This window comes from Microcaecilia unicolor, chromosome 8 (genome assembly GCF_901765095.1).
Source record: "Microcaecilia unicolor chromosome 8, aMicUni1.1, whole genome shotgun sequence".
In the NCBI taxonomy this organism is placed as follows: Eukaryota; Metazoa; Chordata; class Amphibia; order Gymnophiona; family Siphonopidae; genus Microcaecilia; species Microcaecilia unicolor.
This window is the reverse complement of record NC_044038.1, coordinates 64,529,278-64,817,635: the sequence shown is the minus strand read 5'-3', so window position 1 is coordinate 64,817,635 and position 288,358 is coordinate 64,529,278. Positions and strand designations below refer to the sequence as shown.

General features: G+C 45.0%; 4 protein-coding genes and 1 long non-coding RNA gene across 17 annotated transcripts; 3 read left to right on the top strand and 2 right to left on the bottom strand.

Annotated features, from left to right (window-relative positions):
• The first annotated feature begins 6,042 nt into the window (after positions 1-6,042).
• On the top strand, positions 6,043-61,159 carry CDIP1 (cell death inducing p53 target 1). 6 transcript variants are annotated; one of them, XM_030212706.1, is made up of 6 exons: positions 6,043-6,128; positions 23,754-23,975; positions 38,211-38,313; positions 38,877-39,023; positions 49,506-49,770; positions 58,393-61,159. In XM_030212706.1, exons 3-6 carry the CDS (start codon positions 38,232-38,234, stop codon positions 58,502-58,504), a joined length of 606 nt encoding a protein of 201 aa, XP_030068566.1. In that variant the 5' UTR covers positions 6,043-6,128; positions 23,754-23,975; positions 38,211-38,231; the 3' UTR covers positions 58,505-61,159. The 6 variants fall into 6 exon arrangements, with proteins under 6 accessions (XP_030068566.1, XP_030068565.1, XP_030068564.1 ...); XM_030212705.1 differs by having other exon boundaries at positions 6,043-6,132; XM_030212704.1 differs by lacking the exon at positions 6,043-6,128 and adding an exon at positions 6,343-6,428.
• Positions 61,160-77,749: 16,590 nt separating this feature from the next.
• On the bottom strand, positions 77,750-105,455 carry NMRAL1 (NmrA like redox sensor 1). The gene is made up of 5 exons (XM_030211477.1): positions 105,150-105,455; positions 88,190-88,452; positions 87,604-87,853; positions 84,836-85,026; positions 77,750-77,997 (listed from the first exon to the last, which is right to left on the bottom strand). Exons 1-5 carry the CDS (start codon positions 105,187-105,189, stop codon positions 77,821-77,823), a joined length of 921 nt encoding a protein of 306 aa, XP_030067337.1. The 5' UTR covers positions 105,190-105,455; the 3' UTR covers positions 77,750-77,820.
• Positions 105,456-119,158: 13,703 nt separating this feature from the next.
• LOC115476670 lies at positions 119,159-136,996 on the bottom strand. Of its 2 annotated transcripts, XR_003943216.1 has the most exons (3): positions 136,923-136,996; positions 135,674-135,829; positions 119,159-119,361 (listed from the first exon to the last, which is right to left on the bottom strand). It is a non-coding gene; the product is annotated as an uncharacterized LOC115476670 (long non-coding RNA). The 2 variants fall into 2 exon arrangements; XR_003943215.1 differs by lacking the exon at positions 119,159-119,361 and having other exon boundaries at positions 135,588-135,829.
• Positions 136,997-165,090: 28,094 nt separating this feature from the next.
• On the top strand, positions 165,091-213,683 carry HMOX2 (heme oxygenase 2). Of its 2 annotated transcripts, none has more exons than XM_030211360.1 (7): positions 165,091-165,166; positions 169,799-169,873; positions 172,517-172,676; positions 174,149-174,266; positions 184,724-185,215; positions 204,314-204,434; positions 211,056-211,463. In XM_030211360.1, exons 3-7 carry the CDS (start codon positions 172,597-172,599, stop codon positions 211,181-211,183), a joined length of 939 nt encoding a protein of 312 aa, XP_030067220.1. In that variant the 5' UTR covers positions 165,091-165,166; positions 169,799-169,873; positions 172,517-172,596; the 3' UTR covers positions 211,184-211,463. The 2 variants fall into 2 exon arrangements, 1 of the variants encoding a protein (XP_030067220.1); XR_003943064.1 differs by lacking the exon at positions 165,091-165,166 and adding an exon at positions 212,512-213,683 and having other exon boundaries at positions 169,794-169,873; positions 211,056-211,251.
• LOC115475558 (heme oxygenase 2-like) lies at positions 169,815-287,502 on the top strand. 6 transcript variants are annotated; one of them, XM_030211363.1, is made up of 7 exons: positions 235,779-235,878; positions 235,986-236,060; positions 259,665-259,819; positions 261,388-261,505; positions 269,131-269,622; positions 281,193-281,307; positions 287,319-287,502. In XM_030211363.1, the coding sequence occupies exons 3-7, from the start codon at positions 259,746-259,748 to the stop codon at positions 287,432-287,434; spliced, it is 915 nt and encodes a 304-aa protein (XP_030067223.1). In that variant the 5' UTR covers positions 235,779-235,878; positions 235,986-236,060; positions 259,665-259,745; the 3' UTR covers positions 287,435-287,502. The 6 variants fall into 6 exon arrangements, with proteins under 6 accessions (XP_030067222.1, XP_030067223.1, XP_030067224.1 ...); XM_030211362.1 differs by lacking the exons at positions 235,779-235,878; positions 235,986-236,060 and adding an exon at positions 169,815-169,873; XM_030211364.1 differs by lacking the exons at positions 235,779-235,878; positions 235,986-236,060 and adding an exon at positions 236,067-236,233.
• Positions 287,503-288,358: the final 856 nt, after the last annotated feature.

Below are 288,358 nucleotides of genomic sequence, written 5' to 3'. Positions count from 1 at the left end.
AGGAAAGTAAGTCATTATGAAAATAACGTTTGGAAAAACGTTTTGTGATTTTGGACTTTTATTTTTTAGTCCATTTTCAAACAAAAAACATCCAAATTAGAGGAGGAGTGGCTTAATGGATAGTGCAGTGGGCTTTGATACTGGTAACATGGATTCAATTCCCATTGCAGCTGCTTGTGACCTTGGGCAAGTTAAGTGCACCAAGAGGCATTTTTGATATGATATCTAAGTCTGAATTTGGACGTTTTTGTAAAACATCCAAAATCAAAACAGGAGAGAAGGACATTTTCTACAAAAAAAAGAAGTCTATCTTTTCCTTTTGAAAATGCTGTTTGGAAAAGCGTTTTGTGATTTGGACGTTTTATTTTTTGGTCCATTTTCAAACAAAAAAATGTCCAAATGCAAATGTACAAAATACACAAGAAAATCCACAATAGAGTGAAACCATTCACATGTTCTAAGTGTGGTAAAAGCTTTGGTTGTAATGTAAATCTCAAAGTGCATCAAAGAGTCCACACAGGAGAGAAACCATGTGCATCTATATAGTGTGCTAAAAGATTTAGACAGAAGGTAAACCTCACAATGCACCAGAGAATACACACAGGAGTAAAACCATTTATATGTCCTGAGTGTGGTAAAACCTTTGGTTTGAAAGAAAGCCTCACACAGCATCAGAGAATCTACCCAGGGATGAAACCATTTACATGCACTGAGGAGGTAAAAGCTTCAGTTGCATTGGGACAGATAATTAGGGAATGTACACTCTTGCTATAAAGTATGGAAAAATAGCACTCTGGTATTTAAATATATGTAATGAGACCTCCTTTTTATCCACATAAAATCTTGAAACGTGCGTATACACACGCAAAATACAACAACAGGGATCTAGGGAAACAACAAATGAAACAGGATGACCAGATGATGACGTTTGTTATGCGCTGTGTTCCAGGGGGTGAAGCAGTTGCCAGTATCATTAGGCACCACTGGGACGTAATGCGGTCACATTCTTTGTTCACTGATCATACTTTAAGAACAGCTTTTTCACGCTCCCGGAATTTGAAGGAAATTTATGGGATTGAACAAGTTGATCCTTCTGCAAGGGGAAGTGATTTCAATAGGAAGTTACTGCAGCGTGAAACTTTTTGGATATATCAGCTTGATACTGTGGAACCAAGAGGGCTGAATACCCATTTACACTGGGTTGTTTTATCTGATACAACAATGCATACCAGGTTGCGGTAGTAAGGAACAACTGTTTCCGGTTCATTAGATAGCTATAAAACATTGCCACCGCCATATTAAATCGTTAGCGTGAGGCAGCGAAGAAGCACGTCAAACAGTGAGTCTGTGAACCAGGTTTATGTGGATAATGGAGTACTCGAAAAGTGGTATGGTGGCTTATTATTTTTCTTTCTGCTGTGACAGATCTGGTGTTAAAGCTCCCCCTTGTCGAAGCTTAGATTGCGAAACAGGCACCTGTCGGGGCTCATGGGCACACCAGTTTGATAAGTGTCACGCAACCATGACGTTATACCTATGCGTTGTAATGTGTAAATGAGTAATTGTAAAGGTGATTGCAGCACAGGTAGGTTGGGGGAAGAATTCAATGATTAAAAAACATAAACGAGTGCAGATTCGCCGAGGGAGTGAAGTGACAGTAGCCGTGTTTTGCTATATGAGACTCTACCTCACATGACTTGATAAGATTATAGAGTTACTCCTTGTATACTCTCTACTATATTTTTTGTTTTGCTGTATTATTTGGAATTAGTAGGTGAGAGCCAGTATATTTTGTGGTATTTGTAGGATAAGCAGCATAAAATGTACTGTTTTAGGATCTTGCCAGGTACTCGTAATCTGGATTGGCTACTGTTGGAAACAGGATGCTGGGCTCCATGGACCTTCCATCTGTACCAATATGGCAATACTTATATACTTATGTACTTATATATATCTAAATTGCAAACTTCTACAAAAGAGATGGAGTGCCCCAACGAAAAGAGAATTTAATTTTACTTCCATTTCAATATATTCCATCTTTATAACACCAGGCTTCCCAAGGCAGATTACAACAATATTTAAGATGATCCCATCAGGAAACACTGAAATTTGTCCAAAATGAGCATAAAATACAGAGGACCAGATCCTCAAAAAAGTCACTGTTAAAAACCACCTGCGTTTAGATCTGCAGTTGAAGTTACCAATTTTGAAATAGCGAGCGATGCTCAAAGGAAATTGCATGCAAGTGAGTTGCATGAAATTTCAGCAAGCAGCTGGGTAGGGAAAGCACCTAGCACATGCGTACAAGTCACTTGCTAAGCGTCAATGCTATACACATGCCCCTCAGAAAAAGCTACAACTGTGTATGCCGTGAATGCGCCTTCCCACCGTTTTTCAGCCTTTTTTTTTTTAGTTCCATGACATCTTTTATACAGTTTCTTTTTGTAGGGTTTCAGGACAACTTTTATGCTCTGGAATGGGGGAGGGGAGGTTTTTGTTTATATGTGCATGTATAAAGGCCATGTGTAAGTTTTTTTTTTCCAGCTGCAGGTGCTGTGGACACACCTCCACAATGTGCTTCAGCCTTTTTTATTTTTTGTGTTCCATGACAATTTTTTCACAGTGCTGTTATTTGCGGGACTCACACACATAGAGGCATATTTTCAAAGCACTTAGACTTACAAAGTTACATAGGAACCTATGGAACTTTGTAAGTCTAAGTGCTTTGAAAATGAGCCCCATAGTATATTTAACACATGTGCAAATACTATTAAAATATGACAGCAGACTGCTCCGCCGAGAAGTCACCGTCATGCTACAACAGGGTTAAAGGTAGGTGTTCCTTTCTATGCATTGACTGGAACGCTCATTTTAATACTAATCAGCCCGTTGTACTACATTTACATAGGATTATTGTTGGCTGCTACCGTGAATGGTAAGATTTAATTTAATTAATTAAATTTATTTTGTACATTTGATATACCGCAAAATTGAGCCTGGGGAGGCAACTAAGCAGTTTACACCATGCACTTGAACAGTGCTGACTAATGTTGTACAGGATCCAGAGGGAAAAGGATAAGCAGAGAGGACAACAAAGTGTAGAGTGGAAAATGAAGGGAGGTGAATGAAGAAGGAGGCTGAAAAAAAGCCAAAACAAAGAACCATCCCCACAATTGAAGGCTTCTAAGAATAAATGAGTTTTAAGAAGGGATTGGAACGATTGTAGAGGAATGGGTATGCTGACAGAACAAGGCAGAGAGTTCTGTAATTTAGGACCCAGATAGCTGAAGGCCGTATCACGAGAAAGGGACAGATGGAGAGTCAATGGTAATGGTACAAGAAGAAGATACTCAGGCAAGGATCAGAGACTACGTGCTGGGTAGTAGGTAACCAATAACTTAGACAGAGAGGGGACACTGAAGAGCAATTCTTAAAAACAAGCAACAAAATTTTGAAGCAGATCCTAAATAAAACAGGAAGTCAGTGTTCAGGTTAAAGAAGAGGGGTGATGTGGTCAAAGCGATGTGCACAATGGATAAGTTTAACAGCCGTAGATTGAATCATTTGAAGACACTGAAGTACGTATAAAGGGAGGCCAGCATAAAGTAAGTTGCAGTAGTCAATCCGTGAAATTACCATAGCATGAACCAGAGTGAATAGAAGAACCTGGGAGAAATGGGCGAACTGAACAAATTCTGTGAAATGGAAAAATGTAAGCTTCCAGTCAAAAGTTACCCCTAGAATTCAAACAGATTCTTTGAAAAGAAGATGGTGAGACCCAAGGACTAGTGCTGAAGGTAAAGGAGAGTGAGGGATTGTAAGGGCAATAGCTTCATATTTAGAGAAGTTAAGGAACAGACCCCGTTCTCATGAAGCCAGGAGGAGACAGATGAAAGAAAACAATTGACAGTGGTAAGAGGTTTAGATGGATCAGAGACTCAAAATAGAATTTGTATGTCATCAGCGTAGCAAAACAGGAGATAATCTTGTTCCTGAATTAGCATCAACAGAAGAGAGAGGAAGATGTTGAACAGGGTAGGAGAAAAAATGGGAGCCCAGACTGAACTGGTAAAGAAGCAGACATGGTTGAATGATGAGCAACTGGAAAGAAAGACCCATCAGATAGCTAGAAAACCAGGTATAGATAGTACCAGAAATCCAAATAGATCGGAGATGGCTAAGAAGTGAGTGATCCACCAGATCAAAGGCGGAATAAAAATCAAGAGAGACAATAATAACTGAAAAGCGTTAATCAAGAGCAGAATGAATCATGTTGCAAAGATCAAGAAGAAGTGTCTCTGTGCTATGATATGTGTGGAATCCAGCTTGATATATGTGAAAGATATTGGTTTATTCAAGGAAACTATTGAACTGGGATTACATAAGTTTGTCCAAGATTTTTGAAAAAAAATGGCAAGTTTGAAACTGGGCGAAAGTTGGCTGGGAGAGAAGGATCCAGGTTTGTTTCTTTAAAAGGAATGGCCAGGGCATGCTTCCACTTCGTGGGGATTACACCCAAATCTAGGCTTTCTTTAAGAGGAAGAAGTATAGGGGAGAAAGCAGGAGCAAGATGCTTAACTGAGAATGTGAGTCAGGGGTCAAGCTTTGAGGAAGAGGGATTCAGAGAATAGATTGTCTCGAGCAAGAAAGTAGGAGAGATTAGATTGAAAGGAGGACCAAGCAGAACTCAAAGATGGGAGCTTCAGAGAAGGGGAACCATCTGATCCTGGAAGCAGGATAGAAGGAGGTGAGACAATAGATCAATGGAGATTGTCAAGCTTAGACATCCAGGTGTCAGTTAATGAAGAGAGGGAAGATCAAACATCAGAGGCTCAGTATCCACTAGTGCGACATGGTTAAACATTCTGGCCTATGGCTTACTCGCGTCTCTAGTAGTGAGCCAGTCAAAGAATTTGCATTTGGCTGCTTTAATAGCTGCGTGATACATTCTGAATGCCGACTTATAAGGAAGTAAAGTCTGCAGTGATCTTGATCTATGTCAAATGGTGCAAACTTGTCCAGAAGGTGTGCTACAGTAGTATATAAGTAATCAGCTGATTCATCTACAGAAACTATGAGTTTATGATTTATGAGGGAAAGGCTCGAAGTTATATCATTAATAGCAGTCTCTAATAAAGGGTGGAAAACAATGCATCACCGGACAGATCAACACAGAACCACTTTGAGGCTCATTTTCAAAGCACTTAGCCTCCCAAAGTTCCATAGAAACCTATGGAACTTAGCCTCCCAAAGTGCTTTGAAAATATGCCTCTTAGCCTCCCAAAGTTCCATAGAAACCTATGGAACTTAGCCTCCCAAAGTGCTTTGAAAATATGCCTCATTGTGTATTATTCACTAAATAACGTGAACACAAAACTGGCTAGAACCAGTCTAAATCTGTTGCTGCTAGCATGCTAACCATTGTGCATTGGCCCCAGACAGTTTATTACCACTGTTTCTACCGACTATAATAATTTGTTATGCTGTTTTAATGATTTTCAGTTGTATTTCATTATATATATCTACATATGTGCAGAGATGCGAAGTTACTCAGTTCCAGGCTGGAGACGTTTTTGCTAGTCCTGGTTTTGAACTCACATCCCAAAACAGTGTGAGATGTATAGTGCCTGATCCTACCCATTTAAATCAGTGCTACGTTCCATAATGCACCAGGATAGGGTGCTCAGAAATCCAGGACTGTCCCAAAATCTCCAGCCTGGAACTAGGTAATTTGGTATCTCTGCAATTGGGAAGTTTACAAAATAAAGGATTTTTAAAATTTACTTGACAGCTTTTTTTTTTAAAAATTTATCCTCCACCTTTTAAGGCACTGCCTATCCAACTGGAACAGCTTTAGACTTTTTACAGATGGTCCACCAGCATAGGCAGTCCCTTATTTCTAATAAGGGTTTTCTTATTGTTTTAATATGCGTTTGGAATTGTTTTGGGTGATTCAATATGGCGGCAAGCTCCGCCCACTGGCTTCAGCCCACATAATGGCCAGATAGGCGTCTGCTCTTTTTCGTGACGGTGTGAGCTTTGCTGCATCAACTTGAGCACAGATTAAATGCAGCTGCGCTGAATTATTGACGGTGAAAGCTGTACTTCGACGTCTTGGAGAGCCTCGGGTAGGTAGGTGGTCACCGAGAAGCTTGTAAACTATCATGGAAACCCAGTTCCCTTCCCGTGCGTGCTCTTTTTTTCACAGTTCTTTAATATCGCCCGCAACAAGGCAGAGTCCCGACTCCCGTCCCAACTTTCTCCGGTCTGGTGGAGTGGTCAGTGGAGTGGTGTGTCCCAGTCCCGCCTTCTTCTGACGCTACTTCCTGCTTCCGGCAAGGCGGGACTTCTCAGAAGGAGAGAAATAAGTTGCGTATTGGGGACGAGCTACTGGAGAAGAAAAGCTGTGGATTGTGGGCAACTTTCAGGTATGACGCTGCGCATTGGTGCCGGATCGCGGACAGGGAGGACATGCTAGCCCGACGAGAGCTCAGAGCAGAACAGAGAGGGGGAGGGGTGATTGGTATGTGAGGGCAGTCGAATGCGTGTGACTTGGTATCTTTGCATATTCCATCAGACGTTATTCAGCTACACACCCATGAAGGAAAGAGGAGAGATGTCTAAGCTTCATTTAAGTACTGGTTCTGTCTGGGAAAATATCTCCAAATGGGTTACATTTTGGTGAGAATAGTGAGCCTCTCTCCTAAGCTTGGCTGTCTCTCAGTTCACTACACTTGAAGAGTAATGGGTCTGACTCCTCTATGATCAATGCAGTTCTGGTTGTTTTCACTTACCATTATGTCCAGTTTCCTTGCATGCAGCTTTTTTTATCAGTTGTGATGGGGAAGTCTCAGTTGATCATAACCTCTTCATTCCTCATAATTCTCTTAGGAGCATTATCCCAATGTTTCTCCAGTATAACAATGTTATAATGAATAGAAAGTTTTCAATAAATAAGAAGTGTCATCTTCTTGTGCCTTTCTGTATAGAAATTTTCTGCTATCAGAACTTCACAGCAGCTACAAGATGAGTAACTTTTAACTTTATAATTTGTTATCCCGCTCATTGGGCTGACCTTCTGAGCAGCTTACACAATAATTCTAAGATAGGTTTAACAAAGTAGGAAAAGAGAAAATTACAATCATAAAAGAAAAATATAAAGGAAGGGAGGAGTAGTAACCTAATGATCATTGGTTATTGGTGTAGGCTGAGAGCCTTGTGGGGGGGAGGCCAGGTTTGATTCTCACTGCAGCTCCTTAACCCTCCATTGTACCAGGCAAGGAGGTATAATTTATTTATTTATTTTATTGCATTTGTATCCTACATTTTCCCACCTATTTGCAGGCTCATTGTGGCTTACAGAAGGTGGCCTGACATTGCAAGGCTGAAGCCGTCTCTCCCGCCCAGCCGCCTTATTAGTGCACCTGAAAACTATTAGCTGCTGCATCCACGTGATCGTGGTTCATTGTTATTTTATCTCAATTATATTTAGAAAGTTGCCGGCTTGTGCAGCATATGGATGTACACAGACTATCACAACAGAAAATCATTTTATCAGATAAGAGTACTAATTTGTCACAAATCATAATCATTTTGTCATTTGGAGGGTCTGGTTATAGGGACATCCTAGCACCCTAGCAGGTGTTATATTGGTGCCAAGATTTTTTCTCCTAGTAAAGGGCCACCAAAACAGAGATCATGTAATGAGAATCAAGTGCTCAACATTCAGAGTTATTTTTAAATACAAAGGGGTTTTTTAACGTTATTTTGTAATCCACTTTGAACCACCATTTGGTTTGGGATGTAGCTGGGTTTAAGTGCTATGTCATATCTTATATCGTACTTAGGTTGAAACCTGGGAGCATTTAAAGTCTTTTTTTTTTTTTCCTGTTCTTAGATCAAAAGAGAAAGATGGTATGTGGATACATGCTCCCTTTTGTTTTGTGGAATGCAGTGGTATATTATAAAAATGCACTTGATATTTTCTATTATTACTATTTAAAAGAGAGGTATTGAATAATGAGGGAAGAGCTACCTTCATGCAGCAGTTCTGTCCAGAGTCGTAACCCCCCTTTTTACAAAGCCGTGCTAGCAGCTGTCAGTGAACTCATGCCGACACAATCCATTTACTTTGAATGGGCTGTGTCAGCATTGCCATGTGGCTTTGTAAACATGGGGGGTAAATGTGCCAGCATTTTCCAGTTCTGTTGTATATATTTATTTATTCTTAGTCTGTTGAGATGTAAATGGCATGTGTTTTGGTTTTAATCTTTGTCTCCTGGCTGTGTGTTTGTATATAGATGAGTCCTGTTAAATTTATTCACGTTTAATTACCTTTTTAATATGCTGACATTGCAAAATGTGAAATGTTGAGGTTCCAAGGCTCCATTGCAAACAGCAAACATAGGTGATAGGAAGTCCATTTTACAAACTGTATGGTCTTATATAATGCTTTGAAGGAGTCCTGACAAGGCAAGTCTGTTAGACTCTGTAAAACTGGATTTCATGGGTTTATAGTTTGCTGATGCTCTATCACTTCCTGATTGGTAAACCTGAATATCAAATGAGATTCCTGTGTGCCTTTAAAGTAAGCCAAGATCCAGTAGGAAATCATGTACTTTTGGTAATTAAAACTGTGGCAGAAAAAAATTTGCAAGTACGTTTTATGATTCAACATTATATTGATGACAAAGTAAAGTAAATACAACCAATGATCTGGGTATACAAAGTTTCAATTGTCAAAGCGTACATAGTAAAGACAAAATGATATAGAGGGGCATAATCGAACGAAAACGTCTATCTCCATGGGCGTTTATCTCCGAGAACGGGTCCGTGAAGGGGGCGGACCGAACCGTATTTTCGAAAAAAAATAGACGTCCATGTTTTATTCGACAATTTGTGAGCTGGGCATTTTTGTTTTTCAGCGATAATGGAAAATGAAAGCGCCCAGCTCAAAAACGAATAAATCCAAGGCATTTGTTCGTGGGAGGGGCCAGGATTCGTAGTGCACTGGTCCCCCTCACATGCCAGGACACCAACCGGGCACCCTAGGGGGCACTTTTACAAAAACAAAAAAAAAGGTAAAAGAGCTCCCAGGTGCATAGCACCCTTCCCTTGTGTGTTGAGCCCTCAAAACCCACTGCCCACAAGTCTACACCATTACTATAGCCCTAAGGGGTGAAGGGGGGCACCTACATGTGGGTACAGTGGGTTTGGGGGGGTTGGACGACTAAGCATTAAGCAGCACAATTGTAACAGGTAGGGGGGGATGGGCCTGGGTCCACCTGCCTCAAGTCCACTGCACCCCCTAACAACTGCTCCAGGGACCTGCATACTGCTGCCAGGGAGGTGAGTATGACATTTAAGGGTGAAAATAAAAAGTTGTGAAACATCATTTTTTGTGGTGGGAGGGGGTTAGTGACCACTGGGGGAGTCAGGGGAGGTCATCCCCGATTCCCTCTGGGGGTAATCTGGTCATTTAGAGCACTTTTTGGGGCCTTATTTGTGAAAATACAGGGTCCAGAAAAAGTGCCCTAAATTCTAGCTACAAATGCATACTTTTTTTCCATTATCGGCGAAAGGCGCCCATCTCTGTTCGGGTGATAACCATGCCCCAGTCCCGCCTTCACCACGCCTCCAACACGCCCCCGTCAACTTTGTACGCTTTCGCGATGGAGTGCAGTTGAAAACGTCCAAGTTTGGCTTTCGATTATACCGCGTTATTCGTTTTTGTGAGATAAACGTCCATCTCCCGATTTAGGTCGGAACTTGGGCGTTTTTCTCGTTCGATTATAAGCAGGATAGTCTATCATCAAATTTTAAATCCTTTTCTCCCTCACAACCTATTGATCTATGGTATGTGAAATCTTTCTATTAAAATAAACAATAGAAAAACACAGGGGCAATGACCAAGTTTTCGACCATAAATGGAACTCTACCACCTTTTATTTAAAAAAAATCCCAACCACCTTCACACCTTCTATACCTCGTCCTAATATACAGTTTGTAGAGCCCAATGAGCTGACCCATCAGGAAGATTAACTTATCAGATAACAAACAGTCATCAACTTTATCCTACAATCATACAATACCCCATTCCCCCCAATGCCCACACCCCCCTTAGAACAATAAAGTTGCTGCCACAAGATGACACGAGTATGCAAGCCAACAATACACCAACAAATTAGGAAGCAGAACACTATTAGCCACCAAGTTCGTACAAAGTTATATTCAGTGGAAAATAAATCTGTTGGCTGTCTGCTATGTGAATATTCCATCACTGTTTCGTTATTGCTACCAAGCATTACATATTTGGGGGCATTTGCTTAAAACTGTGATGGTTTTAATTCATTTATCCAGACCTTACTTGCACATGGGTATTGCTTTTTAAATTCAAAGGTGAAGCCTAAGTTTGGTTGTACAATTATAAACAGAGTTGTTTCTGACTTGACTTGTTTTGGACTGCTTTGGGTCCTATTGATCTATACATCTGCTGTCTTGAATTTTGGAAGATGGAATTAAAAATTAAGGTTTGGATGTACTCTGTAAAAGTTATTTATTTTTGCAGTGTGTGTATGGATGCCTCTTCTGGTGTGTGCACATGATAATGTTTGAATAACTGTCTATACCCATGGTTCCCAAACCCGGTCCTGGAGGTATCCCAGCCAGTCGGGTTTTCAGGATACCCACAATGAATATTCATCAGAGAGATTTGCTTGCACTGCCTCTACTGCATGCAGATCTCTCATGAATATTCATTGTGGATATACTGAAAATGTGACTGGCTGGGATACCTCCAGGACCAGGTTTGGGAACCACTTGTCTATATTTAATGGCTATGATTTTTGAACATGCAGCGTCATGAAAGGACAGACACTACTTAAATGCCCAGTTGGGTATATATGCTAATCTCAACTTTGTTAAATATGTCAGACATATCCATCTACTGGCTCCCATGATTGATTTATTTTATTTATTTATTAGGATTTATTTACTGCCTTTTTGAAAAAAAATAATTCAAGGTGGTGTACAGTAAGAATAAATCAAACATAAGCAATAGACAATGACAACAGTAAAAATATTCTCCTGTTAATTTATTCTATTATTCTGTCTCTCTATATTTTCAGATGTAAGCCATATTGAACCCGAATTTGCTTGGGATAATGTGGGATATAAATGGTTAAAAAAAAAAAAAAAACAATCCTTTATCTTCCACCTTTTAAGGCACTGCCTATCCAACTGGATGGTAATGGTATAAGGAAAGCACGTTTGGTCCAGTGAAGACTTAACTCAAAATAACCTGTTCCTTAGCAGGGCTCTAGTATTACCATATTAAAATTGCAACCATACCATGCCTTTGTGGTTATGTTTCACTAATAAGTTAAACAATTAACTGGCTTTCTTGAAAGGATTACTTAACCTTTGGATGTATGATTAGAAATTCAAACACACACTTATTTATACACTTATGCACTATTACAACTCCTCATACAGCCACAAGACAACCTTTTAGGATGCATAGTGTTCACGATGAGCTCCTTTTTATTAACCACCAGAAAGAAGAGATAGGGAGAGTAACTAGTGAGGTAACTAAATTTGCTGACGACACATAGTTATTCAGAGTTGTTAAATTGTGAGAGGATTGTGAAAAATTACGAGAGGACCTTAAGAGGCTGGGTGTCTAAATGGCAGATGATGTTTAATGTGAGCAAGTGCAAAGTGATGCATGTGGGAAAGAGGAACCCAAACTATAGCTACATAATGCAAGGTTCCACGTTAGGAGTCACTGACCAGGAAAGGGATCTCGGCGTCGTTGTAGATGATACGTTGAACTCTCTGCTCAGTGTGCTGCTGTGGCTAAGAAAGCAAATAGAATGTTAGGTATTATTAGGAAAGGAATTGAAAACAAAAGTGAGGACGTTATAATGCCTTTGTATCAGTCCATGGTGTGACCGCACTTCGAATATTGTGTTCAATTCTGGTCACCGCATCTCAAAAAAGATATAGTGGAATTAGAAAAGGTGCAGAAAAGGATGACAAAAATGATAGAGGATGGGATGACTTCCCTATGAGGAAAGGCTGAAGCATCTAGGGCTCTTCAGCTTGGAGAAAAGACATCTGAGGGGAGATATGATAGAGGTCTATAAAATAATGAGTGGAGTGGAACGGGTAGATGTGAATCATTTGTTTACTCTTTCCAAAAATACTAGGACTAGGTGGCATGCGATGAAGCTACTAAGTAGTAAATTCAATATGAATCGGAGAAACCTTTTCTTCACTCAACATATAATTAAACTCTGGAATTCATTGCCAGAGAATGTGATAAAGGCAGTTAGCTTAGCGGGGTTTAAAAAAGGTCTGGACGGCTTCCTAAAGGAAAAGTCCATAGACCATTATTAAATTGACTTGGGGAAAATCCAGTGCTATTTCTGGGATAAGCAGCATAAAATGTATTGAACTTTTTGCATAAAATGTATTGAACTATTTTGAACCAAAATAATTTGGTTGTACCCAACTCCAATACACTAGTACTAGGAGGCATCAACTTTCACTTAGACGACCCGAACTCTAACAACGCATGAGACTGTAAGGAATTTCTCCGTTTATGCGATCTCAAATGGCCACAAATGCAAGCAACCCATGTCAGAGGACACACACTTGATCTCATCTCACACAAACTCTCAACAGACCAGAACCTAACAATAACAAATATGAAATGGACAGAGACACCCTGGACCGACCACTACAAACTAAACTTACCCTACATTGGCGGAAGAAGGGTATACAATGAATATTAGAACACACATCCTACAGCACAAGAGGTCAATTAGACACGAAAACATTCTGGCAACTAATATACAATAACGAATGGGCAACACAAACAGACTCCATATGCTACCTCATAGAATGGGACAAAAGATGCAAAAGCATACTAGATTAAATTGTGCCTTTACGAACAAGAACCCCACGCAAGCATAACTCGACACCATGGTTCAACGATGAACTGAAAAAGTTAAAAACACAAACCAGGAAACTCGAACGAGCATGGAATAAAACAAAAGATGAACATACACTCAACACATGGAAACAAATGCAAAGAAAATACAAATACGCAATAAGACAGGCCAAAAGATCATACTATAAAACCAAAATAGGGACAGATTACAAAGACATGAAGAAATTATACAAACTCCTAGACACCAATTTGGTCACTACCACGAATACAGACATCCCATCTGCAGATAAACTTGCGAAGTACTTCAATGAAAAAATTGTAAACCTACGCAACATGCTACCTCAGAACAACACCAACATTGAAAACTTCCTTCATGAATTGGACCCAACCATTGGAGAATACCCGGCAGATCGGACCTGGTTAAACTTCGCCCTCCTTACAGTTGAAACAGTTACCCAGGCGATTAGTAGGTTTTCCAACACTCACTGTAAACTAGATACCTGTCCCAGCTACCTAATGAAATCCGCCCCTGACCGCTTCATAGCAGACCTCACATCCCAGCTAAATTACATGCTTCAGCAAGGCCTCTTCCCTAAGGAAAATGGCAATATCCTACTCACCCCAATACCAAAAGATGCCAAGAAAAAAAATCACTAACTACCATCCAGTAGCATCAATCCCATTGGTGGTCAAACTGATGGAAAGCATGGTAACCAAACAACTTACAGATTACATAAACAAATTCTCAGTATTACACGAATCACAGTCGGGCTTTCGCCCCCTCCACAGCACAGAAACAGTAGTACTTACTCTTCTAGCCAAATTCAAGCAGGAAATAGCAACAGGCAAAAACATTCTTCTCCTCCAATTTGACATGTCTAGTGCATTTGACATGGTAAACCATAATATATTAAGATTACTAGATAAGTTTGGGATTGGTGGAAACATACTTAACTGGATCAAGGGCTTCCTAACCACAAGAACATATCAAGTAAAATCAAATTCAAACATATCACCGTGGAAAGCAGAGTGTGGAGTACCGCAAGGATCACCACTATCACTGATCCTATTCAACTTAATGATGACCCCACTTGCCAAGTCCTTATCTAACCATGGCCTTAACCCTTTCATAAATGCAGACAATGTCACAAAATACATTCCTTACAAAACCAAACTGACAGAAATCACCAACGAAATCAAACTCAGCCTGAACATCATGGATTCATGGGCAAATGCATTTCAACTAAAACTCAAAGAAAAAACTCATTGTCTCATCCCAACACAGTGTGGATATCCCCACAAGTTTCAACACCCCAGATCACACCCTTCCTCACTCAGACAGCTTTAAAATTCTCGGCGTTACAATGGACTGTAACTTAACACTAGAGAGCCAAGTGGCATCCACAACAAAGAAAATGTTCCACTCAATGTGGAAACTCAAACGCGTGAAGCAATTCTTCCCGAGGGAAACATTTCGCAACCTGACACAATCAATGGTACTAAGCCACTTAGATTACTGCAATGGAATTTATGCGGGATGTAGAGAACAAACCTTAAAGAAACTTCAGACCGTTCAAAACATGGCAGCTAGGCTTATATTTGGTAAAGCACAAAACCCCTCCCCGAAAAACTACACTGGCTCCCAATCAAAGAACACATCGCCTTCAAAATCTGCACCCTGGTTCACAAAATCATCTACAGAGAAGCCCCAAGTTACATGACAAACTTAATCGACTTACCAGTTAGAAATACATCCGAATCAACACGATCTTATCTAAATCTGCACTACCCAAGCTGCAAAGGACTTAAATACAAAAGAACTTACGCATCTAGTTTTTCCTACATAAGACACAACTGTGGAACACATTACCAAAAGCCTTGAAAACGACATACGACCACCTAAAATTCCGGAAATCACTAAAAACCTAATCTCTGCAACACAACCAAACTAAAGCACGTAATGGACATAACACAACTCTTCCGTTCTCCGATTCCCTAATGTGGCTGTGCCACATAAACTTGATCTTACCACAATATCACCCTGTATTTGTTCACACCGGAGCCTGCAGAGGCCTCTTCGGTGCTATATAAGTCACATTGAGCTTACAAATAGGTGGGAAAATGTAGGATACAAATGTAACAAATAAAAATTTACTGTTAGCCACATTGAACTAGAATATGTTCGGGATAATGTGGGGTATAAATGTCAACATAAAAAATTTGATTTACATCTACTTGTTCTACACCACTCAGGATTTTGTAGACCTCAGTCATATTTCCCCACAGCCAACTCTTTTTCCAACCTGGAGAACCCTAACCTCTTTAGCCTTTCCTCATATGAGAGAAGTTCAGTCCCCTTTATCATTTTGGTTGCTCTTCTTTTGAACCTTTTCTAATTCTGCTATATCTTTTTTGAGATACGGTTACTAGAATTGAACGCAGTACTCGAGGTGAGGTCGCACTATGGAGTAATAGAGGCATTATAGTGTTCTTGGTCTTATTTTGCATCCCTTTCTTAATAATTCCTAGCATCCTGTTTGCTTTTTTTGACTGCCGCTACACACTGGGCAGAAGATTTCAGTGTATTGTCTACAGTGACCCCTAGATCTTTTTCTTTGGTGCCGACTCCCAAGGTGGACCCTAACATCAGGTAACTGATTCAGATTATTTTTCCCAATGTGCATCACTTTGCATGTGTCTACATTACATTTCTTCTGCCACTTGGATGCCCAGTCTCCCAATTTCCTAAGGTCTCCCTGTAATTTTTCACAGTCTGTGTGTGTTTTAACAATTTTGAATAGTCTTGTGTCATCTGCAAATTTAATCACCTCAGTTCTGGTTTTCCAGATATGATCTGGTTCTTCTATTCTGCCAACTTCCTAATTAGGTTCACAGCAGATTCCAAGTACAGTTACAAAATTACCTAAACATTACAAATAAGATTTCTGAAACAGAAAAGTCTTCAAACCTTTCTGAAAATAGAATTATGTAGGTGCTATCCTTAATTAAATAGTTAAAGAACACCATAATTGAACAGCTTGATAACGGAAAAGATATTTTTTTATACTTTACACCAGTAAAGGATGGAAAATAAAGGAGACGATGATCTTCAGCTCTAGAGAAGGTAGTAGCTGAAGGGAAAGGAAAAGGTTTTATCAAATATTCTGGACATGAATTCTGTAAACCTAACAGGCCAATTTTAAATGAAATTGGAGCATCTATGGGAAGCCGGTGCAACCTAATCAAACATGGAGTGTAATGATCAAATCTTTTCTTTTTAAATCTTAGTCGCAGATCATTTATAAACTAGTAAAAAAGGCCCGTTTCCGAAACCAATGAAACGGGCACTAGCATGTGGTTTTTTTTTTTTTGTGTGTATGTCTCACAGAGTTATTTTGTGTGAGTGTGTGAGGGTGCGGTGTGTGTGCAGGTTGTTGGTGTGTCTTTTTTTTTTTTTGTTTTGTTTTTTGCTTGGGGGTTGGGGGATGTGCTGTGCTGTGCTGGCAAAGTGGGTTGGATTGGTGTTTGGCTTTGAGGGTGTGTTTCTGTTGTATTGTGTATGTGTGGTTTTGTCCATAGGCGGTCGGTGGCCCAACTGTTTGGGGAGGCTAAAGGGGGCGGGGTTAGGGGTGGGGCCAGGGGTGGAGCTTAAATCCATAATTGTCTGATCACACAGAGATAAAAAAAATAAATGTCATACCTTTTATTAAATTTAGATATTAGTTATGTATCATATGTCAAGGAATAAAGTGGTTGCTCAAAGCATATACTAACTACAATCGCTCAACTGCAAAACACTATGCACAACTTTGTGCAAAAACACACTCTGAACCTTACTGTACCATAAATATTACACTGGGCAGAACCTAATACACCAATATACCACCCATACGGAAAATGCAGACCGTCAACAATATTGAAACAAGGGATCATAATATCACAATTCTCATGTAGAGCTACAAAACATCCTAATTCATGTTTAATGTGGGATAAAATGTCATAAATAAGTAAATAAACTTTTAATGTTGAACACCTAATTCTCAAAGTGGACATATTCCAAACACTATATTGAAAATAAAATGATCTTTTCTACCTTTTGTTGTCCGGTGACTTTGTTTTTCTGATTGTGCTGGCTCAGTATCCGATTCTGCTGCTATCTGTCCTCTTAACTCCGTTTCCAGGGCTTCCTTTCCATTTATTTGTTTACTTTCCACCTTTCTTCTTCATTTCTTGTCCTACATCCCCAAGTAAAAGCTGGGTCCTCCGCAAACTTGACTGTCCAGTGGAGCCAGCTTTTGCCTATTTTCTTCATCCATGTGCAGTTTTTCTACTCTCTCTTCCTTTTCCATCATCTCATCTCCTTTCTCACTCCACCCTCCCCTCCATCCACCCATGTGCAGCAACCCTCCTCTCCCCTGCCCTCTCCTCTCCCCTTCATCCACCATGTGCAGCAACCCTCCTCTCCTCTCCCGTCCGCCCTCGTTTCCTTCCTGGCCCCCACCCTCCGCCGTACCTTTAAATATTATATTTTTGCTGGAGTTGCGGGCAGCGCCGGCATTGAAGACATCAGCAGGTGCATCGCGCTTCCAGCAGCCTTCCCTCGCAAGTCAGATGATGGCTCCGCCCTCTTCTGACGTATTTCCTGTTTCTACGAGGGCGGAGCCAGAGCCATCATCCGACTTGCGAGGGAAGGCTGCTGGAAGTGCGATGAGCCTCCTGATGTCTTCAATGCCGGTGCTGCCCGCGACTCCAGCAAAAATATAATATTTAAAGGTACGGCAGGCAGACGGTCGGCCGGCGGCGGCGGGGCAGTGGCGGGCTGGGGAGGCTTAGCCTCCCCAAGCCTCTTATACGGGGCGCTTATGGTTTTGTCTGTCAAGGAGGTTTGTGGAGGGGGGTCTTTCTGTTGGTGAAATGTAAATGTGGTTGTAGGGGGGTCAGCCTTTGTTGAGTGTTGTTTTTTTTTTTTTTTGTGTTGTGCTGAGGCAGCAGTGTTGTTTTAGATGGGCGGAAGGTAGAGGAGCACGTTCTTTGTCGGTTTTTTTTTTTTGCCGTTTCAGGGCTGCTGTAGGGGAATGCTGGTAGAGAAATGTGCTGTTGGAAGCAGCGCCATCTTTTTCCATTGGGCTGGGGTTCTGGGCATCCTGGAGGTGGGTGACGGCTTGCCTGAGGACGGGGATGGTTGTTTTAAGTTGGCGGAAGGGAGAAGAGCACGGTCTCGGGCCGTCGGGGGGTGATCCGGTATGTTTGGTCCATTTCAGGCCGGCTGCAGGGGAATGCTGGAACATTTATGCGCTGCAGGAATCAGCGCTGTCTTTTTCCGGGTGCTCGGGGAATCCCCGAGGTGGGAGACAGCTTGCCTGAGGCTGGGGATGGTTTGGCACGTCCTTGGCCGCTTCGGCAAAAGGGGAAGAGGAAGGGGGTGGGGAGTTACCTGCAGCCGCCTGAGAAACCATGTATTCTTTGCTTGTTTTGTATTATTAGTTTGCATTTCTGTTGAAGAAAGAGTGGATGCCTTTCGAATGATGGAGGTGCTGCGTCGGTGTGCGGTTGTTTCGTTAGTTTGGCAGCCAGTCTCCAGCGATTCCTAGGCAGGGAAGGAGTACTCCTCCCCCTTCCTTGGTCGCTGTTTGCTGCTGGCTGGATCGCGGGTAATCCTTCCAGCTGGGCCGCAGCTTGTCCTGTTCACCCACGTCCCAGATGGTGACGGGCACGTTGTTTTCCGGCTCCTCTGACTCCATGTCAAGCGATCCCAAATATAGTCTGTGCTATACAGTGGGGGAAATAAGTATTTGATCCCTTGCTGATTTTGTAAGTTTGCCCACTGACAAAGACATGAGCAGCCCATAATTGAAGGGTAGGTTATTAGTAACAGTGAGAGATAGCACATCACAAATTAAATCCGGAAAATCACATTGTGGAAAGTATATGAATTTATTTGCATTCTGCAGAGGGAAATAAGTATTTAATCCCTCTGGCAAACAAGACCTAATACTTGGTGGCAAAACCCTTGTTGGCAAGCACAGCGGTCAGACGTCTTCTGTAGTTGATGATGAGGTTTGCACACATGTCAGGAGGAATTTTGGTCCACTCCTCTTTGCAGATCATCTCTAAATCATTAAGAGTTCTGGGCTGTCGCTTGGCAACTCGCAGCTTCAGCTCCCTCCATAAGTTTTCAATGGGATTAAGGTCTGGTGACTGGCTAGGCCACTCCATGACCCTAATGTGCTTCTTCCTGAGCCACTCCTTTGTTGCCTTGGCTGTATGTTTTGGGTCATTGTCGTGCTGGAAGACCCAGCCACGACCCATTTTTAAGGCCCTGGCGGAGGGAAGGAGGTTGTCACTCAGAATTGTACGGTACATGGCCCCATCCATTCTCCCATTGATGCGGTGAAGTAGTCCTGTGCCCTTAGCAGAGAAACACCCCCAAAACATAACATTTCCACCTCCATGCTTGACAGTGGGGACGGTGTTCTTTGGGTCATAGGCAGCATTTCTCTTCCTCCAAACACGGCGAGTTGAGTTCATGCCAAAGAGCTCAATTTTTGTCTCATCTGACCACAGCACCTTCTCCCAATCACTCTCGGCATCATCCAGGTGTTCACTAGCAAACTTCAGACGGGCCGTCACATGTGCCTTCCGGAGCAGGGGGACCTTGCGGGCACTGCAGGATTGCAATCCGTTATGTCGTAATGTGTTACCAATGGTTTTCGTGGTGACAGTGGTCCCAGCTGCCTTGAGATCATTGACAAGTTCCCCCCTTGTAGTTGTAGGCTGATTTCTAACCTTCCTCATGATCAAGGATACCCCACGAGGTGAGATTTTGCGTGGAGCCCCAGATCTTTGTCGATTGACAGTCATTTTGTACTTCTTCCATTTTCTTACTATGGCACCAACAGTTGTCTCCTTCTCGCCCAGCGTCTTACTGATGGTTTTGTAGCCCATTCCAGCCTTGTGCAGGTGTATGATCTTGTCCCTGACATCCTTAGACAGCTCCTTGCTCTTGGCCATTTTGTAGAGGTTAGAGTCTGACTGATTCACTGAGTCTGTGGACAGGTGTCTTTCATACAGGTGACCATTGCCGACAGCTGTCTGTCATGCAGGTAACGAGTTGATTTGGAGCATCTACCTGGTCTGTAGGGGCCAGATCTCTTACTGGTTGGTGGGGGATCAAATACTTATTTCCCTCTGCAGAATGCAAATAAATTCATATACTTTCCACAATGTGATTTTCCGGATTTAATTTGTGATGTGCTATCTCTCACTGTTACCAATAACCTACCCTTCAATTATGGGCTGCTCATGTCTTTGTCAGTGGGCAAACTTACAAAATCAGCAAGGGATCAAATACTTATTTCCCCCACTGTAGGCCTTCTGGCACTCTTCATTACTGGCATTAGGCATTTAAAAATTTCTCCCCCCCCCCTCCCCCGGTCTATTTTTGCACATACCCACAGCAGGAATATTCTTCTCTCGTTCCAGCGGTGGTTCTGTGCTCTCCGTGCTGCACAGATAATGAGCCATTCTGCTGGGGAATGCTCCTCCCTTATTGTCACGTAGTTTCCTCTGATTGGTCCGTCTTACGTTGCCTAGTGTTGCCTGGGAACGGTGTTGTGATGGTCCTTTGTGTTTCAGAATGTTGAGGTTGTTTTTTCTGATTGGTCCGTCATGCGAGGGCGGGGCAGAGAGACATGGTCAGTGTTGTGGCTTCACCACCATGAATCCATGAACCCTTCAGTGAGTGAGTGACTTCAGAATGTTGAGGGTGAGTTTTATTATAGTAGATATGTTAAATAGCACTGGTCCCTGTACAGATCCCTGTAGCCCTCCACTATTCACCCTTATCTATTGAGAAAAAATGAACATTTAACCCTACCCTCTGTTTTCTGTCCGATTAATTCCTAATCCATAACAGAACATTGCCTCCTATCCCCATTTCTTTTTAATTTTCTCAGGAGTCTCTCATAAGGAACTTTGTCAAAAGCTTTCTGAAAATCTGGATGTACTACATCAACTAGCTCACCTTTACCACATGTTTATTCACATCTTCAAATAAATTAAGAAAATGAGTGTGGCGAGACTTCCCTTGGCTGAATCTGTGCTGGCTCTGTCCTGATCTATGTTTAGTTATGTGTTCTGTAATTTTATTTTTTTTAATAATAGTTTCCACTATTTTGTCCGGCACTAACATCAGGCTTATCGGTGTGTAATTTCCCGTATCGCCCCTGGATCCCTTTTTAAAAAATTGGCGTCAATTGTCCATCCTCCAATCTCCAGGTACTATGGACAATTTTAACAACAGGTTGGAGATCACTAACAGCAGATCAGTAGTTTCATGTTTGAGATTTTTCAGTACCCTAGGGTGCATGCCATCCGGTTCAAGTGATTTACTACTCTTTAGTTTTGTCAGTTTGGCTCAGTACGTCATCCAGTTTCACCAAGATTTCTTTGTTCCTCCACATTACCCTTGAAATCCATTTTTCCCTAAAGACTGAACTAATTCTTTGCTTCAGTCTCTTCTATGGCCTTGTCCTCCCTGAGTGCCCCTTTTGCACCCTTCATGTTCTAACTGTCCCTGACAGCTTTCTGCTTCTGATGTACCTGAAAAAGTTTTTACTGTGAGTTTTTGCCTCTGTGGCAAATTTCTCTTCATATTCTCTTTCAGCCTTCTTTATCATTGATTTGTATCTAACTTGCCAATGCTTATATTGCCTCTTATTTTCTTCATTTAGGTCCTTTTTCCATTCTTTGAAGGATTTTATTTTGGCTCTAATTGCTTCATTCTCTTCACCTTTTAGCCATACTGGCTGTCGTTTTCTCTTCTTTCCACCTTTGTAAATACATGGAATGCATCTGGTCTGGGTTTCCAAGACGGTATTAACGTCCATGCCTGATTTAAAGTCCTAGCCTTTGCGGTCGATCCTTGTAGCTTCTTTTAACCATTTTCCTCATTTTATCATAGTCGCCCTTTCTAAAATTAGATGCTGCTACAGTAGATTTCCTTTGTGATTTCTCTCGAGATTAGCTCTAATTTGATCATATTATGATCACTGTTCCCCATCGAATCCAACACTATTACCTTTCGTACTATTTCCTGCATTCCCCTAAGATCTAGATCTAAAATGACTCCCCCTATTTTCAGTTCCTGAACTAGTTGCTCCAAGAAGTTCTAGGAATTTTACCTCCCTAGTACTCCCTGATGTAATATTTATACAGTCAATATTGGGGTAATTGAAATAACCACATAAATCCACAATAAACTTTTACAATAATATTCTGTATCTAAAGGAATGTCGTCTAATCTAATTACAATGTGGAGAAAAAAGACTTCAGTAAGAAAAAGAGACACACCCACTTATAAGGCAAAGACCTTATAAGTAGGCACTACATAAGTAATGCCACACTAGGAAAAGACCAAGGGTCCATCGAGCCCAGCATCCTGTCCACGACTGCAGCCAATCCAGGCCAAGGGCACCTGGCAAGTTTCCCAAATGTACAAACATTCTATACATGTTATTCCCGGAATTGTGGATTTTTCCCAAGTCCATTTAGTAGCAGTTTATGGACGTCCTTTAGGAAACCGTCTAACCCCTTTTTAAACTCTGCCAAGCTAACCGCCTTCACCACATTCTCCGGCAACGAATTCCAGAGTTTAATTACACGTTGGGTGAAGAAAAATTTCTCCGATTTTTTAAATTTACTACACTGTAGTTTCATCACATGCTCCCTAGTCCTAGTATTTTTGGAAAGCGTGAACAGACGCTTCACATCCACCTGTTCCACTCCACTCATTATTTTATATACCTCTATCATGTCTCCCCTCAGCCGTCTCTTCTCCACTAACAAAATGAACTCTGATTTTTTGAGATTATCACTGGCTAACTATAATTGTATAGATTTTAAGGTTCTTTGATGTTTAAATCAATATTTGGGCTGAACGCTGAGGGTGTAAGTGAATTGCTGGTATTTCCATTTGTAGATAGAAATATAATTTTTTTGCGAACCCTGAAATTAGGTTTTTTTTCTCTCTGAAAAACATTTGCTTCAAATCTGTTTTTAAGGCCTGTTTTCCTTTTACTGGGGCTAGATTATGGAATACATTGCCTTTGGATTTGAAACTAGTATTTTTCTTTTAGGAGAAAGAGAAAAACGTACTTATTTGACCAATAACCCTGTATAGTCGATATGCTATTTTGTTAGAGTGTGACTTCCTCTTTGTTTTAGTTCTCTTATTAATATAAACCACTTTGAATCCCTTTGTGGAATAACTGCGGTATCAAAAACTCTTATAGTATAATGCTATGGGAGCTGGTTATTTAATTCTCTACAAGTGTGGATGGGATTCTGGAGACTTTGAATTGGACCGTTGCAGATTGCCCAGGGATACCAGTTACCATTTGGTGCCAGATAAGAGATTTTCTTAATGCATTGGTTCTGTGTATTGCTGGGTTTTCTCTGTGGTCCCTTCAGCGCTTCTTAATATCTTACTTTTATTCTCTCCAGCTAGTACAAAGCCAATGTAGTAGTATAAAATTTTGAAGCTGGTTTAACTGAATAGTTTGGCCAAACACTTTTTGCTTGCACTTTTGTTACTTCCATCTCACAGCTGGGACCTTGTCTGTTCTTTGTGTTTCAGGGTTGGTTTTAGGGATACCCTTTTTTCCGGTATGAAGGGTCCTCGAGCCCCCTCTGGGTGATGCCCCTCTTTCCTGGCTGAGGGGCTCTGGGGTGTGGCCCCTCTTTCCTGGCTGAGAGGCTCCCGGTTCTGTCCCATCATGTCTCTGCTGTTTCTTTGCAGGTATATTTGGCTGACAACTGGGCAAGGACTGCACTTGAAGGTGGATCCTCTACGAGCAGGATGGCAGTCCAGCAGCCTGAAGTAGCCCCCATACAAGTGGCTCCAGGGATCTGGTCCAGCTGGAACTGGGGATTGTAGAACCTTGTAGTCGGTGGAGTGGCCAGTGAAGGCTCTGCTTCATCTGTGGGACATCTGTGGCAGGAGCTGGACCATCTTCAACTGGTAAAAAAAAAACCTGCTAAGGATTCTAAGCGTTCCAGGGGTGCGAAGGGAAAGAGACGTAGAAGTGCATCTTCCTCCTCTTCTGGGTCTAGCTCTTCTTTATCCTTCTCGTCTTCCTCTTCTAATGTTGCACCCCTGTCATCTAAGATAGCTCAGTTGGGGGGGGGGGGGGAGACAGGATAGGGGTCACCTGCACTAGTAGCTCTTTCTGAATTGTGAGAGAAAGTCCCTCATTCTGTTCGCAGAAAACTAAGGAAGAGGGCTTGCACTGATGTCTTTAAATTGATGGAAGGCAGGGTGAAATGTTGCTACTATTTGGGTTTCTGCCAAGTACTTGTGACCTGGATTGGCCACTGGAAATGGAATACTGAGCTAGATGGACCATTGGTCTGACCCAGTATGGCATGTTCTTATGAAAAAGAGCAAGAAGTCATCAAAATCAGGGGATGATGCAGACAAGGAAAAAAGGGTTTCCAGAAATTTATAAATATGTTAAAAAGCAGCAGTCCTATCACAGACCCCTGAGGAATCCCACTATCTACCCTTCTCCATTGAGAATACTGACCATTTAACCCTTTTCTCTGTTTTCTATCCTTTAACCAGTTTTTAATCCACATTAGGACACTGCCTCCTATCCCATGACTCTCCAATTTCTTCTGGAGTCTTTCATTAGGTACTTTGTCAAACACCTTTTGAAAATCCAGATACACAATATCAAGCGGCTCGCCTTTATTCACGTTTGTTCACCCCTTCAAAGAAATGTAATAAATTGGTGAGGCAAGATTTCCCTTCACTAAATTCATGTTAGCTTTGTCTCATTAGTCCATGCTTTTGAATATGCTCTGTAATTTTGTTCTTTATAATAGTCTCTACCATTTTGCCCGGCACCGACATCAGGCTCACTGGTCTATAATTTCCCGGATCCCCTCTGGAACCTTTTTTAAATATCGGCGTTACATGGGCTACCCTCCAATCTTCTGTTACCACGCTCAGTTTTAAAGATAAATTACATATTACTAACAATAGTTCCGCCAGTTCATTTTTCAATTCTATCAGTACTCTGGGATGACTATCATCCGGTCCAGGAGATTTGCTACTCTTCAGTTTGTCAAATGGCCCCATTACATCCTCTAGGTTTAAAGAGATTTCATTCAGTTTCTCCAACTCGTCAGCTTCGAATACTATTTCTGGCACTGGTATGTCTCCCAAATCTTCCTCGGTGAAGACTGAAACAAAGAATTTATTTAATATCTCCGCTATGGCTTTGTCTTCCCTGATCACCCCTTTTACCCCTCTGTCATCTAGTGGTCCAACTGATTCTTTTGCCAGCTTCTTGCTTTTAAATATACCTAAAAAAAAATGTTTTACTATGTGATTTTGCCTCCAACACAATCTTTTTTTTTTTTTTTTTTTTTTTTTTCCCCCAAAGTCCCTCTTAGCCTCCTTATCAGCGCTTTGCATTTGACTTGACATTCCTTATGCTGTTTTATTATTTTCAGTCTGTTCCTTCTTCCATTTTCTGAAGGATTTTCTTTTAGCTCTAATAGCTTCCTTCACCTCACTTTTTAACCACACCGGCTGTCGTTTGGTCTTCCTCCCTCCTTTTTTAATGGACGGAATATATTTGGCCTGGGCTTCCAGGATGGTATCTTCTGCTTTTATTATGTATTTATCAATTTGTACATTGTTCTAACCCTTCTATTAATCTGTTAATCCTTGTTACTCAATTTACATATTATGACCAATGTAATTTTCACTTTATATTCATTCAATCTATATTGTAATCCACATTGAACTCAAGACTTTAGGATAATGTGGGATATAAATGTCACAAATAAGTCAGTGCTAAAGATGTATTCAGTAAAGTTGCTTTCTCTTCAAAAGATAGGCTGATAAAGGAATCCATGTTTAAATTAGTGCTGTGCAAAAGAGTTGACTGTGATATACTTAAGATATCTGAATGCACATTTCCTTTAAGGAGGATGTTTGAAGGATGCCTAAACTTTCTCAAAGAAAAGTAATTAAATAGTGGTCCGATGACATTAAAAAAAAACGTGTGTCAAGGAAACCATTATTGGTTTGAAAAAAGATAGCATCAAGAGTGTGACCTGCATTCTGTGTAGGGATGGTGCTATACTGGGCCAAATACCAATCAGATGAAATGAGAGGAGTCCTTAGTAAGCTGAGTGATGTCATCTATATTATCTATATTAGACTTGGAATTTTAATGTAAAGGTGGGGAGAATTAAGGCAATAATGCAGAGTTTAAATTCTGTAGTACATGGACAGAAATAGAGGTAGGAGGTAGTCATTGATTTCTAGCTCTTTCTTACAGAGTTCAGTGACATAGCCATAGGTGAGCATGCACTGGTGCCTTCAGGAGAGATCTTCAGCTAGCAGGGCTTGAAGATCCCTGCCAGCTCAGATTTATTTGTTAATTATTTAGTTTAAGCGGGGGGCTGGAGAGCTGGGTGGAGGGGTGCAGAGGACATTTTCTTCTCCACCACTGCCAACTCCAGGCTCCGCTCATTCTGCCTTGCCTCACCCTTTGCCTGGAACAATCTTCCTCAACCCCTACGCCAAGCTCCCTCCCTACCCATTTTCAAATCTCTGCTTAAAACTCACCTCTTCAATGCCGTGTTCGGCACCTAACCTCTCATGAAATATAGTATTACCTACCAGACGGACTCTACACTTGTCTTTAGATTGTACACCTGTCTTTTTAGATTGTAAGCTCCTTGAGCAGGGACTGTCCTTCCATGTTAAATTGTACAGCGCTGCGTAACCCTAGTAGCCTTTTGGAATGTTAAGTAGTAGTAGTAGCATTTTCATGCCCACTTATTTATACTCTTAAGTCCACCCACAATCTTCTGTCTGACTATGCTATTAACAGAATCTACAGATGTGTTTGTACCAGTTCTTTCTATGCAGGCCATGAACCATCTTTTCTGTAATACACTGTTTTGAGCTATGACTATCAGTCTTTGTGTCTGAGTTTGATCCAGAAATAGTTTTTGGAGTAACTGTTCATATTTCCCACTGTATTTGTGTAATTGCCTCTTTTCTTAACTGTCTGCTGATCTAATTTTGCTGTAAGGGATGGGGTCTGTATAGTGATTACTGGAGTCAGCTATAACCAGGGGGTGCTTTAACACTGAGCTACTGTTTTGCACATGGCCCCGCTTTTCAGCCCCTACTAACCATAGGCGTCTATGGGAAGAAATGGCTTGCCACCCCAGTTTGTGCTGATCCCCCTTTCCCTCCCACTACCATGTCTCTGAATTCAGGCCCCTGGCAGGAAAGAGAAAATACTAGGTCCGCCATTGTGACCAGCTCTAACTCCAGCAACAACAAGGAGCCTTCCAACCTATCCACTCATTGAGGCCCTGTTGGTACCACCCCTCTGATGCATGTGTGTAAGGGAGGGTGGGACTAAACTGACCTTCACGAGTACATGGGCTGGAAGGCTCCTCTACGTTAAAGTTAGCACTGGTGCCATGTCTGGTACTTTCTCCTTGCTGCCGGGGTCCAGCACGGCAGTGCAGGTGGCAGCAGAGGTGGGGAGGTTCGAAGAGAAATGCTGGACTTGGGGGAGGAGAGAGGAAGAAGAGAGTTGGCAATGTTGGATTAAGGGCGGTGGGGAAATAGAATGGGTGATGGTGGGAGGGAGGGAAGAGAGTAGGGGAAGTTGAGAGAGGAGAAATACTGGACATGGATGGAGGGGAAGGGAAAAAGAGAAGGAGAAAATGCACATGGGTCGAGGGGAATAGAAGGAAAGAAAGGGAGAAAGGGAGGAGATGCACATTGATAGGAGAAGATCAAGGAGATGGAAAGAGAGGAAGAATATACACATGGATGGAGGGGAAGAGATGAGAAAAGCTGCACAAGGATGGAGACAGAAAATAAGCAAAAGCCGGATCTTCCATATCCACTGGATCCACTCTGTACCTCCTCCAATCAAGTTTGCAAAGGATCCAGCTCTTAGGCGCTGGCCTGGATCCTCTGCGTCCTCAGACATGGAACTTCAACTGCCGTGCTTTGCCCAAGATTCACTGCTGCCTCCATCTGCCCTTGATGTGTCTTTAAATATTAAGAAAAGAAAATCACAAAGGAAAAATTGGATTCAGAGAGAACCCCTGGCAAAGTTTTAACATAAAAAAAAACCCTGAAGCTTCTAGGCAAGGTAAGCCCTGCTAAAGCAAGGAAGGATGGAGAAGCGGCCACAGTAGCCACCGGGGCAAATTGAGGCAGCAGAGAATCCAGTGAAGCAAGAAGATCCAGCCGAGGCAGCACAGGATCTAGGTCACACCAAGGCAGCAGAGGATCCAGAACAGGACAAGTTGGAGCTCCATGTCAAAGCAGCAGAGGATCTGGGGCAGCACATAAGTAACAGCTGGATCCTCCACAGACCCCATTGTAGAAGGTATAAAGCAGATCTGGAGGATCTGGCTTTTAACCAGTCCCGATGGATGGCGGGAAACAGAAGGAAAGAGAGAGGAAGGATATGTTGCACATGGATGGAGTGAAGGGAACAGATAGAAAATTAGAATTGAGAAATAGAAAAATGGGAAAAAAGCTGAATGTGAAAGGTAAGTGCCAATACCAGATGGATGAAGAGCAGGAAGTGACGAAGAAAGGAGGAGAGAGAAAAAGCAGCAAATGGACAGGAGGCCCTGGAAACTGAGTTAAGAGCACAGATAGAGAAGTGGAACAGAGACTGTGAGACATGCATGATCAGAAAAACAAAATTACCAGACAACAAATGTAGAAAAATAATTTTTTCATTTTAGTGTTTCGGAATATGTCCACTTTGAGAATTTGTATCTGCTGTCTTTATTTTGCACTGTACAGGAGGAAACTTTTCTTGGTATTGTGCTGCATGCAGAATCTGTATGCTTGGGATTTCGGGTTAATTTTTGCCTGTATTTGAAGAGAGGCTATCTCTGTTCTGCATGTGTGACTGCAAGGCCAATTGTCTAAACAGGGATCTGTTGTAATTCAATTTGTTTAGTTTCCATATCATCATGCTGATCAATCCATAGACTGGTGGGTTGTGTCCATCTACCAGCAGGTAGAGATAGAGAGCAATCCTTTTGCCTCCCTATATGTGGTCATGTGCTGCCGGAAACTCCCCAGTATGTTCTCTATCTCAGCAGGTGGTGGTCACACACAGCAGCAGCTCTGGCTAGGTCTCCAAGCCTAATTTTTAGGTTTTGTTGAGTACCTGGGGTTGAGGGCTCTTCTTGAGCAAGTGCAAACCTGGTGGTGCCAGGTCCCTCCTTTTCTCCCCCCTCCCGCTGGCTCCGTTTAAAAAAAAAAAAAAAAAAAAAAATTGGACGTCCTTTAAGGGCGTTTATTTCAACGTTTATTTCAGCATTTATTGCAGCTGCTCACTGGGACACCAGTTCGTTACAGCTCGGAGCGAGAAGCAGGTAATTTTACCTTTTTTTTAGCGGGCAGGGGGTTCCCCGTTCGGTCTCCACGTGGCCTATGGCATCGGAGGGCAAGGGCGCGAAGATTCGCTCCCCGGTCCGCGTGTGTGCGTCTAGCGAGGATGCGGGGGTTTCAAAGCCTGAATCGCCTTTGTTGAGCATCAGTTTGGAGTCCGGTCAGTGTCCTGGTTCTTTCTCCGGTGCGGCGGTTTTTCCCGCCATAAGCGCCCATCCCCCGCTGCTCGCCCACTCCATGTTGGCCGGCCACTCTGCTCGGACGGCTTCTTCTTGGGCCGCCCTCGAGCTGGGAGACTTTAATACTATGGTCGCCCTTGATTCGGGCAACGGTAAGAAAGCGGCCAAAGTTAAGCGCCGTTCTTCCCGTGTGGCTCCTTCTCGGAGTTTCGCGCCAGACGCCATTTTGGATGCGCAGCACATTTCTCCCCCGCTCTTGCGAGCGCCGGTTGAGGGTGCGTCTAGGGCCGTGGCCCAAGCTTCAGAAGTGCACAGTTTGGGGGGGATTCTCCCCTGAGTTCATGTTGCTGCTGCATCAGGCTTTTCTTATGCAAAACACTGCCCCTGCCCCCCTGGCTGATAAAGGGGTTGAGGCCTCTGGAAGCAAACGCCCTCGGATGGATTTCCAGGCCCTAGAGGACTCTGTCTCCTCTGATGTAGATGAGGGCAGCGTATCTGAGTTCTCCCAACGGTCCTTTGGGGATTCCTTGGAGGAGACGGATTCCCGCTCGGATGGAGCGGATGACCCCTCTGCAGCGCGGATCTTTCGCTCAGAGGATTTGCCCAACCTGTTAGTGCAGGCCATGAGCATATTGAAGATTTCCTCTCCGGAGGACGTCTCTCCCTCAGCCTCTGTTGGCTCTGTCATTATGCTGGGGACGAAGCGCCCGCCTAGAACCTTCCACGTGCATGAGGCCATGCGCACCTTGATTTCAGCTCAATGGGATGTCCCAGAAGCGAGCCTCAAAGTGGCTAGGGCTATGTCCCGCTTCTATCCTCTGCCTGAAGGTGACTGGAGGCCTTTCTTTGGCCTACTGTGGATTCTTTAATCACTGCAGTGACTAAGAAAACGGCGTTGCCGGTGGAAGGTGGCACGGCCATAAAGGACGCCCAAGACAGAAGATTGGGGGTGGCCGCTTTAAGTTTGCAGGCCTCAGTTTGCGGCTCCTATGTGGCCAGGGCGTGCCTGACGTTTGTGCAGCGGGCTTCCCCCTCGGATCCTTCCTTGAGGGCTGATTGGCCGGCCCTGGAATCGGGCTTGGCTTATTTGGCAGACTTGCTGTATGATGTCTTGAGAGCCTCAGCTAAAGGTATGGCTCAGACAGTCTCTGCGCGGCGTTGGCTTTGGCTGAAGCATTGGTCTGCTGACCACGCCTCTAAGTCTCGCCTGGCTAAGTTGCCTTTTAAAGGCAAGCTGCTCTTTGGGGTCGAGCTGGACCAAATTGTGACCGATCTCGGCACGTCTAAGGGCAAGAGGTTACCAGAGGTCAGGGCTCGGGCCAGTGGTGCTCGCCCCGGTTCCTCCAAAGGACGGTTTCAGGAAGCCCGTCGGTATCGCCCGGGCAAGTTGGGCTCCTCTGCCCCCTCTTCCTTCAAGAGAAACTTCTCCCCCAAGCAGCATTCTTTTCGCAGAGATCGCCGTCCCGGAGGTGCGTCCTCCGGTCCTCCCCCAGGGTCTCGTACCCAATGACGGGGCCCTGGTCCATGGCCCAGTGCAGATTGGAGGACGCCTGTCCTCGTTTCTGGGCGAGTGGACCAGGGTAACTTCAGACGCTTGGGTGCTCGAAGTCATCAGAGACGGCTACAAGCTAGAGTTCTGCCGACCCTTAAGAGACGAGTTTGTGCACTCTCCCTGCAAGTCTCCGGTCAAAGCTGTGGCAGTGCAGCAGACTTTGGACAATCTGATCCGCCTGGGTGCGGTCGTTCCGGTGCCAGAAGATCAGCTTGGCAAGGGACGTTACGCCATTTACTTTGTGGTACCAAAGAAAGGAGGTTCTGTACGGCCTATCCTCGACCTCAAAGGGGTCAATCGGGCCTTAACAGTTCGGCACTTCCGAATGGAGAGACTCCGCTCTGTGATAGCGGCAGTGAAGGCAGGCGAGTTCCTGGCATCCTTGGACATCAAGGAAGCTTACTTGTATATTCCCATCTGGCCTCCTCATCAACGCTTTCTACGTTTTGCAGTCCTGGGCCGACACTTCCAGTTCAGAGCCCTCCCGTTCGGGTTGGCTACTGCTCCGCGGACCTTCTCCAAAGTAATGGTGGTCATCGTGGCCTTCCTACGAAAGGAAGGAGTACAAGTCCATCCTTATCTGGACGACTGGTTGATCCGAGCCCCCTCTTATGCAGAGTGCGGCAGAGCTGTAGACCGGGTGATTGCTCTTTTGAGCTCCCTGGGGTGGATCATCAACTGGGAGAAAAGCCAGCTGCGCCCTACTCAGTCCCTGGAATATCTGGGAGTTCGTTTCGACACCCAAGTGGGCAGAGTGTTCCTGCCGGACAATCGGATTGTCAAGCTTCAGGCTCAGGTGGACCAGTTCCTAGTAGCCTCTCCTCTTCGGGCTTGGGACTATGTGCAGCTGTTGGGCTCTATGATGGCCACGTTGGAAGTAGTGCCCTGGGCCAGGGCTCATATGAGACCACTACAACTCTCTCTGCTGCAGCTCTGGACTCCAGTGTCGGAGGATTACGCTGTGCGCCTTCCCTTGGACCTAGCGGTGCGCAAGGCGCTGAGCTGGTGGCTGAGGACAGACAAGTTGTCCGCAGGGATGCCTCTTTTGACCCCGGAGTGGGTTGTCGTCACGACGGACGCCTCTTTGACGGGCTGGGGAGCCCACTGCTTGGGAAGGACAGCGCAGGGTCTCTGGTCTCCTGCAGAGGCAAAGTGGTCTATCAACCTCCTGGAACTCAGAGCCATTCGGTTGGTGCTTTTGGAGTTTCTCCCGGTACTGGCGTTGAAGCCAGTACGGGTCCTGTCGGACAATGCCACGGCTGTGGCCTATGTCAATCACCAGGGAGGTACCAAGAGCGCCCCTCTAGCCAAGGAGGCCATGAATCTATGCCAGTGGGCGGAAGCGAACCTGGAACAGCTGTCGGCGGCCCACATTGCTGGAGTCATGAATGTCAAGGCGGACTTTCTCAGTCACCATACCTTGGATCCCGGAGAGTGGCAGTTATCGGCTCAGGCGTTCTTGAACATCACGAAGCGCTGGGGCCAGCCGAGCCTAGATCTGATGGCGTCATCGGCCAATTGCCAAGTGCCGTGCTTTTTCAGCAGAGGACGGGACCCTCGATCTCTGGGAGTAGATGCTCTCCTCCAACAGTGGCTGACACAGGAGCTTCTCTATGTGTTCCCGCCCTGGCCCATGTTTGGCAGGGTGCTAGACCGGGTGGCAAAGCATCCCGGCCGGGTAATCCTGGTGGGTCCGGACTGGCCCAGACGTCCCTGGTATGCGGACTTGATCAGGCTCTCAGTGGATGGCCCTCTGCGGCTGCCAGTGGAGCAGGGCCTGTTGCATCAGGGTCCCGTGGTGATGGAGGATCCCTCTCGCTTTGGTCTTACGGCCTGGCTATTGAGCGGCAGCGTCTGAGGAAGAAGGGCTTCTCAGACAAGGTCATCGCCACTATGCTGAGAGCGAGGAAGCGCTCTACTTCTACTGCTTACGACAGGGTTTGGCGTACCTTTGCATTGTGGTGTGAGGCAGGCTCACTTTCTCCCTTCACTGCTCCAATTTCTTCAGTGTTGGCGTTCTTGCAAGAAGGTCTGGAGAAAGGCCTGTCGCTCAGTTCCCTTAAAGTCCAGGTAGCGGCTCTGGCTTGCTTCAGGGGCCGCCTGAAGGGTGCTTCCGTGGCTTCGCAGCCAGATGTGGTGCGCTTTCTCAAGGGAGTTAATCACCTGCGCCCTCCTCTGCACTCAGTGGTACCTGCGTGGAATCTCAATCTGGTGCTAAGAGCCTTGCAGAAGCCGCCATTTGAACCCTTGTCGAGGGCATCTCTGAAAGACCTGACGTTGAAAGCAGTCTTTTTGGTGGCTATCACTTCAGCCAGAAGAGTTTCCGAGCTCCAGGCGCTATCATGTCGAGAGCCCTTTCTGCAGTTCACTGAGGCAGGAGTGTCTATTCGCACAGTGCCTTCCTTCCTGCCCAAGATTGTTTCTCGCTTCCATGTGAATCAGCAGCTCTGTCTCCCATCCTTTCGTAGGGAGGACTACCCAGAGGAGTACTCTGCTCTCAAATATCTAGATGTGAGACGAGTCATCATCAGATACTTGGAAGTGACCAATGATTTCCGGAAGTCGGATCATCTGTTTGTCCTGTTTGCAGGTCCTCGTACAGGTCTGCAGGCTGCTAAGCCTACAGTGGCAAGATGGGTCAAGGAAGCCATTGCAGTGGCTTATGTGGCCGCGGGGAAGATGCCGCCTATCCGGCTGAAGGCTCACTCCACTAGAGCTCAGGCGGCCTCGATGGCAGAGGCCGGGTCCGTCTCCTTGGAAGAGATTTGCAGGGCGGCAACTTGGGCATCGGCTCATACCTTCTCCAGGCATTACCTCTTGACTGTGGCTGCTCGGGCGGAGGCCCGGTTTGGAGCTTCAGTGTTGCAGTCAGGGATTTCTATGTCTCGCCCTGGGTGAGTACTGCTTCGGTACATCCCACCAGTCTATGGATTGATCAGCATGATGATATGGAAGTTAAAATTATGTATCATACCTGATAATTTTCTTTCCATTAATCATAGCTGATCAATCCACAGCCCCTCCCAGATATCTGTACTGTTTTTATTCTGGTTGCATTTCAGGTTCAAGTTTAGTCTTCAGTTCCTGTTCAGGAGGACTTCGTGTTCAAGTTTTTTCAGTTGGATTCTTCAGGTGTTGAGACGATTTTGTGTTACAGTGAGCTGCTGCATTCCTCTCCCCTCCGTTTTACGGGGCTGGATTGAGACCTAAATTCTGCCGGCGCTCCCTCCCGCTTCGTGCGGCTGTAGGGCAGCTTTGTACCCCTCCCGCTTCGGCGGTGTTAGGGTCAGTCAGCTCCTCCCGCGGTTGCGGTTGCAGGATAAGCCAGATCTCCCCCCACTTCGGCGGGGTGGTGTCCCTCCCCCGCTCCACGGGGATGAGCTGGACGGATTCCCCTCCCCCACTTGTGTGGGGATGAGCTGGGTTAATTCCCCTCCCCCGTTTCGGTGGTGGTGAGCTGGGCAGAGTGTCCCTTTGTGGGTGTAATTCTCTAAGTGCTGAGTCCTGCGTATGGAGCTTTGATATCGACATACTGAGGAGTTTCTGGCAGCACATGACCACATATAGGGAGGCAAAAGGATTGCTCTCTATTTCCACCTGCTGGTAGATGGACACAACCCACCAGTCTATGGATTGATCAGCTATGATTAATGGAAAGAAAATTATCAGGTATGATACATAATTTTACCTTCCCAATTGGTGTATGTTCTCGGGCTAATTGCAGTATTTACTGTGCTGTGTTTTCCTAGATTTATTCTTGTGGGAGTTTTGGAAGTTGATGCTGTTATGAAAATGGTAGATTTGTTCTGTAAATCCTGAGTGGTTGTCCTAGATTTTTTTTTTTTTTTTTAATTACAAAATACCTGATGCTGGAAAGGGTTTATGTTGCTGTTATTGAGATGACACCAAAATCAAACATTTGTTTTGTATGGTGGTGTATGCAGAAATGTCCTGGTTCTGCTCTTTACCCACTGTTGTATCAGTAAGGCTTCTGTGAATTTCAGATTACGTTTAAACTTAAGTTGATGGTCCAGTGTACAAGGTCAGAGGTCATTATTTTACAGGGTACGTAATTTAATTGCAACAATTTTAGCTCTTTTATTTGCTCTGCTGCTAGTAACAGGGATATGTGATTACTGTAAAGAGGACACCAAAGATAATCCACCGCAGCGGAAGAACACAAAAATCCCACAAGAGGCACAAGTGATAAAAGACAGTGGGAAATGGATTATGGTTTTCTAAGGACAAATGGATAAACTTCAAAAGTTTAATGAGAAATAGTTTATTGATAGTTTAAGACTTTGACATAGCGCTGTGTTTCGGCTGAAGGCCTGCTTCAGGAGTCTGATACAGTGTCTGATGAAAAAACATCCAATGATTTTAGTATGCCAAAAATTTCCAAAAGGTATTTGTCATTAACCTGAGAGCCTAACTGTGCTTACAGGAGATTACCAAAGGTCTTTTTTAAAACCATTTTCCCCAATACCTTTTGGACATTTTCAGCATACTGAAAATCATTGGATCATCTTGCTTTCTTTTTTTTGTCTTTTTTGTTTCTATTTATTACTTTTCTAGAAAAAAAAACAAAACAACCACTAGGTAAAAGCAGGCCTGAGCACAGGGCCCAGTCTGGTCCTTTATCCCACCCTTAGTACATTAGCTTCAATACCTCTGCCCCTCCCCTGCACACATGATTATGATCAATTGTAGTTTACATTATATATTGAATGTTCAAGTCTTCAACTGAGTCTGTTTCCCTCTTTGTAGCAGTAATTTGCAGTTCCATTTGTGTGTATGATAAATAATGGCCACTTTGTTGCATGAGAAGCCAATTGTCTCCAGCTTTGTGCTTCACATTACTGTTCAGCTGACTCCTTTTTTTTTTTTTTTTCCTTTTTGCAGTCCTCCACATCTCCATTTGTGTGGTAGACTGCATTTAGCTTGGGGCTGGGGCCACTCATTCCCATGGTTGAGGGTGACAGTGTCCAGCCTCCTGTCCTTTAATCCCTGTCCTGACCCTCATGTTCAGTAGATCCTGATTCCAGGGGCCCCTGTCCTAGCTTTGTATTCCCTAAAGCTGCTGCTGGGACCCCACAGGACCAGCTTGTATGCTACCTGCCATCAGTGATAGCAGTCACCTCTTGGGGCCTCTCTGGTTCCAGTGGGAGGGTCATGCGCCTGCTTGGGGGAGAGGGTAGTGTGCTGGACAAGGCCTCAGTATGCCAACGGTGCTTGTACTACTCCCCTGCGCTTGGGCCTGCTGAACACAGAGTAAACTCTAATCTGTGTAATGAGAAGGCATACCTGCTGGTTTTTACCTGACTGGTTGCTATTGTGAGACCACAGATATGTGTATAACAGTTCCTTTCCCCTCATGTATGTATCCCCTATATTTGTATATAGTCTTTTTCCCTTCCTTAACCTATAGTTAGATATGTAAATATATAGAGAGGAAGCAGCTGTTTTCACATCTTCCTAAATCCTCAGCTATGCTAGTTGCGGGAAAGGAAACATGCTGAACAGAGAAGTCTGGACACTGCCTAGGCACACCAGCTGGTTGGTACCAGACTGGTGACTAGTGTGGGACAACACATCTTTATGTTGATTAGCTATATGCAGTCTGCCAATTGGGTGTGAGTCTGCAGAGTGAAGGGGGTATATGTGGCTGGGCTCCTGCTGCAAGCTGTTAGGCACAGAGAGGGTAATGCTTAGAATGGGCCAAATGTGACCAACATTAGTAGTTTTTGTTCCCTTCATGGGGCCAGCAGTGCAATGTCCACCTATCATCTTTGTGAAGAGATGATACCTGTGATGGGAACTCATTTCAGCCTGGAGCTGGACTGGGGGCCCAGCATACTAGTTTGCCACAAATGTTTGTCACTTACCAGCCAGCCCTGTTAACTCCAACAGTCCCACAGACCTGATATCTATTCACAGCATTGGTATAGGATTATGCACAGATTGTGAGCCCTCAGGGGATAGATGGCTGCAGAGTGCAATGGTGGTGATAGTGGACAGATAGCCCTTGTACTGTGACCCACAATGTTGTCTTTTATCCTTGATTGCATGTTCTTAGGCTTGGAATATATCTTGAATCATTTTTTTATGATTTACCCTATCCATATATGTATTTTGAATATGTTTTGTTTTGGTTTTTTTTTTTTTTTTTTTTAATTATTTTATTTGAATTCTACACTTTAATTTAGTTTTTATGTATTGATTTAATGTTTTATAGTGTTACCCCTGATGCAACCTTCGGGCAAAACATGGGCACGTCAGGTTATTTTTAAATAAATATTTGCTGTGTGACCTTAATCGGGGATCTGTTCTGTTCTTTGGCTTGTGATTGGTTTACAGATGCATAGCGCCTCTCCCATTTGGGCTGTATGTTATCGCTCCACTGCTATCCTGTCAATCCAGCAAATTTCTGTCCTTTCTTTTTATAATACTAGGATGTCCTACTGTAGGGGATGGTGGACCTTGTTTGAGGTCTGAACTACCTTGTTTGAACTACCTCAACCTCAATTGTAGCCACAGATAGACTCCCTTCAGAATCTGATATATGTGCCTGGCAATTGTGACAGTTGTGCCAGAGTTGGATTGCCCTCTTTCCTAGGTTCTGTGAGCACTGCCTAGCAATATTCTAGACCCCAAGAAGAAAGGAAGGAAGGAATGAAAGGGGACAGAAGCTAGACTGGGAAAGTGACCCCTTATTCCATTTTTGGCAGCACAGCTCTCTAGTGCTAGTGGAACTCTCCATGTGCACTACAGGGTGACATCAGATGACTGTACACTGCTGCCAGGCTTCTGTTCTGTTTAGTGGTAATGCAAAGCACAGAGGAGGTCAGCAAAAAAAGAACTCTGACACCAGAAGTGTTTAGCATAATTGACTAGAAAGAGCAGGAATTGCTAATAGGTGCAAAAATGTCATCGTCTAGTAATTCTGGTAGTTAGAGATGAAAGCATTTGAACATGGAGACATGTCTTCTGATGACCGCCTTATTGCTCCTGCTTCTTTATACTCTGTAATAACTGCATGGAACATTTTTCTTGTAGCCTCAGAGGAAACAGTAAACCATGTCTGATGCCCCCCATCCCTATACCGGTAGACCTTCTGATGCTTTGTTAGAAGAAAAGCATGGCCCTCCATCCAGCTTTGGTAAGTGCAAGAAACCAGATCAGGACTGATCTTTTGATGCCTTTTTTTTCTCTTGTGCTCATTGCTCACTTCTGCTCTACACTCGGTACGTGATATTATTTTTATGACTTGTTCATTTTCTGTCGCTGTTGGTTGGATCTTCAAACTCTGGATAATGAATCAGCTTGGCAGACATTTGTTTTTGTTTAATACTTTTGAAGAATAAAGGTAAGTAGGATGTGATGGTTTTAGCAGGAAAAGTGAAACCACCTACAGTTCTCTTGTCCATAAACAAGCATGCATGGTCAACTTAAGAGCATTTTATACAAAGTTTTTTGCCTCCACTTGATTCTTTTTGCACTCCAGTGCACAAGTACGTAAGGTAAACCATGAAGAGTCAGACCAAGGTCAATTGAGCCCAGCATCCTAACATGGAACTTAACATTGTGTGCCTATAATTTGGATTATTTTTTCCCTTTGGCAGCACTTCCTTTGCATATGGAAGCCTTGGTAAATGGAAACTGTTGTCTAACTCTCTCTTTGTCTGAAAAGCAAGTGTAAGCTTTTTCTCATTACCTTTCCAGGAATACCATCTCCTACTACTACACAACCTCAGAGTATGCCAGTCCCTCCTCCAGACTGTGGACCACCCCCATATGAGCCAGCGCCTCAGCCAGGTTTCATCCCACTACACATGCCTACCGAAGGCAGCATGCCCTACATGCCCCACGGTAAGTCTGCAAGGGATTATCCAAGCGTTAAATCATTCCAGATTCTGTAACTTTTCACTTGGTGGTGTATCTGAAAATGTTGTGCAGGCCAGATTTTCCAGTTTCTGTGATGGGTGCTTCTCAACAGGAATTTGGAGTGAATTCTGGGTCCAGTCATCTTCTGGTACTGAATGCCCTTGCACACAGCCCTTCTGTTGGTGTCTCCAAGGTCTTTTCTATAGCTGAAACAAGCATGTACCTAGGATCTCAAAAGCTGCTGAGGGGTATGTTTCTTGGATACAGGGGCACCATACAGTGCATATAAAAAGTTTGTAATCCCCCCCCCCCCCCCCCCCCAAAGATATGTGCTAAAATGCAGACCGTTATATTCAAAACATGATTTACATCCCAATCTGAACTTTGGTAATGGAGAGACCACCACTTGAATAAATAGCTCAGACATTTTATTATTTAACAAAAAAATTCCAATAGTAAGTATCAAGTGGCTCCTCCTCGAACAGAAGTGACTGGGAAGATGAAGACTCAAAGTGGGTATAACACAGGCTGCTATGAGTGAACTGCCATATGGCTCCTCTGCACTGACTGTTCTCTCCAGTATGCTCATGTGTGGAGCTCTAGGTTCCAGGAGAAGGAGAAAAGCAGTTTGAAAAAAACCAATATGTAGTTTAAAATCTTCCTCTCCAAATGTTTGAACAGGCTTATGTTTTTAGTAGGTATTCTTTGTGCAGTTTGAAGGTTTTTCTATTGAGCAATTACATGTACATGCAAATATGTTGCTTACATGCTATTCTGTAAATGTTTTTCTTCGTAGTTTGAGGGTGGGTGGGTATACACAGGCAGAATCTGGGAGGAACACATGTTACACTTGTTCCCTGGAACTTAGGCCCTATGACTGGCATAAGTCTCTGCACGTATGTCCCTTTATAGAATTTTCACTTACCAGGTGCACAGTTATAAAATTACACTTTTTGTATTAGTGGTATAGTAGGCATCTGTCCATCTTGCACCTGTGCATCTTAAGATAAACCACAGAAGGACACATGAACACCTCCAATAGCAGCTCCACCTCCTTCAGTTACGCAGAGAATTGTGCCGGACAGATATGTGCCCCAAACCTACTTTCAGTACAGAGCCGAACATGTAAGCACATTTTCAAAGCATTCTGGTGTGGGCATTACAAGAAGCACTGGAAAAACAAAAACATAGTAACATAGTAGATGACGGCAGAAAAAGACCTACACGGTCCATCCAGTCTGCCCAACAAGATAAACTCATAGGTGCTACTTTATGTGTATACCTGACCTTGATTTGTATCTGCCATTTTCAGGACACAGACCGTAGAAGTCTTGCCCAGCACTAGCCCCACCTCCGGCTCTGCCACCCAATCTCGGCTAAGCTTCTGAGGGTCCATTCCTTCTGAACAGGATTCCTTTATGTTTATCCCACGAATGTTTGAATTCTGTTAACGATTTCATCTCCTCCACCTCCCACGGGAGGGCATTCCAAGTATCCACCACTCTCTCTGTGAAGAAAATTTTTTTTATATATATATATATATATATATACACACACATACATATACATAGGTGCATCTAAGGGGCTTAGCTATGGGTGGACCTGGGGCCCACCCTATCTCAGCTTCTGCACCTATCAGGGGCTTTATAAACTGGTAACCCTGCACACACGCATATCTGCAGAACTACTTCGCTGCTGTTCGGGTTGCCCTGGAGTCAGGGGAGAGGTAAGTCTGCTCTCCTTAAAGTTCCCTTTGGATGCTGCTGCTCTGTTGCACGTAGCCCTTCTACCCCCTGCTCCTGCTCCCGTACTCCGGGTACGACACCACTTCAAAAGCATGTTCTTTCTGCACAGTCTGTCGTGATGAATAGGCATTACAGGTAGCCTGTATTTGGAAAGGAAGTTCCTCATTTTTATTTTTAAAAATGGCCAGTACCTTTACCCTGTAATGTAAAAGAGGGCATCTGGTTTAGTGTCTAGGCATGTCCCAGAATGTTCCTCAAAACATACTCTGAGGTTTGACACCCCTATTTGTCATTAAAATTGTTCATTGAGTATCCTCACCTATAGATGATCAAATCCAGTCACTTTGACTATGCAGACTGCACATCAGAGCTGAGCAGCAATCTGTGAGGAGCAAAAGAATAGGTCCTGATAGTCTCGCACAAGCTGAAATCATCATTGTGCTTTTAATCACCATCTTACGTCTTTTATGTATATGAATAAATAGCTACATCAAGTACTGTTTTTCACCATGGCTGTTTTTTGCTTTGTTCAAGGAGTAGAACGATCAGCTTTGCCTTGTAAAGGGCGAGTGAAGGATAGTGTTAGAACAACTGATTCCAGAACTTTCCTTCTCCTCCCTTTGCCAGCTATTCAGTAGAAAAAGCCATGTTTCATGGGAAAGGAGAAACATTAGTTAAACAAATTTTGCTTTCTAGTTGCTGCACCTTTAGAGATTTCTGAGATGAACTGGTGTATTGTATCTAGATAACCTTTATCGGTAGGGCCTAATTACTGCAGAAAAACCTGGTAACACTGGAAGAGGAAAGAAATGAGGGCGTGAGGAGAGAGGGACAGAGGGAAGCCACAAGGGCAAGCAGAGGGGAGGGGGATGCTAGGCTCCCTTATTTGGGTTCAGGTCTCCCCAAAATTGATGCGCTGCCTGCTAGTTTGGCTAGCAGGGGGAGGGGAGTATCCCATAACCCTGCCAGCAGAAGCCCTTCTCCAGTTGATTTTTGTTTTTCCTGAGCTGCCTGCCCTGCCCCACCCTCACCGTCATGCACATGCTTGGTTTTAATGAAGGAGCGTGCATGTGAGAAGCCCACATGCATGAAAAGTGAGCTGGAGGAGGTATGTATGTGGGATTGCGGCAGAGGTGGAGAGTAGCGCGGCAAACTCCCCCCCCCCCTTCCCCCCCAAAAAACTTTAAACAACTGAGGTCTGGGCAGAGAGGGCTTGAGAAAAGAGGAATGGAAAGACATAGGAAAGGGGGATATAAGGTAGGAGGGAAGGCTAATGTGATTGAGGGAGGAGCAGACAAGCCGGGTCCATGGGGAGAGAAGGAAGGACAGAACATGAAGGAATGAAAAATGACAGAAAGAACATGAGGAAGGGACCAAACAGGGTCCAAGGAGACATGAGAGAGCGATCTAGAGGACTGGGAAAGGAGTAAGGAACATAGAGCTAAATGGGAGACAGAAGAAAAGGCGCTGGCAATTGTTCTGTGTACATTTTTGAGGAGTTGAATAGAGATGCCACCAGTAGTGGAGAGAAAAGACACAAATGATATGCTGGAATTGTGATGCCAAATTTTGAAGTCACACGGGGCAGACAGAAATCTTGCGCCAGCCTTGAATGCAGTTTTAATTAGATCTGCAGTGAAAATTTATTTTTGAAGCTGAATGCAGGGAAAGTGGGAGACAACTCCATATATTGCTCCCTTTTGCCCTAGGTAGGTTACCCAAATTTTGTTCCAAGTCTGCAGAACTTAATGTTTCAGTTCTGGGACATTACAGGTATCATCAGTAGGACAGGGAACTTTACAAAACTCAAACTGAGCTCACATTTGTTCAAACAAGATTTACCAAATAGTCATTTCTGTGCATATTCACATGTTATTTACAGTGGGTCATTAATAGATCAATGAGAAAACTGTTGTGTTGATCTCTAATCAGGATGGCTTTTTGGTGTAAGTGTAAGAAGGCTTTAGCCACATGGAGAGGAATCATGATTTTAAGAGAAGAAATCAGTTAATGATTTACAACTTTTGAAAAACTTCCTTGTTTTGCATTCACTGCTTATTTAAAATCTTACACATGGAAATAAAAATTGACACTGTTTTTGTACAGACAGTTAAAAGATTCAGGATGAATTTTTTTTTTTTTTACACCACTCATTGAGACAAATGCCACATTGAAACTGGAATATTAACACTTTTTGTATTGCCAAAAATTTTGAAAAAAAGTTTTTTTGAAAGAAATCTTAACAGGTTTGGAATTCTGATCAACAAATTGATCCCACTGCATGCCAGAACTGTTCAGTTGGGGTACGTTCATATCAGGCACAAGAAAGGTTGAGCTGTATTGCCTTTGGTTGAAAAATATATCTTGTTGAATCCAGAGAGCAGCCCCTGTCATCTGCCATCTAGGAGCAGATGAAACAGTATACTATTAAAAATAAATAAATGTATCCACAAAAATAAGACTGTATGGTTTGGGCCTAGACTTGCTGACACGTTGCTACAAGTGCTAAAAGACTGGAGTCTGAGTTGAATGCTTTTGGACTAGTTTATTCAGATGGGAGTGATCATTGACAATCATCCATCGTTTGAACAGCAAACAGTGGCCATAGTTACTAGAGATATTTAGAATCGTATGGAAACTTAGAAGAGTGCTGGTTTATTTTCCCTTGGATACCTTTTGATTAACTAGGACCAATGTTTGAACTAATAATCTATCATATATGTAGGTTATAAAGGCCTTGGTGAGAACTTCAGACAGCACAAAACACTGCAGCCCGTTTTGATTATATAGGACATCAAAATATGATAGGGTGACTCCATTGTTGGTGTCTTTACGTTGGCTGCCAGTAGAGGCACATTCATTATTTAAATTGTGCACACTGACCTACCAGATATTGTATGGTATAACTCCTAGTTATATGTAGAATCTGGTAGATTTACCTGAGCGGAATGCTAGAATATATTCAAGTGGATTCCTATTGCTTCATTATCCAAAGTGTAGTGAAATTGTTTATAAAACTCTGCATTCTGTCAGTTTTGATTTTCAAGCAACCAAATGGTGGAATTTGTTACCATTGGACATTACATTCAGAAAAGTTACCCTATGTTTTGCAAAATTTTGTAAGTTTTTATTTACAAATACAGATAACAGAGCTGGGTACAGCCTTTTTGTTGTACATAAAGCACTAATGACTTTTTACCTGCAGCCTGTATGTCTGTGTGCCACATTTTCTATGAGGTTCTGCAGCCAGCCATGCTGCCACAGGGATATTGTTCTCATAGTGCATTGAGGAAGTCGGAGGGGGATTAAAGAAACAAATTTAGTCTTCATACGCTATCTATATAGCAAACGTCATAATCTATATAATAATTGGTCACTCTGCTTCCCTAGATGGCTGACTAGGTTTGTAACAGCATGCAAATGAGCTGACATCAGCTCGCCTCCAGTGTTCCCTTCCCTATCAGTGTCCCGCCCTCGCGGAAAGACGAAATTACGTCAGAGGGTGACGGGACACAGAGAGGGAAGGCTGGAGAAGTCACAAGCTGAACCTGCTGCTACTGCGACCTGAGGTAGCATGAACAGCTTAAAGGCAGGACAGCAGGAAGGAGAAGAGGAGGGGAGAATTGCTGGACATGGAGGGGAGGGCAGGGCAGAGGAGAATCGCTGGACATGGATGGGAAAGGGATAGGAGGGGAGGGGGAGAATCACGGAACACGGGAGGGCAGAGGAGAATCGCTGGACATGGATTGGATGGGAGGGGAGAATTGCTGGACATGGATGGGAGGGCAGGGCAGAGGAGACTCGCTGGATATGGATTGTAGGGCAGGACAGAGGAGAATCGCAGGACATGGATTAGAGTGGAGAATCGCTGGACATGGAGGGCAGGGGAGAGAGGAGAAATCGCTTAGACGAGAGCCTTCCTAGGGCCCGTTTCATTTTTCATGAAACGGGCTTTGTTGCTTGTATTATAATGATCTCAATGGAGTCAAGTGAACAGGTGTTGCAACCATCCATTATCTTTTATTACTTGCCTCTTGTAAACATTATACCCACTCCCCCTCTCTTCTTTTCCCTGAGCTTGAATGCAAAATATATTACTCCTGGGGGAAATTCTGTGCAACTGCACAGCACAGAATTTGCACAGAATAGAATTCTGCAAAGTGACGGTATCTGGTCTCTATCCCCTCCCCTCCCTCCCCTGCAGGGAGGAAGAGGAAGTGAACTTCTGCACATGGTGTTACTTCCTCCTCCTCTGCCAGCTTACCACCCGACTGTTTAATTGAACTGTGGGCCTCTGCCAGTTCCAATCTCCTGTCACTCCTGCCTGTGCCAGTTCCAGTCTCAAAATGACTGCCATGACCTCCACAGGGTGAATTTGGGCTCTGCAAGAGAGATGCAGAGGGAAAGTACCTCTTCAGAGTTGAGGAGGGGCCGCTAGGTTACCCCAGGGCAGGGGCGTAGCCACGGGTGGGCCTGGACGGGCCCAGGCCTACCCACTTTCCCTCCAGGCCCGCCCCAACATCGTCGTACCAAGGCGGGGCAATCCGCCCCGCCAGCGTCGCAGCTCCGTCGAGGAGCAGACCACCCGGAACCTAACCTTAAAAGACGAATCGGACGGTGAAGCGCCTCGCGTTAGCTGCTCTCTCTACCCTGCTCTGCGCTGCTGCAGCTGTAAAGCGATTTGCTCGTCGGCCCTTCCTTCACCGTGTCCCGCCCTCTGATGTAACTTCCTATTTCCGTGAGGGGGGGACACGGTGAAGGAAGGGCCGACGAGCAAATCGCTTACAGCTGCAGGCAGAGCAGGGCAGACAGAGCAGCAGACGCGAGGTGCTTAAGATGGAGCATTAGCAGCAGTGGGGTGTCAGAGGGAGGGGAAGGGAAAGAGGTCAGATGCTGGAAGGAAAGGGGAAGATGGCAGAGGGGACAGGAGCTGGATAGGAGGGTCAGAGTGAGAAAGGGAAGGGACACGTGCTGGTTGGAAGGAGGACGAGAGGGGCTGGATGGGATCCTGAAAGAAAGAGTCAGAAAGAAGGGGAGGAGGAAGATTTGGAAGAGACAGTTACTGAATGGAGAGTGGGAAGGGACAGGTGCTGGTTGGAAGGGAGAGAGCTACTGGACATGGGAGGGAGAGGAAGAAGGGACTGGAGGGAAGGGAGAGAGCTGCTGGGACATGGGAGGGAGAGGAGGAAGGGGCTGGAGAGCTGCTGGACAAGGGAAGAAGAGGAAGAAGGGACTAGAGGGGAGAGAGCTGCTGGACATGGGAGAGAAAGAGGGGAGATGGATGAAAGGATGCAGAGAAAAAGCGGAGAAACTAGAAGGATGTGGAGAGAGGGAGGAGACTGAACAGAAAAGGGTAGAGAGATAGACACTGGATAGAAGGAGAGGGGAGATAGAGACACTAGATGGAAGGATCAGGAGAGAGGGTAGATGAGTGGAAGGATAAGGAGAGAAAGAGGGAAGACACTGGATGGAAGGGTAGGGAGAAAAAGGAGACGCTGGATGCAAAAGAAAGAGGGGAGACACTGGAAGGATGGTGAGAGAAAGAGGGGAGCTGCTGGATGGAAAGAGGGAGAGGACAGAGTAGGGAAAGACTGGAGAATAAGAGAAAGGGGCATGTGGAGATCAAGGGTGAGGAAAAGATGAAAAGCCATAGGTGACGAATGGACAGGAAACCCTGGCAAGAGAAAGACGAAGGAAAGCAGAATCTAGAGACTGGGATCAACACAATGAGAAAAAGTAAATGGCCATACAACAAAGGTAAAGAAAATAATTTTATTTTTAATTTAGGATAAAGTAATATGGTACCTGTGTTAATAAAGGTTCAGAGACCAATACTTCCTTCCTTAGGTCAGGAGAGGATACCATAACAGCATTATACTGACCTGAGGCAGGAGGTTTTGGCCTCTGAAAGCTCATTGAAAAGGGTGTTAGGCTATTAAATTATTTTCTGAAACCTGATGCACTGAAAAGCAGCACTTTACCCCTGTGTTACAAATGCATCTGATTAGTGTGACTACATTTTGCTGGGGAAGGGGGGTAGAGAGAAAATGTTGTGCCCACTCACTTTAGGTTCAGGCCCATCCAAAACTGGCAGTCTGGCTACGCCACTGCCCCAGGGCTAAGAAAAATAAACATTTCAAATATGCTGCAGTAACAAACAAGGATATAGAACTTCCCTCTTCCAGTCTAGCTGCCATTATATAGCTAACTATCAGCTTTTAAGCCTGTCCCAGATATCATCATATCCTCTTCAGTTTTCATAATTGACTTAAAAGATTGACCAGGCATTCATTGAGCTCTTAATCCTGTTATCTGAATGGGCTATTTGTTTTTAAACATTTCCTGCTCCTTAAGGTGCCTGTTAGTAAGTGTGTGCTGTTGTGCAAGCTGAGGCAAGCAGAATGGCCTAGGTGTGTGTATTAACTGGATATAGTACACCTATGAAATCGTGCATTTGATAGGTACTTGAAATGGTTTTTGTGCCATCTCCCTTAAAAACAGGACAGTAACTATCACAATCAACATTCCAAGTCCCACCCTTGCACAGTGTAACTAGTTTGAATGTTCTCATGACTACGTCCATCTTCCATAGATACATAACATAACATAAGAATAGCCATACTGGGGCAGACCAATGGTCCATCTAGCCCAGTATCCTTTTTCCGACAGTGGCCAATCCAGGTAACAGGTACCTGGCAGAAATCCAATACAACCAGTGGAAAGAAGCATAAAGATCCGTCAAGATATAACTTTATTAAAATAAAGACCCCTTCGCACTCATGTATCCTCCCTGTGAAATGGTTTAAACCTTTTCAGTCTGATCCTGGTTATTCAGAACTCTTGTAGCCTTAAGTTCAGTACTTCTTGATCTATAGAGTTAATTGACATTGTCAGTCTATAATTACTTATCTGCATTCTGATTGTTCTTCAAGAAGTGTCAAATTACTTTTTCCTTCAGCTGTGTAGGAAATAAGTTGGTGCACAGTTTAATATAGTTCTCGGGCCCTGTTTGCCTGTGTTGCTTTCTGAGACAAATATCATTTCTTTACTTATTTTAGCATTGTTTTCTTTGAGAGATTTTTATAATTCTCTATATCCTTTTTTTAAGCCTAGATTTATACCACCTATTCTCTGACTTACAAACCTGACACTTTATAATCTTCATTTCATCAGGCTCACATGGTGCTGTTTTATAATATTGCACAATCCTAGTTTTCTCTAGTACAGTTGTATAGTCCTCTGTTGATTATTACAAGGGCTTAAATTTGTGCCAGAATGGGGTGGAACGATGTTCAGTGTTCAGGCACTTTTTGGCCCAAGAAAGTGATGTCAACACCCATGGTTCCGTCCCCCCACCTGTTCCCTCTAAACTAGTAATCTTTTCCAGGGCTTTGAATCAGCAGGCAGAGGAAAGTTTTATGATGTATAAGTTCCAACTCACTGCCTGATGTAGTCATCGATTGGAGCCCTCACAGTGCACAGACGCTGGACTGCCTGGGAGACTTCTCCCTAACTTGTGTGGCAGTACCTCCTTAACCTCTTCTTCCCCAAAGCAAGATCGTGCAGTAGTGCAGGATCACCTGAGGGAGATGTTCTATCGAGCAGGGACTGTCTCTCTGTGTCAGGTGTTCAGCGCTGCGTGCGTCTGGTAGCGCTATACAAATGTTAATAATAATAATAATGTTCTCCCATACTTTTTCCTTGGTACAGGACCAAAACTGCTGCAGTGTCTATTCTGCAGTGCGTACTCTGCTTTTTTTTCTAGTTCCTGAGACTCCCCCTCTGTTGCAGGCAGGCTCGTGGGGTCAGAAGCAGACTGGGGGGGGCATGAAGACCCAGAGAAAAGCTGTATCGGGCAGAGGGTTGGAGAATCAGCATGGAACGGGGGAAAGGTTAGAGAAATGGTGGTGGGGGGAGAAGGCTGGAGAAGCAGAAAAACAGCGTCAAGGTATGAAGGGAGGATTGCAAAAGCAGTATGGGGGAGATTAGACATCAGAGTTGGGAGGGCTGTGGAAAAAAAGCAAGTTTGGGGTTGGGATGAAGGAGAGAGGGGGCTGTGGGGGGAAAAAGCAACATTGGAGCTAGGAGGATGGAGGGGTGTGTGGGGGAAACAAGCTGAAAAAAACGCAACATCTGGGTTGGGAGAAGGGTGGGTTGGAGGGGGGAGCAAGTTGGAAAAAAGCAACATCCGAGTTGGGAGGGTTGTGAAAAAAAAAAGCAGGCTGAAGAAGCAGCATGGGAGGGAGGGCTTAAGAAGAAATGGAGCAGAGTAATACTGGATGGGAGGGGAGAGACAAGAAGGACACAGGAGCAATACTGGATGGGAGAGACAAACAGGGCAGTACTGGATGGGAGGAGGAAAGAGAGGCAATGTTGGATTGTAGGAAAAGTACATAAATATTGTCTTTATACCTGCAGTTTTCATTGTGTGCAATCTTTTTAAATTAAAAACAGAAATTCCAGTATATGCTATATTACCATAATTTATACATGAGGTAAACAGAGCATAAATTTAAAGTATGAAGAGTCTTTTTTTTCATCAAAGTAACACTTAACAAACCTTAACAATCTAAGGACAGAAAAAACTTTTCTTAATAACTAATAAAATTTGATTGTTAAATGTTTAAATCAATGATGACTCCTAAGTACCTACAACTGTCAACTGGAGGAATATCTGCATAGTATAATGTGTAACCAACACCACTTGTGCTTCCTCATTCAGGTTACTGTCCACCTCCTGGACCCCATAGCCCCATGGGATACTATCCACCCATTGCGGGGCATTACCCCTCTCCCAGCGGACACACAGCCACGGTTTTCGTACCTTCTGGGGCTGCCACCACAGTGACAGTGCTGCAAGGTGAAATCTTCCAAGGCACACCGGTGCAGACAGTGTGTCCACACTGCCAACAGGCAGTCATCACCAGGACCTCTCATGAGATTGGATTAATGAACTTACTGCTATGCTGTTTCTGCTGTGCTGTGGGGTATGTCACCTGCTTTGGATAGTATAGACTGTAGCAAAATTATGTACAAATTTAATTGAACTCAGAAACAGATGGAAAGACTTTAGTCATGCTTCCGTTAGATCAATCTATTCTGGGCCAACCCTTCCCTTCACCCCCCCCCCCAATCCCCCCTCCCCCTCCAGTGTGCATTGGTGTCATCAGTATGGGATCCCCGACCAGAGGGGAATCGCCAGCTTTATAAAAAGATAAACTACACCGCAATGCAGTCAGTTTTGGCATTTGAAAGACAGAGTCCAATTTCTGAAGAATGTGAAACATAGCCGGCAAAGACTGTTGTTTCCAATTCGTGCCAGTGCCAGCTTAGCTGCCATAAACAGGTGAACTGCCAACTAGTGGCTTAAAATGTGACAGGAGTGCTCTGCCCTTTGTGGGTAGGATTTATATATTTGTTGCACGTAATCCAAGATTAATGTTGGTAGGTTTGAACCTGGTTGCATGTCCACCATATGTGAGGAAAAGTGCCCAGTTGTAATTTCAACCTGGTTTTTGTTTCTGTTAGTACCTTCATGTGAACAGAAAGGCATAAACCCAATCCATTTCTACTATTGTCATAACCTAGTATATTTTATGGGGTAGTCCACTGGGTTACGTAGAAATGTGTCACCAAATAAGTTGTAGGCAATACTTTTTTTGCACTCTGAAAATCGTAATATTTCTCAAATAAGAGCAGACCAAGAGGGGCATTTTCGATATGACGTCTAAATCCGACTTTGGACGTTTTGCTGAAAATGTCCAAAAATTGAGTAGTGAAAATGGCCATTTTCAAACCAGAAAAACGTCTTATCTTTTTTTTCTTTGAAAACGGCCATTTCCTAGCTGCTGTTGCACTTAGTATGTCTCTTTGTGGGCCATTAAAAAAAAAAGGTAAGTGAGAAATCAAGCCATTGGGATGTAGGAGGAGCCAGTTTTTCTAGTAGACTGGTCACACAGGCATCCCAGCAGAGCAATGGGGCACCCTAGAGGGTGCTGCAGTGGACTTCACATAAAAGGTCCCATGTACATATCTCACCATTACCCCCTTATATTGTATGGGGATACCTTCAAAACCCACAGAAAAACTACTTTACCCAACTATACACCACTACAGTAGCCTTTATGGCTGCAGGTGTCATCTATATGTGGGTACAGTAGGGTTTTTTGGAGGGGGGGGCCTGACCCTTTCCACCACAAGTGTAACAGAGTGAATTATGGACTTGGTTCCTCATCAGTACAGTGCACTGAAGGAGTTAGGGGGTGTCATTCCTTTATTCCTGCTGTGGTCATCTGGTCGTTTAAGACACTTTTTGTGGCTTATTCATTAATAAAACGGGTCTGGACCAAAATGTCCAACTTATAGCCCTGGATGTTTTTGTTTTGTTCCATTATAGCAGAAGACGTTAAAGTGTTTAGGAACGCCCTGATCATGTTCTTAACACGCCCCCTTGTGATTTGAATGCACTTCTGATGGGCTTCATAGAAAACGTCTAAAATGTGGTTTTGAAATTACTAATTGGACATTTTTGTGAGAAAGACGTCTAAATGCAGATTTATATCACTTTTTGAACTTTTTTTTCTCATTTGAAAATGAGCCCATATAGGTTATGTTACATTGTAAAGTTTGGGATAGCAGTGAGAAGAGGGTTTGAAGAGGAGACAGGAAAAACTGACCAAGAAATATGTTTCCAGCTTCAGAAGAATTGTCTGGAAATGAATGAGGAACTAGGTATCATTGTTAACCTATTTGTGTCTCTGTGTTTTTACACTCTTGCATAATTCCGAAATTCCTTTTAGAATCCTGAATATAAGGTCATTCGTCCAATGGTGTGTCCTGGAGAAATATTCCCTCTACACGAGGTGTCTTGCCTTTTTTTGTGCGGGTGTTATAAGGAGGAAATGTTATAAAACATGGGCAGAATGATGGAGGTGAAAAAATCAGAGGAAAAGAAAAATCAATTTCTTATTTCTTCCTGTTCAGAAAAGATTGCAGTTTTAAATGTTGTGAAGCAAAAAAAGTCTTGGCATATCTGAGGTGTAATTTCTTGTTAATTTTTAGGGAAGGGGATAGCCCCAAATACTTCCCTGATGTTTTCAAACAAATGGTATCTGGTGATAGGTATCATCCCTTCCTTCTCCCTTCCTAAGGAGCCAGCAGCCAATGGCATTAACAAATAAATCACCTTGACAACTGGGCCAGTTTAGTCTGAAAACTCTTTTAAAAGCATTCCTATGTCCATATACCTTGGTGGTAAACAGCCTTGCTAGTAGAGGGATTAAGGAGCAGATGCACAAAAAATCCATGGAAACAACCATGTGTTGAGATTCTGGGTAAGTTACCGAGTTGGAAATAGCAAAAGATTCTCAAAGGAAGTCACATGCAGATGAGCTGCATGGACTTTTCAGCGAGCATCTCAGTAGGGAAAATGCCTAGTGCAAGTGTGCAACAATGACTCGGTAAGCATCGATGCCATGTGCATGCCCAGAACTGCTGGCCCAAAAAAGTGAACTTAACAAAAACATTTTTTTATGAACAAGAACCACAATAGTTAAAATGCAGGACATTTCATAGGAAAGCTGATGGATTTGTATAGTCTCCATTATTTCACCAGAAATATATGTTGAAATCATTGTACAACCCTAGAAATGCTTTAAAATGAAGGTATAGCCATTTGCATGATTGGGACACCAAAGCGACAGCTGTGTGTATTAGTGTGGTCTGCAACAGCTAATGCAGCGTTAGACAGTGCTTTGGAAAAAAAATTCCATATAAAAATGTATTGGTCTCGCATTTGCCATGAAAAAAAAATATGATAGAAGTGGTTGCATCATCAGGAAGCCCAAAAGGGTGGGGTGTTGATAGACAGTTGGACAGTAAGGAAATGGTTAATTCTATTCAGGGCTGGAACAATCCACCAGAGCAAGACAGCAAAGCCACTGCTACACACAGCTTTGCTATGTGTAGTGGGTGTGCTTCAGCAGCATTTTTTTTAGCTCCAAACTACAACACTGCAGCACTGCCTTCAAACACACACCAAATGCCTCTTATATTGTTCTGCGTCTACGCTTTGACTCTATCTGCCCACCCTGTATATTGTATGCACCTGTATTACAATTGTATGCTACCCTTGCTACTTAATTGATAGCTTAAACGTCTAATTGCACCAACACCCTCAAACACATGGTAAGGTTAAACACAATAGTAATAAGCACTGCCATACCTTGTTGAAATTTAATAACTGCTATGAACTATCTGTATTAAGCACAGCAACACCAGCAGAGACTACAATTATTGTCCTGGACCAATCATTAAGACAGTCGAAACAATACAGACATCACCAACACCCAACACACCCACAAGCACTGCCCACAAAACTGACATCACCAACAACACCCAACACTCCTACAAACACCATCCACAAAACCCAACATGAATACCAATAAGCTACTGATAATAATCTACCTCACCCCCATAATCTACCACGCATGGACCACCCCTAACATCAACAACCACCCAACCACAATCCACCAACTCTATGTATAAACCATCAACAACACACCAGACCAAAAACACAATAACCAACCTAAAAGAAAAAAACTCCAACAGAAAGAAAAAAAGATAAACAACGACAAATTCAACCACCAAGAAAACAGACAACTAATAAAAATAAATACATCTAACCTCCCTACAATATCATACCGCTTCATCCGAATAGGATACATCAATGCAAGATCAGCAGTAAGCAACTCAACAGACATACTAGACTGGATTACAACAGAGAAATTAGACCTTCTGTTTATCACGGAAACATGGTTCCATGGCCCTACAGACCCCGCCATCATAGAGACATGCCCACCAGAATACAAAATCACCCACTGGGCAAGAAAAGGAAAAGGAGGCGGCGGAATAGCCATAATTTACAAATCTGAGTTTACCATAACAACCACTGGCGAATCCACCACACCACAACTCGAGATTGCCTCAACAAGAATCACTCATCCAAACCTACAAGGACACCTCAACACGATACTACTCTACAGGCCACCAGGAAAATGGAAAGACTCCCATAAGCAACTTATGGACTTCATCTCCAATACATGTGTCTCTGCCTCTAATATCCTCATAATAGGAGATATCAACCTACACCTTGAGGACGATACCTCAACAGGCACACAAGAATGCAAAGACTTCTTAAACCTCTGGGATCTACACGCACCTAATAATCAACCAACACACGAAAAAGGACACACACTGGACATCATTACACACAAATTCGACTCAGACTCAACTCTCCTACTCACAGACACAAGATGGACACCCACACCATGGACAGACCACCACAAAGCGATGGTCTCCCTCCACTGGCGAAAAATACACAGAAACACAATTAACAAACATGAAAGAACAACATACACCACGAGAGGAAAAATAGACCCCATAACATTCTGGCAACAGGTCTACCAAAACGAATGGTCAACAAATACAGATGCCATTCAATTCCTCCAATCATGGGATGACATATGCAGGACAACATTAGACACAATCGCCCCAATCCAAACTAGAACATCACACAGGAAAAAAACAAATCCATGGTTCACCGAAGAGCTGAAAAAACTCAAAACACAAGTCAGAAAACTAGAACGCGCATGGAATAAAAAGAAAGACGAACACACACTGAATGCCTGGAAATCACTCAGGAGGAAATACAAATATACCATCAAACAAGCTAAAAGACTACACTATAAAACAATGATTGGACCAAACTACAAAGACACACACAAACTCTTCTACCTTGTAAACAAACTGTTAGACACCACACCAGTAACAAACAATAGCAAAGATACACCAGGAGTCGACGACCTCGCAAAATACTTCAAGGAAAAAATCATACAACTACGACTCAAAATACCCACCAGCTCTACTGAATATACAACACTCCTAAACTGTCTAGACCCAGAAGACGGAATATACCCAGCAGACAGGATCTGGACTGAATTCGAACCACTATCAGAAGACCTCATCTCTAAAACGCTGAAAAGATTTGCCAAATCCCAATGCAAACTAGATGTCTGCCCAAACAACCTAATGAAATCAGCCCCTCAACAATTCATAATAGACCTCACTAACCATATAAACTTCATGCTACAAAATGGACTTTTCCCAAAAGAAAAAGGAAACATTTTACTCACTCCAATACCCAAAGATACAAAGAAAAACGCAAGCGAAATAACTAATTACAGACCAGTAGCATCAATACCATTAACAACCAAAATAACCGAAGGAGTGGTTACCAAACAACTTACAAACTACCTCAACAAGTTCTCCATACTACATGATTCCCAATCAGGATTCCGGTCAAATCATAGCACAGAAACAGTGTTAATTACCCTAATGACCAAATTTAAACAAATGATTGCAACTGGCACCAATATACTGATCTTACAATTTGACATGTCAAGTGCCTTTGATATGGTAGACCACGAAATCCTACTACACATCCTTGAATACTTTGGAATCGGAGGCAATGTTCTAAACTGGTTCAAGGGGTTCTTAACCTCACGCTCGTATCAAGTCACATCAAACTCAAATACGTCTGCTGCATGGACACCTGACAGTGGAGTACCGCAAGGATCCCCCCTCTCACCAACCATTTTCAATCTACTGATGACCCCCCTGGCAAAACTTCTATCAATTCATAACCTTAATCCATATATATATGCCGATGATGTAACGGTATATATTCCATTCAAAAAAGACATCAATGAAATCTCTAATGAAATCAACCAAAGTCTACACATCATGAACACCTGGGCAGATGCATTCCGATTGAAACTGAATGCAGAAAAAACTCAATGCCTCATACTAACCTCCCAATACAACACGAAAAAATTTACCGCCATTAACACACCTAAACTAACTTTGCCAATCTCAGAAACTTTAAAAATCCTTGGAGTCACTATTGACCGCAACCTAACACTCGAAACTCATGCGAACAACACAACAAAAAAAATGTTCTATTCCATGTGGAAACTGAAGAGAATTAGATCATTCTTTCCAAGATCTGTCTTCCGCAGTCTAGTGCAGTCACTCGTACTCAGTCATCTGGACTATTGCAACTCACTATACGCAGGATGCAAAGATCAAATACTGAGGAAACTTCAAACAGCCCAGAATACAGCAGCCAGACTCATCTTCGGGAAACCAAAATACGAAAGTGCAAAACCCTTACGGGAGAAACTACACTGGCTACTACTCAAGGAACGCATCACTTTCAAAGTATGCACCTTAGTCCACAAAATCATTCACGGCGAAGCCCCTGCATATATGTCTGACTTAATAGACCTGCCACCCAGAAACGCTAAAAGATCGTCCCGAACCTTCCTCAATCTCCATTTCCCTAAGTGCAAAGGCATAAAATACAAAGCACTGCACGGATCGACCTTCGCATACAGGAGCACACAACTCTGGAATACACTACCACGCAACTTGAAAACGATCTATGAACTGACCGACTTCCGCAAATCACTAAAGACTTACCTCTTCGAGAAAATCTACGGCAAGGATCAAAACACATGAAACCTATACAATTTAATAAATACGCACCTACACACTCTCTCTTGAAGTCTCCTCTCCCGCACTCCAACCAATCCTAAAACCCCACCCACAGATAAAATTATTAGACCTTCATGTCCCTCGATACTGTTTTGTCCCCCTTTCAACTTGCCACTGTTTTATTCCGCTGTTCTATTCCCGAATGATATCCCGAATTACTCTGTCTTTTACAATTCTTCCTAATGTAACCTATAAGCGCACTGCAACCAACTGTACTCCCACATACTCCGCTGTTCTATCCCCAAATGATACCCTGTATTTACTTTGTTTTCGATAACTTTTCACAATGTAACTCAGAATTGTACTGCAACCAATTGCAATTCCATCATTCACAATGTATTGTAAGCCACACTGAGCCCGCAAATAGGTGGGAAAATGTGGGATACAAATGCAAATAAATAAATAAATAAATAAACCCCTCAGCCGCCTTGAAAGAAATTAATGGACCTCTCTCTAGATGAGTTTCTCTTCAGGGGGAAGGAGGGACTAAAAGGTTCAAGAACAGTTACAAGGAGGGATTAATGGCCCAAGATAAAGGTACAAGAATAGAAGATTTCCTCTTCATTTTCATTACCATCATGCTACGACAACTTCTGACCTCCTGTTAAAATGTTCTCGTAAAGGTAGGCGTTCGTTTATGTGTATCGCTCGGCATTCACATTTACATACTAATCAGCTCGTAATAATTTTCCATACGATTCTTGGCTGCTACCTTAAACGGAAAAGAGCCCACAGAACCCCTTTGTGCATTTCTCGTTGAATACCGTGCTTGCTAAACTGGTTAGAACAGGTCAAAAACCAGTGGCGTAGCTAAGGGTGGGCAAAGGCCCACTCATTCTTGACTCAGGCCTACCAGCAGTGGAACCCCACGTCAACATCTCTCCTCTGTGGCACCCCGGCATCTGCCTGCCTGTCACTGAACCCCGTCCCTCCCCGGTTTACCTTACAGGCGTCCCCGGCACCTGCAGTGATTCATTATTGCTGCCTGAGCTAGCCACACCCTTGCTGATGTCATTTCCTGCTTCCTGTCTTATGGGATCCAGCCGATGGAAGCCTGCAGGGCCAGCGCAGGCAGCAATAATGGATCCCTGCAGGTGCCGGGGGTGCCTGTAAGGTACACCAGGGAGGGACGGGGTTCAGCAACGGGTGGCCAAATGCTAAGATGATGTGGGTCCAGCACAGGCAGCAATATTGGATCGCTGTAGGTGCTGGCGATGCCTGTAAGGTACACCAGGGAAGGACTGGGTTCAGTGACGGGCAGGCAGATGCCGCCACGGCGGAGGAGAGATGTTGATGAGGTAGGTGATCTCCGGGGGAGAGGGGGTATGCAAGGGCCCATCTATGTTAACTCAGGGCCCATCCAAAATACTGGGTCTGGCTGCTCCACTGTCAAAAATGCACATTGCTGGCCCAGTAAGTTTTGTGCATCGGGTCCTAAGAGAAATAGTTTTTGATTGCAAAGTTTCTCTTCTGACTACTCGTGCAGTATAACTGTATCCACAGAAGCACATATGATTTGGGGTGGGAGGGGGTTGACTGGATACGGAATCTCTGATTGGCCAAGTGTTTTACTTATGTTGTACAGATAGAGAGGTAATGCTATAATTGGTGGGCATGTGATATAAGCGTGTTCTCTAAAGGGACATAGGAACTTTCTTATATAGAATTGTAGCTTATTAGGTGAGATATGCTTGTATAATTTAGGCATGAGCTCTTGCACATACTTACACCAGCCTTATGCCTGGCGTAAGTTCCAGTGCTTTGCGATGAACTTTGCCCACTCTCAAGGTACATGTATTGGAAGATAAATATATTTGTAGAATTTGTGCATAAGCAGAAATTCAGCGCATATGCATGTATGTGCACACATAGTTACATATATGTTGGTATGCAAATGGTTTAAGTGTGTATCGGGTGTCTAAATGTAGGCATCACCTTTATCGAACAGCCCTGATACTGCTCGCTTCTAACATTTTGTGTTTCTGGTCTTACAGGTGTGACTTAGGATGCTGCCTGATTCCCTGCGTGATGGACGAATTCAAAGATGTGATGCACAGTTGCCCCAACTGCAAAGCATACATCTATACTTACAAGCGCATGTGTTAACGATGCCTGCCCCAACCATGCCATTTCTCTGCTCTCTGTCCATGTGGAACGTTCCCTTGCCTGTTTTTCAACTATGCTTAAACTGTGAAATAACTTTTATTCTACCCCTGTATCTCTAAAAACATTGACAAAGACCTAGTGGTTTCAGAATAGCCTTTAGGGTGGGTTTGTTTGTTTGTTTGTTTGTTTGTTTGTTTTCAAAGCATCTATGATTTCCCTTTCCTATGAAACTTGGAGGTCTGTCTGCAAGCTTAGGGGTGCCATTCTCAGTAGAAAGGTTCACAGAAGTCAGGCCTGTAAGTTACTAAAGCCGTGATGTAGGACTTACTAGGAAAGCAGGCTCTTGGCCCTGGTTTTGATATCATTTTGACATGTTATGGCTTTGGCACATTCACATCTATAGGGGGATGGGAGTATGTACTTAGAACTGTGATCCAATTTGTGGTAGTGCCTGTGAGCTTATGTGGGTCTCAAACAGAATACAAGCACAATACTGCTGAATTACTCCTATCTCTGGCCCTGGAATTAATCACAGGTGTTTGGAGGTGGGGAAAGAAGGTGTAGAACCCATCTAGAGTACTAAACTGTGTACATAAGTTGGCATCCCTACTCTGTTGTGACTTAGGTGACCTCAAGCACAGTGATATTAAATGACTGACTGACTGATACCGTTGGTCCAATGCAGGTGGTACACCACAAATCAGTAAAGTAGTATGGTCTGGTTTACAGTTCCACTATACAATAGTATATAATAAGTAACAAGGTGTATGTTTTAGGGTCAAGGTGAAATCAACAAACAAAAAAAATGATAATACTAATTCACTAGGTTAATCATAGTGTTGCCCTGTCTGCCAGTGTAGGCAGCTGCATGTGTCCTGCTGGTATTAATTTTATTCTCTGAGGACAAGCAGGGTGCTTGTTCTCACAGTTGGATCGACTTCCACATCGGCCTGGAAGTTTTGCCAGCAAAAATCTGGTGCGCGAGTGGTGCGCACCGCACATGCACGGCCTGGTTTCCCGCCTGTTGCATGAGTAAGGACCTCAGTATTTTTTTCTCTGCGTCTGAGGTGACATGTTTTTTTTCTGTGCGCCTCTCGGCCCAGGAAAGAATCTGCGTGATTGCTCGTCGATGTCGAGGGAAGCGCAGACTTCGAGAGCACAGATAATGGCTGCCGAACGACCACATCACACTGGGAGCAGCGAGGCATCGAGTGGGTCTCCACCTGTCTCGAGGCCTACTGCTATGCCCTTCATCGGCCCCTTCCCTAAGGAGGCATGAGGATTCCACGTCCTCTTCGATACCAAGGAGTCTCGATGACGGGCGTCGAGCAAAGGTTAAGAAGCACAGTCATTGATCTCCTTCCATGTGTGGCACCGAGAGCTCCGGGGAGCCGAGGGATTCGGCACCCGAGAAGCATCTTCGCCGAGAGGGCTCGCTCACCCTCTATACAGGAGGTGCCAATGCGTCTGTCTTCTGGCAGCCTAGTACCAGCTCTCAAGCCCCCACAAGTTCTGCCACTGGCCCCACAGCCTTTTCTGATGGCGGCTCTCGACCGCATCAGGGCCCTTCTTCCAGAGCTTCTGGAGGGATTGCTGCACCAATCTGCTTCGGTGTCAGGGGTGCTTGTGCCTTCTACACAGTCTGTTGAAGCGGCATCTGGTCCTTCGCCTGTGGTGAGGTCCCTGACCTCTGTGCTGCTTGCGGCATCGGCTGCCACCTGGGTTGACTCCCCTTCGGCGGAGGAAGCTTCGCTGCAGTCTAGGCAAGGGTCGACTTCTCAACATCGCCCTCGAGGTCGTCATTCCTCAGCGTCGAGACAGGCTCGAGTTCGGGCTGCTCTTAGGTCTTAACCTTAAAAACATTTAAAATGCACCCTAAACTGGAGCTTGAGGAATGTGTTATCTCTTCTTAAAGGAGCTTTGGAATCGCAGCAGGGTGTCCATGACGTGCAGCTTCACACGCTCATCTTTCATAAAAGTCTTTATGCAGCTTCTGGTTTACAAATATTACTATATATACTGGAAGAATTCACATACCATTACTAGCAGAAAAGCCTAATTAGTTGCTTTTCGCAGGTTACCAAAAGTTATATCTGTCAAGCAGACAGAATGCAGGGTTTGTAAGATAAGGAGAGAGCACAGTCAGAAAAAGGTCAGGCTTCTGGTGGAGGTGTAGCTCTATCTTGATAGGCTAATGTTAAAATAGTTTGCAAGGGATAGCTGTAGTGTTGCATTCACTAGCCCTCTACAACTTTGTGAAAGGAATGCTTGGCTAGAAAGCTACAAGCATATTTTTGAACCAATATTATTGTACAGTACTTTGGGAACATAACTGGATTCAGAGTGTTAAAAACTAGTGGTTTTCAACCCAGTCCTCAGGGACCACCTGGTCAGTTGGTTTTTCAGGATGTCCACAACGAATAAGCATGAGAGAGTATTTTATGTCGGCAGCCTAAACCTGTCAGAAAATTTCTTCTAGTAGCTCAGATTGCTCTAAATCACTAAACTGTGAATTTTGTTTAAAATTGTTGTTAATTTTCCTCAAGACTTAAGAGACGGTCTTGCGCTTTCCCCTTTTAATTTGTGTACCCTGATTGCTTCTGTGTAATCTGCATTCTTTTTTTTTAGTTTGATTGTTAATTATTAAACTATTTATTTCTTTAAAATGAAATTGGTGACTTTTGTTCTAAGCTGAGAAGCAATACAAAAGAAGTTTATAAAAGTATGAATGGGATGGAGTGGTTAAATAGGGAATAGTTCTCTTTAACCTGTCAAACACAAAAGCAAGAGGACACTTCATGAACCTAATGGCCACCAGGCTGTAGAATTTGTTGCCAGAGGATGTGGTCATGATGACTAACATAGCTGGATTCTTGGGTAAGTTCCTGGAGAAAAAAAAAATCCATAAAAAACTTATTAGGTAGACTTGGGAGAGCCATTGTTCATTCATTCCTGGAACTCAGTGTTGTTCAAAGTACTTAAGTGAAAATAAAGATAAGTATTTTATTTATTTGGATTTTACTCGCACCTTTTCAGAAGTAGCTCAAGTATTTCTCTGTCCCTGGAGGGCTCACAATTTTTTCGCCTTTGTTTACTAAGTGGTGCTATGGATGTGTTAGCGTTTTTAACGCTCATACATGGTTTACGCATGTTAAAGGCTAATGCGCCCATAGAAATGTATAGGCACGTTAGTGTTTAACGTACCTTAAATTTTCAGGCACGTTAAAGCTAATGCACCTTAGTAAACATACCCCTAAGTTTGTACCTGAGACAGTGGAGGGTTAAGTGACTTTCCCAAGAGCACACGTAGCAGTAGTGGGATTTGAACCAGCCTCCTCCGGATGCCACAATGGGTGTGCTAACCACTAGAAAAACAAAAGGAGTGGGAAATCAACCAGGCTGACCAGGAACAAATGAGACTTCAAATGATGATAAATAGTTCCTTAGCGTCCCTCCAGACCGGCCCAGGATTGGACTGATGGGTTGTGCATGACTTCTGTTTCTAAAGAAACTTCTGACTCTAGAGTGCAAATAAGAGCCCTGGCCATGTGACCCTAACCTCAGTATTCTCAGTCTCCAGCAGGTGGTAGGAGGTGAGCCCATTAGTCTCTCTCTCTTTCTTTAGTTTAAAAAATAAATTACCTTATGTACCTGGGGAATCTTGTTGAGAGGCTAGGTAGATAAGTCTTTTCTTCTCCAGCCTCTGGGGTGCTAAACTTGGGGGTTCCCGGGTCCCTCCCCTCCCAACTAATAAACAGTTTATCATCATTTGAAGTCTCATTTGTTTCTGGTCAGCCTGGTGTATTTCCCACTCCTTTTCTTTCTCTTGATTTTACCATGGGATCTCTCTGTTCCTCCGCTTTGATGGACCTTCACTGCACTACCACTAGGCCAATCCTCCACTCCAGTCATATAAAAATATATATTTTAATTTTAATACTTAAAAAAAGAATAGTGAAAAACATAAGTGAAAATAAAAGTTATTGCCTAATACTTTTTAAAAGAAAATGTACGTAACTACAATGAATGCAACTATTATCGTTTTTATCCAAATATTTTTAGTGCTCTACAATTCAATCCACTTTGCTTTTAGTAAAACAAAAATTTAATCCAGCACAACTTAAAAGGTATTCAACAAGTGCATTGTCAGGAAGTGGAGTGTGCCTTCAAATCAGACCCGGCTGAAAAACTGTTGATGGCTTATGACAAGGTCTGTATGTGTTGATCAAGGGAACCTATCTGAAACACTTGACTGAGTTTCGTATAGCAAAGAATCTTTGTTATTGTCATCTGCATTAGAAGTAATGCTATATAACAGCACGTGCATCTTTATTCTTCATTATCGTCATGCTGTCTGGTTACAGAGAGGGCTTTCACAAAGTTGGAATCGTATGTTCTAACAATTATTTTTGTCTGATAGCAAATTGTGTTTGAAAGTCTGCGAGAACTGATGCAAGAACATTAAGGTGCTCATTTTCAAAGCTCATAAGACTTAAGACTTACAAAGTTATATGTAACTTTCTAAGTGCTTTGAAAATATGCTTCATAGTAATCTATGTAACTTTGTAAATCTATGTCTTTTGAAAATGAGCCTCTATAGATGGGGAAACCTTTCAGTATTAAGGCCAGACAAGCAGCCTTCTTCTAAAGACGTTCAATCCAGTGGACAATCACCCCAATGTAAAATTTTCCATGGGATGACCAGCAGGCTGTTGTGGCTGAGACATGTCTGTTTACTATGAATTGAAAAAATCCACAATAGGGAAGCAAAAATATCAAAAATCTACCAAATAATATAAATTTTGCTAAATCACACTAAGGAAGATTGCAACTGGCTACCAAGACAGCAGCCATAGGTTTGTTACTTTTTAAAAGTATTGAAGTAAAAAGTAAAAGTACTGGCTTCAAAAGTAGTGAAGTAAAAGTAGGAAGTCTTATCAAAAAACAAAAATACTCAAAAGTAATAAAGTACAGCTCTTAAATCTACTTTTTTTTTTTTTTTTAACTACAAAGTAAAAAGTATTCTTAAGTTAGACCACAGAATCTAGTATTGTTTACAAGCTAACTTCCAGGGGATCACACAAGGTTCTTCCTAGAAAAAATAAGACACCTATTGGAATGTGTGTGCAACCTAATTGGCTAATGAGCTGTTACTGAGCTAACCAATTATTGATAATTAGCACAATTAGGATTTGCACATGCATCTGTATGTTTGCTATTCTGTAACACAAGGCACCCAAATCCCATCCCATGCAACTCAAAAGGGGCGTAGCCATAGGAGGCATGTGGATGTGTCAGAGCATTCTGAAAAGTTGCATATGTTGGTACAGACTACTGGGTCTCTGTGCCCAAAATCAGGGTGTGTGTATTAGTGCTAAGTGTGATTCTATAAAGGGCATGAGCCCTTTATAGGTTCATGCTTAGCGCCAATCTTTACAGTGGCCATTTTTGAGCACCATTTATAGAATCCAGCCCCATGTGGGTTTGTTTGTTTTTTTAGCCCTGCAATCATCGGCCCTGAATTCAGCCACTAGGTGTCACCCATAAGCAATGTCCATGATGCCCACCCTTCCTGTCTTTCTTTGGAATTTTGAACCTTGTCTCAGCTGCACCCCTCAACCCTGGACAACCCAAGGCCTCCAAATCAGCCACCTTTAACATTATACTGCATGTGCCAGCTGAGCCACTGAGCAGCCCACACACTGGTTCATTTTCCAAGTATTCACTTAAAATAGTTGATAAAAAACCTGCGCAAAGACTAGAAACAATTTTTTTAAAATGTAAATAAAAGTCAGGAAAAGAAATGGAGATACACAGTAACTTCTGATGTCATATGAATTTCAATTGCACACAGGTATTGAAAAGTGACAGTTAAATTGGCAATGGCAAAATGGGTGACTGGGTATGAAGGAATATAAAGGTCCCTGCACATCTATAGGGGAAAGAGAAGTAAAATGGCTCTGCTAACGCCATTATCTTCTAATTACAGCTTTCATTGCAACTTGCCTTTCTAGGAACTTTCTCCCTCACCTCCCTATATATGCCTCAGGGTGCTTTCCCCGCCCCCCCCCCCCCCCCCCCCCCGGCAGAATCTAACTTAAGGTGTACTGGTGGTCTAGTGACATCTTTGGGGCAGGAAAGAACCCCACTCTTTCCTGCCCATGCTGCTGCTTCAAAATTTCTGCTGAGACCTCAAGCGGCAGCCTCACGAGACTTCCATGGAAGTCTCAGCAGCCATTTTGTAGACGTGGCAGCAGCAGCAGCAGCAGGAAAGTGGGGTTTTTTCCTACCTCGAAGAGGCCATTAGACCATCAGGGCACATTAAGGTATGTTTGGCGCGGGGCAGGGGCCAGGACCGTACAATGCAGCCTAGTCCATGTACTAGCCAGCCAGCAAAGGGAGGGAGTGAAGGCTTGATGCTAAAGTGATGTCAGATGCTAGCTTGCAGCTGATTGGGCCCGAACTTCCAGTCGTAGCTCAGTTGTTTTTGGAACTGGAAGTTCGGGTCCAATCAATATTTTTAAAACTTCTACTTCATTACTAAGTACAGCTTATTTGTAGCGATACAAGTAAAAAGTATTGGGAAAAAATGTAACTCTTTACAAGTAAAAGTACTGAAATGAAGTACAAGTACTTTGTTACTACCCATCTCTGTAAGGCAGGCTAAATGTGAAACAAAGGAGACTTCAAATCTCCAGGGTAATCAAAGGCAGAACACCTATAGGAGTAAGATACTACCACTGCTCTGAAAAGAGTATATTGAAAAAAAAGAGCAGCACCAGCAGCAAAACACTCAAACTACTGCTGAATAATAATAATAATAAAAAACAATATACCTAAAAAAGCCTCCAAAAATGTAGGGCCCTGTTTACTAAGGTGCGTTAGTGTTTTTAGCGTGCATGCGCTAACCATGTAGGCACCTTAGCGATATTGTAGGCACATACATGATTAACACATGTTAAAAATGTTAACGCTGTTTAGTAAACAGGGCCCTTAGTAAAGTCAATGTCCTCTGTGTGGACCCTTTTATTAACTGCAACTACCACCACCAATTCTTGAAGACTACTTCATAAACTTACTTATGGTGATCCAACTATAGTGGTTTGTTTGATTATGACATTTGTATTTTTGATTCTTTATATTTTTTTTTATGGAGGAAAAAGCCTCTGCTCGTCTGTGCTCAAAGTCCGATTATTATGTGACTCACAGACTGTCTTCATCAGCTAAAATCCACTGTATGCACTTATATACTTTTTTCAAAATTATCTTCTTTATTCAAAACAATATATTTTAGCATATAGCACTTAGCATATAACACTTATCGTCATTGTTCATCCGATGGGGTCCCATTTTGCCTATTATAAATCCAGGCTTTGTCAAGAGAATCGTGACCCACAAAATGTTCCCAACGTTGTGCACAGACAAAAAATAAATTTAAAAAAACAACAACACCGACTTAGCTTCAACTTGTAGGTGTTAAAGAATCACAGTTCAGGATTCAGCATCCGGTAGTAAAGATTCACATCTCCAAAATTCAATACATATACACAGTAACCCAAACCCCAACAAGGGCCACTTGTTTCACATAAGAGCTGCGTCAGGAGGAAGGAATTCAATCAAATCAGTCCACTAAATGGCAACAAGATGGCAGCAGGGCTTAAAAGATGCTGAAGGAACCCCAACTATCTATATAAATAATTCTCACCTGGAACATTCTGAAGCTCACTCTGTGGGAGGGAAACACTGAAGCCCTGCAGTGTTGGTAGGCTAGGCTGTCAGCAACACTCACTCTCACTCATGCACCACTCACTGTCAGTCAGAGACTCGCCCTCAGCCACGCCCCATCCACACATAATTCGCAACCCCAACGTTCTAAATGAAGCCACCACCGGAAGTTGAGGCATCAAGATATCCCCTTTGCCCATGAGTGTTTGCCCCGCCCTCGCGTCACTACGTGATGATGATGAGGGTGGAGCACTGACACTCAACGAAACGCCAACCTCCAACATTCGATTGTGTCTGGGACCGCACGCAGAGGAACTTGAACACAAAATCATTGAAGAAGCAACGCCGCGAAGGCCAGCACAGGACTTCAGCTGAAGGGGGTTGGGGTCCCCCGTCAGCACAGGTACTGGACGGCGGCGGGGAACAGTTTTCGCCATGAAGGGGGGGTCGACTGGGTCACAGAAGGGGTGGAACGGAGGGACAGCAGAGTCTGGAACAGCGAGGGAGGGTGGGGGATGGCCTTGCTAGCACCCGTTTCCTTCCCTTTAGAAACAGGCATTTTTCACTAGTAGTTACATGGGTTCCACATTAGGAGTCACCAACCAGGAAACGGATCTAGGTGTTATGGTTGATGATACATTGAAACCCTCTGCTCAATGTGTGGCAGTGGGAAAAGAAAGCAAATTTATTTATTTATTTATTTGTAGCATTTGTATCCTACATTTTCCCACCTATTTTCAGGCTCAATGTGGCTTACATTGTTCCATAATGGTGATCACTAATTCCGGAAAAGAGAAATACATAGTTAAGGTGGAGGAGACAGAGTGGATTAGGTATTCAGGTAAAGGAAGTTCATTTTCATAATAAGAAATAAAAGGTATTGGATTAAACTTCATTTGTGATAAATTAGCTTGAATAATCAGGCATATTAAACTTCAAATAGAATGTTAGGTATTAATAGGAAAGGAATGGAAAACAAAAATGAGCATGTTACAATGCCTTTGTATCACTCCATGGTGCAACTGCACCTCAAATACTGTGTGCAATTCTGGTCTCCACATCTCCAAAAAGATATAGTGAAATTAGAAAAGATACCGAGAAGGGAGATGAAAATGATAAAAGGGATGGGATGACTACCCTATGAGGAAAGGCTAAAGCGACTAGGGCTCTTCAGCTTGGAGTAAAGACGGCTGAGGGAGATATGATAGAGGTCTATAAAATAATGAGTGGAGTGGAATGAGTAGATGTGAATCGCTTGTTTACTCATTCCAAAAATACTAGGACTAGGGGGCACGCAATGAAGCTACAAAGTAGTAAATTTAAAACAAATCAGAGAAAATATTTTTTTCACTCAATGTGTAATTAAACTCTGGAATTCTTTGCCAGAGAATGTAATAAAAGCAGTTAGCTTAGCGGGGTTTAAAAAAAGGTTTGGATAGCTTTCTAAAAGAAAAGTCCATAAGCCATTACTAAGCTGGGCTTGGGGGAAATACACTACTTATTTCTAGGATAAGCAGCATAAAATGTATTGTGCTGTTTTGGGATCTTGCTAGGTACTTGTGACCTGGATTGGCCACTGTTGGAAACAGGATGCTGTGCTTGATGGACCTTCGGTCTGTCCCAGTATGGCAACACTTATGATAACAATGGTCAATCAGCTACAATCATAGAATTAAAAGGGCACATCAGTCAGAGGGACCTAGCTGGGTAGGAGGCATTCCTACTCAAATACTAAAATCATGAACCAGTCCTGGCTTTGGATGATTTTGTTTCTTTTTCATGTCTGCTGTTCATAAAAAGGTTGGAACCACAACTATGTCCATGCGCAAAAGGTAACAAATGAAAGCTCTGCATTGATTAGCTTTCGAAGGTTGCCCTTCTTCGTCAGATCGGAAATAAGCAAATGTGCTAGCTGACAGTCCACACCCATCCTGTTAGAATATCAATGTTATGCTTTGATGTCCCCATGCATACCTCCGACCCACCCCCATCCTCCCACCCTGTCAGACTGTCATAGTAATGCTTGAACGTTTTCACTTATATACACTGTTAGCTAATATATTTGCTTATTTCCGATCTGACGAAGAAGGGCAACCTTCGAAAGCTAATCAAGAAATGTATTAAGTTATGTCCAATAAAAAAGGTATCGTCTTATTTTCTTTTCCATGTTTTATTTTGTTTGATTTCTATTAATAACCTTAAGAGTGGACTAACACGGCTACCACACTCCTCTACATTATGTAGGAAATCTAGTCACTTCTGGAAACTCTAGTTGGTTTCTGAATGGATGCAACCTTTGGCAGTCACAGGACTTTGAAATCATTTTTAGTCTGTGCCATCCATTGGTCAAAGGTCTTAGCACTGTAGTTCAGCTGCAGCATTAGCAGCACATCATGGTCAAAAAGTCTCCCTCCTGGAATGGGTAATTTAACAGCTCTGACAGAGAGAAACAAGCTGGTAAACAGACCCAAAAGTTTTACAGATGTTTCCAGGTTTTGTTTTGTTTCAAATACCTGAAGAATGGAGATTACAAAACTAAACCTGAATCATGATAGGAGGATTAGGACTCCCCCAAATCTGGTTCAAGATTATTACTTCAACTGACAATAGTGCCAATCTAGTTTGTTAAATGGTGACGACTTTTACTTCATTTTTTTTTTGTTTGTATATTTCTTATTTGAGAAACTTAAAGCAATAAAATTTAACATAAACCAAATTCTGAAAAAAAAGCATGAGAGCATCAATTACAATCTCCATTTAGAAATTAAACAGGTCCAATTGCCTCCTATAAATTAAAAAAATAACCACTTAAGCATAAACAGCAGCGAGATACCAATCACTATCGGGTCGATACAAGTATATGTTATATGCTCTAGTCTAGATATCCTATAATACAGACTTTGGAATCTATTATATTTATCCACATTATAACTGAATCCATATTGTATAGATTCCACATTATGGGGATATCCTGAAAACCCTGACTGGCTGAGTGTGCCCCGAGGACTGGGTTTAATTTCAAAACCCCTGCTATAATAAACCAAAACATAGCAACCCTACCAGCTCACCCACTCCTAAACACCATGAGAAAAACATTAAAGAAAGCTAATGCAAAACAGTTGCCAGAGCAGCAGAGTTGCTTAGATACTCATTTCTCGTGCTGTTCTGCAGGAATATTTTAATTTGAGGAAGGGAAGAAAATGTTCTTTCATACTGGACACTAGATGGCAGTATCATAATAGCACAGGCGCATAATTGGTGGCCTTCCTTTAAATGGCTTCTTCAGCGTTTGTTTTTATTTTTTTATTGAAAGTTTTAGATATTAACATTAACAATAGAGTCAATAAACATAATACAGTAACAAGTTCTGATAATAACAACAGTATGAACTTATAATTTCACTGGATTTCTATACCGGGGTTGTCAACCCAGTCCTCGAGCACACCCAGCCAGGCATGTTTTCAGGAAATCCATAATGAATATGCATGAGGTAGATTTGCATAGAATGCAAGTAGGGCATGCAAATTTATCTCATGCATGCATGCTCATTGTGGATATTCTGAAAACCTGACTGGCTAGCTGTGTCTTGAGGACTGGGTTGAGAACCCCTCTTCTATTCTGTGACATGTGCAGAAGGGTTATGAGAGATACAGGCACATTTGAACAATTACATTTATGATTATATATGGTAAATAATTATTGAATGTTATTTTGCAATATTCATCCAGTGGAGCCCAAGTATTTAGAGTGTTTAAAACATTATAGTGCTGTAGTGCCACAGCTGCTTCATATCTTCTGATGGAGCACAGTAGGTTCTGGCTTTCATAAAACTTCAGATGTGTATTGTCTTTTCAGTTTTTAACAATTAAATGGGTTGCCAGTGCCAGCATTATGTTAAAAAGCTTTTGGTATTTATCCGGGATTTGCAAGTCCGGTGGTGAAGATCTCAATATTATGATTTTATAGAAGATAGAAACAGTATTGGCCATCGGAGTGGAGCAGTAGCCTAGTGGTTAGTGCAGTGGACTCTGATTCTGGGGTACTGGGTTCAATTCCCACTGCAGCTCCTTGTGACTCTGGGCAAGTCACTTAACCCTCCATTGCCCCTGGTACAAAATAAGTACCTAAATATATGTAAACTGCTTTGAATGTAATTGCAAAAACCTCAGAAAGGGAGTATATCAAGTCCCATTTCCTTTCCCATTGGGATCATAGTTGTGATTCTTTCCCATATGTTTTTCCAGTAAGCTTGTAGGTTTGTGCATTGAAATAACATATGAGGAAAAGTTCCTGTTTCTGAAGAACATCTTTTGAAGGAAGAGTATCTCAAAAACTTTTGTTAATTGTTTAGGAGCACAATACGCTTTGTGGAGGATAAAAAAAGGAAAATTGAGTGATAACTGCTGAGAGAGAAGGTCTTATAACTTTTGAAAGAGATTTTGCCAATCAGTGTTATTTGTTTTGTTTTGTTTTTTTTAATTCAAATTTATTTCCAAGTCTTTTCCTAGAGAAATGCATGGGTTATTGTCCTGTATTGCGGGGATTTATAGATTTTGGAGACCGTTTGAGGTTGGTTGGTTTGTTTTAATAAAGAACTGCACCACTGTGAGAGTTCAGATGATTCAGGATTTAAATCAGAAAGGTTTATAGTTTAGAGCAGGGCTTCTCAACCCAGTCCTTGGGAGACACCAAGTCTCATTGGATTTTCAGGATATCCACCATGAATATGCATGAGATAGATTGGTATGCAAATATATCTCATACATATTCATTGTGAGTATCCAAGAAACCCAATGGGCCTTGGTTTGCCCTGAGGACTGGGTTGAGAAGCCCTGGTTTAGAGATACAGGTGTGAGTTGTGCCCACTTAAGTGATTCAGATTGTGGTATTGCTAATGATGTTCAATAACAAAACACGTATCCCTTTTAATAAGTTGTGGAACTGACCAAATTCCTACTTTTGTATTTGATTTGTCTTTATTTTTCATTCCTGCTGAACACTTTGGAAACAGTCTAAGAAGGTAAGTATAAGTATTTGTTCCTCCTTTCAACTGAAAAGCAATGTAACATCCAAAATTTCCATATTTAAATCATGGGCACCCTACCTGAAAAATCTCTCCCATTAGCCTTCCGTCTCAGAGAGCAAATCTCGTTCTTTAGGTTGACTCACAATTGCCATGTCTACTGCTATCTGGAGGTGCTGGTGTGGTACCGGGATGTTAGAATGAGCCTTGGGTTGGGTTTCTTGTGTGTGTGGTGGGGGGGGGGGGGGAAGCATGATGATAAAAAGTGCAAAGGAAATGGTTTTACTGAGATTTCAATTCAAAACATTGTAATAGTCTTTCCAGGAACTCAGTTTCTTTAAATTTGTAATGTATTGGGCTTTATCAATTTAATCATTACTGATTTCACATTACAACATGAGAATACACTACATTTCAAAGTATGATATACTTTAAAAGGCAAAAATAAATCACTTTGACCAAAACTTGCACTTTGCAAAGATGTCATGAGCTAAACTATATTTCCCCAAATTAATGTGCATTTAATTAGGATCAATACTTCACAGCTGAACTAAGGCAGCCTTCCCAATGAAGAGAATGTCTTTATTTTCAGGGCTGGAGTGTAGTAGGGCCGGGGGGCGCCAGGGGAGCAGCTGCTCCCCCAAACGGAGTTCTGCCGGCGCCTATTTCTTTTCTCGTGTTGCATTGAAAATGTGCGCTGGTGCTGACAGAAGTCCATTCTCACGCTGCTTTGAGCTCCCCCCGCATCGTCAAACTGGCTCCGCTTCTGAGTAAGGCTAGCACAACACTTTGTGGGCAGGGGAAGAAGGGGTGCCAAATAAATCTACTACTACTTGACATTTCTATAGTGCTACTAGGGTTACGCAGCGCTGTACAATTTAACAAAAAAGGGGCAGTCCCTGCTCAAAGGAGCTTACAATCTAAAGGACGAAATGACAAGTTGGGGTAGTCTAGATTTCTTGAATAGTGGTTAGGTGCCAAAGGCGACATTGAAGAGAAGGGCTTTTAGCAGGGATTTGAAGATGGGCAGGGAAGGGGCCTGGCGTATGGGCTCAGGGAGATTATTCCACGCATGGGGTGAGGCGAGGCAGAAAGGGCGGAGCCTGGAGTTGGCAGTGATGGAGAAGGGTACTGAAAGGAGGGATTTGTCTTGAGAGCGGAGGTTATGGGTAGGAACGTAAAGGGAGATGAGGGTAGGGAGGGGCTGCAGATCGAGTGCATTTGTAGGTTAGGAGGAGAAGCTTGAACTGTATGCGGTACCTGATTGGAAGCCAGTGAAGTGATTTGAGGAGAGGGGAGATGCGAGTATATCAGTCCAGGCGGAAGATAAGACGTGCAGCAGAGTTCTGAACGGACTGAAGGGGGGATAGGTGGCAAAGTGGGAGGCCAGTGAGGAGTAGGTTGCAGTAGTCGAGGCGAGAGGTAATGAGAGAGTGAATGAGAGTTCGGGTGGTGTGCTCAGAGAGGAAAGGGCGAATTTTGCTAATGTTGTAAAGGAAGAAGCGACAGGTCTTGGCTATCTGCTGGATATGCACAGAGAAGGAGAGGGAGGAGTCGAAGATGACTCCAAGGTTGCGGGCAGATGAGACGAGGACGATGAGGATGTTGTCAACTGAGATAGAGAGTGGAGGGAGAAGAGAAGGGGGTTTGGGTGGGAAGACAATAAGCTTGGTCTTGGCCATGTTCAGCTTCAGGTGGCGGTTGGACATCCAGGCAGCAATGTCAGACAAGCAGGCCGATACTTTGGCCTGGGTTTCCGCAGTGATGTCAGGTGTGGAGAGGTAAAGCTGGGTGTCATCAGCATAAAGATGGTACTGGAAACCATGAGATGAGATCAGCGAGCCCAGGGAAGAGGTGTAGATTGAAAAAAGAAGGGGTCCAAGTACAGATCCTTGAGGAACTCCAACAGAGAGCGGGATGGGGGTGGAGGAAGAGCCATGAGAGTGTACTCTGAAGGTGCGGTGGGAGAGATAAGAGGAGAACCAGGAGAGGACAGAGCCCTGGAACCCAAAAGAGGACAGTGTGGCAAGAAGTAAATTGTGATTGACAGTGTCAAAAGCAGTAGATAAGTCGAGGAGGATGAGGATGGAGTAGTGACTTTTGGATCTGGCAAGGAACAGGTCATTGCAGACTTTAGATAGTGCCGTTTCTGTCGAGTGTAGGGGGCGAAAGCTGGATTGAAGCGCATCGAGGATGGCATGAGAGGAGAGAAAATCAAGGCAACGGCTGTGAATGGCGCGTTCAAGTATCTTGGAAAGGAAGGGTAGGAGGGAAATGGGGCGGTAGTTGGAGGGACAGGTAGGGTCAAGTGATGGTTTTTTGAGTAGAGGTGTGACTACAGCATGCTTGAAGGTGTCAGGGACAGTTGCAATGGAGAGAGAGAGGTTGAGGATATGACAGATGGGCGGGTGACAGTAGGCGAGATGGTGTTAAGTAAGTTGGTGGGGATGGGATCCGAGGAACAGGTGGTGCATTTCGAGGAGGAAAGAAGATGGGCGGTTTCCTCTTCGGTGATCTCAGGAAAGGAGAAGGAGGCATGGGTAGGTTGGTTGAGGGGGTGGGCTATAGGGTGAAGAGGAGATGGTTTGGTGGTGAATTCGAGGTTGATCTTCTGCACTTTGTCGCGGAAGTAGTCAGCCAGTGATTGAGGAGAAAGTGAGGGGGGGTGGGAGTGGAGGGCACTTTGAGGAGGGAGTTAAGGGTGGCGAAGAGACGACGAGGGTTAAAGCTGAGGGAATTAGTCAATTGAGTGTAATAGTCCTGTTTGGTGAGGAATAGGGAGGACTGGAAGGAGGATAGCATGAATTTGTAGTGAATGAAATCAGTATGGGTGCGAGATTTCCTCCAGAGGCATTCAGCTGATCGGGCGCAGGAGCGAAGGTATCGGGTGCAAGGGGTCAGCCAGGGCTGGGGATTAGTACGCCCCTGCCCTACCAACACAAGTAACATGATAAATTATGGCAGATAAAGACCTGCATAGTTCATCCAGTCTGCCCATCGAGGCGGCCTGAGCCACACCCCCACAGGCGACAATTCACTACAGTGCCAACCACAGAAAGGCAGTTATATATGATGGTATCCTGGAAGAGTTTTGTACTTTCGCTGCAGCATTGCCACATTCATTGTGAATTCATGATTAACCAACCATCCAACAATGTTGCTCTCAATATTTTATTTGTTAATGTAATCCCCTCCCCCCACTGAGATACACAACACCTGTATTCATAGCATCTGATAAGAATGTGAAATAAAATATGCAAGAAATTGGATATTGAATAATTTGTGAATTTTGTGGTGTTGCTGAAGAGATGGGGAGACTGTGTGTGTGTGTGTGTGTGTGGGGGGGGGGGGGGGTTATTGTTGGGTATTCGGTCTAAGGATGTGGTTAGCATAGTTGCATGTTTCTTTTTGGGGGAGTTGATATAATTATACGCATACATAATTTTGGAAACTAATACAATTTTGACAATTAAATATGCCTACTTGATCCTGCTTCATCTTTGGGACACAGAGCGTAGAAGTCTGCCCAGCTGTGACCTTACTTGCCAACTACTAGAGTTGCTGTATAAGAATCGCTGACCACAAAGCACCCGAGTTGTCAGCACATAGACCAAAACTTTGGTCTAGCCATGATGGCGGTAGCTTATCCTGTTCAATTGGTTGTAGTATGTAGAACAGCTACAGAGCACAGGAAGTCCAGAGCAGCAGCGAGCTCCCAGTAGTAGCCTCGGGATTAGGAGACCATTTCTCTTTAAAGACAGGGGCGTAGCCAGACACCCAAATTTGGGTGGGCAGAACTCCGCCTTGTCCCAAAATGATCTGGTCTCTCCCTCTCTCCTCTGCATATCATGTCTCTCAAACATCCCCTCCCCCCTACCTTTTAAATAGCAGATTTTCACTGGCAGCGAGTAGCAGCTAATACACACTGCTCATGTTGGCCCCACACTCTTCCCTCTGATGCAACTTCCTGTTTCCGCATAGGCGAGAATACATCAGAGGGAAGGCTATGGGGCCGGTCCGAGCAGTATGTATCAGTCGCTGCAGGTGAAGATCTGCTATTTACGAGGTATGCAGGAAGGACAGTTGAGAGTTTTTGGCTGGAGGAACTTGGGGATCCCTGTCAGCCACATCATAGGTGTGCTGCTACTGAGTGGGCCTGGTCCCACTCTTTAAGATATGAATATACATTGTGTGGGTGTGTAAATGTGCATACAACATACTCCACACAGTTGAGTGATGGTCTGGTTACTTCTTTAAGCATCTCCTTTGAGTTTTTACCAGTTCAAGCATAGCGCACCTTGGCTGATGCTCAAAACTAACACCAATGTTAAAACGTTGTTAGCACCTGACTTACACACGTTGTTGTGTGCAGAATGCTCAAAGGGCTGGAGTGCTGGTGTTAACATGTGCACTAAACATTGCCACAGATTGTATTGAAATGCATGCTAATGAAGTCAGTCGGTATTCCTTCCCAATGCACAATGAAAGCTGCAACGCCCAGAAGGAAATTATGGTCCATAACATCACAAATTTACTAGCAGCTCAGGACCAGCATAGGTGGTTTCAAGAGAAGATTTATCAGTTTATCACACTACACTGTGGTTTTTAGCTTCTTTAGCAAGCAGAAGGAAGCCCGTGCAAGTCTGAGTGCTACTAATGAGAATCATGCATGCCTCTCGGCAAAACCGAAAGTGAAAGCAGATAGTGCCTGTTTTTCTGCGCTTATCATGAGCATTTGAAAAAAAATTAAAGTGCAAACAATTTTTGAAAGGCTCATACGACGTTTGCTTACAGTTCCGGGTTTAAGCATGTGCACAAAAGCTGAGCTTACCACAAAACCTTTATGCGTATGTGCCAGGCACAGTTCTCCCTTTACTATTGGTTTGTTAGCGCCAATTAACTGCTCAGATCATTTGTGTAAGATTTTTTGTGAACATCACTCCCCTATTTCTTTTCGTCCCTTTCTGCATTATGCTGTTCTGCAGGGTCACCAAGAGACAAAGGGAATTAATGCACAAGAAACAAAGGCTTTCCAAAAAGAAAAGCTATAAAACAATATGAATCTACAAGAACAGACACAAGAGCAAGTCCAGGAAGCATTTCTTCACGGAAATGGTGCTGGATGCCCTCCCAGAGGCAGTGGACACAAATCACTAAATTCAGAAAAAGTGAATGCTTTTAAATGGATGGAGGATGGAGATCAACCATTGAGCATCTCGGCGACAAACAGACACGGGGTGGGGGGAGAAAGACATCAAAAACTGCACAGAGCAGCAATTACAACCCTAACCATCTTGCTGGCCAGTCTGGCTGGAGCATTTTGGCTCATCCAACAAAACCAGTAAATCAAAACAAACCCACAACTATCAAAGAGGGGGGGGGGGGGGGGTTGGGGAAGGTAGGAATGACTAGTGCAGCGAGTCAAGATGAAAATACAAGTTCTTTATTCATATATACACACCAGCATTTGCTTGAAGACAGCACAAAAGGTGAAAGTGGAGACCACACAATGAGGAAGTGATGCCACTACACACTGCACTAGGACATGTCTTTTTACTCAAGACTTCAGCATTTGTCTTGAAAGAATCTGGTGGACTCATAGGCCTAAACAATGAACATTTTGATCATCTGCCATCAACTAAATTTGATTTGACGTAAATATTTGCATTTATTCTGCTGCCATTTGTAATTCTGTTATTGCATTTTATTGGTGTTTTCCATTTTTTATCCTATTGTTGTGGCTATCTGACAGCAGATTAAGATGAGTACGGTCCATCCAGTCTGCCGAGAAAGGTGGCTAGGCTTGTAACTGCCACCCTGAGGAGGTTATGCAGCTGTACGTTTGTTTTTCTCTGTGTGAGAGATTTTTGTTTTGCTTCAAGTACAAATACTCTACATTTTTACTCCATGTTCTTGCCATATGGAGATCCTCTGTTTATGGAAACCAAAAAGTAAACAGAACACAAAGTCCCATGGGAAAACAGCAACACACCAGAAAGTGTGAAGCGAGGGAAAGCTGGACAAACGAACAGGAGCAACAGATAACATTTATTGCTGCTGCGATGTATAAAAAGTGCCTTAAAATAAATCAATACGTTTCAGCACAGATGTGCCTACCTCAGGAGTCTAGTAACATAATGCAGAAGAGGGATTATGCAGCAAAGTTGAAAATGGTTCAACAGTCTTTAAAAAGACCATGCATACATAAATGATGCACTATACAAAACACTATTGCAACGTAGCGCTAAGAGCAAAGTTACTGATACAGCATCCATGTTGGTCTCCTTCACATCTGTGCCAAAACACAGTGCCGTGTATTGATCCTCTGTTTATCCCACACCTTTTTGAATTCTGACAGCATTTCATCTCCTCCACCTCCAACCTCAGTGAAAGATTTCCCATCTTGCACCTTCCCCCATGTAATTTTAAATTTTATGGTGTTTAGAAAGGCAGTGTATCCTGTATCAAATTTCTACCACCACAACTTAAGACTCAGATTAATAGGAAAGTACATCTTTTATTTCATAAATGGTTTACAAAGACATGCAACTACAAAGGAGATAACCGGTCAGTGTTTGAAAGTGTCTTTGTGTTTTGCCAACCATGCATCAAACTTCTGGATCTTGGGGTTCAGCTTTGAAGTCAGAGCCACATCACGATCCGGCTTCGTCAGATAGAAGGCAAACATTAGGCCCAGTTCATGAGCCCCCGGGAAGCCAAGTTTCTTGTAAGCTTCGACAGACATCTGTGAAGAATGAGAAAAGAAATAAGATACCAATTTAATAATGAAGGACCAACCTACACTGTAGGCGTTTCTCTGTTCCCAGAGGGCTCAAACTAAATGGGTCATTTTTACTAAGCTGCAGTAAAAATCGGGCCTTTCCTGGAGTCAGTAGAAATCAAGGATAGTTCTACTGTTAGGCTACCTGAGTAGTTATCTTAGCTGGCAAATTTTTGTGGGTGGTAGCAGCAATATCTCACTTTCCAATCACCATATCCAACAGCAGGAGAAGCATGATTGGAGTGGCCTAGTGATTAGAGCACCGGTCTTGCAATCCAGAGGTGGCCAGTTCAAATCCCACTGCTGCTCCTTGTGATCTTGGGCAAGTCACTTAACCCTCCATTGCCTCAGGTACAAACTTAGATTGTGAGCCCTCCTGGGACAGAGAAATATCCAGAGTACCTGAATGTAACTCACCTTGAGCTACTACTGAAAAAGGTGTGAGCAAAATCTAAATAAATAAATTATTCCAGCATATTCCATTAGCACAAGAATTCATGCAGGAGCACTTACCGCCTATTTAGGTGGCGCTCAATGCTCCCTAGAAAGTTGCACGGGGGACAGAAATCTAACCCATCTCCACCTCAAGTAATCTCATCCATCCCTGCCCCTGCTGCAGTCACCTTGACTGCCCCCCCACCCCCCAAAAAAAAGCCAGATTCTATAAGCAGTGAATATACTGGTAAAAACAAATGCATTTTCTTCCATACTCTAAATACAAAATTCAAGAAGAGATGTACATTCTCAAAAAAGCAAACATCCCATATCCTCTCCATCCACTTCTATCCTATATACTCTAATTCCCCCCCCCCCTTCCCCTCTCCCCCTCACCAATCTTTTTTCCAGCCCCCTCCCTCCACCCACCCTTTTTCCAGCCCCTTCCCACCCACAACTATCCATCCATCCACCCACCCACCTCCCCTCCAGCACAGAGTCAGGGTGCCCTCTCCAACCATCTCTCAATGCATCCTGGTGGTCTAAAGGTTCTTTGGGGAAAGATCCCACTTTCCTTCCCACTGCCACCATTTCTTTAAAATGGACTTCAAGTGGTGGCCTTGTAAGACTGGCAGAAGATTTGCCAGACTGCCACTTGAAGTCTCAGTGGCAGCAGGCAGGAAAGAGTGGGGATCTTTCCTGGCCCAAAGAGACCACTAGACCACCAGGGTGCACTGAAGCATGTTTGGGAAGGGCACCCCAAGGCTTGGGGGAGGGAAGGCTCATCTACACTGCTGCAGGAACTCCACAGAGCTGGGTCCATCCCTGCGGACTTGGAGGGGATACCTGTGGTGACCTCAGGATTCCTGCTAACCCTGTTCCTGTGCAGCGCTCTAGTGCTCCCATGTTAGTGTGCACTAATTTAACACACTAGCTGGATAATGCAGAACACCCACTCTCTGCCCATCATGTACCCCCTCCAAAAATTCTTTAGAAAAAAACAGGTTGCAGAGATGCCAAAGTTACCCAGTTAGAGTAGAGATTTTTGGCTAGGCCTTGTTTTCAACTTATATCCCAAAGCAGCGTGGGATTCGTAGTACCTGATTCCACCCACTGAAACCAGTGTTGCAAGTAGTCTTCGACTCCTCTCTCTCCTTCTCTGCACGTATTATACCACCACCACCACCATTCGCCCTTTCCTTTCTGAGCACACTACCAGAACCCTCTTCCACACTCTTATCACCTCTCACTTAAGACTATTGCATCTTGCTTCTCACAGGTCTCCCACTTAGCCATCTCTCTCCTCTTCAATCTGTTCAAAATTCTGCTGCACGACTAATATTCCGCCAGTATCGTTATGCTCGTATTAGCCCTCTCCTCAAGTCACTTCACTGGCTTCCCATCCGTTTCCGCATACAGTTCAAACTCCTCTTATTGACCTATAAGTGCATTCACTCTGCAGCTCCTCAGTACCTCTCATCTCTCCCTACATTCCTCCCTGGGAACTCCGTTCACTGGGTAAATCTCTTATCTGCACCCTTCTCCTCCACCGCTAACTCCAGACTCCGTTCATTTTATCTTGCTGCACCATATGCCTGGAATAGACTTCCTGAGTCAGTACGTCAAGCACCATCTCTGGCCGTCTTCAAATCTAGGATAAAAGCCCACCTTTTTGATGCTGCTTTTAACTCCTAACCCTTATTCACTTGTTCAGTACCCTTATTTTATCATCCTCACCTTAGTAATTCCCTTATCTCTTATGTCCTGTTTGTCTGTCCTGATTAGATTGTAAGCTCTGTCGAGCAGGGACTGTCTCTTCATGTTAAAGTGTACAGCGCTGCATACGTCTAGTAGTGCTATAGAAATGATAAGTAGTAGTAGTAGTAAGTCACATAATGCATCTGGATAGGGTGATCAGAAATCCAGGACTGTCCCAAAACTTCCAGCCGGGAACTGGGTAACTTAGCAAGTCTGCAAACAGGCAAAACGTGTTCTGTGGTAGTCTGTTAGTATGCGTTAAATGCACATTAACGACTTAAGGGCCTCTAAGTTTGTACCTGATGCAGTAGGGTTGTAACTTATATAAGAATAAATAACCTTTGCGGCTGTTCCTTTTCAGCTTTTTTTTTTTTTTTTTTTTACTTTTTTCCTGACTTGATTGTAGTTTTTGAAAGTTAAAGGCCAATGTAAATTTCTTGTATATACAGTTATTAAATCAAATTTGACTGTGTTTCAATCACTGTTCTCACGTGGGCCCAACACTCGGCTATTCCTGAAAGCAGCTGTTCATTTATTCCAGCTAACATCTCCCCCACTCCCCCCACCCCTTTCCCAAATGGGTGGGAAAATAGAGAATGCATTTTAGATGCAAATTCAGCTTTTAGTAAGCCAAGGAGCACTATCTTTCCAAGTAAGGAGAACTGAATTTTTTTCAGCCAACTTTGATACATCACTGCATGAGGGTCAGAACTACAGGCACATCTACACATTAAAATACAAGCATAACCCACTACCGCCACCTAACACGGAACTTAAAATGGAGGCACCCAGTTCTAGAATTCTTACACCTAAATAGGGACTATTTTGGATCAGCTTTCGCTACTTCTCCTCCTCATTTCTATAGCACTACTAGACATATGCAGCACTGTACACATATACAGGTACTTTTGCAGTCCCTAGAGGGCTCACAATCTCTGGTTTTGTACCTGGGGCAGTGGAGGGTTAAGCCACTTGCATAAGGTCAGAGATGCAGTGGGAATCGAACCCAGGTTGCTAGGATCAAAGCCCACTGCACTAACCATTAAACTACTCCTCCACTCTGTTCCAAGCTACATGGTAGGTATCTTGTAGTTACTGCAGTAATTGATACCAAAGCTGCAGACCATTGGTTAATGCCCTAGAAGGAAAACAGTCACAAGAATGGCAGCGATCCGACCAGGATTAAGCTGCAGGGTCTCAAGCATCAGGCCAAAATTAAACCATGTCACTGAAGCAGCCCAAGAGGGGGTGGGGGGAATGATGCTGCGGGAGGCACTTACTAGGTGGACCCAATCCCTCCATTACAAGCCTGAGCAGAAGAGCATGTTCACAGAAAAAAAAACAATCCATACTGCTAAGTTTTCGTATCAAGGCAGTCAAATTTGGAACTCTTACCCAGTTAAAGCCAACTGAAAGGTGCCCACTCTAAGCAAAATGTGCCACTGGATCAGGAGGTATTAAATATACTAGAAAGGCAGCGAGTGGCTAAGGGGGGGGGAAGGAAGAGGCTGTGGCAGCAAGTGGCTCAGAGACAAGCAAGTCTAGAGATGGGGGTTACCAGGGATATAAGAGTCAGCCCTGCTTTCTCCCACAGAAAAGTGTATGAGGTTTTTAATTTCTCTTATGCTGCCCCACTCCCTCCACCACCAGAACTCACCTCCTCCCTTCCCGAGATTAAAGTCATCCATTTGACAAGTTCAGCGCCATTTAGTAGTGCAGGAAGAGCAGTTTGAAAGGAACCATTCCTAACTAAATTAAAATAAAACATACTTTCTATGCTGCAGCTGCTTCTTCTCTCCCCTAAAAATGCATTGGAAGATTTCTCTGGAACCCCAGCCTGATCCGGCTCTTTAGGGTTCAGAGCCAGAGAAAGACATAAGCAAACTAGGCATATGCCTACAGCAAGAGGTGTGGGGGGGAGGGGCTGTTATTTCTGAGCTCTGCCTGGAGCTTGAGAGAGACAGTGAAACCAGGGAGGAGAAGGAGGAGGATTGTAGAGAGAAATAGGAAGTGTGAGGGGACAGCTGCAGACTAAGGAAAAGAGCTGGCAGCAAATGCAAGGACTTACTGATGGTAGCACAGACTGAATAAGTAGATGAACAGCACTAGAAGAGTGTATGACGGAAAAGTGACAGTGTGTATGCATGTGTTTATGTCTGAAGAGTAAGAGTGCATGCATGTTCTGAACAATCAAAAACAAGAGTACATGCATTTATGTATGTTTGTTCTCTGGTATAGACAGTGAGTTTCCCTTTGAAGGATTTAGGCTGGAGTGCAGAAGTCCACAGGTGTACATGTACCTGTACACATGCTAAGGGAAAGGAAATGTATTTGGATCTACAGCCTTTGTGGTTACAAAGTGGTTTTCATATTACATATGGGTACTTATTTGTACCCGAGGCAATGGAGGGTTAAGTGACTTGCCCAGAGTCACAAGGAGCTGCAGTGAGAACTGAACTCTGTTTCCCTGGTTCTCAGGTCACTGCACTAACTATTATGCTACTCCTCCGCTTCCAGGAAATTTGCCAACTATTAAGTCACCCAATTATTTTTAAAACCTGTCCTAAGTACTGCCTCCACTATCTTTCCAGAAGCAAAGAAAGCTAAATATTTTAGCTTGCTTCTTCCATTCTGAAGTTTCACACATCCTATATAAATAATTCTCACCTGGCTCACTCTGTGGGAGGGAAACACTGAAGCACTAGGCTGGCTGCCAGCAACACTCACTGTGCACCACTCACCACTCACTGTCACTCAGGACCCGCCCTCAGCCACGCCCCTTCTGGACATAATTCGCAACTCCAACGTTCTAAATGAAGCCTCAAAAGCCCCTCAAAACCGGAACTGAGGCACCAGATATATCCGGTTTGCCCATGCCTCGAAAACGGAAGCCAGATCTCTAAAGCGCCGTATGCCCCGCCCTCACGTCACAACATCATGACGACGAGGGCGGACCACACTGCAGCAAACTACGGAGCTCCACGCAATCTGCGCACTGCTGGAAAGTAAACAAACGTGATCGGACCTCGCAGGTACCTCGAGGGGGTCAGGGGTCACGAGGCACACTGCAGCAAACTACAGAGCTCCACGCAATCTGCGGAGCACACTGCTGGAAAGTAAACAAACGTGATCGGACCTCGCAGGTACCTTGAGGGGGGGGGGGGTCAGGGGACACAAACGCTACCTCCCCATGCCTGCAGGGTGCTTCGGGGACAGCTGTGTCGCTCCACATGCCTCCACAGCCTACAAACCCCATCTCCCCCTGTCCCAAAACCTTGCTAGCGCCCGTTTCATCTCTCCCAGAAACGGGCCTTTTTTTTACTAGTGTTTTACAACACTCACATTGGCCAAAAGTCTCTTTGAGGTACCAGAGGCAATAACAGGTAAAAATAAACTTGTCCAACTACGCTGGTTCTCACCAAGCGGGGGGGGGGGGGGGGGGGGGGGGGGGGGGGGTCGTCAGAACATTGCTGGGCACAGCCATTTTGCAGGAAGCCAGAGTAAACATTTAAACATGGACTAGCCACATCTTTGAAGACATTAGCTTCATCACTAAAGAGGGACCCCTCCCCCCATGGAAAGATACTGTGGTTTCTGGATGGAGAGACTTACTCAGGAATGACCAGGACACTTGTTAGTTGGCGAGACAGTCCTGACAGCAAGGCTCAGATATTACCCTTTGTGTAAAAAAAAGTTCTCAAGTTGGGCAGTTGTAATGATGTAAAAGATTTTTGGCATCAGCAGTCATACTTAATAGCCATCCTACAACAATGTACAGAAACTTGCAGTGTTCCTGCTCCTTCTTTCCAGGCCAGGATTTAAGCACCACAACTGTCTCAGGTCAGAGAGGCCTACTCTCAAACGCTGCCCTGCTGAAGCAGCACATACACAGGGCCTTATTTCTTGCCTCTACTCCCCTTCCTTTGGAGCAAGGCATTAGCCACCTGCTCCATGGATACCATTTCTAGATTACTAACTAGACATTTTTCAAAATCACACTAATCCTTATTAAAAAAAACACCCCCCACCATCACTTCAGCCTGTTTGTGTAGCAAGAATTTGAACCTTGGTTTGTCCACTGACTGGAAAGTCACTTCACCCTCCATTGCCTCAAATCTACAATGGGGACCTAGTTTACTTATAAGCACTTTTGAACTCAGGTTTGTAAAAGTAAGCAGAGGCAGACTGACCATACAGGCAACACCCGAGGGGCCCAGAGGCTCTGGGAGGAGAACAGTGCCACTACCCCCCCCCCCCAAGCTTCAGTGGACCATCCCCAGGCCTACCTTGAAGGGTCCTGGTGGTCTAGTGACAGGAAAGAACACCAATCTTTCCTGCCCACTGCTGCTGCTCTTCCCAGTGCTGCTGAGTCTTCAAAATGGCTGCCGAGACTACTGCAGGAAGTCTAGGCAGCCACTGGAGCAGCGCAGGATAGAGCAGCAGCAGTGGGGTTCTTTCCTGCCCCCAGGGAGGCCACTAGACCACCATGGCCTTTCAAAAGGTAGGGGGGGGGGGAGTGGATGGGGCGGTCCACATGACTTGCCAGTCCATTCCCGAAGTATTCCTGAAGATAAGCAATTAAAATCAAATCTAAATTTTAGTTTCTCACCTTGGCATCCTTCACTGGCACTCCAAAGTGTTTGGATATGATGGCTGCATACTGTTCTATTGTGAGCTTCTCAGCACTGAGTCCAATATCCTTTCCAATATATTGATCTGGAGCCTTCAGCAAGCTGACAACAACAGGTCCAAGTTCACAGACAGGAAAGCCATCCATGGGAACATCTCCCATTGGGTATGCTGCAGTACAAGAACACACCGTTACAGGCCAGATGAAAAAACAGAGTTACCCTGCTTTTCTGGTGAGGCTCCTGAGAGATAGATGCTCAGCCTTGGTAAGCATCACCTTATTAAATAAGGGTAATACAAGCAAGAACACCTTTTGCCAAGTACATAAATGGATTTTTGGGTAAAACAGAGGTTATAGAACTTCACAGGTTTCAAACTTGTCCTGGTATTCTGTAAAAAGTTGTACAGTTTGTTACAGAACACCCCTAGGCTCCTCACATACTAAACTAGTCATTTTGCCCAAAGAGTCTCTGAAGATGGAGGCAGGGCAGATGGCTCATCCTGTCCAAACAGATGTGGTCTTCTGCCTCAGGTGGAGGAAGGTGGGTACATTCTCACAAAAGGAGGGCCAAGATACAGAACAAAGTGTCTTCCTTTGTTCTGTGTAATAAAAGGCCAAGTATAATTTCTCAGAAACTGCTGCAAGGACCCCAAATTTAAACTAGTTGATATTTGTGCTAAACTTAAATAACCAGCAACCTGGTGTTCTGCATGACAAAGTAGCTAGTGAAATTAACTAGCCTTAAAAGTTACCATGTTACTATTAAGGGTCCCTTTTACCCATCCAGGGCTGCCAAGAGACTAAGCCGGGCCAAGGCCGTCTGCCTCTCCTCCCCTCCCCAAAAATCGCTGCCGCAGTCCCCAGTCTCCACCTGCCTACCCTCAGCTCCCTTCTGTCTGCCACCCGGCCCCCTGAATTAAAAAAAAAAAAAATCTCTTAACTTGGCATCGCAGCGCCTTCTGTGCAAAAGCGGCAGATTCCGGGCCTTCCCTCATTGTGTCCCGCCCTCCTCTGATATAAGTTCCTATTTCTGTGCGCCCTCCTCTGATGTAAGTTCCTATTTCTGTGAGGGCGGGGCACAGTGAGGGAAGGCCAGGCAGAGGTGATCTGCCGCTTTCACACAGAAGGCGCTGCAGAGTTAGAGATTTTTTTTTATTATTTAAATGCGGGGGGGGGGGGGGGGGTCAGATGGCAGACAGAAGGGAGCTAAGGGTAGGCAGGTGGAGACTGGATACTGCGGCGCCAGTGGCCTGGGAGCAGGAGAGGGCAAGAGAGCCATTTTGCCCCCCATTCTCGGCGGCCCTGTACCCAACTGCAGTAAAAAACGTGGCTTTAGCGTATGCTTATGCAGGTCATTCCCGTGTGTTAAGGCTATATTTATCACATGGGTAAAATGGCAGAGTTTTCCATTTTTTTTTTATTAATGGCTGCATGCTAATTTTCCCATTAGCACGTGACTTCCTGACCAATTTTGTAGGCAGTAAGGGCTCAGGTGGTAATCTGTTAGTGCACACCAATATAGATGCGTTAACTGATTAGTGTAGTACATGCCTACTCTCCACCCCAGAACTAAAAAATAAAAATCTTCTTAGCATGTGAGAAATGCAGATGCTTAAGTTACTGCAGCTTAGTAAAAATAAATAAATAAAGTAAAAGGATCCCCTAAGTGATCTTTAAACTAGCAGTCTGGTGAACAGGAAAGAAAATGCCAGAGGACTTTTTGGTGTAATTGCCATACCCTGCTAGAAGAAAAGTCAACTGCATCATTCAAAATTTTACACCTGCCAGAATTGTGTGACTGCGGAGCACATAATTCCACATTTTTTGTGCAGAGCCTACGCTCCAAAGAGCCTCCTCAGCCCGTGGTAAAGGCTTGCTTGGCTCCCCCGAGCCTTGGTCCCACGGCAGCTGATCCCCCCACCCCACCCCAAGTATGACCTGGTGGTTTAGAGGCCTCACTGGTGGCAGGAAAGAGTCCCACTCTTTCCTGCCCGCTGAGGCTGCTCTGTGCCAGTACTGCTGCTTTTTCAAAATGGCCGCCGAGACTTCAAGTGGTAATATGAGACTGCCACAGGAAGTCTTAGCAGCCATTTGGAAAAAGTGGCAGCGGGCAAGAAACAGTGGGATTCTTTTCTGCCCCGAAGAGGTACTCCTTTGCAGCTCCTCCTGCCTCATGGCTGAGTGCTGTAAAAAGATGGCTACTGTAAAATAAATAAATAACCTGGATACTATGTATGGGAGCAGCATGCAGGGAGGGGACTGGAAAAAATATGGATGTATCTGTACAGGGAGGGGTGCTGTAATATTGGTTAAACTAAGACTAATAAACTTGCAAGTTTTGTGCACAGCATTTTATATTTGCTCTGAATATAGTCTTCTCAGGCTTTTTCCTTCCTGCTCACAAGACACTACTTTTCCCCCTAATACATTACATGATAATTTTAAGTGAAGTCTTTTCTACTTCATATTTGTTTCAACCGATATTCTACACACCCTCCTTTAATATAAGCCATAAATAGGTCTGTCATGAATTGATTTTAAACAAATATTCTTTTGGAACTTACTGCAGTGATTTTATGCCTCAAAGTGTCCTGTGTCCCTAACGTGCTTTCCTCTCCCCTTGGACTTTCGTACAAAGCGTTAACATCCTGAACCTGCTCTCCTCAAAAGTGTCCTGTGTCCCTAAACGTGCTGCCCTCTCCCCTTGACTCTCGTACAAAGTGTTAGCATGTTGAACCCGCTCTTACGTAGCAAGTAGCCATTTCCACTTGGATCTTTCTGATCTTTCAAGTAGGAGAGAAAGTTTTCAAAGTAGAAGGAAAGTCTGACGCTGGTCATAGGCACACCGATAGCTCGGAAGTATTCCTCCACCTCTCCTTTTCCATCGAAGTGCGGCACCTCTAGCTGGCCCTTTGTTAACTTCTTCACATTCTCCAGTCCGCTGAATACCACGTGCTTCAAACCCAGGCGCTTAGCGATGTCCGCTACCCGTTTACCCTGCAAGAACAAACAGATATACATTGGTTTACTCAGGGCTTTTTTTGTGGGGTACCGGCACCTTTTCCATTGTCTGCTAAAATTGACCTATGGACCCAAAGTTTTAATGGAAGAGCTCAGGCTCTACACACCTATTCTGCCTTGTCATAGATTCTGTGACTGGTTGCAGGGGGCCTTGCTATTATGGGATGGGTCCCTCCATGATCACCCCACCCCTGAAGGGTGGCCTAGCATTTGAGTACCAGCACCTTTTTTGCTAGAAAAAAAAAACCACGCACTGGTTTACTTAACATGCAGTTTCCAGCCCATAGCCCTGTGAACAGACTATGGCTTTACCTGTTCAACCTCTTTGTCTCTGCTTAAATGTGCATCATTGTTTCTGCTCAAAAGTTCCCAGAAGTTGGTGACCACGAAAGCTCCATAGACCCCAGTAAATGCAGTCTCCAGGCTCTTCTTATCGTCCAAGTCTCCCTTCAACACCTGTGCTCCCTGCTGCTTTAGCTCTTTGGCCGCAGGCTTTTCTGGATCACGTGTCACTGCTCGTACTGCAAAGGTTCCATCTGTCAAGAGAGCCCTTGCAACAGAGCCCCCCTGAGCCCCTGCAGACAGACAATCAGAAGCACATCAGTTTTATCTTGTTTTTAGGGTAGGGGTGGGGAATTTAGCTGCAAACTTTCACATTACGTCTTCCCACCCAGTTCTCATCAGTGAGCCATCATATACCATCCCCTCACTTCATAGCCAGTCATGTTAGCTTCTTGGCATTTCCTCCCAGCTCTTCCTATGTTTTATATGGGAACAGAGAAAAATGAAGGCAGAGACTATCTGGCCTATCCAGTCTGCCCAAAGAAGACAGGAGCGTAGCAAGGAATTTCCTGCATTACAAGATGTAGCACTCCCCTAGCTGCCTTAGATGCTGTTCTCTGGCTGATCAGTAGGTGTCGCTGTTAAAAGTAGCCTTTGACCATGTGCACCTTTCTTCCATATTCCCAGAAGTCTAAACTAGGTCTTTGTTTAGCAGTACAGAACAATGATATGCTTACACTCCAGGGCTTATGCACAGAAAAGGAAAAAGTCAAACTCTGCAAAAATATATTAAATTTAGCATTGTTCTAGTTAGTTAAAATTAATTAAGCAGCATCTTTTCTTCAGCCTTCTACCTCAAGGACCTGACCTGCTTCTCCCCCTCAATATCATTTATTCAGACTTTACTAGCCTATCCAAGCTGTTTATAGACTGAACAAAATAAAAATGAAAATAAGAGAAAAGTAATAAAACCATGATCCCTCCAGCCCCTCCCCCCTACCCAGTCTCATCTACCTGCCTCTCCCATTATCTTTATTTCAAACTTACTATACCGCATTAACTTAGAAATACCAAAAGGAAAAGAAATACATTGTAATAGTAAAGAAAACAGTCACACCAACCAGAAGTAGACAACAGTGAAGGATGCTCAGGTCAACCTAGGCCAGGCAAAGTCAGACACCATATGCCTGCAGAAAGGGGCACATTTTTACAGTGCTTTATGGAAAGTTCTCCTTGAACCTCCAAAGGAGGGAGTTTCACAAACTCAAGGCCATGTAATAGATAGCAGTTTCCTTTCCCCATCATGAACCCACTTCCTATATCTGGTCCCTTCTCACCCCCCCCCCCCCCCCCACAAGGAAGCATCAGAAGGTGAGTGCAGACAGAGTACATCTACACACTACCCTCCTACCAGTAAGGTCACTGCTGCTCCCACACTAGTTTTAAGGGGAGGCAGTTTCCTCAAGCCCAACCCTACAAAGGTGAAGGGTATCACCGATGCAGAGCATCAGGGGAGCTGTAACTGATATGGCACATTCCTTACTCTTAGCCCCAGTGTATCTAACCCCAGCCCTACACTGCTTCCAGGTTAGGAGACTTCACCTCCTCTGGACTGGGCTAGCAATTCAGCTTGCAATCCACACCCTGTCCAAGTACTCCTCTTCCAGTCAGATGAGGATTTGCTGCTCCCAGGCCTACATTCTCTGTACTCAACAGACTCGGCTGTTGATACATCACTTTCCTCCTCTAGTGCCTCCTGTAGAAGATACAAGCTCACTCCTGCAAATTATGTGCAATGCCTCCCTCTCCCCCCTTACCTTAAGTGTAGTCTGACTTTTGCCTATTCACATTCCCCCCCCCCCCCCACCTTGTCCTCAGATTTTCTGGTGGCACTAAATCCATAATAGTTCTGTTTTTTTACCTGCACCATCAATTCCAAACCACCAGAAAGATCCATCTAGCCCAGTATCCTGTTTCTAACAGTGGCCAGCCCAGGTCACAAGAATCCAGCAGTCCTAAAAAGCAGCAAGGTTTCACGTAGAGAGTTGCACGGAGACAGAAATCCAACCCATCCCCATTCATCCCCTTAGGGAATCTAACCCATCCCCATAGGGAATCTAACTTGTCCCCACAAGAATTTAACCCGTCCTCACCCAGTCCCGCAAGAATTTAATGGTACGTACAAAAAAAGATTGCTGTTGGCTCTCTGTTTCACTGCAGGCAAGGAAGGAATGGAAGTTAGAACACTCTGGTGCACACATGTAAGACTTCTCTGATTCACTGGCACTGTGTGCTAAGAGATCAATCACCACATGCACGCACCAGTAGGTCAGGTGACATCTGATGTCAGAGCCGAGGTCTATGCATCAACCCGGGAGCAGAGAGGTTTAATAGTAACATAGTAAATGACAGCAGATAAAAAACAGGATCGGTCCATCCAGTCTGCCCAATAGTCACAATCATTATCAAGACATGCTTAAATCAACAATGAATGCGATATTATATGCTTGATTATGGTCTTTCTGTGGCGTTTCTGGGACATAGACCATAGAAGTCCGCCTGGCCCTATCCTTATCATCCAACTGCTGGAGCTGCCCTCGAAGCCCACTCCAGCCTATTCACCTTCTCATTTGCAGGACACAGACCGTAAAAGTCTGTCCAGCACTGTCCTCATGTCCCAGCCCAGCCACTAAAGTTGCTGTCTAAACCCTTTCCAGCCCATCCTAAACCAGATTGCCATATACGAGACACAAACCATACAGGTCTCCTGATATCGCCCCTAGTGTATCACGGCCAGATTCGCCATCTAAGTGTCACTCGACACATCCACACACATATAGCCATTTAAGATTTAGTTTGGTTTTTTTTTTAATAACTTCCACTTTCTAATTAGAGATTCTCTGAGTTCATCCCATGCCTTTTTGAATTTCATCACCATTTGTATCTCTACCACCTCCTTAATGTAGACTTTCTGCATCTGTGCTGTTAAAGCAAGGAGGAGGAGGAGACAGCACTCAAAGAACCTGGTACTCGGTAGGTGAGAGTTTGACGTAAGTGCAGCATACACTTCCACGAGAACCCCGCAGGAACTACTTCGGTCTCCGCGAACCCCGTTCTCATGCAGGTCTCTAGTTTCACGTTATTTAATCTCTAGGATAAGCAGTAGCTTTCCCCAGGTTTACCTTAACAGTTGATGAGCTTTTCCAAACTTTTTTTTTTTTAAAGCTCTGATGTGGTACATTATCTGCTTTTACTACTTGCTCCAGCAAAAGAGTTCCAAAGCTTAACTACACACTGAGTGAAATTTGTTTTCCTATTTGTTTTAAATGTACCAATGTATAAATTCAAAAAGTACCAAGACTAGGCGATGCACCATGAAGGCATAAAAAAACCAGTTTGCCTTTGCCTGTTCCACTCCATTAAAGATTTTATAAGTTTCTCACAAGACTGAAAGAGCAAAATCAGGAAACACTGAAGTTCAAACTCACAGGTTGGCGCTGGAGAAAATGGGACAGCTTATTCCAGAGGCCAAGAAGGCCTCTGCAGAAACTATATAAGAGGTGATTAGAAATCTGGAGGGAGGGCCACCTTGAGGGGGTTGAGGGTAGAGAGACAGGATAGTGAAACCTAACTGGTGAGAATGGGAACCTAAGATTGGTTGGACACAGAGTGTTGGGTAGTAGTTTCACAAGTCACCCTAAATATGCATAAGCAACCGCATCAGAGGGGGTGGCCACCAGATCAACTGTGTCATTGGAAAGGCAATACCCTCTCCTCCCCCCCCCCCCCCCCCCCACCTCATGCTCACTGTGCTATTCACTCTGCCTGAAGAAAGTCTCGACTCTCATATTGAGCTTTTAAATCAGAGTGTCCCCTCTCCCCCCCCCCCCCCCCCCCCCCCCCCCCAAAATGAAAATTGTGAAGAGCACCAACATAGTATCTACTGACTGGCATCCTCACCAGGCCCACTTGCTACAAGTGTCATTGTCTAGCCTTGAACCTGCCATGAAAAGCACAAGCCCAAACTTGAAGGTAACATGGAGGGGCATAATCGAACAGCGCCAACCAAATAGCTGGCCAGCCATCTTCGGGGCCGGTGCCGTAAATGGGCGGAGCCAACAGTTTTTTTGAAAAATATGGCCGACCATCTTTTTTTTCGCTAATACGGTTGGGCCCAGCCAAATGTCAGAGTTCGCCGGGTTTGAGATGGCCGACATAAGTTTTCAGCCATAATGGAAAATGATGCCAGCGATCTCAAACCCAGCCAATCCAAGGCATTTGGTCGTGGGAGGAGCCAGCGTTTGTAGTGCACTGGTCCCCTTGACATGGCAGGACACCAACCGGGCACCATAGGGGGCACTTCTAAAAATTTGAAAAAAAAAAAAAATAGCTCGCAGATGCATAGCTCCCTTACCTTGGGTGCTGAGCCCCCAAATCCCCCCCCCCCCCACAACACTACACCATTATCATAGCCCTTATGGGTGAAGGGGGGCACCTACATGTGGGTACAGTGGGTTTTGGAGGGCTCCCATTTACCACCACAAGTGTAACAGGTGGGAGGGGGTGGGCCTGGGTCCACCTGTCTGAAGTGCACTGCACCCACTAAAAACTGCTCCAGGGACCTGCATATGACATTTCAGGCTGGCAAAAAAATGTTTTGTAATTTTATTTTGGGTGGGAGGGGGTTGTGACCACTGGGGGTGTAAGGGGAGGTAATTCCCGATTCCCTCCGGTGGTCATTTGGTGAGTTGGGGCTCCTTTTTGAAGCTTGGTTGTGAAAAAAAAGGGACCAAGTACAGCAGGCGAAATGCTCTAGAAGCCTGGCTTCTTTTTTTTTCATTATCAGGCGAAGCCGGCCATCTCGTGAGCACGCCCCCATCCCACCTTCACTACCCTACCGACACGCCCCCTTGATATTTCACCGGCTCCGCAATGGAAAGCAGTTGAACCCGGCTTCAGGAGATCGCCAGCCATCTCCCGATTTGTGTCGGAAGATGGCTGGCGATCACTTTCGAAACTGAGTTGGATAGTAACATAGTTGATGACGGCAGAAAAAGACCTGCACGGTCCATCCAGTCTGCCCAACAAGATAAACTCATATGTGCTATTTTATGTGTATACCTGACTTTGATTTGTATCTGCCATTTTCAGGGCACAGACCGTAGAAATCTTGCCCAGCACTAGCTCCGCCTCCCAACCACCAGCCCCACCTCCCACCACCGGCTCTGCCACCCAATCTCGGCTAAGCTTCTGAGGATCCATTCCTTCTGAACAGAATTCCTTTATGTTTATCCCACGCATGTTTGAATTCCGTTACCATTTTCATCTCGACCACCTCCCATGGGAGGGCATTCCAAGTATCCACCACTCTCTCCGTGAAAAAATACATACATACATACATAGGTGCATCTCAGGGGCTTAGCTATGGGTGGGCCTGGGGCCCACCCTATCTCAGCTTCTGCACCTATCAGGAGCTTTATAAACTGATAACCCTGCACACACGCATACCTGCAGAACTACTTTGCTGCTGTTCGGGCTGCCCTGGAGTCGGGCTTCGGGGGACGGGGGACCTCTGGTAAGTCTAGTCTGCTCTGCTTAAAGTTCCCTTTGGATGCTGCTGCTCTATTGCACGCAGCCCTTCTACCCTCTGCTCCTGCTCCCGTACTCCGGGTACGGCACCTCTTCCGCTCTGCAGCGAAACTTGTCCCGGGAAGTTGTTTATTTGGAGGTCCGACGCTTTTTTTTTTTTTTTTTTTTTTTTTTTTTTTTCTTTGCTGCTGCCTTCCCCCCCCCCCCCCCGTGCCTTGCCACTTGAGAAATGTGGCGGTTTGCAGCAAAAATCAGCCCGGGAAGTTATTTGGAGCTCCTTTTATAAAACTTAGCTGCCCCCCCTCCTGTCCTCGTGCTGTGCCACTGAAGAAATCTGGGCACTCATCAGCCCCAGATGCCGGGCCTGGGGAGGGGCAGCATCTAAGTTAAAAACAAGCAGCGCCAGAGCTCCAAATAACTTCCTGGGCCGATTTTGCTGCAGAGTGGGAGTGGTGCTGTACCCGGTGCACAGGAGCAGAGGCTAGAAGTGCTGGTAGTGGCATTTCCACCACCCCACCCCCCAGCCTCTTCTTCAGCACACTGATTCAGGGCCTCATTGGGAGGCACTGAAGAACCTCTGCAGTAAAGCGCTGCCCAGGTTAAAAGATTGGATTGCACTGGGGAAGGGGGGTTGAGTCGGGGAGGGCTCTGCACTGGTCAAGTTAAACAAAACAGTTGTTGTATGCATAATGCTGATGGGCTCTGAACTGCCCAGATTAAAAAAAAAAAAAAAAAGTTTTATAATTTCATGTCGGTGGGCTCTTCAGTACCTAGATGCGTTTCTAGTTGGGGGTAGGAGATTAGGAAGGGCAGGGCTGATGCCAGACTATGGGGGAGGATAGGGTAGGGCAGAGCTGATGCTGTGCTACAAGGAGTGGTGGGGGTAGGGTTGTCCATTCTTCAGGCTCTTTCACACATCTCAGCAAGCCAAAAGGTCACATGGTATCAATCTCTTCAATTTAAAAAAAAAAAAACTGATTGGCAGAGGCCCCATGGAAGAAAAGGAAAGGAAGCCTTAGGCTTGAAACGGCATCTCACATTCCCTCCACACAGTATTTGGGAACTTGCTAAACAGGTTAGCCATCTACTCCCAAATTATTTTACTGCCAGTAAAATAGTCAGTTAAAAAAAAAAAAAGTGTGCAGGAGAGGTTGCTGGCAGCACTGCTGAGTACAGACTGTTGGTGATAGTAACATAGTAGATGATGGCAGATACCTGTACGATCCATCAAGTCTGCCCAACAAGATAGACTCGTAGCATAAGGTATGATGTGATACTACATGGGAAAATTAGGTTCTTACCATGATAATTTTCTTTCCTTTAGTCATAGCAGATGAAGCCATTACGTATGGGTTGTGTCCATCAACCAGCAGGGGGAGATAGAGAGCACTCAACTTTTCACAGTGCCTCATGGCCAGCCAGCTCCACTGCCTCTTCAGTATTTGAAGCTTCCAAAGCAGGATGGCAAACCGCAATGGGAATAACATGAACTTTCCTCACAGCGAACGATGGCCCCTTAACAAGGGCATAAACTCCAAAAAAGGAGGGAATGAACTCGTCCTCCACTTTGTATAAACGGAGGGAATAAACCGATCCTCCCGAAACATAAACTGGAAGGAATGAACTCATCCTCCTATAACTGTAACAAGAATCCTGAAGACTGTTTTCTGACTCCCCAAGGAAGGAATATAACTTCAGGAAACAAGAACAGCACCTAAAATCAGAATCACTGCAATACAGACTATCATTCAGGGAGGGCTCATGGCTTCATCTGCTATGACTAAAGGAAAGAAAATTATCATGGTAAGAACCTAATTTTCCCTTCCTTGTCATCAAGCACATGAAGCCATTACGTATGGGATGTAACAAAGCAATCCCTAAATAGGGTGGGTACAAGCCACACCACGCGCTAGCACCTGTGCTCCAAAACGCGCATCCCTCCTGGCAGCCACATCCAGCCTGTAATGTCGGGCGAAAGAGAGCTTAGAAGCCCATGTTGCAGCACTGCACATCTCATGAAGAGATAGTGCTCCAGTTTCTGCCCAGGAAGAGGAAATCGCTCTTGTGGAATGTGCCTTAAAGGCTTCAGGAGGAGCCCGGCCAGACAGCAGATATGCTGAAAAGATAGCTTCTTTGAGCCAACGGGCAATAGTGGCTTTAGACGCTGAAGACCCTCTGCGAGGACCTGCAAACAGCACAAAAAGATGATCAGAGGTCCTGAAAGAATTTGTAATTCACAGATACGGCAACAGAGTCGTGCGCACATCCAAAAGGTGCAACTGCCCAAATGAATCTGGAAACTCCTCCTCAACAAAGGAGGGAAGAAAAACAGGCTGGTTTAGGTGAAACGCTGAAACCACCTTAGGCATGAAGGAAGGCACGGTCCGAACCGTGACCCCTGACTCTGAGAATTGCAGAAAAGGGTCTCTACAGGACAGTGCCTGGAGCTCTGACTCCCGTCTCGCCGAGGTAATGGCCACTAAAAAGACAGCGTTCAGTGTCAAATCTTTCTCTGAAACACGCTGAAGCGGTTCAAAGGGAGCACCCTGAAGGGCCTTCAATACTAACCCCAGGTTCCAAACTGGACAAGGTGCACACACGGGAGGACGGAGCCGAAGCACCCCTCTAAGAAACCGTGCCACATCTGGATGAGCAGCTAAGGACACGCCTTTAACCTTGCTACGCAGGGAGGCCAATGCTGCCACTTGCACCCGCAGGGAATTATAGGCCAAGCCTTTGTGTACACCATTCTCAAAAAATCCAGAATCGGCGAGACAGGAGCCCGCAACTGAGAAAATGCTCTTGAAACACACCAGACTTCAAACTGGCGCCAAATCCTGGCATAAGTCACGGAAGTGGAGCGCTTACGGGCCTGCAGGAGAGTGGAAATTACCTAATTTGAGTAGCCTTTCTCTCTCAATTGCGCCCTCTCAATCGCCATGCCATAAGACCAAAGCGGCAGGCGTCCTCCATGGCCACCGGACCCTGTGACAACAGGTGCAGAACTAGAGGTAACGGAAAGGGAGCCTCCAACAGCATCTGTCGGAGGTCCGCATACCAAGGCCTCCTGGGCCAATCCGGGGCGATGAGCACCACTTCTCCTGGATGCAGCCGAATCCACAGGAGCACTCGCCCTATCAAGGGCCACGGAGGGAAGACATACAGCAAGCCTAGGGGCCAGGGTTGAGCCAAGGCATCCAACCCAGCACAGCGAGGATCCCTCCGTCTGCTGAAGAAGCACGGGACTTTGGCATTGGGACTCGTCGCCATAAGATCCATCACTGGCTTGCCCCATTTGGCACATATCTGCAGGAATACATCGTCTGCTAGTTCCCACTCCGCTGGATCGATCTGATGCCTGCTTAGATAGTCGGCTTGCACGTTGCTCTGACCTGCAATGGGAGCTGCTGACAGGGACTGTAGATGCAGCTCGGCCCAGTGGCAAATTTGTTCGGCCTGCGCGGCTAGAGCTCTGCACTGAGTGCCGCCTTGTCAATTTATGTAGGCCACTTGTCCGACATCACTCGGACAGCCAATCCTTCCAGGGTCACTTGAAAGGCCAGAAGAGCCAGAAACCCCGCTTTCAACTCCAGGCGGTTGATAGACCACTCCGACTCGTCGGGCGTCCACAGACCCTGGGCATGCTTCCCCTGGCAATGTGCGTCCCAGCCCTTCAGGCTGGCATCTGTCACCACTAGGCACCAGTCAGGAAGCACCAGCGGCATTCCCCGCTGCAACATGCTCTCCGAGAGCCACCACTCCATACTGAGGCGGGCCGCAGGGAGCCAAGAAAGTCTGCACTGATAATCCTGAGATACTGGAGACCATCGTTGAAGTAGAGAATACTGTAGAGGTCTCAGGTGCGCTCTCGCCCATGGCACCACTTCCAAGGTGGCCGTCATCGATCCCAACAGCTGGACAATGTTCCAAGCTTGCGGGCAGGGCATCCTCAGGAGCAGACGGACCTGATTCTGAAGCTTGCACCGCCTTTGCTCGGGAAGAAATACATAGCCCGAGTCTGTGTCGAACCTGGCCCCCAAATATTCTAGAGATTGCGAGGGGGTCAGGTAACTTTTGGCCATATTAACGACCCAGCCCAGAGATTGAAGGACTGAAACCACTCTGGCTGTAGCTAGACGACTCTCTTTTTCTGCTCTGATGAGCCAGTCGTCTAGGTACGGGTGAACCCGGATACCCTCTCGCCTGAGAAAGGCAGCTACTACCACCATTACCTTGGAGAAGGTTCGGGGAGCTGTGGCGAGGCCAAAAGGCAAGGCCCAAAACTGGAAATGTTTTCCCAACACCGCAAACCGCAGAAACTTCTGGTGCGGGGGCCAAATTGGTATGTGCACGTAAGCTTCTTTCAGGTCAAGAGACGTGAGAAACTCTCCTGGCTGTACCGCCGCAATGACGGAGCGCAGGGTTTCCATGTGAAAATGCCACACTCAAAAGAGCTAAACAAGTGCTTAAAAGTCCAGGATCGGGCGAAAAGACCCGCCTTTTTGTGGCACCACAAAGTAAATGGAGTAGCGGCCTAAACCTTGTTCGGCAGGAGGCACCGGGGTCACAGCCCCTCTCTGGCACAGACTGTGCAAAGTCTCATCTACCGCCGCCCGTTTGGCGGCAGAACTGCATCGGGACTCCACAAACACGTCTCTCACCGGGGCATCGAATTCTATTCGGTATCCGTCTCTGATCAGGTTCAAGACCCACTGATCTGCGGAGATTTTGGCCCACTCCTCGAAAAAGAGGGAAAGTCTTCCTCCGATGACAGGAAACGAGGAAGGGGCCGGCGCACCATCATTGAGAGGGTCGCCCCTGAACTCCAGGCCTTGAACCAGCAGCTGCAGAACGTTTGTCCGAGCGAAAGGAGTTTCTCTGCTGAAAGCGGGCATGCGAAGTGAACCCAGCAGCACGCCCCGGGCGGTACCTTCTAGCTTCACAGAAGCGAGGTCTGTAAGAGGAGCGGACCACGTGACCCTTAGAGGACGGCTTCGGCCTATCTTCAGGCAAGCGCTGAGGTTTGGAATCCCCCAGGCCTTTAACAATGTTTTCCAGCTCCTCACCAAACAGGAGAAGGCCTTGAAAGGGCAACTTCACCAACCTTTGCTTAGAGGCCATGTCCGCCACCCAATGTCGTAGCCAAAGAGTACGGCGAGCCGCCACTGCTACAGCCATTTGTTTAGCCGAAGCTCTGACCATATCATAAAGGGCGTCAGCCAAAAAGGACAAGGCCAACTCCATCCGCGGAGCCACTTCAGATAAGGTCTCCGCTCCATCACCGGGCTGTTCCACTGCCTGCTGTAACCAAGCCAGGCAGGCTCTAGCAGCATAACAACTGCATGCAGACGCCTGAACAGAGAGACCTGCCAAATCAAAGGACCGCTTCAGAGCTGAATCAAGCCTGTGGTCTTGAATATCCTTCAGGGCAACACCTCCTTCAACAGGGAGGGTAGTTCTCTTTGTCACAGCCGTGACCAGGGCAGCCACTTTAGGCATTGCAAAGCGAGCCAAATGTTCCTCACTCAGAGGGTATAATTGCCCCATAGCCCTGGCAACCTTCAAAGGTCCCTCGGGGTCAGCCCATTGAGCCAAAATAAGCTCTTGGATGGAGTCATGCAAAGGAAAGGCTTGAGCAGGCTTTCTGGTACTAGCCATCCTTGGATTAACAGAGGAGGCTGTGCCACTCCCAGGATCTTCAATCGAGAGGGCTTGTAAGGCATCTGAAATAAGCACTGGCAGCTCCTCGCGGTGGAAAATCCTCACCGCAGACGGATCCAACAAGCTCCTGTGGCAATTCTGCACCCGACTCTGGCTCCTCAGCCCAAGAAGTTCTGCCAGACCCCTCAGAATCCTCATAGCCCGACCACGGGGGGGGGGGGGGGGCCACACTCAGAAGGGGAATTAGCCCTTCTGCGTTTATCAGGAGGATAAGAAACAGGCAAAGCCAACTCCAAAAGGCCAGGATCCACCGGGGGGGGGGGGGGGGGGGGAGGCAGGCAGAGGGTCCGAAGATCCCTGTGGAAGAGCTCTTTTAAGCATGTACGCCCTATGCAGCATTAAAACAAAATCAGGGGAGAAAACCGCTCCCTGACCGCCCGGATCCTGCCCAGGGCTATCAGCTCTATTATTAGCCTCACTCAGAGGACCCCCCCCCCCTCCGGATTCAGGGCTCTCTGTCGCAATGGAGGCCGCGCCATGTGGAAAATCCAAAATGGCGTCCGCTGCCAGCTCAGAGCGCAAAAGATCGCCGCTCGCCATGCTCGGGCCGGCTCTACCGTCTGTACAGCACAAATTACAGAGCCCCGCTACTGATTTGCGCTTGCCACTTTTAGAACAGCGCTTTACAGTCTCCGCAGCCATTGCCGAAAACGGCGGTAAAATTCAAAAATAGTGGTTCGCGCCAAAAACGTCCTGATCGCAGGCCCACCCCGGAGGAGTCAGAAAACACTCTTACCTCACTAGACCGAGTATCACAGCTCCGGTCCTGCAGAAGAATCTCAAGAAAAAAACCTCTTTTCCAAGATCGCTGCGACTTTAATTTTTTTTTTTTTTAACGCTGTGAGGAAAGCAGAGGCAAAAGAGGTAAATAAAAACACTCCGGAGGCTCAGATAAGTGGGAAAGGCAAGGAAAGGCGAACCAATGTGCCTGCATCCACTGAGTGGGAAAGGACAGGGAAAAGCAAGCTAATATGTCCACATCCACGGGGGCATGGGTAAGGCAGGGAAAGGGCTGACCTATGTGCCTTCAAAGTGAAGCTGCTATAGCCTCTAACACCCCGGCTAACAACTGGCAAGCCAGGAGCCACCCCCAGGCAGATTTGTGATGGAGCTCGAAGAAGCTGCAGCCACCCTGCTTGGGGAGATAGAGAATACTGAAGAGGCAGTGGAGCTGGCTGGCCATGAGGCACTGTGAAAAGTTGAGTGCTCTCTATCTCCCCCTGCTGGTTGATGGACACAACCCATACGTAATGGCTTCATCTGCTTGATGACAAGGAAATGCATATTTGATCTCAATTTGTCCTTGCCATTTTCAGGACTCAAGACTGTAGAAGTCTGCACGGCACTAACCTTATTCTCCAACTACTGAAGCAGTCATCGAAGCCCACTCCAGCACAACCAGCCCACTCCAGCACAACCAATTCTCTCCAGCCACGATCAGGTCACAGACTGTGAAGTCTGCCTGGCACTGGCTTTGCTTCTCAATTACCGGTGTTGCCATCTAATCAACGTTAAGTTTGTTCGGTTTCATGCCTTCCATACAGGATTCCTTTGTTTTTATCCCAAGCATTGTTGAATTCTGTTACTGTTTTCATCTTCACCACCTCCTGTGGGAGGGCATTCCATGTATCTACCACCCTCTCTGTGGAAAAGTATTGGCTGATGTTATTCCCAAGTCAGTCCCCCTGCAATCTAAATTAATATCCTCTAGTTCTACCACCTTCCCTCTTCTGGAAACGGTTTATTTCTATATTGAAACCTTTCAAATATTTGAATCTCTGAATCATATCATCTCTCTCTCTCTCCTCATCTCCAGGATGTACACCTTCAGGTCATCAAGTCTCTCCTTGTACATCTTGTGGAGAAAACCCCCATACCATTTTCATACTTTTGTCATGGGAATCATTGAACCATATCTCTGTAATGGCAACAGCCAAATCTTCCTCAAACATCAGGGCTTGCAAATCTTTAATGTTTTTTCTTAAGCTACGAGCATTTGTGCTCATTGCTTTCCATGTGTTAAGCAAGTTTAGATGGTTTTCTATATTAACATTACCAGTGGAGTAGCCTAGTGGTTAATGCAGTGGACTTTGATCCTGGGGAACTGAGTTTGATTCCCACTACAGCTCCTTGTGACTCTGGGCAAGTCACTTAACCTTCCATTGCCCCTGGTACAAAATAAGTACCTGAACATATGTAAATCGCTTTGAATGTAGTTGCAAAAACCTCAGAAAGGCTGTATATCAATTCTCATTTCCCTATTTGAGATTATGCATGGAATGTTGCTATTATTGGAGATTCTAGATGGAATGTTGCTACTATTGAGATTCTATTGCTACTATTTGAGATTCTACATGGAATGTTGCTATTCCACTAGCAACATTCCATGTAGAAGCCTGCCCTTGCAGATCAGCAACACAGCTGCGCAGGCTTCTGTTTTTGTGAGTCTGACGTCCTGCACGTCAGACTCACAGAAACAGAAGCCTGCGCGGCCGCATTGCTGATCTGCAAGGGCAGGCTTCTACATGGAATGTTGCTAGTGGAGGAGTAGCCTAGTGGTTAGTGCAGTGGACTTTGATCCTGGGGAACTGAGTTTGATTCCCACTGCAGCTCCTTGTGACTCTGGGCAAGTCACTTAACCCTCCATTGCCCCTGGTACAAAATAAGTACCTGAATATATGTAAACCGTTTTGAATGTAGTTGCAAAAACCTCAGAAAAGTCCCATTTCCCCTTCCCCACTGCAGTCTTGTTTTTCCTGGGGGTGACTTCCTGAATTCCCTCACTTCCTTTTATCACCCCCAGCATCTAGTTTAAATATCTCAAATAAATACTGTTGTGCTTATAAAAAGGTTTTCACACGTTCCTGGAGGAAAAGTCATTAGTCTGTCTTTGAGACGGATATGAGGGAAGCCACCGCTTGCCCTGGGTTTAGTAGCATGGAATGAAGCTACTAATTGGGTTTCTGCCACGTACCTGGCTTGGCCACTGTTAGAAGCAGGATACTGGGCTAGATGGACTATTGGTCTGACCTAGTATGGCTATTCTTATATTCTTATGGCCCCAGGTGGATTACAATATCAGTATTAGAACCCTTACTCTTCTTGGACAGTTCAGCATTTGGATTGGTTCTTGGTAGCAGAGGATCCTGGAAGGCATTTCACCAGATAGGAACATAATTCAAGGATCCCAAAGTCAATGCCTCTTATAATGGAGTCTCCTAGAAGTAAATATTTTCTGTTTTGAGCCAGTCATTGTTTTTGAGAGGTCCTTTGGATTTTGTTACATTCCTTGCCTCTGGGCTCCACCTCAGTACTTTTCCTTTGCTGCAATGTGGCAAAGTAATTATATAGGGGTAAAGTTTGGGAGGGTGAAGCCTCTGTGACACAGGTCGTAATCTATCCGAGCCTACTGTGACCCATCCCTCTGTTGCTTTATTCTCTGTGGGAATGCTGGTGGTAAATTGGCTGGGAATTAGGTAACCCTGGATGTTTCCTTAATTGCTGACAAGTCCTTCTTTAGTTTGTTGATTTCATCTTTCATAGCTGATTATTTGGAGACAGATGGGATATGCTCTAATGTTCCAGATGGTGCACAAATATTGCCTTGAATGAAAGTCATGTTGATACGAATAATAAGTGTGAGAAGGTGCACTAGGTTAAGGGACATCAATGAGCAGGTTTGACCAACAGAGGATTTATGGAAGATAATTGTCTTTTGGTTTTCCCAAATAGGGACAGCTAGCCTAGGGGTGGGGTGGGAGAATATAAAATCAGCAGGACAGAAATATAGCAAAATTATAGCAGCAAGCAGCTCTGCAAGTGAGAGGAAAGAAGTCCCCCTCCCCCTTTTTTTTCCTGTATAGGATAGATGGAGGTAAAATCAGCAAAGTTCTAGGAAGAAATTAGAGACACACAAATGAGAGCAGTATAGAATCTATGACAAACAAAAATCTGAAAATATATAAATTCAGAAAAGCTTAGCTTTCAGGTTTGCAGTGCTTCTCATGATTTCCCAACTCTCCAGAATGCAGGTCCTCCCTTAAAAATCCTAAACAAGAACAAATACCCCTTTTCAGGCTGCCCTACCACTCCCCCCCCCCCCCCTCCAATAATAGAGCATATGCATTGCAGTAAATTGGGACAGTGGGATACACCAAGACATCATGGCTATAGACACAATGTTGCACAATATGAGCAAATTCACAAGAGGTGCCAGAGGTAGAAAAAAAAAGTAAGGCACATCCCTTAAAAGGGAGTGGCAGCATGTCTAGCTGTCAGAGCAGCAGGCCAGAATCTAGAAGCCTCATTTCTGCCACTGACTGGTGCTTGCATAGGCAAGACCCATCAAGCCCTAAGAAGAGCTTTCAACGCTTCCATAAAGATTGGGGGGGGGGGGGGCACATACAATTCATTAAAAATATTTTTTTTGTTTTCATTTTTTTCTCACCTGCAATGTCTGTTGTTCCTCATATCCAATGCACCATGGCTGGGTGCTTCTGGTTTCCCTCAGTGACTGGATTGGGGGGTGGGGGGCAGCAAGGACTAGAGAGCTCAGACTAAAGGAGGAGAACTTCCCTTCCCTTAATATTGGCATCAATTAGCTTTCTGTCCTCTTCTCCTGCCCCCCCCCCCCCAAAAAAAAGTACCAAGTTAGTGTTAGATCCTTGGTGCCTGGCCCATTGGCAGGGCCAGCCAGTATTGATCAGGTTGGGGAACAAAAGTTTAGGGGGTGGAGTAAATTCCACCAGTAGGTTAACTCCTTCAACTGCCTGTTTTACAATGGGCAAAATAAATGCCTCGTTTGTACCCCTTTAATTTTGAGGCTACACATTAGCTTCCACCCACTTTGTCACTGCGAAAGAGCCTTCAACAGCACAGAGGTGCAAAAGAAGACAGTGATGTGACATCAGTGCTCCACCGAGGAGCAGCTGTAGCTGGGAGGAAATGATGGACTAGGGGTCGCGAGAAGGCGTAGGAAACCGAGCACAAAAAGCAGCAGAGGGGCTTGTAAATGTTGGACATACCTAAAGGAATTGCCCCCACCCTACCACCTCCCCTAGACTACACCATAGCTCCTTGTGACCTTGAATAAATCAGATCACCATGCACAAGCCTGGGACCTCATTTTACTAACCCGAATTAATGCACTAAAACTATCTTCCTGCGAGCTGCTAGTAAACAGTGTGCACGCCTAATAACACGTGTTTAAAAACCTAATCCAGCCTTATGATGGTCAACTCTCTGCGTCGGGACGGTGTAAAAACCGGATTTCAGCGGGATCCTCGGGATCCGGAGGATCCCGCAGATCTGGCTTTTACACCGTCCCCCTCTGCGTCTGCACACAAAGATGGACATAGGAGAAAGTCTCCCAGACCCACCAAAAGCTCGACTACAGGTTACTTCCAGTCACACCCACGACCTTTCGGAGTAGTCTAATGGCTGAAGCAGTGGGCTAAGAAGACCCATCGAAACCCGGTTCAAACGCCACATTGCTACGAAACTACTGTCACTTAACCCTCCAAGGCCTCAGATATAAACAGATTATAAACACTCGGGGGAAAGGAAAATACCCGAATGCAATTTGCAGGAGCTACATGCAAAATACCTTCCCTTTTCTTGGGTACTTACTTAAAGTTCTAACTTTAGCCCTATTGCTAGGGAGCAGCAGATCACTACTCACCTGTGGCTCCCAGAACAACGATCAGCTTCTTTGTAGCCATTTAAACCCCGCACCGTTCAGATTACACAACAACTACCAGCAGCAGGACAAGGAGTGTACCAAGGTCTACACACCGCCTTACATCTTTATAAGAAGAGGAGACGGGCTCCTCCCAGGCTCTCTTCAATGCTGTCCCTCCTAAACGTACACAAATACGCCCATAGTTCACTATAGCCCGAGGAGTTTTCTTTTGTCTCCCTGGCTGTACTGAATTTTAGCGCCTCTCACAGTGACTCTGCACAAATTTTCAGCCCAGATCCCAAAGTAGTGCAGGAATCGAGAAGGAGATTCTCATACTAAGACCAATCACTTCCTCCTCGGCGTAGTTCACTAACCCTCACCCTCCTACATGGGAGCAATGTTTCTTTCAAACGCTGTCGTATATTTCCGTTGAAGTTGACAAATACAAATAGTGCAATTCCAGTCTTACAAAAGTACCCCTAAACTGATGTGCAGAATAAAAGAAGATGGGGCAGAGCAAACAAGTTTCCTGTTTTCAGACTTCAGTTGCTGTTTCCCCTGGCCTCGCCCTCTGCCTTCCCTGGCCTGAAAGCTGGAGTTAGTTTGTGCGTTAGCAGCAGATCAGTACAAACCAGATCTCCTGCGCCTAGGCTGGGCTGTCTATGCAAATTTCCTTTCACATTCAGCTCACAGCAAGGAAGGGAGCATTTGGTCTGGTAGCTCAGAAGACATCTGTTGCTAAAGTGCTGTTATATGTTTTAATAATTTTATTTAGTTTTAGGTCAGAAATATAACAAAATAAAACACGGAAAAGAAAATAAGATGATACCTTTTTTTATTGGACATAACTTAATACATTTCTTGATTAGCTTTTCCGATCTGATGAAGAATTATTATTCCGATCTGACGAAGAAGGGCAACCTTCGAAAGCTAATCAAGAAATGTATTAAGTTATGTCCAATAAAAAAAGGTATCATCTTATTTTCTTTTCCATGTTTTATTTTGTTATATTTCTATTGATTACCTTTAAAAGTGGACCATCATGGCTACCACACCTCTCTTTAGTTTTAGAAAAGAAGGGAAGCTGAGGAGGTGAAATTTTCCTTCCAGTCAGTCCTACAATGTATTCCTAATTTTTAACCAGGGTAGAATTAACCTTTTGGACCCTTTCACCTCCTCTTCATTCTGCCCTGAAGTTCCCTAGGGCTGATAATGTCCTGATTCAAGGTTAACCCTTCCATATTCTTAGCTAAAGCAGAAACATTACTAAAACATTTATTTATTGGGATTTATTTTATCATCTTTTCGAAGAACTTCAACCAAGGCACCCAAGATGTCTCAAGTTCTGCTAGTATTTGAGAACAGGATCTGCTGATCTAAAGGCTGTTGTGAAATAAATAACAAAATGGACATTTATGTGCTGGTTACATTTAGTATGAACTTCCATTTTAGAAAAATAAATGCGGAGCCGCTAAGTTACCCACTGCAGGAGAGAGACTTTTTAGCCAGTTCTTAAATCCCAGAGCAGTGTGGGATTTGTAGTCTATAGAAATGCTAGATAGTAGTAGTAGTAGTAGTCCATGATTCCATTGAAATCAGTGCTGCAGGTCCTATAATGCACCAGGATGAGGTTGGCAGAAATTCAGGACTTGCCAAAAAGTCTTCCTCCTGGAATGGGTAACTTGGTAGCTCTGTAAATGCCTAATCAATCAACAGGTCAAAACTGGCACATAAATGTCTGTGTGTCTAAATAAATATCTATCTTACCCACTTTACAAACGTAAATGTTTATGGAGCTCGGTATCCCTTAGACCAGTGTTCTTCAATGCAAGGCCTGGGGGCTGAGACCACTAGGATGGCCCCCATTGTCTTTCTGAATTTTTTTTTTCTGCTACTCTGCCTCCCTACCTAGGCTCAGTCGGGACAGAAAGAGGAAAGTAAGTGTGTGTGGGGGGGGGGGGGGGGAGTCATATGTTTGAAGGACAAGGTATTTCTCATTAGGACAAGGTATATGATTAAAGGTATAATTATTTATTTATGATTTCCCACTGCAGCTCTTTGTGACTCTCAGGCTCATTTTTGAAAGAGAAGGATGCCCATCTTTCAACAGAAATCGTAAGATGGGCGTCTTTCTCACAGGGCCGTCCAAATCGGTATAATCGAAAGCCGATTTTGGACGTCCCCAACTGCTTTCCGTCACAGGGATGGCCAAAGTTCAAGGGGGCATATCAGAGGCGTAGCGAAGGTGGGACTTGGGCGTGCCTAACACATGGATGTCCTCGACCCATAATGGAAAAAAAAAGGGTGTCCCTGACGAGCACTTGACGACTTTACTTGGTCATGTTTTTCTTACAACCAAGGCACAAAAAGGTGGATGAAATGACCAGAAGACCACCAGAGAGAATCAGGGATGACCTTCCCTTACTCCCCCAGTGGTCACTAACCCCCTCCCACCCTCAAAAAATATCTTTAAAAATATTTCCTGCCAGCCTCTATACCAGCCTCAGATGTCATGCTGAGGTCCATCACAGCAGTATGCAGGTCCCTGGAGCAGTTTTAGTGGGTGCAGTGCACTTCAGGCAGGCAGACCCAGGCCCATCCCCCTCCCTACCTGTTACATTTGTGGAGGAAACAGCGAGCCCTCCAAAACCCACCAAAAAACCACTGTACCCACATCTAGGTGCCCCCCTTCACTTGTAAGGGCTATGGTAGTGGTGTACAGCAGGGGCGTATCTGCGTGGGGCCACAGGGGCCTGGGCCCCCGCAGATTTCGCCCTGGACCCCCCTACCACAGACCCTCTCCACCTCCCCCTCCCTCCCTCCCACCCGCCCGCCACCAACCCGTCGCCGATCTTTGCTGGCGAGGGACCCCAAGCCCCCGCCAGCTGAAGTCCTTTCTTCCGTGCAGTCTGACATCCTGCGCGTTGTACGTCAGACTCAGAAGAACAGGAAGCGTTGCAACTTGCAGCGGCGCAGCCTCATGGAAGAGAGGACCTCGGCTGGCGGGGGGTTGGGGTCCCCCGCCAGCAAAGGTAAGTGACAGCAGCGGGGGAGGGTGTCATTGGTGGCGAGGGGGGGGTCCAGAAATGGCGGGGGGGGATCGGTGGCGCCGGGGGGGGGGGGGCTAAAATGTGCCCCCTCCCTCTGGCTCTGGCCCCCCCTACCGCCCGAGTCCAGATACACCCCTGGTGTACAGTTGTGGGAAGTGGGTTTTAGGGGGGTTTGGGGGGGCTCAGCACACAAGGTAAGGGAGCTACGTTCCTGGGAGCATTTTATGAAGTTCACTGCAGTGCCCCCTAGGGTGCCCGGTTGGTGTCCTGGCATGTCAGGGGGACCAGTGCACTAGAAATGCTGGCTCCTCCCACGACCAAAGGCTTGCATTTGGTCGTTTCTGAGATGGGCGTCCTTGGTTTCCATTATTGTTGAAAATCAGAAACGACCGAGTCTAGGGACGACCCAGTGGCGTTCCTACCCTCGATGACACCCGGGGCGGATCACCGATGCACCCCCCCCCCCGTGAAATGACACCTCCCCCCCGGCAAAATGACACCCCCCCGGGTGCATGCTGCTGGGGGGGGGGGGTGCTACAACGCGTGCCTGTGGGCTCCGAGTTCGCTACGCTAACTTTGCTGGTTCGCTGCAGCTCCCTCTGCCCCGGAACAGGAAGTAACCTGTTCCGGGGCATTGGGAGGGAGCTGCAGCGAACCAGCAAAGTTAGCGTAGCGAACTTGGAGCCCACAGGCACGGGCCGCGGCAACCCCCAGCGGCGTGCACCCGGGGCAGACTGCCCCCACCGACCCCCCCTTGGTACGCCACTGGGACGACCATCTCTAAGGACGACCTAAATTTCAAGATTTGGGCGTCCCCGACTGTATTATCGAGACGAAAGATAGACGTCCATCTTGTTTCAATAATATGGGTCTCCTCGCCCCTTCAGCGAGACGTTTTGCGAGGACTTCCTCAACAAAATTGGGCATCCCTTTCGATTATGCCCCTCTCTGTGCAATGGAGGGTTAAATGACTTGCCCAGAGTTACAAGGACCTGCAGGAGAAAAATAAATAAATAACATACCTTTCATCACGATTAAAATTTTAATCAAAATGCTGCCTTAATTAGACTATTTTAATAGACAGCATAAGGTGTAAGCAGAGGTGGAACATATTGACAGATAAGACAGAGGAACAGGAGTTAGATAGAAAATAAAGGGACTAACTTAAAGAAAAATTCTATATGGAGTTACAAGAGGTGCGTGAAAACGAGCTCAACTGCACCAAAATTGTTCCGTGTCCATTGGCTTCCATTGCAGGCGCGATGCAAATGAGCAGGGTAGGAGCTTGCCTGGAGATCAAAGTATGTGGTTCTGCCCCCCGTCCCCCCATCCCCCATTCACATAACCCCTGTCATTCTGCTGAGACACAGTTTACTATAGTAACCTCTGAAATGTTGTATGTCTAAGTGCTTTGAAAATGAGCCCCTATATCTCTTCCCACCAAGTCCCCCACATAGAGAGGCTTAAGTGGGCTGCAATTGTGCATTCTTCAACTTGTTTAAATACTGTGCTATGGACCCCTTGTTATACAGAGACCTAGAGTAGAGCTGTCCATTTTATCCATATTAAAAGTAGCCATGATCACAGCATAAGATGGAATTAGCATCAGATTTAAAGTGAAGTTCTTGTTTAAAAATGAAGGTCTGGAAAAGGCGAGCTATGTTCTTTCCACAGATGTGAGGGAGCAGCATGGGACCAGGGTAACAGAGGATCACTTTCAGTAAGCAGCACTTCTAGCTTCCACTGTGACGTTGGGGCTCGAGTGAGTGTGTTCTTCCCACTTAGAGGGGTGAGGAAGTCAGTAGGGAAGGTGGTGACATAATATAAAAATATAACGTAACAATATAAGTTATATTCCACCTACACTTCGAGGTTCAAGGTGGACCACAATAAAAGAAGCTGGTCATATCCAGGAATCAAGCAACACAAAAAAATCCACAGCATGAAAATGTTACCAATATCAAGATATTCATAAAATGAAGGAAAAAGCCTCAAAGAGCTCAAAATCATGCAGATTTAAAGAGCTAACTTGATCAAACGATTTTCACTTCATCACTGACAAAAAACCTTCCCAGTACTTATATCTTTTTGCAAATCTCTTTTTTTTAAATTACATTTGTACCCCACGCTTTCCCACTCATAGCAGGCTCAATGCGGCTTACATATTATATACAGGTACTTATTTGTACCTGGGGCAATGGAGGGTTAAGTGACTTGCCCAGAGTCACAAGGAGCTGCCTGTGCCTGCAGTGGGAATCGAACCCAGTTCCCCAGGACCAAAGTCCATCACTCTAACCACTAGGCCACTCCATTATTATTATTATTAGTAGTAGTAGTAGATCAATCAGAAAAAATTTTGAGAAAAATCTCTTACGTACTGTGCTTAGCTATTTCCAACTTTCAAAGTCCATCCATTACTGCTTATGCAAAAGTAAAGCACTTATCTTTATAAGGCACTTGTAGCATATGGAATGAAACTACTAATTCTCTCCTCACCCCCAGGCCAATGATGGCCAGCGTTTCAGTCAGCTGCTTCAGGGTCCCGGGAATATGTTAAGCACATAGAGCCAGAAGTGCTGTAGGTGCAAAGAAGCGGGGAATTTCTGCACAAACAAGAAATAAAATTAGAATTGTATAAAATTCTAATTCCAAAAACTCACAAGATTAATTCACTCAATTACATGTGGTCCAGTATCATAAACAAAAGTAAAAATGGCGCCTTGATGTTTTAAAGGTAGAACACTCAAAGCTGCCAATCGGATATCAAGACATCTTAGATCCTCTCTATTCATTGGTTATCTAAAAATCAACCATAAAAAGCTTTCCACTCTACAGCTACATTCAATCATTCAATAACGGCAGATAAAGACCATCTGGCTGATATTAATAACTATTTAACCAGCCAGGAATGGCTCCTGGCTGGTTCATTAGTGTTTTAACACCTAAATGCAGATATTCAGCAGGATGTAACTGGTTATCTCCCACTAAACATTTGCGGTTAGTGGCTAGCCCCTTTTGAACTGCACACATTAGAATTTAGGCACAGTTCATTACAGAATATGCTTAGAGGGGCATAATCGAACGGGGCAGCCAAGTTTTCCTGAGGATGTCCTCGCAGGACGTCCCTGCGAAGGGGCGGGAAAACCCATATTATCGAAACAAGATGGGCGACCATCTTTTGTTTCGATAATACGGTCGGGGATACCCAAATCTCCACATTTAGGTCAACCTTAGATGGTCGTCCCTGATTTTCAGCAATAATGGAAACCGAGGACACTCATCTCAGAAACGACCAAATCCAAGCCATTTGGTCATGGGAGGAGCCAGCATTCATAGTGCACTGGTCCCCCTCATATGCCAGGACACCAACCAGGCACCCTAGGGGGCACTGCAGTGGAATTCACAAATTGCTCCCAGGTGCATAGCTCCCTTACCTTGGGTGCTGAGCCCCCCACCCCCCCCCCCAAAAAAAAAAAACACACTACCCACAACTGTACACCACTACCATAGCCCTAAGGGATGAAGGGGGGCACCTACATGTGGGTACAGTGGGTTTCTGGTGGGTTTTGAAGGGCTCACATTTACCATCACAAGTGTAACAGGTATGGGGGGGGGATGGGCCTGGGTCCACCTGCCTGAAGTGCACTGCACCCACTAAAACTGCTCCAGGGACCTGCATATTGCTGTCATGGAGCTGGGTATAACATTTGAGGCTGGCATAGAGGTTGGAAAAAAATTTTAAGTTTTTTTGAGGGTGGGAGGGGGCTGTTGACCACTGGGGGAGTAAGGGGAGGTCATCCCCAATTCCCTCCGGTGGTCATCTGGTCAGTTTGGGCACCTTTTTGAGGCTTGGTCGCAAGAAAAAAATGGACCAAGTAAAGTCGGCCAAGTGCTTGCCAGGGACACCCTTCTTTTTTCCATTATTGGCCGAGGACGCCCATGTGTTAGGCATGCCCCAGTCTCGCCTTCGCTATGCTGCTGACACGCCCTCGTGAACTTTGGTCATCTCCGCGACGGAAAGCAGTCGAGGGCGTCCAAAATCGGCTTTCGATTATGCCGATTTGGGCAACCCTGAGAGAAGGACGCCCATCTCCTGATTTGTGTCGGAAGATGGGCACCCTTCTCTTTCGAAAATAAGCCTGTTAGCGAGCTGTGCACGTAAATTTTAATTATTACCAATTAGTGCTCATTATTGCTTCTTAAGTGCTGTTATCAACGCTGATTAGCTTAAGCCAATTAAGTTAAGCACGTTTTTATAGAATACAATTGGATTTTGGTATGGATCTCTAGGTACACTATATAGAATCCGGCAGTAAGTGCTTAACAAGTTAAGTTGCTGCTCTTAAAAATGAAACTGGATATTGAATACCAGTTACAGGAAATGGCCTGGCATTGAATATCCGGGTTGAACGCCAGCAGTAGGCAGTCAAAGCACTGCCCGCCACCAGCTGAATATCAGGGGGCATATATCCTATCCAGTCTGCCATCAATACCAACTGCTAAACTCTACAATTCCTTCCTCTTCCTTACAGATCTTCTGTGCTTGTTTCAAGCTTTCTTGAATTTAGATACAGTCTCTCCAAGAACTCCACCAGGAAGCAGCTCCCACATCCACCACCCTTTCTGTAAAGAAGTATTTCCTTAGATTACTGCTGAGTCTAACCTCTTTCACCCTCATACCTTGTAATTTCTTTTTGGTTCTAAAATGTATGGAATGTAATTATATTGGAAAAGTTTTTGTTTATGGTAACATAGATTTATCATGATCTTCTCACCTGGAAGCTTTTTGTCGATGTGCTAAATGGAGATGTTCTTTCCCCTGTTAAGAATTTTTTTGTGTCTGGTTTCTTTCAAAGTTTATCATTGTTTATAAATATTTGATCTGTTGGGTTTTTGTTTTTTTTTTTTTGCTTTCAATAGAAGTTAATTTTAAAGAATGGAATTACACAGCATAACACAGTTTTTCTGCATTCTTTGGAAGTAAAATATAACCACGCAGACTGAGGATACTTGAAATCCAAAGTGTGACTTTTCTGGCCTCTTCTGCCCTGGAGCTGCCTCACTGATAGCCTACATTTAACATTATCTCTGGTAATACTTGAATAACCTGTCCTGTCAATAGAGGAAGAAGTTGGGTCAGATGCCTAAATACAGTCCTGCACTATTGCCAGAAGGTGCAATTATCTAGGGTTAGAGTGGCCAACATGTGAATCTGGCATTGCTTTTGTATGGCCTGTGGACTGTGTCAGTGGGTGCTACCACGCCCTTCCCTTCCCATTCCCAGCTCAGCATAGGACCAGCAGGGATGCAGAAAAAACGAACAGACAAAAAAACACTGGTTTCCTCCTGGGTTGCCACGTCTCTGGAAATTATCATTAAGTGGGAAGTGCACAGGTAAAAGAAAAAGGGTAGCTGTGGGAAGAGGGAGGACTGCATGCTCTCTGGTATTAATTTATCAGCCACATCTCACCTGCCCCTGCTCCATCATAACTTTTTTCTGTTTTTCAGACTAAGGAGCTGCAAAAGGCCAGCATTTCTGCAAACCTGACAGAGCCAGGCTGGGGTGGCTGTGTGCTGACCTGGAGCTCTCCACTGGCAAGAACTGCAATGTGAAGGACAGGAGCTGTGGGTGGGTTTGGGTTTTCATTGGGAAGGGGTGAATTTACTTGCAATGGGTATCCTATTGCAAAAGGTGAGAAAGGGTTGGCAGTTGCTCTTGTTTTTTTAATCGTACAGTAGAATCTTTGTAAACACCCAAGAACACCAGCAGCTGAAAAATGTCACTAAGCAGATTGTGTAGGGTCAGAAAAGAAGCATTTCAAAGTCATCTGTCGAACCACAGCACGAGAGGCAAACCAAGAATTGCCCTACTCATGTAGCAAACTACAAATCTTTACAACAGCTCTGGCAGAACCAAAAAGGGGAGTGGGTGGTGGGGAAATGAAAATGCAGTGTAGGGTGAGTTGTGGGACTTCAGCTAGTATTTTAAATCACCCACGCTTTGCGTTCAGTTCTAACAGGTTACAAATTGCGTTGAGGTTGACAGATGCACTTTTCTTTTTCAGAGCCTTCAGAGGACGGTGATGAGGGGAAGGTGCAGATCTAGGTTCAGTCTCCACCTCCACTCCAGGACCCTCTCATGAAGACCAGTTCCCCCCACATACAGCACAGCACAGCAGAATTCCCTCCCCCCCCCCCCATAACTGCTGCTTTCCACACACCTGTTACATGATCCTTTGTGATCTCCCCCCTCCATTAAATAGCTCTCTTTGATTTGTTTTTTTTTTTTAATTTTATTTTTTGTTTTATCATTTTATTTAATTACATTCACATTTATCACATAAATGTAAGGAAATACAGAAATTAATATAAAAAGGAAAACATTTTCTCTCAACAATATATATTTACATAATTGTCCACAATTGGAAGATCCAAGATCAGGAAAACAATCTTAAAGAAAATGAGAAAAACTCAAAATGGTTAATCTTACACTTCACATTTTCTGAGGGAGGAAGGTTAATCGGTTATTGCAGCCGGTACAGTGGTAACTGAAGGAAGTTGCTGCAGAGGATTCTTCATCTGTTTCCACAAACTCTTATAATTTCTTAGGTTCAAACAAATAAGTAATAAGGAAATAAAACACTTACAAGGGAATCGCGCTAGGAAGGTCCCACCTAGGGCAATGATTCCTGGCTTAAAAGCCAAGACTTCACACCTCCCAATCTGCGATTCCCTTGATGTGTCAGGAAATATATGCATCTTTGAACCCAAAAAACTATCAACCATGTATCGGAAATACAATTTCAAAACATTGTTCCTATCTAAATCAAAGATGAAAGTCACTAATAATAACTCTATCTATAACTTCTGAATTTTCCAAAATGTCAGTTAAACTTACATCTCTTTTCTCTGATAAAGAAGATTTTAAAGGAAACATAATTTTAGTCACCAAAAGGTGGCTATCAGAAGGTATTAGCAAAGTATCAGAGAAATATTTCTTCAAGAATTCAGTAGCTGACATATAGGATATTATAGGTAAATTTATCATTCTCAAGTTTTTTTCCCTTAATTGGTTCTCCAGAAATTCCAATTTTTACATAGACATTGGGAGGATAAGCTTACAGCAGACCCTCCCCCCAGTCCAGGAGGAAGGCATCCGTAATCAAAGTCTCTATTTTTATATCTTGGACTTCCACTTTGTTAGATAAGTATTAATATAAATTCTTTAACTCACGTGGAGGGGCATAATCGAACGGCGCCGGCGAAATACATGGCTGGCGATGTATTTTGGCAGCGCCGCAAACAGCTGGCCAGACCCGTATTTTCAAAAAAGATGGCTGGCCATCTTTTGTTTCGACAATACGGTTCCGGCCAGCCAAATGCCTTGGATTTGGCCGGGGTTTGAGATGGCCGGCTTCGTTTTTTAGTGATAATGGAAAGTTATGTCAGCCATCTCAAACCCCGGCCAAATCCAAGGCATTTGGCCGTGGGAGGAGCCAGCATTTTTAGTGCACTGGCCCCCCTGACATGCCAGGACACCAACCAGCCACCCTAGGGGTCACTGCGGTGGACTTCAGAAAAGCTCCCTCAAGCATAGCTCCCTTACTTTGGGAGCTGAGCCCCCCAAACCCCTCCCAAACCCACTACCCACAAATGTACCTAACCCACTAAAATTGCTCCAGGGACCTGCATACAGCCTCTAGGACTTATTGCTGCTGTATAACTTTGGCACACCAGTTCACACCTGAAGACTAATCTTTCTGAAAAAAGTCCTTTCTTGAAATAAGCACGTTTACTCACAGCTGCAGATCAGAGGTTGTGCCCCACTGGCAAAGAGTCCCCTGTTACTAAGATTAGCAGTAGGTCAGAGCTGGCACAATGGTGTACAATGCCCTCTTTCAGCACCATTCAAGGTAAGAACTACATTCTCTAACGTGGGTAACACAGGAAAGGGAACTAAAACTGGCTTACAAAAATGGCCACTACCGCATGGACTACAACAGGAAACAAAACAGGGCACACTCTGACCTGGTTGACAGGGGGGAAAAGCACCATGGGAGTAGAGCCCAGTACCCTACACCCAACACAATGCATTGGTAATGTGACTCTGCACAACAGAAAAGGTGTCACACTCACCCGAGAGCCACATCACAACCAGGGAAAGGCTGTCAGAGGATACAACACATTCTGCTGTCATGGAGGTGGGTATGGCATTTGAGGCTGGCATACAGGCTGGCAAAAAAGGTTTTTAGTTTTATTTTTTTTAGTTTGGGTGGGTTGGTGACCACTGGGGGAGTATGGGGAGGTCATTCCCCCATTCCCTCCAGTAGTCATCTGGTCAGTTGGGGCACCTTTTTGAGGCTTGGTCGTGAAAATAAAAGGACCAAGTAAAGCCGGCAAAATACTGCTTAACGCCGCTTTTTTTCCCATTATCGGCGAAAGCCAGCCATCTGGTAGCCACGCCCATGCCCGCCCATTCCCACCTTCGCTAATCTACCGACACACCCCCTTGAACTTTCGCCGGCGAAGTGACAGGAAAGCGGCGATGCTGTCAAAAAAGCAGCTTTCCATTATACCGATTTCGCCGCTTTTCCGAAATCGCCGGCCATCTCCCGATTTATGTCAGGAAATGGCCGGCGATCACTTTCGAAAATAAGCTGGATAGTGAAAAATTTTAAACATCTGAAGAAGAGAGTTATTCACATTCTGCTGCAGTTCCTATAGTACGTCCATTATGATATTATTGGCTTTACCAAGTCCAATTTCTCCACAGAAACCGCTCCAGATATCTTTGGGGGAAGAGCTTACTCTCCAATCCCCCAGTTGGTTTATTATCCGAGTCGATGCTGCGCTAGGACCTCCTCGGGTCACATGAAAATCCTAACCCACTTCGGGCGTTTCCATTATTGACCTCCATAGCGAAGCATTACTATTTCCGGGTCTTGGAGGGGTCGTGCCAACAGGAGGACTCAAAGTCACTCCCTCCACTGAGATTCAGCAATAAAGCCTTGCTGTTCCCTGAAGCAAGAACCGATATCCCCGACGTTATGACCCCGAATCTCTCCAAAATAGACTGAGAAGTGGTGGGAACCCCAGCCGTGTTCGAGGAGGACAGCACCATGGCTTTGCCTTTTCTCTTCCCCATTCTCTGGGGAGCGCGCCCTCTTCTTCAGGCATTCTGGTGTAAAATGGGAACTCAACTAGCGTACGTCCTCCCTCAATGCCATCTTGGATCCTCCAGGTTGGGACACTCTTTGTCTGGTTTCTCCTCAGAGGCCTGTCTGATATGGGTAACCCTACAGCATAGCCCTCTGAGTCATTGAAACACGGAAGCCCCTCCACCACTTACAAGGTGGTGTCCCTTTGGAGGGGAAATTTTATTTTTTGTTTAATTTGTATCCCACATTTTCCCACCTATTTGCAGGCTCAATGTGGCTTACATAGTACCATAGAGGCGTTCGCCAATTCCGGTATTGGCAAATGCAAAGTGATATTATGGTAGAATAAGGTTCACGTGTGACAGATCTTAGATTGGAAGAGTTATTTTATGTCCATTACGAGCTTTGGTTTCGTTGTAGGGATTCAGGTTTTTAAGTTGGGTCGGTGGGGTATGCCTTTTTGAACAGGTTTGTTTTTAGTGATTTCCAGAAGTTTAGGTGGTCATACATTGTTTTTATGACTTTTGGCAGTGCGTTCCATAGTTGTGCACTTATATAGGAAAAGCTGGATGCATAAGTTGATTTGTATTTGAGTCCGTTGCAGCTTGGGTAGTGGAGATTTAGGTATGTTTGTGCTGATGTTGTTGTTTTTCTGGTTGGCAGGTCTATGAGGTCTGTCATGTATCCCGGGGCTTCGCCGTAGATGATCTTATGAACCAGGGTACAGATTTTGAAAGCAATATGTTCTTTGATTTATTTATTGCACTTGTATCCCACATTTTCCCACCTTTTTGCGGGCTCAGTGTTTGAGAGCCAGTGCAGTTTTTCTCAGAGGGGTTTGGCGCTTTCAAATCGCGTTTTTCTAAATATAAGCCTGGCTGCTGTGTTTTGAGCGGTCTGAAGTTTCTTTATGATTTGTTCTTTGCATCCCGCACAAATTCCATTGCAGTAGTCTGCATGGCTTAGTATCATTGATTGTATCAAGTTGCGAAATATTTCCCTCGGGAAGAATGGTTTCACGCGTTTGAGTTTCCACATTGAGTGGAACATTTTCTTTTGCCCCACTTGCTCCTCCTCCCTCTTCCCCCCTCCTGCCTATTCCATTATATGTCACCATCCTCCCACAGAGGAGTGGAGGAAGAGGATCAAATGGTCCTCTGGTTGGAGGTAGTCCAAGCTGGGGTACAACCTCAGATGCAGACTGGAAAGAAATCCAGCAACATGTGCATCCTGGGAGAGATATGGCCTAGTGGAAGAGTGGCCTAGTGGTTGGAGCACCAGTCTTGCAATCCAGAGGTGGCCAGTTCAAATCCCTATATCCAGGACAATTGTATCCTCTCCTCCTTTTCCCCCTGCACCCCTTTTCCGCCCTCCCTTCCAGTTTAGTACTGTTAATGTTTCATTTTTTAAAAGTGTATATACATCTAGGTAGATAGATAGATAGATAGATAGATAGATAGATAGATAGATAGATAGATAGATAGATAGATAGATAGATACCATGTTGTTTCTAATAAATGTCTGGAAGCACCATTTCTCTCCTCCACTTTACCCCCTGCAGTAACTAAATTATTGCCAGTGTATTTATATGATAAATCACAGATAAATAGTCCCACAACATTCAAATTGTGGGGGTATAAATATCGAAATACAAACAGAACCCAGCACTAAAAGATCTTCACATAAAACACTCTTCTCATATGTATGACATCTCAACCATGAAGAGTGTTCTATGTGTGGTGGCGGTGGTCGAAAGTAGAGGGGGCCAGGACTAAATCTGTGGGGGCCCATGCCCCCATGGCCCCGCCTAACTATGCCCCTGGTTTCAAGGTGTTGTGGATCTCATCAGCACTCTTCTGCCATTACTCTTACTGTGGCACCGGGTTCCCTCCACTAGTATCATACTCTGTTGCAATTTGCTTGTTGTTTGAAGTACTTGGATATAAATATTGTCAGCAACTAGTCAGATCCTCTGTGCTAGGGGAGGACTATGCTTGGATTAACCTATGGAAACAGGAGAAGAAAAATAAATCATAAAATATTGACAGGCGAGGGGGGCAGTCACGGGATTTAACAGCCAAAACTTACTGAGCAACATTATACTGGGAATGGTATGGATGGTGAGGGGAAGGAGATGGTTACATTCTGGAGACCTGTGAAGATAAGACAGGGAAATTTCCCATATATGGCAGACAGGGCCTGCCTGGTGCATCCCCAGGATGTACAGTACAGGGCACAGCACAGCCAGTTTTCAAGACAGCAGTGCCAAAGGCAGAAGCAAGTGTGCATCGCTCTTGCCCCTCTTGTTAAAGTATGGTAGGGTGGGCTCATGAGGGCTGGGAGAGGGATCGGGGGTGCAAGGGTGCCACTAGACTGCCAGTGGAATGTTTTAAGTGTGGGTGGGGGGGCCTCTAGACAGGATTGGAAATTCAGTTCACGGAGGGAGATGCCAGTATTTTGTTGTAAGTTTTAACAGTTTTATTGAGGATCAAAACAAAAAAACAAACAAACAGCAAATTGCTGAACAATTACACAAGGCAAAGGCAACAGTAAATTACGTGACAACAAAGAAGCAATGATATAACAGCGAACAAAGCACCATACAGCATGAGACCATGATCCCAATTTTTATAAACATCCCACTACCATCCATTCCCATGATCCTTATCCTTTGAGAATAAAACCACGACTACCCATTTTCTGGACTTTTATGACTCCAGGCCATCTTATTAAGATGAGTGTGCCTGAGATTCCCTAACCTCTCCTCTCAACCCCACCCACCCAGGCAGAGGATCCTAAAACAGCCTAGTGGTAGGCAATAACCAAATCGTGATATGCTCTGGAATTTACTCAGTACTGCATTTCTTGCCTTGTGTGAGATAGTTTGTAGATAACAATTCCAAACAGACAACAAAGCCTTTTAACACAGCAGTAATTTATATGTTAAAAAGAACGTGCAGGACATGAGGGGAAGGCAGAACAGGGCAGGTATTGTGGTGGCACCAGAGACCGATGCTGGACAAGGCTTCAGCTGGCAGGGGTTAGCGACCCCAGCCAGCCAAGGTATTTGCTGCGGCAGGGCGGCAAGGCAGCGAGGGGGAGGGGGAGCAGCAGCGGGGCAGCAGACTAAAATGTGCCCCCCTACCTCAGGCTCTGGTCCCCTCCCACTGCGAGGTCTGGCTACGCCCCTGGGATATACTGAAAACCTGGCTGGTGTGCCCCCAGGACCAGCTTTGGGAACTACTGCATTAGAGAGAAAATCCGCTGGCAAGCGGAGAACTCAAACGCCCCACGGTAAAGACAACAGTTTCTGATATCCTTGGTCGCTCTCCCACTTTCTCTCAACTACTGCATTAGGACATTGTGCATGACATGTGCTGCTTCAGATGGGGACTGCTATGGCACTTTGGCCTTCCTCTTTCCACTCTCTGATATCCGCACCCCTGCTCTCTCAGATCTACTTAGTCTTGCTTATGGGTGTCAGCATTTTAAATGTGCCCCTGGTAAATGTAGAAGGTGAGGGGAGACATGATAGAGGTATATAAAATAATGAGTGGAGTGGAACAGGTGGATGTGAAACGTCTGTTCACGCTTTCCAAAAATACTAGGACTAGGGGGCATGCGATGAAACTACAGTGTAGTAAATTTAAAACAAATCAGAGAAATATTTTCTTCACCCAACGCATAATTAAACTCTGGAATTCGTTGCCGGAGAATGTGGTGAAGGCGGTTAGCTTGGCAGAGTTTAAAAAGGGGTTAGACAGTTTCCTAAAGGACAAGTCCATAAACCACTACTAAATGGACTTGGGAAAAATCCACAATTTCAGGAATAACGTATAGAATGTTTGTACGTTTAGGAAGCTTGCCAAGTGCCCTTGGCCTAGATTGGCTGCTGTTGTGGACAGGATGCTGGGCTCGATGGACCCTTGGTCTTTTCCCAGTGTGGCATTACTTATGTACTTATGTGTTCCTACTACTACTACTACTACTACTATTTAGCATTTCTATAGCGCTACGAGGCGTACGCAGCGCTGCACAAACATAGAAGAAAGACAGTCCCTGCTCAAAGAGCTTACAATCTAATAGACAAAAAAATAAATAAAGTAAGCAAATTAAATCAATTAATGTGAACGGGAAGGAAGAGAGGAGGGAAGGTGGAGGCGAGTGGTTACAAGTGGTTACGAGTCAAAAGCAATGTTAAAGAGGTGGGCTTTCAGTCTAGATTTAAAGGTGGCCAAGGATGGGGCAAGATGTAGGGGCTCAGGAAGTTTATTCCAGGCGTAGGGTGCAGCGAGACAGAAGGCGCGAAGTCTGGAGTTGGCAGTAGTGGAGAAGGGAACAGATAAGAAGGATTTATCCATGGAGCGGAGTGCACGGGAAGGGGTGTAGGGAAGGACGAGTGTGGAGAGATACTGGGGAGCAGCAGCGTGAGTACATTTATAGGTTAGTAGAAGAAGCTTGAACAGGATGCGAAAACGGATAGGGAGCCAGTGAAGGGTCTTGAGGAGAGGGGTAGTATGAGTAAAGCGACCCTGGCGGAAGACGAGACGGGCAGCAGAGTTTTGAACCGACTGGAGGGGAGAGGTGACTAAGTGGGAGGCCAGCAAGAAGCAGATTGCAGTAGTCTAAACGAGAGGTGACAAGGGTGTGGATGAGGGTTTTGGTAGAGTGCTCGGAAAGAAAGGGGCGGATTTTACGGATATTGTAAAGAAAGAAACGACAGGTCTTGGCAATCTGCTGGATATGAGCAGAGAAGGAGAGAGAAGAGTCAAAGATGACCCCAAGGTTTCGAGCTGAGGAGACAGGGAGAATGAGAAAGCCATAAACAGAAATAGAAAACGGGGGGAGCGGGAAGGTGGGTTTGGGGGGAAAAATGAGAAGCTCGGTTTTGGTCATATTTAATTTCAGGTGGCATTGAGACATCCAGACAGCAATGTCAGACAAGCACGCTGAAACTTTGGTTTGGATGCAAGGTGAGATATCAGGGGTAGAAAGGTAGATTTGGGAGTCATCAGCAAAGAGATGGTAGGAAAAGCCATGGGATGAGATTAATGAACCAAGGGAAGAAGTGTAGATAGAAAAGAGGAGGGGACCAAGAACAGAACCCTGAGGTACGCCGACAGAGGGATAGAAGTAGAAGAGGATCCACCAGAGTGAACACTAAAGGTGCGGAGGGAGAGGTAGGAAGAGAACCAGGAAAGGACAGAGCCCTGGAATCCAAGTGAGGACAGGGTATCGAGAAGTTTGCTGTGATCGACAGTGTCAAAAGCAGCGGAAAGATCAAGAAGAATGAGGATAGAATATTGACCTCTGGATTTAGCCAGTAATAGGTCATTGGAGACTTTAGTAAGCGCAGTTTCGGTTGAGTGGAGAGGGCGAAAACCAGATTGTAGTGGGTCAAGAATAGCATGTGAGGAGAGAAAATCAAGGCAGCGGCAGTGAACAGCACGCTCAAGTAATTTGGAGAGAAAAGGAAGGAGGGAGATGGGTCGGTAATTAGAGGGACAAGTAGGGTCGAGTGAAGGCTTCTTAAGGAGAGGTGTAACCACAGCATGTTTAAAGGCAGCAGGGACAGTCGCAGTGGAAAGTGAGAGGTTGAGAATGTGACAGATAAAAGGAATAAGAGCAGGAGAGATGGCATTAAGAAGGTGGGTGGGAATGGGATCAGAGGAACAGGTGGTACATTTTGAGGAAGAAAGGAGAAGTGTAGTTTCCTCAATAGTAACTTCAGGAAAGGAGGAAAGGGAATGAGGGGAAGGAGAGAGAGGGGAACGGACTAGTGGAGGGAGAGGTGGTGAGGTAGAGAAAGCAAGGTTTATCTTTTGAACCTTGTTGTGAAAGAATTCAGCAAGGGTGTGAGGAGATAATGAATGGGGAGTTGGGGGAGGGGGCACCTTGAGGAGAGAGTTCAATGTGGTGAAGAGAAGTCGAGGATTAGAGCCAAGAGAGTTGGTCAGTTGGATATAATAATCCTGTTTGGCACGTAAAAGAGCAGATTGGAAGGAGGTCAGCATGAACTTAAAGTGTAAGAAATCAGCAAGGGCCCGAGATTTCTGTCAGAGGCGTTCGGCGGAGCGGGTACAGGAACGTAGGTAGCGGATATTAGAAGTCAGCCAAGGTTGGGGTTTTGTACGCCTTACAGGGCGGGTCATCAAAGGTGCAAGAGTGTCTAAGGCAGAGGATAGAGTATTGTTGTAAGAAGAAACAGCCTCGTTGACAGACGTGGATGGTGCCACAGTAGAGAGGAGGTTTGAAACATGGGAGGATAGAGATGAAGGGTCAATATCGTGAAGATTCCTAGATAAATTAGATAAGATAGGACGGGACTGGGAGGGAGGAGATTTAAGTGTGAAAGTTATAAGATGGTGATCAGAGGAGGGAAGATCAGAGGCAAGGAAACTAGAGGGTGAACAGTTGGAGGAGAAGATGAGATCAAGACAGTGACCATTTTGATGAGTGGGGGAGGTGGAGCATAGTTGGAGATTAAAGGAGGATGTTAAAGCGAGTAACTTGGAAATATAAGAGTTGGAAGGATCATTAGCAGGAATATTAAAGTCACCAAGGATGAGAGAGGGGGAGGAAGGATCATGGAAGAAGGCAAGCCAGGCATCAAAGTCACTGAGAAAGGATGAAAGGGACTTATCAGGGGGACGATAAATGACCGCTATTCGAAGAGGCAGAGGAGAGAAAAGGGGGATAGAGTGGACTTCAAAGGAGGAAAAACAGTGAGATTGAGGTGGAAGAAGGGGTTGAAATCTGGAGGAGGGAGAGAGAAGTAGTCCAACACTGCCCCCATGGCCAGCAGGGCGAGGAGTATGTGAAAATAGATAATTGCCATGGCACAGGGCTGCGACTGAAGCAGAGTCATCAGGGCAGAGCCAGGTTTCTGTTATGGCGAGCAGATGGAGGTGACGCGAGATAAAGAGGTCCTGGATATAGGCGAGTTTGTTACAGATAGAGCGGGCATTCCATAGGGCACAAGAGAAGGGCAGAGAAGAGGAGAGGAGTAGAGAAATAGAGATGAGGTTAGAGAGGTCGCGGTGAGATCTGTAGAGTTGGGATAATAGTTGGTGAGGGGGGCCAGGATTGGGATTGATGTCACCGGCTGAGAGTAAGAGAAGGAGTAAAAGAGAGCGGAGGAGAGTAGGAGAGGTGTGGCCACGAAGGCGTCGAAGGCGAGAGGTATTTAGGTGGAATGGGGAAGGCAAAATGGACGAAAGAAAGAGGCGGAGATTAAAAGCCAAGAGGGAGGAAGAGGGTAGGAGAGAAGGTGAGGTGATGAAGTCGATGGATGGGCAGTGAGTTCCTGTAGCGGAGAGAGGTAGGGGGTGAGAGAAAAGATTAGGAAGGGACAGGGCTAGGAAGAGAATGTGAATAGGGGCCATAAATGACTGAGGTACTTTAGCAACTAGGAAGAAGATTAGATGTAAAGAGAAAAATGCCCCACGCGCCGTTAGGCGCGTGGCACCTAGAGCGGAGGCCCTGAGTGGATCGGAGTGGACCTGGGTGTCACCCCGGAGAAGGCTGTAAGGATATGCAGATGAGCTGCAAGTCCTCCACAGCACCTGAAAGGCAGCCGGTGGTAGAGCTGGGCACCTCTCAGCTGAGGAAAGGCTTACCAGGGGTTAGGCCGAAGCCAGCATTCCTCCCCCTGAGGGTCGCCTGATCCTAGCCAAAAAGCATCTGGAAACTCTGTGCACTTGGAGCGAGGGCCCTGGGAAGATCGGGGTGGAACTGGAGTCACCCTGGATACAGCTGTGAGGAAATGCAGAAGGGCTGCAAGTCCTCCACAGCACCTGGTGGGAGCGCTGGGCACCTAGAGCGGAGGCCCTGAGTGGATCGGAGTGGACCTGGGTGTCACCCCGGAGAAGGCTGTAAGGATATGCACTTGGGAAAAGATAGCTGTACCACTCACATGGGGCAAAGAAAATTAATGGTGCAGCCACTAGCATTGAAAGTGGTTAACTGCACATCCAGGGGGTAATTCTATAGAGAGCCATAGGAGCCAGCTCTGTGGGTGCTTGAGCATCCCCAATATTGAACAACAGGGCTGCCGAGAGAGGGGCATGGGGGGGTCATCATGTTTGATAGATAAAAGGTATTAAAACCCCATCCTGCAGGTTTATAATTTAGAACATGGCAGCCCATGTGGAGGGGGTGGCAGTGACCCAAGTGGGGGAGGGGGGCAGCAGCTGAAATGGCTCTGCCCCAGGTCCAACTCTGTCTCTCAGCAGCCCTGTTGAACAAACTCCTTGACTGTGTCCAGGGAGGAGTAATTTGCATTGGGTCTAGCACCCCCAATCATTTTGAAAAGTTGGTTTCTATGTAAGGAGCTGTCCATTTTTAGGTATCAAGAATGCCCATAAATGGTAGTATTCTAATCATTTTCACACATGTTGGTACTCAGGAGCTTAAATGACCTCTTACAGAAGTGCACGCTCTGCTTTAATGGTGTATACATTGCCAGTGGGCATCGGCTTAAAATAAGTGCCATAACCAGTGCCTAGTGGGCTCCCTGTCATAGAATTACCCCATCTTCTAATATAATAAAACGCACCCTCGACGTTCTGAGGACAACGTTCTATGAAGCCTTGAAGCCTGAAGCCTGAAGCCTGAAGCCTTGAAGCCATCTGACGTCACTCCCAGGCTGAGGCTGAAGTGTTCGTGGATTCGTGGTGTGAAGCCTTCAAGCCAGCCAGCCGTCTCTGCCCCGCCCTCGCGACAAAACAAACAAATCCGGAAGCGAAACGTCAGGGAAGGAGGCGGCGCTCCCGACGTCTAGCCTTCCCTTCGCTGTGTTCCGCCTTAAAAAGAAGGCGGAACACAGCGAAGGGAAAGCTAGACGTCGGGAGCGCCGCCTCCTTCCCTGACGCTTCGTTGCTGGAAACGCCACGGAGGTAAATTGAAAAAGAAGAAGAAAAAAAAAAACGATGCATGGATGCGAAGGGGGGGGGGGGGGGAGAAGAGGGGGGGGAGAAGAGGGGGGGGGAGAAGAGGGCGGGCCAGGCTGGGACATGGGATAGAGAGGAGCATGGATGCGAGGGGGGGGGGCATGGAAGGGAGAGAGGGGACTTGCTGGAAAAGGATGAATGGAGGGGGCAGGGGACAGAGGAGCATGGATGGGCATGGATTGGGAGGGCAGGGCTCAGGGAGAGAGGGAAATTGCTGGAAATGGATGAATGGAGGGGGCAGGGGACAGAGGAGCATGGATGGCCATGGATTGGGAGGGCAGGACTCAGGGAGAGAGGGAAATTGCTGGATAGGGATGAATAGAGGGGACAGATGGGCATGGATGGATATGGATTGCAGGGCAGGCCTCAAGGAGAGAGGGCAATTGCTGGATAGGGATGAATGGAGAGGCCAGGTGACAGAGGAGCATGGATGGGCATGGATTGGAAGGGCAGGACTCAGGGAGAGGGGAAATGCTGAATAGGGATGAATGGAGGGGACAGATGGCCATGGATGGATATGGATTGCAGGGCAGGCCTCAGGCAGAGAGGGGAAATGCTGCATAGGGATGAATGGAGGGGCCAGGTGACAGAGGAGCATGGATGGCCATGGATTGGAAGGGCAGGACTCAGGGAGAGGGGAAATGCTGGATAGGGATGAATGGAGGGGACAGATGGGCATGGATGGATATGGATTGCAGGGCAGGCCTCAGGCAGAGAGGGAAAATGCTGGATAGGGATGAATGGAGGGGGCAGGAGACAGAGAAACATGGATGGCCATGGATTGGGAGGGCAGGGCTCAGGGAGAGAGGGGAATTGCTGAAAAGGGATGAATGGAAGGGGCAGGGGACAGAGGAGCATGGATGGGCATTGATTGGGAGGGCAGGGCTCAGGGAGAGAGGGGAATTGCTGGAAAAGGATGAATGGAGGGGACAGATGGCCATGGATTGGGAGGGCACGGCCCACACTCTCTCTCTGATATACAATGTCTTTCTGACTCTCACTCTCACACACTCTGTCTCACACTGTATCACATTCACTCTCTATGTGCCACACAGTCACTCACACACTCGCTTGGTCTCATACACTCACTCAAACAGAGAATCTGTGTCTCACACACACTCTCTCTCTCGCCCACACACACACACTCTCACTCACACTGTGTCTCACATACACACTTGCACACACTCTCATTCTCACACACACACTCTCTCACAAACACACTCACACCCAGACTCACGCTCTCTCTCACACAATCACACTTTCACTCTGACTCTCAAACAGTCACTCTCACATACACTCTCCCAAACATACACACTCCGAGGAAAACCTTGCTAGCGCCCGTTTCATTTGTGTCAGAAACGGGCCTTTTTTACTAGTGTGTGTATAAAAAGCAGGGATTCTCTGTGACTCTAAAGCTGAAGTATTCACTGACCTGTGCCATGAAGCTAGTTCTGGATGCTTCCAGCAGTGAAAGAGCAGTTAATCATTTCCATGTTATTGTGCTGTATTTTTTTGCATTCTGCTATTTCATGGCTGCATTCACTGTGTGGATGGCTCCTCGCCAGCTACATCCCATAGTCCATCCACATGACTGCAGAACACAACAAAAATGATTCATTTCCTGAACAATGGAGAGTTTGTATCACAGCCAGAACCGTTTCAAAAGAGTTTTAGCCAGAAGCGCACTGGGCAGGTCAAGCTCAAGTGGCCTTATTCCTGACATATTCAGAGTGTTTTAATTTCCCCCTCTTGGACCTCTTTCTGACTCCAGATCACACGGGGGACTAAAGATACCTATTTCACATAACAGGCTCTGTCTGATTTCTCCCACCTTCATTGTCACCCAATCACAAGGAGGTCTGCTCTGGGTTTGCATTAGGGGCTGTAATAGAAATCTAATTCCCATAACTACTGCTTTCTGTCTTCCTGGATCTAGGTATACTCTGGGCCATTTATGTTCCCAGATAATGCCTATTAAAATTCTGTCTAAGTTTCTCCAGAGACTGAGTGTATGTGATCTGCCTTGTAAGCTAAATGTAAGGTAAAGAGAAGATAGTATAAAGACAGAGATAGGTTTAAATAGATAGATACTATTTATTTCTTACCCAAAGACAAGTCTTCAAGTTGGTACAAATACAGACATCAGACTTTAATCAGGTACATTCAGCAGAGAGATTCTGAGTACAACCGGACAGAGCTTCGCCCTCTGAGAAAACTCCCAGTTAAGGCACATTTTCCCCTCTTTTATACACAACCTCTCCATAGAAGTCAATGGTGGGAAACCTAGCTCTCAATTTCTGAGATGATACGTTCCCACGCGGGCTTATCAGTATGTTTTGGGAACAAGTTCTTTTTTCACATCTCATTTCTGAGACACCTGTTCCCTGTTGCAATAGTTTTCACATACTTTTCACACCATCTTAAGAACTCTGTAATAGGCTCCATTTTGTTCATCTTAAGAACTATGTAATAGGCTCCATTTTGTTCATCTGAGCCATCCTTTTTGTTTTTGTTTTCCCCAGTACAGGAGCTGAATTTGAATTAAAAATTGTACCAATTTGTAGCAGGACTCATTATTCAGAACCGCTTTTTACAGATTCTCAAATATTAAATCATGTACTTGTTATTTGGCTTAGTCAGTACTTCTTCAGTTATTTTAGGCTTCATAGCTTTGGCCCTCACTATTCCAGTGGTAGATCCAAAGCCAGGCCATATATTAACAAGAGAGAGATTGAATTTTGATGTGGCAGTGGAGAAAATGTGTTACAATGCAAACTGTTTTAAAGCTCTACTGAGACTCCCATACCTAGCACCTAGAGAGTGGACCACTTTGTTATTTTTTAGATCTATAATAGGAGACCCCTAGTGACTATGTGGACACTTTATAACAATAATGGGGTAAGGGGGGGGGGGGTCAAGTGATACTGCTTGGCTGAGTAGATGCCTGTCGGCTATGCTTCACTCTACTCACGCTGTTTTCTGCAAATGTTTCTGACTTCCCAAACCCCTGGGGACTTGATTCTCGCTTGGCTGCTTTGATTACAAACCCAGGCATTGATGGCGTGGCTGCCCAAGATCCTACTACTACTACTTATCATTTCTATAGTGCTACTACATGTACCCAGCACTGTACACTTGAACATGAAGAGACAGTCCCTGCTCGACAGAGCTTACAATCTAATTAGGACAGACAAACAGGACAAATAAGGGATAACAGAATTACTAACATGGGAATGATAAAACATACATGGGTACTGAACAAGTGAATAGGGGTTAGGAGTTAAAAGCAGCATCAAAAAGGTGGGCTTTTAGCCTAGATTTGAAGACAGCCAGAGATGGAGCTTGATGTACTGGCTCAGGAAGTCTATTCCAGGCATATGGTGCAGCAAGATAAAAGGAACAGAGTCTGGAGTTAGCAGTGGAGGAGAAGGGTGCAGATAAGAGAGATTTACCCAGTGAACGAAGTTCCCGAGAAGAAGTGTAGGGAGAGATGAGAGTGGAGAGGTATTGAGGAGCTGCAGAATGAATGCACTTGTAAGTCAATAAGAGGAGTTTGAACTGTATGCGGAAACAGATAGGAAGCCAGTGAAGTGACTTGAGAGAGCTAATATGAGCATAGCGACACTGGCGGAAAAATAAGTCATGCAGCAGAATTTTGAACAAATTGGAGAGAGATGGCTAAGTGGGAGGGACCTGTGAGAAGCAAGTTACAATAGTCTAAGCAAGATCTTGATTCACGACCGGCATGGCATGCCGGTGAAAACGCCACAGCCTGGTAAAGATCGTGCGCGGATCGTGAGCCCCAAGATGGTGTCGCAAAGCAACAACACTTCTGTGATTACCTTACAAGAGGAAGCGGTTCAGGAGCTAACAAAACAGTTTACTGCAGTACTAGATGATTGGCTCTCCAAATTGCAGGCTTCTGTTGATGATATCAAAGAGAACTTGGAGTACTAGGGACTGAGGATTCAGCAAGCAGAGAAGTACCTCACCTAATAGAAGGATCGCACTGAAATATGGAGGCTCATCTTATCACAGCAGAGTCCCAGAACCACCAACTTCTATTGCTGACGGATGATTTGAGAAACAGGAGCAGGCATAATAATATCCGGATTATCAGCCTGCCAGACATGGTACAGGATAAACAGTTATGGGACTTTATTGAGACATGGCTCCCTTCTCACCTAGAAAACCCACTATCGGAACACGCCATGTGGGGGGGGGGGGGCGTTTGAGAGTATCCCTAGATTTACTGCAAATGCTGCACTTCAGGATATCCAATATAAAATACTGCATAGAGTATACATTACACGACAACGGGAGAGAGATATGGGTCTTATGCACAGATATTCAATGGGCAATGTCCGGGCATCAGCATTGAATATCCAGATATATGTGGATGGCCAGATAAGTGAAACCGGACAAAGGTAGGACTATGTTTTATGTGGTCCAATAATGAAGCACCACCCCCCACTGGCAGCAGCTTAGAGGGAACAGTGCACTCCTCCTTCCCAACATCATCTCTCTTTACTCCACCCTCACTGATCCAGCATCCTCTCTTGGTCCATCCCACAGCACCCTCTTTCCTCCACCATACTGTCTTCCTTACCAGCCCACTATCCTCTCCCTCTCTCCACCCCTCACATCTTCCTTCTAATGGTGGCAGCTCCAGGCTTCTTTCTTTATTTGGCCACTGGCAGATTAAGCTCCCCAGCAGCCCCATGACAGCGTCACAAGTATTTTAGACCTCAAGGGTCAGAAGGTTCCGTGCCCTCACTGCTGACCTCCTGATCTTCAGAAATGGTGAGCCTCAAGTTTTACAGTTTTAAAAATGCCTTAAAGAGTAGGTGGATGGTCCCAGAGATTACAAGTTGTGCCATCCCAAATTCTGGTGATCCAGCAGACCACCTTGTTCCACCTAACAGAAGAACTGGCCCTGGCTAATCATATGTGACCATCTCTGCGGAAAAGGTGACAAAAGTCACCAGAAACAAAAAATGAGGTTTGAATGAATTCTGTTAGAGCAAACAATTTGTAATACAGTCCAAACACCATCCTTTCATGTGAAAAAATAGAAGTTACAGAAGTTCAAATAAGTAATTTTTTCAGACTTCTTACGGACACGTGACATGAAAAATTGGCCATTCCTGGCATTTTTGATCCGCTACTGTAGTCATCTTTTCCCAGATATGGTCACACATAGAGCCCAATTGAACTGAAGAACCTCATTTTCTGCTGAAGCTGAATCTGTGACCAAAATTGGCCACTTATGTTTGGCAGAAATCAAAGCCATAAATGAAACTGTCCAGGCCCCACCTCCACCATCACTGTCACTGCTACCACACACAGCCAACATCTATCACCCCTCCCCCCCCCCACCACTACCACATAAAGCCTCCCTTTCCCCCTCCCAGACCCACCCATCAGACAGCTCCCCCATCTCCCCAGATCTACCTCAGACACCTTGGTGGTCTAGTTGAGTAACTGGAGCAAGAGCAATTCGCAGCAATCCCAAGATGGCCACTAAGAACTTCAGCGGCAGTCTCGCAAGACTGCTGCTGAAGCTCAAGGCAGTGGAGATGGCTCTTGCCCTGTTTAGGCCTCTAGACCACTAAGGTGCCTGAGGTAGGCCTGGGAGGGGTAGCTGGATGGCAGGTCTAGGAGGGGGGAAGGGAAGCTGTTGGCGGCAGCAGCTGTGAGGGGGGGATGAGTGAGGGGAAAGGGAGTTTGTGTGCTGCAGTGACAGCAGGGGTGAGGGTGAGGGCGTTTTGGTTTCCGAATTTCGGGCTGATTTCATTATTAAAAGGGGTGGGGAAATAGGTGTGGCTTGGGCAGAGAGTGGACATGTGCCTAGGCATAGCCTTGATACTGATTGGCTGAGAACCTAGAAGTTGGTGTGGCACCTGTCAAAATCAATTAGTTTGACAAATGGTATGTAAGTTATACTACTCTCCCTTTCTTCAGTGTGAACTACATATACCATTACACAGTCTCCTCCCATTCAACCAGTTTCTAAAATTAGAGGCACTTAGACTTACATAGTTACATAAACGGGCATAATCAAATGGGGCCGGCCATCTATAAGGGCGGCCATCTATAAGGGCGGCCATCTCTAATTTCGGCCCCGTAAAGCGGCACACCCGACCGTATTATCGAAACAAGATGGCCGGCCATCTTTTGTTTTGATAATACAGTTGGGGCCGGCCAAATCTCAACATTTGGCCCGCCCTTAGAGATCGCCGCCATTGGTTTTCGCCGATAATGTAAACTAATGGCAGCCATCTCAAACCTGGCCAAATCCAAGCCATTTGGTCATGGGAGGAGCCAGCATTTGTAGTCCACTGGTCCCTCTCACATGCCAGGACACCAACCGGGCACCCTAGGGGGCACTGCAGTGGACTTCACAAATTGATCCCAGGTGCATAGCTCCCTTACCTTGGGTGCTGAGCCCCCCAAACCCCCCCCCCCAAAACCCACTACCCACCACTGTACATCACTACCATAGCCCTTAAAGGGTAACGGGGGGCACCTAGATGTGGGTAAAGTGGGTTTCTGATGAGTTTTGGAGGGCTCCCATTTACCACCACAAGTGTAACAAGTAGGGGGGGATGGGCCTGGGTCTGCCTGCCTGAAGTGCACTGCAGTACCCACTAAAAACTGCTCCAGGGACCTGCATAGTGCTGTGATGGAGCTGGGTATGACATTTGAGGCTGGCAAAAAAATGTATTTCAATTTTTTGTGTGTGTGTGGGAGGGGGGTTGGTGACCACTGGGGGAGTAAGAGGAGGTGATCCCCGATTCCCTCCGGTGGTCATCTGGTCAGTTCAGGCAACTTTTCAAGGCTTGGTTGTGAACAAAAAAGGACTAAGTCGGCCAAATGCTCGTCAGAGCCGGCCTTCTTTTTTTCATTATTGGCCGAGGCCAGCCATCTCTTAACCACGCCCCCATCCTGCCTTCGGTACACTGCCGACACGCCCCCTTGAACTTTGGCCGGCCCTGCGACGGAAAGTAGCTGAAGCCGGCTAAAATCGGCTTTCGATTATACCGATTTGGTCGGCCGTAGAAGGCCGGCCATCTCCCAATTTGTGTCGGAAGATGGCCGGCCTTCTCCTTTGAAAATAAGCAGGATAGTAACCTATGGAACTTTGTAAGTCTAAGTGCTTTAAAAATGAGCCTCCACGTCACTTTATGGCTCTTTGCCTATGAGAAACTGTATCAAACTCTCACTGAAATCTATGTATACCACATCTAGTCCTCTGCCACAATCAATGCAATGTCAAAGAAACTGATCAGATTCACCTGCCAAGACCTACCACTGATAAAACCAAGCTGCCTCAGATCCTGAAATGCACTGGATTACAGAAACTGCATTATTCTTTGTATTAGCAATGTTTCCATTAATTTACTCATCACAGAGGTGAGACTAACCAGCCTATGGCTTCCAACCTCGTCCTTACTTCTGCTTTTGTGAGCAGGAAAGAAATCCAACCTTCTCTTCCAGTTCCGTCTGGACCCTTAGATGTATCCCAGCTGAGCCCATTGTTTTGTCTACTCTTAGTTTAGCTCTTCTAAAAGTCATAGTAACATAGTAGCACAATAAATGATGGCAGACCTGTGTGGTCCATCCAGTCTGCCCGACAAATTAGCCAGAGTTGTACCTGCACCTCTTTATGCCCTGTTTAAAGTGTGAAGATCATTCAAATTGTGCTTCTATATAGAGATCTGTATTTATCCCATAAGTTTCTGAATTCCATCACTATTTTTGCCCCTACTACCATCTCCATGAAAAAGTATTCCTGACATTACTCCTAAGTCTACCACCCTGCAACCTCAAGTTATGCCCTCTGGTTCTATTGCTTCTCTATGTTTGAAAACCATTTGTTTGTATATTAACACCTTTCAAGTATTTAAATTAGTGTGGCTGTGCCACATGAATTTTATCTTACCTTGTATTTGTTCACACCGGAGTCTGCAAACGCCTCTCCGGTACTATGTAAGCCACATTGAGCCTACAAATAGGTGGGAAAATGTGGGATATAAATGTAACAAATAAATATCTATATCATATCTCCTCGTCCCTCTTTCCTCTACGGTGTACATATTCAGGTCTTCAAATCTCTTCCCATTTGTCTCAGGGGCGTAGCCAGACAACAGATTTTGGGTGGGCCTAGGCAAGAATTGGGTGGGCACCAAGTGTTCTCCCCCCCTCCAAAAAAAAAAAAACAATCTCAGCTGGTGGGAAAATGCTTCTTTCCACCTTGGCAGCAGTATATCCCACAGTATTGCACTGAAAACTGAGCATGCGCAGGTGCTGGTGTCGTGGAGAGTAGCGTTTTTGTTACCATCAGGGGAAATCTTCAGCTGGCGGAGCTTGGGATTCCCACCAGTTACCACTAAACATGTGCTACTGTTGGGTGGGCCTGAGCCATAAATGGGTGGGCCATGGCCCACCCAAGCCCACCTGTGGCTACGCCACTGATTTGTCTTTTGGCACAAACCCCATACCTTTTATGTCACATTCCTCTGAACAACTTCAAGTTTTTTAAGTCCTTAATGAGATATGGCCTCCAAAATTGAACACAATATTCCAAGTAAGGCCTCACCAATGATGTGTACAAGGACATTAACACCTCCTTTCTGTTGCTGGTTTGCCTCTCTCTAAGCAGGCTAGCATCCTTCTGGCTATGGCCACCATCTTGTCACATTGTTTTGCCACCTTGAGATCCTCGGATACTATCATCCCAAGGTTCCTATCTACAGTATTTGTGCGTATCAGCCTCTTGTCCCCTATCACATATAGTTCCTTTAGATTTCTACACCCCAAGTGCATCACTCTCCACTTCTTCACATTAAACTAACTGCCAAACATTACAACATTCTTCTAATTTTTGTAGATCAGTTGTCCTCCCTGATTGCTTTTCTCCAGTTTTTATTCTTGTGCTTGGTTTTTCACTGGATGTACCAAGGAGAAGGGGGTCAGAGTTTGTTTTCTTTCCAGTCTTGTGTGCCTCTGACTTCCCATAGGCTGTGACTAGTATAGCCTCTCCTCCCCTTCCTGGAGACCGATTAATCCCTTGCTTGAAAAGCAGGGTAATGGGATCAGTGAGGCCAGCTCTTCCCTCAGTCCAGCCTCTCCTCCTTATTGCCCAGTGACCTGTGGAGATATTAGGAAGGCTGCTGCTCTACGAGAAGCATTTAGCCTCATTCATAATCCTTATGTGGAAATAAAATTGAAGTCTCCTAAGGAAGCTTTGCAACGAATCATTTCAACCCTGGCAAATAAGAATGATGGAACACAATTTCATTGACAAGCTAAATCGTACATTAAAAGATCTACAGGCCAACTCATCAAAAGTCATTGCGGACCTGGATAAGGAATCTGATGTCTATATTCTGTTCTGGATGACCAAAACCATCAATCAGGAACACGCTCAGAAGTCTCAGGAGCTGCAGAATTAGCTGGCTCAATCCACAAATGCCTTGGAAAGTTCTGAAGAGCTCCTGGATTTTGCATCCCAGTCACTGGATATTAAGAAGACAGAGGAACATTCAAAGAGTCACTGTGGCTGCTGCCTATTACCTCTCTTTGAAACCCAAATCATTCAAAGTCTACCTCACTTCCATTCCTACATGTATTTGTTTCTGCGGTTCTGCTCCTGGCCCTTTCTCTGTACACACAGATCAGAAACGTATATTAGGCAATTCTGCTTTATCCTCATCAGTTCTACATATTCTCCCCTTCAGCCTTGAGTCTCACAGTACCACTTTTGAACTTCACCCTGTCACTAACATATCTAAAATAAAATGTCTCCCCCCCCCCCCCCCCATTTTACCATAGTGACTATTTTCCATTTACATCTTGGCTTTCCTGACCTTTTCCAGATATTGTTGTTTGACTTTCTCTTTCTGTGATCTCTTGTAGTTTATGAATTCTAGCCATTTCCCCTTACCTTACCTCATTTTGAACCAGAGACAAAAAACAAGAAAATCTTTACTTGTCCTTGTAAATCCTATCAAACATTTTGGTTTCTTTGTGCCTCCACTCTAAGCTAATAGGTATAGCTGGGGGATTTTTAACATCTCTCTCTGCCTCCTTTACAGGACTTCCAGAGCTGCTAAATTACTCAGTTCCCCAAGGAATAATTTTTGGTTGGTCCTGTTTTTGAATATACATCCCAAAGCAGTTTGGGATTTGTAGTTCCCAAGTCTACCCATTGAAACCAGAGCTGCAGGTTCCACAAAGCATCAGGATGGGGTTACCAAAAATCCAAGACTGGTCAACATTTCCCTCCTGGAACTGGATAACTTTGCAGTTTTGGAGAACACAAATTCTATCAGGGAAAATAATGGATATCAAGCAAAAACGCCCATTTCTGAACAAATGAAACGGGCCCTAGGAAGGCTATCATCTAAGCGTTTTCTCATCTCTCTCCCCTGCCCTTCCCTCCATGTCCAGTGATTCTCCGCTCCGCTCCCCTCCCATCCATGTCCTGCGATTCTCTCCTCCCATCCATGTCCAGCAATTCTCCCCTTCCCTCCCTTCCTCTGTCCTCCCATCCCATCTCACCCATGTCCAATGATTCTCCTCTCCCCTCCCCTCCCATCCCATCCATACCTCAGGTCGCAGCGGCAGCAGACTCGGCTTGGTGGAGCCGACAGCCTTCCCTTGACTTCCCTCTCAGTGTCCCGCCCTCCTCTGATGTCATTTCGTCTTTCCACGAGGGCGGGACACTGAGAGGGAAGGGAATGCTGGAGGCAAGCTGACATAAGCTCATTAGCATATGGTTACAAACCCAGCCAGGGAGGCAGATTGACCAATTATTATATAGAGATATGGAAAGCTGATGAATAGAGGGAAGTGTATTCAAGGGAGGAAACCCAGGGGAAGGACAGAAAAGATTAGATCCCAGCACCTACAGAGCCTTATCACTAGGGTTACTATATGGCTCCAGAAAAAGGAGGACAGATTGAGCTAGTCTGGGTTTTACTTCTATTGCTTTCAATAGAAGTAAAATCCAGATTTATCTGGAGTCATATAGCAAACTTACTTATCACAATGTGAATATTCTTGTTTACATCCCCTACTAGATCAGTGTTTTCATAGTTGGTCCTGGAGTATACTCCCTTAACAGTCAGGTTTTCAGGATATCCTCAATGAATATGCATGAAAGAGATTTTCATATAATGGAGGCAATGTTCGCAAATCACTTTCATGTATATTCACTGTGAATACCTTGAACACTTGACTGGCAAGGAGGTACTTATGAATCAGAGAAACTTTTCTTCACACAACGTGTAATTAAATTCAGTGGCGTCGTGAGGGCAGCTGACACCCGGGGCAGGTCGCCGCTGCGCACCCCCCCCCAGGTGCAGCGCGACGCACCCTCCCCCCTCCGTAGTGCAACCCCCCCCCCGCGAGAACATACCTGGGTGGAACACAGTGAGGGGCGGGCGGGAGGGCCAATCCGCCGAGTGCACGCTGCTGGGGGGTGTCGGCGCCTCGCTGGTTCCTTGCTCTCTCTGCCCCAGAACAGGAAGTAACCTGTTCCGAGGCAGAGAAAGCAAGAAACCAGCGAGGCGCCGACACCCCCCAGCGGCGTGCACCCGGGGCGGACCGCCCCACCGCCCCCCCCTTCCTACGCCACTGATTAAATTCTGGAATTTGTTGCCAGAGAATGTGGTAAAGGTGGTTAGCTTAGTGGAGTATAAAAAAGGTTTGGATGGCTTCCTAAAGGAAAAGTCCATAGACCATTATTAAAATGACTTGGGGAAAATCCACTGCTTATTTCTGGGATAAGCAGCATAAAATCAATAGGATCTTGCCAGGTATTTGTGACCAGGATTGGCCTCTGTTGGAAACAGGACACTAGGCTTGATGGACCATTGGTCTGTCCCAGTGTGGCAATACTTATATACTTATGTACTCCAGGACCACCTCAGACAACACCATTCTAGATGAATGTGGTTTTAGTTCTGGAATATTTCTGCAGAAATGAAGCCCCTGGTGTGGATTCAAAGCTACTATGACTGGAAAATTGAACATAAGAATATAAGACCATAAGCGTTGCCATACTGGGACAAATCGAAGGTTTATCAAGCCCAGTCTTCTGTTTGCAACAGTGGCCAATCCAGGTCATACATACCTGGCAGGCTTAGTGGATATTCATTCCAAAAAGGTGGGTCAACACAAGAAAGAAAGAGAGGTTTTATCTGGATGGCGATATTTGTCATTATTTGTATATTTATCATTATTTGCATAAGAGAGAACTGAAGAATAGGAGCCAGCTCTATGGATGCCAGTGGGTGCTGAGCACCGCCAGTATTGAGCAAACGCCTTCATTGTGTCCAGGGAGGGGTAATATGTATTCTGTTTGGCACACCCAACCATTTTGAAATGTTGGTGCCTATGAATGGAAGTACACTGGGCATTTCACCAGCTGTCATGATGCAGCATTTACTAGGAGCGTTATTCATCCTGTGCTCTGTCTGGGTTTCACCAAAGCAGCATTAACCAGAGATTATTTTTTGCCCAAAACAGTGCAGAAGCCCTGGGCTGAGTTATTATTACCTTATTTTACTTTACGTTATTTGAAGACACACCTCACTGTTAAGCTCCAAGCTTATGACAATGACTACGCAATATTTTTGCATAAGCAACATTAAAAAAAATGCAATTACAGTATACAGAAACATTATGCATTAGCAAATTACAACAATAAATCTTAGTAATATTCAAAATAAAATAAGGCATTAAATTGTCTTGTTATAAAATATTCCTGAAAATATCCTGAAAATACCAGGCTTTCTGATGTCTTTTAAAAGAGGGATAGTACTGAATTTCTCTTACCAACAGAAATGTCATTCCACAGTTTAGGACCCATAAATCTAAAATCACAGGTAAAGGAAGACATTAATCTAATCCCACTTGGGATATGACTTAACTTTGCTGTGGCAAACCTAGGGACTCTTTTACCAAGAAGTGCTAAAAAGTGGCCTGTTGTAGTTCCAACATAAGAACATAAATGTTGCCATACTGGGACAGTCCAAAGGTCCATTAAGTCCAGTATCCTGTTTCTAACTGTGGTCAATCCAGGCCACAAGTACCTGGCAAGATCCCAAAACAGTAAAACAGATTTTAGGCTGCCTATTCTATAAATAAGAAGTGGATTTTCTCAAGTCCATCTTAATAATGGCGTATAGATTTTTCTTTTTAGAAAATTATCCAACCTTTTTTAAACCATGCTAAGCTAATTGCTTTTACCACATTCTCTGGCAAAGAACTCCAGAGTTTAATTACATGTTGAATGAATAAATATTTTTCTCCTGTTTTAAATGTATTACTTAGTAGCTTCATTGTGTGCCCCTAGTCCCAGTATTTTTAGAAAGAGTAAAAAAGAGATTCACATCTATTTGCTCCACTCCACTCAGTATTTTATAGACCTCTATCATATCTCCCTTCAGCTGTCTCTTCACCAAACTGAAGAGCCCTAGCCTCTTTAGCCTTTCCTCATAAAGAAGTTGTCCCATCCCCTTTATCATTTTTATTGCCCCTCTCTGTACCTTTTCTAATTCCACTATATCTTTTTTGAGATGCAGTGACCAGAATTGAATACAGTATTCAAGATACGGTCACACCATGGAGCGATAAAAAGGATCAGACAACAGATTGGCTCAGTCTTCAGCCTGTGTGCCCAGGGGTGATCCATGAGAATGCACTGCAGGGCCTTGTGTAGACTCATTGTGAACACATGCATCACTACAGGATGGCAAGTGCCACCACAAACAATTGCCTTGCTATCCCTTTGCCACCTCAAACTCAGTATTACCTCCTTACCTCCCTCTCCCTTCCCCCATTCCCGCAAGTTTATATGGCCCAAGGGAGGAGGGGGAGGGTAAAAGGGAGGTAGGAAGGTGATGCCAGACCTGCAGGAGTAGAGGGGAGGGAAGGGAAAGGTGGAACAGAAGGAGGTAGGTAGCTAATGCCAGACCAGCACAAGAGGAGGGAGGGAAAAGAAAGAGGGAATAGAAGGAGGTAAGGAAAGATGCTGGACCTGCAGGAGGGAATGAGGAGGGGAGAGGGAGAGGGGAGAAGTTGCACACCAAGGGAAAAATAAGAGGTGGAAAACTAGATATATTTGAGGAGGCAGAAAAAAAGATGAAAATTGAACATGAAAGATCAGGCCAGGAATTAAGAAGAAAGAAGGTGAGAAAAGAAATAACAAATGGACAGGAGGCACTCGAAACAGAGTTAAGAGCAAAGACGGAGGGAAGCAGAACCAGAGACTGGGAATAAGATGATTAGAAAAATAAAATCACCAGGCAATAAAGGTAGGAAAAATGATTTTATTTTCAGTTTAGTGATTAAATGATGACAGTTTTGAGAATTTACATCTGGTGGCATTATTATTTTGCATAGTAGCGGAGGAAATTCATATTTTCCATTTCTCTGATGTTGCACTGCATGCAGAGTCTTCATATTTGTCTACATTAGTACTTTTAGAGGCCTTTTTACTAAGCTGTGCTAAAAAGTGCCCTGAATGATTACTAGTACATGGATTTTCCACGCACTGAGGCCACTTTTAGCATGGCGGGAAAATGAAAGTATTTTCTATTTCCCCCATTAATGGCCATGCGCTAATTTACCAATTAGCACAGGAGCTGTTACCGCCACCTATTTACTAGGTAGTAAGGGCACCTGCACTAACCACATGCTAATCGGTTAGCGTGTGATGATGCAGCTGCAGTAACTGATTAGCACTGGGCACATCTACTCTCCACCCCCAAACGCGCCCCGGCGCTAGTGGATTTAAAAAAAATGTAATAGGAAGTCTTTATTAACATTTGCACCATACAGATATAACAAAAAAGTAAACAGGCACAAAAATGTAATCGATACACCAGAGGCATAGCCAGACCTTGACTTTGGGGGGGGGGGGGGGGGCCCAAGCCCACAGTGGAGGAGAACATCAAGCAGCAAAACGTTTTGCTTATTGTTGTTGCGTCTTTGGCTGTGAGAACTTTGGTGATTATACTATTGCATTAAGGTTTGTTGATCTTAGATGTTCTAAAGAGTAGAATATTTCTACATTGAAGAGACTCCTGAGACAGGCCTTTGTGGCCGAAACGCAATTTGTGTTGAGTCCATTGGATATGTGTTTGAATAAAACTTCTGTTGTGAACTACTAGAGTCTATTACCTTTTGTGTCACCTTCGCTGTGCCTGCTAGTCCATCATCTTTTGTGTCAACTTCACTGTGCCTGTTTGCCATGTTTGGAAAAACACAGTGGTTCAGGTGTGGGGCCTTCACTATCTGTTGCTCTTACCAGCAACAGCAGGATCTAACCTACGACTGTCTCCTGCTGTAACAAGTCTATGAGAGGGAGGAAATTGGGGAATGGGGGATTATGGGTGTTGAGTGAGGAGAAGCAAATGGCTGCTTGTCTTTTTCAACAGTGGCCATTTCTTGTTGTTTAAAGTCAGCATCTATATCCTGCTTTTTTCTTGGTGGGGGGGGGGGTGAGGGGGAAGGGTGCGGGATGGATACAGTGGCAGCAGGAGCAGCAGGTCAGAAGTATCTTCTCCTGCTTGGGTGAGGGGGAGATGATGGATAGATGCAGTAGTAAGGGGATTGGGTCAGAAGATTTGTATCTCTTCTGTTTAAGTGGAAAGGAGATATGTATGATGGATACAGTGGCAACAGTGGTTGGAAGTGTTGTACCTGTTCTCTGGCTCTGGAGGAGGGGGGAGCAGCAGCCTCAGTTATTCTGGGTTTTTCTTGCAGAAAAACACCAGCCTTCCACATTCATGATAGGCCAGCCCATTGAATTAAGGCTGGATGAGAAATAGATACATCCTTTTTCCTTAAATGAGCTCTACGTTCTGGAAAAGTAGATCTGCCAGTTGTCACAACATAGCTAGCTGTTTGGGCCTAGGAGCAGACATTAACCCTACAGATGAGACCAAGTGAGCAGACTGGTGGGGCAAATTGATTATTAGCTGCTGTCATCTACAATGTTACAATATACCTTGATTTCTTACTCTGTGCCCCTTGGCTTGCACACCAGGTCCCAGTAGCCCCTTTATTCAAGTAAAATATGCTATTTGGTACAGCTCTAGTTACCACCTCACTTGTGTCACTCCAAAGATGCAGATCCAGTCTTGGTTTTGTCAGCGCATGCATGCAACTTTAGCTTTAGTGTATCTAAGAAAAACTGGGTTACATCTTCATGCATGTACTATGGGCATAACCAGGACTGGATCAGCATCTTTGGGTTGACTTGGGTGAGGTGGTAACTAGAGATGTACCAAATAGCATATTTTACTCTTCAGCCGAATATGAGTAATGAAATGGGCATTGAGCTTTAACATAAATAATAAAAGAAGCAACATGAAATCAGAGATCAAGTATTTATTTCACCAGGATTTAGCACAGTAGAGCCCTGGATTATTCTTATTTGAATATAAATCACTATTTCTATTTGGCCGAATACAAATAATGTATTTGGGGCCAAATCAAATTGGATATGAATATTTAGTACAGCCCTAATGGTAGCCCTATACTTGAATAAAGCGAATGCTACATACCTGTAGAAGGTATTCTCCGAGGACAGCAGGCTGATTGTTCTCACTGATGGGTGACGTCCACGGCAGCCCCTCCAATCGGAAACTTCACTAGCAAAGGCCTTTGCTAGTCCTCGCGCGCTCATGCGCACCGCACATGCGCGGCCGTCTTCCCGCCCGAACCGGCTCGTGTTCGTCAGTCCCATATGTAGCAAAACAAAGCAAGGGAAGACACAACTCCAAAGGGGAGGTGGCCGGGTTTGTGAGAACAATCAGCCTGCTGTCCTCGGAGAATACCTTCTACAGGTATGTAGCATTCGCTTTCTCCGAGGACAAGCAGGCTGCTTGTTCTCACTGATGGGGTATCCCTAGCCCCCAGGCTCACTCAAAACAACAACCATGGTCAATTGGGCCTCGCAACGGCGAGGACATAACTGAGATTGACCTAAAAAATTTACCAATTAACTGAGAGTGCAGCCTGGAACAGAACAAACAGGGCCCTCGGGGGGTGGAGTTGGATCCTAAAGCCCAAACAGGTTCTGAAGAACTGACTGCCCGAACCGACTGTCGCGTCGGGTATCCTGCTGCAGGCAGTAATGAGATGTGAATGTGTGGACAGATGACCACGTCGCAGCTTTGCAAATTTCTTCAATAGAGGCTGACTTCAAGTGGGCTACCGACGCAGCCATGGCTCTAACATTATGAGCCGTGACATGACCCTCAAGAGCCAGCCCTGCCTGGGCGTAAGTGAAGGAAATGCAATCTGCTAGCCAATTAGATATGGTGCGTTTCCCCACAGCCACTCCCCTCCTATTGGGATCAAAAGAAACAAACAATTGGGCGGACTGTCTGTTGGGCTGTGTCCGCTCCAGGTAGAAGGCCAATGCTCTCTTGCAGTCCAATGTGTGCAACTGACGTTCAGCAGGGCAGGAATGAGGACGGGGAAAGAATGTTGGCAAGACAATTGACTGGTTCAGATGGAACTCCGACACAACCTTTGGCAAGAACTTAGGGTGAGTGCGGAGGACTACTCTGTTATGATGAAATTTGGTGTAAGGGGCCTGGGCTACCAGGGCCTGAAGTTCACTGACTCTACGAGCTGAAGTAACTGCCACCAAGAAAATGACCTTCCAGGTCAAGTACTTCAGATGGCAGGAATTCAGTGGCTCAAAAGGAGGTTTCATCAGCTGGGTGAGGACGACATTGAGATCCCATGACACTGTAGGAGGCTTGATAGGGGGCTTTGACAACAGCAAACCTCTCATGAAGCGAACAACTAAAGGCTGTCCTGAGATCGGCTTACCTTCCACACGGTAATGGTATGCACTAATCGCACTAAGGTGAACCCTTACAGAGTTGGTCTTGAGACCAGACTCAGACAAGTGCAGAAGGTATTCAAGCAGGGTCTGTGTAGGACAAGAGCGAGGATCTAGGGCCTTGCTGTCACACCAGACGGCAAACCTCCTCCATAGAAAGAAGTAACTCCTCTTAGTGGAATCTTTCCTGGAAGCAAGCAAGACGCGGGAGACACCCTCTGACAGACCCAAAGAGGCAAAGTCTACGCTCTCAACATCCAGGCCGTGAGAGCCAGGGACCGGAGGTTGGGATGCAGAAGCGCCCCTTCGTCCTGTGTGATGAGGGTCGGAAAACACTCCAATCTCCAGGGTTCTTCGGAGGACAACTCCAGAAGAAGAGGGAACCAGATCTGACGTGGCCAAAAAGGAGCAATCAGAATCATGGTGCCTCGATCTTGCTTGAGTTTCAACAAAGTCTTCCCCACCAGAGGTATGGGAGGATAAGCATACAGCAGACCCTCCCCCCAATCCAGGAGGAAGGCATCCGATGCCAATCTGCCGTGGGCCTGAAGCCTGGAACAGAACTGAGGGACTTTGTGGTTGGCTCGAGATGCGAAGAGGTCTACCAAGGGGGTGCCCCACACCTGGAAGATCTGTCGCACTACCTTGGAATTGAGCGACCACTCGTGAGGTTGCATAATCCTGCTCAACCTGTCGGCCAGACTGTTGTTTACGCCTGCCAGATATGTGGCTTGGAGCACCATGCCGTGACGGCGAGCCCACAGCCACATGTTGACGGCTTCCTGACACAGGGGGCGAGATCCGGTGCCCCCCTGCTTGTTGACGTAGTACATGGCAACCTGGTTGTCTGTCTGAATTTGGATAATTTGGTGGGACAGCTGATCTCTGAAAGCCTTCAGAGCGTTCCAGATCGCTCGTAACTCCAGAAGATTGATCTGCAGATCGCGTTCCTGGAGGGACCAGCTTCCTTGGGTGTGAAGCCTATCGACATGAGCTCCCCACCCCAGGAGAGACGCATCCGTGGTCAGCACTTTTTGAGGCTGAGGAATTTGGAAGGGACGTCCCAGAGTCAGATTGGACCAAATCGTCCACCAATACAGGGATTCGAGAAAACTCGTGGACAGGTGGATTACGTCTTCTAGATCCCCAGCAGCCTGGAACCACTGGGAAGCTAAGGTCCATTGAGCAGATCTCATGTGAAGGCGGGCCATGGGAGTCACATGGACTGTGGAGGCCATGTGGCCTAGCAATCTCAACATCTGCCGAGCTGTGATCTGCTGGGACGCTCGCACCCGCGAGACGAGGGACAACAAGTTGTTGGCTCTCGTCTCTGGGAGATAGGCGTGAGCTGTCCGAGAATCCAGCAGAGCTCCTATGAATTCGAGTCTCTGCACTGGGAGAAGATGGGACTTTGGATAATTTATCACAAACCCCAGTAGCTCCAGGAGGCGAATAGTCATCTGCATGGACTGCAGGGCTCCTGCCTCGGATGTGTTCTTCACCAGCCAATCGTCGAGATATGGGAACACGTGCACTCCCAGCCTGCGAAGCGCCGCTGCTACTACAGCCAGGCACTTTGTGAACATCCTGGGCGCAGAGGCGAGCCCAAAGGGTAGCACACAGTACTGGAAGTGACGTGTGCCCAGCTGAAATCACAGATACTGTCTGTGAGCTGGCAGCATCGGGATGTGTGTGTAGGCATCCTTCAAGTCCAGAGAGCATAGCCAATCGTTTTCCTGAATCATGGGAAGGAGGGTGCCCAGGGAAAGCATCCTGAACTTTTCTTTGACCAGATATTTGTTCAGGGCCCTTAGGTCTAGGATGGGGCGCATCCCCCCTGTTTTCTTTTCCACAAGGAAGTACCTGGAATAGAATCCCTGCCCTTCCTGCCCGGGTGGTACGGGCTCGACCGCGTTGGCGGTGAGAAGGGCGGAGAGTTCCTCTGCAAGTACCTGCTTGTGATGGGAGCTGAAGGATTGAGCTCCCGGAGGACAATTTGGTGGCAGGGAGGCCAAATTCAGGGCGTATCCGCACCGCACTATTTGGAGAACCCACTGGTCGGAGGTTATGAGAGGCCACCTTTGGTGAAAAAATTTTAACCTCCCTCCGACCGGCAGATCGTCCGGTACGGACACTTTGAGGGTGGCTATGTTCCCGTGGATCCAGTCAAAAGCCCGTCCCCGGCTTTTGCTGTGGAGGCGCAGGGGGCTGCTTAGGCGCACGCTGTTGACGAGAACGAGCGCGCTGGGGCTGTCCCTGTGCCTGGCGAGGCCTTCGGGCCGGCTGGGTGTACCTACGCCTTGCAAAGGAATAGGGCGCAGCCTGCCGAGCCCGGGAAAAACGTCCACCTGCTGAGGTGGATGCTGAAGGCGCCCGGTGGGAGAGCTTGTCGAGGGCGGTTTCCCGCTGATGCAGTTGGTCCACCAGCTGCTCGACCTTCTCACCAAAAATGTTATCCCCCCGGCAAGGGACGTCGGCCAGTCTCTGCTGGGTGCGGTTGTCCAGGTCAGAGGCACGCAGCCATGAGAGCCTGCGCATCACTATACCTTGGGCCGCAGCACGAGATGCCACGTCACAGGTGTCATAGATACCCCTGGACAGGAACTTTCTGCACGCCTTCAGCTGCCTGACCACCTCCTGATAAGGCCTGGACTGCTCCGGCGGGAGCTTGTCGACCAGGTCCGCAAGCTGCTTCACATTGTTCCGCATGTGGATGCTCGTATAGAGCTGGTATGACTGGATGCGGGTCACGAGCATGGAGGATTGGTAGGCCTTCCTCCCAAACGAGTCCAGAGTGCGAGACTCCCGCCCCGGGGGCACCGAGGCGGTATCCCTCGAACTCCGTGCCCTCTTGAGAGCAGAATCCACGACCGCCGAGTCATGGGGCAATTGTGGCCGCATTAACTCTGGGTCCAAGTGGATCTTGTACTGGGACTCTGCTTTCTTGGGGATGGTGGGATTAGATAATGGTCGCATCCAGTTCCGAAGCAGTGTCTCCTTGAGGACATTGTGCAGCGGTACCGTGGTAGACTCTCTAGGTGGTGATGGATAGTCGAGGACCTCGAGCATCTCAGCCCTCGGCTCATCCACAGAGACCACGGGAAAGGGAATGCAAATAGACATATCCCGCACAAAGGAGGCAAAAGAGAGACTCTCAGGAGGTGAGAGCTTCCTCTCAGGTGAAGGCGTGGGGTCCGAGGGAAGACCCGCAGACTCCTCTGAGGAGAAATATCTGGGGTCCTCCTCTTCCCCCCACGAGGCCTCTTCCTCGGTATCGGACATAAGCTCATGTAGCTGAGTCCTGAACCGGGCCCGGCTCGACGTCGAGGCGCCGAGGCCTCGATGTCGTCGAGCGGTGGACTCCCGCGCCGGCGGGGACGAAGCTCCTTCCATCGACGTCGACGGGGACTCCACCTGCGTGGCGGTCGAGACCGGCGCCGCAAGCGGCGGCGGCGTCGACGGCCTCGGCACCGGGCTAGAGCTCGCCGGCGCCACAGTCATCGGCGCCGAGGGCGCAAGCACCCCCCGGCGCCGGCACAGCCTGGCGCATCAGCCCTTCCAGGATCCCCGGAAGGATGGCTCGGAGGCACTCGTCCAGGCCCGCTGTCGGGAAAGACGTGGGGGCCGGTAGAGGCATCGGTGCCAGAAGCTGCTCGGGTCCAGGAGACTGCACCGAAGTGCCGGGACCCTGACGTGGCGGTACCTCCACCACCGAGGGGGACCTCTCCTCTCGACGCGGACGCTTCGGCGTCGACTCCTCTCCGGTACCGAGAGACGGATGCGTCGAGGGCGACCGGTGACGGTGCTTCTTTGCCTTCTTACGGTGCCCGTCACCGGTGCCGGGCGGTATGGAGGAGGAGGAGGTCGATCCCCCTCGGTCCCGAGGAACCGGGTCAGACAGGGTTCGGTCCCGAGGGCCACGGGCTGAAGGAGTGACCGGGGCCGACTGCTCACGCGGTCTCTCACCTCTGCCCTCACCGGAGGACCGGTGGGCCGACGGGACCTGTTCTCCTGGGGTCGATGCCATCGGTGCCGATTTTTCGGGCATCGATACCGGTACCGAAGGACCGGGCGTCGATACCGATGCCGTCGAAGTCGACGTCGAGGGGCCGGCGCAAGTTCCAAAAAGGCGGTCCCGCAGAACTTGCCTCGCAACCTGAGTCCGTTTCCGGAGACCGAGACACAGAGAACACGACTTGATATTGTGCTCCGGCCCGAGGCACTGGAGGCACCAAGCGTGGGTGTCGGTCTGCGAGATCGGCCGGCCGCACCGACCACACTTCTTAAATCCATTCGGGACCTTCGAGGACATCGACGGAAAAATCGCGTCGGCGAAGTTAAAGTCGTCGATGGTGGCGGAAATCACACCTCGAAAAAATAAATCGATCGCGCGGCCACAAGGCCGCAACGCGACGCCCTCGCTAGAAACGAGGGAAAAAGGAGCGCGTGCTCTTTTTTTTTTTTTTTTTTAAAGAAAGAAAACTGGGGCACGCGGCAACCGAAAAACACAAAACTAAACAAACAAAATCGCGTAAACGCGACGGTCTTTCCGGGGCTGCGAAGGGAGAGCGGCGACGGCACGACTCTCCTCAGGCGCAGAAAAGACTGGCGGGAACGGTCACGCACGACCGGGAAGACGGCCGCGCATGCGCGGTGGGCGTGCCCCGCGTGCGGACCGCCCGCGAAGCTTCTTCCGGTTGGTGGGGGCTGCCGCGGACGTCACCCAGTCGTGAGAACAAGCAGCCTGCTTGTCCTCGGAGAATTGTACCTACGCTTGCCAGAAGAGTAGGGAACAGTCTTCCTTCCCCCAAAAAATCTTCTACCTGTAGAGGTAGAGGCTGAAGGCTGCCGGCGGGAGAACTTGTCGAATGCGGTGTCCCGCTGGTGGAGCTGCTCTACCACCTGTTCGACTTTCTCTCCAAAAATGTTATCCGCACGGCAAGGCGAGTCCGCAATCTGCTGCTGGATTCTATTCTCCAGGTTGGAGGCACCCAGCCATGAGAGCCTGCGCATCACCACACCTTGAGCAGCGGCCCTGGACGCAACATCAAAGGTGTCATACACCCCTCTGGCCAGGAATTTTCTGCACGCCTTCAGCTGCCTGACCACCTCCTGAAAAGGCTTGGCTTGCTCAGGGGGGAGCGCATCAACCAAGCCCGCCAACTGCCGCACATTGTTCCGCATGTGTATGCTCGTGTAGAGCTGGTAGGACTGAATTTTGGCCACGAGCATAGAAGAATGGTAGGCCTTCCTCCCAAAGGAGTCTAAGGTTCTAGAGTCCTTGCCCGGGGGCGCCGAAGCATGCTCCCTAGAACTCTTAGCCTTCTTTAGGGCCAAATCCACAACTCCAGAATCATGAGGCAACTGAGTGCGCATCAGATCTGGGTCCCCATGGATCCGGTACTGGGACTCGATCTTCTTGGGAATGTGGGGATTAGTTAAAGGCTTGGTCCAGTTCGCCAGCAATGTCTTTTTTAGGACATGGTGCATGGGTACAGTGGACGCTTCCTTAGGTGGAGAAGGATAGTCCAGGAGCTCAAACATTTCAGCCCTGGGCCCGTCCTCCACAACCACCGGGAAGGGGATGGCCGTAGACATCTCCCGGACAAAGGAAGCAAAAGACAGACTCTCGGGAGGAGAAAGCTGTCTCTCAGGAGAGGGAGTGGGATCAGAAGGAAGACCCTCAGACTCCTCGTCAGAGAAATATCTGGGATCTTCTTCTTCTTCCCACGAGGCCTCACCCTCGGTGTCAGACACAAGTTCACGGACCTGTGTCTGCAACCGTGCCCGACTCGACTCCGTGGAGCCACGTCCACGATGGGGGCGTCGAGAGGTAGACTCCCTCGCCCGCATCGGCGAAGCTCCCTCCGCCGACGTAGTCGGGGAGCCTTCCTGGGAGGCGACGGCAGCCGGTACCGCACGCGGCACCGACGCCGGAGACCTCACCTCGGGCGATGGGCCAGCCGGCGCCACGCTCGACGGTACCGGTGGCGCAAGCACCGCCGGTACCGGAGGGGTAGGGCGCAACAGCTCTCCCAGAATCTCTGGGAGAACGGCCCGGAGGCTCTCGTTCAGAGCGGCTGCAGAGAAAGGCATGGAGGTCGATGCAGGCGTCGACGTCAGAACCTGTTCCGGGCGTGGAGGCTGTTCCGGGCTGTCCAGAGTGGAGCGCATCGACACCTCCTGAACAGAGGATGAGCGGTCCTCTCGGTGCTGATGCCTGGTGGGTGCCGACTCCCTCGGCGACCCAGAGCTCTCGGTGCCGACCCGGGAAGGAGACCGATGACGATGCTTCTTCGATTTCTTGGAACGAAGCATGTCACCGGAGCTTCCCGGCACCGACGAGGAGGACGTAGAATCCAGTCGTCGCTTCCTTGGGGCCGAGGCCGAAGGAGGTCGGTCTCGAGGGGGCTGTACCGCAGGAGCCCTCAGGGTAGGGGGAGACCCACCCGAAGGCTCACCGCCACCAGCAGGGGAATGGACAGCCCTCACCTGCACTCCAGACGAAGCACCACCGTCCGACGACATCAGCAGACGAGGTCCCGGTACCACCGGCGTCGATGCAGCTATCCGATGTCTCGGCGCCAATGCAGAGGGCCGATGCCTCGATGCACTGGCGGCCGAGGATGAAGCTCTGGACGCTGAAGACGTCGATGCACTCGATACCCCCGGTGCCGATGCCGACGAAGAGCCCGAGAACAAAACGTTCCACTGGGCCAATCTCGCTACCTGAGTCCGCTTTTGCAAAAGGGAACACAGACTACAGGCCTGCGGGCGGTGCCCAGCCCCCAAGCACTGAAGACACGACGCGTGCCTGTCAGTGAGCGAGATGACCCGGGCGCACTGGGTGCACTTCTTGAAGCTGCTGGTAGACTTCGATGTCATGGGCAGAAAAATCACGCCGGCGAAATCAAAAGTCGAAATGGCGGAAAAGGCACCGAAAAAACAAGGGGAAGAAAACTTCGACCCGAGGCCTAAAAGCGGCCTACCCCGACGACGAAAGAAAACTTACTGGGGCGAAAGCTGAAAATAGTGGAGGAAGAAAAGACCAAGAGTCTTTTCCCACACAGAAAGGATTAGAATTTTTCTTTTTCGAAAAACACACGAACAAACGTGCGAGGTCGACTTTGCGGGGCCCGACACGGCGAAACACGACCGTACCGAGCGCGGACAAAAGAAGACTGACGAACACGAGCCGGTTCGGGCGGGAAGACGGCCGCGCATGCGCGGTGTGCATGAGCGCGCGAGGACTAGCAAAGGCCTTTGCTAGTGAAGTTTCCGATTGGAGGGGCTGCCGTGGACGTCACCCATCAGTGAGAACAAGCAGCCTGCTTGTCCTCGGAGAATATACTTTGACACAGTTCCGCATAGGTGACTGATAAATCAACTTAGTGCCCTCGGTACAGGCCCTAAAGTGACTGACTGGTTAAAAACTGGTTAAATGGACGGAGATAGAGAGTAGTGATAGATGGAGTTTGCTCCGAGGAAAAGGATGTTATCAGTGATGTACTGCAGGGATTGGTCCTCAGGCTGGCTCCTTATAACATCTTTATGCGTGATATTGCTGAAGGACCTTCTGGTAAGGTTTGTCTCTTTGCAGATGATAACAAACTCTGTAATTGAGTTGAGGAGTGGCCTAGTGGTTAGGGTGGTGGACTTTGGTCCTGGGGAACTGAGGAACTGAGTTCGATTCCCGGCACAGGCAGCTCCTTGTGACTCTGGGCAAGTCACTTAACCCTCCATTGCCCCATGTAAGCCGCATTGAGCCTGCCATGAGTGGGAAAGCGCGGGGTACAAATGTAACACCCTGGAGACACCCTGGAGGGTATGGAAAGATGAATTGGTTCAGGAGGCAGATACATGCTAAGGAACACTGGTTGCCTGAAGGGAGGAAATTGGAATGAAGTACACCTTAACGCAATACCATCTGTAACTCTGCCCGGTAATGGCAACCGCCACTATGGCAAATGTAAGCCACATTGAGCCTGCAAATAGGTGGGAAAATGTGGGATACAAATGCTACAAATAAAATAATAAAGCATGACCAGGGGTCTAGCGAAGCTTGAAGAATGGTCCAGGAATTGGCAACAAAGATTTAATACTAAAAAATACAGGGTCATGTACTTGGGTTGCAAATATCCAAGGGAACGGTACAATATAGGGGGTGAAGAACTTTTGTGTATGAAAGAAGAGCAGGACTTGGAAGTGATCATATCTGATGATCTTTGGTCAAACAGGTAGAAAAGGCAATAGTCAAAGCCAAAAGGATGTCCGGGGGCATAGGGAGAGGAATGGCCAGCAGAAAAAAAGAGGCAATAATGCCCTTGTATAAGATTCTGGTGAGGCCCCATCAGTAGCCTACCAAGGGCGGGGCAGTGGGGGTGGTCGGCCCCGGGTGCACACTGCAGGGGAGTGCAGGTTACCTGTTCCCTCTGATGTTACGTCCTATTCTGGGGCAGGAAACTGGTGGAGCCGATAGCCACGTGACTGCTCCCAGCACCCCTAGGAGGTAACAGCAATGCGCCGGGGTGTGTAGAAATGATGCTGCGCCTGGGGGGCGAGGAGGTGCGCAATGGCAACCCAGCCCAGGTGGCAGCCAACCAAGGAATATTAGTAGTAGTAGTAGTAGTAGAATACTGTGTGCAGTTCTGGAGACCGCACAGTCAAAAAGATATAAACAGGATGAAGCTGGTCCACAGGGCAGCTACAAAACTGGTTAGTGGTCTCTCTCATAAAGCATATGGGGACAGAATTAGACCTCAATATGTATTTATTTAGATTTTGCTCACACCTTTTTCAGTAGTAGCTCAAGGTGAGTTATATTCAGGTACTCTGGATATTTCTCTGTCCCAGGAGGGCTCACAATCTAAGTTTGTACCTGAGGCAATGGAGGGTTAAGTGACTTGCCCAAGATCACAAGGAGCAGCAGTGGGATTTGAACTGGCCACCTCTGGATTGCAAGACTGGTGCTCTAACCACTAGGCCTCTCCTCCACTCTGTATACTCTGAAAGAAAGGTGGGAGAGAGGGGATATAACCTAGATGTTTAAATATCTCTATGGCATTAATATACAGGGGGTGAGCTTTTTCAAATGAAGGAAAACTCTGGAATGAGAGGGCACAGGATGAAGTTAAGAGGTTATAGGCTCAGGAGTAATCTAAGGAAATACTTTTTCATGGAAAAGGTGATGGACTCATGGAATAGCCTCCTAGTGGAGGTGGTCGAGATATGGACTGTGCCTGAATTTAAGAAGGGAAAGGAGGAGATAGTGGTTGCTGAGGATGGGCAGACTGGATGGGCCATTTGGCTCTTATCTGCTATCAAGTTTCTATGTTATGTTACTAATCAGTATTATGTATATGCACAAGCCATGTATGTATTATCCTGGGTTATACTTATACAATACTGTAATTTCCATAAGGTACAGCACAAATCTTTGTAGTTCAGACAGAAAATCTGATTGCTGAATCCCTGTCTCTCAGCGCTCATACAATAACTGAATGTATAATGTGTAATTACCAAAACTGTTTGTTTCTGTGTTTTGGTAATTATACATGAGTCTGCTGTTTGATGTTGAGTAATGTTTTGGTATTTGAGGTTGATTATCAATGTTTTTATGGAAACCACCTAGTTATAGGTGGTATATAAGTTTTTAACATGGGCGTAGTTTGACTGTTTCATTTGAGGGGGGGGGGGGCAAAAGGGTGATGCTTGGTGCATTAACATATTCATTTGCATACAGACATCTCATACATATTCATGATTATTCCAAAGGAAACAAAGGCTTAGACTGAATATGAAGCAGCATACCAAAAATAGTCAAGATAATTTTTTAAAACTGAAATGAGCCAATCCCATGGAACATTTCTCTCACAAAGCCCCCTCTTGCATTCACATGAATTGGCACAGAAAGAGCACACTTTACCTCTCCCCTTTCCCTAGGCCTGACACCAACACCTTCCTCTTTTCTCCTTTTCCAAAGACCAACTCTTTCTCCCTTCCTTCCTTCCTCTCTCCCTCCTTACCAGCACTTCCCAGTTTTGTTTATTTCCAAAACTTACATACCACAATATCTACCATTCTATATGGTGTACAAACTAACATGCCACTATGCACAGCCACCGACATAGAGTTGAACTGGCAGTATCACGGAAGCAAGGCAGCACTGAGTCCCCTGAGGAAGCCACATGGTGAAACGGGTCCCCGTAGGGACATTTTCCAACTGCCTCCCACTGCCGCATATAAGCTAAGTTGGACTGTCATTTTATTGTCACAGTGTGAAAAAGTTTTTGCACGCATAAAAGTATACTGTTGAGGGTTTTTATGACCTATGATTGAAGCCAGCACTGTGATTAAGACGCTGTAACTGATTAACACAGCAGCACAGGAAGTGTCAAAGGCGTCTGAGGTCTTTTCCCCTAACTTTTTTTATATAATACAAAAATAAGTGGTTGCCACAGAGAACACCTTTTCTCACTTTGTTTTTTGGATTGTAGGTACAAACTAACATACACATTTTTATTAAAACGCATAATACAAAAATCATCATAAACAAAACATTACCTCCTGTTTAGTTCTTCTAATTTAAAAACAGCCAGATACTGTTACTATCATATCACTTTTTGCTACATGGATAGAAAAAAATAGCCCCCCACCCACAGCCATCCCCATAAGGCAGGACCTTTTCCTGGGGCCATCCACAGGCAGCACTTTATCCAATCCCCTACCCCTACAGGCAGTACTTGACAGCACTTACCCTCAGGGGTGGCTCAAGGCAATCTGCTTCCTCCTGTGAGGGATGAGGTGGCATCCCCCTCCCAAGGCTCCCAAATAAGAAGGCCCTCTGAAAGTTCTGGTTAGGAAGGAGTGAGAAGGTCCCCTTACTAGTCAGGCAGTTGTCTCAAGGAAAAATAAATAATGCAATTTATATGCCCAAGCTTTACTTAAAAAAAGTAAACTTCATCAGCAAAAATTGTTTGAGATAAATTATGTTGCCTGGAACTCTAATATAAAAAATACAGACCCCTGGCTCTGCATTGACACAGTGTTAACAGCAAACATACATTCTACATCTACAGAAGTCTTTCTCACATGCAATATGTGCAGAGCAGAACTATGGTATGTTCTTATAGAATTCACCATACCAAAAAAAAAAAAAAAAAAAATCTCATTCTAGTTTCATCTCAGTAGCAGCAACGTAACCCCACTCCAGCAGCAAACCTATTATGAATAAATACAAAACCATACAAAAGTCAAATCTACTATTCCATATTAGCACTGACAAGGACCTTCCTAGCAAAAGGAAGAATCATAAGAATCACAGTGATTCCTATTGAGATAACTGAACAAGCTGGAATACTATATCAGAATAACTGACCCCAGGCACACATGCAGAACACAAATAGACTCTCTCTAAATACAGAATGTGACCACAAACTAAAAGTAAAAATATGTAGACAAAATTAATGTGAAACTTCAAAAAGTCAGATTCTGTATGCAGCACACTAGAGAAATAGAAAGCGATGCATTTGCTCCTGTAATGTGCAACATATAAAGATAGCAGATGTCAATTACCAAAACTGACACATTCCAATCAATAAATGGAAAATAATTTCTCTACCTTTTTTTTGTTGGTCTGGTGGTTTTTTTTTTTCTAATCATATTGATCATAGTTTCTGCTTCATCTTTCTTCTATCCTCTTAGTGTGCTATCCAGGGCCTCTTGTCCATTTGCCATTTCTTTTCTGCATTCCTATCTTCTTCATTTCCTCATTGATTTTTCATACTCAGCTTTCTCCAATTTATTTTCTGCCTCTCAATTAAATGTCTCCTTCTCATCCTCCTGTCTTCAAGCTCCCTATTTTCACTGTTTCTATCTCTCCCACCCTCATCAAACATCTCTCCTTTCTTCCCTTCTTCTCCAACCATATCAGGCATTTCCCCTGTCTTCCCTTCCGTCATGTCCAGTTATCTCTCCCTGATCTTCCCTATCACCTACTTCCATGTTCAGTAGGTCCTCCCAGCTCGAGGGCTCTGATCATGGGGCGCTAGCAAACGCCGGCGCTAGTATGGCGATAACAGCCTCTAGCACCGGCGTTTGCTTCTGATCATCCCCCTGTTAGATTCTTCATCCCAGCTAGCACTTCAGAATTTACCAAATCAATGTGTCCTTTTAGCTCACCTAGGGGCCCATTTACTAAACCAAACGCCCAACGCACACCAAAATGGAGTTACTGCCCAGCTACCACATGGCTCTTGCGGTAATTTCATTTTTGGCATGCGTCCAATACGCGCGTCCAAAAAATATTTTTTATTTTTGGACGCATGTATTGGGTGCACGTCAAGTGGCATTTGACGCGCATAGGTCATTACCGCCTGGTTACCGTGTGAGACTTTACCACTAGGTCAATGGCTGGCGGTAAGGTCTCAGACCCAAAATGGATGCGCGGCAATTTTCATTTTGCTGCACGTCCATTTTCGGCAAAAAATTTAAAAAGGCATTTTTTACAGGTGCACTGAAAAATGATTCTGAGCACATGTAAAACATGCGTCTACACCACCGCAGGCCATTTTTCAGCATGCCTTTGTAAGGCCCCCTAGCCATTGCAGGAAATCACCTCTGGTGACCAGGAGTTCCTCCTCAGAAGCCAACTGCTGCTGGCCATGAGACACCATCCAGCTCATTTTCGAAAGAGAAAGATGCCCATATTTCGACCCAAATCGGGAGGTGGGCGCCTTTCTCCCGTGGGCGCCCAAATTGGTATAATCGAAAGCCAATTTTGAGCGCCTCCAACTGCAGTATGTCGCGGGAATGGACAAAGTTGATGGGGACGTGTCGGAGGCATGGTGAAGGCGGGACTGGGGCGTGTTTATCAGCCGAGAGATGGGTGCGCTCGGCCGATAATGGAAAAAAGAAGGGCACCAGAAGCGAGAATTTGGGTCACTTTTTTGGACCCTTTTTTTTCACGAACAAGTCCCCCAACTGCCCAGATGACCACCGGAGGGAATTGGGGATGACCTCCCCTAACTCCCCCAGTGGTCACTAACCCCCTCCCACCAAAAAAAAATAACTTTAAAAACTTTTTTTTCCAGCCTGTATGTCATACCCAGCTCCATCACAGCAGTATGCAGGTCCCTGGAGCAGTGGAGTTAGTGGGTGCAGTGGACCCAGGCCCATCCCCCCCTACCTGTTACACTTGTGCTGCTAAATGGGACCACTCCAAACCGCCCCCAAAACGCACTGTACCCACATCTAGGTGCCCCCCTTCAGCCATAAGTGCTATGGTAATGGTGTAGAGTTGTGGGCAGTGGGTTTTTGGGGGGATTTGGGAAGCTCAGCACCCACGGTAAGGGAGCTATGGACTTGGGAGGTTTTTTTTTTAATTGTTACAAGTGCCCCCTAGGGTGCCCAGTTGGTGTCCTGGCATGTGAGGGGGACCAGTGCACTAAGAATCCTGGCCCCTCCCACGACTAAATGCCTTGGATTTGTTCATTATTGAGCTGGGCGCCTTCTGTTTCCATTATCGCTGAAAACCGATACCGCCCAGCTCAAATCCGCCCAAATGCGATGCATCTGCCCGGCACAAACCGTATTATCGAAACAAAAGATGGACGCCCATCTTTTTCGAAAATACGGTCTGTCCCGCCCCTTCGCGTACCCGTCCTCGGAGATGGGCGTTCGCGTTTGATTATGCCCCTCCATGTCTTTTTCTGCATTAGGCGTGTGCACAGAGTCTGCCATCATTCTTTCTGTTACGTCTGTGCTTTCCTCGCCCTCTGGTGGCCAGAACGGGTGGCTGCTATGGACCATCACCCGTTCCAGATTTCTGCTTAGTCCGGTCCGGATCTTCCAGGCTGAGTTCCAGGTGCTGCTGGGCTTATTAGCCTTTTGGAATCTCTCTGCAATTGCCTTTGCATTGCGTCTTAGGCCCTGGTACGTGGGTGCTTGTGCACTTCTGCCTGAGAGACTTTGTCTGGACCTGATTCTGCGTTTGCTGGTTTCCTGCCTTTTGAACCTTGCCTGATCCTGGACTTTGCTTTGCTTGCCACCTGCCTTTTGACCCTTTGTCTGGACCTGGACTTTGCTTTGCTTGCCGCCTGCCTTTTGAACTTTTGCCTGGACCTGGACTTTGCTTTGCTTGCCGCCTGCCTTTTGAACCTTTGCCTGGACCTGTCTTCTGCTTGCTGGCTGACTGCCTAGAGACCTAGCCTGGATTTGCCGGTACGTCTGTTCTGCCTTGCTTCTGGTGTGGGGTGGTTTTGCCTGCTACTGCCGCTCCTCGGCAGTGGTCCAAGGGCTCACAAACCCAGTTCCTGTTTAGTAACATGACACCTTCACTGTGCCGGGGTGAAAGAATTCAAAAAGATCATTGGATTTACTGTGAGTCACAGCTATCAAATGACCATCACCACTTCAGTTTTCAATCCACAAAATAAATGGAGGTCAGGGAGTGTCCAGAACTGTATTATATTAATTAGAATCCAGTGCTCCGTCATCTGCTTGGGGGAGTAACAATTTCCTCCCCGCAGAATTTGTTTTTAAAAATGAAGTCCAGCCCAGTATCTGGTTTCCAACAGTGGTCCATCTAAGTCACAAGTACCTGGCAGAGTCCCAAAAAGCAAAAGGATTCATGTTACTTAATCATGTCAAACCCTTTTTTAAACCCAGATACGGTAACTGCTTTTACCACTCGCTCCAGAGCTCAACTATATGTTAAGTGACAATTATTTCTCCTATTTGTTTTAAATGTGCCACTATGTAACCACAGCACAACCAAGAAAAATGGAAATGGAACCCTTACATATACAGCAAAACAATCCAAGAGTAGGGGTGAACCAAAATGACACTTCCAGCCAAATTAATAACATGTGAATCTTTATTGAGCACCACTCATTCATGAGACCTGACACAGGTCCATATTTTGATGGGAAACACCCGTCTGATTCAGGGGTCACTCACCAAACATAAAAATAAAAATAGGAATGAAATTACAAAAAAGAAATATTTTTACAATATTAAAAATCACAAACGTTCATAATGTATAAAACTATAAATTACAAAACTGACTGATAAAAAATATGTATATCACAAAACAGGTAAAAAAAACCTTTTAAATATATCATCATAAATTATGTTAATTAAAATAAAATTAAAACAGACACCTCAAAATGTGTGTAATTTATATAAGATATCTGCCCTAAGGTTCGTTTTCGTTCACATAGCACAAATATATATGTGTGTTTGTGTGTATACATATACATGCATACATACACATATACACACAAACACACATATATATTTGTACATTTAGCACATGATAATCAATAGCACGCGCTAAAAACACTAACGCGCCTCTAGCATGGCTTCTTAGTAAGGGCCACAAGCAGCTATCTCAAATTTTAAAAATATATATCTAAAAGAACTATATCAAAACAAAGAACCATTGGATGTATGATATATACAGCACATCTAAAAACAATATCAAAAACAATAGTGATAATAAATATATAATGAAAAAACTATACCAAAAAAACCTAACTAAACTAAAAGGAGGAAAAATTACACATCACCCTAGTATGTCCTTTCTATAGATTTGGGTAAAAACTTCTTTTTCTAAACACTACCTATAACTATGTCAAAAACAATAGTGATATAAATATTTAGGGGCCCTTTTACAAAGGCACGTTAGGCATTACGCGCGTGCAACATGTGCCAAAATGAGACTACCGCCAGGCTACCGCAGCCACCTGGTGGTAATTTCAGATTTGGCGCACACCCATACTGCCTGGATGATTTATTTCTTTCCTCCCACGTGTGGTGTTTCTGGCGGTAATCGGCACTCATCAACCAGTCACTGCGCATGTAGTGTGTGAACCCTTACCGCTAGAATGGAGGGCGTTAAGGGCTCAGGCCGTTTTTAGGCACGTGCTGGTTTTAGTTTTACCACATGCCCTTTTCCTGTCCCATTAAAAAAAATCTTTTTTGCAGACGGGGTAAAAACTGTCCCGCGCCTACACTACCACAAGCCACTTTTTACCACGGCTTAGTAAAAGGATCCCATAATGATAAAACTATACCAAAAAAACCTAACTAAACTAAAAAGGAGGGAAAATTACACATCACTCAAGCATGTCCTTTCTATAGATCTGGGTAAAAAATTCCTTTTCTAAACACAGAAAAACACTGCCTATAACTTAAAAAACCCATATATAAATATACACACATGCTAATACCTTCTATAAACCCAAGAAAACTTACAACTTAAAAAAAGGCAAAATAAAATCATCATATGTAGACATTACTTTCTGCCTACTATACCCTTTGGTACAAAAAGTCACATCTCACACTGAATAGGATACAAAATGAAACTACTCACTTTTCTGGGGTCCTTTTACCAAGCTACGGGAAAAAGGACCCTGCACTGGCACGGGGGACTTTTTCCAGCACTCCAGGCCCCTTTTTACCGTAGCGGGTAAAAAGACCCCAGTCACACATGGCCATGTGCGGGAAGCCCTTACCGCCACCCACTGAAGTGGCGATAAGGGCCACGGTGCTAACCCGTCATCTTTTATGACCTACAGTAGAACCTAATCTTGAATTCCCAAAGGCAAAGTAGATGGAACCAAAAATTATTTGAGATTACATTCTCTTGACTAGGCAACAACTAAATTTTTCCCTTGGAAACATGGATGTCCCTGAAGTATATGCCAACGATTACGTATAACTTTTTGTATGTTTCTTGACAAACATGAGTATTTCAAAGTACATACATCTGGCACTTCTCTTACTATGCATATTTTAAGGAAATCTTCCCTGCTTCTTTCATTTGCTTTCCTTAGTCCTGCATCAATGTGTTTCTTGGGATAGTCCCTCGCGCAGAATCTTTCTAAGTCTAAGGAATTGACAAAAAGATAAATTGCGTTTTAAAGCTTGGTGATGAAAACTAGAGTAATGTAAAAATGCATTACAATCAGTCTGTTTTCTATACAATGAGGTGTAAAACTCATAATCACCTTTCTTAATTTGGAGATCCAGAAAACTAATTTCATTCTCATGGTATTGCATTTTGAAATTTAAATTAGTGTCGCTATCATTAAGCCACTCCAAAAAAGCATGTAAAGTAGAAGCAGTACCCTGACATAGTATAAAAATATCATCTATATAGCATCTGTATAATCTATTATTAGATGAAAATTGATGATGCGTCAAATATATGTCTTCAGAGAGTGCCACATACAAATTGGCAGTGTCTGGGGCCATTGTTACCCCCATTGTGGTACCTTTGTTGGTAAAATACACTTTAAAAGGCAAAATAATGTTTAGTTGATTCTATGGTGGCAAGACTCAAACTCAAAACAAACCAATTGGGAATTCGTAAATTGGTTGTAGAGTTGCGCAATGTTGAGTCAGTGATAGAAAGGGCCTCCAACTGGGGTATATTTGTATATAAAGATTCTATGTCTAAAGTAACCAATAAAGTATCAGATAAATCACCTTCATATCCATCTAGCAGATTGATCATATGACCTGAATCTTGTACAAAAGATTTAATCTCTGGAACAAAGGGAAGTTGTAGCAGAGGGAAAACTTCTGGATAGCCAAAGGCAATCTGCTTACCTCACTGACACTGACGCTGCCAGCGGCCCAGATCATTGAAGTAGGGCAGTGCTGCAGGAAGGAAAGAGCGCTACCATATCCTGCATCCTGCAGAGAGAGAGAGAGTGCAGGAAGCGAAATGCACCTATGGGTTGGGAGTGGGGAATGGAGAAAGAGCCATCACATTATCACCAGGGGAGGTGGAAGGATGCCAGACTGCAGGTAGGGTGTGGGGAAAGGGAAGAAGTCAAACCACAGGAGGGGGGAGGGAAGAAAAGAGATGCCAGACCATGGGGGGGGGGGGGGGGGAGAAAAAAGATGTCAGACCACGGGAGGGAGGAGGGGACTGAGACTTGCCATACCACAAAAGAGGGGGAGAGCTAGAGGATGCAGAACGCAGTGGCGTACCTACGTGGGCCTGGGCCCCCAAAATGGATCCAGGGACCCTGGTTTGGCTGGCGGTGTCCCCAACCCCCCCAGCTGAAGCGTTTATCCAGCGTTGCTCTCCTTACATTGCCTGCCCTGTTTCCCTCTCATTGTGTGCATGTTCGGTTTTAGTGAAACTGAGAATGCACAACACTTTGCGCATGCTCAATTTCATTAAAATCGAGCATGTACAATTTGAGTGGAAGCAGGACAGGCAATGCAAGGAGAGCATCGCTGGAGAAACGCTTCAGCTGGAGGGGGTTGGACACCCCACCAGCCAAGGTATGTGGCGTTGAAGTGGGGGGGGGGGAGCAGGGAGGTGGGCCAAAATGTGCCCCCTCACTTTGGGCTCTGGACCCCCTCCCCAGTTCGAGGTCTGGCTATGCCCCTGGCAGGACCTGCAGGGAAAGGAAGGGAAATACAGGAAGGGGGGGGGGGGGTAGAAGAGATAGAAGGAAATGAAATATGGCTGGAATCTGCAAGAGAAGGAGAAAGAGAGATAGTGGATCCAGAAGTGAGGTCAGGGGCAGGAAAAAGAGGAACCTTTCCTGAATTCCTGGGGAGGAAGGCATAAGGAAGGGGGGAGAGGGAGAGATGCTGGATAGGTGGGGGGGGATAGGGACACAAAGAGATGATGACACATGAGGTGGGATGGGCACACAGAAGGGTGATACTGGATAGGGCAAGAATACAGACACAGAAGAGAAATACTTAACGTGGTGGGAAGATAGGCAGAGGGATACAGGAAATACTAAACAGAGTGATAGCGACACAAAGGGAAGATGGATAGTGGACATGAAATGGCAAATAGACCAAAAGGCCCTGGCAAGAGATGAGAGAAGGCAGAGGAAAGCAGAAACCAGAGACTAGGACCAACATGAGGAAAATTAAATGACCAAACAAAAGAAAGAGTGGAGGAGTGGCCTAGTGGTTAGGGTGGTGAACTTTAGTCCTGAGGAACTGAGTTCAATTCCCACTTCAGGCACAGGCAGCTCCTTGTGACTCTAGGCAAGTCACTTAACCCTCCATTGCCCCATGTAAGCCGCATTGAGCCTGCCATAAGTGGGAAAGCACGGGGTACAAAAAAATAAAATAATATTATTTTTATTTATTCATTGGACTATATCAGTTTTTGGAATGTGAATGATCTGCCAGAACTAGTTTTAGACATGGCTGGGGCCCGCAAGAAAAATCTCACTCATTTGGCCTTCAATCTCCGGCCACCCTTGATGTCTGTGTAACTTCATGGAGTGTCCCCTAGTCTTTACTCTTTTCGAAAGAGTAAAAATAGATTCACTTTTACCAGTTCCACTCCATTCAGGATTTTATAGACCTCTGTCATATCTCCCCTCAGCCCTTTCTTCTTCAAGCTAAAGAGCTGTAATTTATATAGTCTAATCCCCTTAGGGGCCTTTTTACTAAGCCACGTTGGCACGTACGCGCATCCTACACATGTCAATTTGGAATTAACGCCTGGCTACCGCATGGCCCGGGAGGTAATTTCATTTTTTACGCGCATCTGCTACGTGCGCCAGAAAATAATTTTTATTTTCCTGCATACGGCAGAAACCAGGCAGCAATCGTCATTCTATGTGCGTACACGTTTACCGTACGGTTGCTGTGTGAGACCTTACCGCTGTCAATGGGTGGCAGTAAGGTCTCAGACCCAAAATGGACATGCACCAATTTTTGATGCACGTCCATTTACCGCAAAATTTTTAAAAAGGCCTTTTTTACACGCGCACTGAAAAATGGATCTGTACACACCCAAAACACATGCCTACACTAGTGCAGCCCATTTTTCAGAACACCTTAGTAAAAGGACCCCTTAATCATTTGATCACCTTACTCAGGGGTCCCTTTACAAAGCACACGCTAAAAATAAGCATGCACTAAATGCTAGATGCCCACATATTCCTATGAGTGTCAAGTGTTTAACACTCACTAATCATTAACACACGCCTTTGTAAAAGACCCCCCTCATTGTTTTTTTCCCCAGATTTATAAATATGTTAAGTAGAGAGGTGTGGTAGCTGTGGTAGTCCACTCTTAAAGGTTATCAATAGAAATCAAACAAAATAAAACATGGAAAAGAAAATAAGATGATACCTTTTTTATTGGACATAACTTAATACATTTCTTGATTAGCTTTCGAAATATGTTATAAACTGGTAAAAATACAGATCCTTTGGGAAAGTCATGGAATGTAGGTATTTACAAGGGTTTATGCAGTTAAATCATATTACTAGAGTCAAGGGTCTTCAGAATAAAAGATAGGCATGAGAAGGTCAAATGACTAGTCTAAAGCCATAAGGATGTGCAGCTTGTGCGCCAGGGAATTTGCTCCACCCGCCTTTACGAAACAGTTTGTTTTCAGAGGATATACATGCCTAGCTGAAAAACTGATGTAACATAGTATAACTGACAGGTGCAAGAAACGTAAATTAACGTCCTCCTGAGCCTGGTGTACAACCAAGCTGGTTGGACAGATCTTACAAAAATTGTCCCGAGGCGTGACACGCAAGCACTGCACTCCTCGTCGGCTCCAGATTAATGCGAAGCAACAAGGACAGGAGGAGGAGGAGGATGTTAGATTGAGAACGTCCTGTGAAGTTTATCCAAGGAGATTATCTAGGTTGGTCTCCTCTCCAGTTCTCAATCTAACCTCCTTGGCTGCTCCTCTGCGTCACTACGACAATTGTGCGTGCCGTGAGCATGCGCCGCGTGATGTTGACTAAAACAAAGCGGGTAGACGCAGCTGGAGTGGCTCCCAGTGTAGTGCTGTAATTTACGTGCTGCACGGAAACGGGTTTAATTTTTTTTATCGGAGTGCTGAAGCCGGTGAAAGCGCGGGATGGGTCATCAAGAGAGAGGTCTGTCATTGTTCTGCATTCTTTAAAGAAGCCTAAACATACATTTTTGTGTAGGATCTAGCTGGTGGATGCCTTCTGTTCGGAAATAGGTAAAATCCGGATCCCACGATTCCCTACTTATAAACGCCAAACCTGCTGTCGGGGGATCGGGAGTTTATCAAGTGGTTTACGATTACGGGTGGTAGGTTTGTCCCCAGTGATGTCATCTACGCTCTTTCTAGGGTTACATTCCCTATGGAAAGGATTCTTAAGCGGGAATCGTATCCCTCCACCACCACATTTCTCAATACCTTCCCAGATGAAGCGTCCGTCCACCTTCTTCAGGAACTTGAACCAGAAGATATCAGTGCAGGGCTCCGAGAACAGCCCCTCTCCCAGCCAAAGGGACTGGTGGGCGGTGTGGCCTTCACAGGAAGGGGACAGCCACCTGCTGATCCCAGTGGGTCACCAGGCTTGCCAGATGGGGAAAAATTTCCCAGCCCCAAAGGAGCCGATAAATAGCTCATGCTGCCCAACGAGCTATCTGAGGGGCAGGGCTCCCATAAGTATTGCCACACTGGAACAGACCAAAGGCCCATCAAGCCCAGCATCCTGTTTCCAACAGTGGCCAATCCAGGTCACAAATACCTGGCAAGATCCCCAAAAAGTTCAATACATTTTATGCTTCTTATCCCAGAAATAAGCAGTGCATTTTCCCCAAGTCATTTTAATAATGGTCTATGGACATTGCCTATAGGAAGCTGACCAAACCTTTTTTAAACCCTGCAAAGCTAACTGCCTTTAAAGATAGGCATGAGAAGGTTAAATGACTTGCCTAAAGCCACACAAATGGTTCAAAGTTTTGATTCCCCGGTACCAGGGATTTAGGACAAACACGCTCCCAGCTGCTCCTTCCTCCCTCCCTCCCTCTGGTGTTAATATTTGTTGGGCTACTTTTGGGCTGTAGTTTCTGCCTTACGTGTGTGTACCAATAGAAAACATTAAAGAAAAACTTAACACACAAGGTAATCCAAGCCAGTTGGTGCAAACATTTCCAGCCCAACTTTTTCATCCAGACCATCTACATACACAGTGGCATACCAAGAAACAATTAACTGGATATTTTGTCCAAAAATGCACCTTAATGCATTCTAGACATCATAAGAATACATACCAGATCATATGCACCTTTCAGTGGAAGGTACCACTGTTATTTTCATGTAAGTAAAAAAAAAAAAAAAGTAGTTTCTCTCTTTGCAAATTCAAGAGCACAACAATTTGATATTTAAATTAAACTACCCATGATTCTAGTAATTAAAGCTGAGGAAATGCAACATACTTTTCACAAAGTATAGTAGCTTAGTTACAACATACTCAGTATACTGAAAAAGGTGTGAGCAAAATCTAAATAAATACATAAGTACATTCTAAGTGTATTCTGGGGTAACACCCAGTGCATTATATAAGCACAAATAAGAGTAGCTGAATGTTTGGTGCAGTCTAACAGACTAAATGAACAACTGATGCGTCACCGTTTCAAAAGACAATTCAAAATCAGAAGATTTTCAGCTCTCTAGTCCCTGTACTTGGAGTTAAAATGTGGAACTCTCTACCTAGTTCCATCTGAACAGAAAACAGCTACCTTAGCTTCAGGAAGAGGCTAAACACCTTTCTCTGCCCCAAGACTGGTTCATAACAATCCATTGACTTCTACCTCCTAGTATCATCCTTTATCCTTTCCTGTAATGTTTTTGGTCTAATGCATTACACCACTGGTCTCTAATTGTTCTCATACCTCACACTAATATCTGCTTTTGTCTCATTTAGAATGTAACCGCTCTGAACCTTGGAAAAGGGATATTAGTGGTATACAAGAATTGATTTGATTTGTTTAGCTACCAGAGAAACTGCAGGTTTTTACTATTTACTTCTTCAGACAGCTTTTTTTTTTTTTTTAAGTTCACCTTTATTTGTATCCACTCAAGTGAAGTCGCAGAGCAACACCACAACTATATGTTGCAATTGAAATTCCTACTCTTTTCACACAGACTTATGGATTCTTTTGTAAATGATATGCCTACAAAAAGAAAACAAGCATTTAGACAAGCCAGTACTCACAAATCAGACCTGCTTTCCACAAGCTATGCACATTTGTTTGAATTTCAGAAAAACAACAGGGGACAAGCTCGGGAGTTGGGACTAATATTGGTAAACACTTGCTCAGTGGAAAAATGGTGAATACAACCACATCCTCCCAGGAAGGTAAATTGTTGAATTCGAGTAGGCCTGGGAATAAGCACAGACAAGCTGCAGTTAAACCCATAAGACAACCTACCTTAGTGCATCACAGCAGCTGGGTCAGCTCAGTTGTCATGTGCCAACACACAGCTCCTGGTCCCCTTCTCCAGGTGAAGTCCATCCCCCTCCATCAAACACCCTACACATAATAACTTTTCCTTCGGTGCCCCCTCCCTTGTGAAACCCATCACTGCCCCCTGCACAAACACCTTGTGCACTGAAGGGCGCTGAGGACAAACGCACATTCAGCAGCCTCTTTCCTTGGAGCCATCATGAAAGGAGAGCGATTACTCACTGATCACTGAAGGACTGTCTGGAGCAATGGAAGCATGGTGGTGGTGGCAGATCGGTCTCGCTCTCACAAGGAAATTTGGCTTGCGCCGGATCCTGCCTCCCTTGCCCTCCTATTGGTTGAATTTGACCAATAGGAGGGTGAACAGAGTGTGGGAAAATGGGCCAACCTGTGGGCTGTGGCGGTAAAAACCACCCAAAAAGTTGCAAACTGCGACTTTTAAATAAAGTTCCCGCAGCCAACCTGGCAACTTTGTGTGTCAACATCGAGAGAATAATGTCCCAGTGCTTCACAGTCTCTCCCCCACCTCACCTGCACAGCAGTTGCTTTCTCTGGCCTGGGGTTTTGGCTTCCAAAGCCAAGCTAGGTTCTTCTAAGTGGATAGGATCACCCCAGGCAGGCTGTGTAAGCTCAGCAGCAGTTTCCCTGGAGGCACAGATTTCAGACTTTCTGCTCTGTTACTTATGCCACAGTGAGGGAGTGAGAACAAAAATGCTGTACACCACCTTGAATGAATTGCTTCATAAGGCATTAATAGAAATGGACGGGCAGAACAGTGTCGGATCAGCCAGAATTTCCAGTAGGTTGGTTCCTGCTCCCTGGAGCTGTTCTGATCTGAGAACTAGTGATTTATCTATTATTTATTTATTAGGATTTATTTACTGCCTTTTTGAAGGAATTCACTCAAAGCAGTGTACAGTAAGAATAGATCAAACATGAGCAATACGCAATTACAGCAGTAAAAATATTCAACTAACAATACAAAGTATGGCATGGTATACTACTTGCAATGTCAACACAATACGTAATAGAACATTATAATTGGTAGTGAAGGGTAAGGCAAAGTTGTAACAGAGGGATACGAAAGTAGGAAGAGTTAGAAAGTAAGGTGACTGATTTGAAGAAAGTTGCACATGAGGTCAGAGAGGTGGTTAAATATCTCAGCTAGGGTAGAAGTGGATAAACATGTCCTACTGCAGCATATGCAGCCCAAGTCACTCCTTGTGTGTGTGAGTGAGACTAACAAGTTAGTTACTTCTTCCATTAAAGGCCTGATTGAAGAGCCAAGCTTTCACCTGCTTCCTGAAGTAGAGATAGTCTTGTGTTAAGCGGAGCCTTTCAGGCAATGCATTCCAGAGTGTGGGGGCTACTTCTGAGAAGGCTTACTTGCGGGTATCACATTGTGTAATGTCTTTTGGAGAGGATGTGGTTAGTGAAAGTCCTTGGGAGGACCTTAGTGTCTTTGGTGGTGTGTGGAGGATCATCCTATTCTTCAGATACTCAGGCCTTTTCCTTTCAGGGCCTTGAAGTTCAGCCAGAGAGTTTTAAATTTAGCCCTGTTTTGTACTGATTGAAGAATCCTAGCTTTTTGGTCTTGAAATCAGTTCTGTTGGCATCGATGAGACATCAAGCCAGGTTTTAGCAGAGGTATAGGTTGTGCTAAGGATGTTGCTTTCCAATGACTCTGTTGTGATGTTGAGATGCTTAAGGTGTGAATATACAGATGTGGGAGGAAAAGAGGTCTGTGGATGTAGGGGATATATTTCAGATAGTAGAAGGGGAAATGGTTTCTTCCCTCTTGTTCAGAATTTTGGTTTTGCCCTGTCAGGCCTGTCACCTTTCTACAAGTATATGGAGTTACAAAAAGGACAGAGGCTGGTGACATCTCATAGATTAATCAGTTTGAAGCATGAGCTTTGTAGGACAAATGTCTAGTTCAGATGCATCTGATGAAGTAAACATTTGTTCTAAATACTAGTCTGTAAGGTACCTCTGTCATTTTTAAAACTCCTCCTAACACAACTTTCCTGATACATTTTTGTCAAGTCATCACCTGCAGCTGCCAAGTAGAGCCACTAGTGATTCCAAAGAATTTGACCTGTCAGGATAGGTGAGCTCAAAACTGGGGCACTCATGACCTGATTTAGTGCAGGCAGAAGAAACCCAACCCAGATTATTGTTCTTTCAATCTGAGGACATCCATTTCACATCCTCCCGCATTGGGTTAGCTGCTCTGAAGAAGCAATAGTGGGTCGCTAGAAAGAGTAACTTGAAAACTAGGCATTAAGATTGTGTTGAAAAGGCCGTCTGAAGTTCTACGCTCGGAGATCACCTGAACTTGTTACTTGATCCTGCTTTTTGTTTCCAACAGGTCTTTAACCTCTGAAAGGAGAAGTGATAGAGGCCAAGAGGAAGGAAAGAAGTCTGAAGGAACGTAGACACTCAGGTACAGTACTGATTTATAGAATATACTGTGCATGAGAGGCCGATAAAACTCATCACTGTGAGCGCTCTATCTATAGAAGGGGAACTTTGAAGGGAACATCACTGGCTTATCACTTGTTAGTGTTTCCAAGACCATTTTATCAAACAGTGTTTGCTTCAGTTTTATGTATTTATTTCTTTATACAGAGTATCTGTATTTTATCTGGTATATCTAGAGTAGAAGAATAGCCTGATGGTTAGAGCAACGGGCTGAGAACCAGGGAAACCCAGTTCAGATCCTGCTACTGCTCCATATGATCTTGGGCAGATCACTTAACACCTCCCTCCCAATTGCCTCAGGTATAGACTTACATTGTAAGCCCTCTGGGGACGGGGAAATAGCTACTGTACCTGACAGCTTGAGCTACTACTGAAAAAAGCCTGAGCCTAAACCAAAATCCCTTTCCTTCTATTCCTATCATTTCTGTGTGAGTGTACATGAGCTGTAGTATAACTTCTGCATCTGCCATAGGATCCCCTTCGTATTGAAATATTGTTTTCTGTAGCGCTGTCTGTTTGCACAGCACGATATAACCCTTACATGTGACTAAGTGTGCTTATCCCAGAGTACTTAGAGGCCGAGTTTCAGCACAGGGAGATAGTGACTTTCTGAGGAGATCTTGCTAGAGTTTTGCCGCATTACAGCACTGACGGTCTTAACCTAAACAAAGCTTTAACTCATGCATTTCTTTCTGAAATGGATTAATTGTTCCTCAGCTGCTAGTAATAAGCTGGAGAATCACGCAGTGGATATAGTGGTTGGGTTGAGAAAGGCCATGTGTCGTTGGGATTTGTTTTGTGTGCTGGAATTAGCAGAATTTCTGTGAGAGCAATTGACCCCTCCACCTCACACAGTCTTTTCTCCGGACCCATTTCTCCTGACATTGTTCTGGGTAGATAGAAATTTGTATGATGGAGAAAAGTGTCTCAAAAGTGCAGAACTGACAGAAATGGCTCTTAAAACCTTTTCAGGTCCGTTTGGAATGTAAAAGTGTATTTGTTGAAGGTGAAAATGTCCAGATGTACTTAAGAGTATCCTTATAGTGGTACGTCCTCTCCATTCACTAGGCAAGGTCCACTGTATTGCTCATCGATTAATGAGGAAAGGTTTGGGGTATTGCATGTTTAGATACAAGAATGAGCAAGTGCAGTATCATCTGAACAGGGCAGTAAGTGTTAACACAAATCCAAGAAGGGACCAGGACCGTTAGTTTATATTAAATTGGGAATAAGCAGGCAGACCAAGCAGCAACTAAAGCCCAGTGCAGACTAGTGCACGTTAAATGGGAGATGGAAAGAAGGAAAAGGAATATGAGCCCTATATCCAGTTACAATTGGATTGTGGGGTTCACACCCCTTAAAAAAATATGTAAAGGAATCCCTAAACTAATGAGGAGATGCAAGTGTACTGTTGGGCGATGGTGTTTCCCATATTGACAGTACGCTGCACGGAACCCACCCAGGATGTCTGTGCTGTTTGGGAATTGGCAGCACTAGAAAAATCCCAGATAGTAGAGGCACCTAAAATATGGTGCATAAGTATGTAAAAATCCACTTGAAACACTTTAGCTAATGGGCCCAGAGAGAAATGTGGCAAAATAAAGGGGGAAATGAGCAAAATAGTACAAGAAAAGAGTGAAAAAACAAGTGAGAATAAGGAAAACAAATTTCTCTGGCTCCTAACAATTTTTACCCACTTAGCAAGCCGAAATTTCAAATAATAATAACTTATCACCGTGAGCTGTTAACATATAATATAATTCTAATTTATATTGTGGAGGAAAAGACCTCAATAGTCTATGCTTGGCAGAAGATCAAAAATTTCTAAGTGCCAGCTTTGTTTAGACTCCAGTATTATCATTGGTCGAAAAGCTCCACGTTTTTATATATTTTTTTGATATTTTCAATTGATTATGACATGGAGGCACATCATAAGATACATATTTAAATAGCACTTAGCTTAAATCTCCACTTATGATGTGCCTCAGAATGTCATAATCATTAGAAAATATTTAAAAAAATTTTGATCTGCTGCCAAGCATAAACTATTGAGGTCTTTTCCTCCACAATATAAATTAGAATTATACGTTAACAGCTCACGGTGATAAGTTATTATTATTTGAAATTTCAGCTTGCTAAGTGGGTCTTTACATTAATTTTGCTGAATATTTGTCTGGTCAATACTGGATCCTAAAAAGGTTTAGCCAGTACTCAACTTTTTTTCCACCCTGGATGTTCCCATGTCCAGTTTGTCTGTTCATATGGGATGGTTTGTAAAGTTAACTGGTGCATCTTCTGTGGCCTTTTTTAAGGAAATCTTGTCCCTGTAAGGACAATGTGCTGTGATTGTACAGTACTGTGTACGCTAAATAGAGCTTTATCACAGCATTTCTCTAATTGTACAGTGCTGTGCATCCTTACTGTGCTTGATTTAGTCATTGCCCTGAGAATGTACAGTGATTGGAAAGGATAATTAAAAATACATTGTCTACCCTCTTCTCTTAACAAATACTTCATTTAAGGATTTTGTGATGGAAACGCTTTGCTCCTTAACATCATGGAAATATCGAGAAATCTGACTGTATTTATTACTGGTTTGAAACAGGAATAAAAACGTAAGGATACGAAGCAAAGACCCAAAACCCAGCAGGAGTCTGACGTGGTGTGAAATCCAGCCCAGCAAAAATGCCCCAGGAGATCTTGGAGGCCGGAGAAGAGCCCGAAGCTCTGCTGTATGAAGAGAGCCTCCAGGATGAGGATGTGAGGTGGGGATCTAAACGGCTCTTAATGCGTGCTATATTTGTTATAGAACTTGTAGCACTAGCACAGGTTGGACTTTATTGAGTAAAGAATTTTTCCTTAAGTGAGAAAAAGCCCAATTTGGAGTAAAGCCCAGTATCTGCCATTTCATGTCCTGAGATTGTATGGTTCTCCTGTCCTTCATGCTTATGGGATGGGATCTTTTTTGGGGAGGCTGGCAAATCAGTGGGAGTGGGAAGGGTTTCATCTTGGAGGCAGTGTCTGGATATGGGTTTGTTTTGCACAAACCGAGGTGCTTCTAGGTTAGGGTGTGTGGAGTATGATCTCAGTCTGTCAGAATTTGTGCTGGTGCTTGCTTTGATGCTTGGAATTTGCCAAAAGACACCTTCCTTCTGGAATTATTAGAATATTTCCTTTGTGGTAGGTCTTGTGATTTTATGAGTCTCACGTGGAAGTCATTTTTTGTATATCAGAGAAATGGGGATGTATTTTCTGTGAAAACTGCCTCTGAACTCCTGGGACCGATCATACATATCACTCACTGAGAGGGGAACTTATGAACAGTGGGCTACTGTTAAGTCAGGTTATTTTAGCACAGGGTTTCATTGTGTAATATGGGACCCTGTGGGGTAAAAACATAACATAGCAATTGTGTAATATGGGACCCTGTGGGGTAAAAACATAACATAGCAATGTGGGCTACTGTTATGTTATGCTATGCTATGTTAACGTCCCTTCTGAGCCAGTGAGCCAGCTCTGTGGTCTCCCATGTGCTATGTGGCTTCTCCCTGCACCCTACAAGATAAAATTTCACGCCAAACACCTTTCTCCTGTAAAGCAAGCTTTTCTGAAGGCACTGACCCCCAGATTCTATATAGGGGGGCATGGAACGGGCGGATAATAGGCGTTACTAAAGATTATGCGCACTATTATAGAATACACCCGCTCCACTCCTAACTTAGTTGCCAGCATTTACACCAAGTTTTACTTGGTGTAAATTCCCGCAACTAGATTTAGTCACATGGACGGACATATTCTGTAAACCGCTCCTAAAGTTAGATGCGGTTTATAGAATACACCTAGGCATATTTTTTTACAGCGCCATATATAGAATCTAGCCATGAATGTCTTAAGGAAATTGGCTCCTTGCATTTGTAGGTCACTGGTTTAAAACTGGCTCAGGACACTCATGGCTGAAAGTTGTTACCATCTGCCAGTTGCTTGGTGGCCTTGGTCCATTTCCCAGTACACAGGTGTCCTCATGACTAACTCTGCCATTGCAGTTGCCACAGGCTGACAGTCTTGGCAGAGAAACCAAGGACTGCACAAGGTTGAAGCATACTGGCAGTGCTGCTTGAGGAAAACCTGTTCATTGGGTATGCAGACGGGTTTCTAATGCTGTCTAATACCATAAACACATACAGAACATTTCTATAAGCGCAGGTGTCCACGGTCTAATTGTTTTTTGCTTTTATAGCCCCATGGATCTGTCAGAACTGCTGAAGGAAGGAACCAAGGAATCCCATGAACGAGCAGAAAACACTCAGTTTGTCAAAGACTTTCTGAAGGGCCGCATTAAGAGGGAACTTTTCAAGGTTAGAGGCCTCAAGAATTCTTTAGCACTGGAGAGGAGAACCAGCCTGGGGCTTTTCTGCAAGGAGTTTCAGCAGAATTTGGGGTGGATGTAGCAAGTGTTTCTTCGTTTTATACCTATTGGAAACCCCTTTTGTAATTTCAGTCTTTGGTGTTGCACAGTAAGGTTTAAGAGTTCAAGAGCTTCTTGAATAATATGGTGGCCCCCTGTCTCTTTCAGATGCCTCAGTTTCATCCTCTTTTCTCCCATATCCCCTTCACGTCCTCTTTCAGGTTCCTTCTTAAGTACTCCCCCTTCTTCTCTCTGCCCCTCTTAAGTTCCTCTCCTTCTCCCTACCTTTTAGGTGAGGAGAATGAAAGCCGCAAGCTGGCGACATGGCACTGTGCTGCTGCAGTTTCTCCCTGAGACGCTCACCAGGGAAAGTGCCCTTTTATCCTTATGCTGCTGGTCTCCTGTTGCAGTCTCTCTGTGGTGGCCCAGGACAGAGAAATGGGTTTCCTTTGGAACTCTCTGGATGGGCTTTTCTCCGAGGACAAGCAGGCTGCTTGTTCTCACGACTGGGTTGACGTCCACGGCAGCCCCCACCAACCAGAACAAAACCGCGGGCGGTCCCGCACGCAGGGCACGCCCACCGCGCATGCGCAGCCGTCTTCCCGCCCATGCGCGACCGTTCCCGCTCAGTTTTTTTCTATTCCGCGCTGGAGAGAGACGTGTTAGCGTCTCTCTCTCTCTGTCATCCCCGGAAATCAGATCGCGGCCTAGCCGCGAGTTTTTTCTCTTTACGAACGCGTTCGCGTACTTCTTTCTTTCTTCTGTAAAAAAAAAAAGGTTTGTCCCCTTGTCGTCTTTTAGCCGCGGGGGCGCCTCGTTGCGGCCTTGTGGCCGCACGGTCGTTTCTTTTTCGGGTGTGCTTTTCACTGCCACCATCGAAGACTTTGACTTCGCCGACGCGATTTTTCCGTCGATGTCCTCGAAAGTCCTGAGCGGATTCAAGAAGTATGGCCGGCAGATCTCGCAAACCGATACCCACGCTTGGTGCCTCCAGTTCCTTGGGCTGGAGCATAATACCAAGACGTGCACCTTGTGTCTCGGCTTGCGGAAGCGGACACAGGTGGCGAGGCAAGTTCTTCAGGACCGTCTTTTTGGAACTTGCGCCGGTCCCTCGACGGCATCGGTGTCGATGGCCGGATCTTCGGTACCGGTACCGATGTTGACGAAATCAGCACCGACGATGGCACCGACCCCAGGAGTACAGGTACCGTTGGCCCGCCGGCGGCGAGCGGCCGCGCAGGCAATCGGCCCCGGCCACTCCCTCTACCCAGGGCCATCGGGACCGAACCCTGTCAGACCCGATCCCTCAAGGCCGGGAGGTTCTACCTCCTCTTCATCTCTACCGCCGAACGCTGATGACGGGCACCGAAAGAAAACCAAGAAGCACCGTCATCGGTCACCCACGGCGCACGGGACTACCAGCTCCGGCGCCTCGAGAGATGATTCGACGCCGAGGAAGCGGCAGTGCCGAGAGGAGCGTTCCCCCTCGGTTGAAGAGGTGTCGCTGCGTCAGTCCATGGGTGCTTCGGTACCGTCTCCTGGACCCGAGCAGCTTCCGGCACCGACACCCACACCGGCCCCCCTGCCTTTCCCGACAGCGGGCCTTGACAAGTGCCTCCGAGCCATCCTTCCAGGGATTCTGGAAGGGCTGATGCGCCAGGCTCTGCCGGCGCCGTTGATGGAGGCGTTGGTGTGCTCTAGCCCGATGCCGCGGCCCCCGACGCCGCTTGCGGCACCGGTGTCGACCGCCACGCAGGTGGAATCCCCGTCGATGGAGGGAGCTTCATCCCCGCCGGCGCGGGAGTCCACCGCTCGACGCCATCACCGGGGACTTGGTTCCTCGCAGTCGAGATGGGCCCGGTTAAGGTCTGAGCTGCAAAAGCTCATGTCCGACACCGAGGAAGAGGCCTCGTGGGGGGAGGAGGAGGACCCCAGATATTTCTCCTCAGAGGAGTCTGAGAGCCTTCCCTCCGACCCCACTCCTTCACCGGAGAGGAAGCTCTCGCCCCCTGAGAGCCTCTCCTTTGCCTCCTTCGTCAGGGACATGTCTATTTGCATTCCCTTCCCCGTGGTCTCTGTGGATGAGCCGAGGGCTGAGATGCTCGAGGTCCTCGACTATCCATCACCACCTAGAGAGTCTTCCACGGTGCCGTTGCACAATGTCCTCAAAGAGACACTGCTTTGGAACTGGCTGAAGCCATTATCTAACCCCACCATCCCCAAGAAAGCGAAGTCCCAATACAGGATCCACTCTGACCCAGAGTTGATGCGGCCCCAATTGCCTCATGACTCTGCGGTCGTGGACTCTGCTCTCAAGAGAGCACGGAGTTCGAGGGATACCGCCTCGGCGCCCCCGGGGCGGGAGTCTCGCACTCTGGACTCGTTTGGGAGGAAGGCCTACCAATCTTCCATGCTCGTGACCCGCATCCAGTCATACCAGCTCTACATGAGCATTCACATGCGGAACAATGTGAAGCAACTGGCGGACCTGGTCGACAAGCTCCCTCCGGAGCAGTCCAGGCCCTTTCAGGAGGTGGTCAGGCAGCTGAAGGCGTGCAGAAAGTTCCTGTCCAGGGGTATCTATGACACCTGTGATGTGGCATCCCGAGCTGCGGCCCAAGGTATAGTGATGCGCAGACTCTCCTGGCTGCGTGCCTCTGACCTGGACAACCGCACCCAGCAGCGACTGGCGGATGTCCCTTGCCGGGGGGATAACATTTTCGGCGAGAAGGTCGAGCAGTTAGTGGACCAACTACACCAGCGGGAAACCGCTCTTGACAAGCTCTCCCACCGGGCGCCTTCAGCATCCATCTCAGCAGGTGGACGTCCATGCAGTGTACTATCCACCTTCTGGAGCTGCTGGGGTTTGTGAAAAATTACCCGAAGTCCCATCTCCAGCCAGTCCAATCTCTGGAATTCATAGGAGCGCTGCTGAATTATCAGACGGCTCAGGCCTTCCTTCCCGAATCAAGGGCGCAGAACCTTCTATCCCTTGCCTCTCAGACCAGAGCGTCTCAGCAGGTCACAGCTCGGCAGATGTTGAGACTCCTGGATCATATGGCCTCCACGGTTCATGTGACTCCCATGGCTCGCCTTCACATGAGACTTGCTCAATGGACCCTAGCTTCCCAGTGGTGTCAAGCTACCTGGAATCTAGAAGATGTCATCCGCCTGTCTATCAGTTGCCGCAATTCGCTGCACTGGTGGACCATTCGGACCAATTTGACTCTGGGACGTACATTCCAAATTCCGCAGCCCACGAAGGTGCTGACGACGGATGCATCTCGCCTGGGGTGGGGAGCTCATGTCGATGGGCTCCACACCCAGGGGTTGTGGTCCCTCCAGGAACAGGATCTTCAGATCAACCTCCTGGAGCTCCGAGCGGTCTGGAACGCACTGAAGGCCTTCAGAGATCGGCTGTCCTGCCAAATCATCCAAATTCGGACAGACAATCAGGTTGCAATGTATTACATCAACAAGCAGGGGGGCACCGGATCTCGCCCCCTGTGTCAGGAAGCCGTCGGGATTTGGCGTTGGACCTGCCAGTTCGGCATGCTTCTCCAAGCCACATACCTGGCAGGCGTAAACAACAGTCTGACCGACAGACTGAGCAGAGTCATGCAACCGCACGAGTGGTCGCTCCATTCCAGAGTGGTACGCAAGATCTTCCGAGAGTGGGGCACTCCCTCGGTAGACCTTTTCGCCTCTCAGACCAACCACAAGCTGCCTCTGTTCTGCTCCAGACTACAGGCACACGGCAGACTAGCATCGGATGCCTTTCTCCTCCATTGGGGGACCGGCCTCCTGTATGCTTATCCTCCCATACCTTTGGTGGGGAAGACCTTACTGAAGCTCAAGCAAGACCACGGCACCATGATTCTGATAGCGCCCTTTTGGCCCCGTCAGATCTGGTTCCCTCTACTTCTGGAGTTGTCTTCCGAAGAACCGTGGAGATTGGAGTGTTTTCCGACTCTCATTTCGCAGAACGACGGAGCGCTTCTGCACCCCAACCTTCAGTCTCTGGCTCTCATGGCCTGGATGTTGAGGGCGTAGATTTTGCTTCGTTGGGTTTGTCTGAGGGTGTCTCCTGTGTCTTGCTTGCCTCTAGAAAGGATTCCACTAAAAAGAGTTACTTTTTCAAGTGGAGGAGGTTTGTTGTTTGGTGTGAGAGCAAGGCCCTAGAACCTCGTTCTTGTCCTGCACAGAACCTGCTTGAATACCTTCTGCACTTATCAGAGTCTGGCCTCAAGACCAACTCAGTAAGGAATCACCTTAGTGCGATTAGTGCTTACCATCATCGTGTAGAGGGTAAAGCCCTCTCTGGAGAGCCTTTAGTCGTTCGATTCATGAGAGGCTTGCTTTTGTCAAAGCCCCCTTGTCAAGCCTCCTGCAGTGTCATGGGATCTCAACGTCATCCTCACCCAGCTGATGAAACCTCCTTTTGAGCCACTGAATTCCTGCCATCTGAAGTACTTGACCTGGAAGGTCATTTTCTTGGTGGCAGTTACTTCAGCTGTAGGGTCAGTGAGCTTCAAGCCCTGGTAGCTCATGCTCCTTATACCAAATTTCATCATAACAGAGTAGTACTCCGCACTCACCCTAAGTTCTTGCCAAAGGTGGTGTCGGAGTTCCATCTTAACCAGTCAATTGTCTTGCCAACATTCTTTCCCAGACCACACACCCGCCCTGCTGAACGTCAGTTGCACACATTGGACTGCAAGCAAGCGTTGGCCTTCTATCTGGAACGGACACAGCCCCACAGACAGTCCGCCCAATTGTTTATTTCTTTCGACCCCAATAGGAAAGGGGTCGCTGTCGGGAAACGCACCATCTCCAATTGGCTAGCAGATTGCATTTCCTTCACTTACGCCCAGACTGGGCTGGCTCTTGAGGGTCATGTCACGGCTCATAGTGCAGCGTCAGTGGCCCACTTGAAGTCAGCCACTATTGAAGAGATTTGCAAGGCTGTGACGTGGTCATCTGTCCACACATTCACATCACATTACTGCCTCCAGCAGGATACCCGACGCGACAGTCAGTTCGGGCAGTCGGTGCTGCAGAATCTGTTTGGGGTTTGAATCCAACTCCACCCTCCAGGACCCGATTTATTCTGTTCAGGCTGCACTCTCAGTTAGTTGTTCTTCGTAGGTCAATTTCTGTTATGCCCTCGCCGTTGCGAGGTTCAATTGACCTGGGTTCTTGTTTTGAGTGAGCCTGAAAACTAGGGATACCCCAGTCATGAGAACAAGCAGCCTGCTTGTCCTCGGAGAAAGCAAATGATACATACCTGTAGCAGGTGTTCTCCGAGGACAGCAGGCTGATTGTTCTCACCTACCCTCCCTCCTCCCCTTTGGAGTTGCGTTTTACTCATTCCTTTGCTTGTCATTCAACTGAGCGGGAACGGTCGCGCACGGGCGGGAAGACGGCTGCGCATGCGCGGTGGGCGTGCCCTGCGTGCGGGACCGCCCGCGAAGTTTTGTTCCGGTTGGTGGGGGCTGCCGTGGACGTCAACCCAGTCGTGAGAACAATCAGCCTGCTATCCTCGGAGAACAACTGCTACAGGTATGTATCATTCACTTTCTAGTCTGTGGCTGTTCTTCTCTCATTTCAGTGGGGATGAGTTAGTGCCCTGCTTTCATAACATGTTTACTTTGTAGTAGCAAATTATCATCGTCCAAGAAAATGTGCTTCTTATTTATACGCCAACATGCTTTTGTGGTGCATGAAGGGAAGTGAATTGCATATTCTTCTGTCATTCGCATTGAATCAAGTATCCGCGTTTAATATTGTAACCTTTTCATTCTTTTTTTTTTTTTGCAAAAAAACTTTTATTTGAAAACAAAAATACTACAAAACAGCAAAATATCAATCCAAATACCAGCAGATGTAAATCCCCCTCAACATCCCCTCCTCCGAACAGCAAGGTCAATAAAACCATCACTAATTCCATGGAGGGAGGGGGTTTCAGAGATAACATGGGTCCGGGTACTATAAGAGTCAAAGCCCTGGATGAGATATTCTGTTATAGGGGGCGATGGGGTGGGGGGGGGAGGGTAAGATCTTTGAATAAAGTTAAGGGTAGATGGTCCGTTGTTTGTACTGTTAAGGGTTGGGAGGGGGGACAGGGATTACTTAAAAAATGTAATTGATGTTTCAGTAAGACGATTGAGTAAGCACTTGCTATTTATAGTGTTTTGTGTAACACTGGGGGGTGTTCCAATTTGTTCTTTTTTTTATTATTATGTTGCCATCAGTAAATATATTGAAACATAAAACCATCATTAATTCTCTATGCCCAATCAAGTCCAGACACTACAGCAAAGAAGAAAAAGGGGAACAAATTATTATGTCTGTGTTACTACATCTGTGGTAGATGTCTTCCACTTGTGACAAATGTCCCAAACCTTATGACAAGCAATTACTTGACCATTTTGAATTGCAGTCAGTTTAATCATCTGATGTATGTAGTCCATCTTGTGAAGTACCATGTCCATAGTTGACGTATAAGGCTGTTTCCACACCGCTGCTAAAACAATCTTGCTAGCTGTAAATAAACTAGTGGCAATTTTATGATAGTCCAACTTTACCCCAGAGGGTTTAAAATGCAATAAAACAGTGGTTCCCAAACCTGGGCCTGGAGGCACCCCAGCCAGTCAGGTTTTCAGGATATCCACAATGAAGATTCATGAGAGAGATTTCCATGCACTGCCTCCACTGCATGCAAATAAATCTATCTCATGAATATTCATTGTGGATATCCTGACAACCTGACTGATTGGGGTTTCTCCAGGATCTGGTTTGGGATCCACTATAATAAACAATACTCTGCTTTTGCAGGGTAAGTTACGTTAAGAATCTGTCGAAGGACCTTTCAAGATGGTATTGCAAAAAGGCTATACCATAGGGCAGGCCCACCAGATATGATAAATGTACCCAAGTACCATATTTAAACACTGTGGAGTGTAATACCATCTATAAAGAATTTTGTAACTGTTCTCCACTAAGCTACTAGCTATAGAGACATTTAACAAATATTTAAAAGTAACCTTCCACTGCCTAAATTCCAAAGTGGTCCCAAGTTCTGTTTCCCGTGTGTTAATATGATACAGAATTGGAATGGTCGATAAAACCAGTGCTTTATAGAGTTTCGTGATACACCCTCTGCTTCCACCTCCCTTCATTGCCTTTTCAAGAAGAGTTTCCTCTAATCCAAGTTCCTCTTTAGCCCTATGGACAATAAGACTCCTTATTGAAAATGCTGATGGGTGTGAAGCCCATACTTATCTTGCAACTCTGAGAAGGGCAATAGCCCCCCCTCCTCCCACACCTGGTCCAAGGATCAAAACACTTGCTGCTCCCATACTCTATAAGTAACCTTTTCATTCCTGATTCTTGCCTATAGATTTTCTTCATTCTCCCTTCGTGTCTCTTTCACTCTTTCCCCTTCCATCCCTTTTATTTGTTTTTATTTTCTTGTTTTAGGCCCTCTCCCTTCCTAACTTTACATCTTTCTCTCCCCAGTCCCTCTCTCAGACCAAGGTAGCAGCATAAACCATGAATGAAGAAGGATTTCCTCACCTCTAGGCACCATAAGCTACTGAGCTCTCTGAGCCTGATATTCAAATAATTTATGCACTTAACTTTGAGATTTATGCTCATAATTTGGCCAAGTACTACATTTAATATTCAAAATTTTCCTCAACTAATTTTAAGAGGGTACAAAGTGGGTGGCAATGTGGGGGGAAGGGAGAAGTTAGGAGCTTAGTACTGATTTTCAGCACTAGGCTCATAAATCTACACAAACCAATGGCAGGCCTACCTTTTTATAACCATAAATTTTAAACTCCTAAATTAAGCTGAAAATAGGGCACACATTTAGGAGCTGAACTTTATTATTATTTTTTTTAATTGGACCTTCTTAGTGCAGATCTCCATGCAAGGTGAAAGGGGTATGAGAGAATCTGTTGATCATTTTCTATCTTTCTCTTTTTACATCTTTCTCGTCCCTTCATATCTGGATTTCTGCTCATTTCCTTCTTTCTTTACCTCTCTAGTTTTTCATTCCTCTTTCCTCTCTTCCCCTTTCTCTGCTTAGGAGTGGTAGCCCCAGTCTCTGTGTGGGAGATTATCAGAGTACTTAGTGATGAGGACATTTCCTCTCAAAAGTGCCAGGAAAAATAGAGGCAGATGCACCATGACTAAAAAACAAAACAGAAAGAGGGAGAATGGGAATTAAAAAAAATAACAAATAATAATAATAAAAAAAATTAGAGCTCTCTGTGTCTATGGTTAAAAAAAATTTTTTTTAATTGCACAGCACGTGTAAATGTACACACTGAAGAACAAAAAGCCAAATCACACAGAAAACAGCGAAGGTAACTCAGAAATGCATAAACGGTGCTCCATGAGTCAAAACGTTTTTTGTCCAACAATAAAGACTCAACACGTCCATGTTTCAGCCAACTGGGCCTGCCTCAGGAGTCTCCCAGCGTTGTCTGTATGTGCAAAATATCACTGCTTGAATTTATACTGTAGAGACCTACAAGTAGCTGAGCAATTTCTGGCGTGTAGTACTTCCCACACAGCTTTACGCCAGCGGATAATAGATCACTACAGTATAAATTCTAGCAGTGATATTTTGCCCATACAGGCATCATTGGGAGTCTCCTGAAGCAGGCCAGGTGGCTGAAACATGGCTGTGTCGCCTTTGTTGTTGGACAATAAACGTTTTGACTCTTGGAGCCTTGTTTATGCATTTTTTGGTTCACCTTTGCTGTTTTCTGTGTGACAACATGTGTAACCTGACATGCTGCTTCAAGGTGATTATTGTATACATATAGAGGGGTAATTTTCTACAGGTTTCCTAAAGTTAGGTGCCAGGATGCTGCAGCTAAGCACAGATTCTGTATCGGCAATTACATGTGTAATTTCAGTTCTAGAACACTTGCGTAAGTCCGCAGTTACGGGCCTGACCTTAAGTGTGAGCTCTTACGCTATCTCAGTGGCTGGTGTAAATGCGTTCAAGTGGTACCATAATACAAGTATTCTATAGCATGCATATAAATGCTAGCATGCTCTTGACCCGTCCATGCCCCCCAAGGTCCACACTCCCCTCAAAGTTGCCCACTATGGCTTTTGCGCACCCAATTTCTAGAACACCAACTAAGGACAGCTAATGTGCATAACTGCTAATGAGTGCCAATTAGCTCCAATAACATAATTAAAGATAAATTGTTGGTTGATGCCAATTTAGCAGCTAATTATTAAATTACATAACTGGCACTATTCTGTAGCTTCAAATTTTAGAGCTTCCGTATACATAGACAGCAGTAAATCAAAGTGTGTACGCCAAAGCTTTAACATTTTGAAGCTATATGTTTTTTGTTTGTGCACACTCTCCCTCTTACATAGTAACATAGTAGATGACGGCAGAAAAAGACCTGCACGGTCCAGCCAGTCTGCCCAACAAGATTAACTCGCATGTGCTACTTTTTGTGTATACCTTACCTTGATTTGTACCTGTCCTTTTCCGGGCACAGACCGTATAAGTCTGCCCAGCACTATCCCCGCCTCCCAATCACCAGCCCCGCCTCCCACCATCGGCTCTGGCACAGACCGTATAAGTCTGCCCAGCACCATCTCCGTCTCCCGCCACCGGCTTTGCTACCCAATCTCGTCTAAGCTCCTTAGGATCCATTCCTTCTGAGCAGGATTCCTTTATGTTTATCCCACGCATGTTTGAATTCCGTTACCATTTTTGTTTCCACCACCTCCCGCGGGAGGGCATTCCAAGCATCCACTACTCTCTCCGTGAAAAAATACTTCCTGACATTTTTCTTGAGTCTGCCCCCCTTCAATCTCATTTCATGTCCTCTCGTTCTACTGCCTTCGCATCTCCGGAAAAGGTTCGTTTGCAGATTAATACCTTTCAAATATTTGAACGTCTGTATCATATCACCCCTGTTTCTCCTTTCCTCCAGAGTATACATGTTCAGGTCCGCAAGTCTCTCCTCATACGTCTTGTAACGCAAATCCCATACCATTCTCGTAGCTTTTCTTTGCAGCGCTTCAATTCTTTTTACATCCTTAACAAGATACGGCCTCCAGAACTGAACACAATACTCCAGGTGAGGCCTCACCAACGACTCTTGCTCTCAAAAGTGCCTGCAGAGTTTGACCACAGGGTAGTTGAGGAATTTACACAAAATAGAGAAGGGCTATCTAAAACACAAACCAAGACATACAAGTTTGTGATCTAACCCTGGCTGCCTATTGTGCCGTTCTGAGAGGCTTCATTATTACATTGACAGATCACATTATGGTATTGATTGTATTGTCGAAATGCTGAAAATTGTTATGTCTTTCCAGATACCTTACAAGTTGTTTAATGATTTCTCTATGTCTTAGCTGGCCACAACAGCGTTGTACTTCACATACTCTGCCCTGGAAGAAGAGATTGAGCGGAATAAGGAGCACCCTGCTTTTGCACCCTTGTACTTCCCATTGGAGCTGCATCGAACAGACGCCCTGGTGAAGGATTTGACATATTTCTACGGGGAGGACTGGAAGGATAAGATTCAGTGTTCACAAGCCACAAAGCACTATGTGGAACGAATCCATCACATTGGGCACCAGGAACCAGAGCTGTTGGTAGCTCACGCTTATACCCGGTACATGGGTGACCTCTCCGGGGGTCAGGTGCTGAAGAAAGTGGCACAAAGGGCCTTGCACCTGCCCAGCACAGGGGAAGGAACCCAATTCTACTGTTTTGATAATGTTTCCAATGCCCAGCAGTTCAAACAGCTGTACAGGGCCCGAATGAACGCACTGGATCTAGACAACAGCACCAAAGCGCGGATCGTGGAGGAAGCCAATAAGGCGTTTCAGTTCAATATGCAGGTACCAGGGAGCTTTAGGATTTGCTTGATATGTGGCAGGTGGCAGAGATAGTAGCTTACCTCGGAGGTTACCTAACCCTGCCATCAACCAGGGCTGTGGAGTTGGTACACCAAATCTTCGATTCCCAACTACTCTATTTTTGTATTGTCTGACTCCAACTCCTACTGTGTATAGTAAATCTAACTTGGGTCAGCGGAAAAGCAGCAACCACCACCAGGGGTGACATCTCTAATAATTTCAGGGTATAACTTTTATATTTACCAGTACTTTTGATTGAAGACAAAAAGATATGTCAGTGTAAAGCGATAAATTTGCCATATATTATAATGTGGCTTTTTCTTTTTTTTTTAATTTTGAAGCTGGAGTTGGTGCAGTTTTATTGATTCCAACTCCACCTAAAATTGTGTCCAACTCGGACTCCACAGCCCTGCCCTGCTCTCAACTGCAGTCATTGACACTGATGTCCAGTCTTTGTCTGCTAAGCACCTCTAAAATTTACTGCACCAAGAGAGAGATATTGCTGGCCCTTGAGGATTGTAAACAGTTCTGGCTTTCAAGAGGTCAGTATTTGTTTTCACGTAAAGCAGGCTGATCTATGTGTGAACCAGGCTGAGTTGCAGTCCTCAAGGACTTGCCCTATGGCTTTCCTTTGCCACCTCCTCAGGCTCACTATTTAAGGTACATTGTTATTCATTGTGTTGGTGTTTAGTTGATACCGGTAACTCAGAAGCATACTTTATTATCCCCTGTTTCAGGGAGTTGGGATTTTTCAGGCTTGAGCACTATATATGCACCAGAGATCATCTCATCACAGTCCTGCTCTTTGGACTTTCAGTGCAGGACCTGCCTGTTCTTTCTTTAAAATGTAATGGGCAGAGAGTTCAGAGGCCAGAATTGATTGAGACACTCAGCCTGTTGCTTTCCTTGCACAGACCCTGGTATTCTTCTCTGTGTGTGATTTATACTGTTGTTCAGTCTTTATCCCAAACAGCTGCTAGCTTTTTCTCGGTTTAAAATAAAATTATAGTGCTTATGCTCAATGCAGGAGCGTAGCCAGCTGGCAAATTTAGGGTGGGCCTGAACCCAAAGAAGATGGGTCCGAAAACTCATCTCTTCCCTGCCCTCCTCAGCCCCTCTCCAGTGCTCTCCCTGCCGTCCTTCTCGCTCTCCTCAGCCCCCCTCTGGTTCTCTCCTCCCCCCCACCAATAAAACCAAAAGAAATACCTGAGCTGGCAGGGGATCCACATACCCCGTCAGCAGAAGATCTCCTCCTAGCAGAAAGAACACTTACACCGGGGCCAGCCTCTGGTTTAAATCTTTTTTACCTCCATCGAAGCGGCCGCGTCATTGAAAGCCCTGCCCATCAAGCCTTCCCTTCATGAGTTCATTCCCTTAGAGTCCCGCCCTCGCAAAAAGAGGAAATGACATCAGAAGGCGGGACTCTGAGGGAACAAACTCACGAAGGGAAGGCTTGATGGGCAGGGCTTTCAATGATGCGGCCGCTTCGACGGGCGAGGGGATGTTGGGTGGGTGGGCCTGGAGGGAAAGTGGCTGGGCCTGGGCCCATCCAGGCCCGCCCGTGGCTACGCCTCAATGTGCTAATATTTCTCTTGGCTTTTTGTCTTGGGAGAAAGCCATAGTGCACCTTGTTGATATATATTTTTTGTGTGTGTGTGTACCTTACTAGACTGATAAAAGGTGAATGGAGACTTTGCTTCTCCAGAATTATGTGTAAATAACCAGACGAGCACCGAGTACTGGATTCAGAGAGTTTGATCCTCAGATCTTGTCTTTCCCAGGGACACTGGGACATTCTCAACCATTTCTCAGCTTTGACATCTAGTGGTTGGAATTGGGGGGGGGGGGGAGGGAGGTAGGGGGATTGATACTGGAAAAGTGGGAGAGAGATTCAGTGCAGATAATTTCCAGTCAAGAATCAATGCCTTATTTATTTATTTATTTAAAAACTTATATTCTGCTGTATCAATAATCTTCTAGGCGGAGTATACCAGTAACAAACACAATCACTTGTCCTGGGATCGGTAGCATGGAATGTTGCTACTAATTGGGTTTCTGCCAGGTACTTGTGACCTGAATTGGCCACTATTGGAAGCAGGATACTGGGCTAAATTGACCATTGCTCTGACCCAGTATGACTATTATTATGTTCTAATTAGATGTCACAAACATGATCTAATATCTATGCAAACACAGAAACAAAACAAATAATACAACAACCCTCCTTCCTCAGTCTTACCCTTGTCATAGAGCAATTCTAAGGGGAGGGGGATTGATACTGGAAATGCTGGACTGGAATAGTGGGAGAGGGATTCAGTGTAGATAATTTCCAGTCAAGACACGATGCCTTACCCTTGACACAGAGTAGTTCCAGCTGAGGTAAAAGCCCAAAGAAAAGGAGGAAACTGGCAGGTGAACAATTGTAGTTCTAAATGCAGCTCCCTGTTTGAATGGGAAGTTAGCTTGCATTATTGGTTTTCATGGTTCTTTGTGTTAAGGTGTGTGCAGCCATGGGGAGTCCAGTAGAAAGTGTGCCATACACTGTGCTAAGTAATAAAAGGCAGATTAGACATTATACCATGCTTCAGGGATTATTTAAGTCATTTTTCCACATTTTGAACCTGCATGGTGTCAAATGTGTTAATATTACCTGTGTTTTAGTTGATAAAAGGGAAAATAATATTTTGGCCAGCAGATGGTGCTTGTAAATGTCTCTGCTCTTTGAGAGCATGGGATCAAGCAGGCAGTTGTTATTTTGTGCAGCATTCCTATAATAAACAGTGGATCCAATAAAAGTCCTCTCACAATGAGTGTCTTCCTGAACAAGGTCTTTATTAACAATAGCACAATTGACCCGACAAGTGACGTGTTTCGGCCGTGAGGCCTGCGTCCGGGGTCTAGTATTATCTGAAGAAAAAATGCCTTGTAGGTCAGGTGAAAAACCAGCACTAAAACTGCTAAAAGAGGTATCGTGTACAAAGCTGCGCTATGCTGCTCTATCATAAGCAACCAAAAGCAAAGCTTGCGTATGATAGAGCAGCATAGCGCAGCTTTGTACACGATACCTCTTTTAGCAGTTTTAGTGCTGGTTTTTCACCCGACCTACAAGGCATTTTTTCTTCAGATAATACTAGACCCCTGACGCAGGCCGAAACACGTCACGTGTTGGGTCAATTGTGCTATTGTTAATAAAGATCTTGTTCAGGAAGACACTCATTGTGAGAGGACTTTTATTGGATCCACCGTTGGTTTTCCTGTGGAGAGCTCACCTTCTGTGGGTGTTTACTGCATTCCTATAATAATCACTCTCAAGAGCTGAGAAGGAGAATGGGACACTTAGGGTAAGACTGGATCTCCCCTGTCAGTGAACTAATCTAAAGGCCCTTTAGATTACAGGTATATTTTATGCCCGTGAACTGCAAATAATCTCTTATGGCTTAATCATTTTCTGATGAAAATACCCTGTGGCGACAATTTTCCCTCTTGTTCTCAAGTGGGGTAACTATAAATTAAGGGATCTGCCTGGGGTGAATGAATGAGAAAAAGACTAAAACTAGGGCAAATTAGTTCTAGATCTTTAACAAACTAGTACATAATTATTTTACTCTAGGGCTGCAAAAGACTAAGATCTAGGACAAATCAATTTTACACCCTTTAAACAAGCTAATACCTAATATTTGCTTTCTAATAAATTTAAAACAGAGAATTTATCAATGAACCCACCATCTCTCTTCTGTACCAAGCGTTCCAAATTTCTCAGCAGAGCAATGTTCGCTGCCCACAGGGGATTCATCTCTTGCTCCTTTTTATTGGCCTATCATCTGAACCCCTGGGTCTTTACTGCCTGTTTTTCAAGTGGCAGAGAGAGTGTTTCTTTCTGTGGACCTAGAGGAGATTTTTACAAGAGAAGTTCCATAAGGGAAATCTTGTGATTGGTGATTTGCCTGTTAGAGTCTGGATTCATTATGAATTAAAAAGATTTTATAGGAGCAGTTTTTTTTTTTTCCCAGAACCGCTTCCTTCACACTGGGATGACCACTGCTATAGCTGTGGTTCACAGTCTATAAAGGAGTTCATAACAGATGATCTTCCTTCGGGATGCTGGACCATATGAACTCCACATCCCATACACTCCTGAAGGCCACATTGTACTTGCAGTCTCTCTTTGGTTCTTTTGGTGTTTATGGCAGTTGTGTCCCTTCCTGTAGAGCTCTATATCTGAATCAGTCTTTTGGAACTCGGAATCATGGAATTGGCACTCATGGTATTGGTCTTCAGTCCACACATTCACATTCAACTGCTGTCTTGATCAGGATACCCAACATGACAGTCAATTCAGACAGGCAGTTCTGCAGAATTTGTTTTGGTGTCTAGAATCCAACTCATGGAAGTTAAGTGCTGCTGTAGGTTTTTTATGTCTTTGACTAGCGGCTATTAAGCTCCTTGTGACTCTGGGCAAGTCACTTTAACCCTCCATTGCCCCTGATACAAAATAAGTACCTGAATATATGTAAACCGCTTTAAATGTAGTTGCAAAAACCTCAGAAAGGCGGTATATCAAGTACCCTTTCCCTTTGTGGGTGGCTTAAGTCTGCAGATCATATCTGGAGGTCTTCAGATCCCTCTCTATGGTTCCCTGCAAATTTACTTTTTCCCTCCCTTCACCTCTCCCCTGCTTCCTGAGGAGCTCTCCTTTCCAGCACAACAACCTTAAAAAAATAATAATAAAAGAGATAGAGGAGAAGAGAAGGAAAGAGGCTTACTGGAGAGTGTGGGACAAAGTATCGGTCCTGATCCTGCCTCATTTGTATTAAGACTTGTGGAGCTTGGGGGGAGCAGCCGGCACTTGAAGGGCTGCAAGTTCTGCTTGGTGTAGGGGAGGGATCCTGACTTACCACTTGGGACTGCATAGTGTGGCACTTGACAGTCGTTCTGAATAGGGACTCTTGCAGAGGCAGTTAAGCAATGTGGCTGGCGTTGAGGCATTGCTGTGCATTCCAACTGGGAATCCCGTGGGACATGGAGGAAACAGCAGCAGACTGTCTTCGGATTTGGCTCAGCATCCGAATATGCTGGGTACATTTGGTCTGTCCGGCAGAGATGGTGCGCAATTTGATGCAGGAGAGAGCAGGAATGGGTGCCATTTTGTTGGGGCCAAATGGCAGTGAGGAACAGCCTCTATCTGATCACGCATTGGACACAGCCACCATTTTACAACCTCTGGACCTGACAGAGCATTCAGCTGCATTGGGATCTTTGTTTTCTCCAGAGTCTATATTACTCTTACACCAGCCCTATTGATTGAAGCAGGGACAGTTGGAGTTGCTGCAAGGTGGTACTTCAGTTTCTCTCCCTGCTGCTCCTCAGACCTCCAGGAATGAGCAGATGAGGCTATCTCTGCTTCTCCCTCCTTATCTGATGTGGCCTTGGTCTGTTCAGAAGAGCCATTGTTGAAGGAGCCATTAGAACAGAGAAAGCTCCTTCCTGAGGGGGGGGGGGGGGGGGAGGATAACCTGAAAGTACAGAGGTTGTTTCAGAAAGAGATGCTCGGTACTCTTATTTCTGAAGCACTGGTGTTGAGGAGCATTTTGCTTTGGCATCGAGAGTTCCATCTTCGTCGATAATGAGGGGGCTTAGAGGTCTTCCTAAGGCCTTTCTGATGCATCCTGACATTCAGGACCTGATTACAGCAGAATGGGTCTGACTGGACGAGGGGCTAAGAATGGGAAGAGCCATGATTTCGCATCTACCGATTGATTCTAGATGAGAAAGAAATCGCAGCTTCCCAGGATGTACTACCTTATCACAGGGAGCAGTGACTCTCCTGCATCAAATTGTTACAACAGTGACTAAGAAGGGAGCATTGCCTAAAAGACCTACAGGATAGAAAGCTAGAAGGTTTGCTGAAACAAGCCTTTGAAGTGACCTCTTTGGGTCTTCAAGTGACAGTGTGCAGCTCGTTTGTGACAAGAGCATGCCTGAAGTGACATCAGCAGTCTGCATCACAAGACTGACGCCATAATACCCAGCTGGAAGCAGGGTTGACCTGTTTGGTGGATTCTATTTGTGCTTTGTTATAGGTTACGGCCCATATGTCTTTGGCTGTCACGGCACATCAACAGCTCTGGTTACAGCATTGGGCAGCGGATGCAGCATTAAAGTCACGTCTTGTTAAACTGCCCTTTCAGTGCAAGTGATTATTTGGAGAAGATCTCAGTAACTTGGTGAAGGAACTGGGGAAAACTAAGCCCCATAGCGGTTGCCAAGAGGATAAGCTGAAGGTCTCTGGTCATCTGTCTTCAGGGGCTCTTGGGAGGATGTCTATAGGAGTTTCGGAAGGAGTGGGCCAAATTTACATCAGACCAGTGGGTTCTGGATAGTCTTATAGAAGGTTACAAGTTGGAGTTCTCCCATCCGGTCGCTCCTCTCTTCTTGAAGCCTCCTTGTTGAAAGGGAACCATGGCTGTCGAGGTACAGGCCACCAAGATTCCTGGCTGGCGCTCCGGGCCATTGTTCCAGTTCTCAAGGCTGAACAGGGACAAGGCATATACTCCATCTACTCCATCTACTTCCCAAGGAAGGAAGACACCTTTTATCCAGTCTTAGATCTCAAAAGGTCTAAACCACTGTCTCTGAGTGTCCTGTTTTCACATGGAAATGCTAAGAGCAGTCAAAGCCTCGGTTCAAGTGGGAGAATTTCTCACCATCCTCTATCTCAAGGAGGCATTCTTGCATATACGCATATGGCTGCCACATCAGAGGTTTCTACGTTTTGTGGTGCTGGGCTGTCATTTCTAGTTCAGGGCTTTGCTCTTCGATCTCAAGGCACCAAGAATGTTTACCAAGGTTTATGTGCTGGTGGCGGCCTTCCTTCGGAGTAGATAATCAGAGTTCACCCATATCTCAACGACCGGCTTATTCATGCATCGTCCTATTCGGAACGTGTGGCGGCTACACACAGTTGTTCATCATCTGCAGTTTGGTTGGGTAATCAATTTTGAGAAAAGCAGACTAACTCCATTGTAGACACTGGAACATCTGGACATTCTATTCAACACAGCAAGGGGGAGGATCTTTCTCATGGAACGCAGAAGATCAAAGCTGGTTCAGTAGGTTTGTCTCCTCCTTCATCATGGTAGGCCCAGAGAGTGGGATTACATGCAGGTTCTGAGGTCAATGACGGAGGTGATGGAAGTGGTGCCATGGTCAAGGGCTCATATGCGGCCTTTACAGGAGTCTTTTCTCAGCTGCTGGTCTCCGGTGTCGCAGAAGTACAGCTTCCTTGGATGCTGTTTAGAAGAGTATACAGTGGTGGTTGTCACCAAGGAGTTTGACCGTCTGAGCTCCCTTTGCAACAACACAATGGTAAGTGGTGATAACGGATGCCAGCAAGTCAGGTTGGGGAGCTCATAACAAATTCCATCTGGCATAGGTCACATGGGTGGAACAGGACTTTCAGTGACAGATAAATTGCTTGGAGATTAGGGCAGTGCGGCATGCTTTGCATGACTTCGCTCCCTTTCTGGCAGGGTCCTGGTCCAAGTTTTCTGTAACAATCTGACGGTGGTGGATTATATCGGCAAGCAAGGCAGGACCTGCAGCTGTCGTGGTGTTGGAGACGGTCTCCCTTATGAGATAGGCAGAGAAAAATCTTCTCTGCTTGTTGGCAGCTCACATTGTTGGATCCTTGAATGTGGAGGTGGACTTTCTCAGCAGGCACTCCTTGGGCCCAGGAGAATGGGAACTATCCAGCCAGAGGTTTCAGATGATATTGGACCAATGAGGTTCTCTGCTTCTGGACTTAATGGCAACAAAATAGAATGCCAAAGTGCCCAAGTTCTTTACCTGTTGGAAAGAACTAGGCTTGATGGGGATCGATGTCTTACTGCAGCACTGGCCGGAGACACGTATACTATATGTGGTCCATAGTAGTCTGCATGTTGAAAAGGATTGCATTTCACTGGATTTGAATAATTCTCATAGCCCCGGATTGGCTGCCGAGGCCATGATACGCAGATATAATTCAGCTGCAGGACGGGGATCCTTTCCATCTTCTGCAGGTACATGGCCTACTGAAGCAAGATGCAGTGCTCATGGAGGATCCATGCCTCTTTGGTCCTATGGCTTGGCTATTGAAAGGGCTCAATTGAGGGGAAAAGGTTATTCTGATTCGGTCATTGCTACCTTGCTTTAGACTCAGAAACACTTTACATCCATAGCATATGCAAGGGTGTGGAGGGCATTCAAGGGCTGGTGTTCTGAGTGTGGAATTTATCCCTTCTCTGCTCAGAATGTGCACAACCTAGCGTTTCTCCAGGCAGGCCTACAGAAAGGATTGGCATTGGGTTTTTTGAAAGTTCATGTTGCGGATTTGGCCTATTTCAGGACCTGACTGCAGAAGACGTCTATTGCAATTCATCCAGGTATCATTTGATTCTTGTAGGGAGCGGACTGCTTGCAGCATCCCTTTCAAATGCCGTGTTCAGAGTGGAGCCTTAATTTAGTCCTTGTGCTCTGCAGAAGCCTCCTTTTGAGCCCCTCTGGAATCCTTCTTGAAAGATCTTAAGCTAAAGATGATGTTCTTGGTGGCTGTTGTGTCAGGGTTTTGAGATTCAGGCTTTCTCTCGGGATCCCTTTTCTCACATTTTTGGGGTGGGTTCTCCCTGCGCACGATTTCTGCCTTTCATACAAAAGTGGTAGCAGCATTGCATCTCAACCAATCTGTGGAGGTTCCATCCTTTCACAGAGAGGACTAAGAGGCTCGGTATTCTTTCTTGAAGCTTCTCAATGTATGTAGAGTCCTCATTAGATATCTGAAAGTCACGAATGAGCTTCGCAAACCAGAGAGACTGTACTTTTTGGTAACAGAGGCTTGCACATAGCAGCCATGCTTAGTGATTGACTGCCCTGCATTGCGCTGGTTTTAGCTGCACGGTAAAAGTTTGTGCAGCTCATTTGCATGCGATTTCTATCTATTTATTTGTAGAATTGCTTGCTATTTCCACCACTGCAGACCAGATCACTGCACCAGTGATTTCACAGTAAGAATACTGAAAGGTAATTTTAAAACAATACAGGAACATAAGACCTTTGAAATAAGAATGATTGAATATTTTGACACCCAACAAACAGGACTTAATAAGGATCTGGGTTTTCTAACTCATTATAAACCATAAAGCTGTATTTCTCTGTTTATTTCTCTATTACCCTCCTCTCACCTTCCCACACCATCCTGTTAGAATATCAATGAAATGCTTTGATGTCCCCATGCATACCCCCTCCCTCCCACTCTGTCAGACTGTCAAAGTAATGCTTTGATGTTTCTCTTATATATACTATCTTCTATCACATTTGCTTATTTCCAATCTGAGGAAGAAGGGCAACCTTCGAAAGCTAATCAAGAAATGTATTAAGTTATGTCCAATAAAAAAGGTATCATCTTATTTTCTTTTCCATGTTTTATTTTGTTTGATTTCTATTGATAACCTTTAAGAGTGGACTAACACGGCTACCACACCTCACCACTGCAGTGGAAATAGTTAATAGTTCTTTCCAGGGACTATAGTACATTGGGCCCTGAATGCTGAGAGAGAGATGTCTTAGCTCAGCTCAGTTTTTAGTTCTCTATCTCCACCAGCTGGTTGATCAACATAACTATACCACAGGTTCTGAAATAGTGGGAAAGACTAATGGAAAGAAAATTATCGAGCAAGACCTAATTTCTCCTTTAAGAGGGTCTTGTTCTTCTAAAGCACATTGAATACAGAAGTGAAGATGCTTCTCCGAGGACAAGCAGGCCTTCTTATTCTCACATCTAGTTGACATCATCCTACAAAGCCCTGTGCGGACACTGACTAGTGAGTAATATAGAAGCTTCTAGCAGCATCCCATCGCGCATGCTCTGGTGCCTTCCTGCCCAATGCGCAAGCGTTGGTCCTTTAGTCTTGTTTTTTCCATAGAGCTGAGAGGACACATTCGTGATTGTCTATTCACTGTGCTCTATTTTTGCGTGTGCTTTCCCATGTGGGTTTATTTTTCTTTATTTTTCTTCATTTTGTACCTACTTTTTGTTTTATCCAGCCACCTTGTATTTTTTTTTTTGGTGGGGGGGGAGGAGGAGGTTGGGCCTTTTTTAATGTATAATTTCTTTATTATTTATATTTTATACAGCTCAAACAGAGATGATATAGCAATTTCTAATACAATCTTCAACCAATTATCTCTTTTAACATGAAGTTGAAATTAAGTTTACTCCTTCGACCTTAACAATTAGTAAATACAGTGGGGGAAATAAGTATTTGATCCCTTGCTGATTTTGTAAGTTTGCCCACTGACAAAGACATGAGCAGCCCATAATTGAAGGGTAGGTTATTGGTAACAGTGAGAGATAGCACATCACAAATTTAATCCGGAAAATCACATTGTGGAAAGTATATGAATTTATTTGCATTCTGCAGAGGGAAATAAGTATTTGATCCCCCACCAACCAGTAAGAGATCTGGCCCCTACAGACCAGGTAGATGCTCCAAATCAACTCGTTACCTGCATGACAGACAGCTGTCGGCAATGGTCACCTGTATGAAAGACACCTGTCCACAGACTCAGTGAATCAGTCAGACTCTAACCTCTACAAAATGGCCAAGAGCAAGGAGCTGTCTAAGGATGTCAGGGACAAGATCATACACCTGCACAAGGCTGGAATGGGCTACAAAACCATCAGTAAGACGCTGGGCGAGAAGGAGACAACTGTTGGTGCCATAGTAAGAAAATGGAAGAAGTACAAAATGACTGTCAATCGACAAAGATCTGGGGCTCCACGCAAAATCTCACCTCGTGGGGTATCCTTGATCATGAGGAAGGTTAGAAATCAGCCTACAACTACAAGGGGGGAACTTGTCAATGATCTCAAGGCAGCTGGGACCACTGTCACCACGAAAACCATTGGTAACACATTACGACATAACGGATTGCAATCCTGCAGTGCCCGCAAGGTCCCCCTGCTCCGGAAGGCACATGTGACGGCCCGTCTGAAGTTTGCCAGTGAACACCTGGATGATGCCGAGAGTGATTGGGAGAAGGTGCTGTGGTCAGATGAGACAAAAATTGAGCTCTTTGGCATGAACTCAACTCGCCGTGTTTGGAGGAAGAGAAATGCTGCCTATGACCCAAAGAACACCGTCCCCACTGTCAAGCATGGAGGTGGAAATGTTATGTTTTGGGGGTGTTTCTCTGCTAAGGGCACAGGACTACTTCACCGCATCAATGGGAGAATGGATGGGGCCATGTACCGTACAATTCTGAGTGACAACCTCCTTCCCTCCGCCAGGGCCTTAAAAATGGGTCGTGGCTGGGTCTTCCAGCACGACAATGACCCAAAACATACAGCCAAGGCAACAAAGGAGTGGCTCAGGAAGAAGCACATTAGGGTCATGGAGTGGCCTAGCCAGTCACCAGACCTTAATCCCATTGAAAACTTATGGAGGGAGCTGAAGCTGCGAGTTGCCAAGCGACAGCCCAGAACTCTTAATGATTTAGAGATGATCTGCAAAGAGGAGTGGACCAAAATTCCTCCTGACATGTGTGCAAACCTCATCATCAACTACAGAAGACGTCTGACCGCTGTGCTTGCCAACAAGGGTTTTGCCACCAAGTATTAGGTCTTGTTTGCCGGAGGGATTAAATACTTATTTCCTTCTGCAGAATGCAAATAAATTCATATACTTTCCACAATGTGATTTTCCGGATTTAATTTGTGATGTGCTATCTCTCACTGTTACCAATAACCTACCCTTCAATTATGGGCTGCTCATGTCTTTGTCAGTGGGCAAACTTACAAAATCAGCAAGGGATCAAATACTTATTTCCCCCACTGTACATATCCAAGAAAAGGAAATAAAATAATATTGTTAATACATACTTTAACATAAATCAACACAAGAGATACTGCTGACCTATTTTCTTTTCCCAAACTATCACACAGTGTGGTTCTGTTAGTTAACAATCACATTCACATTCACTTCTTCCTTATCAATAGAAATCAAACAAAATAAAACATGGAAAAGAAAATAAGATGATACCTTTTTTTATTGGACATAATACATTTCTTGATTAGCTTTGGAAGGTTGCCCTTCGTCAGATTGGAAATAAGCAAATGTGGTAGCAGATAGTATATATAAGAGAAACATCAAAGCATTACTTTGACAGTCTGACAGAGTGGGAGGGTGGGGGTATGCATGGGGACATCAAAGCATTTCATTGATATTCTAACAGGATGGTGTGGGAAGGTGAGAGGAGGGTGATAAACAGAGAAATACAACTTTATGGTTTATAATGGGCTAGAAAACCCAGATCTTTATTAAGTCCTGTCTGTTGGGTGTCAAAATATTCAATCATTCTGACTTCAAAGGTCTTACGTTCTTGTATTATTTTAAAGTTACCTTTCAGGATTCTTACTGTGAAATCACTGGTGCAGTGTTCTGGTCTTGTAAAGTGTTGGCCCACAGGGGTGGGGGCCTGACTGGCACCGGCTATTTTCATGTGATGTCTGTGCAGATTGAATCTTGTCTTAAGCATCTGGCCTGTTTCTCCAATATAGCATCCTTCGTTACATTTTTTACACTGAATGATATATACCACATTGGAAGATGAGCATGTGAAAGATTCCTTTATGTTGAATATTTTTCCCTTGTGAATGACTGTGGGGTCCTGTGAAATGTTTTGGCATAGCTTGCAGCTGGATGTATTGCAGAGAAATGTGCCCTTCTCTTCACCTTCAGTCTGTGTTGGGAGTTTACTCCTGATCAGCTTATATTGGAGAAACAGGCCAGATGCTTAAGACAAGATTCAATCTGCACAGACATCACATGAAAATAGCCTGTGCCAGTCAGGCCCCCACCCCTGTGGGCCAACACTTTACAAGACCAGAACACTGCACCAGTGATTTCACAGTAAGAATCCTGAAAGGTAACTTTAAAACAATACAAGAACATAAGACCTTTGAAGTCAGAATGATTGAATATTTTGACACCCAACAGACAGGACTTAATAAGGATCTGGGTTTTCTAGCCCATTATAAACCATAAAGTTGTATTTCTCTGTTTATTTCTCTGTTTATCACCCTCCTCTCACCTTCCCACACCATCCTGTTAGAATATCAATGAAATGCTTTGATGTCCCCATGCATACCCCCACCCTCCCACTCTGTCAAACTGTCAAAGTAATGCTTTGATGTTTCTCTTATATATACTATCTGCTACCACATTTGCTTATTTCCGATCTGACGAAGAAGGGCAACCTTCCAAAGCTAATCAAGAAATGTATTAAGTTATGTCCAATAAAAAAAGGTATCATCTTATTTTCTTTTCCATGTTTTATTTTGTTTGATTTCTATTGATAACCTTTAAGAGTGGACTAACACGGCTACCACACCTCTCTACTTCTTTCTTAGAAACCAAAAAATCTTCTAACTGTTTAGGATCAAAGAATTGAAAATTTTTTGACTGAAATAATATTCGACATATACAAGGAAATTTAAGTACAAAATTGGCCCCTAAAGCCAAAGTCCTCTGACGCATAGCCAAAAAGGCCTTGCACCTCTTCTGAGTTTCTCTAGATAAATCTGGATAGATTGTTATTTTAGCTCCTAAAAACAGAGAGTCCAAATGCCTTAACAAAAGTCTCAGAATGGCATCTTGGTCCATTTCCAGAGCAAAAGACACCACGGCAGTAGTTCTTTGTGTAACAACTTCCAATGATGATTCCAAAAAGGATGTTAAGTTCATACCATCTCCCATGTGTGGTTGAAAAGTTCCATTACCAGATTTTATAATATTCTGAAGATATTGCACATGAACTATAGGAGGCAGTGAGTCACTCGACATCCCCAGAACCTCAACCAAATATTTTTTAACCATATCCACAGGTGTTATCAGTGGAGACCTTGGGAAATTGGTTAGTCTCAGATTGTTTCCTAGATTGATTTTCCAAATATTCTAACCTACATAAGGTAAAGTTCCTTTCCTTATTTGAGACGACTCAAATTCTCCAATTTGTGTAAGTTTTCCCCAAGTTGTTTCACTTCAGAAAACTGTTGGGTATTTATTTGCTCCTGGATTAGGACTGCCTTAGACAAAACCTTAATTTCCACTGTATTTTTTAAAATCAAAGATTGCAGGGAGGAATGCAAAGTGAATGTCAAGTCCCAGAATGACTCCATTGTCACTATGGCTGGTTTATTTAATGACCCCAATGAAAGCACGGGGGGTGGGGGGGTAAGGATCTGGTTCAAATTAGTAACTATCTTTAAAGGAACATTTTAAATTTGTTGTCCTACCAGACCGCTCTCCACCACCTCATCTGGCATGGGCAAGTTCCCTCCCTGTACATTCTGCTCCTCTTCTCCTGAAAGCTAAACTGCAGGCCCCGCTTCCATGCCTCTTCGTCCTGGCTGTGGGGGAGCCGCACGCATGACGGGGCTCAAAGAAACCCCGCCTACACTGCCGGCCAACTCAGATACGTCAGCACCGGTAGCAGGGGAAGAAGCTTGAATAGGTCCCATCGTCACCCCGAAGCATTCCAACATCGGTAGCTGGGAGGGGTGAGTCCCGTTAGGGGTTGAGGGAAACTCCCGTACTTTTCCTCTCCTTTTCCCCATCTCACGAGTGGTTCAGGAGTCCTCCTGAGCTCTAACTCGGAGTGCATCTGGGGGCGTCTGGTGCAGCAACTCGCTACAACGCCATTTTGGATCCGCCCGGTTGGCCCTTTTTAAAGTCTCCCTTCACACAGTGCAGGTTGCACCCAAGAAGGTGGATATGCAATGTCATGTCCAGAAGGCTCCTGGATTTGAGAGGGCACAGCTGCCTCATAACTCCATGGTGGTCAAATCTGCTCTCAAACAGGCCAAAGTCTCATGCCTTGGTGCCCCTGGGACGAGAGGCCAAAACCTTAACTTCATTTGGGAGAAAAACTTTTCAGGCCTCGATGCTCATTGTATCCAGTCCTAACAGCTCTTCAGAAACCTTTATTTTGGAGTCTTTAATGAACAGTACACGGAGTCTAGCAGACTCTCCCTTCAGAGCAGGCCGCAGATCTTTGCCAGCTGGCCAAGAAGCAGATGAAGTATAGGCATTATCTGGCCAGGGGCATCTATGATACTTTTGATGTTGTATCCAGACTCTGGCATGGGTGTGGGATGCGCAGATTCTTGGCTATGTGTCTCCTCGTACCAGCAGTTCAAGAGAGATTGGCAGATGTGCCGTGCTGAGAGGACAATTTGTTTGGAGAGAGAGTGGAAGAAGTCACTAACCTCATGAAGAAGCATACGGACACCATCAACACTCTGTCTTGGCATCCTCCATCTGTGTCTTCTTCAACAAGATGATTTTCCAGAGGACCTAGGCGGCAACCCTATTACTCTGAGGTGTATGTTCCTGCCTCCTGCTCGCTCTGCTCAGGCGACTCAAGCCTAGCATCCCAGGCCTTGCCAGCTCCATCCTCAGAAGTCCCAGCCAGCTCCCCAGTCAAAGCAGGGCACTGGCTTTTGACTGGCTCTAGCAGAGCATAGCCGCTCAAAGAGTATCTGTCCAAGACGGCTTACTGGTTAGAGGAAGGCTCACTTTTTACCAGCACAGATGGTCTCTTGTAACATCCGACCGGTGGGTTCTTCAAATAGTCCATCTTGGGTATGCACTGAATTGGCATTGGAGACCACCAAATTGCCCACTGAGAGTATCTTTCATCAGCTCTCAGTACAAGCAGGTACTTGTAGAGGAGATCTCTGCTCTTCTGCAGGCCCGAGCGGTCAAACCCTTGCCACCAGGGGAAGAAGGGAAGGGATTCCATTCCAGGTACTTCCTTGTAATCCAAAAAAAATGGGGAAATTCCAGCCCATTCTAGACCTAAATGCCCTGGACAGATTTCTGGTCAAGGAAAAGTTCAGGATGATTTCCCTGGGAACCCTTCTTCCTCTAATTCAGGAAAACGATTGGCTATGTTCTCTGGACTTAAAGGACACATGTACCCACATTTTTATACTTCCATGTCACTGGAAGTATCTTGGATTTCTCATGGGTAAACACCATTTCCAGTATCGTATTCTCCATTTGGCCTGGTGTCTGCCACTAGAGTTTTTATGAAGTGCTAGTGGTAGTCACAGCATATCTTCACAGACTGGGGGTATACGTGTTTCCCTCCCTAGACGATTGGCTGGTCAAGAGCTATGTCTAGTAGTGCTATAGAAATAATAAGTAGTAGTAGTAGTCATCTCAGGAAGGATCCATGAAGTCCATGCACCTAACTATTCAGGTGCTGGAGCTACTGGGGTTTGTCATCAAGTCCCACCTACATCCAGTTTGGAATACATAGGAGTCCTGCTTGATACAATGCAGGCTCGAGCTTTCCTTCCTCAGGGGAGAGATGTCTTAGTGACACGTCGCAGGTCTACAGCAGTCAGCAGGTTTCAACTTGGCAGATGTTGAGATTGGTGGGCCACATGGCCTTAACAGTGCATGTCGCTCCCATGGCACATGAGAGCCCAGTAGACCTTAGCTTCCCAGTGGTCTCAGGTGATGGGGAACCTAACAGATGTCATTTGCATTCCCCTGGAGCTGGCTCAAGCACATCTCTGGTGGACAGTCAGGTCCAGTTTGACCCTGGGACTTCCATTCCAAATTCCATTGCCTTGAAAGGTGTTGACAATGGATTCATCCAACCTGGGTTGGGGAACTCATGTAGATGGGCTTCACACTCGAGGCCAGTGGTCCACTCGAGGTTCAGTTCCACATAAATCTCATCGAGCTCCGGGCCATCTGGAACACTCTAAAGACTTTCAGAGACCGATTCCAGGACCAAATTGTTCTCATTTAAATAGACAATCAGATTGCAGTGTTCTATGGCAACAAGCAGGGGGGTATGGGTTCTTAACCCTTGTGTCAGGAAGCGGTTGGCATGTGGCATTGGGCTCTTATTCATGGTATGGACCTTCTTGCCACTTACCTGCCCGGCAAGAACAACTGCCTTGCGGACAGACTGAGCAGGATATTGCAACCACATGAGTGGTCTCTCAATATGGGAGTAGCCCAGAAGATCTTCTGAAAGTGGGGCACCCCCTCAATGGATCTTTTTGTCACTTATTTGAACAAAGTCACTTAGTTCTACTCCAGGCTCAGGTCACACGGCAGACTAGTGTCAGATGCCTTTCTCCTGCAGTGGGGACAAGGGCTCCTCTATGCGTGTCCTCCCATATCTCTCATAGAGAAGACTTTATTGAAACTCAGGCAAGACCAGGGAACCATGATTCTGATCGCTCCTAACTGGCCGCAGAAGATTTGGTTTCCTCCTCTGGAGTTGACCTCCAAAGATCCATGGAGATTGGACTGTTTTCCTACCCTCACCACGCAGAATGAGGGTTCCCTCCTGCATCCCAACCTCTAATCTGTGGCCCTCAGGACTTGGATGTTGAGGGTGTAGAACTTGAACCTGGGATTGCCTGAGGGTGTCTCCTGTGTCTTGCTGGCTTCCATGAAAGATTCCACTAAGAGATGTTACTCTTTTAAGTGGAGGAGGTTTGCCATCTTGTGTGAGGGCAAGACCTTAGATCCCTTCTCTTGCCCTACAGAAAAACTGCTTGAGTACCTTCTACACCTCTCTGAATCTGGTTTGAAAACCAGCTCTGCAAGAGTTCATTTCAGTGCAGTTGGCACTTAACACCATGTGGGAGTCAAGTCTATCTCTGTACATCCTTGTTCATTTCAGGAGAGGTTTGTTGCTAACAAAGCCCCCTACCAAACTTCCCACTGTGTCATGGGATCTCAATGTAGTCCTCACCCAGCTGATGAAAGCTCCTTTTGAGCCTCTGAATTTGTCATCTGAAGTTTTTGACCTTGAAAGTTGTGTTTCTGCTAGTGGCCACTTCAGCTTGCAGAATCAGTGAGCTCCAGGCCCTGGTAGCTCATCCACTGTATACTAAGTTTCATCACAACATGGTAGTTCTCCACACGCACCCTAAGTGCGTTCCTAAGGTAGAGTCAGAGTTCCATCTTAACCAGTCATTCTACCAACATTTTTCCCCAAACCACATGCCCGTCCTGGTGATAGTGTACTGCATACTTTAGACTGCAAGCGAGCCTTAGCCATCTATCTGGAGTAGACTGAAGCCCATAGACAGTCCACCACCCAGCTTTTCATTTCTTTTGACCCCCAACATATTGGCGATGGCCATCGGCAAACAAACACTTTTAAATTGAATAACAAATTGCATCTCCTTTGCTTATGCCCAGGCTGGGCTGACTTAGAGGGATATGTCACGGCTCACAGTGTGAGAGCCATGGCTGCATCGGTAGCCCATTTAAGATCAGCCTCCATAGAGGAGATTTACCAGGCTTCAACTTGGTCTTCAGTCCACACATTCACATTCAATTACTGTCTTGATCAGGATACCCAACATGACAGTCGGTTCAGACAGGCAGTTCTTCAGAATTTGTTCGGTGTCTAGGATCCAACTCCACCCTCCTAGGCCCTGTTTTATTCTGTTCCAGGCTGCACGTACATAGCTAATATGTATATAGTTTCAGGTTGATTGACGTTTTGTTCTCAACATTTTGAGACTCTGTTATCCTAGCTTTCTTGTTTTCGGTGAGCCTGGTAGCTAGGGATTCCCAGCTGTGAGATTAAGAAGGCCTACTTGTTCTCAGAGAGAGCAAAGGTACTTTACCTGTAGCAGGTGTTCTCCGAGGACAACATGCCGATTATTCTCATATACCCTCTCACCTCCCCTAGGAGTTGAATTTAGTTCTATGTTATCTGCTTTTTGCTTTTTCACCTGACTGGAGGGCCCGCGTGTGCATTGGGTGGGAAAGCACCAGTGCATGAGCAGTGGGACATTGATAGACGCTTCTACATTACTTGCTATTCAGCGTCCGCATCGGGCTTTGTCAGATGACATCACCCAGATGTGAGAATAATTGGAGTAATCGGCCTGTAAATACCTTTTGCTTTCCTCACCTCACTACAGAAGCCACAGTTGGTGGTGGCTGTCTGTGCATGATCGTTCTAACACCATGTTTCTTTTCTTCCTTCCCCCAGGTTTTTGATGAGTTAGACAAGATTGGCGCAACCTTAGTGGAAGAGATCCAAGATGGAGGGTTGCCAGTGCATGATGGGAAGGGGGATATTCGCAAGTGTCCCTACTATGTTGGTAAACAAGGTAATCTGCTTCTGATGGTTTTATTCTGAATAATTGTATGTTGCTTAGGTCAAAGGAACCACGTGGCCAGGGTACAAATGATCTGAACATGGAACCACTTACCTCTTTCTTTAACAGACAACCAACCTTATTTTTTTAAAGAGAAATAGTGAAAATAAACTGATCTCTTGGTAGAGTAGGCCGTGATTTTGGAAACAGTATCTATTTGAAAAATCGCCCATTTGAATATTTTTTCCCTAATTGGAGTTGAAGTGATGCTGCTGTAGGAATTTCATGTACCACTTGACAGTCCTTTAAAGTCTGCTATCTTTTGCACGAAATTGAATTTTTGTGGAGGAAATACTTGTTATATACATCGTTACCATTATAACGTAGCTGCTGTGCAGCACATCGTGAGTCATAAAACCTCCACCTCCCAGTTAATGATTTTTTTTAATTCAGTCTATATATATATACAGTGGGGGAAATAAGTATTTGATCCCTTGCTGATTTTGTAAGTTTGCCCACTGACAAAGACATGAGCAGCCCATAATTGAAGGGTAGGTTATTGGTAACAGTGAGAGATAGCACATCACAAATTAAATCCGGAAAATCACATTGTGGAAAGTATATGAATTTATTTGCATTCTGCAGAGGGAAATAAGTATTTGATCCCTCTGGCAAACAAGACCTAATACTTGGTGGCAAAACCCTTGTTGGCAAGCACAGCGGTCAGACGTCTTCTGTAGTTGATGATGAGGTTTGCACACATGTCAGGAGGAATTTTGGTCCACTCCTCTTTGCAGATCATCTCTAAATCATTAAGAGTTCTGGGCTGTCGCTTGGCAACTCGCAGCTTCAGCTCCCTCCATAAGTTTTCAATGGGATTAAGGTCTGGTGACTGGCTAGGCCACTCCATGACCCTAATGTGCTTCTTCCTGAGCCACTCCTTTGTTGCCTTGGCTGTATGTTTTGGGTCATTGTCGTGCTGGAAGACCCAGCCACGACCCATTTTTAAGGCCCTGGCGGAGGGAAGGAGGTTGTCACTCAGAATTGTACGGTACATGGCCCCATCCATTCTCCCATTGATGCGGTGAAGTAGTCCTGTGCCCTTAGCAGGGAAACACCCCCAAAACATAACATTTCCACCTCCATGCTTGACAGTGGGGACGGTGTTCTTTGGGTCATAGGCAGCATTTCTCTTCCTCCAAACACGGCGAGTTGAGTTCATGCCAAAGAGCTCAATTTTTGTCTCATCTGACCACAGCACCTTCTCCCAATCACTCTCGGCATCATCCAGGTGTTCACTGGCAAACTTCAGACGGGCCGTCACATGTGCCTTCCGGAGCAGGGGGACCTTGCGGGCACTGCAGGATTGCAATCCGTTATGTCGTAATGTGTTACCAATGGTTTTCGTGGTGACAGTGGTCCCAGCTGCCTTGAGATCATTGACAAGTTCCCCCCTTGTAGTTGTAGGCTGATTTCTAACCTTCCTCATGATCAAGGATACCCCACGAGGTGAGATTTTGCGTGGAGCCCCAGATCTTTGTCGATTGACAGTCATTTTGTACTTCTTCCATTTTCTTACTATGGCACCAACAGTTGTCTCCTTCTCGCCCAGCGTCTTACTGATGGTTTTGTAGCCCATTCCAGCCTTGTGCAGGTGTATGATCTTGTCCCTGACATCCTTAGACAGCTCCTTGCTCTTGGCCATTTTGTAGAGGTTAGAGTCTGACTGATTCACTGAGTCTGTGGACAGGTGTCTTTCATACAGGTGACCATTGCCGACAGCTGTCTGTCATGCAGGTAACGAGTTGATTTGGAGCATCTACCTGGTCTGTAGGGGCCAGATCTCTTACTGGTTGGTGGGGGATCAAATACTTATTTCCCTCTGCAGAATGCAAATAAATTCATATACTTTCCACAATGTGATTTTCCGGATTTAATTTGTGATGTGCTATCTCTCACTGTTACCAATAACCTACCCTTCAATTATGGGCTGCTCATGTCTTTGTCAGTGGGCAAACTTACAAAATCAGCAAGGGATCAAATACTTATTTCCCCCACTGTATATATATATATATATATTCTTTTTGGTAAAAAATTCAAATGTATTCAGCTACTTAGCTTTGGCAACAACGCTGCAATCGGCACAGCTTTAACTCTAAGGAGCTTCTCCGTTTCACTGTACAACACTTCCTCGGGAGCTGCCTTCTTCAAATGGTCGTCACGATTATTTTTTCTGGATGCTTCATACTCATCTAAAACAAACATGCAGTTATACCAATTAAGTGCATAGCTTTTAAGATCTCGGACTTGCCTTATTGATGATCACGGGCTCACCCTTCTTCACATTCGAACTTCAGTCTTCAAAGCTTTACAACGTTAAAGATGGCGCTCCTTTTTTATCAAGACGCCAGTCAGCTGTCCACCAGTCAGAGCGTTCTAGCTTTCACAGTCACAAAACTCCTGCCTGTTGATCTCAATCTTTTACTTTTTCTTCTACATTTGCAACAAGACTACGTAGTGAGTAGTGAACTATTAAAAAAAAAAAAATGTGGTCAAAAATATACTTTCCATTCAGTGGATACATTTAAGCCTGTTGGTTCCAAAGTATTTAGAACGTGAATCCACCTCTGCTCTTTTTGAGTCAGTAACTTCCCCCTATTCCCCCCTCTTTTGTTATCTCCAGTCTTATCAGTGTTAAAACACTGTAGTTCTTTAAATTTATGTTGTGCTTTTATACAGTGATTACCATTGGATTCACGTTCTAAATATATTGCAACCAGCAGGCTTAAATACAGCCACTGAACAGAAAGTATTTTTTGACCATTTTTTTACAGTTCACTTCTCTAAGCTCTGTAGTCTTGATGCAAATGTAAAAGATTGAGATCAAAAGACTGGAGAACGCTGTGATGGGTGGAGAACTGATTGTTGTCTTGATGAAAAAGGAGTGCCATCTTTAGCATTGTAAAGCTTTGGAGTTTGAAGTTTGAATGTGAAGAAGGGTGAGCCCGTAACCATCAATAAGGTAAATCTAAGATCTTTAAAGCTATGCAGTTAATTGGTATAACTGCATGTTTGTTTTAGATGAGTATGAAGCGTCCAGAAAAATAGTTGTGATGACCATTTGAAGCCGACAGCCTGAGGAAATGGTGAAACGGAGAAGCTCCATAGAGTTAAAGCCATGCTGATTGCAACATTATTGCCAAAGGCTAAGTAGTTGAATATATTTGAATTTTTACCAAAAAGAAGTTTTATATATATATATATATATATATATATATATATATATATATATATATATATATATATATATATATATATATAAGACTGAATTTAAAAAAATCATTAATTGGGAGGTGGAGGTTTTATGACTCATGATATACCTCACAGCAGCTACATTATATATATATAAGACTGAATTTAAAAAAATCATTAATTGGGAGGTGGAGGTTTTATGACTCATGATATACCTCACAGCAGCTACATTATAATGGTAGCGTTGTATATACTGAAGTCTTTCCTCCACTTAAATTCAATTTGGTGCAAATAGATAGCAGACTAAAGGATTGTTGATGTACATACATATATTGGTCTGCAAGCCAGTAAATTTTGAGTATATGTACCACCTTGAAAAATATGAATACACTTTGATTTATTTTTAAAGCGATGCTGTTTCCAAATTGAAAACTTGCTATGGTAAGGGATCATTTAAGTAACATTCTTTTAACTGTCTGCTCTGTTACAGGACAGCACTTAGTCTGAATTAATTTCCATAAATTGGGGGGAGGGGGTGTAAAGTAATACAGGGTCTTTGGTATTAACATTTAATGACGTTATTAAGATGCCAAGTAAGTTCATGAACGAAGCTCATATTTTTAAAAAATCTATATTAATGCAACTATTAATGCAAAAAATTAAGTGTACCTCAAAGTGGTATGTGCAGAACAAGAGAGAGACTGAGGCCATCCAGCCTCCTCTGATGGCACAAAGCTGGCAGGAGAGGAGTGATTGGGAATAGGATAGGGAGGGCTTAAGAAACATGAGGTATGGTATCTGAGGGAATTGTTGAGTGAGGTTCTTGCATGGGGGGGGGGGTTTCCTATGGGCCACTGAAGGCCTATTATGATGGATGAGACGGAGGGGTAGTGCCTAATGTTACTGTATCCAGTTGCTGATGACATCAAGTTTATTAGGGATTTACTATCCCACCCATTGTGGAAGACATCTAAGCAGCTTACAGACTAAAGTTGTAAAGAGAAAGGGAGGGAGAGATAAGACATGAGTGGAGGAGTAGAGGGGAACGACAATTTTGATAGACAGCTTGGGGTAGTACGAAAGGAGAGGATGAAGTCATTCAGGTCCACCTCAGAAAGAGCAAGACATTCAAGTACAGGCATCGATATTACCAGTGGCATAGTCACAGAGGGGGGCTTGGGGTCCTCCCCACTCAAACTGCAGTACCCTGCAGCCCAAACCTTCCCCGGTGCAAAGAAGTCGGCGGTGTGCTTTCCAGCTGCCAGTGCTCATCATACATGCTTACACACTGAGCATTTGCAAGGAGTACTGTTGTTGGCAACTGGAAAGCACACCACTGACTTCTTCGCACTGGGGGAGGTTTGGGCTGCGAAGCTTTCAGCTGGCAGAGCTTGGGTATCTCTGCTCACAAAGGTAAACATTTTGAAGGAGGGGAGGCAGACAGGAATGGCCTCCCCCCCCTTAAAAAAGGGACTGCTAGATACACCCCTGAATATTATCAGCTGCAGTAAGACCTGGAGTAATGTGGTATTCAGTGTTCACTTGCAGCAGTATAGTTTATACCATATTAACCAGTGTATGTGTTGGTACTGGTCCATATTGGAGGAGGGGAGGACAAGTGAGTTATAAAATGCGGGAAGACCAAAAGACTGGTTTCAGTTGAGTTGGAAACCCACAAAAGCAACTCAAAAGTATCAATTAGACTTTCTTTAAAACTAAAAGACAAGGGATGCAAAAATGCATTAACCTTTATCTCATGTGGAGCATTGATTATTTCATGCTGGCTGTTTGTCCTTCGTGACATCGAGCAGTTTGGATCAATACTAAGCAATATAGGATTTGTCAGTAGAGCCAACTGCATCCAGCTCCTCATGGTAGTTTGTGATACTGTTTCAATACTGTTGGACTAGCATTTATAATTTTGGAATTAGTAACTGCATACCTGCCAAACTTCCTGATTGTCAAGAGGCCTCCACCTTGTAGGGGAGCTTCCCACCATTAACATTGTATTGTACTTTCTTCTGCCACCTGCTGATCTGCCATTATATTTCTTAAGGGCCAATGCAGAAAGCTGCAGCACACAGTTAATGAAAACTCTGCACTGTTGTGGGCTGCACAATGCAGAAAGTCTATTAATTTTTGATATACTGCCTTCTGTTGATGCACAAATCAAGGCGGCTTACATATATAACTATTTTTTAGGGTTCAGAAATCAACTTGCATGGTAGACCTCAGCACATAGCATATTCAAATGTTATTAACTAATCCACAGCAATTCATAGAACTTCTCATCTGTGCACTGATGATTAAGAGTGTGAGAAATCTACTGCCAAATCTGAGACAGCATAGAAGGGTTAGGGGGGAGCCTGGACTTGAGCCCCCAACCTGAACTTGATAGCTTTCTGCATGGTTCCTTGGTAGTCTAGTGGCCCCACTCCAACACAACCAAAAGGTCCTGGTGGTCTGGTGGCCTCCCTTGATCCAACTTCCCCCTGCCTCAACTTCCAGACACAATGCTTGGTAGTCTAATAGCCCCTTGAACCAACCCCCCCCCCCCCGCCCCAATTAAAACAAAAAAAAAAAAACCCATAACTAATCCCTGGTATCTAGTGACACCTCCTCCCCTAGGTTGTACTTTAAGAAGCAAGAATGATGCCCACTCGCTCCTGTCTCCAGTTCCTTCATCTTAAAAAGTGTCAGTGCCTGACCCTATGTGGCACATCCTGGGATGCATCAGTCAGGGTCAGTTTCCAAAATAAAATATTTTTTTTTCTCTTATTTGATAGCTGGGTAGAGACTACCAAATAAAGAAAACAAAATTTGACAGACTGACCCCAGGATTGTCAAGTGGTACATGAAATTCCTACAGCAGCATCACTTCAACTCCAATTAGGGAAAAATATTTCGGGTGCTGCCATTTTTCAGGATGGCAGTGTCAGTCAGGTGCGAATGGGTATCACTCCTGCCTCTTAAGGTTTGACCTGGGGGGGGGGGGACCTGGAGCAAGGAGACAGGTGGGTGGGGGGGGGGGGGCGCCATTAGATACTAGGGATTTTTTTTCAGTTGGGGGAGGGCAGGAAAGGGGTCATGTTGAGTAGGGGTTGGAGGGTGCTGCAGATCACTACTGCGGTTGATTACAGCAGAACGCAGTATTTTTAGATCATTAATTTTGAGGCAGAAGCTGTGTAGCTTTCTGCATCAGCCCCTCAGTAACCACTGAACAGCCAGCCAGTTGCCAGGCTCCTCTGAGAGACCACCAGGCTCTTTGCTTTGCTTTCCTTTCATTATTACCCAGCATGTCCCCCATGCCCACTTCAAAGTATGCCCTGATGCAACATGTCTCCCAGGCTTCCCTTTATGGTTAATTGTGTTTATTTTCAGGTGCTGGTGAAACATCGGGGTGTCCTTTCCATGTTGCCCTGGCTGTGTTTAGACACCCCACTGTGCAATTCCTCTTCGCTGCTACTATTGCTGCCGCAGCAGGAGTTCTCGCCTGGTACCTGATGTGAAAGACCATGAACTGTTAAAGAAGATGCATGTTAAGGACCTTTCAGGGCATTCCTCTGCAGGATTTATAGTAACAAACTTTTTCTATCTAATCAACAAATATTGGTACCTTGTGAAGGGAGTATAATTGAGGGCATTATGTGGCTACAGAGAGCGATGGGTAAAAAGAAAAACAAACAATCTAATTGGCTGATGTTTTGCTTTATGTGATACTAGTAAAAAAGGCCCGTTTCTGTCAGAAATGAAACGGGCGCTAGCAAGGTTTTTCTCGGAGTGTATGTTTGAGAGAGAGAGAGAGAGAGAGTGTGTGTGTGTGTGTGTGATAGAGAGTGTGTCAGAGACAGTGTATGTGATAGAGAGTGAGTGAGTGTGTGCCCCTCCCCTCTCCCTTTATGGTCTGAGGCCCCCCTTCCACCCCCACCTTTCTGGTCTTAGGGCCACCCCTGTCCACCGACCCTCCTCTCCCCCTGCAGCCACCCATGTCCAGCGGCGACCCTCCTCTCACCCTGCCCCCCCTCCAACCACCCATGTCCAGCGACCCTGCTCTCTCACCTGCCCCTCCTTCATCCACCCAGGTTGTGTAACGAAATTTTCGGGGCAGGCAGGAAAGATCCACGTTCCTGCCTGCCCGCTGCTGGCGCTGATGCTCCCCCGCTGCTGGATCGCTGTTGAAAATGGCCGCTGAGACTTCCAATGGCGGTCTCGGGGACTTCTGCTGAACTCTTGGAGGCCACCCTTATAAGTATCGGCGGCCATTTTGAACAGCGATCCGGCAGTGGGGGAGCGTCAGCGCCAGCAGCGGACAGGTAGGACTGAGGATCTTTCCTGCCTGACCCGAAGAATTTGTTACTCAACATGGGTGGATGAAGGACGGGCAGGTGAGAGAGCAGGTTCGCGGGATATGGGTGGCTAGAGGGGGGGGGGAGGAGGGTCGCCACTGGACATGGGTGGCTGGAGGGGGGACAGGGGAGAGGATGGTCGTTGTTTGATGCTCCGCTTCCACTTGCTCTGTTTCCTGCCACTTGGAATCAGCTGTTAGTGACGTCAGCCTGGCTACGGAGCCTAGCTCAAGAAAGAGGTACGGACACAGGTAGTTCCCGATTAGAACGTTGGTGGTGAGAATTATTATATAGGATCATACATGTGTAAGGCCTGATGGTACCATTGATTATATCAACTGACATCCATAAAGATTTGTAGCATAAGAGCTTTGGGTAATTCCCGCCAGTGCTTTAGCTGACATTTTAACATTTCAGTATTTAGTTTTCTTTCCATGTGCAACCAGTGTGTGATATTTTGGATGAATGTGGCACTTTATTCTGCTCAACAGGTCAGGAGATTAATGTGATGATAGAGCTTCTGCCCTCTAAGACTGGGATGGCTTGAGAACTGGCACATGGACTTTAATGACTGGACAAGTGAGAAGACTGGAAAAGGGGTTACACAGCTGCCTAAGGAGCAGAAGGGCCATTTTACTGGTAGCAGAGTTTTTGTGATCATATAAACCAGAAGAATGACTATTTCCTGTGTAAATAATGGAAGTTAGGGATGCAGCCCAGAAGCAACCTCCTGCTAAGAGTTGCAGAGTGCGTTGACCTATCAGGAAGCAGGTCCCAGACTCTTGTGGCAGCACTTCTGCGAGATGTCACTGAGGCATACAGACAGCTCCCTTTCTAGAAGTTTGACAGTCGAAAAATAATCAGGGAAAAGGTTTGTGTTCTCATAGAAATCTTTGCAGTTGGCAATATTTGCCCTGTGATGTCCTTTGCTTTCAATATTATCAAACCAAATCCTGGACAATATGTATCAGTAAATCTGTAATGCACTTACTATAATTTAAAGATAAAAATGTGTACAGGATTATATAAGTAAAACCAGGCTTATACCCTGTGGTTGTACAGCAGGGCTATGTTATATGTCAGTACTGTTAATTTTAGTTTTTACTTTTATTTTTTGGGGTGACACTTTTAAGTGTATTAAAACATAGTCATCCCATGCAATGTAAACTCCAGCCTATGCCTGCTCTCAGAGGTTAGGGGGGGGGGAAAGGGGATTGACCCTTGTTTCTGATAGAATCACTGCATGAAGTATCATAGGAACTGATCACAGAGCCTGGATGCACTTTGCACAGCCTGCTAGATGAATCTCACAACCCTGACCTTTAGATTCAGTAATAATTATTGACATTTCGTAATGGAGAATGCCCTGTTATAAGGGTGAAGAGCCTGAGTTGTCTTTAACAGATAGGTAATACCTAACTAAGAGGTCACATCTGGAAACAGTGCAAGCTAACCAGCAGTATTCAGCTCGGGCTGGATTCCAGGGCTTTAGGTGCTCAGCCACCCATGACTGACAGGGAAGAAATGAAAGATATAAAAGATACTTTTAAATGTTGCAGACCATGGCATTAAGTGCACTGCTATGTTTTCTTTTCTCTTGCATCTGACAAAGTGGACTCTGGTCCTCAAAAGTTCATGCCTTAATAAAATGGTTAATCTATAAGGTGCTACCTGTCTGTCTATTTCCATTCTCTTGTTACTTATTTGTAATATTTTGGGCATATCCACATGCTGTGAGGGAGCATGTGCTATAAACAGACTGAGGCTAATTTTACAACAGGTCACTTCGATTTGGAGGTCAAGCAAGGTATCTGTTTTCTGTAGATAAAGGTGCTTATGGAGGGAATTTAATTTATAAACACTTCCTACATCTAAAATGCGAGTTTATGTATGTAATAGACCCATTATAATATTAGGTTGTGCTTAAAAAGTCCACACCCATGAGGCAAGCAGATCTGTATTGTGTAGAGCAGGCATGCTCATGAAGGAATATGGACAGAGTCACGGTTTACACATGTACTTTCTGTATATTAACTACTACTACTAACGCATTTATATAGCGCTACCAGACGCATGCAGCGCTGAACATTTGACATAGAGAGACTCCCTGCTCAAAGAGCTTACAATCTAGGTAAAACAGACAGACAAGACATTACGGGCAAGGGAATAGTAATCGTGCTGGAAGGTTAGAAAAACTCAGGCTCTTGTGTACTTCTGTAAAACAACAAGAAGGGTGACCTGTTACAAAATTATACTGTATAAGGGCAGCTGTTTAATCCAGGTGCCGACACTTATCTGCACACCATATGCATGAATATATAAAAGAATGACATATATGCACATATGTATGTAAATGCAGAAATTCTGACTGAACACTGTTCTGCAAGTACACAGGGGCGGAGCATAGGTGGGAGGATTGTTCCCTGGAAGCTGAGTGAGAGTCTTCCAACTGCATTGCTGCCAGTAGGGGGTGATGCTTCAATATTGTGTTTAATGATATACAAACTTTAATGCAAACTTGACACAGGTCTGTGTTTTGGCCACAGGCCTGCCTCAGGAGTCTTTTATAAGCTGCTTATTTGCAGAGACTACCCACGCTCAATGCTGTTCTTTCCTTAGCATCCCTCCGGACCGGCCCAGGATTGGACTGATGGGTTGTGCACGCCTACCAGCAGGTTGGAGACTGAGAAAAAAACTCTGACTCTAGCGAGCCAATAGGAGCCCTGGTCATGTAACCCTAGCCTCAGTATTTCTCAGTCTCCCAGCAGGTAGGAGTGAGCCCATTAGTCTCTCTATATTGTCTTTCAGCTTTTTCTTTATTGTTGGCTTTAGTCTGCCTTTATTCTGTGCCACAGGAATTCTTTGAGGCTTGTTAGGTGTTCTTTTCAGTTTGGTTGACTTTCAGCCTCAGGGGTGAAAACTCGGGTGTCCCGGGTCCCTCCCCCCTTGTTCCTCCCCACCTCCCTTATTATCTAATTCAATTTCAAAGGGAAGGGTAGCCCTTTGATTAGCAGGGGGATTTTACCTTTGGGAGAGGCAGCCAGAAGTAAAAAGAAGCTAAATTGGTTTCTCTGCCACAGATCTCTTCAGTCCCCTTTGATTAAACGAGCAGGCAGCTCTGTTACTGTCAAGTGTGTGTGGTGTGGCTGATTAGCGTTTCCACAGCAGGGAAACATAAAGAGCACAGTTTTTCTTTGCCTGGCCTGGCTCCCTTCTCTATTTGTTTTCGGGGGATTCGTGTTGTTAATTGAAGCGCTGTTTAAAAAAAAAAAAAGTACAGTTTTGGTGCGAATTGGGTACGCGCGCGTCGGCGATGTCGGAAAAACTTAAGCGCTGCTCCGTTTGTCAGCGTCGGGGTGTTTCATCTTCAGGCGCTTGTAAGTATTGTACAGCACTAGCGGGAGCGTCGGGTCCGGTTTTGCCGGCAGCGGTTCAGTCAGCTGGTTCGGTCTCTTCACCGGCGCGCTCTGATCCCGTGGTTGCTGAAGGGTCAGGCGCGCCCCCGGACTCCGGAACGCCGGTTTTGGCGCGAACGGCGGCCATTTTGAATTCGTCCTCCCCTTCTCGCAGCCTGCAGGGCTTTCGGCACCTCCGTTGGACGTTTTTTCTGCAGGAGCACTGATGCAGGCTGGGCCTACTCAGGCAGGGGGGTTTCCTCCTGAGTTTGTGCTCCAGATGTATCAGGCTTTTTTGCTGCAGAAGGGGGATTCTTCAGCTGAGCCAGGGCCTTTGAGTATGGCTGCTCCCCCTCCCTCTAAGAGATCTAGGGAGGGAGATTGGCGGGAGCATTTGGAGTCAGTTCATGATCAGGAAATGCCCTTCTTAGAAGAAGAGGAAGATCTGGCGGAGCATATCTGGGAGGAATCTTCTTCTCCAGATCCTGAGGCTACTTCTTTTGCTCAGGGAGAAGATCCTTCTGTAGCCAGAGTTTTCCATAAGGATGATTTGCAGGAGCTAATTTCTATGGTGTCTTCTACTTTGAACTTTGAAGATTTACAGCCAGCTTCGGCAGTCCGTAAGGTCGATTTCTTGATTAAAGGCTCTAGGTCTGCTACCAAGACTTTTCCTATGCACCAGGATATTTGGGATGTTATTAAAGCGCAATGGGAGTCCCCAGATGCGGTTTTCCGGCAGTCCAGATCTATGTCTCGTCTCTATCCGGTTCCTGAAGTGGATAAGTCTTTGCTTAAGGTGCCGGTCGTGGATGCCGTGGTGTCGGTGGTGAATAAGCGGAATACAGTCCCCGTAGATGGCGGAACAGCTCTTCGGGATGTTCAGGACAGACGTCTGGATTCTCTGCTCAAGAATAGTTTTGATGTTTCTTCCTTGGCAGTACAGGCTGCCATTTGTGGGTCCTTAGTGGCTAGGGCCTGTTTTAGGTGGGCAGAGAGAGTTCTGGACAGGACTTCGGATGATCTTCAAGCTATTGATCTAGAGGTGGCTAGGATTGAAACGGGAGCGGCGTTTCTGGCGGATGCCTTATATGATTTGTTGCGAGCATCTTCTAAGTCTTTGGCGTTGGGAGTCGCTGCTCGCCGGTCGCTGTGGTTGAAAGGTTGGTCGGCGGATGCGGCCTCCAAATCCAAATTGAGCAAGTTTCCATTTAAAGGGTCCTTTTTGTTTGGGGAAGAATTGGATAAGTTGGTTAATTCCTTAGGAGATGCTAAAGTTCCTCGATTGCCGCAAGATAGACCCCGCCTGTCCGGTTGAGGTTCCTTCTCTGGTAGAGGTCCAGGTAGAGGTTTACGTAGATTTCAGACTGGTCGGGGTTTTCAACCTCATAAATCTCGGTTCTACAATAGGACACAGTCCTTTCGGGGTACTCGCAGAGGAGCGAGTTTCTCCTCTCCAGGTTTTAGATCACAGACCCGTCCTTCCCAATGAAGGGGCGAGGGCCTCTCCTCTGGTGCCTGTCGGAGCTCGTCTTTCTCAGTTCTATCAGAGGTGGGCCCACATAACTTCAGATCAGTGGGTCTTGGAAGTTATACGAGACGGTTATGCCTTAGAGTTCGCAAGGCCTATTGCAGACGCCTTTCTGGAGTCTCCCTGTCGTTCTCCTCTCAAGGTGAGGGCGGTTCGGGAGACTCTACAGAGGCTGTTAGATCTTCACGCTATCTGTCCAGTCCCTCCTTCCGAGTACAGGCAAGGCCGGTATTCCATTTATTTTGTAGTTCCCAAGAAGGAAGACTCCTTTCGCCCTATATTGGACCTCAAGCCGGTCAATCGCGCTCTCAGAGTCACAAGTTTTCGGATGGAGACCCTGCGATCAGTCATAGTCGCAGTGCGCCAGGGAGAGTATTTGACAGCCTTGGATCTCACAGAGGCTTATTTGCATATTCCCATTCGTCCGGCTCACCACAAGTTCTTGCGCTTTGCAATTCTAGGGCAGCATTACCAGTTTCGTGCTCTGCCCTTCGGTTTGGCGACGGCTCCCCGCACGTTCACCAAAGTTATGGTCGTGGTGGCTGCGGCCCTCAGGAAGGAAGGGATTCTGGTTCATCCATATCTAGACGACTGGTTAATCAGAGCAAAGTCTTATCAAGAGAGTTGTCGTGTCACAGAACGAGTGATGCAGTTCTTGCAGTCTCTAGGTTGGGTAGTAAATGTGTCAAAGAGTCGGTTGGTTCCTTCTCAATCTCTGGAGTATTTGGGCGTCACGTTCGACACGACACAAGGCCGAGTGTTTCTACCGCAGGCCAGGATTCTAAAACTGCAGTCTCAGATTCGGGGCTTTCTTCAACAGCAGCGTCCGTGTGCTCGAGATTATCTTCAGATTCTCGGATCCATGGCAGCCACCATAGAAGTAGTACCCTGGGCCAGACTCCATATGAGGCCTCTTCAGTGGTCTCTTCTATCGCGTTGGTCCGCTCAGAGGGAGTCACTATGGAAGCGTCTGCCTCTCCGCAACAGAGAGCGCAGCTCGCTGTTTTGGTGGCTGCGGATGAAGAATCTCACAGTAGGCATGCCTTTGGAATCTCCTCGCTGGATATCGTTAACAACAGATGCCAGTCTCCGAGGCTGGGGAGCGCATTGCCTGGGGCAGTGGGCCCAGGGTCTTTGGTCTCAACTGGAAGCAGTTCAATCAATCAATTTGTTGGAGACCAGAGCGATCCGGTTGGCCCTGCAGCACTTCAGGGCTCTACTAATAGGCAAAGCGGTCAGAGTTCTTTCGGACAATGCCTCGGCAGTGGCCTATGTCAACCGTCAGGGGGGAACGAAATGTCGTCTATTGTGTCGGGAGGCGGAGAGTCTCCTCGCCTGGGCGGAGATTCACCTCTCGGCCATTTCAGCATCGCATGTGGCCGGAGTGGAAAACGTTCAAGCCGACTTTCTCAGTCGCCACACTCTCGATCCCGGGGAGTGGTCTCTCAGCGATCAAGCGTTTCGGTTGATAGTGGAGCGCTGGGGCACTCCAGTTCTAGATCTGTTTGCAGCCAATCTCAACACGAAAGTCCCTCGTTTCTTCAGTCGTCGAAAGGATGTAAGAGCGGCAGGAGTAGACGCTCTCTTGCAACAGTGGCCCTCCGACCTTCTTTACGCGTTCCCTCCGTGGCCGCTAATAGGCCGTCTCCTACAGATGATCGAAGATCACGGAAGACCGGTAATTTTGGTAGCACCGGATTGGCCGCGGCGTCCTTGGTACGCGGATCTACAGCGGCTATTGGTGGCGCCTCCTCTTCGGCTCCCAGTTCACAGGACTTTGCTGGTTCAAGGGCCAGTTCCACATCCAGATCCGGGTCGATTTTGTCTTACGGCTTGGCTCTTGAACGAGCCCATTTAGCTAAACGGGGTTTTTCAGGACCAGTGATTTCCACCATGCTTAGGTCTCGTCGACGTTCCACTTCGCTAAACTATATTCGTACTTGGAGAATTTTTGAGGCCTGGTGTGCAGAGGCTGACATCCTTCCGTTTCGAGCATCTGTGCCTCAGATGTTGGATTTTCTACAGCGAGGGTTGGATAAAGGGCTGTCTCTTTCTTCTCTTAAGGTGCAAGCGGCAGCTCTTTCCTGCTTTAGAGGTCGGATTCGAGGTAAATCTTTCTCCTGTCTTCCGGAGGTGGCTCGTTTTTTAAAGGGAGTCAGCCTTCTTCGTCCTCCGGTAAGATCAGTCTTTCCATCTTGGGATCTTAATCTGGTTCTTTCGACTCTCACGAAACCACCTTTTGAACCTTTGCAAGCATGTTCTTTGAAGGATCTAACGCTTAAGACAGTGTTTTTGGTGGCCATTGCATCGGCTCGGAGAGTCTCAGAGTTGCAAGCTTTTTCATGCAGATCTCCTTTTCTACAGTTTTCCAAGGAGCGTGTGGTTATTCATCCGGTTCCCTCCTTTTTGCCTAAAGTGGTATCCCGTTTTCATCTGTCCCAGTCAGTGTTTCTTCCTGTTTTGGGATCGGCCGCAGGGACGCAGGAACAGCGACAGTTACATACTCTGGATGTTAAAAGAGTGCTTAAGCGGTATCTCGCAGTTACGGAAGATTTTCGACGCACGGACCGTCTTTTTCTACTGTTGGCCGGTCACCGTAAGGGGTTGGCGGCTTCTAAGCCCACATTGTCTAGGTGGATCAAGGAGATGATAGGGTCAGCCTACCTTTTGGCAGGTAAAGCTGTCCCGAACTCTGTTAAAGCTCATTCAACTAGAGGGCAAGCGGCGTCCTGGGCCGAGTGTTCATTGGTTCCACCAGCGGAGATTTGTAAGGCAGCGACTTGGTCCTCTCTCCATTCGTTTTCTAAGCATTACAGGCTTGATGTGCAGTGTCGGCAGGAGGCGATTTTTGCGTCGCGAGTGATTTCAGCGGGTCTGCTGGGGTCCCTCCCGTAGGACTACTGCTTTGTTACGTCCCATCAGTCCAATCCTGGGCCGGTCCGGAGGGATGCTAAGGAAGGAGAAATTAGACCTTACCTGCTAATTTGCTTTCCTTTAATCCCTCCGGACCGGCCCAGGCCCCTCCCGTGTTCTATATTTCTGTCTAAGTTTCTATGTTCAATTGTTGGTTGCAGAGCTGTTTTGTTTGCAAGTTTAAAAAAAAAAAAAAAAAAAAGATGATGCATTTTCTATGCAGGCCATACCGCTGCTCTGGTTAGAGTACGTGGTGAGCCACAATGATTGGGCCATACCGATGCTCTGGTTAGGGTATTCGGTGAGCCACTGTGATAAGGCCATACCGATTCTCTGGTTAAGGTTTTCGGTGAGCCATTGTGATAAGGCCATACCGCTGCTCTGGTTAGAGTACGTGGTGAGCCAGGATAGTCTGGCCATACCGATGCTCTGGTTAGGGTACTCGGTGAGCCGTTATAATAAGAGCACGTACTTACTAGTGCTCTCTGGCTGCTTGAATTCCTTGAGGCACAGACTGTTTGTTCTTTCTGCTTTGTTATGAAAATACTGAGGCTAGGGTCACATGACCAGGGCTCCTATTGGCTCGCTAGAGTCAGAGTTTTTTTTCTCAGTCTCCAACCTGCTGGTAGGCGTGCACAACCCATCAGTCCAATCCTGGGCCGGTCCGGAGGGATTAAAGGAAAGCAAATTAGCAGGTAAGGTCTAATTTCTCCTTTATTTTGCATCACAAAGGTCTTTTTGAAGACCCCATTTTATAGAAAGGACTATACATCCAAATACAGACTATAAAAGACTCCTGAGGCAGGCCTGTGACCAAAACAGATCTGTGTCGAGTCGGCATTAAAGTTTGTATATCATTCAATGTAGTTGCCCCAGTTTCTGGAGTCATTGGTCCACTTCTGTGTGTTCCTCTCGTGAGTCTCGTGGGATTTGTTTTTCCAACTGCTAGGTGCATTACCTATCTCAGTATTGTGTTTTCAATCACTAGGGACATGCAGATTCTCTGGAGTCCTGCACATCTTGCCTGTCCCTCACTATTGAAAATGTGATAGTGAAACAGCACCCACCATCCAGCTCAGAGGGAACATAGGGTGGGACATGGGCAGGGCTGCTGCTTACACACATAACTTGCAGTCTAGTGTAAATTTCGCATGCCCCTGCTGTGCTCACATTAGTTCTGACAGAAGCGCGGGCACCTAGATGTTATGGACATCAATACTGGAATATACTAGTATTCTGTAACAGAACCTAGGTGCGTGTGTTCCTTTGTAGAATAGAGTCCTACTGCACCCCCTCGAAGTGCCTATGGAATTGGCCAGTGTGTCTTTTTCAAATTGCACCTAAAATGAAGACCACAAATGTTTTTATACCTGCTGAGGAGCAGTAAACATTTCTGTGGAAATCTGACTCTTCCTGCGCACCACCTAAACCAGTGATTTTCTACATTTTTCAACTTGTGGCACACTGACAAGGTGCAAAAATTGTCAAAGCACACCATCAGTTTTTTAAGGATATATTATCATTTAACAAATGAGTATTAAGATTGTGTTTTAAAGTTAAATAATTACATTTTTAGTCATTGTGTTACCTTTGTAGTTGAAAACTTTTATTGAAGACACAAGTTGAGAAAAGGTTACCAATACATTTCAAAAATAATAAAATTAGCCACAAATAACAAATTTAAAGTGACTACGTCACCCCCCCCCCCCCTTCACATAAAGGAGTGTCAGCATGCACAGGAGGAGCAAGAAGAAAGAAGAGCAGGGCAGCAAACGCGGCTGTGCCGGAGACCGGTGCTGAAGAAGGCTTCAGCTGGCGGGGGTTGGGGACCCCAAGCCAGCCGAACCAGGGGCTCAGATGAAATTTGCGGGGGCCCAGAACCCCATGGACCCCGTAACTACACACCTGCTTTGAGTCTAGTAACCTGTATCCCAACAATGACTAATCTATGTCCCAAGTTTGTTTATTTATTTATTGCATTTGTATCCCACATTTTCCCACCTATTTGCAGGCTCAATGTGGCTTACAGTGTATCGTTATTGGTAGATAAAGATTGGAAGATAACAATCAGTGTTGCATAAAGAGCGTGAATAGCATAATAAAGAATTTAAACAAGCATTTATGATAAAGGACAATTCTGATATAGGTAAGGTGGCGAAGTGTCACATTTACAGCTGCTGATCTTTGTGGTATGCCTTGTTGAAGAGGTGTGTCTTCAAGGATTTACGAAAGTTAGTTCCCAAATAGTTTTTAATTTGCGCGGCAATACGTTCCATAACTGTGTGCCCAGGTAAGAAAAGTTTGACACATGTGTTAGCTTGTATTTGAGACCTTTGCAGCTGGGGAAGTGAAGATTAAGGAATGTGCGGGATGATCTTTTAGCGTTTCTGGGTGGCAAGTCTACCAGGACTGACATGTAGGCTGGGGCATCTCCGTGAATGATTTTATGAATTAGAGAACATACCTTGAACGTGATACGTTCTTTGACTGGAAGCCAGTGTAATTTTTCCCTTAGGGGTTTAGCACTTTCATATTTTGTTTTTCCAAATATGAGTCTGGCTGCGGTGTTCTGTGCGGTTTGGAGTTTCTTGATGATTTGCTCTTTACATCCGGCGTAAAGTGCATTGCAGTAATCTAGGTGACTAAGCACTATTGGCTGTACCATTTTGCGAAAGATGGTCCTTGGGAAGAAAGGTCTTACTCTTTTTAGTTTCCACATTGAATGGAACATCTTCTTGGTTGTATTTTTCACATGACTTTAAAGTGTAAGATGTCGATCAATGGCAACTCCAAGAATTTTCAGTGTGTCTGAGACGGGGAAGTGACAAGTGTGGTGTGTTTATGGTGGTGAATGTGCTCGTGTTATATTGTGAGGTGAGTATAAGGCATTGTGTTTTTTCTGCATTAAGTTTCAGCTGAAATGCATCTGCCCATGAATGCATAATATGGAAGCTTTGGTTTGTGCTGTTGGTAATTTCCTTTAAATCATGTTTAAATGGGATGTAGATCGTTACGTCATCTGCATATATGTATGGATTGAGGTTTTGGTTGGATAGTAGTTTGGCCAAGGGTGTCATCATTAGGTTGAAGAGGGTCGGCGAGAGGGGAGATCCTTGGGGAACTCCACATTCAGGTATCCATGTGGCTGAGGTATTCGAGTTAGATACCACTTGGTATGATCGTGTGGTTAGGAAGCCTTTGAACCAATTGAGAAAGTTGCCTCCAATTCAGAAGTATTCAAGGATGTGTAGTAGTATTCCATGATCAACCATGTCGAAAGCACTGGACATGTCAAATTGTTGAAGAAGTATGTTATTGCCGGTTGCGATCTCTTGTTTAAATTTTGACATGAGGGTAACTAGTACTGTTTCAGTGCTGTGGTTAGGTCGAAATCCTGATTGGGAGTTGTGGAATATTGAGAATTTGTTTAAGTAGTTGGTGAGCTGTTTGGTCACCATACCTTCCATTAATTTGGTTATCAGAGGAATAGATGCTACTGGGCGGTAGTTAAAGTCGCTTGAACTTTTCTTTGTGTCCTTGGGTATAGGGGTGAGTAGAATATTTCCTTTATCCTTTGGGAAGAGTCCATTTTGTAGCATGTAGTTCAAGTGCTCCATGAGGTCGGATATGAACTGTTGAGGGGCAGACTTTATTTGGTTGTTAGGGCATGTGTCTAATTTACAATGAGACTTGGCGAACCTTTTGAGCGTTTGGGAGATGGTATCATCCAATAGTGTCTCGAAGTTGGTCCAGGTTCTGTCCACTGGGTCTAGACAGTCAAGTAGTTTTGCGTAATCGATGGTATTGACAGGTATATTCTACGATATATTGTGTATGAAGCCAACGCTAAGCAGTTTACAAGATTAAAATGCATATAATAAAACATCACAAGCATCTGGCAGGACCCCAAAAATTGCACTGATTACCCCCAACTTAGTGAATTTCTCCAAGTTGACCTTATGTAATTTAGGCCTGTTGGTCCCTACTTTGTTTTGCTGATTATTTGCCAGGTAGGGGTGCTTCTTTTTTGTGTGTACTGTTTGGCCGCAACACTAAACAGTGAAAATGGCAGGATCCTGAGCTGGGATTTGATCCAGCACAGCTCCTTAGTGCTTCTGTAAGTACTGGGCTGTTAGGTGACCCTGCTGCCGTGCTTTAAGGACCATTAACCCATTAGTGCCCAGTGTTCCCAATTGGCTTATTATGGGAACATTGGGCACGAATGGGTTAATCACAAAACAATGTAAACATTCAGTCCAAGTAGCAGTCATTTATCGACCCCCTGATAAGTCCCTTTCTTCCTTTCTCACTGACTTTGATGCCTGGCTTTCCTTCTTTCTTGAACCTTCATCTCCTTCCCTCATTCTTGGGGATTTTAACATTCATGCTAATGATCCCTCTGACTCTTATGCTTCTCAGTTTCTTGCTTTAACATCCTCTTTTAATCTTCAACTGTGCTCCACTGCCCCCACTCACCAGAATGGCCACTGTCTTGATCTTATCCTCTTCTCAAACTGCTCACTCTCCAGTTTCTGTGCCTCAAATCTTCCCCTCTCTGATCATCATCTGATAACTTTCCCACTTAAACACCCTCCTCCCCAGTCTCTTCCAATCTTAACCAATACATTTAGTCATCTTCAGGCTATTGACCCTTCTACTCTGTCCTCCAGTGTTTCAAATCTCTACCACTATGTTATCCAAGTCTGTCAATGAGGCTGTCTCTTCCTATAATACTATTCTCTCCTCTGCTCTGGATACTCTCGCTGCTCCCATTTCCCGTTCTGTAAAATGTACTAAACCCCAGCCTTGGCTGACCTCTAGAATCCGCTACCTACGTTCCTGTGCCCACTCTGCCGAATGCCTTTGACTGAAATCCCGTGCCCATGCTGACTTCATACATTTCAAATTCTTGCTGACCTCCTTCCAGTCTGCTCTTTTACTTGCCAAACAGGACTATTACTTCCAGTTGACAAATTCTGTTGGCTCAAACCCTTGACGTTTCTTTGCCACACTGAACTCTCTCCTCAAAGTGCCTTCACCTCCAACTCCCCCTTCACTTTCCCCCCATACTCTGGCTGACTACTTTCATGATAAGGTTCACAAGATTAAACTTGAATTCTCAACCAGGTCACCTCCACCTCTCCTTCCCTTAGTCCATTCTCTCAACCCTCCAACCCCTGCCTCCTTTTCTGAAATCACTGAAGAGGTAACTACACATCTTCTTTCCTCCTCAAAACTAACTACCTGTTACTCTGATCCTATTCCCACCCATCTACTTAATACTATCTCTCCTACTGTCGTCCCTTTTATCTGTCATATCCTCAATCTTTCACTTTCCACTGTGACTGTTCCTGATGCCTTCAAACATGCCGTAGTCACACCACTCCTTAAAAAAAAGACCTTCATTGGACCCTACCTGTCCTTCCAACTATTGCCCCATCCCCCTCCTCCCTTTCCTATCCAAGATACTTGAATGTGCTGTTCACCACCGTTGCCTTGATTTTCTTTCATTTTATTTTTTGTTACATTTGTATCCCGCGCTTTCCCACTCATGACAGGCTCTATGCGGTGGGCAATGGAGGGTTAAGTGACTTGCCCAGAGTCACAAGGAGCTGCCTGTGCCGGGAATCAAACTCAGTTCCTCAGGACCAAAGTCCACCACCCTAACCACTAGGCCACTCCTCCACTCCACTCATCTCAAGCTATTCTTGATCCACTTCAATCTGGCTTTCGCCCCCTTCATTCAACTGAAACAGCGCTTGCTAAAGTCTCCAATGATCTGTTCCTGGCCAGATCCAAAGGTCTCTATTCTATCCTCATCCTTCTCGATCTATCTGCTACTTTTGACACTGTTGATCACAGCCTACTCCTTGATACGCTGTCCTCACTTGGATTTCAGGGCTCTGTTCTTTCCTGGTTTTCTTCTTATCTCTCCCAGCATACCTTTAGTGTATACTCTAGTGGATCCTCCTCTACTTCTATCCCACTGACAGTTGGTGTACCTCAGGGATCTGTCCTGGGACCTCTTTTCTCCATCTATACTTCTTCCCTTGGTACTCTGATCTCATCCCATGGTTTTCAGTATCATCTTTACGCTGATGACTCCCAGATCTACCCCTCCACACCAGAAATCTCAGCAGGAATCCAGGCCAAAGTATCAGCCTGCCTGTCTGACATTGCTGCCTGGATGTCTCAGCACCATCTGAAACTAAACATGGCCAAGACTGAGCTTCTTATCTTTCCCCCTAAACCAACCTCTCTTCCTCCCCCATTCTCTATTTCTGTGGATAACACTCTCATCCTTCCTGTCTCATCAGCTCATAACATTGGGGTCATATTCAACTCCTCCCTCTCCTTCTGTGCATATATTCAGTAGAGTGCTAAAACCTGTTGTTTCTTTCTCTATAATATCACCAAATTTCACCCTTTCCTTTCTGAGCATATTACCAGAACCCTCATCCACACTCTTATCACCTCTCGCTTAGACTATTGCAACTTGCTTCTCACAGGTCTCCCACTTAGCCATCTCTCTCCTCTTCAATCTGTTCAAAATTCTGCTGCACAAGTAATATTCCACCAGTGTCATTATGCTCATATTAGCCCTCTCCTCAAGTCACTTCACTGGCTTCCTATCCGTTTCCGCATACAGTTCAAACTCCTCTTAAGTACATAAGTAATGCCACACTGGGAAAAGACCAAGGGTCCATCGAGCCCAGCATCCTGTCCACGACAGCGGCCAATCTAGGCCAAGGGCACCTGGCAAGCTTCCCAAACGTACAAACATTCCATAAATGTAAGTGCATTCACTCTGCAGCTCCTCAGTACCTCTCCACTCCATTCACTGGGTAAATCTCTCTGTACTCTTCTCCTCCACCGCTAACTCCAGACTCCGTTCCTTTTATCTTGCTGCACCATATGCCTGGAATAGACTTCCTGAGCCAGTACGTCAAGCGCCATCTCTGGCCGTCTTCAAATCTAAACTTAAAGCCCACCTATTTGATGCTGCTTTTAACTCTTAACCCTTATTCTCTTGTTCAGAACCCTTATTTTATCATCCTCACTTTAATATTCCCTTATCTCTTGTTTGTCCTGTTTGTCTGTCCTAATTAGATTGTAAGCTCCGTCGAGCAGGGACTGTCTCTTCATGTTCAAGTGTACAGCGCTGCGTACGTCTAGTAGCGCTATAGAAATGATAAGTAGTAGTAGCAGTCCAAAGGGCAGTTTCTCTTCAGCAGGTGTAACCAGAGAGATTATTGTTCAGTGTGTAAAACACTTTTAAATCCATAGGACAACGAGGTGTGAGTCAACTCATTAGAAAAGACAAAGGGTGACCGACTTGTCCGGAAACAGAGTATAATGGGGATGTGAGCTTCACCCTGATGCCAGCCTGGGCAGCGAAGGTGGGCTTCAGGTGAAGCTTAGCTTGCCCAGGCCGGGTCAAAGGGAACACCGGACAGGTGCTGGGAATGCTGGGCAGCAGAGTCACCTGCAGACAATCCTGATCAGGATTGGCTGGCAACTTTCAATTGAGCTGTGGTGGGAAAGAATCTGCCTATCAGATCCTTCCTGTTCCTTGGTGGGGAAGAGCTGCAGGTGAGTTTTTTTTAAGACGGGACCTCCATGGAGCAGGGCTTTTCCAACTCAGAGGAGTCCTGTTTCCCCTCCTTCCCCAGCAGTTGACAAAGTTGAGTTTGTCACAGCTTGTGGGGGTACCCATCTTTTGAAGTAGACCTTAATATTCTCCCAGCAGTCAATGTTAGGTCTATGCTTGCTCTACAGAACTAGAGGTCTAGGCCTGTACCTTGCTCCAGCTGGTATGCTGGAGTTAGGGATAATTTTGTATGGTTACTGTGTTGACCTCCTAGCTAGGCATGGCAGGAGGTTCATTGATATTTGTTGCACTTATTCATAGCTCGGGTAAGACAGGTTTCCACCAACAGGCTAAGCTGCTGCCAAGTATTTTCAATAAATGTTATGTTTATCTTGTTGTCTTGTTTATTGTTGTTTGCAAGGAATGTGATTGGTCTCACATCCCCTGTTATAGGAAATGAGAACACAGAAGTTTTGATATCACAGTCTGAAAATAGACTATTAAAGTATGTTTACCCTTGATCAGTTTCACACCCTTTTGTTTTTCTAGCTTGAAGTTTGAGTTTCTTTGGTATATAAAAGATGTTCAATTTTCTTTGGGGCTTATTTTTAAATTTTATTAATATCAGTTTCACTCTGAGAATCTGCATTACAGCTTCAGATTCATTTATTCATTATCTCTGGTTATGAATCTAAATAGGAGAGGGAAGAGCTTAGTGGAAGAGTAGCTTGGTGCTTAGCGCAATGGGCTAAGAACCAGGAAAGCCAAGGTTCTAATCCCACTGACATTCCTTATGACCTCAGGCAAATCACTTCATTTGCCATTGCCTTCTAGGAATGGAGACAGAGAAATGGTACAACTTTAAATACTATTAGAAAGGTTTGAGCTAAATCCAAAAACAAGCAAAAATAAAACTAAATCCTGTTATTTCTCCAGAAGTGGATTGAAAGATGGGCTTGTGTGTGTTTTCCTGCCACTTGAATTCTGGAGTGCTTTTAACGTGAAGTCTTGTGGTTTGACCTACAGGTCTGGACAGAGAGCAAATCTGCTCCAGGCTTGTAGGTATCACAGTGTGATAACAACAACCGGGAAGTGGATTGTTCACTACCATTACATATCAATTGCAAAAATCAACCTGTTCAAACTATTACTAGCAATATGAGACTATAGTTTCCCCAAAACTGAGGAAAGGACCTCAGATAAGCAAGACTTAAGTTTGGTTGCTGTGGGCTTATGCCAGGCTCTAAACCCCTCCTTAACATTTCCAAAATTGAATTTATCTTCATGCTTCTGTTTTATTTTTGGCTTTTTCATAGTGTATGTATTTTTTACAACTTACCTTATTCTTTGATATGAAGAAAATTTTGTAAGGAGCAGCATGGATTTAAGCAGCAACCATGCCTGTAAACGCCATACTCACTTCTCGTAAATGTGTCAGTTGACACACACTTGCATAAAGGACCATGTTCCTTCTGTGCACTGTTCTGTGAGTATACACAAATATTTGATGGTACATCCTTTGTAGGTGGGATTCACATTTATACATGCACATATAATATAGTATTTTACAATGCACATTCGTTAAAGTCTAGGTGTATTTATCAGTTTTATGGCTAGTGTAAATGATCGCTCCTAACATATAGGCACGTTTTAAACTATCATGCTAGAATAGGCCCTCCCTTTATAAAATTACCCTCAGTGTGCATCCAACATTTCTATATCACTTAGTAAAACAGAAAAAGCACACAAGGACCTTCAAGACTGGGACAATAGATTGAAGTTTATTCAGAAAATGACTCAACATGGGCTGTGTTTCGGCGAGAATCCGCCTGCATCTACAAAAATAACATAAAATATATATATATAATATATGTAAGGTAACATATCATACATCAATAAAAATTCACAATTAAAAATTAAATTCCCGGGTGAGTAGGGGGGAAAGGGGGGAGGGAAAGGGGTTGGTTGGGGGGGAAGTTTATATAAAACAAGTTATGATTATTGTGTTCCTGTAACAATGTGTTTTTCTTTATTTTGCAATAAAAATGATTTAACATAAAAATTAAATTCCCATGGGTAACTCACATACAAATAGGTAATCACATAATAACATATATTTACATTTAATATTATAACTGTGATAGTAAAAGAAAACATAAAAATGCAATACTATCTTATGAACATAAAATTAAAATATGAAATATACATATCAATAAAATAATAGACAAATTAATCTTTAAAACAGAAAGCTGAATTGAACCACCATATCTTGCCACAAATGTCCCAAATTCTTTGTTATGTCTTGTTGGAAAATAATGGGCAAAAAACAAAAACATAAGTAAGAAATCTTCGAAATAATGACATACTACAAATGCCAAATCTATCTTGAGGAGTAAAAGATGTGCAATCCTGTGGAAACTAGCAAGAACATGCTTTCAGAGGGTGTTCACCATCAACAATAAATCTTTAATGACGTATCATACGCACACTACAGAAGAACATGCTTTCAGAGGGAGTTCACCATCAACAATAAAACTTATAATTACTAAGTATTGCTACACTGGGACAGACCAAAGGTCCATCAAACCCAGTAACCTGTTTCCAACAGTGGCCAATCCAGGTCACAAATACCTGGGAAGATCCCAGAAAAGCTCAATACATTTTACGATGCTTATCCCCAAAATATGCAGTGGATTTTCCCCAAGTCAATTTAATAATGGTCTATGGACTTTTCCTTTAGGAAGCTGTCCAGACCCTTTTTAAACTCCAGAGTTTAATTACATGTTAAGTGAAGAAATATTTTCTCCGATTCGTTTTAAATTTACTACTTTGTAGCTTCATCGCATGCCCCCTAGTCCTAGTATTTTTGGAAAGAGTAAACAAGCGATTCACATCTACCCGTTCCACTCCACTCATTATAGACCTCTAGCATATCTCCCCTCAGCCGTCCCTTCTCCAAACTAAAGAGCCCTAGACGCTTCAGCCTTTCCTCATAGGGAAGTCGTCCCATCCCCTTTATCATTTTCATTGCCCTTTTCTAATTGCACCCTCTGAAAGCATGTTCTTCCGTAGTGTGCGTATATCATTATTTAAAGTTTCATTCACATATTATACACCAAATGTATCTACATCAATAATGGAAACAAAGACTGCTGTAGGCTAAAGAGTCTGTCTGTAGCGTGCGTATGATATGTAATTATTTCAAGTTTTATTGTTGATGGTGAACGCCCTCTGAAAGCATGTTCTTCTGTAGTGTGCATATGATATGTCATTAAAGATTTATTGTTGATGGTGAACGCCCTCTGAAAGCATGTTCTTGCTAGTTTCCATTTGATTGCTTATCTTTTACTCTTCAAGATAGATTCGGCTTACTCATTATTTTCCAAGAAGACATAACAATGAATTTGGGACATTTTTGGTAGGATAGGCAGCAGTGTATATGGTGGTTCAATTTAGCTTTCTGTTTTAAAGAGTCATTTGTCTATTATTTTATTGATATGTATATTTCATATTTTAATTTTATATTCATAAGATAGCATTGCATTTTTATGTTTTCTTTTACTATTACAGTTATAATTTCAAAGGTAAGCAAATGTTATTATGTGATTACCTATTTGTATGTGAGTTACCCATGGGAATTTATTTTTAGTGTGAGCTTTTATGATGTATGATATGTATCTTACATATATTTTATATATTTTTAATGTTACTTTTGATAACAGCGATCATAACATGATCGGATCTGATATTAGCTTTGAAGTAAGTATACATAGGAAATCAAATACATTAGCGTTTAAAAAAGGAGAGTATGATAAAATTAGAAGAATGGTGAAAAGAAGAGGAGCGGCTGCGAAGGTCAAAAATTTACATCAGGCGTGGATGCTGTTCAAAAACATCATCCTGGAAGCCCTGGCCAAATATATTCCGCGTATTAAAAAAGGAGGATGGAAGACCAAACGACAGCCGGCGTGGTTAAAAAGTGAGGTGAAGGAAGCTATTAGAGCTAAAAGAAAATCCTTTAGAAAATGGAAGAAGGAACCGACTGAAAATAATAAGAAACAGCAAAAGGAATGTCAAGTCGAATGCAAAGCGCTGATAAGGAAGGCTAAGAGGGGCTTCGAAAAAAAAGATTGTGTTGCAGGCAAAAACATATAGTACAATTTTTTTTAGGTATATTAAAAGCAGGAAGCCGGCAAAAGAATCAGTTGGACCACTAGATGACCGAGGGGTAAAAGGGGCGATAAGGGAAGACAAAGCCGTAGCGGAGAGATTAAATGAATTCTTTGCTTCGGTCTTCACCGAGGAAGATTTGGGTGGGATACCAGTGCCGGAAATGGTATTCGAAGCTGATGTGTTGGAGAAACTTAATTAATTCTCTGTAAACCTGGTGGATGTAATGGGGCAGTTCTACAAACTGAAGAGTAGCAAATCTCCTGGACCGGATGGTATTCATCCCAGAGTACTGATAGAACTGAAAAATGAGCTTGCGGAGCTATTGTTAGAAATATGTAATTTATCCTTAAAATCGAGCGTGGTACCGGAAGATTGGAGGATGGCCAATGTAACGCCGAATTTTTAAAAAGGTTCCAGAGGAGATCCGGGAAATTATAGACTGGTGAGTCTGACGTCAGTGCCGGGCAAAATGGTAGAGACTATTATTAAGAACAAAATTACAGAGCATATCCAAAAGCATGGATTAATGAGACAAAGTCAACATGGATTTAGTGAAGGGAAATCTTGCCTCACCAATCTACTACATTTCTTTGAAGGGGTGAACAAACGTGGATAAAGGTGAGCCTGATGATATTGTGTATCTGGATTTTTAGAAGGCATTTGACAAAGTACCTCATGAAAAACTCCAGAGGAAATTGGAGAGTCATGGAGGTAGTGTTCTATTGTGGATTAAAAACTGGTTAAAAGATAGAAACAGAGAGTAGGGTTAAATGGTCAGTATTCTCAATGGAGAAGGGTAGTTAGTGGGGTTCCCCAGGGGTGTGTACTGGGACCGCTGCTTTTTAACATATTTATAAATGACCTATAGATGGGAGTAACTAGTGAGGTAATTAAGTTTGCTGATGACACAAAGTTATTCAAAGTCGTTAAATCGCGGAAGGATTGTGAAAAATTACAAGAGGACCTTACGAGACTAGGAGACTAGGCGTCTAAATGGCAGATGACGTTTAATGTGAGCAAGTGCAAAGTGATGCATGTGGGAAAGAGGAACCCGAATTATAGCTATGTCATGCAAGGTTCCACGTTAGGAGTTACGGACCAAGAAAGGGATCTAGGTGTCGTTGTTGATGATACGTTGAAACCTTCTGCTCAGTGTGCTGCTGCGGCTAAGAAAGCAAATAGAATGTTGGGAATTATTAGGAAAGGAATGGAAAACAAAAATAAGGATGTTATAATGCCTTTGTATCACTCCATGGTGTGACCACACCTCAAATACTGTGTTCAATTCTGGTCGTCGCATCTCAAAAAAGATATAGTGAAATTAGAAAAGGTGCAGAGAAGGGCGACGAAAATGATAAAGGGGATGGGACGACTTCCCTATGAGGAAAGGCTAAAGCGGCTAGGGCTCTTCAGCTTGGAGAAAAGGCGGCTGAGGGGAGATATGATAGAGGTCTATAAAATAAAGAGTGGAGTGGAACAGGTAGATGTGAAGCGTCTGTTTACGCTTTCCAAAAATACTAGGACTAGGGGGCATGCGATGAAACTACAATGTAGTAAATTTAAAACGAATCGGAGAAAATGTTTCTTCACTCAACGTGTAATTAAACTCTGGAATTCGTTGCCGGAGAATGTGGTAATGACGGTTAGCTTAGTGGAGTTTAAAAAAGGTTTGGACGGCTTCCTAAAGGAAAAGTCCATAGACCATTATTAAATGGACTTGGGGAAAATCCACTTTGTGGGATAAGCAGTATAAAATGTTTTGTACTTTTTTTGGGATCTTGCCAGGTATTTGTGACCTGAATTGGCCACTGTTGGAAACAGGATGCTGGGCTTGATGGACCTTTGGTCTTTCCCAGTATGGCAATACTTATGTACTTATGTAGGTGGATTCTCATCGAAACACAACCTGTGTCAGGTCATTTTCTGAATAAACTTTCATCTATTGTCCCAGTCTTAAAAGACCTTGTGTGCTTTTTCTGTTTTGCTTTGGTTGATGTAGTTTCCATTCCTTTTTCTTCTTTTGTTTATATCATTTAGAAACCAGTGAATGAAACATTCACAAAATGCACAGACACACTCATGAATGTTCTTGTTCATTAGTGGTTTTGAACAGATGAATTTTTGTGTAATTGATACATAACAGCATCTTGGCTTAAGCCATATCCTGATGGGGCTCTGGGAACAGATCATTAAAGACCAGATAACTTTTTCTCTCTGCTTTAATACCGCCGGAACAGCGCAAAAAATTAGCTTGCCAGTGCTCAAAGGAAATGGTATGCAAATTATATGCACACAGTTAAAACGAAAACGAGGGGGAATGTGCTTGGCACATGCACAGAAGAGATGTTTTAAGAATATGGCGTAGGAACAGCAAGATTGGATTATAACAGTTGGTGGTAAGCCTAGCTCCTGTGCACATGCGCCAGGCAAAACCTGAATGAGAAGCACACATTGGCTTCTGTTTTCTGCGCCTTTAAACATGAGATTTTCATGGTTTTTTTTTTTAATTGGAAGGCTTTTATATTTAAATACAGGAAACAGATGCCAATGTGTGCTTTCACTTTCGGATTTGCTTAGACCCGTGTACATTTGTTTCTCATTACTGGCGCTTGGGCTTCCTTCTGCGTCCCAATTTTGTATAAAAATGTACAGATTTTAAAGAAAGAATTAGGAGAAATCCTCTCTTCAAATACCCTCTGAGCTGGCATAATTTGTTAAGGCGTTAAGGTGGCTTTGTTTTGTGTGCTGTTCTCTGAGCATTGGGAGGGAATAGGAAATGACCTCATTAGCATGCGTTTGACTACATTAGCATGCTGTTTGCACTAATCTCTGCCACGCTCGTTTCCCACCCAGAGTGTCTGATCATTCTGCACTCACTAAAGTGGGTGCTAGTTCGTCTCTAATGGCCTCTAGCACCCACGTTTGCTTCTGAGCATCGGGACACAAATGAATAACCATGACATAAAAAATTAGAAAAGCTCTGCTAGCAGTGAAAGGACATAAATGGAAGCTTGTGAGGGAAATGTTTTCCTTTCTCGACTCTACGATTTCGCTGTGGACCCTGGGTGCGCAGACACAGCACCAGCACTTTCATGACACACAGTATGAAGGCGGACACACTTGTACTTAGCATCTTAGAACTTTCTAGATGGGTACAGATAGAGGAAGGGAGGGTATCTGTACCCTGAAACTTCCTGAGAGAAGGAACTGAATGGCCCCTTAATGCACAAGGAGCCAGGAATCCTTAATCAAGGCCTCTTTCAGCCATTCAGATTCTAATGTAAGCCTCAGGTATCGGCTTACATTTGATTTTCAAGAAAGGGATTCATTGTACTTTTTATAAAATGACTTAGGGTGTTGAATAAACACAAACTAAGAATCTACGTAAACAAATTCATGGGCCGATGATCAGAAGCAAGCGCAGGCGCTAGAGGCCATGAGCGCCGGACTAGTGCCTGAGTTTGCCTGCGTCCCAGGATCACAGCCGTGAAACAAGTTACGTTAAACCCCACCCAGCACATCCCAGGATGCACCGGGCAGGGCGGGGCGCTGCCATTTTGAGGAGGTGCCAGCAGAGGAGGGAGAGCGTGCTAGTCTCTCCCTCCTCCAACTTTGAGGCAGGCCATGGGGGGTGCTGGTGCGGGTATGGAGGGCTAGTGTTGGGATTGGGGGCTAGTGGTCCCACTGGACCATCAGGGTTTTTTGTAGTGTTTGTGGGGTTGGGGGGGGGGTCCACACAGGCCTTGTATTTCTGGGGGCAGGGGGCAGGCTTAGGTTTGACAGATCCAGGAGAAAATCCCAGACCTGTCAATCCTCTTCTGCTGTTTGACAGGTCTGGGCTTTTTTTTTTTTTTTTTTTTAGGCAGCCAGTCCTGTCAAACAACTTCTGCAGGATTGTACCCTATGATCAGAGCTAATAGAGTGCCTAAATTTGCATGCTATTAGCTCTGATCATAGTGCTGGTCCCACACTAATTTTAGAGCACTGTTTGGAACAGAACAGAGCTTCTGATCATCTGCACTTGATTGAGTAGATAGCAACATGTACCTCTAGCACCAGACTTCAAACAAATTTCTGATGCATTTTTGTCAATTCATCACCTACAGCTGACAATTAACAGCTGCCATTAACTAGGCTAAAGAATGTAACCTATCAGGGTGGGTGAGCTCAAAACTGGGACACTCATGATCTGATGTATTGCAGGCAGAGGAAGTTGGATTAGGTGCTCTGAAGAAGCAAGAGTGGATTACTGCAAAAAGTAACTTGAAACCTAGGCATTAAGATTGTTTTGAAGAGGCTGTCTGAAGTTCTACACTCAGAGATCACCTGAACTTGATACTTCATCCTGCTTTTTGTTTCCAACAGGTCTTTAACCTCTGAAAGGAGCAGTGACAGAGGCCAGGAGGAAGGAAAGAAGTCTGAAGGAATGTAGACACTTGGGTACAGTACTGATTTATAGAATATACTGTGCTTGGGAGGCTGATCAAACTCATCACTGTGAGCGCTCTAAGAACATATCTATAGAAGGGGAACTTTGAAGGGAACATCGCTGGCTTATCACTTCTTAGTGTTTCAAAGACCATTTTATCAAACAGTGTTTGTTTCACTTTTATGTAAGTATTTATTTCTTTATACAAATTATCTGTATTTTATCTGGTGTATCTAGAGTACAAGAATAGAAGAATATCCTGATGGTTAGAGCAATGCGCTGAGAACCAGGGAAGTCCAATTCAGATCCTGCTGTTGCTCCTTATGATCTTGGGCAGATCACTTAACCCCCCCCCCCCTCGGGGGACGGGGAATATCTACTGTACCTGACAGCCTGAGCTACTACTGAAAAAGGCCCGAGTCCAGTCCAAAATCCCTTTCCTTTCTATTCCCATAATTTCTGTGTGAGTGTACATGAGTAGTAGTACAATGTCCACATCTGCCATAGAATCCCCTTCCTAATGAAATCTTGTTTTCTGTAGTGGTGTCTGTTTGCACAGCATGGTATAGCCCTTACACGTGGCAAACTGTACTTATCTCAGAGCGCTTAGAGGCTGAGATTCAGCACAGGGAGATAGTGACTTTCTGAGGGGGTCTTGCCGGAGTTTTGCCGCATTATAGTACTGACGGTCTTAACCTGGACAAAGCTTTAACTCATGCATTTCTTTTTGAAATGGATTAATTTTTCCTCAGCTGCTAGTGATAAGCTGAAGTATCACGCAGTGGATATAGTGGTTGGGTTGAGGAAGGCCTTGTGTCGTTGGGATTTGTTTTGTGTCCTGGAATTAGCAGACTCTCTGTGAGAGCGATTGCCCCCTCCACCTCACACAGTCTGTTCTCCTGCCCCATCTCTCCTGACATAATTGTTCTGGGTAGATAGAATTTTGTATGAAGGAGAAGAGTGTCTCACAAGTGCAGAACTGACAGAAGTGGCTATTGAAACCTTTTCATGTCCATTTGGATTGTAAAAGTTTATTTGTTCAAGGTGAAAATGTCCACATGTACTTAAGAGCATCCTTATAAGTGCATATATTTTGTCAGTGAAGAGGGGCCCAGCTAGACCACTAAACTGAAATAATTTGAAAAGCTGGGTGGAACTAGAGGATATAAATTGAGTTGCAGGATTGTAGACTTAGGAGGAATATCAGGAAATACTTTTTCACAGAGAGGGTGGTGGATGCCTGGAATGCTCTCCTGATGCGAGTGGTAGAGACAAAAACAGTGACAGAAATAAAAAATGAGTGGGATAAACACAGAGGATCCCTATATGGAAGAGAATGGAATCAGAACTTAAATGACCTAAAGGCTGTCAATGTGTTATGATAGGCAAGAGTGGTGCTTAGAAGGCAACTCCAGTAGTGGTGAAGTAAGGATACTGCCGGGCAGACTTCTGCGATCTATGTCCCATATATGGCAAGGCATAAGAACATAAGACTAGCCATACTGGATCAGACCAATGGTCCATCTAGCCCAGTATCCTGCTTCTAACAGTGGCCAATCCAGGTCATAAGCATAGGAGCCAACTTTTCAAAATTATTGGGGGTACTTATTTTTTTTTTTTTAACAGGTGGTGCATTTCTCCCCCTCCCACGCCCCCTCTCCTCAGAGTTCCAGACTAGAATCCCTCCCTCCATCCCTCTTTCCTCAGAGTTCCAGACCCTCCCTCCCTCCTTCCTCAGAGTTCCAGACCCCAATCCCTCCCTCCTTCCTCAGAGTTCCAGACGCCCCTCCCTCCAAGTTCCAGCCCCCCTCCCTCCGAGTACCAGACCCCCCTCTGAGTTCCAGCCCCTCCCTCCCTCCGACTTGAGTTCCAGCCCGATCTCTTCTCCCACTCCCACAACAGTCCTTTGCCTGCCCCTCGCCTTCCTGCATGCCGCCCATAACTTAAAAGTCATCTTACCGGGGTCCCGGCGGCAGCAGTAGTGAAAAGCGAGCACGAGCAGACTCGGAGAGTCGGCGCTTCAGCCTGTCTTCCCTTCTCGTTGCTCTCAGCTTTGCCTCTGGTCCTGCCCTTGTGGAAACAGGAAATGAGGGCGGGACCAGAGGCAGAGCTGAGAGCAACGATAAGGGAAGGCAGACTGAAGCGCCGACTCGCCGAGCCTGCTCGTATTAACCTTTCACTACTGCTGCCGCCGGGACCCTGGTAAGATGACTTTTAAGTTATGGGCGGCATACAGGAAGGTGAGGGGCGGGCGAAAGACTGTTGTGGGAGTGGGAGAAGAGGTCGGGCAGCGGACTGGCTCCTGGGGAACTTCCGGTTCCGATGGAGAAATATTGGGGATGCTCAAGCACACACAGCATCCACGGAGTCGGCGCCAATGGTCATAAGTACCTAATAGAAACCTAATTAGTAGCACCATTCCACGCTACCAATCCCAGGGCAAGCAGTGGTTTCCTCCATGTCCATCTCAATAACAGACTACAGACTTTTTCTTCAAGAACTTGTCCAAACCTTTTTCTAAATCCAGGTATGGTAACCACTCTTACTACAGATCAGGATGGGCTGCAGTGGGCTTTTATGACAACTCCAGCAGTTGGAAAGTAAGGCCGGTGCCAGACAGGCTTGTATAGTCTGTTCCGAAAATGGCAGACAGATCAGGATCAAGCATACGTATTTTATATCACATTTACATCTGGTATGAGTGTGGGTATTATGCTTCTCTATTAGCAAGGTGGTGTGATATTGTGGCATTATATAAAACTGCCTATATATGATAGGCATGGTAACACATTGCCAACTGCTCTGGTTGTGATGCCAGTATTTAATGATGGAGGAGTGTAACCTGCACAGTGGTGGGTGCAGCTATGGCAGACTGGATGGACCTTGCAGGTCTTTATCCACCATCATTTACTGTATATAAGTATATAAGTGTTGCCATACTGGGACAGACCGAAGGTCCATCAAGCCCAGCATCCTGTTTCCAACAGTGGCCAATCAGGTTACAAATACCTGGCAAGATCCCAAAACAGAACAGTATATTTTATGCTGCTTATCCTATAAATAAGCAGCGGATTTTCTACATCTTAATAATGGCTGGACTTTTCTTTTAGGAAGTGATCCAATCCTTTTTTAAACCCTATTAACCTAACTGCTTTTACCACATTCCTTGGCAACGAATTCCAGAGTTTAATTACACGTTGAGTGAAAAAAATATTTTCTCTGATTTGTTTTAAATTTACTACTTTGTAGCTTCATTGCGTGCCCCCTAGTCCTAGTATTTTTGGAAAGAGTAAACAAGTGATTCATGTCTACCCATTCCATTCCAATCATTATTTTATAGATCTACTACTACTACTACTTAACATTTCTAAAGCTCTCTCATATCTCTCCTCAGCCGTCTCTTCTCCAAGCTGAAGAGCCCTAGCTGCTTTAGCCTTTCCTCATGGGGAAGTTGTCCCATCCCTTTTATTATTTTCATCACCCTTCTCTGTACCTTTTCTAAATCCACTACTGTGTTATTGTGAGTGGATAAAGGTAAGTGATAGGTATGATGAGAGAGTACAGATCCAGAGACCTAGTGTTTTCCAGATTTTGCATCAGAATTGTTCACTGTTGATACGGAACACTTGATGCACATTCAATGAAAGCTTCAGTAGTTGGAGAACAAGGCCAGTGCCGGGCAGACTTCTACAGCAAGGACAAATCAAGATCAAATATGCATCTGTAGTATCATATCATACCTTATGCTATGAGTTCATCTTGTTTGGGCAGACTGGATGGACCGTGCAGGTCTTTATCTGCCGTCAACAACTATGTTGTAACTTCTCTTCCCAGTCTTTTCAGCTATGTTAAGGTAATACTATCAGGGACTGTTTTAGGAACAAGTATATAATTTGCTCAGGCAGTGGTATACCAAGGACAGGGGGTGGGAGCAGTCCTTCCTGGATGCAGGCAATAAAGGGATGCATTGTGATGTGGTTGGTGGGAATCCCTGAAAACTCCTAACATCTCTCCCTCCCCTACAGCTGATTCAGTCTCTTCCCCCACCCCACCCCATGTGCTTTCGAAACATTTCAATTCTTCGCCAGCTGTGAGTAAGGACTCATATGCACTGCTTGCACAAGCATATTCTTCTCTTTGATGTGGTCCCGCCTATGTGGAAACAGGAATTTATGTCAGAGGGAAGGTCCTGGGGCCATTGTGAACACTGCATTTGAGTTGCTGCTGATGAAGAACTGAAGTGTTTCAAAGGTACACAGTGGGGGTGAGGGGTGGAGGGAGGGGTTGAGAGACCGGATTGCCGGTGGGGGAGGGAGAGGTACCAGGTGGCATGTGGAGCTCTCGTGCCCACCTGCTCCAGGTGTCAAATATACTAGACTAGCCGTTAAGTCCGTTAAAACGGGCAAGATTTCCAGCAACCCTCCTCGCCGCCACTCCCTCCCCCCTCCGTGCCGGGCTCCCTGCACTGACCTGACAGCGCCTCTCACCTCCGTGTGAAAGCGCTGCAGGCAGCAGCAGATCCCTCTGCTGCTGCCTGCAGCGCTTCCACTCGGAGGTGAGAGGCGCTGTCAGGTCAGTGCAGGGGCCCTGATACGGAGGGGGCGGGAGCGTCGGTGGGGTTGGGGGGGAGGGTGGAGGTTGGTGCGTGCGATGTTCGTTTCCAGGCTCCAGCGGCAGTGTCCGACAGTCTGACTCCGTTTCCCTCTCTGTTCCGCCCTCTGACGTCATCACGTCTTGACGTGAGGGCGGGACAGAGAGGGAAGTCTCTACTGCGCATTTTAAGGTGAGTCGGTCACTTGCCATTTTTTTTAAATTTCTTTATTTATAATTTTAATTACATACTCAAGGATAACCTTGTTCAGAAATGCAAGTCAAAATAACATATCAATCCAAACACTTCCATGTCTTATTTATCATCATTAATTCTGCGAAAATCAAATAATTAAAGTGTTTATACAATCATAATAATTTAAGACCTTTCTTAGACCTCAAATCCTATGCAGGGGAAAAAGAGTTAGAGAAGATTACAAGAAGAAAAAAAAATATCAAATTTATAAGAAAAAGCTGCATTATTCCAGGATATATGTCATTTCACTTGTTTCAATTCCAAAAACAATTTAAGTTGGTCCAGTGAAAAGAAAGTATATTTTGTTTGACCAAGTTTAATTATACACTTGCAGGGATATGCGAAAAAAAAGGAAGCTCCTATATCTATTGTCCTCTGTTTCATAGCAAGAAACTGTTTCCTTTTTCGTTGAGTAAGTTTAGTGACGTCTGGATAGATCCAAACCTTAGAGCCATAAAATTGAGCTTTAAGGTTTTTAAAATAAAGCCTCATAATAGTATTGTAGTCCTGCTCAAAAACCATTTGTACTATCATAGTAGTTCTGTTCATTATAATATCTGAGGATTGTTCCAGAATATCAGAAATATCTTTATCAGAGCCATTTTCTCCACTTCTAGACCTAGGAATTGAATATATTTTATTTAGCGGGGGTATTGCCTCTGAAGGAATTTTCAAAATTTCTATCATATATTTCCGGAAGGTATCTATCAGAGTTTCCCCCACTACTATAGGAAAATTCAAAAAGCGGAGATTTAGGCGCCTTTTAAAGTTTTCAATTAATTCAATTTTTCGTCTGATATCCACAGAGTCTTTAGCAACACTTTTGAAGTCTTTTAAAGCATCCACCTATTTTTGTATTGATTGGACTTGCGTTGTTAAGTCATTTTTAACAGAATCTACAGTTTTATGCAGTTCTTCAAATTTAGTATTAAGATTAAGTACATCACCAGACGTCTTTTGTAGTGTTATAGTAATGTGGTCCAACATCACCTTAAGCGTCTTTAGAGTCACCTCCGAGGTCTGCGCTGTGGAAGGGGCACTTCTCTCAGCGCCCCGAGCCGTCGGTTGCATGCCTGGGTCCTCACTAGAAGCCCCTATTGATGCATCTCCAGGGTCGATGGGGTTTCCTGCCAGGACTGCCCTCGACACTGGGCTGGGAGGGATCAGTGAAGCGGATGGTGGAGACAGGGAGACTTCCTCTCCCGACGGGGAGTCCGCTTCTCCGGACACCCCCGCAATGGGATCTTCTCCCCGTGAGAGCCTGGAAACACCGGGGAAGAAACGGTCCAGGGACGTTTGAGCCGGTGAGGAGATTGAGGTAGGTGCAGGCGCTAGTCTCAACACCCCTTTTCGCTTAGAATGATGCATTTCAAAAACAAGAAGAAAATCTTAAGCTCAAAGTCTCACAGGAGCGTCTTCAACAGCCATCCAGTGCGGCAGCCATCTTGATTCCCCCAGCACTGCCCACTTGCCATTTAAATGTTTGATATGCCACTGTGACCACAACTTGCTTCTAGCATCAGAATGACAGTCTTTATTCTGCCGGATAAAGTCTGCAGGAAAAATACAATCTATTTGCTATATGGTGTAGTATACTGTCGTCTTTTGAGTCCTGTGTGTGCAATATTTGGATCTGGATTTCAGACCTATTACGTTTTCCAAATCCAAGCTCAAAGCAAATTATATTCAAGTACATTAATTATTGGCTTGCAGTTTTGTTGTCCCTGAGGCAGTGGAGGATGAAGTGATTGGAGGCCTCATTTCTCAAATTCATAACCTGCTTCTCTAACCACTGAGCTCCTGTGCCCTGGCATTGTACACTGTGTGTCCTTGGCATTATTCCAGGCCCTGACCTCGATGAACTGCAGCAGATATTCTTGCCACAATTTTGCGCAACTGTGGAGTGTAGAATTGGCTGCACTCCGAGGCTGGATGGCTGGCCTTCCCACCATCCCCTGAGCCTCAGTGAGCCTGAGCCCTCCCCAGCCTATAGCAAAGGCAAGCAGGCTGGCTGACTCCCCCGCTGCCCTCCCCAGGCCTACCTGAATACACCCTGGTGGTCTAGTGGCCTCTTTGGGGGCAGGAAAGAGCCCTACTCTTTCCTGCCTGCCTCCTGCTGCTGCTGCTGCTGCTCATGCCACCGCTTTTTCAAAATGGCCACCGAGACTTCAAGCGGTAATCTCTTGAGTCTGCCACAGAAAGTCTTGGCGGTCATTTGGAAAAAGCGGTGACACCAGCCCAGACTAGCGGCAGCGGTCAGGAAAGAGTGGGGTTCTTTCCTGCCCCTAAGTGGTACTCCCCTGCAGCTCCTACCTCACGGGTGAGTGCAGGGGTGGGCTGAAAAAAATATTCATGGCATGTGGGTGCAGGCAGGGAGGGAGCTGTTAAAAAAAAAGTGGATGCTGTGGGTGGAGTGAAGGGGCTATAAAATAAAAAGGTGGATGCTATATGTGTGGAAGGGTAGGTGTGGAGGTGTGTGGAGGGAGAGGGCTGTAAAAAAAAGGTGGATGTGGGTGGAGGGAAGGGGCTGTAAAATAAAAGGTGGATGCTATGTGTGTGGGTGGGGGTGGGTAGGTGGGAGACAGGGCTGTAAAAAAGTGGATGCTATATGTGTGTGAGGGAGGGGCTGTAAAGGTGGATGCTATGTGTGGGTACAGGAAGGGGGCTGTAAAAACTATGGATGCTATGGCTGCTGGGAGGGGGCTGGAAAAATATAGATCTGTGTACAGGGGGCTGTAATATTGGTTAAATTATGACAAACTTGCAGAATTTGCACATTTTGTGCACAGAATTTTGATTTTTTTTTTTTTTTTGGCACAGAATCTGCCTGATAATGATTTGCCTGTGTCAGGCCTTAGCATGTAAACAAGAGACAGAATCAGTGTAGGACACTGTGTTTGAATCTGAGATCCTTAATTGGATCAGTATGAAAAGCAGTTTCACAGGAGGATTAAGGATACGACTGCTCTCGTGTCATAGGTGTCTCTGTCCTCTTCAGAGGAGGTCCCTGACCTTGAGTTGTGCATTTTTATATTTCAATGATTTTTATTGATGAACCGTCATAATGTACACGACATGTCAATCAAATATTTCAACAGTCACCAAACAATAACTCATATAATTCTATCAAAACCAAAGCCTTATCATCACTTTTCATTAATTTCACCCACCCCTTCCCCCATCCCGCACAACCGTGTGGATTAGCAATTCAAAATATAACTTCTCCCCTTCGGGGGGGGGGGGGAGAGTAATCCAGAGGGCCTCCCATCTAGCCCTAAACCGGACTCCAGGGACACTGTCTATTTGTTTGACCTCACATCTGTCCACCCTCATCTGCTGAATCATTTGGTACCTCCACCATTGCAAGGAGGGGCCCGAAGGGGAAATCCAGAACTTCAAAATGGTGTTTATCCCACAAAACACAGCTATCCCCATAAAACCCTTGAAACCCACCGGAGGGGTTGATGTGTACGTATATCGGTTAAAGAGAAGCAGTGGGTGCAACACCTATGAATAGCCCCATGGGTCTTCTACCGCCCTAAGCAGACCCCTCCAGAACCGATTCATGTAAGGGCAAGATCAGAACATATGTCCCAATGTCGCCAGACCTCCTCCACATTTCAAACAAGATCCACTCTCTGATATTTTCACCCGAAAAGCTCTGCGCGGAGATATATACAACCTTAAGAGGAACTGATAAAGTTTTTCACGCTGAAAAATTGATAGCCATTGCGAGTATAAATTCTTAATGCATGCCTTGCACATTTCTGCAGAGATCTCAATGCCGAGATCATTTGACCAACTTTTTGCCAGCTTGGCATAATCCAATTCAGCCATGATGTCTTTCAGCTGCTTGGTGATGAAACCGTAACGGTACCGACTGCTGCGAGCCCAATGAGTAAGCTTCTGATAGTATATCAGAAATGTCTTCCGTAAAATCCGTCCACATCAAGGAGGAGATACAATGATGTAATTGGAAAGTAAAATAATGCCCCGGGGAGATCCCATACTGTTGAATCAGTTGAATCATCTAAAACTTGGGCAAGATAAATAATACCCTTTTTAGCCCATAAACCAAACACACTGGACCCCCGACCCGGGGGAAAAGCTGGATTATTACAGATAGAGAGCAAGGGGGAGGATCTAGATGATAGATGATGTCTCCGGCATAGCCAGCGCCACATAGCCCTCATTGCAGCCAGTAGTGGGTGACGACGGAAAGTCTGCCTGGGCAAACCACCCCCCCCCCGAGTGAAGGAAATGACTGAAATGAACTTCTGGGAACAACGATGTTTCCACGGAAGTTAATGAAAACTCTGCAGTACCTCTAAACCAGTCATTTATGTGTTTCATTGTGCACGCCATCATAAGAGACTGAATACTCAACAAGCCCATTCCTCCACTCTCACGTGGTTTAACCAATACATCCAGGGGAGGTCTAGGGCGTTTCCCTTTCCATAGATAAGACTGAATTAAATGACCCAAAATCCTCTCATCTAAAGAGTTGCACGGGGACAGAAATGCGACCCATCCCCGCCGGAATCAAACCCATCCCCGCTCATCCCCGCTAGAATCGAACCCGTCCCCGTGAGTAATCTCCTCCATCCCCGCCCATCCCCATAAAAAAAGGAAGTATAAAGTACTGAGTGGAGTGGACAGGAGGCACACAATGCAGAGTAATACATTTAAAACGAATCAGAGAAAATATTTCTTCACTCATTAATATACTGAATCTTAGAAAAAGGGCAATAAATGCATAAAACAAACTGAAGTTTTTTCCACACTAAAATAGAGAGAATTATTGGTCACCCAAACAGCACAATGCCCTCAACAAAAGAAACAAGTGAGTATGCTAATGCTTTAGCTGCAGTGAAACAGCTCACGAACAGCCAGTTCCCACCATGAGAGAAATAAACTGCCTATCCTATATAATAATTTGCACCATGAACGTTCCATGAAGCTGGCTGGGCCCGTGCCTCCATTCTGATTGGCTGTGCCTGGGACTGAAGCCTCGGATGACGTCATCCAGAGAGCCCAAGCAACAGCAGTGCAAGTCGACCTGCAGCTCGCCAGCCCGCACGCCAACGCCAGCCCGCCCGCACAGCAGCGTGAGTCGACCTGCAGCCCGCCCCGTAAAAACAAATAGCACAGAAACCACCAGCTCGCCCGCCTGCTGCCAGTCAAAAACGGCACCCACAGCAGCCGGAAAGAAAAACAAAGGACTGACAATCCAACAGAAACCACGCCCGTTGCCCGTCAGAATGAAAGCCAAACAATCTGTACAACACACACACATACAGGGGGAAACCTGAACTTGGAGGGAGGGAAGGGGGGGCCCTGAAACTCGGAGGGAGGGAGGGGGGGAGACCCTGAAACTCGGACGAAGGAGGGGGGAGACCCTGAAAGTCAGAGGGAGGGAGGGGATGACCATGGCACTCAAACAGAGGGAGGAAGGGGGGCGACAACCCTGGAACTGGGAGGGGGGATACTGGGAGGGAGGGGGGGACGAGGACCCTGGAACATGGAGGGAGGGAGAAAGAGGGCGGCCCTAGGACACACTCTCATTCTCACACACACACACTCTCTCACTCTCTCACAGACACACTCGCACCCAGTCTCACTCTCTCTCTCACACACATTCACTCTCCCTCATACAGTGACTATCACACACACTCTTTCAAACAAACACACTCCGAGGAAAACCTTGTTAGCGCCCGTTTCATTTGTGTCTGAAACGTGCCTTTTTTACTAGTACACATATAAAAAATAAAAGTAGTCAGCTGAGCTCACCTCTGTGCAGTTCTCTTCTGTGGATACCGAGGTCTGGCAGTGCCTGGAAGACTCACTACATACAACTTGAGCAAATCTCCTGCACGTGTTGAACTTGAGTTGAGACAGAGAGAGACCCGGGTGAAAACGTGCAAGTGCTTGTCAGGGACGTCCTTTTTTTTTTTTTTTAGATTATGGATGAAGGGAATCTAAGTGTTAAGCGCTCAAGTCCTACCTTCGCTATGCCTCCAACACCCCCTTGAAATTTGGCCGTCTTTGCGATGGAGCAGTTAAGGATGCCCAAAATTGACATTTCTCCAAGGAGGACATCCACGCCTTTGCTATGCCTCCAACCCCTTGAAATTTGGCCGTCCCTGCGATGGAGCAGTTAAGGACACCCAAAATGGACGTTTCTCCGAGAAGGACATCCATGCCTTTGCTCTGCTTAACACCCCCCTTGGTATTTGGCCGTCCCTGTGACGGGGCAGTTGAGGGTGTCCTTCTTTTCACACTGGAGGAGAGCTTGGTTTCCGCCCACTAAAACAAAGATATATGCACGCGTCCCCACGGGAATCCCGCCAGAACATCCTCCATCCCCACGGGAATCCCGCATGTTTATTTCCGTCCCCGCGGCACTCCTGCTGACCCAGAGGGGATTCCCGCAGGATCCCCACAAACTCCATTCCCGTGCAGACCTCTACTCTCATCCTTCCGTAACAAAAATAGGGGCAGTTGCTGAAACACGTATAACCACTTAGGTACCACAATCATATTAAACAACGCGATCCGGCCCCATAACGACAAGGGCACAGACTGCCATACTGCTAGGTTTCTGCTTAGTCATTTCAAGCAAAGGATTTACATTAGCCTTATATAAAGAAGTCAGGTCCCTAGTGAGAAAGACTCCCAAATACTTCAGGGCCAAGTCTTTCCACCGCAGAGGGAACCCACCCTTCCAGGAATGTTGCAAGTCTGCCTCAAGAGCCAGAGCACACAATTTTTGCAAGTTCAAAGAGAACCCTGATAAAGCTCCAAATTTATCTATAAGTGCCAGAGCCGATTGAAGAGAACTCTCCGGATCAGAGAGAAGGAGCATGATATCATCCGTATATGCCAGAGCAGCTATCTCATCAGTTCCCACTGAAATTCCCCGAATTCCTGATGCACTATTTAACATTCGAATCAAAGGCTCCAGGGAAATATCAAAGAGAAAGGGGAGATAAAGGGCATCCCTGTCGAGTCCCCCTCCCCACATCAAACCGGAATGACCTGCTCCCATTAACCACTATCTGCGCTCCCATCCCATCATAAAGCACCCTCAATGCGCAAAGGAACCACTCTGGCAATCCTACCCATTCCAGCACCTGAAAAAGATAGCCCCAATTTACCTGGTCAAAGGCTTTTGCCGCGTCTAGGCTCACTAACATTGCCGAATCACCCCTATATCTGCTCTGCGCCATCGAAAGAAGAATTTGCCGTACATGGCAAACTGAGTGTCGCTTGGGGATGAACCCCACCTGAGCAGGACCATGAGTTGTGCATGTTATATGGCAGGGAGGGGCCCCAGGCCTGGGAGAAGTATGTATTGTCTGTTTTCTCCATGTTGAGGCTCTCAGAGGTGTCATACTGTCCTGTAGGAGCACGCTTTCTGTGTATCTGCATATTTCTGTTTTACTTTGAGTCTCTTCCCATGCTGACAGTACACTGTATGGAACCCACCGAGGATGTCTGTGCTGTTTGCCAGATAGCAGAGACACCTAAAAATTGGTGCAAAAGTATGTAAAAATCTGCTTGAAATGAAGCTGGAGACGATAGAAAATCTGAATAGGGCTAAAAACCTGCAATTTCCTTAGTTTTCCTTGTATTTATTTATTATCTCCTGAGATTGTTTTGAGAAAGTATTTCATGGAGATTTTGGCTTTAGATAATGCTGACACTTTTCCAATATTAGGGGTCCTTTTATTAAGCCGCGTAAGCGTCTACATGCACCAAACGCGTGCCAAAATGAAGTTACCGGCCAACTACCACGTGGCTCTTGCAGTAATTTCATTTTTGACGTGCGTCCAATATGCGCGTCTGAAAATTATTTTTTATTTTCGGACGCATGTAGCGAATGCGCGCCAAGTGGCATCTGATGTATATAGGTCCTTACCACCCAAATTCTTTACTGCTAGGTCTATGGCTGGCGGTAAGGTCAGAGACCAAAAATGGACGCACGTCAATTTTGATTTTGACGCACGTCCATTTTTTGGGGGAAAAAAGAGGCCTTTTTTACAGGCACGCTGAAAATGATTCTACGCACACCCAAAACCCGCGCCTACACTACCGCAAGCCACTTTTCAGCGTGCCTTTGTAAAAGGACTCCTTAAACTGTTATTACCTCTCAGGTAAAAAGAGAATACAAGGTGACCAGCAGGGATCAGATCAATTGATTTCCTCTGAAGTAGACCTAACAGCTTTTCTGGAAGATAGTCAAGATATTATTAATACTAGGTCCACTCTGCTGGCCACTTTAGTTTCTGATTTAGACAAGAGTTTGATCCTGAAAAGATGTTTTCAGACAAAGGATGTGCTCTATTGTGGTGAAAAAATGTCCATTTTTCCTGATGTATCCAAGGCTACTCAGCTCAGGTGCAACACTTTTTTGACCTTCAAGTCCAGAGTAGTGGCACTGGGTGTATCTTTTTTCCGTAAGTTTCCATGTAATTGTATAATTACTTTTTAGGGGAAAGAATTTATTTTCTGGGATTCTAATCAATTGGAGCAATTTCTTAAAGGACATGAGAAATAGACTTTCTGCTTAGAGCAAAGGTTATATGGAGTACTTAATTTAGTGATAGGACTTTTTTTTTTAGTTGGGTTTTGTCTAACTCTTTGTTTCTTACTGTAAATTCATGATTATGAGGTGAAGTTACCTCTCTTAATGTGGGCTAGGGGAAGCTTTGATGTTTAGTTTTCCTTTTTCTTACATTTTCTTTTCCCATTTTTTGTACTTTTGATTTTGTACTTTAAAAATGTATTAAATAAATAAATAATCTGTTTGAAGCAATTTAGCTAATGGGCTAAGTAAGACACAGTTAGACCGTGGACACCTCTGCTTATAGAAATGTTCTGTATGTGTTTTTGGTATTAGAAAATAACTTTCCCAAGGGAGAGACACTTGGTCTATAACATATGCACAATAGTCAATCTCAATATGGTTATGTAGGGTGTTCAGTAAAGGATTCCACACTCCAAAATGGTTAAATAACCTCAATAGTTAATGAAGTAAAGTGTGGAAAACTTTAATGAAGAACCCTACAACCTTGTTGTTGAGGAGCTCTGGATTCAATTCAGTAAATTCAATTTAATCAAATTTGCAAAATTTAATGCCGCCAAAAAACTTTTAAGATAGTGCAGCACCGGCGTCCCTGAAGAAGAATTCTTGAAACAGGGATTCCTGTTGGACGTGAATATGGCAGACGGGGCTTTAGTGAGGAAACAGAAGTTTAAAAAGTTTAAGTTAAGTAATTACCTCAGTTTGCTGTTTTCCAATTTTACTGGCGCTTAGTCACCCTTATGACCAAATTCAAAGAGACAATTGCAACTGGCAACAATATACTCCTCCTTCAATTTGACATGTCAAGTGCCTTTGGCATGGTTGACCATGGAATCCTATTACACATACTCGAATACTTTGGCATTGGAGGTAATGTCCTGAATTGGTTCGAAGGGTTCCTAACCCAACGTTCATATCAAGTCACATCAAATTCGACCACATCTAAGGCATGGATACCTGAATGTGGAGTACCACAAGGATCACCTCTCTCACCAACCATTTTTAACTTAATGATGATCCCTTTGGCAAAACTCCTATCAAACCATAACCTTAACCCATATATATACGCTGATGATGTGACAATATACATCCCCTTCAAACAGGACATAAACGAAATCCTCAACGAAATTGATCAAAGCCTACACATCATGAACACATGGGCGGATGCATTTCGACTAAAATTAAATGCAGAAAAAACTCAATGCCTGATTCTCACATCTCAATACAACACAAAAGAATTCACAACCATAAACACTCCAAACCTGAACCTTCAAGTCTCAGAAATGCTAAAAATCCTTGGAATCACCATCGACCGCCACCTAACGCTTGAAACTCATGCTAACAACACAACAAAAAAGATGTTTTACAGCATGTGGAAACTAAAAAGGATAAGACCGTACTTCCCAAGATCCGTCTTTCGCAGCCTAGTGCAATCCCTTGTGCTCAGCCATTTGGATTATTGCAACTCACTATACGCAGGCTGCAAAGAACAAACACTGAGGAAACTTCAAACAGCCCAGAATACGGCAGCCAGACTCATCTTTGGAAAGCCAAAATATGAAAGTGCAAAACCATTAAGAGAAAAACTGCACTGGCTTCCACTCAAGGAACGCGTCACTTTTAAAGTATGCACATTAGTCCACAAAATCATTCACGGTGAAGCCCCATCCTACATGTCTGAGTTAATAAACTTACCACCCAGAAATGCCAAAAGATCATCCCGAACCTTCCTCAACCTCCACTTCCCCAATAGCAAAGGCGTGAAATACAAAACATTACACGCGTCAACCTTTTCTCACAGGAGCACGCAGTATTGGAATAAACTGCCGCACAACCTACAGTGGTGGAAATAAGTATTTGATCCCTTGCTGATTTTGTAAGTTTGCCCACTGACAAAGACATGAGCAGCCCATAATTGAAGGGTAGGTTATTGGTAACAGTGAGAGATAGCACATCACAAATTAAATCCGGAAAATCACATTGTGGAAAGTATATGAATTTATTTGCATTCTGCAGAGGGAAATAAGTATTTAATCCCTCTGGCAAACAAGACCTAATACTTGGTGGCAAAACCCTTGTTGGCAAGCACAGCGGTCAGACGTCTTCTGTAGTTGATGATGAGGTTTGCACACATGTCAGGAGGAATTTTGGTCCACTCCTCTTTGCAGATCATCTCTAAATCATTAAGAGTTCTGGGCTGTCGCTTGGCAACTCGCAGCTTCAGCTCCCTCCATAAGTTTTCAATGGGATTAAGGTCTGGTGACTGGCTAGGCCACTCCATGACCCTAATGTGCTTCTTCCTGAGCCACTCCTTTGTTGCCTTGGCTGTATGTTTTGGGTCATTGTCGTGCTGGAAGACCCAGCCACGACCCATTTTTAAGGCCCTGGCGGAGGGAAGGAGGTTGTCACTCAGAATTGTACGGTACATGGCCCCATCCATTCTCCCATTGATGCGGTGAAGTAGTCCTGTGCCCTTAGCAGAGAAACACCCCCAAAACATAACATTTCCACCTCCATGCTTGACAGTGGGGACGGTGTTCTTTGGGTCATAGGCAGCATTTCTCTTCCTCCAAACACGGCGAGTTGAGTTCATGCCAAAGAGCTCAATTTTTGTCTCATCTGACCACAGCACCTTCTCCCAATCACTCTCGGCATCATCCAGGTGTTCACTGGCAAACTTCAGACGGGCCGTCACATGTGCCTTCCGGAGCAGGGGGACCTTGCGGGCACTGCAGGATTGCAATCCGTTATGTCGTAATGTGTTACCAATGGTTTTCGTGGTGACAGTGGTCCCAGCTGCCTTGAGATCATTGACAAGTTCCCCCCTTGTAGTTGTAGGCTGATTTCTAACCTTCCTCATGATCAAGGATACCCCACGAGGTGAGATTTTGCGTGGAGCCCCAGATCTTTGTCGATTGACAGTCATTTTGTACTTCTTCCATTTTCTTACTATGGCACCAACAGTTGTCTCCTTCTCGCCCAGCGTCTTACTGATGGTTTTGTAGCCCATTCCAGCCTTGTGCAGGTGTATGATCTTGTCCCTGACATCCTTAGACAGCTCCTTGCTCTTGGCCATTTTGTAGAGGTTAGAGTCTGACTGATTCACTGAGTCTGTGGACAGGTGTCTTTCATACAGGTGACCATTGCCGACAGCTGTCTGTCATGCAGGTAACGAGTTGATTTGGAGCATCTACCTGGTCTGTAGGGGCCAGATCTCTTACTGGTTGGTGGGGGATCAAATACTTATTTCCCTCTGCAGAATGCAAATAAATTCATATACTTTCCACAATGTGATTTTCCGGATTTAATTTGTGATGTGCTATCTCTCACTGTTACCAATAACCTACCCTTCAATTATGGGCTGCTCATGTCTTTGTCAGTGGGCAAACTTACAAAATCAGCAAGGGATCAAATACTTATTTCCACCACTGTAAGAACAACCAACGAGCAAGCTTCCTTCCGCAGATTATTGAAGACTCATCTTTTCGAACAAGTCTATGGATAGAAACAAAACATATAAAGTCCACACTTACTGTTCACTAATGCATCGTACATTCACCTCGGAACTCCATTCCCCGTATTATCACATCACTCATACCTTTACTCACAGAAAGTTATATACCATATGACTTCATGCCTTTCTATCGCCTCTAAGCTCCCATTGTTTCCTTCCAAAGTTGCAATGCCTATGTTCCAGTATTACATCCCTTAACGACACCCCAATTGTTTCGCATAACCCTGCATAATATTATCCACAACTATCTGTAACAATTGTATTTCCAATATTCAACTCATATTGTAAGCCACACTGAACCCGCAAAAAGGTGGGAAAATGTGGGATACAAATGCAATAAATAAATAAATAAATAAAATCTTAAACGTTTTTTGGCGGCATGAAATTTTTCAAACTTCATTAAATTGAATTTATTGAACTGAATCCAGAGCTCCTCAACAACAAGATTGTAGGGTTCTTCATTAAAGTTTTCCACACTTGTTTTTAAATTTTTGTATGTTAACTAATAAACTAGTCATTAAATTTGGAAGGGTTTCAGAAATAAGGAGATTTGATGATGTATAGAGCATGATAGTGAGGCGTTGTTACAGCTGGACTCACTGACACATAAGCTCGGTTGAAGGATCAGCCTATACTGAACTCTCCTTGTGTTTTCCAACCATTTTGGAGTGTGGAATCCTTTACTGAACACCCTACATAACCATATTGGGATTGACTACTGTGCCTAAAAACTTTTAAGAAAACAGCAGGGTAATCGATCTGCAAACTCCAAGATGGACACCAAACGAAGCAGATACGTATTTGGAAAACAATATTTAATTGATATGGATCAATAAAAAATTAACAAGCCCGACACAGGCCGTGTTTCGCCCCACTGGGCTGCATCAGGGGCTACAAAACAATCATATAACAATTAGAACAAATATAAAAGCAAGTAAACATAAAAATAAATATAAAATAATAATTACATTTCATTACCATAATCTCATACTCGGCTGATAGTAATAGAACACCATGGTGATACAGTTAAATAAAAAATAAATTAATTAATTGAAATATCAAAATGATATTGTATAGAACTTAATTGTACAAATTGAATAAAAATAATATAATGTAAATCACTAACATAACATTCATAGACAAACAATATATATATATATATATATGTGTGTGTGTGTGTGTGTGTGTGTATGTATCCTGTTAAACAGACATCAAATAAAACACATATTATGTTAATAAATAGTCAAAAACTTCATAATATATTTAATATATAAATAAATTAATTAAGTTAATTGAATTAAAAAGCCAATGAAATACAGTGGGGGAAATAAGTATTTGATCCCTTGCTGATTTTGTAAGTTTGCCCACTGACAAAGACATGAGCAGCCCATAATTGAAGGGTAGGTTATTGGTAACAGTGAGAGATAGCACATCACAAATTAAATCCGGAAAATCACATTGTGGAAAGTATATGAATTTATTTGCATTCTGCAGAGGGAAATAAGTATTTGATCCCTCTGGCAAACAAGACCTAATACTTGGTGGCAAAACCCTTGTTGGCAAGCACAGCGGTCAGACGTCTTCTGTAGTTGATGATGAGGTTTGCACACATGTCAGGAGGAATTTTGGTCCACTCCTCTTTGCAGATCATCTCTAAATCATTAAGAGTTCTGGGCTGTCGCTTGGCAACTCGCAGCTTCAGCTCCCTCCATAAGTTTTCAATGGGATTAAGGTCTGGTGACTGGCTAGGCCACTCCATGACCCTAATGTGCTTCTTCCTGAGCCACTCCTTTGTTGCCTTGGCTGTATGTTTTGGGTCATTGTCGTGCTGGAAGACCCAGCCACGACCCATTTTTAAGGCCCTGGCGGAGGGAAGGAGGTTGTCACTCAGAATTGTACGGTACATGGCCCCATCCATTCTCCCATTGATGCGGTGAAGTAGTCCTGTGCCCTTAGCAGAGAAACACCCCCAAAACATAACATTTCCACCTCCATGCTTGACAGTGGGGACGGTGTTCTTTGGGTCATAGGCAGCATTTCTCTTCCTCCAAACACGGCGAGTTGAGTTCATGCCAAAGAGCTCAATTTTTGTCTCATCTGACCACAGCACCTTCTCCCAATCACTCTCGGCATCATCCAGGTGTTCACTGGCAAACTTCAGACGGGCCGTCACATGTGCCTTCCGGAGCAGGGGGACCTTGCGGGCACTGCAGGATTGCAATCCGTTATGTCGTAATGTGTTACCAATGGTTTTCGTGGTGACAGTGGTCCCAGCTGCCTTGAGATCATTGACAAGTTCCCCCCTTGTAGTTGTAGGCTGATTTCTAACCTTCCTCATGATCAAGGATACCCCACGAGGTGAGATTTTGCGTGGAGCCCCAGATCTTTGTCGATTGACAGTCATTTTGTACTTCTTTCCATTTTCTTACTATGGCACCAACAGTTGTCTCCTTCTCGCCCAGCGTCTTACTGATGGTTTTGTAGCCCATTCCAGCCTTGTGCAGGTGTATGATCTTGTCCCTGACATCCTTAGACAGCTCCTTGCTCTTGGCCATTTTGTAGAGGTTAGAGTCTGACTGATTCACTGAGTCTGTGGACAGGTGTCTTTCATACAGGTGACCATTGCCGACAGCTGTCTGTCATGCAGGTAACGAGTTGATTTGGAGCATCTACCTGGTCTGTAGGGGCCAGATCTCTTACTGGTTGGTGGGGGATCAAATACTTATTTCCCTCTGCAGAATGCAAATAAATTCATATACTTTCCACAATGTGATTTTCCGGATTTAATTTGTGATGTGCTATCTCTCACTGTTACCAATAACCTACCCTTCAATTATGGGCTGCTCATGTCTTTGTCAGTGGGCAAACTTACAAAATCAGCAAGGGATCAAATACTTATTTCCCCCACTGTATATGCTGCGTATATGTTTAAAGTAAATTTGACATATACCTAATCGATATCTATAAAATCATATAGAGGGGCATAATTGAACGAAAACGCCTATCTCCATGGGCGTTTATCTCCGAGAACGGGTCCGTGAAGGGGCGGACCGAACCATATTTTCGAAAAAAATAGACGCCCATGTTTTATTCAACAATGTGTGAGCTGGGTGTTTTTGTTTTTCAGCGATAATGGAAAATGAAAGCGCCCAGCTCAAAAACGAATAAATCCAAGACATTTATTCGTGGGAGGGGCCAGGATTCGTAGTGCACTGGTCCCCCTCACATGCCAGGACATCAACCGGGCACCCTAGGGGGCACTTTTACAAAACCAAAAAAACAGGTAAAAGAGCTCCCAGGTGCATAGCACCCTTCCCTTGTGTGTTGAGCCCCCCAAATCCCCCTCAAAACCCACTGCCCACAAGTCTACACCATTACTATAGCCCTAAGGGGTGAAGGGGGGCACCTACAGGTGGGTACAGTGGGTTTGGGGGGGGTTGGACGACTAATAAGCATTAAGCAGCACAATTGTAACAGGTAGGGGGGATGGGCCTGGGTCCACCTGCCTGAAGTCCACTGCACCCCCTAACAACTCCTCCAGTGACCTGCATACTGCTGCCAGGGAGCTGGGTATGACATTTGAGGGTGAAAATAAAAATTTGTGAAACATCATTTTTTTTGTGGTGGGAGGGGGTTAGTGACCACTGGGGGAGTCAGGGGAGGTCATCCCCGATTCCCTCCAGTGGTCATCTGGTCATTTAGGGCACTTTTTGGGGCCTTATTCATGAAAAAACAGGGTCCAGGAAAAGTGTCCTAAATTCTAGCTAAAAACGCATACTTTTTTCCCCATTATCAGTGAAATGCGCCCATCTTTGTTCGGCAGATAACCACGCCCCAGTTTCACCTTCGCCACACCTCTGACACGCCCCCATAATCTTTGTCCGCATCCGCGACGGAGTGCAGTTGAAAACGTCCAAAAATCGGCTTTCGATTATACCGCTTTATTCGTTTTTGTGAGATAAACGTCCATCTCCCGATTTAGGTCGGAACTTGGGCGTTTTTCTCGTTCGATTATAAGCAGGATAGTCTCCACTAGAGAATATTAAATAAAAAGTGAAAAATAGAAAATGAATATAAAAAAATAGAAAAACAAAAATAATTACTAAAGATTATAGAAAAATAAATACCAATAGAAAAATAATTAATAAAGAAAACTATAGACAAGTATCCAAATCTAAATCATTAAATAAATAAATACATATATATACACATACATACATACACACACACACACACATATATATATATATATCTATATAAATAAAATCCCCCCTCAGACGTTCTGAAGCTCACTCCATCTGTCCTGAACTCCTGTCCTCCTGGTAGGTAGGCTAGGCTATTCGGATTACTCACAGTCTCAGCCACGCCCATCTGGGCCGTAGGCCACGCCCCATCTGCACATAAAAAGCACCCTCAACGTTCTAAAGCACACTCTGAGGCTTCAACAGTTCGTATGTTCAAAGCTCTGTAACCATTTTTAAGCACACTACATCTCTGCCCCACCCTGACCTATCAGAGAAGGGAGGAGTGTCACAGCTGCACCGCTCTGACCTATCAAAGGGAACTGAAACAGGAAAAGGGAGGAGCGTCACACCGAATGACGGACCTATCAGAGGGAAATCAAATAGAAGAAGGGAGGAGCGTCAGAGGCCAAGGGGACTGCCGTATTTAGGTCTCATAGGTTTCCTTGCTTTCTTTTCAGTGTATTGCAGCTGCAGCCACTTAGGTAAGTCTAGCAAGCCTGTCAGCTACTGAATAGAGAAAGCAAAAGATAGCATGTGGGAACTTGCTCCATTTTGTTCTCTGGAATGCAGTGATTATTATACAAATGGTCTTGCTTTCATTATTTTGGTAGGGGCTGCCTTCATGACTGTCCACAGTCCCCCCAGTCCTGACACCTGACGGGGGGACAGGGAAGGACACTCACTGTCTCACATATGCACTCGCACACACTCATTCTCACATACACACACGCTCTCTCACAGACACACTCACACCCACTCTCTGTCACACACACACACTTGCACATTCTCACTCTCACAGACACTCTCTCAAACATACACACTCCGCGCAAAACCTTGCTAGCGCCCGTTTCATTTCAGCCAGAAACGGGCCTTTTTTACTAGTATATATATATATATATATATATATATATATACATACACACATATATACATACATATGTATGTATATTTTTTATCAACTAATCCACTTCAAAGATTAAATTTATAAATTATGAATATCTTTTATATATATTTTTTTAGATAAATAAATGATCAACTATAATTAGTAATATAATTAGAATATGATGTAAATTACCTATTTGTTGAACTCGCAATTAAAATGCACACTTTGACAGATGGCACTTCACAAAAACAAACCTGTAACAATGTACCAGGGGATATAATAAATAATTCTTACAGCGGACATGTAACAATGTATCAAGGATAAAATGCTGTGTAAAGTAGAGAATTAAAAATGGACATATGTAGGCTCTCCCATATAAGATCGTATCTATAAGTAAAAAGATTAAAAGCTTGTAGCTGGCAAAAATTTAAAAGCTCAAAAACTTGTAATTGATAAGGATTTTAAGAAGTTTCAAAAGTAGTTTCTGAAAGGAGAGTAAAGTTTAAAAACTATTTTCAAACAAACGGTATCCTTCTATGCTCAGCATTTCAAACATGCAATAACGATGAGCAGTGACAGTTAATAAACCAACTAGCATATAAATCAATTGTGCTTAAAACAAACTGGAAGCGATTCCAAAGATTCAGCACTGGTGTTTGTTGTTAAACAAACTGCCATGTCAATTCAAATGTAAAACATCCATTGTTTCCAAAAAACGAAAGCTCAATTTCTAGCTGGTTAGAAAAAGGCAAACAATCCGCAGTATCATCCTCAGCTCGTTTTTTTGTCTATGCTCAGCACAGTGTTAATAAATTACAAAACGAAAAACTTGTTCCTGTTAAAGATTCCAAAGGTTCTGCAACTGATGTTTGCAAGCCTAGCACTACAAATGCAACTACCATGTGGATCAATTGTACTTAAAACAAATGCAAATTCCAAATGTCAGTTTCTAAAAGTTCAAAGTGCATGTTGATTTCGTTTAAACATGCACTTTGAACTTTTGAATTGGTTATAAAGCATCACAGTCAGCTGATAGGTCTCTTTTATTTATATTTTTATGGTGGCATATGTCGGTTCACGGTTTCAGAAGGTAAGTAAAAATCTTTTAGAGAAATCTTTAATTGTTTTGAATCTGCCATCAACTCAGTTTATTAACTGTCACTGCTCATCGTTATTGCATTTTTGAAATGTGTTCACATGGGATGGTTTGTAAAGTTAACTGGTGCATCTTCTGTGGCCTTTTTTAAGGAAATCTTGTCCCTGTAAGGACAATGTGCTGTGATTGTACAGTACTGTGTATACTAAATAGAGCTTTATCACAGCATTTCTCTAATTGTACAGTGCTGTGCATCCTTACTGTGCTTGATTTAGTCATTGCCCTGAGAATGTACAGTGATTGGAAAGGATAATTAAAAATACATTGTCTACCCTCTTCTCTTAACAAATACTTCATTTAAGGATTTTGTGATGGAAACGCTTTGCTCCTTAACATCATGGAAATATCGAGAAATCTGACTGTATTTATTACTGGTTTGAAACAGGAATAAAAACGTAAGGATACGAAGCAAAGACCCAAAACCCCAGCAGGAGTCTGACGTGGTGTGAAATCCAGCCCAGCAAAAATGCCCCAGGAGATCTTGGAGACTGAGCCTGAAGCTCTGTTGTATGAAAAGAGCATCCAGGATGAGGATGTGAGGTGGGGATCTAAACGGCTCTTAATGCATGCTACATTTGTTATAGAACTTGTAGCACTAGCACAGGTTGGAGTTTATTGAGTAAAGAATTTTTCCTTAAGTGAGAAAAAACCCAATTTGGAGTAAAGCCCAGTATCTGCCATTTCATGTCCTGAGATCATACATTAGTTATCCTGTCCAGCATGCTTATGGGATGGGATCCTTTTTTATCTCAGTCTCTCAGAATGTGTTCTAGTGCTTGTCTTGATGCTTGGAATTTGCCAGAAGACACCTTCCTTCTGGAATTATTAGAATATTTCCTTTGCGATAGGTCTTATGATTTTATGAGTCCCACGTGGAAATCATTGCCTTTAAATCAGAAAAATGGGTAAGTAGTTTCTATGAAAAACCACCTCTGATCTTCTGGGGTTGGTCATACATATCACTCACTGTGAAGGGAACTTATGAACAGTGGGCTACTGTTAAGTCAGGTTATTTTAGCACAGGGTTTCGTTGTGTAAAATGGGGCCCCGTGGGGTAAAAACTTAACATAGCAATGTGGGGTACTGTTATGTTATGTTAACGTCCCCTCTGAGCCAATGAGCCAGCTCTATGGTCTCCTATGTGCTATGTGGCTTCTCCCTGCACCCTACAAGATAAACTTTCCCGCCAAACACCTTTCTCCTGTAAAGAAGGCTTTTCTGAAGGCACTGACCCCCAGATTCTATGTAGTGCGACTTGAGTTGCGTGCGTAATTCAGGGCGTATACTGTATTATGCATGCAACTTAATTATCTTAACAAGCCAATTAGCTCTTGATGGATCTCCAGATTGGATGAACTGTAAACTAATTGGCTTTAATTAGAATTTGCATGCACAACTGGCTAAGCATATTCTATAAAGTGATGTGCATAAATTCTAATGTGCGCTCCCAAAAAGGGGACATGGCCATGGAATGGGTGAATCATGGGCATTACTAAGAATTATGCACACTAATAGAATACACCTGCTCTGCACCTAACTTACTCGCTGGCATTTACACCAAGTTTTACTTGGCGTAAATTCCCGCAACTAGATTTAGTAACATGGACAGACCCTTGGCGTATTCTATAAACTGCGCCTAAATTAGGCACAGTTTATAGAATACATCTAGGCATATTTTTTATAGCCCCTTATATAGAATTAGCTCTGAATGTCTTAAGGGAATTGGCCCCTTGCCATGTGTAGGTCACTAGTTTAAAACTGGCACAGAGCAGTCATGGCTGAAAGTTGTTACCATTTGCCAGTTGCTTGGTGGCCTCGGTCCATTTCCCAGCGCACAGGTGTCCTCATGTCTAACTCTGCCATTGCAGTTGCCACAGGCTGACACTCTTGGCAGAGAAACCAAGGACTGCACAAGGTTGAGGCATACTGGTAGTGCTGGTTGAGGAAAACCTGTTCTTTGGGTATGCAGAAGGGTTTCTAATACTGTCAGTTCATGACTTCTCATGCTTTACATTTACCAGAAAAGTTCTTTTCTAATACCATAACCACATACAGAACATTTCTATAAGCACAGATGTCCATGGTCCAACTATGTCTTACTTTTACAGACCCATGGATCTGTCAGAACTGCTGAGGGAAGGAACCAAGGAATCCCATGACCAAGCACAAAATAATACGTTTATCCAAGACTTTCTAAATGGCCACATTAAGTGGGAAGATTTCAAGGTTAGAAGCCTCAAGAATTCTTCAGCACTGGAGAGGAGACCCGGTCTGGGGCTTTTCTGCAAGGGGTTTTAGTACAATTTGGGGTGGATGTAGAAAGTGTTTCTTCATTTTGTACCTATTGGAAATCCCCTTTGTAACTCAGTGTTAACACAGTAAGATTTAAGAGTTCAAGAGCTTCTTGAATAATATGGTGGCCCCCTGTCCCTTTCAGATTCCTCAGTTTCATCCTCTTTTCTCCCATATCCCCTTCACTTCCTCTTTCAGGTTCCTTCTTAAGAACTCTCTCATTACCTCTCGCCTTGACTACTGCAACCTACTCCTCACCGGCCTCCCACTTAGCCACCTATCCCCCCTTCAGTCCATCCAGAACTCTGCCGCACATCTTATCTTCCGCGTTGACCGATATACTCATATCACCCCTCTCCTCAAGTCACTTCACTGGCTTCCGATCAGATACCGCATACAGTTCAAGCTTCTCCTACTAACCTACAAATGCACTCGATCTGCAGCCCCTCCTTACCTCTCTACCCCCATCTCCCCTTACGTCCCTACCCGTAACCTCTGCTCTCAAGACAAATCCCTCCTTTCAGTACCCTTCTCCACCACCGCCAACTCTAGGCTCTGCCCTTTCTGCCTCGCCTCACCCCATGCTTGGAACAAACTCCCTGAGCCCATATGCCAGGCACCCTCCCTACCCATCTTCAAATCATTGCTCAAAGCCCACCTCTTCAATGTAGCTTTCAGCACCTAATCACAACACTTCTACTCAGGAAATCGAGACTACCCCAACTTGACATTTCGTCCTTTAGATTGTAAGATCTTCTGAGCAGGGACCGTCCTTAGTTATTAATTTGTACAGCGCTGCGTAACCCTAGTAGCGCTCTAGAAATGTTAAGTAGTAGTAGTAGTAGTTCTTCTTTCTGCCCCTCTTAAGTTCCTCTCCTTCTCCCTACCTTTTAGGTAAGGAGTTGAAAGCCGCAAGCTGGCGACATGGCACTGTGCTGCTGCAGTTTCTCCCTGAGACGCTCACCAGGGAAAGTGCCCTTTTATCCTTATGCTGCTGGTCTCCTGTTGTAGTCTCTCTATGGTGGCCCACGACAGAGAAATGGGTTTCCTTTGGAACTCTCTGGATGGGTTTTTCTAGTCTGTGGCTTTTCTTCTCTCATTTCACTGGGGATGAGTTAGTGCCCTGCTTTCAGAACATGTTGCCTGTGTAGTAGCAAATTATCATCGTCCAGGAAAATGTGCTGCTTATTTATACGCCAACATGCTTTTGTGGTGCATGAAGGGAAGGGGAGTCGCATATTCCTCTGCCATTCACCTTGAATCAAGTATCTGCCTTTAATATTGTAACCTTTTCATTATTTTTTTTTTTTTGCAAAAATAAACTTTTATTTGAAAATAAAAATACTACAAAATAGCAAAATACCAATACAAATATCAACAAATATAAATTCCCCTCAACATCCCCTCCCCCAAACAACCAAGGTCAATAAAACCATCATTAATTCTCTATGCCCAGACACTACTGCAAATAAGAAAAAGAACAAATTATTACTATGTCTGTGTGACTACAGCTGTATTAGATGTCTTCCACTTGTGACAAATGTCTCAAATCTTATGACAAGCAATTACTTGGCCATTTTGAATTGCCGTCAATCTAGTCATCTGATGTATGTAGTCCATCTTGCAAAGTACGATGTCCACAGTTGGCATATAAGGCTGTTTCCAGACCACTGCTAAAACAATCTTGCTAACTAGTGGCAATTTGATGATAGTCCAACTTTACCCCAGAGGGTTTAAAATGTTATAAACAATACTCAGCTTTTGCAGGGGAAGTCAAACACAGTGAAGGTGACAAAATAAGTAGAAGCTAGATGATGTTCAAGGTATCAGAAGTTTATAAAAATATCCAATGACTCAACACGAGTTGTGTTTTGGCCACGTTGGCCTGCCTCAAGAGTCTAAAAGTAACAATAATAGCAAAACAAATATCAATGAAAACATTTGACACAGTTAAAACACATGTGTACATGCATAATCCATAGTAAGAAGAACCATATGGCAAGATATCAATATATGTAATTATAAATTATACAACTGGAAATACAATACATATAAATCCTCAAGACATGTAAAAATGTTTAAAATAGTTTTTAACTGGTCATAAAACAATACACGTCTTAACATCAAACTAAAAGTTAACGGGAAAAAAATAAATATAAAGAAAGTCAACATATATGCTTGATAGCTATAAAAGAGGTAATGATGTGCGAAATACACATATATACCCCTAATCTGAATGATCTATTAAAAAAATATATAATCATTTTTACTGCTGAAGCTACCAAAAATATATTTATAGAAGGCAGAAGATAAGGGGCTGAAGAGAACAAAATGTTGAACCAAGAAAAAACATATATAAAATACCTTCTGTTGGATGTTTCTGAACATGCCAGCTTTCCAAATATAATAACAAATAATATCATATCTAAAGAATAAAAGTATCTTTTATGAATATGAAATAAATTATTAACTTATGGGGTCTTTTACTTAAGCTTAGCTCGAGTTATCTGCAGCAGGACCCATTTTATTCCTATGGGCCCTGCTGCAGATAACTCGAGCTAAGCTTTAGTAAAAGACCCCCTTAGAGATGTCATATGAAATGGGTGGATGGAATTAACCCTCATGTTGAGCATCTTCTCCTTGTGCCACAGTGGCATTCCTAGGGGGGCGGACACCCGGGGTGGCGCCCCGCCCCCCGGGTGCAGCCCCCCCCCGATGCAGCGCGGCCCCCCCCAGGTGCACGCTGCTGGGGGGGTGCCGCAGCGCGCGCCTGCTCAGAGTTCCCTGACTTCGCACATTCGCTGCAGCTTCCTCTGACCCGGAACAGGAAGTAACCTGTTCCAGGGCAGAGGGAGCTGCAGCAAACGCGCGGTCAGCGAACTCAGAGCAGGTGCGCGCCGCGGCACCCCCCAGCGGCATGCACGCGGGGCGGACCGCCCCCCCTTGGTACGCCACTGTTGTGCCATCACCATTGACTCCCCGTCTTTCCCTTTCTCGTGATATGGCCTTCAGCTACCTGGGTCCTAAATTACAGAACTCTCTGCCTTGTTCTCTCAGCAAACCCATTCCTCTACAATGGTTCCAATCCCTTCTTAAAACTCATTTATTCTTAGAAGCTTTCAAATGTGGGGATTGTTCTTTGTTTTGCCTTATTTTTCAGCCTCTTTCTTCATTCACCTCCCTTCATTTTCCACTCTACACTTTGTTGTCCTCTCTGCTTATCCTTTTCCCTCTGGATCCTCTACAACATTAGTCAACACTGTTCAAGTGCATTTTAGTCATGGTGTAAACCGCTTAGTTGCCTCCCCAAGCTCAATTTTGCGGTATATCAAATGTACAAAATAAATTAAATAAATTAACAAGTATCCAAACTCAATGAAGACTAATTAAATGTAAAATAACTAATGATTAATCATAAGGAGGGCTATAAACAATGTTGCAAATATCATTATGGGAAAAAAGCCGATAACTCTGAAATCAAAAATGTGAAAAACGGTGAACACTATCATTCCTATTATGTACTGCTACACAAATAAAATACATTGATGGGTAATGAATTTAAACCAACAAAACGCCCAAGTGTTTGTCACCAGTAATATGGACATATAGTAAATGACGACAAACTGCAAAAAAATGTGTGTAAAAATCAAAAACCTGAAACTGAATATGGATAAGAATTATGTAAAAAGTACTATTAAATGCTAATGTATACTAATTAGAAATCATCCAGACACTGTGAAAGTGAAAACATTAAGAGGCTCTTTTACTAAGGCGCGCTCATGTTTTTAGCGCACGCTAAAATTATGGGTGTGCTAAACGTTAGAGATGCCCATAGAAATGCATTGGCGTCTCTAACATTTAGCGTGCCCACAATTTTAGCGCATGCTAAGAGCACCTTACTAAAAGACATCCTAAACCTGCTATTCTGAATGTTTGATGAAGAAAACCGCCAACATGATATTTAAATAATAAAGAAGTGAAAGTTACTAATTGGCAAAAAGTGACATATAAACTCATTTAAAGCACAGTGACAATTACTAATTCACAAAAAATGGTATACACACTCATTCAAAATACAGTGGCACAGATGTGTGCTTTTAAACCCAACAGGAAATTTAAATTTTACCAACTAAAAAAAACAAAACCCAAAAGCATTCGTAATATGACAAATAGATCTATATATGAGCGCGCAAATCAGGAAATATATATGGAATAATATGTATCTTAATGTGTAAAATCTCCCTAAACCAAGTATTAAGATATAAAGCTGACATCAAGATGTCAATGTGCTAAGTTGAATACATGGTAAAGTTAAAAACTGAAAAACATGGCAAGATGTATATAATCAAGGAATAGAAATAAAGTAATTTGCATAAGTCAAACATATGCTCTGATGAGGCCCGGATGAAAATACTGTGCAGTTCTTGTTATAAAAAAATGGTGTTGACAAATTGGCGGGAAAATAGTGCTGGACACCTCTAAAAGTAACGCTAACGAGATAGGTAATAAACCTGTTTACACAGATGAATGAGATTTTAAATGATGCCTTACCTTTTGCAATAAAGGATTTCAATCAAGCAAATGCTCGCTCAAAAACAATAAACCAACAGAACGCCTTCCCAGCTGGCATTGAGGAAGGGCTAACATGCCGGGGTAGCACGTGCACCCAGCGGTAATTTTGAGTTTGGCGCATGCCAAATCCCACGGTAGAAAATATTTTTTCTATTTTCTATCACTGGGGGGTGTTCCCAGTGGTAATTGGAAGCATGGTCACATTGGCGCACGCTGCATGGTTACCACGTGGGTAGCACGTAAGCCCTTACCACTAGGTCAATGGCTGACAGTAAAGGCTCAGGCCATAAATAGGGGCACACTAGTTTTAATTTTCGCACACGACCATTTCCCGGCCCAATCATAAACGGCCTTTTTCCCAGCCATGGTAAAACATGGCCCAGCACACACCAAAAAGACGTGCCCATATTATCACAGGCCACTTTTTACCATTGCTTTGTAAAAGGACCCCTTAAGGCGTAATGTAAATGGACATATATAATGTCACAGTGACATGTCGCCTAAGGGGCCCTTTTATTAAGGCGCATAGGTGCCTTCGTGCGTCCAACGTGCGTCAATTTGGAACTAACGCCCGGCTACCATGAGCCCCGGGTGGTAATTCTATTTTTTATGTGCATCCAATACGCGCAGCAGAAAATATTTTTTATTTTCTACCGCGTGGCGCTAACCGGCAGTACATAAGTAATGCCACACTGGGAAAAGACCAAGGGTCCATTGAGCCCAGCATCCTGTCCACGACAGCGGCCAATCCAGGCCAAGGGCACCTGGTAAGCTTCCCAAACGTACAAACATTATATACATGTTATTCCTGGAATTGTGGATTTTTCCCAAGTCCATTTAGTAGTGGTTTATGGACTTGTCCTTTAAGAAACCATCTAACCCCTTTTTAAACTCTGCCAAGCTAACCACCTTCACCACGTTCTCCGGCAACAAATTCCAGAGTTTAATTATGCGTTGGGTGAAGAAACATTTTCTCCAATTTGTTTTAAATTTACTACACTGTAGTTTCATCGCATGCCCCCTAGTCCTAGTATTTTTGGAAAGCGTAAACAGACGCTTCAAATCCACCTGTTCCACTCCACTCATTATTTTATATACCTCTATCATGTCTCCCCTCAGCCGTCTCTTCTCCAAGCCTCCTTAGTCTTTCTTCACGTTGATGATTACCGCCCAGTTAACACATGAGACCTTACCGCTAAGTCCATGGGTGGTCTCAGGCCCAAAATGGATATGCGTCAATTTTTATTTTGCCGCATGTCTGCATTGAACAATGGACCTGTGCACATCCAATACAGTCTACATCAGCGCAGGCCACTTTTCGGCACACCTTAGTAAAAGAACCCCTAAGTGAATACTATATAAAAATACTCTGTCACACAGCTATTGATGCATCATCCTAACTCAAATTCTAGGTGACAACATCGGTACTCTTTTACTACTTAGGGGAGGATAATTGCATATCCGCCCTTTATAAACCAAATCTGATGTGTGAAGTGCAATAATTAATTAAATACCTCATTTTCACAATGTCTCTAAAATTTATTTTACTTTGTCAAATTTGTTCTGCAGAATAAAAAAAAAAAACATCAAACACAACTCCATGACTTTGTGTACATCACTGCATATAGTGGCAATCTTAGTTTACATTAAGAAACATATATATATTACACAAATCTCACACTCTCTCAAAAGTGCCTACAGAGTTTGACCACAGGGTAGTTGAGGAATTTGCACAAAATAGAGAAGGGGTATCTAAAACACAAACCGAGACATACAAGTTTGTGATCTAACCCTGGTTGCCTATTGTGCTGTTCTGAGGCTTCATTCTTACGTTAACTCAAGAAATTAGATTAGAAAGGTAGATAAATTCCATTGCAGGATAATTCCCATCTGAACACAAAATAATGTAAAAACCTTTTTTCAATATTTCTAAAATGTTCCATTCAATCCATTTAAACAACACATACCCCCTATATCTAGTTATATAGGGACATGCTCATATGTTTTCAAAGGACAAATACAGATTTAAAGATCTTCAATATTGTCTGAGTATATTTTATTTATTTATTTATTTATTTATTTATTTACTTGTTACATTTCTATCTCACATTTTCCCACCTGTTTGTAGGCTCAATGTGGCTCACATAGTACCGGAGAGGCGTTACAGACTCCGGTGCAAACAAATACAAAGTGATGTTGTGGTAAGATAAAGTTCATGTGGCCCAGCCACACTAGGGAATCATACAATGGAAGAGTTGTGTTATGTCCATTACGTTCTTTAGTTTTGTTGTGTTGCAGAGATCAGGCATTTATGTTGGATCGGTAAGGTATGCCTGTTGAAACATAAACAGGTTACTTTTTAGTGTTATATATAGTGTTAGTATATAATCATAGCACGATTATTTTTGGGACCCTTTTCTAATTTTTAAGTTAGGTGAAAGCGTGTCTAACAAAAATAATCGTGCTATGATTATAAACCTGGACAATATTGAAGATCTTTGAATCGGTATTTGTCCTTTGAAACATATGAACACGTCCCTATATAACTAGATATAGGGGGTATGTGTTGTTTATATGGATTGAATGGAACATTTTAGTAATATTGAAAAAGGATTTTGCATTGTTTTGTGTTCAGATGAGAATTATCCTGTAATGGAATTAATTCTTACGTTGACAGATCACATTATGGTACTACTACTACTACTACTTGACATTTCTAAAGCGCTACTAGGGTTACGCAGCGCTGTACAATTTAACATAGAAGGACAGTCCCTGCTCAAAGGAGCTTACAATCTAAAGGACAAATGTACAGTCAGTCAAATAGGGGCAGTCTAGATTTCCTGAAAGGTATAAAGGTTAGGTGCCGAAAGCAACATTGAAGAGGTGGGCTTTGAGCAAGGATTTATTGATTGTATTGTCGAAATGCTGAAAATTATGTCTTTCCAGATACCTTACAAGGTGTTTTATGATTTCTCTATATGTCTTAGCTGTTCACAACAGTGTTGTACTTCACGTACTCGGCCCTGGAAGAAGAAATTGAGCGGAATAAGGAGCACCCTGCTTTTGCACCTTTGTACTTCCCATTGGAGCTGCATCGAACAGACGCCCTGGTGAAGGATTTGAAGTATTTGTACGGGGAGGACTGGAAGGATAAGATTCAGTGTTCGCAAGCAATGAAACGCTATGCGGAACGAATCCATCATGTAGGGCAGCAGGAACCAGAGCTGTTGGTAGCCCACGCTTATACCCGGTACATGGGTGACCTCTCCGGGGTTCAAGTGCTGAAGAAGGTGGCACAAAGGACTTTGCACCTATCCAGCACAGGGGAAGGAAGCCAATTCTACTATTTTGATAATATTTCCAGTATCCAGCAGTTCAAACAGTTGTACAGGGCCCGAATGAACATACTGGATGTAGACAACAGCACCAAAGCACAGATCGTGGAGGAATCCAAAAAGGCATATCAGTTCAATATGCAGGTACCAGGAAGTTTTAGGATCTGCTTAATACATGGCAAGTGACAAACGTGGCAGGGTTAGGAAACATCTGAGACAAGCTACCATCAACCAGGGCTGTGGAGTCAATACACCAAATCTTCGACTCCTCTGTTTTTGTACTGTCTGACTCTGACTCCTACTATGTATAGTTAATCTAACTTGAGTCAGTGGAAAAGCAGTAACCACCAGGTGGATATCTCTAACAATTTCATATATAAGTATAAAGCAGTAGTGTAGCTACAGGGGGCCACAGGGGCCTGGGCCACCTCAAACTGGCTCCAGGACCCCTGGTTTGGCTGGCAGGGGTCCCCAACCCCCACCAGCTAAGGCATCTTTCCCACACTGTTCTTACATTGCTGGCGCCCTGTCCTGTCTTTCAGCGTGCTCGCTCGTTTTAATGAAACGCATGCTCAGTTTCATTAAAACGAGTGTGCACGGTGCTGAAAGCAGGACAGGGCACCAGCAATGTAAGACCAGCATGGGACACACGCTTTAGCTGGCGGGGTTGGGGACTCCTCCCACCAGCCAAGGTACCTTCCAGCGGCAGCAGCTGGGGGGGGGGGAGCGGCGGTAGGGAGGCAGAGGCGGTATCTTCCAGTGGTGGCAGAGGGGAGCAGGTGCCAGGGAGGCAGAGGCGGTACCTTCCAGCGGCGGTGGGTGGAAGAGCAGCGGCAGCAGCGGGGAGGCAGAAGCGGCGGGGTGACAGAGGGTGGCGGCATGAGAGGGCAGCAGAGAGGCAGGCCAAATTGTGCCCCCCTAGTTTGGGCTCTGCCCCCCCTCCCTTCAAGGTCTGGCTATGTCCCTGGTATAAAGTGATAAATTTACCATATATTATAATGTTGTGTTTTTTTATTTTGAAACTGGGTCAGCCAGTACATTTTTACTGGCTCCGACCACAGCCCTGCCCTCAACTGCAGTCAGTGACACTGCTGTCCAGTCCTTGTCTGCTAAGCACCTCTGAAACTCATTACCAAATCCAGCAAGTACCAAGGAGGAGGCATTGCTGGCCCTTGAGGATTGTAAACAGTTCTGGCTTTCAAAAGGTCAGTATTTGTTTTCACGTAAAACAGACTGATTTATGTATGAACCAGGCTGAGTTGCAGTCCTCAAGGACCTGCCCTATGGCTTTCCTTTGCCACCTCCTCAGGCTCACTCTTTAAGGTACATTGTTATTCATTGTGTTGGTGTTTAGTTGATACCAGTAACTCAGAAACATACTTTATTATCCCCTGCTTCAGGGAGCTGGGATTTTTCAGATGAGCACTGTATACGCACCACAGATCATCTCATCGCAGTCCTGCTCTTCAGACTTTCAGGGCGCGATGCACAAATCCTACCGGGCCAGCACATGTTTTTTTAAAATGGTTCCAGCCAGTTTAACGAGCAAGCTGTTCAGCGGGAGATGCACAGTGGAGTTCTACGGGCTTTTTACCATGTGGGGAGCAGACAACGGGGATCCTATGCTAATCTATTTAAATGAGCTATTAAACATTCAAATATGTATTCAAAGCAATGCAAAGCCATTTTCCCGAGTGATGCACAGAAACAGCCTCTACCTTTACCGTGAAAAATTTAACGGGAGGTCTGGAGCTGTCAGTCCTGACAGTTCTTCATTGTTCCAAGTATTCCACAGCTATTCCAGGGTCCTCTGCCACTCCTGCTGGAAGAGAAGAACCCAGGGAGAGACTAGACATGCCGGAGCAGGGAGATCACTGACCGTGGCAGTGAAATGTGGGATTGGAGGTGGGTTCCACTTTTTCCTCATGCCCTGTCTCCCGGCAGCGGAGAGACAGTGAAGACGCCGGAGCCCCAACATGACAGTCTGCCCATCAGCCGCTGCTCCAACCCTGAAAGCACACCCCACAGTAGTTTTGAGAAGAAAAAAAAAAGCTACACCGACTTTCATACACGCAGTTTCTATGTGTGTATGAAAGCGATATACAAGCGCCGCTCTGAGCATGTGCAGAACAGCCAGTTAGTGATTGCTCAGTTGACCAATTGGCGTGTGTATGTATGTATGTAATTGGGGATCATTGCTGCCAGGGAAGGGGAGGGGGATTGATAACTGGAAAAGTGGGAGAGGGATTCAGTGCAGATAACAAGACTTGATACCTTACCATTATCACAGAGCAATTCTGGGAGCAGGGGTTGATACTGGAAAGGCTGGACTTGGAAAAGTGGGACAGGGATTCAGCGCAGATAATTTCCAGTCAAGACTTGATGCTTTACCCTTGTCACACAGCAATTGCTGCTGAGGTGAAAAGCCCAAAGAAATGCCAGGTAGTTCTTATGGCAAATGCGTCCCTCCCTCTAGATCCTTATATCTGCATCAGTCTTTTGGAACTCAAGAGTAATGGAATTGGCACTCATGGTATTCAAGTATGACCTACCCAGCCTCATTGGGGTCCACACACATCTAATAAAACCATTTGAATTAATAGATGCAGCCTGACTGAGGTATCTCAGTCGTGAATGTGACTTTCCTTACTGTGATCATAAGAACTTATAGCCTTACTGGGTCAGACCAATGGTCCATCTAGCCCAGTATCCTGCTTCTAACAATGGCCAATCCAGAAACCCAATTAGTAGCAACATTCCATGCTGCCAAGCCCAGGGCAAGCAGTGGCTTCTCCCTTGTCCATCTCAATAACAGACTATGGACCTTCCTCCAGAAACTTGTCCAAACCTTTTTTAATAAATTACAAAAAATCAGGAAGAACAAATCCAACAAACCAAGTTAAACCATAAACTCACTATAATAAACTTGGTTTTTTTTAAACCTAGATACCCTAACTGATGTTACCACATCTTCCAGCAATGAGTTCCAGAGTTTTAACTATTCTTTGATGTTCTCATGCATCAGGAGGACTGGTGAACCAAGTACAGGTCACTTACCTTCATAGACAGGTAGTCTTGTGTACACAGTCACAGTGTTTGTCAAAGCTTAATGAAACAAACCCCTTCCCCTCCCCCCATATATACATACACACACACACACTGTGTCCTCTTATGCAGACATATAACTTGATATATATATATATATATATATATATATATATATATATATATATATATATATATACAGTGGGGGAAATAAGTATTTGATCCCTTGCTGATTTTGTAAGTTTGCCCACTGACAAAGACATGAGCAGCCCATAATTGAAGGGTAGGTTATTGGTAACAGTGAGAGATAGCACATCACAAATTAAATCCGGAAAATCACATTGTGGAAAGTATATGAATTTATTTGCATTCTGCAGAGGGAAATAAGTATTTAATCCCTCTGGCAAACAAGACCTAATACTTGGTGGCAAAACCCTTGTTGGCAAGCACAGCGGTCAGACGTCTTCTGTAGTTGATGATGAGGTTTGCACACATGTCAGGAGGAATTTTGGTCCACTCCTCTTTGCAGATCATCTCTAAATCATTAAGAGTTCTGGGCTGTCGCTTGGCAACTCGCAGCTTCAGCTCCCTCCATAAGTTTTCAATGGGATAAGGTCTGGTGACTGGCTAGGCCACTCCATGACCCTAATGTGCTTCTTCCTGAGCCACTCCTTTGTTGCCTTGGCTGTATGTTTTGGGTCATTGTCGTGCTGGAGACCCAGCCACGACCCATTTTTTAAGGCCCTGGCGGAGGGAAGGAGGTTGTCACTCAGAATTGTACGGTACATGGCCCCATCCATTCTCCCATTGATGCGGTGAAGTAGTCCTGTGCCCTTAGCAGAGAAACACCCCCAAACATAACATTTCCACCTCCATGCTTGACAGTGGGGACGGTGTTCTTTGGGTCATAGGCAGCATTTCTCTTCCTCCAAACACGGCGAGTTGAGTTCATGCCAAAGAGCTCAATTTTTGTCTCATCTGACCACAGCCCCCTTCTCCCAATCACTCTCGGCATCATCCAGGTGTTCACTGGCAAACTTCAGACGGGCCGTCACATGTGCCTTCCGGAGCAGGGGGACCTTGCGGGCACTGCAGGATTGCAATCCGTTATGTCGTAATGTGTTACCAATGGTTTTCGTGGTGACAGTGGTCCCAGCTGCCTTGAGATCATTGACAAGTTCCCCCCTTGTAGTTGTAGGCTGATTTCTAACCTTCCTCATGATCAGGATACCCCACGAGGTGAGATTTGCGTGGAGCCCAGATCTTTGTCGATTGACAGTCATTTTGTACTTCTTCCATTTTCTTACTATGGCACCAACAGTTGTCTCCTTCTCGCCCAGCGTCTTACTGATGGTTTTGTAGCCCATTCCAGCCTTGTGCAGGTGTATGATCTTGTCCCTGACATCCTTAGACAGCTCCTTGCTCTGGCCATTTTGTAGAGGTTAGAGTCTGACTGATTCACTGAGTCTGTGGACAGGTGTCTTTCATACAGGTGACCATTGCCGACAGCTGTCTGTCATGCAGGTAACGAGTTGATTTGGAGCATCTACCTGGTCTGTAGGGGCCAGATCTCTTACTGGTTGGTGGGGGATCAAATACTTATTTCCCTCTGCAGATGCAAAATAAATTCATATACTTTCCACAATGTGATTTTCCGGATTTAATTTGTGATGTGCTATCTCTCACTGTTACCAATAACCTACCCTTCAATTATGGGCTGCTCATGTCTTTGTCAGTGGGCAAACTTACAAAATCAGCAAGGGATCAATACTTATTTCCCCCACTGTATATATATATTATATATATATATATATATATATATATATATATATATATTCCAGAACCTGTGTCCATCAACCAGCAGGTGGAAATAGAAAATACTGAAGAGCTGGAATGGATACCAAGAGATATACATCTCAGCTCAGTTTTCAGTTCTCTATCTCCAGCAGGTGGATGGACACACATTTCGGCCTCTGGCTCTGAATGATTGTCAGTTGGACCCCAGTTGAGCTTTGCAGGTGGCTTGAGTTTGCAGAGTCATATCTGGAGGTCTTCAGATCTTGTCTCTGGTGCCCTGCGAATTTACTGCTTCCCTCCCTTTACCTCTGCCCTGTTTCTTGTGGAGATCTCCTTTTCTAGCACAACAACCTAATAAAAGAAAAAAGAGAGGTGAAGGAAAGATGTTTACTAGAGAGCGTGGGACAAAGTATCAGTCGTGATCCTATCTCATTTCAAGTAAGACTTGTGGAGACTGTGAGCTTGGGAGGAGCAGCTGGCAGTGGTAAGTCTGACTACAGTTTGACTTGGAACCACTTGAAGGGCTGCAAGTTCTACTTGGTGCAGGGATCCTGACTTACCGCTTGGGACTGCATAGTGTGGCGCTTGAAAGTCGGGCTGATAGCGACTCCCGAGGGGGCAGTTAAGCAATGTTCCTGCTGTGGGACCTGCTGGCTGGCATCAGGGTGTTGCAGTGCATGTAAGCCAGGAATCCCACAGAACACAGAGGGAACAGTGGCAGCATGTCTTTGGATTGTCTCAGCATCCGAATATGCCGGGGACTTCCAGCTCTCCAGCTAGGCCAGTGTGCAGTTGGATGCAGGAGAGCGTGGAAACATGCACCATTTTGTTGGGGCCGACTGGCAATGAGGAACAGCCTCTAATCACGTATGGAGCACAGCTGCTGTTTTACAACCTCAGGGCCCGACAGAGCATTCAGCTGCATTGGGATCTTTGTTTTCTCTGGAGTTTATATTGCTCTTACACCAGACCTATTGACTGAAGCAGAGCAATCGTAGGGTTACCATACGGCTCCAGAAAAAGGAGGACGGATTGAGCCAGCCGGGTTTTACTTCCATTGCTTTCAATGGAAGTAATTGAGCCAGCCGGGTTTTACTTCCATTGCTTTTAACGGAAAGCAATGGAAGTAAAACCCGGCTGGCTCAATCCGTCCTCCTTTTTCTGGAGCCATATGGTAACCCTAAGCAATCGGAGCTGCTGCAGGGTGCTTCAGTTTCTCTCCCTGCTGCCCCTCTGACTCCTAAGAGATCTCATTTAGACCTCTAGGAGTAGACAGATGAGGCTATCTCTGCTTCTCCTTCCTTATCTGATGTGGCCTTGGTCTGCTCATAAGAACCATCATTGAAGGCTCCGTTAGAGGAGGTACTGAGTACTGAAGTTGTTTCATAAAGAGGCACTCAGTACCCTTTCTGAGGCACCGGTGGTGCTTTCCATTGAGGAGCATTCTGCTTCAGCATCAAAAGTCTATCTTCGTCAATCATGAGGGGTTTAGAGGTTCTTCTAAGGCCTTCCTGATATATCATGACATTCAGGACTTGATTACAGTAGAATGGACCTGACTGGACGTGGGGCTACGAGTGGGAAGAGCCATGGCTTGCCTCTACTTGTTGGTTCCAGAGGACTCTGTTACAGTGGTGACTAAGAAGACTACATTGCCAGTGGAAGGGGGCATTACCCTAAAAGACCTAAAGGACAGAAAGTTAGAAGACTTGCTGAAATAAGCCTTTGAGTGGCCGCTTTGGACCTTCAAGCAACAGTGTGTAGCTCACTCATGGGAAGGCATACCTAAGTGGCATCGGCGGTCTGCAAAGCAAGAAAGGCACCATAATGCCCGGCTGGAAGTAGGGTTGGCCTACTTAGGGGATGCTATTTATGACATGTTATGGGTTACAGCCCACAGTATGTCTGTGGCTGTCATCTCTGGTTGTGACATTGGGCAGTGGATGCAGCACCAAAGTCATGTCTAGTTAAACTGCCCTTTCGGGGCAAGTGACTATTTGGAGAAGATCTCGATGAAAGAACTGGGGGAAACTAAGCCACAGTGGTTGCCAGAAGGTAAGCCAAAAGTCTCTGTTCATCCGTCTTCAGGGGGCTCTCGATCTTGAGACAGCAGACGATACCAGCCTGGTCGTTAGAAATATGATTAGAAGTCCCGATTTTAAGGCATGCCAATCTTTTGTGCAGACAGGAAGTCCTCCTCTCAGACCACTTGGTGTCACGATTGTGGCCGTGACCCCTCTTTTGACTCACCTTATTTCTGCTGGTCAGCTCATGTACTGGCTTCTATCTGCATTGTTGTGTTTGTCCTGTGTGTTCCAAGCCTCACTGTTCAGAGCGTAGGGTTTCTACTTCCTGTGTGTTTCAAGCCTCTCTTTGGTGTTGTGTATGTCCTGCCTCTGTCCTGTAGTTATGACATCATTAATGAGGGCCTTTATAAGGAAGTGGTTGACTTTCATTCAGGGCCTTTGCAATGCCAAAGGTCCCCAGGTTAGTCCGTGTGCAGTGTAGCACTTCTGCCTTATTCTAGTATGTGTGCCAGTGGGCACTTCTGTATAGATTTTTTGCCTTGTCTAGTCTGTGTGCCTGTGGGCACTTCTGTGTCTTGTTTCTAATTTGGGTGCCTGTGTGCACTTCTGTTTCTGTTCTTCTTTGTTTGTTAGTTTTGTGTCCTGCCTAGTCTGCCCTGCTAGTTCTAGTCCCCTCTACTTTAGCTTCAGTCATAGTTCTGTTTTTTGTGTGGATCAGCTTTGTGTTCTGCCTAGTCTGCCGTGCTAGTTCCCCCTCTACCTTAGCTTCAGACATAGTTCTGCTGTTTGTCTGTGTGGTCAGCTTTGTATTCTGCCTAGTCTGTCTTGCTTGTTCTAGTCCCCTTTGCCTTCAGCTACAGTCCCCTTCCTGCTTGTTTCTGCCCTGTTTGCTTTTAGCTCCTGTTTCTGCCAAGCTTGTTTGTAATCCTAAATCCTGCCTGAGTATCCTGAATCCTGTTTTCTGCCAAGCTTGTTTGTAAATCCTGAATCCTGCTTGAGAATCCTGAATCCTATTCCAGTCAAGCCAAGTCTGTTCCAGCATTTGGTTCCAGTCAGCCAAGCCAAGTCCATTCCTGAATCCAGTTCCAGCCAAGCCAAGTGTATCCTGAATCCTGTCCAGTCTTGCTTGGGGGGGGTTTGCCTCCTGCTGCCGCTCGATGACAGTAGGCCAAGGGCTCACGTTTGTGCCTGGTTGTTCAAAGCCTGGGATCGTGACACTTGGGCACCAATGCCTCCCAAGCTTCACAATGATGTGAGGCTGGTCCATTTTTCTCTTCCTCTGGTGGATGTCTTCAGGAGTTTGGGGAGGAACTGGCCAAAATCACATCAGACCAGTGGGATCTGGATATCTTACAGAAGGTTACAAGTTGGAATTATCCCGCCTCAATTGCTCCTCTCTCGTCAAAAGAGAATCAAGGTGGTTGAGGTTCAGGCCACCATAGATTCCTTGCTGGTGCTCCGAGCCATTGTTCCAGTTCCCCAGGCTGAACAGGACAAGGCAGATACTTCACCTCAGTGGCGTAGCAAGGGGGGGGGGGCGGTCCACCCCCGGGTGTCAGCTCAGGGGGGTGTCGCTCCCCTGCCAGATCCCCCTCCCGCGGCATCGACCCCCCCTGACCAGCTCCCGCACCCTACCTTTAGAAAGAATATCTGAATCCGAGGCAAGGCGGCAGCCCCTCGCGCCTGCCTGCACATAAAAGAACGGTGGACAGTCGGAACCTTCCCTCGCTCTATCTGTCCCCACCCTCTGCTGACGCAACTTCCTATTTCCGCAAGGGCGGGACAGACACAGCGAGAGAAGGCCCAACGGTCCACATTTCTTTTACGTGCAGGGCAGGCACGAGGGGCTGCGCCTCGCCTCGGATTCCGATATTCTTTTTAAAGGTAGGGTGCGGGAGCTGGTCGGGGGGGAGGGGTGTCGATGCGCCGAGGGGGGGGAATGTCATCGTGCTGCACCCGGGGGGGGGGGGGGGGGGCAACAGCGAACCGCCCCGCCCCAGGGGGCAGCCCCCCCTGCTAAGCCCCTGCTTCCCCTACTTCATTGTCCCAAGGAAGGAAGGCATCTTTGTCTAGTCTTAGATCTCAAAGGTTCTAAATCGCTGTCTCTGAGTGTTCCACTTTTCACATGGAAACACTAAAAGCAGTCATAGCCTCAATTCAAGCAGGAGAATTTCTCACCATCCTTGATTTCAAGGAGGCGTACTCGTGTATTCCATATAGCTGATACTTCAGAAGTTTCTACGTTTGCACTGCTGGACTGTCATTTCCAGTTCAGGGCTTTGCCGTTCAGTCTTGCCAAGGCACCAAGAATGTTTACTAAGGTTATGGTGGTGGTAGCGGCCTCCCATCGGTGCCAGGGAATCAGAGTTCACCCATATCTTGACAAACGGCGCATTCATGCAGCATCCTATTTGGACAGTGTGGCGGCTAGACAGTTGTCCGTCTACTGCATTGGGTTGGGTGATCAATTTCGAGAACAGCAGACTAACTCCAATGCAGCTGCTGGAGTATCTGGGCATTCTTTTCCACACAGCAAGGGAGAGCATCCTTCTCACAGAACTCAGGAGGTCAAAACAGGTTTAACAGATTCGTCTTCTCAGTCATGGCAGGCCCAGGGTCTGGGTCTTCATCTAGGTTCTGGGGTCAATGACAGCAGCAATGGAAGTGGTGCCATGGGCAAGGGCTCATATGCAGCCTTCACAGGAGTCTCTTCTCAGCCACTGGTCTCCTGTGCCACAGAAGTTCGATTTCATCTTCCTTGGTCGCTGATTGCCAGACGGAACGTGCAGTGGTGGTTGTCACCAGGAATTTTTATGGTTGGAGCTTCCTTTCCAATAATACAATGGGAGGTGGTAACAACAGATGCCAGCAAGTCAGGTTGGGGAGCTCATAACAAGTTCCATCTGGCACAGGGCACAGGATGGAACAGGAGTCCGTGGTGATCGAAAAATTGCTTGGAGCTCATGGCACTGCAGAATGCCCTTATACAACAATCACTCCCTTTCTGCTTCTGGACTTTATTGCAACAAAATGGAATGCCGAAGTGCCCAGTTCTTTAGCTGTCAGAAGAATGTGGATAGATGCTTTACTGCAGCCCTAGCCGGAGACACATATACTATATGTCTTCCCTCCTTGGCCCATGGAAAGGATCACATTACACCAGGGTCAAATCATTCTCATAGCCCCCAAATTGACTGCAGAGGCTGTGGTACACTGACCTGATTCAACTGATGGACAGGGATGCTCTCTGTCTTCTGCAGGTACACGGCCTACTGCAGCAAGGTGCGGTGCTCATGGAAGATCCATGCCCCTTTGGTCTTATGGCTTGGCCATTGAAAGGGCTTGGTTGAGAGGAAAAGGTTATTCTGATTCAGTCATTGCTACCTTGCTTTAGGCTCAGAAACACTTTACATCTATGGCATATATGAAGGTGTTCAGGACATTTGGAGGCAGGTGTTCTGAGCGTGGACTTTCTTCCTTCTTTTCTCAGATTGCACACATCCTAGCTATTCTCCAGACAAACCTTCAAAAAGGATTGGCATTGGGTTCTCTGAAAGTTCAGGTTGTGGTTTTGGCCTGTTTCAGGAGCCAACTACAGAAGACGTCTCTTGTGGCTCACTCGAATATAGTTCGATTGTTGCGGGAATCAGGCCACATGCGGCATCCCTTTCATATGCTGTCTCCAGAGCGGAACCTTCCTTGAAGCATCTCAATGTGTGTAGAGTCCTCATTAGATATCTGGAAGTCATAAATGAGTTTTGCAAATTGGACCAACTGTGCTTTTTGGTAAACAGATGCTTGGCCTCATGACTTCCAAGTCCACAATTGTTAGATGGACGGAGAGTATCGCATCAGCTTATTTGCTTGTATGGAAGCAGGCTTCTCAGGCCTTGTGGGCTCATTCTGCAAGGCATACAATCCTGGGCGGAGACTACCTTACTGTCTCCAGCTCTCCAGCGCATATTTGCAAGACTGCAACATGGTCAGTGCTACATACCTTTGCCAAGCACTACAAGGTGGACGTTGCGGCACGCTCAGAAGCCAGTTTTGGGGCTTCAGGGCTCAGGGTGATGGTGCAAGGATCCCACCCACTTTTATACATCCCATGGGTTCAGGAATAGTGGGAAGCTAGGTAATGGAGAAATGAGGTCTTATGTGATAATTTTCTTTCCATTAGTCCTTCCCACTGTTCCAGAGGCCTGCCTAAGGTTTCTGAGATGTTTAGTTGGTGTGAAGTAATGGGCCAAATAACAACTTCCACCTTACATTGTGCTTCCTGCATATCTGTTGTTCTCTATAAGTTGTTCAGAGATGAGAGGGGTCCACACATGTTTCCTCATCTGGTTAGTGTTAGGTTTTCGAAGTGGTTATTGTTCTTGTGTTTATTCTGAGTATTATCCTTACTGCTTGTCTATGTAAATACTGAGGAGCTGGACTGAATACCAAGAAAGATGTCTCAGCTCAGTTTTAAGTTCTCTGTCTCTACCTTCTGGCGTGCTTGGCCCATTATCTGGGCTGAAGCCAGTAGGCAAAGCTTGTCTTATCAATTACATTGGTTTGAGTGTACAAGATGGCAGAGGCTGTATTGGGGAGAATAAAAACCATCTGGGTGGACCAGCTTCAGCTTTGTCATGTCACACCATCTCCTATTAATCAAAAGGGAAGGATTAATGGAAAGAAAATTATCAGATAAGACCTAATTTCTTCTTTTGGAGTGACTGGTTCTTGTAATGCACATCAAAGACAGAAGTGAATATGTTTCAACTCAGTACAGAAGTAGGAGTTGGTGGTGGCTGTCTGTGCATGGTTGCTCTAGCACTAAGTTTCTTTGCTTCCTTCCCACAGGTTTTCGATGAGTTTTACAAGATTGGCTCAAAGAAAGAGGTCCAAAATGGAGGGTTGCCAGTACATGATGGGAAAGGGGATATCCGCAAGAATCCCTACTATGCTGCTAAACAAGGTAGCTTGCTTCTGATTGTTTTATTCTGAATAATTCTATTTTCCTTAGGTCAAAGGAATTGTAGCCAGGGTTCAAATTATCTGAACATGGAACCACTTACCTCTTTCTTTAACAGCCAGCCTTATATATATATTTTAAAGAGAAACAATGAAAATAAACTATCTATTGGTAGTGATTTTGGAAACAGTATCTAGTTGAAAAATCATCCATTTGAATATTTTTTCTGTAATTGGAGTTGAAGTGATGCTGCTGTAGGAATTTCATGTACCACATTGAAAAATATGAACACTTTGATTTTATTTTTAAAGGGGATGCTGTTTCCAAATTGAAAGCTTGCTATGGTAAGGGATTAGGGTGTTCATTTAAGTAACATTCTTTTAACAGCCTGCTCTATCTGTTAAGACAGCACTGTCTTAATTTAATTACCATTAATGAGGGGAGGGATTGTAAAGTAATACAGACTCTCTTGTGTTAAAATGTAAATGAAGTTTTTAAGATGCCAAATAAATTCAGTAAATTGAACTTGAACTAAGTTCATATTTTTAAAAAATCTACATTAATTCCAAAAATTAAGTGTACCTCAAAGTGACATGTGCAGAACAAAAGAGAGCCTGAGGTAATCCAGCCTCCCCTGATGCCACAAAGCTGGCAGTGGATGAGTGGGAATAGGATAGGGAGAACCTAAAAGACATGGGTGTATGGTATCTGAGGGAGTTGTGGAGTGAGGTTCTTGCATTGGGGGGTTTACCAAGAGCCACTGAACGCCCATTGTGATGAATAAGATGGAGGGGTAGTGCCTAGTGTTACTGTATCCAGTAACAGCGATGCATGCCTGTTGCTCATGACATCACATTTCAAGTTTATTAGGGATTTACTATCCCATCCGTCGTGGAAGACATCTAGGTGGCTTACAGCATAAAATTGTAAGGGAGAGCCGAGACATGAGTGGAGGGGCAGAGGAGGTGGAACGATAATTTTGATAGCTTGGGGTAGTACAAAAGGAGGGGATGAATTAATTCAGGCCCACTTCAGAAAGAGTAAGGCATTCAAGTATAGGCATCAATATTACCAGAGGCGTATCCAAGTATGTGGGGGGCATGGCTCCCCCAAACTGCAGTACCCTGTGGCCTGAACATAACCCCAGTACTGTAGCCAGACCTCGAAGGGGAGGAGGGGCCAGAGCCCAAAGTGGGGAGGGGGCACATTTTGGCCTGTCTCTCCCCCCACCCTCCCGCGCTGCCATCGCATGAAGGTACCTTGGCTGGTGGGGGTCCCCAACCCCCACCAGCTGAAGCATTTGTTCCACGCTGGTCTTGCAGTGCCTGCCCATCTCTGTTCTCAGTTGCATCATGCACACTCATTTTTTTAATTATTATTCATTTACAAAATATATCAAGGAATTACACTTGAATAGAAAGTGTTAAACTAGTAATTATAACAATTCAAGAAAATTTCTAAGCAGGAAAAAAAAAGAAATACACTTTTTCAACACTCAAGTCCACATTACTTAGGGGAGATATCCAATACAATGGCGGTAAGAGGAAAATAAGTAACTTCAAGTAAGAATTCAACCACTAGGAGAGTATGGGCATATTACATCAATTAGCTCCTTACTTTCTTTTAGAGGTGACAAACGTTGTTAGCTGAGATGGATCCATAAAAATAAACTTTTGTGTATTGTAAACTACTATACACTTGCAAGGAAATCTAAGAAAAAATGTGCCTCCCAGCCGCAGGACCTCTGGCTTCATTAACAGAAATTGTTTTAGTTTCTTCTGTGTGTCCCTTGAGACAGCAGGAAATATCGATATCTTAAGGCCGAGAAACAAATTATCTTTCTTTTTAAAGAACATTTTAAGCAACCATAATTTATCTGGTAGTAAAGCTATCATAGCGACTAAAGTTGCCGCAGTGGCTTGTGCTGTATCAGATGCTTCAAGGAAATTTGTTAAATCTAAAGTTGCTTCTTGTTGTGATGGTGGATCTCTTTGTTTCTGAGGAACATAATAGACTTGGGTGAAGGGTGGTAAATGGTAAATTAGTCTCTGGTATCTCAAGAACTTCTTTTAGATATCATTTCAACATTTCCACCGGACTTATCTTTACTCTAGGAAAATTTATGAATCTAAGGTTATATCGCCTCATATGATTTTCATGAAGTTCCATTTTATTCCTTAGATTCGATAAATCCTTTATCATACTAGTTTGAATATTCCCAAAACTTGTAATTCTTCCTTCCACCATTTCAACCTTTTCAAAACATGTTTTTATATCAAGTTCATTCTTTCCCACTTTACTTTCAATTTTGTTAACTTTTTGAGTTAACATATTTGATTGTTTTAGCAAATGTTGTGCCATTTGAGCCATTAAGTCCCACAGATTTTCTAGAGTTACCTTTGACGGTTTCTCTAGAGACCAGGGAGGCAAATTTAGAGCGTCTTGTTTCCTCCTCAGCTTCTATTCCTCGTTGTCCTGCAGTCGATTCTTTCGGAGTGCTCTACTCAGGAAGCGTTACCCGTCCTCCTGGCTCCCTCTTGAGCTGTCCAAGTTGAGCTTCATTCGAGCCTAGTTCAGACCCATTCTGCAGAGCTGAACTGCTCACTCCTTCGAGGGGGGAGCTCATCCGTATCGGCTGCGGAGGCGGAGCTCTAGCGTCGGTGCTCAGTGTCACATCAAGTCCAGGGAGCGCTGAATTTCCCTCCGCTATGCCGGCGCTCCGTATGGAACCACTCCAATCCTTCATGCCCTGTTGCTGGCCTCAGAAAACGGTCCATTGAACCTGCAGGTAATGGGGTTGGCGCTGGGGAAGCTCGGACCACCGTCTTTCCCCTTCTCTTCGGCATTTCTCTTAATCGAAGAAAAGCGAGGTCAGCAGCTCAACTAGTGCGTGCGGCCATCTTGGAATCTCCCTGCACACTAATTTTAATGAAACTGAGCATGCACAAAGTGTCGCATATGCTCAGTTTCACTAAAACGAGCGTGCACGGCATGACTGAGAACAGGGCAGGCAATGTGGCGAGACCAGCACTGGACAAACGCTTCAGCTGGCAGGGGTTGGGGACCCAAGCCCCTGTGGCCCCTCCCCGTAGCTACGCCACTGCTCCAGTGCAAAGAAGTTGGCGGTGTGCTTTCCAGCTGCTGCCAGCACTCCTCACACATGCTCAGTTTGCAAATTGAGCATGTGTGAGGAGTGCTGGTGTTGGCAACTGAAAAGCATGCCACTGACTTCTTGCACGGGGGGAGGAGGTTTTGATCATGGAGATCTTCAGCTGGTCAGCTGGCGGGGGCTTGGGTGTCTCCACCAGCAAAGATAAAATATTTTAATGGGGGGAGGGGGAGCGGAGAGAGCAGAGAGGAATGCCACTCCATAAGAAAAATGGACTGTTGGCTACTCCCCTGGATATTATCAGCTGCAGTAAGACCTGGTGTAATGTGGTATTCAGTGTTCACTTGCAGCAGTATAGTGTATACCATATTAACCAGTGTGTGTGTTGGTACTGACCCATATTGGAGGAGGGGAGGGCAGGTGAGTTATAAAATGCGGGAAGACCAAAAGACTGGTTTCAGTTGAGTTGGAAACCCACAAAAGCAACTCAAAAGTATCAATTAGACTTCCTTTAAAATGAAAAGACAAGGGAATAATAAATGCATTAATCTTTATCTCATGTGGAGCATTGATTATTTCGTGCTAGCTGTTTGTCCTTCTGACATTGAGCAGTTTGGATCAATACTAAGAACAGGTTATTAAGCAATATTGGATTTGTTAATAGAGCCAACTGCATTCAGCTCCTCAGCGTAATTGGTGAAGTTGGTTCAATATTGTTGACTTTTATAATTTTGGGATTAGTAACTGCACACCTGCCAAACTTCCTGATTGTCATGAGGTCTCTACCTTGTAGGGGAGCTTCCCACCATTAGCATTGTATTGTGCTCTCTGCTGCCACCTGCTGATCTGCTATTATATTTCTCAAGGGCCAATGCAGAAAGCAGCTGCAGGCTGCAACAGAGTTAACAAGAAGTCGACACTGTTATGGGCTGCACACTGCAGAAGGGGGTTCAGCGATCAAATCGCATGATACACCTCAGCACCTAGCATATTAAAATGTGTGGTTAAACAGGCTATTAGCTAATCCGCAGCAATGCAGAAAACTTCTAATCTGTACACTGATAGTGTGAGAAATGTAGCCAAGTCTGAGATGGCATAGAAGGGTTAAGGGGAGCCCTGGACCTGAGTCCTCAACCTAAACCCTCTGACTCCGCTATCATTCTGCATGGCTCCATGGTAGTCTAGTGGCCCCTCCCCCACAAAGCCCTTATTTGGCAAACTGACCCCACACTGTGCATTTCAGGATGCACCACACAGGGTCAGGTCCTACCACATTTCAAGATGGTGGTGCCAGAGTCTGGAACAAATGGGTATTGCTCCTGCCTTTTAAGGTGCAACCTGGGGTACCTGGAGCAGGGGCTCAGGTGGGTGTGGGGTGCCACTAGATGCCAGGGAATTTATTTTCAGTTGTGGGACAGGAGAGGGATCATGTTGGCTAGAGGGTGGAGTGTGCCGCTAGTTACCATGGAAGGGGACTTTTGAGTCTAGGGAAGGTAAGTGAGGTCACGTTGGGTGGACTCTAATTAAAAAAAAAAAATCAAGGGGGTCAGCAGGGTTGGGGGGGGGGGTGCCACTAGATACTGGGAATTGGAGATTTGAGAGGGGAAAGAGGGCCAATGCATATGCCAGCAGCTTGTACCTTTTTTTGGTTGTTGTTTTTTATGGCACCATTCCTGTCAGCACTTGAGGAAGTCACTGCTCAGACACTGACAAGAAAGTGAAGAAACATGTTAGCCTTGCTAGCCCTTGCTCTCAGTAAATTACAGGCCACTGGCTCAGGCAAAAAGCTAGGCCTCTTGAAATCCAAAAATCATCTCTGATACAAAATATGCAGCTCAAGCTGAAATGAGTTCCTAGAGAACTAGGCTTTGTAAGAATCAGAGATCACCTTTGACACAGTTACATCTTACTGTAGCAAATGCTGAAGTGCTCAGAGAGCTGACAGAGGATGGAGGGAATCTGCTCTGTAGATAATAAGGAGACTGGCACCTACAAAGCGTCATGAGCAAGATTGTTGTGGTTATGTAGAGACAGTACTACAGTACTGGGTCAGCTGCACCCCGGGTGAGAACATCCAAAGGAGGGGGCTAGGGCAAAATGCAAAGTCATCTAACAAGATGCGCTCTGAGCATATCTTGTTTATACTTAGAGCTTGATAACATGTGAAGTCATTCTGATCAACCAATAAGGGCCAAAGAGCTCTGATGAGAAAACTGGGGTCCATTGGAATCAATGGGATTGAAATAGTATATAAGGAGCAGTCTGAGGGGTATTAGATTGGAAGAACAGAGAAGGAAGGCTACAAGAGAAGGCGGGTGACAAGACGTGTCGTGGACTGCTGTTCAATTCATATGAATACCTGTTTGCCTGTACCATCATTGGGTGAGATGATAATGCTAATAAACTGTCTTACCATATCTACTGCATACTGGGTTTCTTTCTAATTGGGGAATTTGCCACTGCACAGACGGTGTAGAACTGTCATGTGCATATGCAAGGTTGGGGTGATTAAGTATCTAGAGGAGATTTGCAATTCTGTCCAGGATAGCAAAAAGCCCCTGGCTTCCACTGCTCAAACAGGTGAGGCAGATCTAATTAATTACAAAAGGTGACATTATGCAATGAACTGTGGTTTTAACACAACAATAATTTTGCATACTGATCAATTGCAGCATGCTGCAGAATTTTTAGATCACTAATTTTGAGACAGAAGTCACGCAGCTTTCTGCATCGGCCCCTCAGTAACCACTGAACAGCAGCCAGTCTCCAGGCTCCTCTAAGAGACCACCAAGCTCTGATTTCTTTTCTTTATTACCCAGCATGTCCCCCATGTTCACTGCAAAGTTTGCCCTGAAGCAACATGTCTCCCAGGCTTCCCTTTATGGGTGGTTGTTTTTATTTTCAGGTGCTGGTGAAACATCAGGATGTTCTTTCCATGTTGCCATGGCTGTGTGTAGACATCCCACTGTGCAGTTCCTCATTGCTGCCGCAGCAGGAGTTCTCTTCTGGTACCTGATGTGAAAGACCATTAACTGTCGAAGAAGATGCATGTTAAGAACCTTTCAGAGCATTCCTATGCAGGATTTATAGGAACAAAATTTTTCTAATGTGGAGGGGGTATAATTGAGGGCATCATTTATTTTATTTTTAGTTATTTTAGTTACATTTGTACCCCGCGCTTTCCCACTCATGGCAGGCTCAATGCGGCTTACATGGGGCAATGGAGGGTTAAGTGACTTGCCCAGAGTCACAAGGAGCTGCCTGTGCCTGAAGTGGGAATCGAACTCAGTTCCTCAGTTCCCCAGGACCAGAGTCCACCACCCTAACCACTAGGCCACTCCTCCACAGCATTATGTGGCTGCAGAGGTAGATGGGTAAAAAAAATAACAAAAAAGGGTGGGTGGATGGGCAGGGTAGGAAGTTTGGGGGTAAGTGGAGGGGTAGGGTGTGGGTGGTTAGGAGAATTAGGTATTATTGTATGGCTATATTTGATTGCAGATACTTGTTTGGTTGGATTGTTTTTCTATTGGTTTAATAATGAATAAAGATGACAGTAAAAAACAAAAATAATAAATACCCAGGGAGATCTTGCATTTAACACAACTGGCATCATCCCACAATTTCAAGTGACTCCCCTGTGCTCTACTGATGTATGCTCTGTGCATGATTTTAAGACGGAAGGTAAGATCAGGAAAAAAATGTGTTGCCACTTCTCCCCGAGTTTAGAAATGCCCTGTCAGTCTTAACTATCCAGCACTCCGGTTCCAAGTTGAGAGACTGTGAAGTAGACAGGGGATGGAAGCAACTTAACATCCAATTTAGTAATAGTCCACATGGTGCCATACCTGCAGGAAATAAGTCCAGCGATGGGTATGAGGAAGATCCCACTGCCACTGAAGTTGTTTAAAAGAGGAAAATCACTCTCCAAGGCCCTGAGGGTATTAT

Bases quoted from the DNA above. Each gene is read 5' to 3' on its own strand.
- LOC115475558 (XM_030211362.1), top strand. From the start codon at position 259,746: ATGCCCCAGGAGATCTTGGAGACTGAGCCTGAAGCTCTGTTGTATGAA. The intron at 259,820-261,387 runs GTGGGGATCTAA...TTACTTTTACAG, and splicing joins ATCCAGGATGAGGATGTGAG to ACCCATGGATCTGTCAGAAC. The intron at 261,506-269,130 runs GTTAGAAGCCTC...TATATGTCTTAG, and splicing joins TTAAGTGGGAAGATTTCAAG to CTGTTCACAACAGTGTTGTA.
- CDIP1 (XM_030212706.1), top strand. From the start codon at position 38,232: ATGTCTGATGCCCCCCATCCCTATACCGGTAGACCTTCTGATGCTTTG. The intron at 38,314-38,876 runs GTAAGTGCAAGA...TTACCTTTCCAG, and splicing joins TGGCCCTCCATCCAGCTTTG to GAATACCATCTCCTACTACT. The intron at 49,771-58,392 runs GTATGTCACCTG...CTGGTCTTACAG, and splicing joins TGTTTCTGCTGTGCTGTGGG to GTGTGACTTAGGATGCTGCC.
- HMOX2 (XM_030211360.1), top strand. From the start codon at position 172,597: ATGCCCCAGGAGATCTTGGAGGCCGGAGAAGAGCCCGAAGCTCTGCTG. The intron at 172,677-174,148 runs GTGGGGATCTAA...TTGCTTTTATAG, and splicing joins CTCCAGGATGAGGATGTGAG to CCCCATGGATCTGTCAGAAC. The intron at 174,267-184,723 runs GTTAGAGGCCTC...TCTATGTCTTAG, and splicing joins TTAAGAGGGAACTTTTCAAG to CTGGCCACAACAGCGTTGTA.
- NMRAL1 (XM_030211477.1), bottom strand. From the start codon at position 105,189: ATGGCTACAAAGAAGCTGATCGTTGTTCTGGGAGCCACAG. The intron at 88,453-105,149 runs GTGAGTAGTGAT...GTCTGTCTGCAG, and splicing joins CGTTGTTCTGGGAGCCACAG to GGGCTCAGGGGGGCTCTGTT. The intron at 87,854-88,189 runs GTAAAGCCATAG...TTGTTCTTGCAG, and splicing joins GAGACAAAGAGGTTGAACAG to GGTAAACGGGTAGCGGACAT.